The sequence below is a fragment of the Chiloscyllium plagiosum genome, unplaced genomic scaffold, assembly GCF_037043375.1.
Source record: "Chiloscyllium plagiosum isolate Xiang-an unplaced genomic scaffold, Cpla_swu_hap1 HiC_scaffold_18, whole genome shotgun sequence".
NCBI classification, from domain to species: domain Eukaryota; kingdom Metazoa; phylum Chordata; class Chondrichthyes; order Orectolobiformes; family Hemiscylliidae; genus Chiloscyllium; species Chiloscyllium plagiosum.
In genome coordinates this window covers 11,804,127-12,092,484 of record NW_028270156.1, presented here as the reverse complement: position 1 = coordinate 12,092,484, position 288,358 = coordinate 11,804,127, and the positions used below count along the sequence as shown (strand labels likewise).

The 288,358-nt window shown below is 43.2% G+C and overlaps 2 protein-coding genes and 1 long non-coding RNA gene across 29 annotated transcripts; 1 reads left to right on the top strand and 2 right to left on the bottom strand.

Annotated features, from left to right (window-relative positions):
- Nucleotides 1-82,527: 82,527 nt before the first annotated feature.
- Nucleotides 82,528-182,427, bottom strand: LOC122557641 (potassium voltage-gated channel subfamily A member 4). Of its 4 annotated transcripts, none has more exons than XM_043705431.2 (4): nt 178,984-182,427; nt 171,627-171,889; nt 88,192-88,228; nt 82,528-85,404 (listed from the first exon to the last, which is right to left on the bottom strand). In XM_043705431.2, exon 1 carries the CDS (start codon nt 182,410-182,412, stop codon nt 180,967-180,969), a length of 1,446 nt encoding a protein of 481 aa, XP_043561366.2. In that variant the 5' UTR covers nt 182,413-182,427; the 3' UTR covers nt 82,528-85,404; nt 88,192-88,228; nt 171,627-171,889; nt 178,984-180,966. The 4 variants fall into 4 exon arrangements, with proteins under 4 accessions (XP_043561366.2, XP_043561367.2, XP_043561365.2 ...); XM_043705432.2 differs by lacking the exon at nt 88,192-88,228 and having other exon boundaries at nt 82,528-83,560; nt 85,238-85,404; XM_043705430.2 differs by lacking the exon at nt 88,192-88,228.
- A 134-nt stretch (nt 182,428-182,561) lies between these two features.
- Nucleotides 182,562-286,962, top strand: LOC122557643 (follitropin subunit beta-like). Of its 24 annotated transcripts, none has more exons than XM_087996298.1 (7): nt 182,562-182,937; nt 183,313-183,374; nt 187,676-187,706; nt 194,615-194,717; nt 284,600-284,822; nt 285,282-285,476; nt 286,330-286,962. In XM_087996298.1, the coding sequence occupies exons 6-7, from the start codon at nt 285,291-285,293 to the stop codon at nt 286,549-286,551; spliced, it is 408 nt and encodes a 135-aa protein (XP_087852424.1). In that variant the 5' UTR covers nt 182,562-182,937; nt 183,313-183,374; nt 187,676-187,706; nt 194,615-194,717; nt 284,600-284,822; nt 285,282-285,290; the 3' UTR covers nt 286,552-286,962. The 24 variants fall into 24 exon arrangements, 15 of the variants coding, with proteins under 15 accessions (XP_087852424.1, XP_087852423.1, XP_087852428.1 ...); XM_087996297.1 differs by having other exon boundaries at nt 182,567-182,937; nt 187,676-187,782; nt 194,615-194,808; XM_087996302.1 differs by having other exon boundaries at nt 182,568-182,937; nt 187,676-187,782; nt 194,615-194,808; nt 285,350-285,476.
- Nucleotides 182,948-184,915, bottom strand: LOC148146853 (uncharacterized). The gene is made up of 3 exons (XR_015760106.1): nt 184,733-184,915; nt 184,350-184,586; nt 182,948-183,315 (listed from the first exon to the last, which is right to left on the bottom strand). It is a non-coding gene; the product is annotated as an uncharacterized LOC148146853 (long non-coding RNA).
- Nucleotides 286,963-288,358: the final 1,396 nt, after the last annotated feature.

Genomic DNA, 288,358 nt, shown 5'->3' with positions numbered 1-288,358 from the left:
ATATAACGAGGTTGCAAATAGATGCAAGTGGCCAGATATCTGGCAGAGTGTAAAATGGGAAAATGTGTATTTGATCGCTTTGAGATGATAAACAAAAAAAAAGCAGCATTACCTAAAGGAAGAATGGCTGCAAAATTCTGAGGTGCTGCAGGATCTAGGTGTTCCAGCGCACGAGTCATAAACAAGTTAGCATGCAGGTAGGCCAAGCAATTCTGAGTGTATATGATGGCCTGGAGTTATTAGATAATTAATCTGGATACTCAGCTAATGTTCTGGGGACCTGGGTTCAAACCCCACCACGCAGATGGTGGAAACTGAATTCAATTTTTAAAAAAATCTCGAATTGAGAATCTGCTAATGACCATGAAACCATTGTTGGTGGACAAGAAAACCCATCTGGCTGATTTCATTCAGGGAAGGAAATCCGCCATCTTCATCTGGCCTGGCCTCCCTGTGACTTGACTCCAGACCCACAACAATGTGGTTGACTCTCAGCTGCCCTCTAAAATGGCTTAGCAGGTCCCTCAGTTCAAGGACAGCTATGGGTGGCCAAGATATGCTGGCCAGCCAGCAATGTCCATGGCCTACAAAGTAATTGTAAAAACAAGCTCTGCAGAGCTTCCAGTCCAGGTTAGCTAAAGAGGACTCAGGTGATGATTACAGATAAAAGTCGATGGTTGTGTACATCACGATGCTGGGTGCTTTGGCTGACATACCACGCAGCCTATTGGCTGTGAACATGGTGGACTCATGCTTTGATGTGGCAGAGGGGTTTACTCAAAGCTTGAAGTCCACAGTTTCCAATGTGAAAGTGGTGGCCTACTCCAAGTACTGCATGTAGCCCGATGCTAATACAGTTCACAGCCCAGACCCAAGAGCTGGATTTCTATACAAGCCCCAATTGTGGCGACAGGCTGATTACTGCAGTGTGCAAGCAGAATATGCAAGAACATAAACTAGGAGCAGAAGTAGGCCATTCAGCCCACTCCCCCCAACCCGATCCCATCATTTAACAAAATCATAATTAGTCTGATTATGTTACAAATTCCACGTTCCCATCTGTTGCCAGTCAGCCAGCTGGCAAGGTTTGCTTGCTATCTCTATCAAACTGGCTTGGAACAAGACCAAGCCCTCAAGGTCTAGAGCCGCTCTATGTTGTCTTACAACACCATCTGCCCTCTATCCCAGTGAAAGTCAACAGAGTTTCCACCAACAATGCTACAGGCAGGCCAGGGTTGATGTTGGGAGCTTCCCAAAGAAACTAGAGTTCAATGATGGTGCACCCTTGGTGGAATGGGCTGTGCACTCACAATAGACACAATGCATGGGATGGAGCTGAACATATGAAGGTGCAGAAATTATGCAGTGAGTATTGGGGTAGGGAGTCCTCATGAGCAATATAGACAATGGAATCTTTATTCGAGAATGATGAGCGTCTGATCTGTGATGTTGCCAGTTAAAGCATATGTCCTGTTTATGGGAGCTGTCTGTAGTTGGTGAGGTAATGGAGAGGATGAGATCTGATGGAGTGGATAGCCTTTATCACCAAGCAAAAACTCTCTGACGTTCTGAAGAAGGGTTGAGCTGGACATGAAACATTAACTGTTTTTCTCTCTGTAGATATCGCCTGACTTGCTGTCTTCCTCCTGCACTTTATGCTTTTATTGACTCCTAAATTATTCTGAACAGCCATTAGTGGCTGAGAAAGGATAATACTTGTTAGCCAGCCTGACACATAGTGTTGATTATGAAGTACAACGAAGAACTGCAGATGCTGAAGATCAGAAACAAAACTCAGCAAATCTGGCAGCATCTGCAGAGAGTTAACATTTCAAGCCTAGTGACCCTTCTTCACAAATTCATTATAAAGTATGTGGTTAGCTTTAGCAATTCATTTCACCCAGTATGTTTTGTGTGTGTGTGTGTGTGTGCTATAAACATGTGACAAAGCAATTTATAGATACTTTTCACTGCCCGATATCATTCGGTAGATGACTGAAACAAATACTGTTATACAGCAAGCTGTCTCACAGTGTGAATTCTGCAGAGCATTGCCAAATCTTTCACAGCAGCTATCTACAAAAAGCGTATGAATGTTTCACTGGTTTTCAGAAAGAAAAAACTGTCTTCAAATTCCTGTGCTTTGCTGTATATACACAATCTGGATATCCTAGGTGCACTTCGAGCACTTGGTGAGAACATTGGTTTAGAAGGGAATCATTTATTTCTTGGAGAGTCATTAAGGTCGACAGCACAGAAAAAGACCCTTTGGCCTCTGAACTCTGTGCTGGTCAAAAACAACCATCTAACTCTTCTCATCCCATTTTCCAGCACTTGGCCCAGAGCCTTGTATGCCTTGGTATTGTGAATGTAAATCGAAACACTTCTTCAATGCTAACAGGGGTTCTGTCTCAACCATCCTTCCAGGCAATAAATTCCAGATTCCCAACACCCCCTGGGGGAAAATAAAATTCCTCACAAAACCTCTAAACCTTCTCTTCCTTGACTTAAATCTATGCGTTCAGGCAAGGGGAAACGTTCCTTCCTGTTTACCCTCTGTATGCCCCTTATAATTTTATACATCTCAGTTGTGCCCCCCCCCCCCCCCCCCCAGTCTCCTCTGATCTAGTGAAAACAATCACAGCCTATCCACAACATCAGGTTATCATCCAACAGGTTTATTTGGAAGCACTAGCTTTTGGACCACCGTTCACAACCACCTGATTAGGGAGCAACACTTCGAAAACTAGTGCTTCCAACTAAACCTAGAACATAAAACATAGAAAAGTACAGCACAGAACAGGCCCTTAGGCCCACGATGTTGTGCCGAGACTTAATCCTAATGTAAAATATAGTAACAACCTACGCACCCCTCAACTCACTGCTATCCATGTGCGTGTCCAGCAGTTGCTTAAATGTCCCCAATGACTCTGCTTCCACCATCACAGCTGGCAATGCATTCCATGCATTCACAACTCTCTGTGTAAAGAACCTACCTCTGACATCTCCTTTATACCTTCCTCCTAATGTCTTCAAACTATGACTTCTCATACCAATCAATCCTGCCCTGGGGAAAAGTCTCTGGCTATTGACTCTATCTATACCTCTCATTATTTTGTACGCCTCGATCAGGTCTCCTCTCTTCCTCCTTCTCTCCAGAGAGAAAAGTCCAAGCTTATTCAACCTTTCTCCATAAGGCAAGCCCTCCAGTCCAGGCAGCATCCTGGTAAACCTTCTTTGCACCCTCTCCAAAACCTCTATCTTTCCTATAGTAGGGCGACCAGAACTGGACACAATATTCCAAGTGTGGTCTCACGGGGGACTTGTAGAGCTGCAGCAAAACCTCGTGGCTCTTAAACTCAATCCCCCTGTTAATGAAAGCCAAAACACCATATGCTTTCTTAACAACCCTATCCACTTGGGTGGCAACTTTGAGGGATCTATGTACTTGCACACCCAGATCCCTCTGTTCCTCCACACTGCCAAGAATCCTGTCTTTAATCCTATCTTCAGCATTCGAGTTCGACTTTCCAAACACATCAGTTCACATTTATCCAGGTTGAACCCCATCTGCCATTTCTCAGCCCAGCTCTGCATCCTGTCTATGACACGCTGCAGCCTGCAGTAGCCCTCTATACTATCAACGGCACCTCCAACCTTTGTGTCATCTGCAAATTTACTAACCCACCCCTCAATCTCGTATTCCAAGTCATTTATAAAAACTACAAAGAGCAAATGCCCAAGAACAGAGCCCTGCAGGATCCCACTCTACACTGACCTCCAGGCAGAATACTTTCCATCTACAACCACTCTCTGCCTTCTGTCAGCCAGCCAATTCTGAATCCAAATAGCCAAATCTCCCTGTATCCCATACTTCCTGACTTCATGAATGAGCCTACCATGGGGAACCCTATCGAATGCCTTGTTGAAGTCCATATACACCACATCCACTGCTCGACCGTCTTCAACCTGTCTTGTAACGTCCTCAAAGAACTCAATAAGATTTCTGAGGATTGACCTGCCTCTCACAAAGCCATGCTGACTGCCTTTAATCACACTATGCTTTGCCAAATAGTCATAAATCCTATCCCTCAGAATTCTTTCCACAACTTTGCTGACCACAGACATGAGACTGACTGGGGACTTATCAATCTAAATGTCTTCCAAACTTTCTAGCACATCATCTTCATCAATCTTGACCTGGTCAAGACTGTATCCCAGCTCCTCTAAGTTTTCATTTACAACAAGTTCCCTTTCCTTGGTGAAAACTGAAACAAAAACTCATTTAGGGCTTCCCCTATCTGCTCAGACTCCATGCACAAGTTCCCTCCGCTATCCCTGATTGGCCCTACCTTCTCCCCGATCATTCTCTTATTCCTCACGTATGAGTAAAACGCCTTTGGATTCTCCCTAGTCCTTCTTGCCCCGTCTTGGCTCTCCTCAGTCCATTTCTGAAAACCTGTTGGACTATAACCTGGTGTTGTGTGATTTTTAATTCTGTCCACCCCAGTCCAACACAGGCACCTCCAACTCATGACAGCTCATCCAGTATCTCTTTGTAGTTCACAATCTCCAGCCCAGACATAATTCAGGGAAATTTCCTTTGCACCCAGTCCAGTGCAGTTTATTTCTTGTGTATATGTCTCTAATCCTTGTTCCATTATCTTTAAGCACTGCACCTTCTGGGCCTGCAGCTTAAGTATTTGCCTTGAATTTACAGAAATATAAAGGGTTGCCCCTTCACTTTCACTCAGACTTGCTCAAGTTTATTTGGAAAACTTTGATGACTTCTGATTTACTGTAATCCCCACTTTATGTCACCGCATTTTTTGTTTCAGTTTAATGCAGTTTAATTCAGTTTAACCACTACATCCTTGAGGTTAATTAGGAATAGAGCTGAAAATGTGTTGCTGGAAAAGCGCAGCAGGTCAGGCAGCATCCAAGGAACAGGAGAATCGACGTTTCGGGCATAAGCCCTTCTTCAGGAATGAGGAAAGTGTGTCCAGCAGGCTAAATTAATTAGGAATAGACAATGAATGTTGGCCCAGCCAGTGTCATACTATGATTGAATCAAATCAAACTCACTCTTGATTTGACTCGCTCGTGTGAGACTCCAGGAAGAATGCTCTTGAAGTTCAGACCTCGAAGCTCATTAATCATTCCAATCATCAAGGCCAACTAACTTGAAATTATTCAAGGTGAGAAGTTGCCGGTGATCTGACCAAATTGTTGTTTGGAGCGCTGCTCCTTCATCAGGTGATTGTGAGAGGGGACCTGATTGAGGGTTTACAAAATCATGAAGGGTATAGACAGGATGGATAGAGACAAGCTTTTTCCCAGGGTGAAGGATTCAATAACGAGAGGCCACGCTTTCAAGGTGAGAGGTGGAACGTTTAAGGGGGATAAACGCGGCAAGTACTTCACAAGAGTGTGATGGGAATTCAGAATGGAATGCATTGCCAGCAGAGGTGGTAGAGGCAGGCATGGTAAATTCATTTAAGATGCATCTGGACTAATGCATGAGTAGGTGGGGAGCAGTGGGATACAGACGCTTAGGAATTGGGCGACAGGTTTAGACAATAGATTTGGATCGGCTCAGGCTTGGAGGGCCCAAGGGCTTGTTCTTGGGCCATAAAGTTTCTTTGTTCTTTGTTCAAATTATCTCCTAACACCTTTACCTGAGAATAGCTCAGTGCTTCCTCTTGATGCACTGATAATTTGTTGTATGAGAGAATGTAACAAGCTCTTTAACTTGTATTTTATCCCAATTTAGATTTAGGAATGATTCGCTTGCCGAGTTCAGATCAGACCTTGGCCCACCAGAATCATGGTTCAGTTGTTGGGTCGCTTGATCTCTTAGCGATAAGTCAGAACTTGAACCAGAAATGGAAGTGCTAAAAGCATGTCAGTGAGCTACTGTGGGGACAGAAACCAAGATTATATTTTGTGTCCAATGTGACTTGCTTCAGAAAACAGCGCTTCATTTATTTGTTCCAGTTTGGCTCATGAAGTGTCATATTTTAAGTGCTAAGTGATAGCAAGATGGAAATTGCTTCCTGCACATTTACACATTACTTATGCCATAACTATACAAGGATTGAGGAGGCATGAAGAGGTAATGAAGAGATAGATCAACAGCCTCGTTGTTTCCTGACCATCCAAAAAACTAAGAACTTCTGTTACTTTTTGATGAACAGAAAATGCTGGAGAAACTCAGCAGATCTGGCAGGATCTGTGGGGTGTTAACGTTTCAAGTTTTTTTCTAATTCATGGATGTGGGCATCACAGTCTAGGCCAGTATTTAATGTCCATCCCCAGAGGGCAGTTAAGAGTCAACTACATTGCCGTGGGTCTGGAGTCACATACAGATCAGACCAGCAGTTTCCTTACCTAAAGGACATCAGTGAACCAAATGGGTTTTTCACAATGGGAAATGGCTTTGTGGTCATCATTAGACTCTTAATTATAGATTTTTATTGAATTCAAATTCCACTGTCTTATGTGGCAGGATTCAAACCCGGGTCCCCACAACATTACCTTGGCCTTTGGATTAACAGACCAGTGATAATACCATTAGGCCATCACGTCATCTATGAGTCCATTACAGTTCTTCTTCAGGACTGAAAGGAACTCAAAAATAGAGAGTTTACTGAAATAGGAATGATCCTGATCTTCCAGTAGCTTGCCATTTCATTAAACCACCTTGCTCCCATGGTAACATTTCTGTCCTGGATCTGCTACAGTGCTCCAATAAATCTCAATGTAAGCTTTATATTCCACTTAGTCACTTTATAACCTCAAGGGTTCAATATTCAATTTCACAATTTCAGAGTATGACATCTGTAATCCATTTTTCTTACATTCCTGCACCCTCCTTTGGCCAGGATCTGTTAGTGTCTTGTTGACATTGGTCTTAGAGGAGCAGGCCCATTTCCACCTTCATTTACACCTATTTTACATCTCTATCACTTCTTCACCACCATTATCCTTGCCTTTGTCTTTTGCTCTGAGAAACCCACCAATCTTCTGTCCCTCTGTCTACAGCATAAAAGAATATCATTTTCCAACCCCTTTCACTTCTGAAGGAGTGTTACGTTGATCTTGAAACATTACCTCTGTTTCTTTCTCCATAGATGTCACCAGGTCTACTGAGTTTCTTCAGCACATTTTGTTTTTATTTCAGATCTCTAGAGTCTGAAGTAATTTGTTTTCATTTGCTGGCTTTTAGTAATTTAATTAATTCTTAAATTGTACCTCAATCAAAATGAATTTTGTCTTGTTCTTATACGCATGATTAGCTTATTGCTGCAAAGATTTGGAATAACATTCCTTCTGGATATTATTTTCTAAAGTGGCTATTTTCAAATATCTTTGAGTTAGTGTAGTGATTGGAATAAGGGTCAGGTGGATCTCATTGACTATGAGATCCTTGAATGGGATTGTTAACCTGGGCCTATTGGGGAGCCCTGGCTGACAGATATACACAGGAGATCTAGAAGGTCTCCTCAGTTTAAGAACTAGTTCTGAGCTGGCTAGTCTGAGCCCATGTACAGTTCACATGTAAATAAAGGGTGATGTGGTGATGGGATACTGGCCTCTGTGCAGTTATTTATAAATTTTATGCTGTGCTGGAGAAATTTAGGACAATATTCTAAGGATGTAATTTAATAGAAGGGATCAGTGGTTGATGCTGAATGTGAGTGTGATGCTAAAACAGTTTCAAAATATCATCTGAACCCAAAGGTTCAATTATAGGTTTCAAGTAATGCTCTGGTATCTAGTATTTCATATAAATTGAAAATGGCATTTTGTGTTACTCACTCCTTTCACTCCAATCAAGGAAAGAAATTATGTCATGGCTTCATCAAATCAGTTGTCTTTAAAAATTTGTGATTGTGAGCTAGATTATAAATGGAATTGAAGGTGAAAAAATGAAAAGCGCATTGATGTGTCAATCTACGGTTGCACCGTATGTAATGAATGATGTACTCCAATTTCTGAGTGGGTTGACAGTTAGAATTGATGCTATCCTTTAATCTCGGAAAGAGATGACAAGACTAATGCCTCATTGGATATGTCATTGAAGGATCCTACCTTTATCAGAATGCATTATTCATCCTCTTGTCTACATTAAAACATGTAAAAACAACTCCCCACCTGCATTTACAAAGAACTTTAAATAGTAGCCATGATTTGGAGATGCCAGTGTTGGACTGGGGTGTACAAATTTAAAAATCATACAACACGAGGTTATTGTCTAACAAGTTTATTTGGAAGCTCCTTCATATTCCACAACCACCTGATGAAGGAGTGACGTTCTGAACCCTAGTGCTTCCAAATAAACCTGTTGGACTATAACCTGGTGTTGTGTGATTTTTAACTTTAAATGGAGTGAGCTTCCAACAAATCTCCTGAGCACAATATCCTTTTACACCATAAACTCACTTCAATTGCATTCCCAAGTGCTCCACAGGAGCATTAGTAAACAAAATTTGGCACCAAAAGAGAGATTAGGTCAGGAGACCAAATGCCTGAGTCGAGGTTTTCAGGAGCTACTCTAAGGAAGAGAGAGGTACGGAGAGTCAAGGGAAGGAATTCCAAAGCTTGGTGCCTATAAGCAAGAGAACACATGGCTAACATTGTTGGATAGTAAAGGAAACACAGCGAGCCAAAACGCAATGAAATTAAAGAGTACATTTTTCAAGAGAAATTACTTTGAATCAGACCTCACTTGTGAAGGTGTATGGGATAGACTCTATGACCTTCACAACTACAGAGTAATGCTGAGAGAAGTGTAACATCTCACCCCAAGAATTTCAAGGTCATAGCTCCTGAACACAATACCCTTTCACACTATAAATTCTCTCTGACCCAGGATATGGAGAAAAAGGACTGACTCTTTCAAAGAATTGAAAGAGGGCCCTCAGTCTGGCTGCAGTATTCAATTACTCCATGCCTCTGAGAGAATTGCGCTGTCTATTCCCAGTGTTCTTCCAACATTCCCATTTGGGAGAAATGATGGGAATGCAGCCTCGGGCACTCTGGGGAGGTCAGATCAAATCGCATAAGATTGCTTCATTTGATGGTTGAACAAGTTGATTCTAGCTCAAAGATATCATGATGTACTAAGGATGCACAGAGCTTGTGAAGTCACATGTGGTCTTGATGTCAGAATTATAAATGCAGGTCTCTATAATAGAGTCATATAGCACAGAAATTGATCCTTTGCTCTAACTTGTACATGCTGACCTGATATCCTAAATTCATTTTTCAGCATTTGGCCCATATCCCTCCAAACCCTTCCTATTCATATACCCATCCCGATGCCTTTTAAATGCTGTAATTGTACCAGCCTCCACCACTTCCTCTGGCAGCTCATTCCATACACGCATCATCCTCTGTGTGAACAAAGTTGCTCCTTAAGTCTCTTTTATATCTTTGCTGTTAACTGTACGGTTAATTGAGAGCAGCAAAGGCTCATATGGCTTTGTATTCCACCTGGTCCAGGCATGTATGATAACAACCCTGAGTGAGTTGATTACTTTAAAAAAAAAATTATTTTAATCAGGCTTCATAGTGCAAAGGTTGAATCCCTATCTCTTAGCTGGAAGACCTGAGTTCAAGTCCAAGTCCTTCAAAAGTGTGTCATTAAATTTTTGAACAGTTTGATTAACTTCATATTAATTTAGTGATGTCCCTCTCTTTGTACACTACTATATGTTAGTCATAGCGCAGAAACAGATGCTTTGGTCCAACTAGGAGAAAGTGAGGACTGCAGATACTGGAGTTCAGAGTTGAGAGTGTGTGATGCTGGAAAAACACAGCAGGTCATGCAGCATCCGAGGAGCAGGAGAGTCGACGTTTTGGACAGGAGCCCTTCATCAGGAATGAAGGGCTGATGTCCAAAATGTTGATTCTCCTGCTCCTTGGATGCTGCATAACCTGATGTGCTTTTCCAGCATCACACATTTACCTTTGGTCCAAACAGTACATGCTGAACATAATCCCAAACTAAACTGCTCCCACCTGCCTGCTTCTGGCTCATGTCGCTCCAAACCTTTCCTATTCATCTGTCTTTTAAACGTTGTAATTGTACCCGCATCCACCATTTTGTCAGGAAGTTCATTTCACAGCTGAACCACCCTTTGCATAAAAAAATTACCTCTCATACTTTTTAAAAATCTCTCTCCTCTCACCTTAAAATATAGCTCCTGGTCTTGAAATTCCCCCATTCTCGGGAAAAGATAACTACCATGAACTCTGTCTGTACCCCTCCTGATTTTATAAACTTCTCCCAGGTCGCTGCTGCTCCACTGCCTCTGGGGGATAGAGTTTGTTAATTTCTCATTTAGTTGGTTACTTGGATCATTTATGGTGGTTTAATTAAATTTTTAAAAAAGCAAGAAAAATTCAGTTTCAATCTAATCCTCTCACTTCCTTCCTAACATTTCCTGTTTCTGATTATGTTGCAATGCCTCTGGTAGTTAATGTTAATTGCTCAATTTATCAAACAGGTGATTTGGTGCTAGGTATCAAACCAAAAATGAATGTGAATGAGGTGTAGTGGTAGTGCCCCTACCTCCGAAGATCTAGGCTCAAGTCCCACCTTCTCTAGAGGAGTGTTGTACCAATAAGTTTTGTTTACTTTCTGAAAAAAAAAGAGTTCAGACTTAACAACAGGGTTGATGGTGGGTCTCTCTCTCTCACCCACCCACACACACTTACATACACCTACCCACATGCTCTCATACACATGCTCACACACACACTTGCTCTCAAGTACACATGCTCACAATCTTGCACACGCACATGCTCAGACATACACATGCGCAAACACTCTCACACTAATGCGCACACACACTCTCACACACACTGACACACATTCACACACACATGATCTGAATTTATGATTGATACTTTTGGTGGTGGGTTTTGAAAATTAAAAAAGAGAGAGTATAGTCAACAGATCCAGGGAGTGTTGGGGGGATTGTAATGTCCCATCCTGATGAAGAGTCTCGATCTGAAACAATGACTTCTCCACCTCCAGATGCTGCCTCGCTTGCTGTGTTCTTCCAGCCTCCTGCACCTTTGGATTCCAGCATCTGCAGTTATTTTGTCTCTAACCATGTGATAACAAGGCCTGGTGTGTGTGGGCTGGGTTAAGGACATTGGAAGAGGTGTATTGCACTGTTTGTTAAGCTTTAAAACAGAAAGCTAATTTGAATATTATGATTTGTAAATGGTTAGTAAGCTGTCCTGATGCATTACACTGAAGGTGAAACACAGAAAAAGAAGTTCCACATTGTTAGTAACTTGAGCTGAGCTGGGAACCGATTTCCCTTTGTAAATCCAGTCAGTCTGGCCTATTCAAGTATCTGGCTGTGTCCAGCCCATTATGTTCCATTTAATTTGTTGTACAATAGATCCTGAAGTCATGATGAATGACGAGAAAACACATGAAAGCAATCAGCAGATCAGAATGCAAAGGCAACAATTGACCTCAGACTTATTTATTTGATCACACATTGTTCACCACTGCTATAGACTAAATGGTGTATGTTTATACAGACCAGGCTGGGGGAACCTGAGTGTTAGGGCATTAGAGGTCTATTTACAGAGCCTAATTTCTGGTGTTTGAATTTGGAGACTCTCCTCTATAAGCACATTGTTTGCACCTTGTTTCAACCCTTGTCACTAGATGGAGCTCTCTTGATGAGCATTGTCTAATTAGGGTTTCAGGGGAGGGAGCATTAACAAACTGATCAGAAGGCTTTGCCATTCACCAAGCCCACCTCTTGCTAACTTTAATCCTTTAATAGTCGTGATTGACTCAGGAAACCCTTGCCCTTACCACTGTGTCAGCGACTCATGGCTCTGAGCTGTAGGGTTAGGGTTTCGTCTAGTCAGACAAACTAAAGAGCTGCTGATGATGGAAATCTGAAACAAAAACAGAAATTGCTCAAAAGACTCAGGGGAGACAATGTGTAGTGGTATTCTCACTGGACTGCTAATCCAGAGGCCCAGGTAATATTCTGGGGACCTAGGTTTAAATCCGGCCATAATAGATGGTGGAATTTGAATTTAATAAAAATCTGAAATTAAGAATCTAATGATGACCGTGAATCTACTCCAGATTGTTTTTTTTTTAACAATCTAGTTCACTATAAGCAGCATTGCCCTTTGATGAGAAGGGCACTGCTTGTCATTTCAGGTTATTTTTTTCTTCCTGGTGGTGGAAAATGAATAAAGATTTATATACCTTGTGTCAATCACTGTGTCTCACAGCTGCACACACACAACATGGATGCTGGAGAAAATTAAGCACTACCGCAGTTAGGCGGTAGAGTGGGGGAGGTTTGGAGAGAGAGAAAAAAAATAAATAAATAGTCTGGCAGCATTTGCAGAGAGAGAAATGGAGTCAATGCTTTCAGTCCAGTGAACCTTCTTCAGAGGTTAGGTTTGGAAGAGTCGTTGGACCCGAAATATTAAACTCTGCTTTCTCTCCACAGATGCTGCTGGTCTAATGCAGTTTGCCCTGTTCAGTTTGTGAAACATGAGCTTCTTGCTCAACAACCCCAATGCTTAAGACTCATCTTTGTATTCCAAAGCTGTGTCCTGATCAATGTTAATCGGTAGCAATTGAAACAGGTTAACCTTTCCGCAGTAGAGTCGTGCCAAACTTCCTGGTAGAAGTTTACAAAATTATGAGACGCATGGCTAGACTGAATCGTCAGAGTCATTTTTTACCAGCATAGAAATGGCAATTATTAGGGGAAATAGGGTTTAAGGTAAAAAGGGATAAGTTTAAAGGAGATGTGAGAGGTAAGTTATTTACACAGAGGGTGGTAAGTGTCTAGATTGTGCTGCGAGAGGAGGTGGTGGAGACGGATACAACAGCAACATTTAAGAGACATCATGACTGATACACGAAGAGGCAGGGGCTGAAGGATACAGACCAAGCAGAGCAAAAGATTTTTAGTTTAGAAAGCGTTCAAATAGAAGGTCATGTTGTGGCTGTACAGGATATTGTTGAGGCTACTTTTGGAATACTGCTTTTGCAAAGATGTTGTGAAACTTGAAAGGGTCCAGAAAAGATTTACAAGGATGTTGCCAGGGTTGGAGGATTTCAGCTATAGGGAGAGGCTGAACAGGCTGGGGCTGTTTTCCCTGGAGCGTCAGAGGCTGAGGAGTGACCTTATAGAGGCTTATAAAATCATGAGGGGCATAGAGAGGGTAAATAGACAATGTATTTAACCTTGGGTGGGGGATTCCAAAAATAGAAGGCACAGGTTTAATGTGAGAGGGGAAAGATTTAAAAGGGACCTAAGGGGCAATGTTTTCACACAGAGGGTGATGTGTGTATGGAATGAGCTGTGAGAGGAAGTGATGGAGATTGGTACAATTACAACATTTAAAAGGCATCTGGATGGGTATATGAATAGGAAGGGTTTAGAGGGATATGGGCCGGGTGCTGGCAGGTGGGACTAGATTAATTTAGGAAATGTGGTCAGCATGGATGAGTTGGACCGGAGAGTCTGTTTCTGTACCGTATTGTTCTTTGTTTAAACTCAAAACATGGACTCTGCTTTCTCTTTATTAATCCTGCTGGGCCTGTTGAGTTTCTCCAGTAATTTCTGTGTTTGTTTAAAACAGATCAACTAGTTATTCATCTTGTTGAAAGTTAATATGTTTATCGATAACACAATAGTCATTAGTCTTCGAACCTGATGCACACTGAGACCCTTTCACCTCACTAGGCATCTGTAAACATTACTAATTAATATAAGTCTGTCCAAACAATGCTGTCTTCCTGACTGAATGGGTCAGGATTGGTTTTAATTACCCTTCCCTTGACTGTGGTCCCCAAACTTCTGAAGTTGCTTCTCGGCTGGAGTTTTACTCCTCTCCACTTCCCAACACTGGGATCAGGCTGGCAGGTTGGCTGGGATTGGGGGGAGTGTCAGACTGACTGGAAGTGGGGGGAATGTCAGGTTGGCTGGGGGTGGGAGGATGTCAGACTGACTGGAAGTGGGGGAAATGTCAGGTTGGCTGAGGGTGGGAGTAATGTCAGGTTGGCTGGGATTGGGGGAATGTCAGGTTGGCTGGGGTGGAGGGAAGGTCAGTTTGGCTGGGATTGGGGGGAATGTCAGGTGGTTGGCGGTGAGGGGACTGTCAGACTGACTGGGGGAGGGGGAATGTCAGACGGACTGGGAATGGGGGGACTGTCAGGTTGGCTGGGGGTGGGGGCATTGTCAGGTTGGCTGGGATTTGGAGGGAATGTCAGGTTAGCTAGGATTGAGGGGGATTGCCGGGTTAGCTGGGGAGAGGGGAATGTCAGGTTGGTTTGCGGAGGGGGGGGAATGTCAGGTTAGCTTGGGGTGAGGTGAATATCAGGTTGTCTGGGGCTGGGGCATTGCTGGATTGGCTGGGATTGGGGACAAATATCAGGTTGACTGGGGGTGGGGGAGAATGTCAGGTTGACTGGGGGTGGGGTGAATGTCAGGTTGACTGGGGGTGGGGGAGAATGCCAGGTTGGCTGGCACATACAACTGAGTCTGTTATCTACTCACCACTGTTGATATTTTCCCAATGTTTGGAGAGGTAAGGAGCAGTCTGCCTGGCATTGTGCGACTTGAAGACCTGAAGTTACCCATCATTTTCCACATAAGACCCTCCTATCACCAGCACTGTTCAGGGGTTGGAGGAAGAGTTGATGGTCCTGCTCCATTATGTACACCCTCTTGTCCTGGCTAAGTGCCCCTACATACGATCCCTTCAGCAGAAAGGGTTTTTTGTAACCACAGCACCCAGCCATGGCCTTCTAATTACAAGTTTCCCCAATCCATGAAACCACGATTTCCTGGGGCTTCCATTGATGGGACACCCTGCCTTGGTGGGTTGGGGTTTTGGGTGGGAGGTGGGAGGCACTGTTCTGCGTATTCTTGCTTTTACAAGGTTTTAACTTTAGGAGGTCTGGATGCTGTCTGTGCACAATGTTGTGTCTCTGCCTGGCATTCTGTGCAAGTTCTAATATCTGTGTCTTAACTTGTAACGTCTTTTACTGGTTTAAATAAACTAACCCACAGTGTGAATCGATCCCTGACAAGCGATTGCCCTAGGACCATGAGCATGGCAACTAATGATCTGACAGCAGAAACATTCTGTTTAGGTTTCCCAAGACTGGTTAAGACAGAATCAGAGTGGTCTTCCCAGCTAATGGATGGGGTCAGCATCATGTTGATGTGTCTCCATCATCATTACCAAAGCGGTTTCCCAGTTGTTATGGTCATTGACTGCTTCTCAAGCTCAAAGGAGCCCTGTACCTTCACACTCAAATGTAAATCCAAAAGCTCACTATGGTTATACTTATTGCTGTAATTATTAGTCAGCCTGTTGAGACAGGTTATGACATGCCTTTGTGGTGGGTGTGACATGAATCTTCTGTTCCAGAGGTGGGGATACTACTACTGCATCACATGGGCCCCTGTTTTTTAACGTGGATGGAATCTGTATGCAGTTATACATCTGTAATTACGGTTCAGATTAAAATGCAATTGTGTAAATTCCTATTCTCGTGCGCTGACATTGTGTGACTTTGACCATGAAGCGTACACCCTGATGTTAGACATCTTAAACTTCACCAGCGAAGTCCTCCACTGCTCTATTGTACACAGCAGATGCTGAGCTGAGAGCCCAGAGGAGAAATAAAAATGAACAATTCTGGAACTGTGAGCAAAGAACAAAATTACAGTCACAGAAAAAATACTGCTTAAGAGAAAATGTCTATAGATCTTCCCTGACCAGTTCCTGTTCAAATGATTGGGAATGTGAGACAGAATTGGTCATTCCTCTGTGAACAGTGGCAGAATTATATATAGCTATGCATTTGTTAATTAAGAGCTAGTATGAGTCACTACACTTTTATCACTCTTAGATGACTATTCTGACCACTAGGAGTGGACCAGCTGACTTCAATGAGTATTGCTGAGACTTCCAAATGCTTAAAGCATGCTTCAGCTGGTATGTCATCAGTTCTTAAGACTGTAAAGAGATCTACTTGCAGCTTCATACATAGTCTGTCTGGAATGTTGTTTTGTCATCAGCAACTCTTCAGTAAGATTTATAGAGTCATGCAACACAGAAACAGACCTTTCGGTCCAACTCGTTCATGCTGACCAGGTTTTCCAAACTAAACTTGTCCCATTTGCCTGCTTTTGGCCCTTATTCCCCCATTTAGGCTGACTGTACTTTGTAACGCTCTCTTCCGCAGAGTATTAAACATTTAGCAACTCATATAGCTCTTGGTTAACAAATGCATAATTCTGCCACTGTTCACAGAAAAGTACCAGTTCTGCCTCTTATCCCAGTCACTCGGACATGTAAAAGAGGGTGATGATTAATGACAATGACCCTCAAGTTCATGAGTGAAAAGTTCAATCGCTTCATCAAAGATTGGGAAATTTAACAGTGCACAACATCTCTACACTACATCCAGTCAATCGGTAAGGCTGAAGAGGCGGTGAAAATCACCAAAAGGGGATTATAAAGAAATGGAGCAAATCCCACAGCGGCTTGAACAAGACAATTTTCAGGAGGAGAAACACACCTATTTAATCTTTAGAAGGTTATTCAGCATAACAACCAAACTCATGGCACACAAAGATCACTCTTCCAGCAGCAAAATGCTCCTTAGGTCAGAAGTTGCAATTAGCACGAGTGAAAAATCTGAGGGAGAACAGCAGAAAGCCAAATTTCATTTTTTCAACACTACTAAGCCATTATCAGAGTTGAGCATTAATGAGCCCATAGGATGCAAGCATTCAATGATCTCAGCACAAGTCTGCCCCAGGGGAAATTGGGATCTACATGATGTGGTTGCCACTTCAGTCATGTGTAGTGGAAGTGAACGACCAGGTACACCGTCAGAACCCTTGGCTCATATACCCAACTGCAGGTGTTCCTCATTTGCAGGGGAATGATCTGAAAGAAGGGAACTCACCACAGGGCGACATGGTGGCTCAGTGGTTAGCACTGCTACCTCACAGCACCAGGGACCCGGGTTCAATTCCCACGTACGGTGACTGTCTGTGTGCAGTTTGCAGATTCTCCCCATCTCTGTGTGGGTTTCCTTCGGGTGCTCCAGTTTCCTCCCACAATCTAAAGATGTGCAAGTTAGGTGAATTGGCAATGCTAAATTGTCAGGTCAAGGGTAAATATAGGGAAAGAGAGTGGGTCTGGGTGGATTACTCTTTGGAGGGTTGATGTGGACTTGTTGGGCCGAAGGGCCTGTTTCCATTATGTAGGAAACCTAATGTACCACCTGCACAGAACACACATCAACCTTTCAGCCCACAGCAATAGAACAAGAGTGGTTACCACAGCAACAACGCATGACACTCACCAGCCAACAAATTCACACAGATGAGCAGCCAACACCAACAGGCCCATGTGCCGTTAAAAGACCAGGTGATTTAAGGATGATGTATGCAACAAATGAATACAAATGGATGGAAATTTTTAAAAAACTACAATGGTGTGAGAGCAGATGTGTATATAGATGGCAACATGGGTAACTAATAATGTGAACGATAATAAATGATATTCACTTTTGTATAAATGGTGGGGGGGGAGGTTTTGGATTGAAATGCAATCACATCCAAATGTCAACTCCAGCCTGCAATGACCTACCTCTGAGGTACATACCCTGAAGCAGACACATTGGCGTAACTTCAATAAAGCCCTCATGCTGAACACACTGCAATGTTGTAAACTCAAAACAAAAAAATTAGCAAGAAATGTGAACAACTTCATAGCTCAGTGAAAAAAGGCATTATGATTGATAAAAATGGGCATCTACTTAATGAAAGTGGAAGATGTTGTATGTTCCTTTTAACCTGGAATTTGAGAAGAATCTTTGGAAAAGGGTAAATAAATTTGGTGACAGGTGAACCAAACTAATGTTGTAGACTTATTGAATTAAGAAGTTAAGTGAAATGAGAGTAAACATGATAACTAAAGGAAAGACACACTGTTGAAATTCAACAAATGCATAATGACTGTATTCTCCGAAGCCAATTCAGTGAACAAGTGGGCAGCTGATGTAACATTGGCTCATTAATCACTGCAGCTTTGGTTATCAGTTAGACTTGTCATTGGTGCTTAGGTTTTAATTACTTTACATCACAAGTTGCTGAAAAAGTGAAAAGATTATGTCTTGCGAAGGTATCGTGGAATGTGGAACTTGAGTCAACAATGGAGCTTCTGAGCCAATCAGAATAGAAAGATTGTCAGATTAACAATGCTTACCAACTCCTTGTAGAGATCGTTAGCTTCCAGGTATTGATTTCCAGTGACTGAATCAAAAGACCATATAACAAGGTTGTTGTTTTAACAATTTTACCAAGCAGGTTATAAGCAATGTTGATTAAACATTACTTAGTGAGCAATTGTATACACTAACTACAGAAGACGATATCTACTCCATCACAAACTACCCCCATTCCACCAATCTAACCATCATCTCTTCACACAAACAAGTCCAAAGTTAGATCTTCCAACAGGCTCACCTTTTCCTATTTCATTGAGTTGTAAACATTCAGTCAAAGGTAATTTCTCTCAATCTCTGGAAATTCTCAAACTGACACATCACCAGCAACATCCACTTCAGTAACTCCTTCTCCTAGCCCCACCAGTGTAAATCTTCTAATGTTGGTCAATCTCTGTAGGTACAATCCTTTTAACCAGAGGATGAGCAACATTTGGTCGACCAGTTAACAAAGAATATTCTTTTCCCCTGTTGATGTCAGCAGCTGGTGGGTCCCTGTCTCTCACCTTCTCTCTCTTGCTCTCTCTCTCACACCTCTCTCTCCCTCTCTCTTTCGCGTACTTCTCTTTCTCTCTCTCTCGCTCCTCTCTCTCTCCCTCTCAATCAAGGTTTTGGAGTCACTAACATTCTGAGAAGCAAGAATAGTTGATTTTGCCTTTGTGTTTCAGATGCTAAATCTGATGCTTGGGTTTCAACAGGATTGGGGTAAAGCGGTAATAGGCTACTGAGTTGGATAATCAGCCATGGCCATGTGAATGATAGAATAAGCTTAAAGGGTTGAATGACCTGTTCCTAATCCTATTTTCTAAGTTTAGCCTAGGCCTCTGGTCTCCATGACAATCAAGTCAGATTGGCTTATTAATGAGCAGAAATTATAAAACATTACATGGTCCACCCCATTATTTCATTTTACTTTGAGGAGGCATTTTGACTTCAGAAAAACTGTTAAAAATAATTATATTGTAATGCCTTGCCTTTGTAATATACCACACATACTGAGTCACTAGACTGGGTGAGTTCAGGCATGTGAAATCAGGCAAAGAAGGGAAGTAATGATTGTGATGTGTGTATGTGTGTGTGTATGTGTGCTAGAGTGTGCATGCATGTGTGTGAGAGAGTGTGTGTATGTGTGTGAGCATTTTTGTGTGTGTGTGTGTAAGCGTAAGCGTGGCTGTGTGTGTGTAAACGTGCATTTGTTTGTGTGTGTGTGTGTGTGAGAGAGAGAGAGAGAGAGAGAGTGTGTGTGTGTGTGTGTGTGTGCATGTTAGTCCCAGTCTATACAGCAGACCTCGGTTTCCAACCATCTTGACTGCCTCTGCCTGCTATAGTACAAAGACTTTGATCTGTCAGGATAGTGTGATACGATGTGCAACAATCTCCCGACCCTGAAAGGACCCACTCACAGGCATCTTCCACCATAAGCTGAATTTGGGGAACTAAAGCATGGGTATGCTGAGCAGTGACTGACCTGAACAAGGCACAGAAATATAGAAATGGGAGCAGGAGTAGGCAATTCAAGCCTGCTCTGCCATTCAATGTGATCATGGCTGATCATTCAAAAAAGTACGCTGTTCCCGTTTTCTCCCCATACCCTTTGACCGTTCTAGCCCTATATGTGTACTACAATTATCCTCTTCTTGAAAACATTCAATGTTTTGGTCCCAAACACTGTCTGTGGATTAGAATTCCACAGGCTCACCACTCTCTGGGTACAGACACTTACAACAGTTAAGTTTCAACGCTCAGTTCAGGATAACCTATAGACCAACATTGCACAGTTTAATCCATTTCTGTATCAAAGGCTGAGAGCAGCATGTCATTTTTGTGAAGCAAACAGCAGAGCAGCTCTTTGCAAATGGAAACATCTGTGCCTTTGATTTAAAAATGCCTCTGCCCCTCAGCATTTGTACATAATGAACAGATGAGTGTCACGATTACTTCAACAGCAAACTACAGCCCATTATACAATCAGGACCTGAGTACTACCCTGCAAAATGTGATGGACCTCTTAGCCAGAACATAACCAATCATACTTTGTCTCTGGTTAAGAGATCCTCCAAGTTTATTATAGTTCCAGTGCAGCGATAATAAATGTGCTTTCAGCTTGGCAGCACACCAAAAATATCAAAAAGTCCATCTGAAACCTGAATACAGACTGCAATACTATTGCTCAATTACGTTATCAGTTTATGAAAGATAACAAAAGAAGTGAATTTTCAAAACCAAGTCACCGAGTCAGACAGCAAAGAAGAAGATCTTCAGCCCATTACATCTGCACCGACCCTATTGACACTAATCCCACTTTCCCACACTCTTTTACTCTCTTTCTTTAAACACTTATTGTTTAGCCTCTGCAATGACAATACCTTCTCACTTTCCAAACCATACTGATAAAAGAGTATAATTGGTGAGATTATGTCCCTGTGGGGAAAACTGGTGAGGTTAAATGATAGATATCCCCTTCACTCCAGCACTGATCTTCGTCATTATTGAACTGCTGAACGCTTCTCACCTTTCCTCCTGTATCAATTTGTTGACCAATATAGATCTGGTCGTAACATATCTCTTGGATGAAAACAAATATTAGGTTACAGGTTCAAGAAACAATTGCCAATGTGTTACTAAGTAATCATGAAAATGCAATACCAGTCGTAATCTAGGAAGGAATGCGAGATAGACTTACAAAGGCTTTTGCAAGTTTATGATAATAAAACCAGAAAATGCTAGAAACCCTCAGCAGGACTCGCAACATCTTTTGAGGAAAAAAATATTGAACATTCTCATTTACTAAAGTACTATGCATGCTGGCAATCTGAAATAAAAGTAACATACTGGAGGCACTGAGAGAGAAACAGAGTTAATATGTTGAGTCACTTCTGATGAAAACGCAACTGGATTCAAAACTTAGCTCTGGTCCTCTCTACACAGATGCTGACAGAACTGTTGAGTTTCTCCAGAACTTCCAGTTTTTATAATGTTCTGGTTTATCCTGATTAGACAGTAAGAAGGAAGAGGCTGAAGTCCCACACTCTCACAAGAGACAAACAGATACAACTGGTGGTGGTTTAACCTGAGGGTCACCACTCCTCAACTGAGGCTCTAGTGTGAAAAGGTGGGCCCTTTGTGGTGATCTCAGCCAATGTGGGAAATGAACCCATGCCATTGGCATCATTTGGGATCACAAAGCAGATTATTGAACCCAATTAGGCAATAGACGATCTCCGAAAGCTATACATTTCTAGCTTTTTGTCTTTAACAAAATATCCAAACATATGGATCACAACTCAATGGAGATGCAAATGAAATCACTGTTGAACATTAATCAGTGTCAGTTGTAATTTTAAGCAAAAATCAGAGAACAATACATCAATCCACAATCTGGAGCCATGACTTCAATGATTTGCTTGAACTGAAGATCAATCCAATCCAATCCAATCCAGTCTAATCCAGTCCAATTCAGTCCAATCCAATCCAATCCAGTCCTGTCCAGTTTAGTCCAGTTCAGTCCAATCCAATCCAACCAATCCAGTCCAGTCCAGTCCAGTCCAATCCAATTCAACCAATCCAGTCCAGTCCAGTCCAGTCCAGTTCAGCCCAGTCCAGTCCAGTCCAATCTAATCCAGTCCAATCCAAACCAATTCAGTCCAATCTAATCCATTTTGGGAAAGCAAATCTCAGCAGAATTTATACACTTAATGGTAAGGTCCTGGGGAGTGTTGCTGAACAAAAAACCCTTGGAGTGCAGGCTCATAACTCCTTGAAAGTAGATTTACAGGTAGATAGAATCATAAAGAAGGCATTTGGCATGTTTTCCTTTGTTGGTCAGAGCTTTGAGTATAGGACTTGGGAGATCATTCTGCAGCTGTACAGGACATTGGTTAGGCCACTTTTGGAATATTCCATCCGAGGAGCAGGAGAGTCAATGTTTCAAGCATAATCTTTCATCAGGAATGTCTGTGTGGAGGAGTGGGGTGCAAATGGGCTGAGAGAGAAATGGGAGGAGGTGGGGCTAGGGGAAGGGAGTTGGGAATTAGATAGATAGATGAAGGTGGGGGAGTGATAGGAGTGGAGGGTGGAGCGGATAGGTGGTAAGGAGGACAGACGTGTAGGACAATTCAGGAAGAGTGGTGCAGTGTTGGAGGGTTGGAAGGACCTTTCCTCATCTTTCCCAGATCCAACCCTCCTACTTGGCACCACCCTCTTGAACTGTCCTGATTAGAGTCTAGATTAGACTGGTGCTGGAAAAGCACAGCAGGTCAGGCAGCATCCGAGGAGCAGGAAAATCGTCATTTCGGGCAAAAGCCCTCTCTTGAATTGTCCTACCTGTCCATTCTCCTTCCCACCTATCTGCTCCACCCTCCACTCTGACATATCACCATCACTCACCACCTTCTTCATCTACATATTGCATTCCCAGTTACCTCCCAACAGCCACCCCCCCACCGCCCCCCCCCCAACACCACCCTTCTCTCATTTATCTCCCAGCCCTCTTGGGATCCCCCCCCCCCACACACACACACACACACACAGACACACACAGACACACACATTCCTGATGAAGGGCTTATGCTCGAAACATCGACTCTCCTGCTCCTTGGATGCTGCCTGTGACCAGCTGTGCTTTTCCAGCACCACACTTTTTGACTCTGATCTCCAGCATCTGCAGTCCTCACATTCTCTTTGTTAAATGACAGATCACACATTGGTGGTCAGAGTGTAGATGAAAGAAGATCCAGGGTCAGAAGGACTTCGTTGATGACACTTCTAAATAAGCGAGTTTTGAGAAGATTTGTAGCTCAGGTTGAGGTTTTGGATGTAGGTTTGCTCGCTGAGCTGTAATGTTCATCTCCAAATGTTTCGTTACCCTACTAGGTAATATCTTCAGTGGGCCTCAGGCAAAGCAATGCTGAAAATTTCTGCTTTCTATTTATATGTTTAGGTTTCTTTGGGTTGGTGATGTCATTTTTTGTGGTGATGTTATTTCCTGTGTTGAAGTCACTTCCTGTTCCTGTTTCAGCATTGCTTCGCCCGAGGCCCAGTGACAATGTTACCTAGTAGGGTAACGAAACATTTGGAAATGAACCTTCCAGCTCAGCGAGCAGACCTACATCCAACACTTCTAAATGAGAATCAGAAGGTTTAGGGTCCAAAAGCATACTCCAAGCTAATACTTTGGTGGATGAATGGGGAAGAACTTTTGTTCGCAAGGCTGGAATCTTTCAAGTAGGACATAAACATTTTGCCCCTTCCAGAGAAAAGATTCCATGTCACTAAAAGAATAAGGTAGTAAATCTGAGATAATAAAACTCTCTCAGCCAAGAGAGAAATATATTAACTAGTCACTAATTTGCAAAGAATAAATTATTGAACCTGGTTACCTACAAAACAGCAAAGATTACAACTCAAACAAATTCCTGAACTTTGATGTATCCATTGTATTTAATGGTCTAGTTCAGTTTCTGACCAATGGTAACTCCATTCTAACCCCATAGTGTAAAACTATTCATGTGGAGTTCCTGAATTACACATTTTTGTAAAGTTACAAACATCAGTAAGCATGAGGGTATAAATATTGTTCACAAATCATCAGTAATGAGATTTATTTTTAGAACAATTATTGCATTGGGTGGCATAAGTTTGCATAGTTATGTCCGCATGAGTTGTGGAGTGTAGAACATACTGCAGAATTAACTATAATCAGGAAGGTTGGAAACATTGTTATTATATTATATAATTGCCAAGCTGAATTTCCAGCAATTCTCTACAGGTCTGTTATATCAGAGCCAAAATCTTTTAACAAGAGGAAGTAACTGTAAAGAGAATAATTTCAGGGTAAGTCATGGCAGGGCAGCTCGACCCAGTAGAATGCACCTTTCGTGTGACATGGGAAGTCCGGGTTTTCCTAGTGTTCAGGGTGACCATGTGTTCAGGAAGTGTTTCCAGCCATAGCTACTGAAACTTTACATTTCAGATCAGGCAGGGTGGTGGATTATCTGCAAAGCTGAGATTCTCTGTGGGTACTGTATGGAGTAAGGTGGTCAGTAAGTCAAGTGTTCACTGGGAGAAAGGGAAATGGTTGACAGTCAGATAGAGGGAAAAAAACACTAGGCTGGCAGTAAAGGAGTCTCCTGGGGCTAACTCCTTCTTGAACGCATTTTCTCTTTTGGATGTTGCTGGAGAAGATGGTTTCTCAGGGGAATGCAGTGACAGGCTGGCATGAGATACCAGGAGTGGCTTGCTATGCAGTTGTGATGGTGGAGTTAATAAAATTTGTGGGACAGCAATAGTGACAGGGAATTCTTTCATGTTGGGAATGGATAGATGTTTTTGAGGCCACACATATCAAAACAGAATTCACTCCCTGTCACATAGCAGCTGCAGGATATTCTGAAAGAGGAAGGAGAACAGTTGGAGACTCATGATCCATGACAATCCTGCAAATAAAACATATAGAGCTGGAAAGTAAATTAGAAGCTGGATGTCAAGGTAGTAGTCTCAGGCTTATTCCCAGTGCCATGTGCTAGGAAGTTCAGGAAGAGAATGGACCAGTTGAATGCTTGGCTGGAGGAGTGATCTAGGAGGGAGACATTTAGATTTTTCAGGCAATGGACTGATTCTGGAGATGGGGTATCTCATGAGAATTGTGACCAATCTCTTCACAGAGGTATTCACTAAAACTGTGGGAGATGATTTGAATTAGAGTGGCAAGGGAAATGAGTGTGAGTAGGGAGTCAACATTGAGGGAAACAAAGATGGAATGAAGGGATAGAAACATAGAAAGCAAAAATGGAAGGCAGAGGAAACAAAGGCTAGCGGCAAACAGTCCAAACAACAGTGTGGAAATGCTGAAAAGACATAACTAAAAGCATTACCTGAATTCATGGCACATTTGCAATAAAGCAGATGAATTAACAAGACATTTGGTTATAAGTGGATACATCATTATTGTACGTACAGAGACATGGCTGTAGGGTAATCTAGACTATATGCAAGAATGATGATTCCCTGGCCAGGGCAGTTCAGATCAAGTGGTCTCAGGATGGTGGTGGCTACGAAGCCCTTGGTGAACTTTTGCAGTACCTCTGGATGTTACTGAACCTCAGATGGAGTGAATTTCTGTGGAAAATGTGTCAATCCAGTGGGCTGCTTTGTCCTGGGTGATCTATCATCCTGGTGGGAAGGGAGTTCCAGCATTTACACCCAGTGATAATGGTAATGCAATTGCAAGTCAGATTGTCTGCTCATTCTCCTTCAAGTCACACACAACGTAGGAGCTTGATGAGTTACTGTGGTCCATCTTGTAGGTACTACCCACGGCTGCCACTGTACATCAGTGGAAGAAGGTAGTGCCAATCAAGCGAGCTGCTTTGTCCCGGGTGATGTCAAGCTTCTTGAGTATTGTTGGAGCAGCACCCATCCTGAAGAAGGGCTTATGCCTGAAACGTCGATTCTCCTGCTCCTTGCATGCTGCCTGACCTGCTGCGCTTTTCCAGCAACACATTTTCAGTAGCACCCATCCAGGCAAGTGGGGAGTATTCTGTCACAATCCTGACTTGTGCCTTGATTTTTAAAAAAAGTCCATTTACAGGATGTAGGCATTGCTGGCTGGGTAAGCATTTATGGCCATACCTAGTTGCCCAGAGGGCAGTTAAGAGTCAACCGCATAGCTGTTGGCCTGGAGTTACATGTAGGGCAGAACAGATAAGGCTGGCAGTTTCCTTCCCAAAAGGATATTAGGGAAGCAGATAAGTGTTTCCTGACAGTCATCAATGCTTTCATGGACATTATTAAACACATAATCACAGATTTTTATTGAATCCAAATTCTACCATCTGCCATCTGAATTTTAACCCAGGTCTGGGAAACATTACCTGGGTCTCTGGACTAATAGTCTAGCAATAACCACGAGACCATCACTTCCCCTTGTAAATGGTGGACAGGATTTGGGGTGTGAGGAGGTGAGTTACTCACTTAAGTATTCCGAGCTTTCTGACCTGCTCTTGTGGCCACAGCATTTACATGGTGTGTTCAGTTTGGTTTCTGGCCAATGGTAAACTTCAGGTTTTTCATTTAAGGAGGATTGAGTGGTGGTAATGTCTTTGTATGTCAAGGGTCAATGGTTAGATTCTCTTTTTTTTCAAAGATCTTGTGACACTTGTGTGACATAAATGTTATTTATGTAGTCATTGATTCATTTCAATGATTTCAACAGTGACTACATTTTAATAGTACACAATTTGCATCAGTATTTACTGTGGAAAAGGATATGGAAGATATAGACTGTAGGGAAATAGATGGTGACATCTTACAAAATGTCCAGATTACAGAGGAGGAAGTGCTGGATGTCTTGAAACGGTTAAAGGTGCATAAATCCCCAGCACCTGATCAGGTGTATCCGAGAACTCTGTGGGAAGCTAGAGAAATGATTGCTGGGCCTCTTGCTGAGATATTTGTATCATCGATAGTCACAGGTGAGGTGCCGGAAGACTGGAGGTTGGCAAACATGGTGCCACTGTTTAAGAAGGGTGGTAAGGACAAGCCAGGGAACTATAGACCAGTGAGCCTGACGTTATTGGTGGGCAAGTTGTTGGAGGGAATCCTGAGGGACAGAATGTATATGTATTTGGAAAGGCAAGGACTGATTCGGGATAGTCAACATGGTTTTGTGCGTGGGAAATCATGCCTCACAAACTTGATTGAGTTTTTTGAAGAAGTAACAAAGAAGATTGATGAGGGCAGAGCAGTAGATGTGATCTATATGGACTTCAGTAAGGCGTTCGACAAGGTTCCCTATGGGAGACTGATTAGCAAGGTTAGATCTCATGGAATACAGGGAGAACTAGCCATTTGGATACAGAACTGGCTCAAAGGTAGAAGACAGAGGGTGGTGATGGAGTGTTGTTTTTCAGACTGGAGACCTGTGACCAGTGGAGTGCCACAAGGATCGGTGCTGGACCCTCTACTTTTTGTTATTTACATAAATGATTTGGATGCGAGCATAAGAGGTACAGTTAGTACCTTTGCAGATGACACCAAAATTGGAGGTATAGTGGACAGCGAAGAGGGTTACCTCAGATTACAACAGGATCTTAGGCCAATGGGCTGAGAAGTGGCAGATGGAGTTTAATTCAGATAAATGCGAGGTGCTGCATTTTGGGAAAGCAAATCTTAGCAGGACTTATACACTTAATGGTAAGGTCCTAGGGAGTGTTGCTGAACAAAGAGACCTTGGAGTGCAGGTTCATAGCTCCTTGAAAGTGGAGTCGCAAGTAGATAGGATAGTGAAGAAGGCGTTTGGTATGCTTTCCTTTATTGGTCAGAGTATTGAATACAGGAGTTGGGAGGTCATGTTGGGGCTGTACAGGACATTGGTTAGACCACTTTTGGAATATTGCATGCAATTATGGTCTCCTTCCTATCGGAAAGATGTTGTGAAACTTGAAAGGGTTCAGAAAAGATTTACAAGGATGTTGCCAGGGTTGGAGGATTTGAGCTATGGGGAGAGGCTGAACAGGCTGGGGCTGTTTTCCCTGGAGCGCGGAGGCTGAGGGGTGACCTTATAGAGGTTTACAAAATTATGAGTGGCATGGATAGGATAAATAGGCAAAGTATTTTCCCTGGGGTTGGGGACAGAAGTAGAGGGCATAGGTTTAGGGTGAGAGGGGAAAGGTATAAAAGAGGCCTACGGGGCAACCTTTCCACACAGAGGGTGGTACGTGTATGGAATGAGCTGCCAGAGGATGTGGTGGAGGCTGGTATAATTGCAACATTTAAGAGGCATTTTGATGGGTATAAGAATAGGAAGTGTTTGGAGGGATATGGGCCGGGTGCTGGCAGGTGGGACTATATTGGGTTGGGATATCTGATCGGCATGGATGGGTTGGACCGAAGGGTCTGTTACCATGCTGTACATCTCTATGACTCTATGACTCTATAATTAAGTATAAAGTGCTTTGTGATTTCTTGAACCAAATAGATACAAGCCATTCTTTTATCACCCACTTGATAAAACTCATTGTCCCAGAATTTTCAATTGCATTTATATATTTTCATGTTGGTGATGGTCCAATGTTATTACTTCATGCCAAATCTCTATTTCATTTTAAGCACCTGTTTTTCCAACTTTCCTCTTAAACAGGCAAAGGCTGATGGGAATAGAGGAACATACAAAATCTTGCCATTATTTCCAACCAAGAAATCTGGCACATGTTAGTTGCACGAATAGTTCCATAATCAGTTGCATTTTTTCTTGATCCAGTTGTTGACAGATATCAGAAATCCCATGAAATATTGGATATAAAGCAAATGGTGAAAAGCCAGTGGGATTACATCACACAGCAGGAACAGCCAAGTGGATAAAGTTCTTATGAAAAGTTTCAAACAATTTAACCCATTGTGCTTAGAATCTTTATCTCAGTCCATAGAAAAAGCCTGAACTGAATAAAGGCATTGAATACTGCAGAGATTATGAGTCCTGATAACATCATGTCATAACAAACTCTCGTACACCAGAACTAGTTGCAGTCCTGTCCAAATTATTCCAGTACAACTTGGGAACAACCTCCCAGTTGTTCATAAAACATGTTTACTTCTCTTCAGCATATAGCTTTTTTTCATTTGGAATATAAAACATAGAACATAGAAAAGTACAGCACAGAACAGGCCCTTAGGCCCACGATGTTGTGCTGAAGTTTAATTCTAATGTAAAATATAGTAATTTAACCTACGCATCCCTCAACTCACTGCTATCCATGTGCATGTCCAGCAGTCGCTAAAATGTCCCCAATGACTTTGCTTCCACCACCACTGCTGGCAACACATTCCATGCATTCACAACTTTCTGCGTAAAGAACCTACCTCTGACATCTCCTTTATACCTTCCTCCTAATATCTTCAAACTATGACTTCTTGTACCAGTCAATCCTGCCCTGGGGAAAAGTGTCTGGCTATTGACTCTATCTATTCCCCTCTATCTATTTTGTAAACCTCGATCAGGTCTCCTCTCTTCCTCCTCTCCAGAGAGAAAAGTCTGAGCTTATTCAACCTTTCTTCATAAGGCAAGCCCTCCAGTCCAGACAGCATCCTGGTAAACCTTCTTTGCACACTCTTCAAAGCCTCTGTATCTTTCCTATTGAATATATTTAACTAATTCTTTTGGAGTAGTAAGGGAACAATCACAAGTTTGCTAAAATTAACAAGGAGCAACTTTGTTACCTAATGACTCCAAGAAAAATAACAACCATATAATTTCAAGCAATCAGACATTGGGCAGTCACATTTACAAAATTAAGTGGATAGTGCCCATTACAAAAGGAAAATAAAGAAAATACAGTTTAGAATCCTGAGACCAAGATTGGTTAATTGATTTCTGGGACTGTCGGTAACGTATAAAATCATGATCTTTGTTAGGTCTTGAATGCCTGCTATTTCTTTCCAATTGTTGTTGTCACCGGGCTTTTCACTTTGAGAAGCAGAGTGACAGATGTCTACAGCTTGTTTCAATCCCACTGTCTAAAAATCTCCCTGCTATTGCCAAACAGGAAGTTTCTTGAAATATCGGTTGTTTGTCCATGCTTCTACCCAAAGTTCCATCTGCAACATGTGATGATTTTCATAATGGTGTAAATCAAATCGGATGTGAGAACGTTTTCACAGCTCTCGAGGGGGTCGGATAATGGTTTAGGTAGGGGGTTGGCTGCTTTGATTATCTCTGGATAAAACATTAATTTAACCCTGGACTGTTTTTTGTGTAATCCAAAATTGGTTTTTCATGGAACAGACCCCCACAGGTTGGCCTAATGATGCCTATAGCCATATTAAATCTGTTTTGTAGTACAGGTATGCAATCCTTTATCCAAAACCTTTGGGACCAGCTGGTTTTCAGAATTCACAATCTTTTGGATTTAGGAATAAGTGACAGTTTAATGGTGAAATTCAAAAAAAAAACCTTACCAGCAGCAGACATTCCTGGGAGTACTATAAGCCCTGAGACAGAATTGACGCCTGCCAGTGCTGGGCCACGCTCCCACATCACATCTGATTGATATAGGTCAAATGGGTGTGGAGTCAGGTTAACTGTTTGCATGCCAAACAACCTCATTACAGAGAAACAAAACTTCACGATAAAAGTATCGGAACTTTCCAGATTTTGGGATTTCGGATAAATGATTGTGTACTTGAATTGTTTTAAAAAATCATTCCAGTTCAGTTCATGAAAATCCAAACTATTAAATGAAAATAGAAATTGATATTTATACATCTAAATACAATACTGACATTTGCCCTTTTGTATGGCATGACCAAGTATATTCTGTTAACAAAAAAAAAGAACAATTCCAAACTGACCAGTTATTTTATCACCCAGTTTACTCTCCAACATTACAAAGTGATTGACTGTGTCTTCGACAGTGCCATTGAGTGGCACTCATTCAGCAAGGACCCACTCATATTTGGGTTCTGCCAGGGCTGTTCAGCTCTTGACTCCACTACAGCTCTGGTTCAAAAATAGACAAAAGAGCTGAGCTGAAGAACTGGGATTAGAATGATTCAGCAAAAAGTGCTGAAAAGCCTAGCAGGCCTGGCATTATCTGTGGAAACAGAAAGAGAGTTAACATTTTGAATCCAATACGACTGTTCCTCAGAAACACTAACTCTGTTTCTCTTCACACAGATACTGTCAGATCTGTTAAGTTTTTCCAGCATCTTTTGCAGTCATTCCTATCTCAGCTCTTGAGCTCAGCTCTTTTGTCCAGATGGGTTTCCCCAGCATTCTGTGTTTGTTTCAGATTTCACTTGTATTATTATGAGAATGATAGCATCTACAGATTTTTGGGACATGATGGGTTTCCCCAGCATTCTGTGTTTGCTTCAGATTTCACTTGTATTATTATGAGAATGATCGCATCTACAGATTTTTGATGAATATGGCATGAAAGAGTCTATGCAGAATTGAAGCCAATGGGAATTGAGGGAAAGTTCTCCATCATTTGGAGTCCGACCTACCAGAAAAGACGATGGCTATATATCATGGAGATCAATCATCTCAGTCCCAGGATATCACTGTAGCAGTTCCTCAAGGCAACATCACCTGGGCACAACCATCTTCTGCTATTTTATTAATAATGTTTCTTCCATGACAAACTGAGAGTGGGGATGGTCACACTTTATCTTTTTAAAAACTGACATTTTTATTTTCAAGAATAGGTTCAAAAATTCTCCCAATTGCCAAATTCAAGTGGCTTACTGCTAATTCTCAGGCAAAGTTATAGCATCTACCCAGGTGTTTCCTATCCAGATTAATCACCTTGACTGGTCTTTCCTTGTGTGACAGCCTTGACAGTTTAAAATGATTCTGTAATAAACTAAAAAACAATTGCAAACTAACTTAACCAGGATTTTAATCAGGAAAACAAAGGCTTGCAGTTCAAAATCTCCTTTCTTTGCAAATGCATAGCTCATGACTAGACTGAAGAAATGTGTCAAAGATAGTGCAAAGTTGGAAATAAATGATGAAATGTCAGAGGTTGCTCTTCTTTTAAACTGGATGAAAATATTCTGAAGAGTATTTTCAGCTCCCATGGTAACGTTGCTTTGGAATCTTGAGGCGGTTTTAGTTTTTGATGGATACTGATTTTTGCTTTATCATTTGTTTAGGAATGAGGTTTGTTTCACTGCTGTCCCAATTGTGCTTCAAAGCTGAGTGCCAAGATTGGGTGGGTGTCTGCTCATCATCACTTTCAGATGGATCAAGGTAGTAGGCACAGGGAAGTCAAACGTCTACTGCCATCTTCACCTCTGTCCACACTGCCATCGAAAGCAGAAGCTGTCGAGTCTCTCCAGTAGTCTCAGTTTTTGTTCCCCCTCTTGCCTCGTAAAAATTGGTGATTGTCTTTTTTTCTATTTGCATTCTTTCTTTTACTGCACGTCTGTGCAACTCAATTGTGGATCTTCCTGTTAGGGGATGTACTGTCATTGGGAACTGCCATTCCATTTTTAAGCCTGGCTTTTCAGCTTTCACTTTTAAAGTCATCTGTACCTCTGACATTCCCGGGCCTAGATTGAGAAACTGTCCAGAAGGAGGGCAACTGATCAATTAAATATGCAATTTTATGATCGTGAAAATGTGAGAGGATGCACATTGATCACATCCCATGCCCCACTAAAAGCATTTGAGTACTTCAGTTGTGTCGTGTAATACAGCTATATATGATGTGGATGTGCTGGTGTTGGACTGGTGTGGACAAAGTCAGAAATCACACGACACCATATTATTGTCCAACAGGTTTATTCAAAACCGCAAACTTTGGGAGCCCCCAATTCTCGTTGACTCCAGTTCTGCACAGATTTCTTCATGTCATGTTTGTCAAAGTCTGTAAAGCTCTGAAAGCTTATAGTTTCAAATAAACCTGTTGGACTATAACCCAGTGTCATGTGAATTTTGATGACAACTATATAGGAACAGGAATAGTCCTTTCAGCCCCTGTCCCACCATTCAATGAGATCATGGCTGATCTTTGGCCTAACTCCACATGCTTATCTTGAACTCATATCCTTGATACATTTAATCAAAGTTTATCCAACTCAGATTTAAATTGAACAACTGACCTAGTATCTGTGCCATTTGGAAAAGAGAGTCCCAAAGCTCTACCCACCAATGTATATAGAAGTCCTTCCTAGTATATCCCCTGTGTGGTCTCACCCTAATTCTTAAACTATGCCCCTAATTCTAGAATCTCCAACCAGGGGAAATAGTTTATCTTTATCAACCCTGTCTTTTCCTGTTAATATCTTGAAACTTTGATCAGACCACACCAAAACCTTCTAAATTCTGGAGAAAACAGGCCTAATTTGTACTATCTCCCCTCATAGCTTAACTTCTGAATTTGCTCTTAAAAAATCTACATTGTACTCTCTCCAAGGCCAATATATCCTTCCTATGTTGTGGTGCCCAGATCTGCTCACAGCACTCCAAGTGGGGTCTAACAGAGAACAGAAACAGAACTTGCTGGAAGAGTTCAGCAGGTCTGGTAGCATCTGTGGAGAGAAATCAGAGTTAATGTTTCGGGTCCAGAGAGCCTCACTCAGAATTTCCTCGGGTCTAACCAGGGTTTTGTATAATCACAGCATAACCTCTATGTCCTTACACTCCAGTCCTCCAAATAGAGAAAACTAAGCTACAATGTTTTCATTGGTAGAAGAGACTAGGATCCAATGGCACAGCCTTAGAATAAAGGGAAGACCTTTTAGAGTGGAAATAAGGAGAAACATCTTCAGCATGAGAGTTCATTGCCCCATAAGGCTGCGGAGGCTAGGCCATTGAGTATACTTAGGACTAAGATAGATGGATTCTTGTGTATCAAGGGATTAAGGGTTATGGAGAGAAAACGGGAGAATGGGGTTGAAAAACCTATCAGCCATGATTGAATGGTAGAGTAGACTCATTGGACTGAATGGCCTAATTTCTGCTCCTATGTTTTACGAGACTAATGATCCAGAACTTCAGGGTAATACTTTGGGAACATGGGTTCAAATCCAACCATGGCAAAGATTCACATTCAATACATAAAATGTAGCCTAATGGTGACCGTGTAACCATTGCTGATGAGTGTAAAAAATAAGTCTGGTTCATCATTGCCCTTCAGGGAAGAAAATCTGCCATTCTTACCTGGTCTGGCTTATGTGTGACTCCAAAACCTCAACAATGTGGTTAACTTGTAACTGTCATCTGGGCAATTAAGTGATGCACAGTTCATGCTGGCCTAGCCAGCAGCATCCTAGTTCAATGAACAAATCCAAAGTAATGTCAAAACCTAACCCGCTTGAAACAAGGTAAGGTTACTTTAATAATTGGTGCGCTCAACTACTGTTTTCATTTGAACAAACTTAGTCATAGAGGTCTGCACGCAGAAACAGGCCCTTTGCCCATTAAGCCTGTCCCCCTGAGAATCAATTATTCAATTATTCTAATCTCATTTTCCAGCACATGGCCTATAGTCTTGTATGCTCTTGACACCGCAGGTGAAAAAGATGGCTGTTGAATGACTGAATATGTCATTCAGGAGCGTGTAGATGCACACTCACCACTGGGACAGTATGTCAGGCCAGGTTTGTGGGAGCATGAGAGATGTCCAGGTTTCTCACTTGGAACAAGCGTTCAGCTCACGTCCTTGCAAGTAGAATCCCTACAGTCATGGAGTGTTTTATTTCCCCCTTCGGTGCTATTTTGATTTAACTCTCGCCCTCCTCTTCACTTTCTTGATCACTTAGGCTTTGCACTCTGATGTGGAGGGTGCTGCTTGTCACTGCCCACTCGGGTGTTTCCTTTCTTCCTGGGGGTGGAATATGAATAAAGCTTTCTGCACTCGTTGTTTCTCCACTGTGTCCTTCACCTGCGCACACACAACATGAGTGTAGGGGAGAAATAAGCACTACTGCTCTTTGGCGGCAGTGTGGGGGCATTATTTAAAAAAAAATTCCAGGAGATGAAAATCTCCTCAGTTCAGGAAACTAAAAAAAAATGGAATCCCTACAGTGTGGAAAGAGGTCATTCAGCCCATCAAATTTGCACTGACCCTCTGAGGAATATCCCACCGAATTTGAGCATCCCATCCTATTCTGGTATTTACCATAGCTAATCCACTCAACCTGCATATCCTTAAATATTGTTCGGCAATTTAGTGTGGCAAATCCATTTAACCTTTGGACTTTGTAGTCCAGGGCATTACAATGCCTTGAGGCTCCTTTCTCAAATGATTGTGGCATAGGGCTGGCGTATTGGGGTTCTGCTCTCTCTGGCATGAAGAGACCAAACCATGAAGGAAAGTAAAGGATGTGGAGCACGTGTGGTCCTCCTGCCTTGACATTGAAACTGCAGACCACTGACCTTCACAGACCTGACATCTCACCTCCCTTTCTCCTCCCTCTGTCGGTTCACCTCTGCTGAGCTCACCATTGGCTTGCAGATAGTATCCCTCCCTCTTTACAGCTGATGTCCTATATCTGAGTGTAAACTAATTTCGCAGCCAACAAGTTGCCCAGGAAAATGTTTTCTGTCTTACAATGCTCTCTCATTTCAGGTTGAGCGCGTGGACAATCAGAACATTAAAACGTTGACAGACCTTGAAAAGGAGAACTGTTCTGTTACAATTCTCATACACTGGGCATTCACCACAAAGCCCATTTTCCCTTTTAACTCCCCTTCAAAGGCTGTCATGAAGGAGATGCTTCCAGCAGGTGAAGGTAACTTGACTCTTGAACAGGTTCAAGGGGATAATAGATGTTCCAAGAGGCTGGCAATTAATGCCTGAAATGAAGCCACGGAAATCAGTCAATTAGGGAAAAAAAATATCTTGTACCTTTCACCACTCTAACCTGGGTCTGATCCCGTATTAAATGAACCTCAAGCCATCGGATAGCATTGTTTAAAATACTGTGATCTGATAGTTCAGTCGAGCTCCTATACATAAAATATTGTGTATGGAATTAACTATGCAGTCAACTTGATGAGTGACTCCCTTCATCTGATAACTTGTTGATCTTCTAGAATTTTCTCTATCCCCAAAAAAACAATGGTTGCATCTTGCATAGATTTTACTTTTAGCCAATGTACTGGGGGCATCTGCATTACTAGACAGGAAGAACTATGTTGAAAGTAGCTTATGATCTAACAGGGCTGCAAATATTATACAAGCTGGTCTAAATATAGTGAGGTATTTATTTGAAGTATTAGCTGGTAAAATGCTCCTGGTTATTAAAAATTGATTCCATGTTGGTCACAGTCAATAACCCAGGTGCAAATGACACTCAATATTGAGCTTGCTTTGCAAATTGGATCCATTGCATGGAGTTTTCTGCTCAAAATTCATTTGCTCATTAGCAGATCTAAAAACTGCCCCCAAAAAGCATGGTTGGTGTCATAGGATGTGACTGTTCAGCAAAATATATATTTCCTGAGGCACAAACAGGTGTTGGAATGGGAATAGGCTCCTTACTACTCCCTGAGCCTGGTTAGCCACACAGTGAGATCATGGCTATTCCACCACCGAACCCCGGACACTTCTTTTGATCCATTTAAGCCATCATTATTCCTTCCATGGAAAACAATGAAGAAATTCAACAGGTCTGGCTACATCAGGCGACTGACTGTGTGGAGTTTGCACGTTCTCCCCGTGTCTGCGTGGGTTTCCTCCGGGTGCTCCGGTTTCCTCCCACCATCCAAAGATGTGCAGGGTTAGGTGAATTGGCCATACTAAATTGCCCATAGTGTTAGGTAAGGGGTAAATGTAGGGGTATGGGTGGGTTTCGCTTCGGCGGGTCGGTGTGGACTTGTTGGGCCGAAGGGCTTGTTTCCACACTGTAATCTAATCTAATCTAATCTGTGGTGAGAGAGAAAAACAGAATTAGCATCCAAACTGACAATTCTTCAGATTCTTAAAGTTGAAATATTCCTTCCGTTCATCTGCCCTTCGATGCATGAAGATGTGCGTATGTGTGACCTCAACAATGATGTCAGCGCTGAGTAAACCAAAGGATACTAAACCAGCCTGTAGGAATTGGTAACCGCGGAGTGGCGATAACTCTTGGAAGTCTGATTGTTTCTTTTCCTATAGTACAGCGCTTCTGAATAAATAAAATAAACAATAAAAATCTTATACAAGTTAAGCTTCTTTTATAAACACACCACTACCCAAAGCAGCCAATGATGTGCCTTTGATTTTTGTTTTATACATTCGTGGGATGAGAGTATCGCTGACTAAGCCATGTGCGTGGAAAATCATGTCTCACAAACTTGATTGAGTTTTTTGAAGAAGTAACAAAGAAGATTGATGAGGGCAGAGCAGTAGATGTGATCTATATGGACTTCAGTAAGGCGTTCGACAAGGTTCCCCATGGGAGACTGATTAGCAAGGTTGGATCTCATGGAATACAGGGAGAACTAACCATTTGGATACAGAACTGGCTCAAAGGTAGAAGACAGAGGGTGGGTGGCGGAGGGTTATTTTTCAGACTGGAGGCCTGTGACCAGTGGTGTGCCACAAGGATCGGTGCTGGACCCTCTACTTTTTGTCATTTACACAAATAATTTGGATGCGAGCATAAGAGGTACATTTAGTAAGTTTGCAGATGACACCAAAACTGGAGGTGTAGTGGACAGCGAAGAGGGTTAACTCAGATTACAACAGGATCTGGACCAGATGGGCCAATGGGCTGAGAAGTGGCAGATGGAGTTTAATTCAGATAAATGCGAGGTGCTGCATTTTGGGAAAGCATATCTTAGCAGGCCTTATACACTTAATGGTAAGGTCCGAGGGAGTGTTGCTGAACAAAGAGACCTTGGAGTGCAGGTTCATAGTTCCTTGAAAGTGGAGTCGCAGGTAGATAGGATAGTGAATAAGGCGTTTGGTATGCTTTCCTTTATTGGTCAGAGTATTGATTACAGGAGTTGGGAGGTCATGTTGCGGCTGTACAGGACATTAGTTAGGCCACTGTTGGAATATTGAGTGCAATTCCGGTCTCCTTCCTATCGGAAGGATGTTGTGAAACTTGAAAGGGTTCAGAAAAGATTTACAAGGATGTTGCCAAGGTTAGAGGATCTGAGCTACAGGGAGAGGCTGAACAGGTTGGGACTGTTTTCCCTGGAGTGTCGGAGGCTGAGGGGTGACCTTATAGAGGTTTACAAAATTATGAGGGCATGGATAGGATAAATAGACAAAGTCTTTTCCCTGGGGTCACGGAGTCCATAACTAGAGGGCATAGGTTTAGGGTGAGTGGGGAAAGGTATAAAAGAGACCTAAGGGGCAACTTTTTCATGGAGAGGGTGGTACGTGTATGGAATGAGCTGCCAGAGGATGTGGTGGAGGCTGGTAGAATTGCAACATTTAAGAGGCATTTGGATGGGTATGTGAATAGGCAGGGTTTGGAGGGATATGGGCCGGGCGCTGGCAGGTGTGATTAGATTGGGTTGGGATATCTGATCGGCATGGACGAGTTGGACCGAAGGGTCTGTTTCCATGCTGTACATCTCTATGACTCTGTGACTCTATGTTCTTGAACAGCAGAGCAGAGGTAAGGAAAATTAAATTGAAGGCAAGAGCTGGAAGTTTCGCTCTCCCTGCTTGTCCATCTCACCATCTTGAAAAATAGTGCCTGTTGATAAAGTGACTATTCACCAAGATTCAAACGTAAATATGCATTGGCTCATATCACGGATAGAATCAAGATCAAATCAACTGTGGCCCAAGTCTAACACCTCAAAGGACTGTTTAATTGTGTATGCTTTACTTTTCCCTGTCTACATCAGCAAGTTTCCCTTTCAACTTGTTACTTATGTATATCTGTATGTTCAATACCTTTTTTTAAAAAAAATTGCCTGAGGTTAATAGGAAATAGAATTCTAATTTCTTTTACTCAAGAAAATCTTGGTCATTTGTTCCTGCACTTTCGAGCATATTTATATCTATGTAAATCTACAGTTTAATTCAACTGTGGCTACATGCCAAAAAACATTGCCACCATCTGTAGGGAGGTTATAAAGAAGGTAGCTAATTCCTCATTCTTACCTCGTTGGAGCACTGTACACAGCTAATGTTATTTTCATAAAGCATCCAACTGTTCCATAACACAAATGATTCTGAGCATTAATATTTTTGTTCAAACACTCATTTCATAGTAAAGAGCTTAAACATGTTTAAAAATTTATATATTTTGTCAAAGTTTTTCGTCTTGCACTCATTGAGACAGTTTGCAAAAATATCAATTCAAAGACGTAAGCATTTAAATAATATTCTTATAAATTGTCAAGTTGAAAAACTTTGACAAAATGTGTCTTGATTTTAATAAGCTTTGAGAATGTTGACTGATCAGTCGTTCCTGTTACCTTCTCCTGCTGGAAACTGAGACACATAAAGGTTTTATCTCGGTACAAGTCAAATGCTAGATGCTTCAATTAAGAGAGCCTTGTGTAGTGTGAGTTGGATTATTTTCAGTCGAGAGGAATGAGGTAAGTGGTTATGTCTATCTTCTTCCTTCCTGTCAGACTGGCAATGACTGTGGAAGAAGCACATTCAGTTGGGAGACAGCACAAACAGTTCTATTGTAAAGGTAGCACATGCAGCAGGTGGGATTGGGAAGTAAACCAACGTGACAAAGAGTCTCAAGCTAGAATGAAAAACTACTTTTGCCACTTTGCTGGTTCATGGTGACAGCTGCTATTTTGAGATATTGGATGATAAATTATGTAACTGATGTGAGCTAGTTGATGTACTGAAGATTTCCAGTTTGGATGAGGCCAGTTGTGTTTGTGAAGACACAAAGTCTTTGCATTCCACGTATGAAGATTTAGCAGGGCTGAAACTGATTGGCAGCAACATCCTTTTCATATCAAATCAACTCATTAGAATCAAAAATGTTTATGGTTTTGCTTGGAATTATTTAATGATTGAGTTAGATTTGTCCTGTTGTACTGTGTTTTTACTTTTTATGGTATTTTAAATGCTACCATCATTTGTTTATGAGAAGTTATAATTAGATACTATATTCAGTTAAGGATTTGAATCCTAAAGGGTTAGTTCTGTTTAGGTAATCTCTGCTTTAATAACTCAGTGCCTGTAGTCCAGTCAGTTTTTTTGAGCATTTATTATGATGACTGTATACCAGAATAGACTCACAAACCATGGAACGAAGCATAAACCTGTATCATGTGACTTCTTGTTGGCTTGCTGTATTTGTCCATATGACTGATATGGAAAGCTATCTATACTTTATTTCAAGCACACATACTTCATAGACCTTAGAATGTTCATGCATTCAAACTCATTGGACTTTCTTGTGTGGCAGGTCTGTTTTCTTCATTTGTGCTTAACAGTTCAACCCATAGGATCATGGTCAAATCAGTATTCATTTGACAAAGCACCACTATGAATCTCTATTCTGCTATATATCACTGGACTTTAACAGGAGAAACAATAGGGGTGCTGAATTTGTGGGGTGTGGGTGGAGGAATTAATCGAGATTCTCACTCCAGGCACTTGTGAAGTGGCCTTTGCTGGAAAGCCCAGGCTTATCATTTCATAGGACGTGGGTGTCACTGAGATGCAGCCCATCCTTAATTACACTTGAATTGAGTGGCTTGCAAGGCCATTTCAGGGGCACTTAACAGTCAATTGCATTACTGTGGCTCTGGTGTTACATAGAGGTTCCTCTATGCTTCCTGCCAAAGTGCATAACCTGACATTTTCCCAAATATTACTACTTACACAAAAATTTTGCCCATTTGCTTAATCTGTCTATATCCGTCTGCAGATTCTATGTGCCATCTTAAAATGCGGCTACAGTATGTTCACTTTCCCTATCCAAATCAATTAACTATATTGTAATAATTGTGGCCCCAGCACAGCACTATACTTTCAGGTTGTGATCCTGAAAATGGCCCCTTTATCCCAACACTTTGTCTTCTTTTAGTTAGCCAGTCCTCTATCCATGCTAACATAACACCTTCAATACCATATTGCTCTCGCGTTACACTGTTGGATGTTAGGTTCTATTCTTAAATCAATTGAAAACTGCCAGAGTCTAAACTAAGAGACTTGCATGAGTATTATAAATACCCATCATATTGAGAATATCCTTCATTATATTGTGTGGCACTATTTCTGTGCTAATGGGATAAGTTTTGAATATATTTCCCAATTCAAGATTATCTACTTGTGAGCTACTTTAGCCCATCAGCAATCTTAGGTCCCAGCATATCCCCAACTTTACTATTACCATCAAGCCAGGGGTTCAGCCTTGGTTCAGTGGAGAGTACAGGGGGATGGTGCACCACCAGGCACACCTAAACATGAGACATTGACCTGAGGAAGCAACCAAACAGGACGGCTTGTGTGCTAACCAGCATAAGCAGCCAGTGATAAAGAGAGTTAAGCGATTCCAAAACCAACAGATCGCATTGAAGCTCTGCAGTCCTGTCACACCCAGTCATGATGGGTGTTGAGACTATGGTGCTGGAAAAGCACAGCAGGTCAGGCAGCATCTGAGGAACAGTAGAGTCAATGTTTCAGGCATAAGCCCTTCATTGGGAAACAATTAAGCAACCACTAAGGGAGGAGATTCAACAGATATCCCTGCACTCAAAATGGGAGATTCTAGTGCAAAGGATAAGGTTGAAGCATTAGCAACAATCTTCAGCCAGAAGTACTGCGTGAGTGATCTATCAGACCCTGCTCATGATGCCCCAAAATCACAGATACCAATCTCTGGTCAACTCAATTCACTCCATGTGAGATTAACAAATGACTGGAGACACGAAATACTGCTTTCTGGCTATGGGATCTGACCATAGTACTGAAAATATGTGCTCCAGAATTTGCCGATCCAAACTGTTCCAGTAAAGCTACAACACTCACGTTTATCCAACAATGAGAAAAATTGCCCAGGCGTGTCGCGCACACAAAAATCATGACAAATGAAACCTGGCCAATTACCACCCCATCAGTCTACTCTTGATCATCAGTAAAGTGATGGAAGGTGTCATCAACAATGCTATCAAGCAGCATCTGCTCAGCAATAACCAGCTCAGTAATACCCAGTTTAGGTTCCACCAGGGCCACTCAACTCCTGATCTCATTACAGCCTTGGTTCAAACCTGGACAAAAGAGGTGAGATGAGAGTGATAGGCCTTGACATCAAGGTGTATTCAACTGAGTGTAGTATCAAGGAGCCCGAGCAAAATTGGAATCATTGGGTATCAGCAAACCCTTTGCTGGTTAGAGTCATATCTGGCACACAGGAAGATAGTTGTGGTTGGTGGAGGTCAGTCATCTCAGCTCCAGGACATTTCTGCAGGAGTTCCTCAGGGTGGTGTCTGAGGCTCAACCATCTTCAGCTCCTTCATCAATGACTTGCCCTGCATCATAAGGTCAAACATAGAGATGTTTGCTGATAATTGCACAATGTTCAGCACCATTTGTGCCTCATCAGATACTGAAACAGTCCATGTACATATACAGCATCATCTAGACACTCTCCAGTCTTGGATTGAGAAGTGGCAAGAGTCATCCATACAAGTGAGTACTAGACAATGACTATCACCAGCAAGAATCTAATCTTCACCCCTTGACAGTCAATAGCATTACTAAGACTGAATCAACCGTTATCAAAATACTGGGATTACCAATGTCCAGAAACTTAACTGTATGAGCCATATAACTGTAGTGGGTAGAACAGCAGGTCAGATGCTGGAAAAATGTGGTGAGTAACTCACCTCCTAACTCCCTAAAGCCTGTCTACTATTAACAAAACACAAATCAGGAGTGTGAGGGAATACCCCCCACTTGCCTGGATGGGTACATCTCCAACAACACTCAAGAAGCTTGACACCATCCAGGACAAAGCAGCTTGATCCATAAACATGCAATCCCTCCACCTCCAATGTTCAGTAGCAGCAGTGTGGACCATCTACAAGATGCACTGCAGAAACTCACCAAAGATTCTCAGATAGTAAATCTGTGACTACTACCATCTAGAAGGACCAAGGCAGTAGGTACACAGGAACATCACCACCTGCAAGTTCCCTTTAAGCTACTCAACATCCTGACTTGGAAATATGTTGACATTCCTTTAGTATCACTGGGTCAAAATCCTGGAATTACCTCCCTCAGGGCATTATGGGTTTACCTCAGCACATGTACTGCAGTGGTTCACCACCTGCTCAAGGGCAACTAGAGATAGATCATTAATACTGGCCAGCCAGCAATAGGCCACATAACATGAATGGATATTAAGGAAAATAGTATCCATTCAGACCTACCTCACCCAATATCCACTCCCATCTGCTTGCGGATGAATAAGAAAGATCCTCAAGTGGTCCATAATGGTTTACATAAGGCCCTGAATTTGAGCAGGGGCAAGCTAGCCTCTGCCTTGTCCATTTCCCTGTGACAATGCAGAGAATTTGAGTGGATAGGCAGGAATCTGGATTAGTGGTGCTGGAAGAGCACAGCAGTTCAGGCAGCATCCAAGGAGTAGCGAAATCGACAATTCGGGCAAAAGCCCTTCATCAGGAATAAAGGCAGAGAGCCTGAAGCGTGGAGAGATAAGCTAGAGGAGGGTGGGGGTGGGGAGAGAGTAGCATAGAGTACAATAGGTGAGTGGGGGAGGGGATGAAGGTGATTGGTCAGGGAGGAGAGGGTGGAGTGGATAGGTGGAAAAGGAGATAGGCAGGTAGGACAAGTCTGGACAAGTCATGGGGACAGTGAAGCTGATTGATGTGAAGACCATCTGAAGGCACCTCCAAACACACCAGTGAAGGAATGTAAAATTCTGCACCATGCTCTATGTTCTGAAGATATCACCACTGATATAATTGTGTACATTTTCACCAGCTCATTCAAGTCCAATTGTTTCCTGACAGTGAACTAGACCCCCCTCAGTATCCAATGCTTCTGTATGAAGATTTGCCGAATGTTCTTCCACAACATCTGGGATGGCACAGTGGCTCAGTGGTTAGCATTGCAGCCTCACAGCACCAGGGACCCGGGTTTGATTCCAGCCTCGGGTGACTGTCTGTGTGGAGTTTGCACATTCTCCTCGTGTCTGTGTGGGTTTCCTCTGGGTGCCCCGGTTTCCTCCCACAGTCCAAAGATGTGCAGGTAGGTTAGGTGGATTGGCCATGCTAAATTGCCCATAGTATTAGGTGCATTAGTCAGAGAGAAAATAGGTCGGGGTGGGTTACTCTTCGGAGAGTCGGTGTGGATTTGTTGGGCTGAAGGGCCTGTTTCCACGCTGTAGGGAATCTAGTCTAACTGATTGAACAGTTAGTAATTTGTTTACATTGGTGCAGATAAACTTGCATTTAGTTGTTGGTGAAATTAAATTGAACTCCTCTCGACTGATACCTTATTTTCTGTCCACTCTTAAAGCAGCAACATGTGAGTTCCATTGCAGTGAAGGATTACTTAGAGTATTGTTAGAGGGGATCTGTCTGAAAATAGAACATATACATTCTCTGTGCTAGAATGGATTATGTTATGAGGTTGATTAATGTTGCACTGTCAGGGGTTCTACACAATAAGCTTTTCCCTAGATCCTTTATCAAAGTCAAATGTTGCAAGGGGTTTCACAGGGCTATTAACAAGTGACCTTTGACACTGAGCTCCCTAAGATGCTGGTAGAGTAGCAGACAAAGTTCAGGCTGCTGGACCGGAAGTTCTTCTGCTTCCATTTGCTTTGCTTTTCTTTTCGTTTTGCTCGGTCTATTTGCATTTTGTTGCATTTTCAATGGGGCATCAGCTGGAATAGAATGGCAGCAATGAGGCAGAGGTGACATGTTCCAGGATTCGGCAGCAGCAGCAATGGACTCGAAAAGGTGGCAGCAGGAGTGAGTGCTGAGGGCCTGAGGGAGTGAGTACAGAGGGCCTGAGGGAGTGAGTTCTCAGGGCCTGTTGGAGTGAGATGTGAGGGCTTGTGGGAGTGAGTTACCAGGATCTGTGGAAATGGGTTCTGAGGGCCTGTTGAAGTGAGTTCTGAGGGCCTGTTGGAGTGAGTTCTGAGGGCCTATGGGTGTGTGTTCTCAGGATCTGAGGGAGTGAGTTCTGAGGGCCTGTTGGAGTGAGTTGCGAGGGACTATTGGAGCAGCATTGAGATTTGAAACTTTGAGGAGGGAGGCCCACTTACCTCATGGAGATAAGACTAATTATGGAGTTAGGACTTTCAGACCTGGACATTTTTCCCCTTTATTCTTGTGTCTGTTTTTCCAAACTTTGGATTTTGTTGTTCTGGTTTTTCTATCTTAGATAGTTGTTTTGGTTTTTGAATCTAAGATGGCTGTTTGTTTTTATTCAGGTTTTTGTACCAAAGATGACATCTGAGAATGGTGACTTGGTACACTTCTCACTGTACTCCTGTACTCGAGTACACATGACAATTAATCCTAATAAGGGCATAGCAGAGTGGTGACCAAAACAAACTTGAACAATGTCCATTGTAAACAGTATCTTAAAGGAGATGAGAGAAATCAGAGAGCTGAAAGGATTTTGGGAGGGAAATACAGAGGTTAACATCTAGTCAGCTGCAGGCAAGGACTGCCAATGGCCAGAACACAATGAATCCTCTCAATAAATTTCCAACATAGAAAGGCTTTATTGGGCACTTTGATCTTTTTGAAAGGTTTTTGACAGAGCAATTGTTTTTTTACACAAGTGTAGGGAGTGAGTGAAATTGATTTATTCTATCAAATATTCGATTATGGAAGCCATGATCTCTCCATGGACATGGATGATCTCACAGGAGTCATTGCATAATTGTGTCAATATTTGTCCATAGACCTCACAATACTGAAAATAATTCTCAATCCATTCCTCAGCCAGAAGACATTTTCTCTTAAGAGCAACTTATACACACAACTTCTACGCTTTAATCAAATGTAAAACCTGAAAAGAGAGAGAAATAAAATCTCAGGAAGAACAGAATGAGTCATCGATATGAGCCATGGATTAGTCAGGGAGGATGAAATAGCCACAAAAGAAAGGAGTGAAGGTGAAGTAATGAAGGAAGGGAAACTTGGGAAGGAATGTCCTGGCAGTTATTCACAACACTAGCAAATCGCTTCTGACATCAACAAGAAAGAAAATCTCTCACGGGCCACAAGTGGAATTTTCCAGTCAGGCTTCACACTTTTGTGTCATACATGCTGAAGATTTCAACTAATTCTATACAGGAAAAGACCAGCATTTTCATAAATGTTTTCAGAAAACTTTATCCAAAACACCTCTGTCTGTTAACTAGGATCGTTTGCCCTAGGTTATCTCTTAGGAGATGGCTCAATTCTCTCTTGTTGGAGAACCGCCTAGCATTTTCATGGTGTCAATGTTACTGGCCATTCATCAGGCCAAATACAACTTTATCCACACTTTGCTGCATAGGCTTCAGTACCCAAGGAATCACAAATAATGCTGAACATTGTGGAATGATTGTGGATATTCCCAGTTCTGTCCTCCTGTTGGGAAAGATAGGTCATTGATTAAGGTTTGAAGATGGTTAGTCCATGAGAAATGATTACAGTCTCTCTTGGGACTGAGATGAATGACCTTCAGTAACCACATCCATTAAACTTTGTGCTCGGAAATGGAGAATGTTCCTTAAATTCCCCTCGGTAAATTAGACATCTGTTGCCAGACCCAAACAAATATTGTCTTATGTCAAGGTGTGATGAAATATGTGTGATTTACACATTTACCAATGCCATTTTTTAATTGGAGTTTGGATTTCATAATGGTGCTACATTGCATTGTTACAACTGAGAAGGTTTAGTTGGAAAAAATAACCCATTCAGACAAATCAAAAACTGAAAGAACTGCAGATGCTGGAAATCAGAAACAAAAACAGAAATTGCTGAGAAAACTCAGCAGGTCTGGTAGCATCTGTGGAGAGAAAGCAGAGTTAATGTTTTGAGCACAGTGACCGTTCCTCAGAACCGACCCCAGACTAGCCCAAAAAGCTCAGAACAGAAATGGCTCCAAATGTTAAAATACAAACAATGGCAAGAGCAAAAGACAAGTTGATCATTGAGACAACATGTAACTTCTGAATTATCACTACATCATCCCTTCTCCACTGTCTGCCACATATCTGAGACCTTTCTCATGAACTAAAGGCTTTCATTCTCTTAACACATCTTTCCACATTCCCAATGTACCCAGCTCTCAATCTTCTATCTTACTCAGTTGTGATTGACATTCTTTTTTCTCTCCCTTCTATTCTCAAACACTTTACTACTTATGTACACTGTTGCAGATGAAAGCTACCTTCTTTAACTTTGAGCTATGACTGGCATTAAACTGAATTGCAAAAGATTTTTTATATGGCAGTTATAAGCTTTGCTGCTATTGGGGAAGCAAGAGATGTTAAGTCGCATTGTCACAGGAAACTGATTCATAATTTGACGACCAGACCCTTTTATTGGTAGGCATTTGAAAATTCATGTACAGCTGGTTCAATGAGGAGTTTCTGACACAGTCCAGCATTGTAGGCTGGTACCTTGGAATGAAAACAATTCGCCCTGTCACATTTTAAATTTATAAAATCCAGCCACAGTTGTATTGAAAATAAATTAAACACTTCCTGCCAGCCTGAACTGCAAGAAACTTGTCATCAAATTAATGTCTGAATGCCTGGTGTTAGGAGAACTGCCAACTGGATGTCTGTTATATGTTTGTTTAACACAGGAAACCATTCACACAGGGTTTTTTTGTATAGTTAATAGTACAGTCATGGACTTGGATTGATCAGGAGTTTATGTGCAACTTGTCTCGTCTTCGTCTCAATGTGATGTGGCCACTCAGCTGGCAATATCACTGCAATGTAACTGTTATTTCTTGCATTTCGGGAACATCATGTTATTACCAATGTGCTGGCTGAATATTACCTTTTCCTTCCCACCTTGCAGTCATTAAGGGCTGGCAATGAGTTGCCTTCCTGTGTGGGGACTGTGTGGGGTAAAAGGTCGAATGCATGCCAATCATCAGAAGGGCAGTGGCAGTAAATGCATGGGAATGCTATCACCTCCAAATTCCCCCACACTGGCTTCTACCTTTATTCCTTCATCCTCACTGACCACAATCCTGGAACTTCCTACTCAACAACATGTGGGAGCGCTTTTGCCACACAGACCGCAGGGCTCAGGAAGGTGACTCACCACCGCCTCCATCTGGCCAGTACTTGCTGGTCTTGCTAACAACACCCACATCCAGAGAATGTATTAAGGACAGCAAACATTGGCAACCTGTCTCCTGAATTTGGTGAAATAAATGGATCCCAGCTCCTGAATGATTCATAAGGTAGTCAAGATTTGACATATGAGAAGAAATTGCAGGTGCAATTTATCAAACAGCTAAAAACAGCACATATAAATTTGATCTGTTTCCACTCACAGCGCAACCTGTTTGTAATGCTGGTGAGAAACATTGCTACACGTGCAAAGGTTACTCTGAAAATGTATTAGTGAACATGAATGACTCCACTGTTGCACTTTTTCAGACACTTGCTTTCTTTAAAGGAAATCAATTTTTAAAATAAATCAGTGTACCTAACTTACCGTAGCCATGTCTCTCTAAATTGAATTCCTGATGAATTGATCTTTTGCTGGTCCAGCATCTCATTATTATTGTATTGTTCAGACCTTGCAGACTTGTGAACACTTGGGAGTGTTGTACATCAATCAGCATGTTTCCTTTTTGAGTTTCAGTGAGATGCAGCTAGTTCCTCTCCTATATGATGCCCCAGAATGCTTCATTTATAATAATTCACCAAAGAATTTAGAACACAGAATAAAGGAATCATAGAATATAGAACAGAGGAAGGCTGTTTGGGCTGTCACGGTTATGCTAGAATAATCTAGCTAGTTCTAGTCATTCCCCCTTTCACCACAGCCCTGAAAATTGTTTATCTAATTGCCTTTGGGAAGTCTTGACTGAATCTGCCTCTAACACACTCATAGTCCATGCATTGTGAATCACAACCATGGTCTGTGTGAAAAAAGGTTATTGTTTTACCAGTTTCCCCAGGGGAGTATATACATATGAATATGAAAAAGAAATTCTACTCAAACAGCATTTCACCCACCTTGACAGTTCCCTGCCAAGCTCTGATTCGAAGAAAAGCCTTTGAAATTCAATGTTTTCACTTTATTAACAAAACAAAGTAAAACCATCAATTTTTCATAGGTTTTTCTTGGAATCAGACGTAGCTCGGGAGCTGTCAAGGTGAGTGAAATTCTGTTTGACCAGAGTGGGATTTATTTTGTGTACAACTTCCCGATAATCGATTAGAATTGCCACAAATCAAAATGCAGATTGTGCTGCAATTTTGTTTCCAACAAGTGGTATTACCTGAAGCAGCAATCCTGACGGTATCCATCATAACAAGGGTCTTGGTTCGGATACCTTGCTATTGAAGCATCCCCCAGACAATTACAACTATTGTGTATGAACACTCCATGCTCAGTCGCAAAAGTGTCTGGGCTCAGTTTAAACTCACAGACTGCTTTCAATAACTTTTCATCTTTCAAGCAACCTGAGTAAGGTAGGATATGAGCTCTTTATACCCTTAGGTCCTTAGCAATGATGCAGTGATGATGTCATGAGCACGTCTTTTAAAGTTATACTCACACTCTGCACCTGATAAAGGTATACCCAGAACACCGAGTTTGAGACATAACACAGCAGCTTGGACCTTTTAAACCTCCCAGTTGGGTGGTAAGATATGTGCAAACAATTTTAAGTCAATGCTAAAGAAAATTAGGCAGGTGTAGGATAGGTGGATGTTGTGATACTGTTTCTCTTACACCTCAGATAAAGTTCATAGTTCTGCTATAACATTAATTCTTGTTATTCATGTGACACATGACTGGTCACTTTAAATGTGTATTGTTGCTGGATTAACGTGTGTTGATCAGTGAATTCCACAATTTGCCTGGAAATTACTGTGTGAAAAATCAGCTGTACAATCAACAGATTGGTATAGGGCTATCATTTAAATCTAAACCATCTTTGGTCTATTGGATTTGGCCTGATTGATAACCTCTCTTCTTAGTTGATGGTTGCAGGCTGTCATGGAGAGAAGGTGAGTTGATTCATAGTCTAGATGACATTACATCTCGGTAATCACAAACTTGAGATTCTGGAGGATAAATTGGATTAACTCTCCCTGTTTTTCTTGCACCAATGTACTACATGGAAGTGGCATGCAGAGGTCTGGTATGCCTTAGGTGGGAAAGGTCATCCTTTGACTAGATATTCCATAACCCCAGCTGTTCCCGGAGCAGTAGTTTCTTGACTTAATGAGTTTGTCTCCTTCTATTATTGGAAGAAGATTGAGATTAAGACATTAGTTTGTACCAGAGAGTGAGAGTTTCCATACAAGCCAAAACCTCTTGTGTTTGAGAGGTCCTTCAAGCATATCTTTAATTCTTTATGACATGTCTCCTGGATAATATGGTTGCACTGCTGTTGGCTGTAGACAGTGTTCCCCCAACCATGGAGCACTGTCTGATTAAATAGTGATACCACCATATCAAACTTGAAATGAGTGAAGTATCCATTGACATAAGTATGTTCTCACAAAAAGCCTAGTTCTGGATTTACTATTTCTTCAAGGAATGCCTTTGTCTTTCTTTTAATTAAACATGTTGTACCTCTTGAACTTCTATGCATGACTGTCAATTAAGTTCTCATTGCTTTGTGACTGTGTCCTTTGCACATTTTCTGAAACTTAGTTGTTGTTCTTTTTTAACAATTGGGCACTGTCTGTGCCAGTGAGGTTTTGTTGCTCCAAAGCACTCACAATAATTGCCAGTATCTACAGTCTGCCATACCTGTACTGGTTTCTCAGTGTCTTCACAGATTTTGTATCTGAAGAAATGAGTGGATTCTGCTGGTTTACAGAGCCAAAGTTGATCTTCTCATAGAATTGATCTAAGTGACTTCCAGAATTCTGCTTCTTTCTACCATTTCTGTAGAGTCAAACATTTCAACTGCAATAAATCTGAAGAAGACTCATTAGCAATTGCAATAACAATTCTGTCTCTTAAATTCTAGCTTTATCATTGTCACATTTTTATACAGATAATTAATGAAATTATCTATTGACTCCTCTGAAATCTGAACTCTTCTGTTAAATCTTGTTCTTAGAATAATTTATTTATTCTGTGGTCAATGTTATCATCAAAGCAATTCACCAAACATTTCTTGCTTCTTTTACTCTTTGGTAAGCTGTAACATCATCAGCTATACTTTGAATTACATATAGGAATGCAATCACCTGTTCAACTTTTGATTCAGTATCTAATCTGGATCCTATTATATAGCTTGGGGCTTGGTTAGCTCAGTTGGTTGGATGGCTGGTTTATGATGCAGAGGGATGCCTAAACCATAAGTTCAGTTCCTGTACCAGCTGAAGACACCAGGAAGGATTCTGTCTCTTGACCTCTCCTTGTCAGAGGTGTAGTGGCCCTCAAATTAAACCACCATCAGTCATATATCTCCAATGAGAAAACTGTCCTAGTTGCCATTGTTCTTTATTTCAAGAATTTGTTCCCTGAGATGTCCAACTTGTGCTCTATTTGATCTATCTCTCAAATTAAATTTTCCTAGTAATATTATTTCAAATACTGATTATTTGCTTTTCTTGCTTTCAGAGCTTCTAACTGTGTGGGTTAGGAATGCTGCTGCTGTTTATGACTCTACTAGAGGACTCAAAACAAAACAAAAACTACTGAACCAACTTGGTGTAGTGGCATGTGGTTAGTATTGCTACCTCACAGTGCCAGGGACCTAGATTCAATACCAGCTTTGAGTGATTGTCTATGTGGCATTTGTATGTTATCCCCATGTCTGCCTCCCAAAGTCCAAAGATGTGCAGGCTAGGTGGATTAGCCATGGTAAATGCGGGGTTACGGGGACAAGGTGGGTCTGGTGTGATGCACTTTGGAGGGTCAGTGCAGACTCAATGGGCTGAATGGCCTCTTTCCACACTGTAAGGATGTTATGGAGAGAAAACAGGGTTAATGTTTTCAGTGCAGTGACCCTTCTCCAAAAGTAGAAGGGCCTTTCTCAGAACTGCTTTTCTACAGTCAGAATTTAGAATTGAGATCTTACTACATTGGGATCCTCAATGGTTCTCCTCCATTATGACATTGACATAGTGGGTGGTGTTTAAGGCACTCCTCAGCATTAACTCCTTCAGACCCTTACATCTGTATACACAGTAGTTCAAGACGGTAGCTCCCCATCACCTCTGAAAGATATTTAGGAATGGGCAATATCTGTTGGCTCAGCCAGTGACACCACATCCCATGTGTAAATAAAAGAAAATTAAACCTACTGTCTTCCTTGTGAGGTTTGGACACTGGTTTTACGAAATCTCAGTTTTAGTTTATAGGCTACATTTCATTTTCTGATAGTGCTTCCTTCTTGCACTATTCCAAAACTAAAAGGGATGACAGGCCTCATTTCAAATCCACGTTCAATGGCAAGGGTAGAAGCCCCCAGTGTGATACTGGATCATAACTGTCTGAAATAGGACAATCCACATGACAAGTGCTTCTCATTAGACCTTTCCCTTCAGCTGGAAAAGTCTGCGGATCAGTGGAAGTACAAGCTGACGATGGTTTGGTACCAATGATTTGGCTTGCTTTCAAACAAACAAGGGAGTGATGGCCTACTGGCATTATTACTATACTGTTCATCTAGAGATCCAGATAATGTTCTGGGTGACCTGGGTTTGAAGCTCACAACCGCAGATGGTGGAATTTGAATTCAATGCACATCTGGAATTAAAAATCTAATGATGACCATTGTCGATTGTTAGAAAAACCCATCTGGATCACTAATGTCCTTTAGGGAAGGAAACAGCCATCCTTACCTGGTCTGGCCTACATGTGACTCCAGATCCACAGCAATGTGCTTGACTCTTAACTGCCCTCTGGGCAATTAGGGATGGGCAATAAAAGCTGCCTAGCCAGCAATGCCCTTATTCTGTGAATGATTAAGGGAAAAAAAACAGTTCCGTTCATGCTAATGTCAGACTCTTGGGCTGGAGCAGTCTGTGGTACACAGGGGATTGAGAAATACAAACACTAAGATATGACTTTCATGTGATCACTGAATGAACTGGAACAGAAGTAACAATTTGGAAATAAAAAGTGAAGGACTGTGTCTATCAGACAGTAGAAAATTGAACAGGAGTATGTCAGCACAGACAGACTCAGTAACACAACAATTCTGTGTGTGGGGTCACATATTCCCCTTTAATTTTCTACTGTCTAGCTTAACATGAACTTCTTGGATCATTCACAGAATGAGGACATCGCTGCCTAGGCAGCTTTTATTGCCCATCCCTAATTGCCCAAAGAGCAGTTAAGTGTCACCCACATTGCAGTGGGTCTGGAGTTACATGTAGACCTTACTGGGTAAGGATGGCAGTTTCCTTCCCTGAAGGACATGAGTGAATTAGTATGGGGATGGTAGTAGAACTTAGAAGGTATTGCACACATCTTCCAAGTTGGATAAAGTGTGAACAGATTGTGCTTGTACCTGCACCCTCACTAAATTTATTGTTGCCAACATTTTGGCATTCTGGCCAGTCACCAGACTGAGGGAGACAATTGCCAATGGTATCATTGCTAGACTGTTAAGCCAGAGGCCCAGGTAATGTTCTGGGGACCAGGGTTTGAATCCCATCACAGCTGATGGTGGAATTTGAACTCAGTAAAATCTGGAAGTCAGAGACTAATGATGACCTTGAAACAATTGTCGATTGTTGGAAAAAAATCCTTCTGGCTCACTAATGTCCCTGAGGGAAGGAGTCGGCCATCCTTACCTGGTCTGGCATACATGTGACTCCAGGCCCACAGCAATGTGATTGACTCTTAAATGCCCTCTGAGCAATAAATGCAGCCCTGGCCAATGACACCCTCATCCCATGAATGAATAAACAAAACTCCTAAATCAGATCTTGTTTGCAGATTTGAATTTACAGGTTATTGCTATATAAGGAGATTCTAATGAACAGCAGAGGTGCCACTCAGAATTATTTTGATGATTAGACATCAAATTCAGAGTTCTTTTTCTTGTAGTTTGATTTCTTTTATTTTCGGAGACTCGTTGAGCCAAGCAGCAGTGTCAGCCCTGCCCGTGGCCCCTTCTGTGTAAGGGGCCCGCAATTCGTGATTCACATTGCTGGTTGACACTGGCGACTCTTGTGTTCATTAACAAGGCCAAAGAGTGAATAGTGGGGCAATCAGAGGCACCCGTTAACTCTGATTACAACCGGGCGGTGGCGGATCAATAACCTAGAAACAGAAACAGAATTATTTTGACCCTTGCAGGCATAGATGCAATGATGTTTCTCCCTGAAATGTGTTCCTACATATTTGAAAATAAAACGACATGCTTAACTGCAAAATGTGTGTGATGCTGAAATAATCACTCAGAAAAAAACATACGTCAGTTTAAACCCAAACAACCTGACCTTGTTTCGGAGATACGTTTTGGAATGATGTAAACTGGTCGAAATGCATCAGATTCAAAAAACTAATGGCAAACAGCTGCAGCTATGATTTTCTCACAGTAACAATGGCAAAGGGATCATTTGGCTCCCCTTCAAGTCCAGTGCTATAAAGAGCACAAACCGAGACATTATTTAAAAGGCATTCTGGCATAACTGAGAGCCAGTGAACTACCAAATATAGAATAACTAGAATTTCTGGGCTGCTTATGCAAAACAAAAAGGTCAGATGGTTTTCCCAAACGTTATTCAGAGCGAAAAAGTGCACTTTGCAATATTGTGAACCTTACGGGTGCAATTTTAGCTTTAACATCACCTCCCCTTCCAGCTGACAGAAACAGCCATTAAAATAACCTCACAAGCTTACCTTTGCCAGATTTGATCAGTTTTGCTAAATTGTTCATAAAAGAAAAACTGTCCAAACTGCCAAGATCTTCAGTATGTTGGCTTTCAATGATGGCAGTAGCAGCTGACTGCCAAGGGAGAAACCTGCAGGAGTCTCCAATCCAGGATGAGACAACTGCAATAGAATAGCAATGAGAATGTTTCCTTCCCTTGTGTGGACAGGGTTTTGTAAGCACCTTGCCTTTAAGAAAGTTCACCTTTAAGGATTCTGTATGCAATGATTAATTGATGTAATGACTCTGCTTGGCAGTTATAGTCATAGAGTCCAACAGCACGGAGACAGGTCCTTTAGCGCAAACTGTCCACGTTGGCCAAAATATCTGTCCATATTTCCCTGCACTTGGCCCATATTCTTCTAATCCTTTCCTATCTATATATTTTTCCAATGCCTTTTAAATGTTGTTAATGTACCCGTCTCAAATAGTTGCAGTGGCAGTTCATTCTATATACATACCACCCTCTGTTTAAAAACATTGTTCCTCAGGGGTCCCTTTTATTCTTTCCCCTCTAACCTTAAATCGATGCCATCTTGATTCTTGATTCCCCTACCCTTGGATTAAGAAAACTGAGTGCATTCACCCGATCCTTGTCTCTCATGATCTTATACACGTCTATAAGGTACACCCCCCTCCCCCCCCCAGTCTCCTATGCTCTAAAGAAAAGTGTTCTAGCTTGTCCAAACTCTCCCTATAACTCAAATCATTGAGTCCAGGCAACATCCTTGTAAATTTCTTTTGTGCTAATTTCAGTTAGTCTTGGAAATACAGCTGCCTCTATGGATAAAGCAGAATAGGTCCAGAGTTGGTTGAAAGTAGATACACAATGGTAGTGTTCTTGCCTCTGACTCAAGAAGCCTGTGTTCAAATCTCATCTGCTTCAACGGTGTGTAATAACATTTCTAATCAGGTTGATGATGAAGGATTTCAGCCTGAAATGTTGACTGTCCTGCCCCTCAGATACTGTCTGACCTGCTGTGCTCCTCCAGATTCTATTGACTCTGGATCCCAGCACCTGCAATCCTTACTCTCTCCAAGATTAAAAAAGAAAGCTGTATTCTTGAGGTGCAGTGCTGTCCCTCCCTCTGGCTTAAATATATCAACATTTCAGGCTGAAATCCTTCATCATCAATCTGATTAGAAATGTTATTACGCATCTCTGGAGCAGATGAGGTTTGAACCCAGGCTTCTTGAGTCAGAGGCAAGAACACTACCACCTTTAATCAAAGCAAAATAGTATAGTTGCTGGAAATCTGATACAAAAGCAAAAATGCTGGAGGAACTCAGCAGGTCTGGCAGCATCTCTGGACAGGGAAAGAGGGTTAACATTTTGTTTCTGGTGTGACTTCTTCAGAAAGACAGCATGTCTGAACAGATTGATTAAAAGTTTAAAAATGAGTTTGGTTCTTGTTGCACAGTCCTTCCCTCTGGACTGAGAGGCCTGGGCTCCATCCCACCTGGACCAGTGGCCTGAACAGATAAAAGTGAGAATAGCTGGGTTCTTTCACCCCATCATCTCTTACAGGATGAAGATGTCCCGAGTAGAAGAACAGGCAGCAGCATAGATCCAGTAATAAATCTAGGGGAAAGTGATAGCTGAGTGAGATTATCACTAGATCATTCATTTGGAAATTCAGTTAATGTTCTGGGGACATGGGCTCGATTCCTACCATGGCAGATGGTGGAACTTGAATTCAATACAAAATATCTGGAATTGAAAATCTATTGATGATCATGAAACGATTGCTGATAGTTGGTGGGGGGAGCCTATCACTAACAACCTGCAGGGAGGAAATTCTGCTATCCTCATCTGGTCTGGCCTACATGTGACTCCAGATGCACAGTAACGTGGTTGACTCTCAATTGCCTTCTGAAATGGCTACTCAGTTGCAGCAAGCACTACAAAGCCTCTTTAAGGGCAACCAGTTGAGAAGAGTTCAGGAGCAGCATGTTCCTGCACAAATGAAGGATAGGAATGGAAAAGGAGAAAGTGAGGACTGCAGATGCTGGAGATCAGAGTTGAGAGTGTGATGCTGGGCTCCCTATGAAGGGCTCATGCCCGAAATGTCAACTCTCCTGCTCCCTGGATGCTGCCTGACCTGCTGTGCTTTTCCAACACCACACTCTCGACTCTGAAGGATAGGTATGGCAAGTTACCTTGGGAGACCAGGGATGTTTTGACCTTTGTCAAAAAGAGAAAGGAAGCATACATTAGGTCTAGGAGGATGGGAACTGACAAAGCTCTTTAAGTATATAAGGAAAATAGGAAAGAACTTAAGCAAAGAATTAGAAGGGCCAAAAGGAGTCATGACAAGTCATCAGCAAACAGGTTTAAGGACAATTCTCAGGCTTTTTATACAGATATAAATAGCAAGAGGGTAGCCAGGGAAAGGGTTGGCCCACTCATGGAGAAAGAAGGGAATGTGTGTGTTTTAAACGAATACAATACTTTGTGTTGGTATTCACCAAAGAGAAGGAATTGGTGGAGGATAATCTCAGGGAAGGGAATGTCGTATTTCTAAGCCAAGTTGCTGTTAAAAAGGAAGAGCTGTCTTGAGTCTTAGAAAATATTAGGATAAATAAGTCCCCGGCTCCTGATAGGATCTATCCCAGAATATTGAGGGAGGCAAGGCAACAAATTACTGGAGCATTGACAGTATCTTGTTTGGCCACAGGTGAGGTTCCAGACGACTGGAGAATAGTTAATGTTGTCCCATTGTTGAAGAAGAGTAGCAGGGATAATCCAGGAAAATATGGGCTTGTGAGCCTCACGTCGGTGTTGGGGAAATTATTGGAAAAGATTCTTAGGGACAAGATCTATACACATTTAGAAACAAATGGACTGGTTAGCGATAAACAGGTGACAGCACAGGTGGATAAGGTAGTGAAAAAAGGCCTATGGCTTGTTTGTCTTCATTGGAAGGGGCATCGAGTATAAGGACAGATAAGTTATGCTGCAGCTTTATAGAACTTCAGTAAGGCTACACTTGGAATATTGCATACAGTACCAGTCACCATGCTACCAGAAGGATGTGGGTGCTTCGGAGAGGGTACCGAAAAGATTTACCAGGATGCTCTCTGCTATGGGGGATTTTAGCTGTGAAGGAAGGCTGGATAATCTGGGTTTGTTTTCTGTGGAACGCGCGAGGTTGAGGGGGCGACTTGATAGAGGTTTATAAGATTGTGAATGGCATGGATAGAGTGGAAAGTTTGAGGCTTTTCCGCAGGGTGGACGGGTCAATTACTCCGGGACACAGGCTCAACATGCGAGGGAGGAACTTTAAAAGAGATGTGTAAGGCAAGTTTTTTTAACACAAAGAGTGGTTTGTGCCAGGAACACGTTGCCAGAAGAGGTGGTGGAAGCAGACACAATAACAACGTTCAAGAAGCACTTGGACGAGCACATGAATAGGAAGGAAATAGAGGGATACAGATCCTGTAAGTGAAGACAGTTTTATTACAGATGGGCAAAATGTGTCAGCACTGGCTTGGAGACTCAAAGGGCCTTTTCCTGTCTTGCACTTATCATTATTTTTTTTTTCTTTAACTAGGGATGGGCAACAAATGCTGGCCAGCCAGCGATGCCCACATCCTACAAATGAATAACAAATTATCTCTACTGTATTTTTGCTCATTGATTATCTGTAAATTTTGCCGAACTAATAACTACGTTGTTTTTGAATCATGGTTTCTATTTTTCCTAAAGTTAAAAAATAGATTAACTGAAATATCTTATGCTGCATTTCAAAGAAAATTAGAGCTGTGTTCTCCTTTGAGAGAAAGGTGGGCACTTCAGGAGGTGGAGTACATTTTCACCTCTTCAACACTATTTCGAATTACCTCCCTCCCTTGCTTTTTCCACCTTTTTATTTTTCATTATTGGACTCTTCAGGGCCCTGTGTGCCATGTGTAACCAATGCTGTAACTCTGCCTGGCATGCTATCTTGTCAGTATTAAAAATACAGCAGGATCTAAGGATAAACCAAAATAGCTCCAGAGTTGGTTAAAAGCAGATGGCTGTTGTGGCACAATGGTAGTGCCCCTGTCTCTTGGTATGGTTTCTATCTTTGTTATTTGTCATTGGTAAAATTGATGGTGGGTGTTTAATTTTTAAAAGAACTGGGGTGTTCTGTTGCTTCAATTGGGTGGTGGAAGGGAACTCTGTTGCCACGGGGGTGACCAGATTTGAGAATGCCCTGGGTGGTGAAGGACTGGACTGGATGCTCTTGACAAATTGAGTGGCCGTTGTTGTCTAACTCATGTTCGATGGCCCCCCTTTGCCTGAAAATGGCAGCAGTCAGACCTGGAGTCATTCATCAGTCGAAAGGGTTTCAAGTGTGCAGTGGGCCTCTTTTTGAACAAAATTCCATATTTGCTCCAGGTTCCAGAACTTCCCTCAAGAGCGCACGCCCCATGATCTAAGCCACCTCATGGTAATACCCTCCATCTCCTTCTACTTAGGGCAGAAAAGTAAACCATCCACCTCTTCTCCTCCATCTGCTTCCTAGACATGCCTTGGCAGCCATCCTATCACCAAGTCTCTCACTTTCCGTACGGTATCTGTAGCTAAGGCAGTTCATCAACTCCCATTACTCTCGCGGTGCCGTAGAGACTATGGACATGGATTCATTGGTTATAGGTTGTTACATCCCTCGTTAGTTAGTTTCTTTAAAAATCTGTTATTCTTCTTTGGTTGCACTTCAGCCCCATGCTCCTGACCTTTGGGTACCCATATCAAGGAAGAGTTGGTACAGGCAGGTCTCAGAGCATTCCTGAAGAGGGGCTTATGCCCGAAACGTTGATTCTCCTGTTCCTTTGATGCTGCCTGACCTGCTGCGCTTTTCCAGCAACACATTTTTAAGCTCTGATCTCCAGCATCTGCAGTCCTCACTTTCTCCTAGCATCGTTGTGGGCCTACATCTATGCCAAATTAAACTCGCCATCAAAAGACTCAACCAGCAGACTGTGGGAAGGGGTTATAATTGCCAACTTCCTGCTTCTCTTCCTTAGCTATGTCTGTGCCTGGGTGTCCTTGGATAGGGCTCATGTGATGTCCACTGATATCCTTGAAGCCCTTTGGAGGTTTGTGGTCACCCAAGAGACTGGTGCATTGTATCCTGCACCAATGTTACATTGATGTAGCCACCCCTCACTTCGGTTTCCTCTTTTCTGGGTTTTGATTTCTGCTTCTTGTCACACTGCCCCTGATGGCATTGGTTGGTGACAGCGTTCTGTTTATACAAACAAAACAGCAAAACTCTTGGGCTATGGAGGGGTTTGTCATTCCTCGTTGCCTGCCATTCCTTCATTATTGGAATCACCCCTCAATCTCTTTAGCATGCAATATCCATAGATACTCTTCAAGCTTTGCAGGAGAAGGGGCTTTGGTACATTGTTTCCCCTCTAATGACATTTTGATTTAGTTTCCTTTCATTTTCCCCTTTCTGTCTTTGGGGTTTCAATGAACAGTTTCAGTGCCCTCCGATGGGCACTTTTTGCCTTTTATTTGTTTATTTTTCCCAGTGGGGAATTAGCTTCTGTACAGGAAATGTATGTAGAAGGGAAAGATCGAAACTATTGTGTGTGCTAAACTACAGATTCACAATAAAAGTCTTCTAACTCTGTGCAAGTCTTTTGCTGTACAATTTAACCCATGGGTTCTGATTTCAGAGAATCACAACAGTGTGGAAACAGGCCATTTGGCCCAACAAGTCCAAACAATTTTCCACCAACACCCATTCCCCTATTACTCCGTATTTCTCCTGACTAATGCACCTCAACCAGGCATCCCTGAACACTATGGCCAATTCACCTAACATGCACATCTTTAGAAACTGTGGGAGGAAACAAGAACACCCAGAGGAGACCCATGCAGGCACAGGGCAAATGTGAAAGCTCCACACAGACAGTCACCCAAGGCTGGAATCAAACCAGGTCCCTAGCACTGTGAGGCAGCAGTGCTAACCACTGTGCCACCCTGCAGTCTGCAAGCTGCGAGTGCAGAAAAGTGGTGGCTTGCTGTAATACGCACTTCATAACTTATAATGTGTTTGACTGTTTTAAATAAACTAACCCACAGAGTTAATCGGTTCCTGGTGAGCAATTGATTGTGAGACAATTATCATTAATTGATAGCCAGGAGAAGCAGCAGCTTTCCTTCAAGGTCCACAAGGACAGCTTAAACACCTTCTGCTGTGGAAGAATCTCCAACCAAAGCTGTATGTGCAATGAGAACAGGAGCCACAGCTGCCACCTCCTTGGTGTCTGGAGGCCAACGCGGATCTGTAGGCCTTAAATGATGCCTGGAAAATAAATAGCCTGTATCTCTGTGAATGGGTTTCCAACACACTACCTGACCTGGCCCCCAAAACCTGCCCCGAGTTAGGATTGTGCCAATATCCAGCATCCCTGCTGTAAGGAATGTCAAATAAGGGATTTGTTTTTCAACTGAAGGCTGCTTGTGACCATCACCTCACCGTCTGTTAGGTGCCTAAGTCATGCCCGATTCAAATTTCAATTCAGGAGGTTGTCTGACTAATTCAGTCAGCCAATTATTGAACCACACTGGAAATTTTCAGGACCAAATGGGTGGAGTGTGTGAAATGCAAACTGAGCTCAGTTACACCAGATATCAAGCGACATAACCAATAGTCACCAAAGGTGACAGAAGGTAAAGTCCTTGTGTTATGATGAAATGCCTACCGTTCTGGGGGCTGGTTAGTTGGTTTACAATGTAGAGTGATGCCGACAGAGTGGATTCAATTCCCTAACCAGCTCAGATTACCATGAAGGACTCTCCTTCTCAGTCTCCTCCCCTCACCTGAGGTATGATGATCTTTGGGGTAAACCACCATCAGTTGTCTCTGTCTTGAGAGAGCTGCCCTATGGTGCCAATACTTGCAGTTCTCTTTCCCATTGACTGAATTTTGTTCAGATCTTTCCGCTCTGGATGAGGATTCAGACTGCCAATCAGAGGCCAATCAGCCCATTGAGTCCAAACCAACCCTCCAAAGAGCATCCACCCAGACCTATACACTCCCTCCAACCTACACCTGTAATCCCACATTTACCATAGTTGACCCAGCTAGCCTGTACATCCCTGGACACTACGGATAACTTAGCATGGCTAATCCACCTAAACTGAGGAAACTGGAGCACACAGAGAAAACCCATATAGTCATGGAGGGAACGTGCAAACTGCACAAAGCCAGTCACCCAAAGGTGGAATTAAACCCAGGTCTCTGGCGCTGTGAGGCAGCAGTGCTAACCACTGTGCCACCTCAAGGTTGAAGGTTAAAAAAGACCATCGTGTAACGTCTGCCTGCCTAAGCACATGGGTCCGACGCAGTAAGGGGGCTCCGCTGACCCCCCCCTGCTAAATATGTGAATAGTAATCGTACAGACTGGGATATATGAATGATTACTCTGTCTCTGTATGCCAAGAAATGAAATGTTTACGTATGTATGGCATGACCAACTGTACAGATCATCAAAATATTTTATGAATATAAAGTATATTTTTGAAATAAAAAAAAGTTAAAACAGTTCCTTCACATCATTAAAAATATAGCTTCGAGAAAGTAGTCACTCTTATCCAGGAGGCCAGGCAAACAGAAAGCAATGGTTTGTCGCACATCATTGTAGGAGAAGGTGGGGATGAGGTTAGTTCAGGGAATTTACCAAGGCCATTGGAAATATTCTCTGAATTCGAGAATCTTACCCGACTCAATACATTAACTCGTTTTCTCTCTCCAGCACTGCTGAGATCATCAGCAATTTCTGTGTTTATTTTATATTTCCAGCATCCACAGTCTTTTTTGACTTTATTCAGCTGATTTCCTCCCCTACAGGGCATTAGTGAACAAGACTTAGTAATTAATTTAGTCTAATTTAAATTGCACCAGCGACTATAATAGTATTTGCATTTGTGTTCTCAGTTCATTAGTGAAATGCCTGGATTAGTGGTGTAATATTGTATTTACATCACCAAAGACTGAAACAATTAGGGAACAATCTATTACATAATGAGCATGGTTCCAGGGTTGAGGGATTTCAGATATGAGGATAGGTTGGAGGAACTGGGACTGTTCATCTTGGTTGAGAAGAGACCTGATTGAAGTTTTCAAAATCCTGGGAGGTCTGGACAGTGTAAATACAGAGAGAACACTCCCACTTGTGAATGGATTGAGAGAACAGGGCACAGATGAAAGAAATCAGTAAAATAAGCATAAGTCATGGGAGGAGAAACTATTTCAGTGCAGCAGATGATTAGGCCCAGAATGCACTGTGGTGAAGACAAGATGAATTGAGGCATTCTAAATGGGAGTTAGAAGATTATCTGAAAAGGAAGAAGGTGCAGAGCTATGGCGAGAAGGCAGGCGCTAAGTGAATAGCGTATTCAGAGAACTGAAGCAGAAATGATGGGCCAAATGGACTTCTGCAATGTATCGATTCTGTGATAACTGGAAATAAAGCCTGAATGTATATAATAGGGTTGCTTCCTCATCACATGACAAAAATTAACAGAGTAGCATTTCATTTACTTGCTCTTCCCTCTCCAAACCTACCACATCCTGTGGGGGATCTGCTCTTTCGAGGCTGCCTCTGGCCAGTCTTTGTAGAGGAGAGTTTTTTACTCTTCCTCAGTATCCAGTGCTAATAACTGGAGTCTTGAAAACAGGTGCTGCTTTATCACGCTCCATGCCTGACTGACGCTGTAACACTGACCACTGTATCACAGTTTAGCATCAGGAACGTCAGAAGAATCCTCTCCCAGCTCCAACATAAACATCAGCTTCCCTCTATGGCATGAAAAGAGTTTTGTTCCAAAAAAATGACTTCAGCTCAGGAATGTTACTTAATCTTTTGGAGTTAACCCCTAAAATTAATTCTCTTTCCTAAACCTATCTTCTCTTTTGATTTGTTATATCAGATGTGGGCATCATTGGCTGGTCCGGCATTTATTGCCCATCCCTAATTGCCCAGAGGGCAGTTAAGAGTCAGCCCATTGCTGTGGGCCTGGAGTCACATAACCGCCAAACTAAGTAAAGATGACAGATTTCCTTCCTTTACGGACGTCAGTGAACCAGTTAGTAATTCAATTGTCAATGTTTGCACAGCTGTAATAAGAGCTATTTATTTTTAAAAATCTAGATTTTTGTTGACTTATATTTCATGCTGTGCCTGTGGTGGGACTTGAATAGAGGTTTAGCCAAGGGTTCATGGATTACTAGCCCAGTAAGATTACCATTTCTCCACCACCTGAAATCTCTTCCACTGTTTCCTTTTAAGATTTTTTTAAAGAAAGGTAACTCTTTGAGCAAGCTTTTGATCACCACCCTTAATGTATTAGAAAGTAGGTCAAACTCTGTCTCGCAAATCATAGAATTCCCACAGTGTGGAAAGAGGCCTTTTGGCCCATCGATCTGCACTGACCCACCCCAGAGCACCCCACCCTATCTGGGGAGAAAGTGAGGACTGCAGATGCTGGAGCTCAGAGTTGAGAGTGTGGTGCTGGAAAAGCAGAGCAGGTCAGGCAGCAGAATTGACATTTCAGCCATAAGCCCTTCATCAGAGATTCCTGATTGTCAGTCTGGAATCAATCCTGGCTCCCTGGCACTGCAAGGCAGTGGTGCTAACCACTGAGCCACCCATTTGTCACAACTTGGAAGTCAGCAGCATTAGCCAGTGTGGGGAATGAACCCATGACCATAACATTATTAACACCATGCTGTAACCATCTGAGCTGAACACTCAATGTCCACGTGAGAAGATGTTGATGCCTTAAAGCTGCAATATCAAAACATGGTGATGAACTGTGGCTGATGTTGCAAGTATTGCCATTCCCTAAATCGTTGCAATCATTAAGATCAAATCCCAGCACCATCTCACTTAAGCCCCTAACATACCTGATAACCACTGCCTCTTTCTTCCACAGCACCAGGACCTACACCCATTCCTCACCCCCGCTCCACCGCCATCCCCCCCCCACCACCACCTCCATGTCTCCAATGAGCTGTGTTTCAAATGGGCAGCAGGCACCCAGCATGAAGATGAGGATAATCGGAATTTAATGGCTGGGATATGGAAATTTTCTGCAAAATGCAAAACTATTTGTGCTTGCTGGAATGTGGGAGGACAGGGACTTGGCATTCAAAGCAATGAAGAATGGCTCAGATGATTAATTCCTCTCTCAAAGATTAATGGAGGAGCAGATAGCACACAATTGCAGCCACATATTTTCCATTTATGTCTGCAGCATGAGAATAACTGGGAATAGTTCTGGGAATTATTCGACAGGTCAGCTCCCCAATTCTGTTTCTTTTTACCATTGTGGAGTCAAAATCCAGCTCTGCTCCAAGTAGGTTGTAAGATTTTCTTAATAACTGCTTGATACTGATCCCTTTCACTTAGAGTCATAGAATCACACAACGTGGAAACAGACCCTTCGGTCCAATAAATCCAGGGAGACCTTGTTCCCAAACTAAACTTGTCCCACCTGCTTGCGCTTTACCAATATCCCTCCAAACATTTCTTATTCATGTACTTATCTAAATGCTTTTTAAATGTTGTAACTGTGCCCACATCCACCACTTCCACTGGAAGTTTATTCCACACACAAACCACTCACTGTGTAAAAATAAAAATTGCCCCTCATGTCTTTTAAAAACTTTTCTCTTTTCACCTTAAAAATATGCCCCCTAGTCTTCCAAAACTCCACCTGAGGGAAACGACACCTGCCATTCATCTTATCTATACCCCCTCATGATTTTATAAATCTCTACAAGGTCATCTCTCACCCTCCTATGTTCCAGTGAAAAAAGTCCCATACTATCCAACCTTTACTTATAACTCAAACCCTCAATTCGCAGTAACATCTCTCCTGAGTCTTCTCCAGCTTAATAATATCTTTCCTTTAACAGTGCATCCAGAACTGGACACAGTTTCTCCAGAAGAGGCCTCACCAACATCTTGTATGACCTCGATATAACATCTTAAGTGAGGACTGCAGATGCTGGAGTGGCCCCTCGTTCCTGATGAAGAGCTTATGCTCGAAACGTCGACTCTCCTGCTCCTCAGATGCTGCCTGACCTGCTGTGCTTTTCCATCACCACACTCTTTGACCATGACATCTTATCACCTATATTCAAAAGCTCTGGGTAATGTAGGCAAGCATGCTAAACGTCTTCTTAACCACCCTATTTACATGTGAGGCAAACTTCAAAGAATTATCTACCTGAACCCTTAGGTCTCTCTGTTTCACAAAACTACTCAAGGCTCTACCTTTTTCTTATATAAATCTTGCCTTTTTTTGTTTTACCAAAATGCAATACCTTATCTTTATCCAAATTAAACTCCATCTGCTACTCTTCACTTGCATTGCCTTGACATTAAATTATTCTGTAATAATCACTCTGTAGTATGTTGTATTGCTATTTCTCAGTTACATTACTGTGCGAATGTTTACACATATCTTGAAAGGGTTGCTTCGTCTAAATCAGACCATTTGTGCTTACACATCAAAGGAATCTTTTGGCCTTCACCTCTCTTAAGAAGCGATGTGGTAGAAGTATTCAAAATCCTGAGGTGTTTGGGCAAAGCAGATCGGGAGAAAGCATTCCTGTTTATAAGAGGACTAAGAGACAGAGGGTCGAGGTTTAAAGTGTTTTACAAAAGGAGCAGATGTAAGATGAGGAAAGAAGACTTTTTCATACAGTATTGATTCAGCTCTGGAATATGCCACTGGGAATTGTGTTGGAGGTAGGTTCAACTCAGGCATTGAAGAGGGCATTGGAGGATTATTTAAACTGGAACAATGTGCAGGCTGAAGGGGGAAATGGCAGGAGATTGGCACAAAGATAAAATGCTCAGTGATCAGTGAGGACATGATCAGCCAAATAGCCTCCTTCATGGACACCCCGATTCTGTGATCTCCCCAGCTAAACGTTAAGGTTCCAACAACAAGGCCTGAAGAATATTAAACACTCATTACAACACAATGTTTGCAGATCAACAGAAACACACTCAGAATATTTGTATTATTCTTTTACTGGAAAGACTATTTACAGCCACCTCACAAAGGGAGTCCCCTGTCCAATGATGTTTGAATACCAGTAGTGGGTATAATGAATGGTTTGGGAAGGATACCCTCCACCTTCCTGTCCTGAGCTTCATCAGTGAGGGAGGTGAAAAAGACACCCACCCATCTGATAAAGTTGCTTCCCTCAACCTGCAAACTGACTTCTGACAGGGCCTTTATATTCTGCCCGTTGTTTGTGTTGGAATGCGGAATATGTGGCAACCAATTTACACTCAGCAAGCTCCCACATGCAGAACCATGACACGGAATAGATAAGCCTTTTTTTGCCGTGTTGAGGGATTGATAAAAAACCACCTTGGATAACTCCCTTGTTCTTCGTCAAATTAGAATGGCAGGATCTTTTCCATCCACTTCATGGGGACATGACTTTGGTTTAACACCTCGTCTGAAAGAAGGTACCTCTGACACGTCAGTACACTCTCAGCACCAAGCGATGGCCATGATTGTTTTGGACTCAGTTCCTGAAGGGGCACTTGAATCCACCACCTTCTGACTGAGACGTCAGGGTATCATTAACTGAGCCACTGCTGCAAATAGAACTGGGTGTCATGAGCATCTGGACAATAACCGCTGCACACAATAACACCAGAGGGAGGAGTTGGGGAGCCTTGTCAAACCCTTGGCAGATTCTGGAGATCTGTGTGTGGTGAAAGAAAATGGAAAAGTACTAGGACAAAGCTCCAGCCACACAAGAGAAGTCTGGAAATTCCCTGAGACAGACTATTACTTAATGCAATACCTGAAGAATAGTTGCACTTTCATAGATGCTGTCTGTCAGATAAAAACAGAGAGTCTCTGTGTGTCAACTCAGGGAAATTTAGAATATTGCACAGGACTATTTGAAGAATTGCTCTGTCTATTCACTTGCCAATATTTACCTCTTACTTAATATCATTGTAAGTACAGATTATCAAGTAATTATCATTTTGTTGTTTGTGGAACTTTGCTGCGTGCAAGTTGGTATTAAAGTTCCCCGACAGCTATTTTTAAAATCAACCAATTCAAACATGTTATTACACACCTCTTCAGCAAGTGAGTCTTGAATCTATGTTGGCATGCTCAGAGGTAAAGATAATATCATTGTGTTACAAGAGCCCCCAATGTTTGTTATATTGCTGTCTGTACTTTGGCAGCAAGAGTCCAGTGGACAAGCTGCCTTGCATCACTAGAGACTTTTGTTTTAAAGAAATGGCTCAGTGTTAGGGCAGAATTGAAGGTGTTAGGACAGAATAATGCAGCATTGCAACTTGGCCTCAAAAAGGAGCCTCACGCCCTGATTGTGCCCATGTTCGATATCTATATTTCAAAACCCATCAGTTGTTTCCTTGTCTGCTAATTCCTTTAATTGTAACCAGTTACAATTCAACTCATTGGTGGACCAAGGAATTGTCTTTGCGATTCTGTCCACTTGCGCATCCCCTATTTTGATCATCTCGCCGTTGGTATATGAAAAGACAGTCACTGATATCTTATGTGTTGGGATTCCCTCCCTACACTCCTCTCCCGCTCTTTCTTCTTTTAAGATGCCATTTAAAATCTGCTGTTCTGAACATGTTATTGGTCACACATTCTCATAATTCCTTAACCAATTCAGTTTTAAATGTTGCTTTATAACACACTGTGAAGCACTCTGCAATCTATTAGCTCAATTGAAGGCTCTGTAGAAGCATATTATTTCTGTTGTTATCATTATTAAAACATTTTTACTGCCACAGGTAACATATTCTTCATAACCTTACGCGCAGCAGAACCTATAAAACAGATCAAGCCCCAGAAGCACAAAGAGCTAGCATGTTCAGTCTGACTCTTATTCAGAATGTTCACTCATTTGACAGCCAGATATGTTTCGAATCCCTTCCTAAAAAGTACAACTAGTGTAATACACATGGACTTTAGTAAGGCGTTTGATAAGGTTCCCCATGGTAGACAAATGGAGAAAGTGAAGTCACACGGTGTGCAGGGTGTTCCAGCTAGGTGGATAAAGACCTGGTTAAGTAACAGGAGACAGAGATTAGTAGTTGAAGGGAGTTTCTCAAAATGGAGAAAGGTGATCAGTGGTGTTCCACAGGGGTCAGTGTTGGGGCCACTGTTGCTTGTAATATACATAAATGATCTGGAAGAGGGCACTGTTGGTATGATCAGCAAGTTTGCAGATGACATGAAGATTGGTGGAGTAGCAGAAAGCATAAGGGACTGTCAAAGAATACAGGAGGATATAGATAGACTGGAGAGTTGGGTGGGAAAGTGGCAGATGGTTTTCAATCCAGAAAAATGTGAGGTGATGCATTTAGATAAGACTAATTCTAGAGCAAATTATACAATGAATGGAAGAGCCTTGGGAAAAGTTGATGGGCAGAGAGATCTGGGAGTGCAGGTCCAATGTACCCTGAAGGTTGCTGCACGGGTGGATAGAGTGATCAAGAAGGCATATAGTATGCTTGCCTTCATTGGACGGGGTATTGAGTATAAGAGCTGGCAAGTCATGTTAAAATTGTACAAGACATTGGTTCGGCGGCATTTAGAATACTGTGTACAGTTCTGGTCGCCACATTACCAAAAGAATGTGGACGCTTTGGAGAGGGTGCAGAGAAGGATGTTGCCTGGTGTGGAAGGTGCTAGCTATGAAGAGAGGTTGAGTAGGTTAGGTTTATTTTCATTAGAAAAAGGGAGATTGAGGGGGGAGACCTGATTGAGGTTTACAAAATCATGAAGGGTATAGACAGGGTGGATAGAGACAAGCTTTTTCCCAGGGTGAGGGATTCAATAACGAGAGGTCACGCTTTCATGGTGAGAGGTGGAAAGTTTAAGGGGGATACACGCAGCAAGTACTTCATACAGAGGGTGGTGGGTGTCTGGAATGCGTTGCCAGCAGAGGTGGTAGAGGCAGGTATGGTAGATTTATTTAAGATGCGTCTGGACAGATGCTTGAGTAGGCAGGGGGCAGAGGGATACAGGTGCTTAGGAATTGACCGTCAGGTTTAGGCAGTACATTTGGATTGGCTCAGGCCTGGAGGGCTGAAGGGCCTGTTCCTGCGCTGTAAAGTTTCTTTGTTCTTTGTTTTTTGTAGGTGGCATTATCAATTTCATTCTTCTACCCACACAGCACTCTCTGGCTTAGATGGATGAAATCATGAAACCTCTAATCTCCCGTGAACTTTACTGTTGTAGGAACATAGGAAGAGGAGTAGGCCATTCAACCCCTCAAGCCTGTTCTGCCTTTCAATGAGATCATAGCTGACATGTGACCTAACTCCATCAATCTGCCTTTTGCCCAACTCACTTAATACCTTTGCTTAAGAAAAATCAAAACTAATCTCTCTCTCTCTCTGCCTCACAGTACCAGGGTCCCAGGTTCAATTCCAGCCTTGGCCGACCATCAGTGTAGAGTCTTCACATTCTCTCTGTGTGGGTTTCCTCTAATCTAATTACTGATTTGATTTTCCGAACCAGAGGACACAGCTTAAAAATACGGGGTAGAGCATTTAGGACAGAGATGAGGAGAAACTTCTTCACCCAGAGAGTGGTGGCTGTGTGGAATGCTCTGCCCCAGAGGGCAGTGGAGGCCCAGTCTCTGGATTCATTTAAGAAAGAGTTGGATAGAGCTCTCAAGGATTGTGGATTCAAGGGTTATGGAGATAAGGCAGGAACAGGATACTGATTAAGGATGATCAGCCATGATCATATTGAATGGTGGTGCAGACTCGAAGGGCAGAATGGCCTACTCCTGCACCTATTGTCTATTGTCTTATTGTCTCTCTCTCTCTCCTGCATTGTCCTAACCATGTGCTGCCTTTGTTTATTCTTCTCCCTTTTAAAATTGCTGTTGTTTTGACTTTTTTTTCCCAAGTTCCAAAACAATGCAACAGCATATGAACCAGTAATTGCTGCTCCTGGAATTCGAGGAAATCACCTTCAGCACCTAAAATTCCTCAAAAAAGGAGCAGCTGTCACAGCAAGAAATTTTTCCCGTCCTCCATCTTGTGTAGAAATGCTTCCTAACATCTCTTCTGAATGGAGAGTGTTTGGCCCTCAATCTTAGAATATGCCCTTAGTTCTCAAAGCTCCTTTTTTTTAATCTACCCCATCTTTTCGTGTTCACATCTTGAAGACTTCAATCAGATCATCCCTTAACCTTGTAGGTTCTAGAGAAAACAGTTTAATTTGTTTAATCTCTTCTCATAACTTAATGCCTAAAGTCCAGAAATGGTTCTTGTTAACCTACCCTGTACTCCCTCCAAGGTCAATATGTCCTTCCTAAAGTGCGGTGGCCAGATCTGCTCTCATGACAGGCTGTTGCTATTGGTTCTGTTCTGGAACATAATGTGGGGCAAGGGAAAATAGGTGTTTGTAAGTCCAGGTGTGTTAGGTCTTTACAACTACAACCATGTACAGGATCACATTTGCAGATACGAACATTTGTAAGTCAGACGTTCAGAAATCAGGGACCCCTGTACTCCAAGTGGGGCCTAACTAGTGTTTTGTCTGGATGGTAGTATAACTTCTGAATCCTTCTATTTCAGGTTTCTAGACAAAAAGGTTCCCTTAGCCTTTTTGGTTTTTATTATTAATTTGCTCTGACACACACTCACAGTCTAAAGTAAATGCTGTGGTTTACACCTCTATTATCAATAGCTTTCAACAACCACTATGGATTGTACTGTTCTCCCAGCTGATTTGCATTTGAATACAGTGCTATAATTAAAGGTATCACTTGCATTGGAATCACAAGGTATATTTCACTTGCATCCTAAAGTTGCAGCCTTGAATTTTAACCTCTTCCTATCATCTTGAATGTTTGCAATGCCAATGCTACCTTGACTCACTTTAATCGATTATTAATGGCAGGTGATGTTGTGTAGTCTTATTATAGTCTGTGTCAGATTGTGTAAACAACATAATTCATCTTCATTGCATTAAAAAATGGAAAATGAGCAAATCTATCTCACTTTAGACAACCAATCTCAGTCCAAGTCATTTTTTTTAACTGCTGCCATTTACTGTTCTAAATGTCATGCCAGGTGACTCTGGAAGATTGATACCTAAAAAGTGCTTGAGAACAAATTAATGAATGGCAAATTAAACTGAATTCAACAAAGTGTGACGTAGCAGATGCTGTTAAGAGAAGCATGGAACATGTTGGGAACCACGATGGCAAAATATTTGTATGTGGTTGATGATATTATTTTCACAATTCATGCACGTTACTCGGATGAGTTGAGTGTCTTTAACTGAAGCAAATTGTGAGATTATCCAACTATTTTCTTCAGTTTCACCTGGCCTCCCACCAATCACAATTGATGTGTCGGAGAGGACTCCGAAGAAGAGCAACACGTGTGATCCAAGTTGCGAAGAGGGACTTGCAGATGTAACCTAGTTTGTTTGTAGAAAATATTTTTTTTTAACTTCAAAAATACACTTTATTCATAAAATTATTTTGGTAAGTATGCAATTGGTCATGCTATTCTTATGCATACATTCCATTTCTTTACATACAGAGATCGGAATTAATCATTCGTATATACAAGTCTGTACCTTGACCATCCAGGTATTTTGCTGAGGCATTAGTGGGGCCTAATTTCTGAGTGGGTCCCCTGTTCTTCTTAGGCAGGCAGATGTTACACGGTGGTCTTTCCCCACCGCGCCTTGGCAGCGGCTGCCCCAAGCTTCAGCGCGTCCCTCAGTATGGAGTCCTGGACCTTGGAATGTGCCCGTCTGCAACATTCAGTCGGGGTCAACTCCTTCAGCTGGAAGATCAACAGGTTTCGGCAGACCAAAGAGCGTCTTTGACCGAGTTGATGATCCTCCAGGCACAGTTGATGTTCGTCTCCGTGTGCGTCCCGGGGAACAGACCGTAGAGCACAGGGTCCCGCGTCACGGTGCTGCTCGGGACGAACCTCGACAAACACCACTGCATTCCTCTCCAGACGTCCTCTGCATAGGCACATTCCAGAAGGAGGTGTGTGACAGTCTGTAGAAATGAAATGCTGGAGCTCATTGTTATTATAATTCCTTGTGGAAACTGCAAGGGGAATTTGTTAAAATGTGGTCACAGGTTTCCCTTCACATTCCGGATGTATTTGCTGTCACTTTAATCTGGGCATGGATTACGGAATCTGCCACAGGCAGAAATGAACCTTAAGGATAGTTAAATGATTGGTTGTCTAAAGTGAGATTGATTTGCTCATTTTCCATTTTTTATTGCAATGAAGATGAATTATGTTGTTTACACAATCTGACTTCTTCACCAGCCAACTGAAGAAGTGGATGCTCATCCTGGAGCTCAGTGGTGGTTGGCTGCAGAAACATTTATGATCAGGAGAGACCTGAGACCTCTTCTGTCTTAAGAAAAGTCCTTTGAAACTCTTCTGTCTTTTGATTTGATTTATTACTGTCACATGTAACCCAGCTATAGTGAAACATATTGTTTTGCGTGCAGTACAGGCCAACATAATCAAAGACCCCTCCCACCCTGGTTATAATGTCTTCTAACCTCTTCCATTGTGCGGAAAATACAAAAACTTAAACACGCGCACCAACAGATTCAAGAACAGCGTCTTCCCTGCTGTAGATTTCTGAATGTACCTTTCAAATTTTACGTTTTTAATGTTGATCTCACTCTATGTGCACCTTCTCTGCAGCTGTAATATTGTATTCCCCGCTCTGTTCTATTACCCTAATGCACACCGAATAATCTGCTCCCTACGTATTCATCCCTTAACCATGACTGCCACTGCACTCTCCCCTCTGCTGTCTGGCCAGTGCCATCCAACATTCTCTCTAGGACTCTCCCATCTCCTGAAGTCCCATTCTCACCTTACACTCTCCTCCATCCCACCATCAGATGTCAGCATTTTAACATGTACATGGCACAATCATCTCCCAGTCCATGTCATAGTCATGCCTGGCCCAGAAATCGTGTCTCTTTCATCAGTTATTTAAGCTGCCGAAGCTTATTGATACCGCAGTTGGAAGGAGCTGATTTATCTTGCTTTTTCATTACTGACCTAGAGCTGCAATTGTGAGTTCTGTGTTTGTGTCTTGTGGAGCAGTGGTAGTATCCTCAAGTTTAACCAGAAGGTCGGGGTTCAGATCCGACCTGTCATGAATGTATCTCGTAACATGTCTCACCAAAATGATTCTGAATTAACTCTGAATTTTACACAGCTGCTTGAAGAGACTTCCACAAAGTCCTTTGTTGATCAACTCTTGGAAATTGGTTTTTAAAGATGGTTGTGACAAAAAAAACTGAAGTGCAAAGTAAGCTCAAGTATGTGCACAAACTGGTTTACTGGTATAAAGGGAATACGCAGGAAATCTGTTCTCCATTACGGCCATGTCTTAATTATTCATACAAGAGGCAAAAGTGTTACCCGATGTAAGGATTGGTAAACTGACTCCACTCTTTAAGATACTTTATTCAGTGTATCAAATGAAAGAATTCAACACCATTGAGCATTACTGTATTCTGTCTTGAATAACGGGTTATGAAATATTAATTTGAATTGTAATATACGATTCCAACTTTTAAAGTGCTGACGCCTAAATATTTTAATCCAATAATGTGTCAATTGTAAATAGTTTCATTGGAAAACGAGTAACATCAGCTGTGTGCGATGACTTAATAGAACCTGCCACCTGAAACAGTGCACCCACAGCATTAGTCTGTGGATTATTCCTCAGTATCCTGATTCAACTTGCTCTGACCCATTGCCCGCACAGATGGGAATTGTAGCTGGAGCGTTTTTAGCCCAAAGGCAGCGTTATGATCACTTTGTCACTAGAACTGTTGCAACTTAGCTCATGTAGCGATATTACCATGATCCCCCGGATTTGTAGCCCAGATGGAAGTGTACACAATTCAAGATAACCTCTTGTTTTGGGTTAGGAATTTGTTAGCTGTTGAGAAACAGAATGGGGTATATGGAACATAGATCGACAGAATGTGACAGGTTCTGCCCTTTAGAAGTCTGGATTGCACCTCAACACCCTCGATATTTCCTAATGAAGTGAAAAAAGAGTTGCATAACTGAGTCGGCCACTAAGCAAACAGCATTCCCAGCACTGACAATGTTCACCAAAGCAATCCCATTTGTTCCCAGGTTAAGGCCAAATAGCGTCATTTAAGACCACATTACCGGCATTTAAAGCCAGGTGTTGAGATCTTCAAAGGGGTTATGCAAGGTACTTGGGGTTGACAATTTGAGTTGAAAGCCAGCAGGTACAGAGTGGTTGCTTCAGGGAATTAAGAACAGCCCCAAAAAGTGGTCAGTGAGCTGGTGGGGGAATGTAGTCATTGCAAAACTTGCATTACTCAGCTGGAGGGAAAGTGGGCAGTAAACATTCAGATGATGAAGAAGAAAAAGTGAACCTAAGTCATGATGAAATTGAATGATTGAGCAGGCTTCTGGTGAAATATAGTCGACTGCTCCTCATAGGTCTTATGTTCCAACTGCTGCTTAGCATGGCACCATTCAGACTTATCAATTCGGTTTGCAGTTATAATCGGCGGAAAATTCCCTTGTTCATGTTTAACTTGATACCATTAGACTTTATAAGATCATGTTCATTGTTAAAAACTCCTTGAACCACATCCTCCCAACTCAATATCATTTCGCTACCAATGCTGTCTTTTGGACCTGTCCAACCACTGGATGAGTAAAGGTGAAGTCACCATAGTGCTCGTCTCGAATGAGACAGCGAGCCTGAAAACCTGTGGTGGTTTAACCTGGGAGTCATACAGCCGAAGCGAGCGGAGAGGTTCAGGAGAGTTCGTTGTGGTATCCTTGGCCAATACAGAAGTTGAATCCATGCTTTGACATTACTCTGTGTTGAAAATCAGCCATCCAGCCAACTGAATTAACCAAGCCCTGTGGACAGCAATGGATGGCTAATTGGCATAATTCAGTGATTATGACTATACCTTTCCAATAATTGAATAATCAATGGGATAAATCTCCTAATTTTGTCACAAGTTCCTAGGTGCTATTGCGGGTCAAGAGTAAGTGAGCTGAGAGTATTCTTTATTTTGTGTGGTCCCACTTTGTTCATCTAACTAAAACAGGTTATGTCATACTGCTCTGCATTAAATCTCATCTGATGTGTCTGCTCAATATATCACCCTAAAATCTCACAATTCTCTATACAGTTTATTGCACTTCTATAAGGTTTACATCATCTGTAAATATTCCAAACGTGTCTGCCTGGCTGAGTCAAAAGTCTTTAGTATAAGAACAAGAACAAAGAGAAGTACAGCACAGTATCAACCACCTTTTTTAGATCGAGATATTTTTCAATCTCTGCTCATTTCTCCTTCTGTGGCTCAGTGACAAATGTCAACTATTCCAAATATTTTGACAAAAATGTCAACTGCTTTTGTTAAGTGCCTCGAGATATTTTATTTCATTAAACACACTTTATAAACTTGGTTTGTTGTCACACAAACAGATTCAGCACAACTCCTAAGGTGTTCCCATTTTTTACAAAAAATTCAATAGTTGACACAGTTCATATTTAGATATTTTACATTTTTATTGCACATTTTCCCTTATATACAACTTTTCTAATATTGCTAATTTCAATGCTTATGAACATAGAGATTTATTTTACTTTACAAAATAAGAGGGTTCCAAATGCCCACTTACATTAGCACCCAAATCAATAAATATTTGACGTATTTACACATTTCAGCAGGCAGGGAAAGTGTAAAATAAATTGCATCATGCAATGTAAAACTATCTCAGGAATCATGTGAAACACAGATACAAAGGACAGGCTCATGAATTAGGCAATAAAAGAAATGTTTTTTTCAAACACACAAAGGCAAATGAATATTTAGAATCTAGGAACAGTATGGGTGATCTAGTAACTGACATAATTTTGCAGCAAATCAAACACTGTCCAAACCACCCTCAAATACATTCAAACTTTTCCATACAATTATACACTACAGAATTTTTACATAGTCTTGAATATACAGAATTATTAATCGCTATATTATATGCAGCTGTTTCTCAATTTTGCATGTTTCCTGCAATTAAGTTCAAATAACTATTACTCTTTCTGTATGCTGCCAGTACCCCTGACGTTATATGACCAGGCAACCCTGAATGTAATTTTACATTTTCCATGTAAACCAGGTAATATCTGTTTATCTACATTTGTGAAAAAAAATATATTACTTTTTCACTACACTACTTTTCTTGAATCAGTTTTTTACATATATAATCATTTGACTTTGCACATAGCAAATTTAATATGTAAAGCTTTTAGAACATACATCATTTTAAAAAAAAGCGACTTTGGTATTTGCTTCTTTTAATGGTAAAACTTTGATAGAAAATGTTCCTCTTTAAATCTGCTGCTCACATACTTTAATTACAAAAGTGCTATGTGAAGTGATGCATCAGATTATTTATCATTTCTTGAACAGTTGTGAAAAGTAGGGAAATTAAGCTGAAAAAGAGATCACTGAGAAGAAATGCAAATCTGTGAAACAAAAGTATTGTCATTATAAAACAAGCTGAAATAAAGCATTTAGTGCCTACTTTGTGTTTGACATTAATGCATTCTGATAAATTGTGAGCATCTACCATTCAAGGTTTAAATTATCCTGTAGTAAGCTTTTTAACAAGCACTTGAATAATTTACTGCAGTTAAGAGTATTTCTCTCATCGGTATTTGTTAATCCACTCTTAAAGCCCTCTTCCTTTCTTGCCTGATGTGCATAGGCAGATAAAACATTTCATTATCCTACCTACCTGCAACTTTACTTTCAAGGAGCTATGAACCTGCACTCCAAGGTCTCTTTGTTCAGCAACACTCTCCAGGACCTTCCTATTAAGTGTATAAGTCCTACTCTGATTTACTCCTCTAATATGCAGCACCTCACATTTATCTAAATTAATCTTATCTGCTACTCCTCAGCCCACTGACCCACTGACCCATCTGATCAAGATCCCGTTGTACTCTGAGGTAACCTTCTTCGCTATCCAAGAGCACTGAGTACAGGAGTTGGTAGGTCATGTTGCGGCTGTGCAGGACATTGGTTAGGCCACTTTTGGAATATTGTGTGCAAACCTGGTCTCCTTCCTATCGGAAGGATTTTGTGTCAAGTAACAAATGTAACAAATGGAATTAATTGCTTTGTCCATTTTATGGGGGTTGTAAACTAATTTTGGGGCTCCTTTACATTAGATTTCAGGGTGGATTTAAAAAGATATCTGAGTTGACACCCCCCCAGGCTGAAATGGTAGAGTGCAATGGAGGAATGACCCAGGGCTTGCAGTTCATCAGCTGATCCAGGGGAAGAATGGTATCCCTTAGACATTCAACAGAGATGAGAATTTTGCACCCACCTCCTTTTTTCAGGAACAGGAAGTCCCACATCAAAAGAGAGTTCTCAGGCAATCAGAGGCCGTTGGACCTCTGTGGAGCAGTGGTGAAACTGATATGACACGGATTCCTCAAGCGAGGTGAGTTTGGGACAGTCAGGTTTGTGTGGAGGGCAGTGGAGACAGTGGCAAGGAGATGATGTGCAAGTTGCCTGGGTCAATTTGCCATTGTAGTTGGGAACCTGGGCTGTGAGAGAAGAGGGGGATTATGTCTTGGAAATGCCCTCCATGATGAGGCAAGGAGGTCCATTAATGAGGGACCCAACCCCCGACATCATTTTCACAAGGGAAACTTGGTGGACTGGCTTCTTGTTGATTGCTCTCTCCGTCACCCATTAGCTCCTGGTTTGTCAACTGGCCCATTGAAAAGGAGGCTGTCTGACCATCCTGACCCTTTGCACATAGAGTTGTGCTGGTGGCTGAGATGGACATTCCTTCAAACCTGCTGCTGGTACAACGTTAAACCAGCCCACTATGTGCTAACTCCATTTGAGCCAGATTTAGTTACTAGTCAGTGCAAGGCTATGAAATTAAGTGCATCAGATTCCAAACTCTGTCTCTCCACAGATACTGCCAGACCTGCTGGATTCCTGCAGCATATTTGGCTTTTATGGCTCATGTTGCTTCACATTTACACCAACTGCAATGTACCACCACCAAGAGTGAAGAAATACTTTTAAACTTAAATACATTACAGAAACATTTTAATGTTTCTCATAAAGGTTCGATGGGACAATTTGATGCTCAGTAAATCTTTGAAAATGAAGTGTAATTGCAAAACTTGTCAACCAAGCTGTCTTTGTGAAATTAACTATATCAAGTAATGTCAGCTCAGCAAGAAGGGACAGTGTGTTGTTAAAGGTCTTCATGCTGGTCTTCATGCAACTTTAAATGTAGTTGTGGCTGAAGCTTTATCAGTGAACAATGCACACAGTGTCTTGTTGTTCAAACTGCTCACAGTATGTCAGACACCCAGTAGATTCATTTAGGGCTTACTGTGATATTTTACCAATCAACCAGTTTATAACCTTTGGCGTATTTAATATTGATGATGGCAGGCAGTATTTTGAACAGGCTATAATACAGTAAAAGCTTAAAGCAGTTTCACAAATTGTCAGCACATATTTGAAAAGGTGAAGCACAGGGACGTTGGTTACACACAAAATCCAAAGGCTATCTGCACCCATTCTGTTTTGTACAGTACAAAGCACTTCTGAGAAATATAGAAGTTATTGACTATAATGTTAATGGTTTATATTTATGTAGCTGAAGCACACTGCTCTTGTTGCAGTAATATGAGAGATGAATAAATTAGTCTGTGAATATTTGCATTGGCAAGATGATAGGCTGGAAGCGAACCATAACTAACAGGTTAGAATTTATATTTAACAGGCAGAAGTGTGCTATAAATTTTACACACTGGAGATAATAATACTGCTCAGGATGCAGCACATGAGAAGAAGAAAACTTTTAACATGCTTCTGAATTGTTTAAAAACTGGCTTGTTCTACAAAAAAACTCTTTTTGTGGAGCCTGACCTTTTTTGCGTTATTTCAACAGTTAACGGTGTCAAGGAGGGACCTCAAATGATGAGTCCCTATGGAAAGAAAAGTTATTATTGGAGAGATTTCAGTAGGAGATACAGGGTGGGATCTTACTGTCTTAGAAAATATCCTTCCACAGAGGACAAATGTCCCCAGTGTGCTGGCTTGCCAAGCTGATGTTGCAAGTTTGTTACCTGTCCTGCTTTTAAGCTCAACTCTGTGGGACAGAACATCCCCACCCATTATCCACATTTCAATTTGAAACCAATGTTAACGGGCCAGATATCCCCTCTCAAACCTATCTGGAATTTTGTCTTTTGCTTCCTCTGCTCTTTCACTGCTTTTAAGAAACTCTCCAATCTCTCGTTCTCATCAGTTCTGATGACAGATTGTCTACCTGAAATGTTAATCTTGTTCTCTCTCCACAAATATCAACTGATGCTTTCTCACCCTTTCTTATTCTCAGCTTTGGCAGCATTTCGCTTTTTTATGGGTCACATGAGGTCCATGGGCAGGGATTTCAAAATCACCCCTCTGTTCCCAACCCTCCCTGGTTTGGGAAACATGTCAGTGAAGTTGAATTTGCCGTTATGAAGGCCTCATTGTGTTTGTGACCGAAGGTTTGTTGAAAGAGTTGAATTCCAGAAACGAGATGGGAGTTTCTGCCCTGGATATCAAGGCAGCTTTATTCAGAATGTGGCATCAAGGACCAAGACTGAAGTTAATGGTCAATTGTGTGAAAAGCTTTACACTGGTTAGAGTCTTACCAAATACAACTGTTGGAGGCCAATCATCTTAGCTCAGAAAAAAACATAGGAAAAAAAAAATTCATGACCCATGCTATTTTTGATCGGTTGGTTCTGAAAATCTGTGGAAAACCCATCAGGTACATGAGGATATAAAACGTGCATGAGTTTTAGCCTGCTGCGGAGTTGGGTACATTTCGATAGATGAGTTTAAAAGGGCTTACCTGTGTCCCCTAACATTCTCCGTGCTCCCTCATACTCCCATATATACCACCCATGCTTTATTGTATTTCGTCAAGCACACTCATATCAACAACGCACACACTAGCCATCTATGTCCATGCATCCTCCACCTCCATCCTCCCTATACCCACTACGTACGAATCAATGAGCCATTGGTAAATCTGGTAAGTCTTTGAAATGTTCCTCACATTGACTCAATAAACAACAATACTTTGAAAGTCTCCCTGAAAAAGAAAGTTCATCTCACAACTACATACAAATGTCAATCAATTGCAAACATTCATTGTAGCAATGACAAAAGATTCAATCCTGTTTGCACATCTTATTCTTATCAAATAAGAAAATAAGAACTGAAAAACCACACCAGAGAAATAAAAACTTATTACACTACCAGAAAGATATCAAACCTGAGCTGATCCTATCAGTTATTCTTAGAATGGAATCAAGCAGTTATAATGAGATCATCAGACAAGATGCAGATACAATAGAGGCATTGAAGGGATATCTAGATTAACACAACAGTGTGCAAGGAATGGAAAGATATGGACCAAGGGAAGGCAGACGGAATTAGTTTATTTTTGCGTGAGGTTCGGCACAACATCATGGGCCAAAGGGCCCATTCTTGTGCTGTACTGTTCTGTGTTCTATTAGGCAACTGTATCCAAAGTCAAGAGTGTGGTGCTGGAAAAGCACAGCAGGTCAGGCAGCATCCGAAGAGCAGGAGAGTTGATGTTTCGGGCATAATCCCTTCATTTGGAATGAGGCTTGTGGGCCCAGGGCTGAGAGATAAATGGGAGGGGGTTGGGGGCAAGGTACCTGAGAATTCGATAGGAAGATGTAAGTGGAGGAGAAGGTGACAGGTCAGAGAGGAGGGTGGAGCGGATAGATGGGAAAGGTAGTGGACAGGTCAAGAGGGCAGTGCCGAGTTGGAGGCTTGGGACTGGGATAATGTTGGGGGAGGGAATATGAGGAAACTGGTGAAATCCACATTGATCCCGTGTGGTTGCAGGATCTCAAGGCAGAATAAGAGGCATTCTTCTTCTAGATGTCGGGAGTGGCGATGGAGGAGGCCCAGGACCTGCATGTCTTTGGCAGAGTGGGAGGGGAGTTGAAGTGTTCAGACATGGGGTAGTGGGTTTGGTTGGTGCGGGTGTCACAGAGATGTTCTCTGAAACGATCTGCAAGTTGGCATCCTGCCTCCCCGATGTAGTCTCCTCTACATCAGGAAGACAGGACTCCAACTTGCGGATCATTTCAGAGAACATCTCTGTGACACCCACACCAACCAACCCCACCGCCCCGTGGCTGAACACTTCAACTCCCCCTCCCACTCTGCCAAGGGCATACGGGTCCTGGGCCTCCTCCATCGCCAAACCCTAACCACCCGATGCCTGGAGGAAGAATGCCTCTTATTCTGCCTTGGGATTCTGCAACCACATGGGATCAATGTGGATTTTACCAATTTCCTCATATTCCCTCCCCCAACATTATCCCAGTCTCAAGCCTCCAACTCGGCACTGCCCTCTTGACCTGTCCATCACCTTTCCCATCTATCCACTCCACACTCCTCTCCAACGTGTCAACTTCTCCCCCACCTTCATCTACCTATCGAATTCTCAGGTACCTTGCCCCAACCCACCCTCTTCCCATTTATCTCTCAGCCTTGGGCCCACAAGCCTCATTCCTGATGAAGGGATTATGCCCGAAACGTCGATTCTCCTGCTCTTCGGATGCTGCCTGACCTGGTGTGCTTTTCCAGCACCACACTCTCGACTCTGATCTCCAGCATCTGCAGTCTTTACTTTCTCCTAACTGTGTTCAAAGATACAGGGCAAACAAATGGCCAGCTTTCCAAATTACAAATGGTCACATGAATGCTGGGCTGAAATCCAAAAATAGTGGATATAAAGGGACATGGAGGGGATACTAGGAGGTGCTGGAAACCAAAGAACTACACACAGAGCTGGTGCCAAGAGATGACAAACCAAAGCAGACCTTTCAACCAGTTCACAGTCATATCAGTCAATCTAGAGGATGGGAGGACCAAAACTGTATTCTGTACATCTCACGTAGGTGAAAATAATATGGTGTGTGATGGCCCCATGGGAGTCAGGAATGTAATATCAGGAAATGGCTTGACTCACAGAGGAAACATTTCAGTAAGCATCTTATTTTTTCTGTGAATAATTAGGTTCTGTGTTGGTATCTCTTATAGACCTCATTATGTCCTTGATCCAAAACTGGACAAAAGAGTTAAATTCAGAAATGAGATGAAAGTGTCTGCCCTTGACATCAAGGCAGTTTTATTCAGAGTGTGGTATCAAGAGTCCCAGCAACACTGAAGTTAATGGTCAACAGTGTGAAAAGCTCTTCAGTGGTTGGAGTCTTATCAAATACAATTGTTGGAGGTCAATCATTCCAGCTCAGGAAACAAGATAGGAGTTCCTCTGGTTAGTTTCCAAAACCCAACATGCTCATGTGCCTTACCAACAGTGTGTAACATCTATGAGATGCCCTGCAGCAACTTGGTAAGAGCCCCTTCTCAGAACCTTCCAATCCTGCGAGGTCTATCACCAATCATCATGAAGGACGTGTGCAGCTAACACATTGGGATTGCCATCACCTTCTGTTCCAAGTCATTCACAATCCTGACTTTTCTTTTCCTGGAATTCGGTCACAATGCTTCCCGACCAATCTGTGGATGGGCCTGCACCACATGGAGTGCAGCAATTCAGGAGGGCAGCTCACCACAACCTTCACATGATGAGATAAGATCAGGGGGTAAATGCTAATTTTGCAATTGATGATTAGATAAGATCAGGGGGTAAATGCTAATTTTGCCATCGATGATAAGATAAGATTAGGGGGTTAAATGCTAACTTTGCCATCGATGATAAGATAAGAGCAGGGGGTAAATGCTAACTTTGCCATCGATGATAAGATAAGAGCAGGGGGTAAATGCTAACTTTGCCATCGATGATAAGATAAGAGCAGGGGGTAATGCCATCGGTGCTCACATCTCAATCATGAAAATGATGCAAATGAAGGAATGTACTGGCCATTAAAATATATGTTTAGTGGAATGACTGAAATGGCAGAATTTTAAATGAACAATGGTTTAAATACATCTTTAAACACTTGGGCCTGATTGGTAATTTTCAGGTGTCGTGCCTAGGATATTTAAAATATGTTTATTTATCATTGAATAATTTTTACTGCATCTTTGATTATTACAAACTGGCCAGTCTATACACAGTAATCTCCAAATCGATAGAAACATAATGTTTCATTGATGCTGCAGATGCAGAACACATCAAATCACATTTTTCATAACTTCAGAATGATCATTTTAGTTTTCTGAGAGTAGAAAAGTTAAGTCAACAGAAATACTGGCAAGGATTGTACAGTGTATTAAAAATATTACAAAAGGAATAGCCAGAATGTTATGAGACAACGATAGTATAACATTTACAGTTAAACCTGCTACATCCAGCAATAGTCAAACCGAAGTTTGAATTTTACATACACAGCTGGACATGATTAGATGACTGCATTAATGTATTTCTGTTTCAGGCATGGAATGCATGCATAAGAGCAATAAAAATAGTGGAGTGATGTAATCAACTCTGGGGTAGATTTTAATTATTCAACTGCTAACCCGCAATATATGTTGGCAGGACGATGTTATCGTTGGATGCCTTGTTGCAGTTAGAAGCATGGAGCTTATCGATATGGAAGTCAGGTTTACATGGGGACAATTGCTAGGTGGGAGGAGCCTGGGTAGGGCAGTGGCTGACACTGTCTTTTGGCGCATGGAGCGGGCACCAGTGCTTATCCCAATTCCTTAAATATTATTTCTGATTTACTCTTTGGTGTTCCACCTGCTATAACTTCTGATACAACTGGGAGATGCTTGAATGTCTGTCAAAGTTACAACTGGACTCGGCACGTGCCGCGAAGTCATAATTTGCGAATGTACCTATGAAGGACAGGGGCAGGCCAGCTGCCCACCTAAGAATGGTGATGACCAGGGCATCAGTGCCATAGAATCCTTTCAGTGCCAGGAGAGGCCATTTGGTCCATCAGGTCAGCACCAGCCCTCCAAACAGCATCCAACCTAGACCCCCCACCCCTGCATTTACAATTCACCTAGCCTGTGCATCTTTGGGCTGTGGAAGATAGAAACCCACAGGGGGAGAAAGTCCATATGGGCAATCACCCAAGACTAGAATTGAACCCAGGTACCTGGCACTGTGAGGCAATAGTGCCAACCACTGAGCGATTATTCCCTGCTGTAAGGTGGCAATTCAGTTTTGGGCCATCACCACTCAGGTTTGTTCCATGACACCAAAGTTAAAATCTACCCCTTAGTTTTGACAACATTTTCTTTTTGAAGTAAGTTCATATAAAAACAACATATGCCACACTCACTAGTCTCTGAAGCTAGATTTTGTGATGTGCAAATTCCTCCTTTGTCCCACAGGTGAGGATTGATTTGGTGAGAGTTTTGCTTGTCTGCAGTGTCAGGTGTTGGTGGCAGACTCATCTTTTTCCAGTCCACATTGATTTGTGCCACTGCTTTCGCGTCCATCGGATTTCTAAAGGAGATAGGAAGACAATGCCTTAGCGATACAGGCTGACGTGAATAACCTAAAATAGTCACTTCACCCACCCACCATCTGTGTTCTGCCTGGAGTGGGGAGATATGCTCTGAAGGAAAGTGGGAGCTGTTGCTGGTGTCTGAGTGCCCAGCGAAACCTTCTGTCTCCATTCGACCCCAATCTCTGTTCCTACTATAAGTAATGGGCTATATCATAACAATGAGGAGAAAGTGAGGTCTGCAGATGCTGGAGATCAGAGCTGAAAATGTGTTGCTGGAAAAGCGCAGCAGGTCAGGCAGCATCCAGGGAACAGGAGAATCGACGTTTCGGGCATAAGCCCTTCTTCATGAATGAGGAAAGTTTGTCTAGCAGGCTAAGATAAAAGGTAGGGGGGAGGGACTTGGGGGGGGGGCGTCAGAAATGTGATAGGTGGAAAGAGGTCAAAGTGAGAGTGTTAGGTCAGACTGGGGTGGGGGCGGAGAGGTCGGGAAGAAGATTGCAGGTTAGGAAGGTGGTGCTGAATTCGATGGATTTGACTGAGACAAGGTGGGGGGAGGGGAAATGAGGAAACTGGTGAAATCCGAGTTCATCCCTTGTGGTTGGAGGGTTCCTAGGCGGAAGATGAGGCGCTTTCCCTCCAACCGTCGTTTTGTTGTGGTCTGGCGATGGAGGAGTCCAAAGACCTGCATATTCTTGGTGGAGTGGGAGGGGGAATTGAAATGTTGAGCCACAGGGTGGTTGGGTTGGTTGGTCCGGGTGTCCCAGAGGTGTTCTCTGAAACGCTCCGCAAGTAGCCGGCCTGTCTCCCCAATATAGAGGAGGCCACATCGGGTGCAGAGGATGCAATAGATGATGTGTGTGGAGGTGCAGGTGAATCTGTGGCGGATATGGAAGTTTCCTTTGGGGCCTTGGAGGGAGGTGAGGGGGGAGGTGTGGGCCCAAGTCTTGCACCTCCTGCGGTTGCAGGGGAAGGTGCCGGGAGTGGAGGTTGGGTTGGTGGGGGGTGTGGATCTGACGAGGGAGTCATGGAGGGAGTGGTCTTTACGGAATGCTGATAGGGGAGGGGAGGGAAATATATCCTTGGTGGTGGGGTCCATTTGGAGGTGGCGGAAATGACGGCGGATGATGCGCTGTACATGGAGATTGGTGGGGTGGTAGGTGAGGACCAGTGGGGTTCTGTCCTGGTGGCGGCTGGAGGGGCGGGGCTCAAGGGCAGAGGAGCGAGAAGTGGAAGAGATGCGGTGGAGGGCATCGTCGACCACGTCGGGGGGGAAATTGCGGTCCGTGAAGAAGGAGGCCATCTGGGTTGTGCGTTTTTGGAACTGGTCCTCCTGGGAGCAGATGCGGCGGAGTCGAAGGAATTGGGAGAATGGGATGGCGTTTTTACAGGGGGCAGGATGGGAGGAGGTGTAGTCCAGGTAGCTGTGGGAGTCGGTCGGTTTGTAGTAGATGTCCGTGTTGATTCGGTCGCCTGAGATAGAAATAGAAAGGTCGAGGAAGGGGAGGGAGGAATCTGAGACTGTCCAGGTGAATTTGAGGTCGGGGTGGAAGGTGTTGGTGAAGTGGATGAACTGTTCAACCTCCTCGTGGGAGCACGAGGCAGCGCCGATACAGTCATAGATGTAGCGGAGGAAAAGGTGGGGGGTGGGGCCAGTGTAGTTGCGGAAGATGGATTGTTCCACATATCCTACGAAGAGGCAGGCATAGCTGGGGCCCATGCGGGTGCCCATGGCTACTCCTTTCGTTTGGAGGAAGTGGGAGGATTGGAAAGAGAAGTTGTTCAGGGTGAGGACCAGTTCAGTCAGTCGAAGGAGGGTGTCAGTGGAAGGGTACTGGTCGGTACGGCGGGAAAGAAAGAAGCGGAGGGCTTTGAGTCCTTCGTGATGGGGGATGGAGGTGTACAGGGACTGGATGTCCATGGTGAAAATAAGGCGTTGGGGACCGGGGAAGCGAAAATCATGGAGCAGATGGAGGGCATGGGTGGTGTCCCGAACGTAGGTGGGGAGTTCTTGGACTAAGGGGGACAGGACGGTGTCAAGGTATGCGGAGATGAGTTCGGTGGGGCAGGAGCAGGCGGAGACAATGGGTCGGCCGGGGCAGTCAGGTTTGTGGATTTTGGGCAGGAGGTAGAAGCGGGCAGTGCGGGGTTGTGGGACTATGAGGTTGGAGGCGGTGGATGGGAGATCCACCGAGGTGATGAGGTTATGGAGGATAAGTGTGGAACAGCTAAGAAAAATAGCACATTCAGAAATATGCTTCGAAATAATATCTGCCGTTCCTACAACCCTATATGTTTATTATTACTCTTTCATGGATGTGTATTTCATTCGGGGCATCAGCAATTATTGAGCATCCCTGAAAGTATCAATAAGACAGTTCATTAAATGTTCAATGGCAGAGGTTTCAAACACTTCAAATTTTTAAAATTCGTTCAAATAAACAAGAAACATTGACAAAAGAGATCACAGAAAGAACAGCTTATTACAACCACCTAAAGATGTCAATCAAGAAAAGCCAACAATTCACTTCAATTGTGAAAACAGATTCCATGCTGAGTTCATGCTTTTATTGGGATAGGATCTCAGCCAAACAGGCATCATGGGGATAATCAGTAATCCTGAAAGGCCTGAAAGCTGGATTATTTAATGTCTTGCAGGAAGGTGTTTCTAAATTGAATGTTTTAATAGCTTCAGTTCACTTCTACGGTGTCAAATAATTGCCATTCGTCATTCACATTGGTACAACTGTGTGCAACCTCACATGTGAACCTGAAAATGTCATTACCTGATTTCTATACAAACTCACTTTTCACCAGGCGTCACTGGAAAGCAAAAAGTATAAAAGCAAAGATTAATAAATTAACAGGCGGATTTAGAGCAAGAGAGACGGAGATAAAGTCTAAATCTGGGTTACAGTAAAGTCACCGTGGTCCCAGATCACCATAGGGATGCTCTCCCATCAGAGAGAGATGACCAGTGATGGTTTAACATGAGGACTGACACACCTGAGGTGAGGGGTGAGGTTGAGATGAAGGCACCTACATGGTAACTGTGATAACCCCTACAAAGCTGACGTCAAATCATGAATTAATCTCTTCATGGAGCTTGTTGTGTATGCGGTCTCTTGGTAACAGGCAATGACCTGGCAGACGTAACTCTTCACCTGAGCTCTTTATAAAGCAAATCCAGGGATGGGTCTGTGGAACTCTATGCCCCAGGCTGGGACTACAAACTCAATGAGTAATGGCTGCACTTTGGTGTTCAACATAGATTGTGCTTCTTTCCTGTCTAGTTTTCTGAGTTATTATAGTAACCTTAACAGGAAATTGAAGTTAAAGCACATGCTAGCTACCTTCATTTTAGTGTTAAATCTTTTCAAAATGCCTTGTTCTGATTTTGAGAGAGGGATGAGTGTTGCCAAAAGAAAAAGAGGGAAAAGAAATGAAAGACCAAGAAATGTATTGAGCTCAAGTTCTGCTGTCAACTTATCAAAAAGGAGCCTGATCTTGGCTAAAACTACTGATTAGTTGAGTCATAAATTTCCACCTGATGTTATACAGAAAAAGCCATGGAGAAGATTCCACTGTCTAGTCAATCTCAGACATTCACCAGCCACGTTAATTAAATGATTAACTCTACATCCTATTACAGCCACCATTCAAACTGAAGAAAGCAATAATGTATTTGAAATGTACATGTCAGTCTCTTCCCTAGCTGCACAATGCAATGCAACTCTTTCCAAGTCTCTTTAAACTTTTAGAAACCTTTCTGAAAAAATGAAATATCAGGCACACTGCTGGTGTTATTCTGCATCACAAACCAGCCGGCCAGCCGTACTGACCCCCACGTGGGGGACACTATACAGATGACAACGTGTAGAGTACAGTTAATAAGATTGGTGATGAAAGGTACAGACTGCCTTGCAGCATTATGCTGCTGTAGCATAATAGGGACTTGGCTCAGGGAAGCGCAGATCTGGGTGTTAAATATTCCTGGTTACAGGCTGTTTAGAAAATGTAGTAAAGGAGTAAAAAGAGGATGGTTGGAATTTTTAGTTAGGGAGAGCATTGATGTACTGGGAAAAGGGAATATTCCAGAGGGTTCAAAGACAATTCACTTGGATGTAATTACACTCCTCAGTGCAACCTTTAGACCACCAACTAATGGGAAAGATATAGATGAACAAAGCTGCAAGGAAATGACAAAAAAGTATAGCCTGAACAGAGAATGGGATAGTGATAGTATAAGGGGCATTCCTAAATTGTGTTGATGAAAATTTCCGACAGTGTATCCAACCCAACAAGGAAGGAGACAATGCTAGACATCATTCTTGGGGGTGAGGTGCGCAAAGTAGATCAAGTGATGATAGGGGAACATAAGGGGACAGTGAGCAATGTGTGATAAGGTTTAAATTGACATTAGAAAATGACACAGGTTAATCCAGAGTAAGAATAATCATCTGGTGTAGAATGGACTTCAATTAGGTGAGAACAAAGCTGGGTCAGAGAGAGTGGAACCAAAGCTGCTGAGGGAAACAGTGGATAAACAATGGCCCACATTTGGAGATGGAGGAGGTCGTTTGCAGATGGTTTGGGCCCAGTAAATGGATATTCCCTGGAAAGGGAAAGAGAGAACAACGACCTAGAGCACCTTGGATGAAGGAAGGAGACTAATTAAGCTCATGAAGAAGTGCAATTATGATAGGGTCAGATAGTCAATACAATCAAGAACCAAGCTAAAGGTCAGAAAGTGAAAAAGCAAATGAAGGAGAGAGAGATTATGACAAAAAAGAATGACAGTTAATATAAGGGGAAATGGATGTAAGTTTGCTTGCTGAGCTGGAAGATTCATTTATAAACACACAAATAGAAAGCGGGTCATTAACACCAGTGCTTCATTGGAGGCTCACTGATGATATTATCTAGTACAGCAACGAACCGTCTGAAAACAAACTTTCCAGGTCAGCGAGCAAACTTACATCCAGAACCTCAATCTGAGCTACAAATCTTCTCAAAACTCAATAAGGGGAAATCCCAAAGCTTTGCATAAGCAGATTAAGTGATCAGAAAACACGTTAGCATTTAATATTGAGTCCAACACCTTCAAATTGTGAACATTTCTTCCCTTTCTTTTAGCTTGTTATCATGTCCTCCCCTCTCCCTATCCCACTTACTGTCCTTTTAAGTCTGTCCCCTTATCCTGCCATTCTCACATTCAGATCACTTAATCTGAACTATCAACATCTTTACTTCACCAAGACACTAAACCCACTACCCCCAGCCATCCCTCAAACCCCCCCCCTTTCCCCACAGACTACAGCATAAATGCTGTCCCCTCCACACCTAATCTCTGATGAAAAGTCATCTAGACTGGAAACGCTAGCTTGCTCCTTCTCCATGGATGCTGCCTGACCTGCTGTGATCTCCAGCATTTGTTGTTTTCAGGATATAAAATTGGTTGAGAGACAGGAAATTGAGCCTTAAGGTTAATGTGTATTTTTCCCAGCTGGCAGAAAGTTTGTAGTTGAGTTGCCTAGACTTTGCTGTATGTGTATAAATAAGCTAACTCTTAGTTTGCTGGAGACAATTTTAATATTTGCAGATGACACACAGCTTGGGCAGACTGAAAAATGTGAGCAGGATAATGTAGAACTTCAAAAATGATGTGGAGGTGCCAGTATTGGACTGGGGTGGACAGAGCTAAAAATCACACAACAGGTTATAGTCTAACAGGCTAGCTACCTGGCTAAGGAGCAGTGGTCCAAAAGCTAGTGCTTCCAAATAAACCTGTTGGACTATAACCTGGTGTTGTGGGATTTTTGACTTCAAACTTCAAAAAGACATTGACAAGTTGGTGAAGTGGTCGGATAGGTGACAGATGATATTTCAATGTGGAGAAATATAATGTGACTTTATGGACATGGAGAGGCAGAATGCAAAATAAAGGATACGATTCCAAAGGACATTAAGGAGCAGAGAAACCTCCGTGTATGTTTACATAAGTGATTAAACATTGCATGACAGGTACAGAGATCAATTAATGAAGCATTGTTCATTAACAAGGGCAGAGTGTACAAGAGCAGTGAGGGTATGCTGAGCTTATATAAAACACTGGTTAGACCTCAGCTGAAGTACTGTGTACAGTTCTGGGTGTCACCCTAGATGAGAGATGTGAATGCATTGGACAGTGTGCAGATGAGGTTGATGAGAATGGTGCCAGGAATGAGATACTTCAGTTATGAGGGTGGGGTTGGCTTCATTGAGAGAAGGCTCTGGGGATAGTTGACAGAAGTTTTCAAAATCATGAGGAATCTGGACAGAATATATTTCCTGCTTGTAAATGGATTGGGAGCAACACGGCACAGTTTTAAGGTGTTAGTCAAAAAAAGCAAATGAAAGGAGATAAATTACTTTTCCACAATGCGATTAGCTAGGATGGCTCTGGAACGCACTGCCTGGAAATATAGTGGAGGCAGCTTCAACTGATTTTAACTCATTGCCAAATTCCTGCCTTTTCCCAGCGTGCAAGATTCCTGGGAAAAGGCAGGAGATTGGCAATAAGTTAAAATGCACAGAGCCAGTGCAGATATGATTGGCCAAATATCATCCCTGCACCATAGAATCCCTACACAGTGTGGAAACAGGCCATTTGGCCCAATAAGTCCACACCACCCCTCTGAAGAGTATCCCATCCAGACCCATTCTCTTACCCTATTACTGTACATTCCCCTGAACACTATGAACAATTTAGCATGGCCAATTTTGGGCGGCACGGTGGCACAGTGGTTAGCACTGCTGCCTCACAGCGCCAGAGACCCAGGTTCAATTCCCACCTCAGGCGACTAACTGTGTGGAGTTTGCACGTTCTCCCCGTGTCTGCGTGGGTTTCCTCCGGGTGCTCCGGTTTCCTCCCACCATCCAAAGATGTGCAGGGTCAGGTGAATTGGCCATACTAAATTGCCTGTAGTGTTAGGTAAGGGGTAAATGTAGGGGTATGGGTGGGTTTCGCTTTGGCGGGTCGGTGTGGACTTGTTGGGCCGAAGGGCCTGTTTCCACACTGCAATCTAATCTAAATCTAAATCAATTCACCTGACCTGCAAATCTTTGGACTGTGGGAGGAAACCAGAGCACCCGGAGGAAACCCACGCAGATTTGAGGAGAATGTGCCAACTCCACCCAGATAGTCACCCAAGGCTGGAATCGAACCCAGGTCCTTGGCACTGTCAGGCAGCAGTGCTAACCACTGAGCCACCAAAATACTGCAATTCAGTGAGTGCTGTTGGTGTGACATTAATGTGGCTCAGCACCACATATTAACACGTCCACTCCCTTGACTGCCCTGAAACATGGCTGCTGCCTCTAAAACAAATCACAGATGCTGGCAGCTCCTAAGAAAGCAGGAAGTAAGTGCATGCCAAGGAATGAAGCTCAGAGCCATAAGATTCACCCTGTGTGAGTGCATGAGATGTGTCTGTCCCTGTGTGGAGTGACCTGGCACACACAATCAGGTTGTAGATGTTCCTTAGCTCCAAAGTGAAGTCCTAAAGGGATGAAGTGGTCCAGCAGTTGTTCCCAGAGCTGCCTGTGATGATGTGCTAAGGTTGGTGGTTTGCTGCTGTTGACTTGCTTGGTTGAAAGATGGAGGAGGATGGTGACCATGGGGCCTGTAGTGAAATGGTGACGACAGCAGAGTTGGACAGAGGCTCAGAGAAACAAGCAGCCAGCTGCTGCTGCCAGTTTCCTGTTCAGAATTTCATGTCAGGGATTGGCAGCAAGAAGAAGGGGCAATCTGGAAGCTGCATAGAAATAAGGTGGATTGTCTATTACCGACATGCAAGTGTACAGAAATAAGGTTGCTGCTAATCATTAATGCAACTATGAACTCATGTGTCAACCTAAAGAGGAGAGTTGGAAATCTTTCCCTTGGTGTCTAGATTCTGCTTTATATTAAGTTTTGGTGTATTTTCGCACATCTGCCACTACTCATGGTGCTCAAGGGAGAAACCTCTTCAGCTATGGAGTGGTGAATCTATGGAATTCACTGCCACAGAAGGCTGTGGAGACTGGGTCATTGAGTATATTTAGGACTGAGATAGATACGTTCTTGATTGTCAAGTGGATCAAGGGTTATGGGGAGTTCCACTCTTTGTGTGCAATATTCCTGTTAAGGAACACAGTTCCACTCTTTGTGTGCAATATTCCTGTTAAGGAACACTCATTTAGTTTAACTGATCAACCTTTGTTTGGTCCATACTGCAACAACAGAAATCAGCCAAATCAGACCAATGTTATCAAATTGTCATTTATCTCTATTGCTGTGGGAGATTTTGAATTTCATTGCTATGGATAGGTCATCGGAGTGCAGAGTTAAAATTGGATCAGTGCCTACAACCTCTTATTTATGGCTGATTTATTTTCACATTTTGCTCTGTCCAGGGACAGATCTGAACTGATATTATTTTCAGGCCATGTTAATATTAACATGGATAGGTGACTGAATAATGATTGAGTTTTTAAACTCAAGGGTAAGGAAGGGTTAGACCATAAGACAGAGGAGCAGAAATTCGGCCATTCAACCCATCGAGTCAGCTCCACCATTCAATCATGGCTGATATGTTTCTCAACTCCATTCTTCCGCTTTCTCCCCATAACCCTTGATCCACTTGACAATCAAGAACGTATCTATCTCAGTCTTAAATATACTCAATGACCCGGCCTCCACAGCCTTCTGTGGCAGTGAATTCCATAGATTCACCACTCCATAGCTGAAGAGGTTTCTCCCTATCTTGTTTCTAAAAGGTCTGTCCTTTACTCTTAGGCTGTGCCCTTGGCTCCTCGTCTTTCCTGCCAATGGAAACATCTTCCCAACATCCACTCTGTCCAGGCCATTCAGTATTCTGCATGTGTCAAATAAATCCCCCCCACATCCTTCTAAACTCCAGCAAGTATAGACCCAGAATCCTCAAAATTCCTCATATGTTAAACTATTCATTCCTGAGACCATTCTCGTAAACTCCTCTAAACATGCTTCAAGGCCTATACATCCTTCCTGAGAGATGGGGCCCAAAACTGCACATAATACTCTAAATGTGGACTGGCCAGAGCCTTATAGAGCATCAGAAGTAATTCCTGCTTTTATATTCAAGTCTTCTCAAAATGAATGGCAACATTGCATTTGCCTTCCTAACAACTAACTTACCTTGAGAGAATCCTGGACTAGAACTCCCAAGTCTCTTTGCACTTCAGACTGATGAATTTTCTCCCCATTTGAAAAATAGTCTATGCCTCTATTCTTCCTACCAAAGTGCATGACCTCACGCTTTCCCACATTGTATTCCATCTGCCACATCTTTGCCCACTCTCCTAACCTGCCCAAATCCTTCTGCAGACTCCCCGCCTGCTCAATACTACCTTGTCCCTCTATCTATCTTTGTATCATCTGCAATCTTAGCCAGAATGCCCTCAGTTCCTTCATCGAGATCATGAATGCATAAAGTAAAAAGATGTGGTCCCAACACTGACCCTTGTGGAACTCAACTTGTCACCATCTACCAACCTGAGAAGGACCCTTCTATCCATGCTAGTCCCTTACCTCGAACACCATGGGCCCTTATCTTGCTCAGAAACCTCCTGTGTGGCACCTTGTCAAACATCTTTTTGAAGTTCAGAGAGATAACATCCATTGGCTCTCCTTGGTCTAGCCTGCTCATTATCTCCTCAAAGAAGTTTGGGGAAGGGGGTGGGGAGGGGAACAGGTACGTTGCTCTCAGTCTCACTGTGGCTCAGTGGCTAGCACTGCTGCCTCACAGCACCAGAGACCCAGGTTTAATTCCAGCCTTGGGTGCCTGTCTTTGTGGAGTTTGCACATTCTCCCAGTATCTGAGTGGGTTTTCTCCAACAATCCAAAGATGTGCAGGTTAGGTGAATTGGCCACGTTAAATTGCCCCATTGTGTTCAGGATGTGTGGTTAGGTGCCCTAGTCAAAGGTAAATGTAGGATAATAGGGGAGGGGAATGGGTCTGGGTGAGTTACTCTTTAGAAAGGTTGCTAGAACATAGAACATTACAGCACAGTACAGGCCCTTCAGCCCTCGATGTTGTGCTGACCCTTGAAATTAATCTGATGCCTATCAAACTTACACTGTTCCATTATTATCCATATACATGTCCAATGCCAATTTAAATGCCCTTAACGTCAGTGAGTCCACTACTGTTGCAAGCAGGCCATTCCACACCCCTACTACTCTCTGAGTAAAGATACTACACCTGATATCTGTCCTAAATCTATCACCCTTCAATTTAAAGCTATGTCCCCTCATGTTAGCCTTCACCATCCAAGGAAAAAGGCTCTCACAGTCCACCCTATCTAATCCGCTGATTATCTTATATGTTTCAATTAAGTCACCTCTCAACCTTCTTCTCTCCAACGATAACAGCCTCAGTTCCCTCAGCCTTTCCTTGTAAGACTTTCCTTCCATACCAGACAACATCCTAGTAAATTGCCTTTGAATACTTTCCAAAGCTTCCACATCTTTCTTATAATACGGTGACCAGGACTGCATGCAATACTCCAGGTGCGGCCTTGCCAGACTTGTTGGGCCGAAGGGCCTGTTTCCACACTAAAAATTCTATGATTCTTAATGAATGTGCTCAATTAATAACACAAGCATCATTTAAAACCTGCCAGGCATCTTATTCTTATTATGATTAGATTACCCACTTTGAGCTGTATTTTGGACAAGTAAGCCATCACTATACAATGCCAGGAAATTTGTTTCTGACAGTCTGCACTCTTTTATTTTATTAGCATCAATTTAGTAGTGATTTGAATCCTGTGTTTCAACTGAATTGCAAAATTAAAATACAAGTATTGAATTAATTATGCATTTCAGCTTGAATTCAGTCCCAAATGAGCTTAATTGCTAATTCAGACTCTCTTAAACTAACTTCAATTATGTAGAAAGCCTGAGTTTTCAAAAATCTTATCCACTATTACTGATATAGAGATACAAAAATTTAAGACTACTTTTGAAGTTTAACTTGAGTGCTTTTCACTTATAAACAAAGTTCCATTTCACAGAATCACGAATTAGAACAATATAGAAATAATACCATTTCCAAAATGAGCATGTTTAAATTCTGACCGAAAACCAATTATTTTAAGGGTAGTAAAAGTGAAACTTAATCCAGTTTTCAATAATATGTGACTGAATCTGCTGTGTAAATGCCATTTGATAGCACGGTCTGTGACCCCTTTAATCTCTTTGTTGATTATCTAGTGTTGAACAAAGTTAGAAATCACACAACACCAGGTTTCTTGTCCTGGACTATAACCTGGTGTTGTATGATTTTTGACTTTGGATTAGAGTGGTGCTGGAAAAGCACAGCAGGTCAGGCAGCATCCAAGAAGCAGGAAAATCAATGTTTCGGGCAAAGCCTTTCATTGCTGATGAAGGGCTTTTGCCCAAAACTTTCAATCTTCCTGCTCCTCCGATGCTGCCTGACCTGCTGTGCTTTTCCAGCACCACTCTCATCCAGACTCTGATCTCCAGCATCTGCAGTCGTCATTTTTGCCAAACTGATTTTTAACTTTGTCCACCTCATTCTATCAGCGGCACCTCCACGTCACATCCAGAGTTGCGTGATAGGACAGTAATTGGCCTCGTTAAATTTGCCCTGCTGTTTGCATGCAAGACATGCCTAGGCAACTTCACATATATGCAGGTAGAAAATACTTTAACAATCTGAAGTACAGGATGCAACTGATTTTGGTTTAATATTCAATGGTTTGCGACATCCATGAGATGCTGTGGGCCATCATCCACAGCGGATTTGTACTCAACCACAAACTGTAACCTCAAGTCCTGGCACATTGCCCCGTTCTACCACACCATCTAGTAAAGAGATCAATACTGATTCAGGGAAGAGTGTAGGACTACACAAAGCTTACCTGAAGTTAAGATGTCAATTAGCAGCACTACACTAAGAAAATGTGCAGGTGAAATAGTGGAATAGACAGAATATACAATCGCACAATGAATGGATGCGACCTATTCTTTGAAAGCAAAATGATAATCATGTTGGACAGCGCCTGGTGATGCACTGCAACAAAAAACAAAGTCAAACTGTTGACAGAATGGAAGGCTATCAATGTCAAATTAAAATATCATTACTTGGGGTGAGGATTCACCCCAGTCTCTGTGGCACCCACCAGTCTCTTAGGGACTATACTCTGCCAATGGACACAAAATGCTCCCTCATGACAGACATGGAATTGTGATTATAACCACAGGAGAGGAGCAGATTGGATCTAAGCTCTACAGTCCTGTGGCATCCAGTTGTGAAGAGTGGAGTATGATTAAACGAAACACGAATATCCCCTTCCTCAATGATGGGGGAACCGAGCACATCAAAAAGACAAGGCTGAACCATTTAGAACCATTCTCAGATGAATGGATTATCAGCCTGCCTTCTCACAGATGCTAATTTCTTTCACTGCACATGATATCAGGAAATAGCTGATGACACTGGACACTACAAAAGCTACGAGGTCTGACAATATTCTGGCTGTCGTACTGAAGATCTGTGCTCCAGAACTAGCTGCATATCACGCCAATACTTTACACTGTTAGAGCACTGGCATCTATCTGAAAATGTGGCAAGTTGCCCAGTTCTGTCCTGTGAGCAAATAGCACAGCAAATTTAACCAGGCCGATTACTGCCCTATCACTCTAGGTCATCAATGAAGAGATGGTAGGGGTCACACACAGTGCTATGAAATGGCACTTACATAGCAGTTACTTGCTCACTGATATTCAGTCACTGTTAATCCTCACTGTTAATCATTTGCGTTAAACAGTTTACCAATGAACAAAAAACTAGACTGGACCAGCATATAAATACTATGGCTACAGCAGCAGGGAATTATGAGGCAAATGATGCAACACCTGACTCCTCAAAACTTGTCCATCTTGGAAGGCAGCCTGCTTCAGTGTTGCCCCACTAACCAAATTGAACATTCACAATAAGCACTATATACAAGGTGTCTTATTAGATTAGATTACCTACAGTGTGGAAACTGATCCATTCCCTTACACCCAACTTAGCAGAGCCAGTTCACCTAAACTGCACATTTTTGGACTGTGGGACGAAACGCACGCAGACACAGGGAGGATATGCAAACTCCACACAGTCAGTCACCTGAGGCGGGGATTGAACCCGGGTCTCTGGCATTGTGAGACAGCAGTGCTAACCACTGTGCCACCATTGCGCTGTCTTGCAGCAACTCACCAAAAACCTCTTTAACTACTGCTAGGCACACTTTGCTTGAGCTCATTAGTCCATTTGACCATACGATATAGAAGCTGAATTAGGCCATTCAGCCCATTAAGTCTTTTCTGCCATCCGATCAAGGCTGGTTTGTTTCTCAACCCCATTCTCCCATTTTCACTCCACAACCTTTGATGCTCTTACCAATCAACAACCTATAAATCTGTCTTAAAGATACTCAATGACTCGGCCTCCACAGCCTTCTATGGCAATGCGTTCCAGAAATTCATCACCCTTTGGCTGACGAAATTTCTCCTCATCTCAGTTTTGTTCCTTCATTCTGAGGCTGTGCCCTCAGGTCCTAGTCTTTCTTACTAGTGGAAAGATCACCTCCACATTGTCTATCCAGGCCTGTCAGAATTCTTTAAGTTTCAGTCAGATTACAGCTTTATTTCAATAAGAACAAAAGAGCTGAACTCGAGAGAGGAGTTGAAAGTGACTGCCCATGATGTCAAAGCTGCATTTGATTGCCTGTAACATCAGATGCTGGCAATAGACTTAGAAACAAATCATCTCAACTCTGGACATCTCTGCAGGAGTCCTTAGGCTAGTTTCCTTGGCCCAATCATCTTCAGCTTCTTCATCAATGACCTTCCTCCCATCACAAGGCAAGAAGTGGAGATGTTTGCTGATGATTGTACAATGTCCTGTATCGTTTGCAACTTTAGATACAGAAAAACACTCCATGCCAATATGCAGCAAGATTTGAACAACTTGCAGACTTGGAGCAAGTCAAATGACAAGTAACATTTATTAGATTACTTACAGTGTGGAAACAGGCCCTTCGGCCCAACAAGTCCACAGCGCCCCGCCAAAGCGCAACCCACCCATACCCCTAACCTAACACTACGGGCAATTTAGCATGGCCAATTCACCTGACCTGCACATCTTTGGACTGTGGGAGGAAACCGGAGCACCCGGAGGAAACCCACGCAGACATGGGGAGAACGTGCAAACTCCACACAGTCAGTCGCCTGAGGCGGGAATTGATCCCGGGTCTCTGGTGCTGTGAGGCAGCAGTGCTAACCACTCAAGTGGCAGACAATATCCATCCCCTTCAAGAGAGAACCTACTTATCCCACCTTGACAGTCATTGGCATTACCCACCAACTTTGATTCCTCCCCCACTCTCAATATCCTGAAGTTTGCTAATGAACAAAAAACTGGACCAGCATATAAATACTATGGCTATGACAGCAGGTCAGAAGCTGTGAATTATGAGGCAAATAACACAACACCTGACTCTCTAAAACCTGTCCATCTTGGCAAAGCAGCCTGCTTCAGTGTAGCCCCACTCACCAAATTAAACATTCACATACAGGACACAGTAAGTACTATATACCTGTACAAGGTGTCTTACAGCAACTCACCAAAAACTTCTTTAACAGCACCTTCTGAACCTAGAACATCCACCACATAGAAGAGAGAGGGCTGCAGATGTATTGGAAGACCACTACCTACAAGTTTCTCCCTGGGCCATATCCCATTCTGACATGACATTACAGCTAACTTTTTATTAACCAGCACCCACAGAACCAGCAATGTGCTGACTGATCAAATATTCTGGATAATCAACGGATCCACATAATCAATGCAAAAACACTATGAGATAACTGAAACATAATGCTGGGGGTATACACATCACTGTTATACTTTATTTACAGCACAAATAACTAAAAAACAACATGGGTGGCATGGTGGCTCAGTGGTTAGCATTGCTGCCTCACAGCACCAGGGTCCCAGGTTTGATTCCAGCCTAGGGCGACTGTCTGTGTGGAGTTTGCACGTTCTCCCCGTGTCTTCATGGGTTTCCTCCCACAAGTCCAAAGATGTGCAGGTTAGGTGAATTGGCCATGCTAAATTGCCCGTAGTGTTAGGTGCATTAGTCAGAGGGAAATTGGACTGGTTGGGTTACTCTTTAGAGGGTCAGTGTGGACTTGTTGGGCTGAAGGGCCTGTTTTCACACTGTAGGGAATCGAATCTAATTATGCAACTTTGCCTTGAATAAAACTTACTGGCAGAGAGCCTTCTCAATCACACCTTCAACTGACGACAGTACTCAGATATTGTGGTATATGAGGAGAAATAGTCTTGAAATTGAATCAACGGTTGATATTTCATGTGGCTGTTTGATTGAACAGCATGTATATTTACAATGAGTTAAATAAATTTTAAAAACTATAATAATTGGACAGATTAATACAGTAAACTTTGCGGTATTTGAGATATATAATTTTTGCTAATTTATCAAGAGTACTGGTTCATAAGAATCCCTGCAGTGCAGAAACAGACCCTTCAGCCCAACAAACCCACACCGATCCTCTGAACAGTAACCCACCCAGGCCCATTCCCCTACATTTAACCCCTGACTAATGCACCCAACTTACACATCCCTGAACACTGAGACAATTTAGCGAGGCCAATTCACCTAACCTGCATATCTTTGGAGTACGGGAGGAAACTGAAGTAAACCCACGCAGACACTGGGAGAAGGTGTAAACTCCACACAGACAGTCGCCTGAGACTGGCAGTCGAACCCAGGTCCCTGGTGCTGTGAGGCAGCAGCGCTGACCACTGAGCCACTGTGCCACCCATGAGGTACTGGTTAAAACAAAGTTTGCTGTTTATCTCCATTCCTTCCCTATTTTAGGGTAAAATCCCATTCTCACAATACTGAGGGTGTGGCTGGGCCAATTGGGCTGGAACAGTTCAAGCAAGCAGCCTACCCCCACCTTCTCGTTGGTAATCAAGATGGGCAATAAATCCTGGCCCAGCTAGCAACACCCACGTCCACGAGAACATTCCAACAGTCAAAACATTTAAATTTGGCTTCGCTGTGCATGAATTATAAAGTTAATTCAACTGTTAACGCACATAAACAGAATTCATAATGAATTGAAATGGTATTGAACAAGGAGCATCTGAACAAGCAGCACCTTAGATTTTGAAATGTCGAGTCACAACTTGCGAATATACCAGCTAAAAATAACGCTGCACATTAGGGACAGGAACCAAAATTAAAAAGCCACATATGGTTGCACAGGATAGAGGTAATAACACTCACTGAACCAACGAAACATGTTGCACTCAGATAAAACAAAGAACTATGGATGCTGGAAATCTGAAATGAAACAGAGAGTGCTAGAGGAACTCAGCAGGTCTAGCAGAATTTGTGGAGAGATAGCAGAATTAATGCTTTGAGTCCAGCGAACTTTGTTCAGAATAGGTATTTCTCACTGCTAAATTTTTGTGTTAAACACACATGAATGGGAAGGGTTTGGAGAGATATGGGGCGGGTGTTGGCAGATGGGACTAGATTGGGTTGGGATATCTGGTCAGCATGGATGAATTGGACCGAAGGGTCTGTTTCTGTGCTGTACATCTCAATGACTCAATGACAAGGGCCGTGTATCTATATACCCAAATGATCATAGCTGTGACCTTCAAGACAATTTGTCAGTTCCAGTACGGAGTAGAACTGCAAAACTGGTCTCCCATGTGTCAAACGTCAAATTGGAAAGCCTCTTGTTGATGGGAGCATTGAAGGTATCTTCTCTGAAAGCTGATTGGCTTCCCATATGCATCAGGTTAGAGGTCTCAATGCAGAATTACTGACACCTGCTCCAGATTTCCCTCTGTATAGAAATGAATCTTCATGATGTGAAAAAGTAAATTTACAATTTAACTGCATCCAACAAATATTTGTCATGATTCAGTTACCACAGGGAGCATTAACAGATTGGCACATTTCAATTGCCAGCTAATTTGCTCAAGGAGAAATCCTCCCCTTCGTTTTCTTGTTGAAAGGTTGTGAAATAAAACAAACTAAGTATTCTGATTTGTTTAATAATTAGTTAAACAAACCATATTTTGTAGGTAACATACAGGCAGAGTCCAATGCTTCAGAAAGTATTGCACATGAATTCTTGGTTTAAAGCCACAGAGTTTACTGCTGTCTTTCTCATGGGTTAATCTTGATAATGTTGCAACAAGCAACCTTGTGGAAGAATGGATGTAAGTCTGTGTCCAGTGAATTCCTACTTTTCGAGCAGGCCAGGTTTACACTGTGCAGAGAAAATTAATAAAGTGTCATCTCATCTCCAAGCAAGGCATCTTTGCTTTCTGTTACTGATAAGCATTGAAGGGAGAATGACCATCAACGAATTGCAGTTCTGATGACATTCCGCAAGTGAGAATCTTATCAGAAACACAGAGGCTCATGGTGCAGGAGGTTCACAATGGGCCACAGATGTAGATGAAGTGATCCAATGACTGAGTACGAATATCAATTATTATAAAAGCCAAAGTTGACTTTGATTAGATTCTCCACAGTACTGAAACAGGCCCAGCGACCCAACAAGTCCACACCGACCCTCCGAAGAATAACCCACCCAGACCCATTCCCCTACCCTACATTCACCCCGACTCATGCACCTAACACTATGGGCAATTTAGCATGGCTAATTCACCTGGTCTGCACATCTGGATTGTGGGAGGAAATCAGAACACCAGGAGGAAACCTGTGCAGACACAGTGAGAATGTGCAAACTCCATACGGTCAGTCGCCCGAGGCTGAAATCGAAACTGTGACCATGGCACTGTGAGGTAGCAGTGCTAACCACTGAGACACCATGCCGTCTAATGAATGCATATCAGGCAAACCTGATAAGGATTGTGCAATTGATGCTACTGTTATCTACCTAGCTCAGGATTTACCTCCTTCCCAAAATCCATCCCTTCTTGCAAATTTTATAGATGAAATACCAGACTGTTCTTTCATCTCTGTGATCAATCCTCATATTAATTTTCTTCCTGATATATTTTCAGAATAGCTTATTTTCTTCTTTTTAAGCCACAGGTCCAATACTTAATTCCTGCTTTTTCTTCCCCTCCTAGATTATTGCAGCTAAGAACACAATGAACCCATTTCCCACCGGACGGTGGAGATCCCCAGTGGAGGGCTCTCTACACTGGAGTCCTCCCCCTTTCTCTCAGGGATCTGGGGTGGAGGGTGCTGCACGCAGCAGTCCCCTGTAACCGCAGATTGCGGTGGTTCACGGACTCCCATCCCAACTGCCTATTCTGTGGCGCTGTGGAATCCGTGGACCATGTATATATTGGGTGTGGGCGTTTGCACTCCTTTTTTGATTTTCTTAAAAACCTCCTTCGCTGCTTTTGGTTGCACTTCGGTCCCATGCTCCTGATCTTCGGACACCTGGTACGGAAGGGGGAGGGCAGGCCTGAAGACCTCTTCATGGGTCTGCTCCTGGACCTGGCCAAACTGGCCATCAACAGGTCGAGGCAGCGGGCCGTGGAGGGGACCGTTAGGGCCGACTGCCTGCCCCTCTTCCGCGGTTATGTTAGAGCCCAGGTGTCTCTGGAAAAGGAGCATGCGGTGTCCACCAACACCCTGGAGTTGTTCAGGGAGAAGTGGGCGCCGCAGGGAGTGGAGTGCATTATTTCTCCCTCCAACTCTATTTTGATTTAATCCCTGCCCTCCCCTCCACTGTTTGATCATGCAGCATTGCACTTTGATGAGAAGGGCACTGCTTGTCACTGGCCACCCGGGTGTTTCCTTTCTTCCTGGTGGTGGAATAAAGGTTTGTGCATCTTGTGTCTTTCACTATGTCTCACGCCTGCACACACGCGTGCTGGGGGAAAGAAATTATAAAAAAAAGAACACAATGAATTCTGGTTCAGGACTTGCCAAAATCAGAATGCAGTCAATGATGAGTGCTACACATGTGTTGCATTGCATCTCCTAAATAGCGTGACCTTTAGCATTGAACACCACCTTTCAAAATAGTTCCTATCAATAACAAGGTGCAACAATTACAACAATGATCACTGACATGGATCAAATAGCACTAGCACATTACATTTTCCACTGCCATCAGTAATTTCAACAGTTTTACACGAAGAGGGACACAATCATTTATTTAACAATAAATATAGGTAACAGTGGTTCCAATAATTCACTCATCAAAAAGGAAAATGGATTAGGACTTTCCAATTTGTTATTTTTGTGGAACACCAAGCCCCACCTAATATCTTATAAATTGCAGTGGCTTGACACGATAAGTAAACGTTATGATATGTTGGAAGAGTGAACTTCCTGACTTTGTGCTCCCAATAAGGAACATCAACCAATAAGTCAATATATCAGAAAATATGCATGTGTATACAATTGAAATTATGATGGGTGCACTCAAAGGATAAGGCTGTGTGGCCTATCAGGATCATACAACACAGTAGGTAGAGAGTTGTGTGGTGCAGTGGTATTGTTCCTATCTCTTGCCCAGTTAGCTTTGGCTGCAAGCCCCACCTGTCCTGGAGATGAGGTATACCATGCCCAAACAGGTTGGTTAAATTAAATGCTCAGAATGTGACCGAATTTTAGGGATCAAAAGCATCCCTGCTCAGTTTCCCATTTTGAGCTGATTTAACTTAGCCTCATGGTAAGATTGTTAAAATTCACCTCAGAATTTGTGGGGTTAGGAATAAATTTAAAAAAAGGTTGGGGTTTCTATTATTGACTAACATTCCCTTGCAAATTAACATGGAGTTTCTAGGTTAAAGTTACAGGAGGTCAGGAGATAGTGTATCAAGGAAAAGTATCGTGGATTTTATTTCAATAAACAGCATACCATTGTACAATTGTGCATATTCAACAGTTTTATTTCATAAAGATTTGCACTTACATGTTACCACATTACAAAGTGTTTCTGGTTACCACTATAACCATGTCAGCAGTCAGCCCAGCTATTCTTCCCAATACTGACTCACTGATAAGTGGGATGTGCAAATAATCCCCTACAGTGTGGAAACAGGCCACATTGGCCCAACGAGTCAGGGGTGGCACGGTGGTTCAGCAGTTAGTGCTGCTGCCTCACAGCACCAGGGTCCCAGGTTTGATTCCAACCTTGCGTGACTGTTTGTGTGGAGTTTGCACATTCTCCCCGTGTCTGCCCAGGTTTGCTCCGGGTGTTCCAGTTCCCTCTCACAGTCCATGGGGGCAGGCCATGCTAAATTGCCCCCAGTGTTAGGTGCATTAGTCAGAGGGAAAAGGGGTTTGGTGGGTAACTCCTCAGAGGACCAGTGTGGATTTGTTGGGCTGAAAGACTTGTTTCCACACAGTAGGGAATCTAATCTAAGTCCACACCAACCCTCCAAAGAATAAACACAACCAGACCCAATTCTTTACCCTATCTCCCCCTGACAAATGCACCTAACCTACACATCCCTGAACGCTGGGACAATTTTGCATGGCCAATGCACATAACCTGCACATCTTTGGACTGTGGGATATAGGGAGAATGTGCAAACTCCACACAGACAGTACCTGAGGCTAGAATTGAACCCTGGTCCCTGACGCTGTGAGGCAGGAGTGCTAACCACTGAGCCACCATCCTACTGCTCCAACAAAACTTTGAGAGCTACCTCATCTTCATTTCACTCTCACTTAACAGGCCCTTCACAGTAATTTATTAATGAAAAATATGCATAATATGATGATGACTGTGGGCACACACAATTCCATCACCCAAAGTAGGGAACAGATTTAAATGGAGAAAAACTGCAGCAAGATAGAACACAGAAGGCCTGGGGAAATTGTGCATGAAACACAGAAAGCTAGCATACAGGTGCAACAGAAAATCAGGAAGGATAATGGAATGTTGGCCCTTAATTCAAGGGGGTTAGAGTATAAGAGTAGGGAAGTTTTACTGTAACAGTACAAGGTGCTGGTGAGATCACATCTGGAGCACTGTGAGCAGTTATGATCCCCTTGTTTAAGGAAATATATCATTTCACTGGTAGCAGTTCAGAGAAGATTCACTAGGATGATCCCTGGTAGGGAGGGATTGTCAGATGAGCAATGGTGAACAGTTTGGAATCTACTCACTGGAGTTTAGAAGGATGAGAGGTGACATAGGATCCTTAAGGGGCTTGACAGGGTAAATACTGAAATAATGTTTCCCTTCATGAGAGAGTCTAGGTTCTGAGGACATAATCTCAGAGTAAAGGGGTATTAAGGAGAAATTTCTTCTGTCAGAGGGTTGTGACTCTTTGGAACACCTTGCCACAGATAGCTGGGGAGGCAGAGTCCTTTTGTATATCTCAGGCTGAGATAGACAGATTCTTGATCAGTCAGGGAATCAAGAGTTTTAGGGAAAGGGCAGGAAAGAGGATGCAAGGAATGTCAGATCAGCCATGATCCAATTTGAGGGGCCGAATGGTCTACTCTTGTTCCAATATGTTATGGTCTTAAGTATGTTTTCTATGATTGGTGAGCCTACAGCTTGATGACTTCATGTTTGTCTCTAATACTATCAATGCACCTCCTGTAATTCACAGCATGTAACCCACTTCAAAATGTGACAGCACATAGGTGCAAATCTTTACGAAACAAAACTGTTGAATATGACACATGCTGTACATTGAAATAACCTCCACTATATTTTTCGGTATTCTACCTCCTGAACTCCTGCTACTTTAATCTAGACACAAAGATTGGTGGAGTAGCAGAAAGCATAAGGGACTGTCAGAGAATACAGGAGGATATAGATAGACTGGAGAGTTGGGCGGAAAAGTGGCAGATGGCTTTCAATCCAGACAAATGTGAGGTGATGCATTTAGGCAAGTCTAATTCTAGAGCAAATTATACAATGAACGGAAGAGCCTTGGGAAAAGTTGATGGGCAGAGAGATCTGGGAGTGCAGGTCCATTGTACCCTGAAGGTTGCTGCACAAGTGGATAGGGTGGTCAAGAAGGCATATAGTATGCTTAACCTTATCGGATGGGGTATTGAGTATAAGAGCTGGCAAGTCATGTTAACATTATACAAGACATTGGTTCGGCTGCATTTAGAATACTGTGTACAGTTCTGGTTGCCACATTACCAAAAGGATGTGACGCTTTGGAGAGGGTGCAGAGAAGGTTTACGAGGATGTTGCCTGGTATAGAAGGTGCTTGCTACGAAGAGAGGTTGAGTAGGCTAGGTTTGTTTTCATTAGAAAAAAAGAGATTGAGGGGGGACCTGATTGAGGTTTACAAAATCATGAAGGGTATAGACAGGGTGGATAGAGACAAGCTTTTTCCCAGGGTGAAGGATTCAATAACAAGAGGTCATGCTTTCAAGGTGAGAGGTGGAAAGTTTAAGGGGGATACACGTGGTAAGCAATTCACACAGAGGGTGGTGGGAGTTTGGAATGCGTTGCCAGCAGAGGTGGTAGAGGCAGGCACGGTAGATTCATTTAAGATGCGTCTGGACAGATGCATGAGTAGGTGGGGAGCAGAGGGATACAAATCTTAAGAATTAACTGACAGGTTTAGACAGTATATTTGGATCAGCTCAGACTTGGGGAGCCGAAGGGCCTGTTCCTGGGCTGTAAATTTTCTTTGTTCTTTGTAGAAACTCTGCAAAGTCATTACCTCATTTTCCTGCTTCCAGTGGGGTGCGTATTGCTTTGTTGAAAGGATTAAAGTTTTTCTTTTCTCTTTTTTCAGTTCCTTTCTCCTTTCAGTCTGTTGCAGATCCTCAGGCCTACTGCAGACCCACCTTGCCTTTGTAGACCCATTCTCCCTTTACAGATCCTCACTCTCTTCTGCAGACCCTTTTCTGACTTTGCAGTCTCTCACTCTCCATGCCCCTTTGCATCTCTTCTCCTTCAATTGCACACCTCACCCCCCACCCCCCCATGCACTCCTCCCTCCCTACTTTGTAGTTCCACTTCTCCTCACCCTGCAGACCCTCTGCCTTACCCCCCAGGCCCCTTGCTTCACTATACACCCTCGCTCCACAGGCTCCAACCTTACACCCCAGTCTCATTGCCCAGACTCTGGCCTCCCTTCGCTAGCCTCCAAGCCGATCCTTGCTGTCCTTATTCCCTCGCCTGGTCGAATCACTTACCATTCCCTTCCTCTTCCATCAGCCTTGGTGACTACTGCTACTCACCTTGCTCCTCCAACCACAGGCCGGTTTGCTCCAGTTCGAATTGACAATTCTATAATGCAATTCTATTAGCAGCAAGCACAAGTGTGAACCAGGCTGTGATTGGAGGGGCAGCTTCTCGGCAATCATTTCCATTCCATTTATAGGCAGCACAGTTCCTCCAAGTGGTTGCCCCTAGGAATCGATTCTCCGGGGTAACTTGGGGACATTCTGGGTTGGATTTGCCTGCTGCTCCTGTGTATATCGAGAGCTGATCATTTTGCAATGTCCACAGTTCATGAAAGGCGTTATACAAATGTGGATCTGTTGCCCAAGTCAGGAGAAGATGTAACTTTAAGGTGCTAAAACCTCTTAAGGAAGTCCTAGTCATAACTCTCACCTCCACTCAAAAAGGTTTCATCATAGGTCTGAAATTTGCAAAGCCTCATTCACCTGGTCAAATTTGGCATTGTAAGAACAAGAGTGAATGCCAGATCAAATCACAAAGGTGAGGTCACTTGGTAATAACTTTGCATTTAGGTTTCAAGACAGTAGTTAGCTACTTGCAGCATGGATTTCAAAGATACATTCAGTGATATTGCACACCCATTGGGATGTCACTTTCCAAAGACAGAAGTTATGTTTTCAACACTAATGCTGATTCTCTGACGCATGTGTCCTGTAAGTCGATTACAAATTGTCTTTTCTCACTCCTTTCCCAAGACTCCTACATCTTCAAGAACAAGAAATTCATATAGTTTTTTATCGCTTAAAATGTAGCCATATGATCAGCTGCCTCCACGTTCTCCTATATACCCGGCTAAAAGACCTTAAGACATCTCTTTGTCCCAATCCTGAACTTTTTCAAATAAATCTGCCATCTCTCTTCACCAAACTCCATTCCTGCTGTACGGGTGACTAGCCAACTCCCCTTCCTAGTTGCCATATCAGCTGATCTGGAAGACAACACTCACTCTTCAGTAACTGACCCCTTCCTCATCAAACTCCATCATTGTTTCCCTCTCTAAACAAAACAGTCCTTGCCCCTCTATTGGTCCCTGCAACTATCACCCCATTTCCAACTTCGCTATCCTCATCCAAATCTGTACCCAGTATCCTGAGCGATGTTGATTTTTATTCATCAGCTTTCTGCCATTACGACAAGACCATAACATCTCTTGTCACAATCACAGATTGCATCTGATGTGACTGCATTAAAACATGGGGTGGTACAGTGGCTCAGTGGTTAGCACTGCTGCCTCACAGCACCAGGGACCCGGGCTTGATTCTAGCCTTGGGTGACCGTTGGTGTAGAGTTTCCACGTTCGCCCCGTGTCTGTGTGAGTTTCCTCCCACAATCCAAAGATGTGCTGGTTAGGTGAAGTGGCCATTCTAAATTGACCATGGTGTTCAGGGATGTGTAAGTCAGGTGCATTCATCAGGGGTAAATGTAGAGTGATAGGGTAGTGGAATCGCTCTGGGTGGGTTACTCTTGGGAGGGTTGGCGTGGACCTGTTGGGCTGAAGGGCCTGTTTTCACACTGTAGGGATTCTATGTTTTCTTGTAATCCTTGACCTGTGTGTCTGATGCACCAGATCTGATTAGAGTAAACCTGCCTGATCTAAAATTTAACAAAGTGTAGTTTTTAACTGTCAATCAGAATTTACAGATGCATTCCTCATAGCAATGCCTCTACCAATCAGAATACATTTGCCAAGCAATCTGGACTCTCCTTTCACAGAATCTTACCAATGTTCCAGTGTAGAAGGAGGCTATCCAGCCCACTGCCCATGCACTTTTCAAATGAACATCATTACCTTGTGACAATCTTCTGCTTTGTCCTCATAAAGCTGATACACAAAGTTGAGTGAGAATGGAAAACGCTGAAAATACTCAACAGGTCATGCAGCATCTGTGGAATGAGACCCTGCTTAACCTGCTTAATATCTTCAGCATTTTCTGTTTTTATTTCAGACTTTTGGTTTCAGCTGTATTTTGCATCTGTGCAAATGTGTTATTTTGATGCTCATTTTCACAAAAGAATAAAAATTTCCTGTCTGCAATTCAATTAAATTACTTTTCCTAACATTTTTAAAACACTGTCTGGAAATAAAATCTTTTTGGAAAGCTATCAAATCCCCTACCCTCCTCAACCCCACCCACCCCCATCACACTGACAAGTCTAATTCAATTCACTGCCAAAAAATTTAACTTAATTGACAGATATGCCAATTAGTTAGCTGAGAAACACAGACATTAATTTACTAATGGGTTGTGCTAATTTCTAGACTATTGCCTTCGAGTCATTTGTCAATCACAAGTCAACTTGACCAAGAATTTCTTCGGTCTGTTCTTTGGTTTTGTAACCGGTGTAAGGCTGCCACTAAAATATCCTTAATCTGTGCACATTTCTGAGGGTGGTGTTAGTTAAACCAGGCATGATCTGATGGGATGGTCATGCTGAAAGGCTTTCAAATGGAAATAATCCAAAGTTAGGTCTTGAAGATTTCTTGTGGTGGGGTTTGGCTATTTCCTTTGAGAGTTTATTTCCTCACAGGATTGTCTTTGGGAAAAAAGACTGTCAGCAGAAAAGGAAGAATGTGCAGGGTTACAGGGAGAAGGGAAGAGAATGGATGAGGAGAATTGCTCATTTGGAAATCCAGTGTGGACACGATGGCCAGAATAGCCTGTTTCCATTATAATAATACCATGACTGGGGTAAAATTTAAAAGGGACCTAAGGGGCAACTGTTTCATGCAGAGGGTGGTGCATGTATGGAATGAGAGGAAGTGGTGGAGGCTCATACAATTTAAAAGGCATCTGAATGGGTATATGATTCAGAAGGGTTTACAGTGTTATGGGCCAGGTGCTAGCAAATGGGACTAGATTAGGGTAGGATATCTGGTCGACATGGACAAGTTGGACCAAAGGGTCTGTTTCCATGTTGTACATCTCCATGATTCTCAGACTCTGCAAAACATTTTTCCCACCTCTAAAGGCCCCCTCTTCTGAAACGTTGACTCACCTAAATGCTCACACTTTCTCCTGTGAAAAATCAGGGCAAAATCGCTCCATATACTCAGATTTCTAGGAAGCCACGATAGGGAGGATGTGATTGCACTAGAGGAGGAGAGATTTACCAGGATGTTTCCTGGCATGAAGCACTTCAGTTAAAAAGAGAGGCTGGATAAGCTCGGGTTGTTTTCTTTAGAGTAGAGAAGGTTGGGCGGTATTTATAGAGGTGTTTTAGATTATGAGGTGCATGGGTAGGGTGAACAGTTGAACGTTCAATAACAAGGATATAATTAATATTAAATCAAAAAGCAGGAGGTGCATGAAAGATTTGAAGAAAAGGCTTTTTGCCGATGGCGTGGTGAGGGTCTGCAATGCACTGTTGGGGAAGGTGTTTGAGGCAGGGAACCTCACACCCTTGAAAGGAATAAGTGGATGAGCATTTGGAATGTTACAACATTCAAGGCTATTGGTCAAATGCTGGATGGTGGGACTAATTCAGCTTTGGAATAGTTTTCCATCAGTGCAGCTCCTCTGGTGCAGTAGCAGTGCAGCTATCTTTGAACCAGGAGCCCTGTTGTCAAGCTTCACCTACTCGAGAGGAGAATAACATCTCTGAATAGATTGGCACGGAGATGTACAACATGGAAACAGACCCTTTGGTCCAACTTGTCCATGTCGACCAGATATCCTACCCTAATCTAGTCCCATTTGCTAGCACCTGGCCCATAACGCTGTAAACCCTTCTGAATCATATACCCATTCAGATGCCTTTTAAATTGTACAAGCCTCCACCAAAAAAGTAGTTTCTGTTGATGCAGATCTGATGGACCAAATGACCTCTTCTGTACTGTATGAGTCTATGACTCTATGTTGGGCAAATATGCAGTCTGGCGAGTCTCAAAGCCCAGCTTTATGCATGAGGTGATGTATTTTAGACTAATTCTAGAGCAAATTATACAATGAACGGAAGAGCCTTGGGAAAAGTTGATGAGCAAAGAGATCTGGGAGTGCAGGTCCATTGTACCCTGAAGGTTGCTGCACAGGTGGATAGAGTGGTCAAGAAGGCATATAGTATGCTTGCCTTCACTGGACGGGGTATTGAGTATAACAGCTGGTAAGTCATGTTAAAATTGTACAAGACATTGGTTCTGCTGCATTTAGAATACTGTGTACAGTTCTAAATGCCAAAAGGATGTGGACGCTTTGGAGAGGGTGCAGAGAAGGTTTATGAGGATGTTGCCTGGTGTGGAAGGTGCTAGCTATGAAGAGAGGTTGAGTAGGTTAGGTTTATTTTCATAAGAAAAAAAGGAGATTGAGGGGGGGACCTGATTGAGGTTTACAAAATCATGGAGGATATAGACAGGGTGGATAGAGACAAGCTTTTTCCCAGGGTGAAGGATTCAATAATGAGAGGTCACTCTTTCAAGGTGAGAAGTGGAAAGTTTAGGGGGGAGTACACGCAGTAAGCACTTCACACAGAGGGTGGTGGGCGTTTGGAACGTGTTGCCAGCAGAGGTAGTAGAGGCAGGCACGGTAGATCCATTTAAGATGCGCCTGGACAGATGCATGAATAGGTGGGGAGCAGAGGGATACAGATGCTTAGGAACTGGGTGACAGATTTAAACAGTTGATTTGGATCGGCTCAGGCTCAGAGGGCCGAAGGGCCTGTTCCTTGGCTGTAAATTTTCTTTGTTCTTTGTAAATGAAAACAATGTTTAAAACGTATAGTAGCAATATCTCAATGGCAACAATTTTCACTTTAGGCCATACTGTAGAATAGATGACTGCAAATTGCTTGTCATTCTTATATTTCTGCTGATCCTTATTTCCATTTCAGTAGCAAAGCATTGATAACAATTAGAATAATTGAACAGCCAAAAATACTCCAGAATTAATACTACTCAAATAGGAAAACTGATATAATATAAAACTAAAACAATTCTCTGAACTAAGTTGTTCAATTTCTGAACTTATGCAAAAAGGCAATATAATACAGTACTTATCTGCCCAAGTATATGACTTGACATTTCATTTTTCATGTTTAATATATTCGTATTTATAGTTTGTAGTGTTCACATATGACAATTACTGTTCCTTAACGTCACCAAATTAAATGAAACATGATAGGTGGATTTTCCTGTCCATTAAGCATACAAATATTTATCTTCAACATTTTAGAAGTCTGAGAGAAACAGAAACACAATGGATTTTATTTTTTAAAAATACAGCTGCTTCAATTATTCATGCCATCAGTCAAACTGGAATTTAAAACATTTCAATTTCCGATTCAGTATCAGCATTTTCTGTTGTGAAGCTTCAAGCTGAATCTGGTAATAAAATATATAACTTACAAAGTTATTTCTGATCATAGGATCAGCTGATGCATGATGGGCCATGAGAACTGCAGCCATGCGTGGGTCTCATGAGGGGCTTTAATTAATTGGAGTTTACTTTCTAATCTCATGATATCAAGCCTGACATCATAATTCCAAAATTAGAAGTCATATTTCATGCATGGACTAGGTGCTCAGTTGAGTACAACAACCTCAATGGGCTTAATTACAAAAAAAAGGTTCAATTAAGAATTATAACCAAGAGATCACTTTGTACAATAATTCATTAATCTGTTTCACAATTTTCTTTGAAGTACAAGCACAGTTAAAGTGATGCTTCTCATACAGGACAAAATTAATTTGATGTATATGTTGAGCTAACACACATTTATTCTATTTTATGAAGTGTAACAGGTAAATTGTGATCTGATTATTGTGTTACAGTGAAGAGGGTGCTGTAATAAAATCTAACACTGAACTAGTGCTGCTGTTTTTCAAAACTCAAATAAGAGGAAAAATCACTTTTTTGCAATTCCACTTTGGCAATTGAATATAGTAGTTTAACAGAACATATCATTCCAGGTGAGATACAGTTTACCAATCACGTATCGTAAAATTTCGGCAATTATTCTTGGTCTTAGAACTTCACCCAATTGATACTTTGGAATTTTATTGAATCAGGTTTGAAAACATGATCCAATTTAACACACAACCGGCAGAAATTATATTTAATGGGCAGTCAATCCACTGACCTGCTGTACTCCCCCCCCACCCCTTACAATTCCTACAGTGTGGAAACAGCCCAGTCAGCGCATCAAGTCTCCACCAATCCTTCGAAAAACATCCCATTGAGACACAGCCCTCACCCTATCCCCCTAACCCTACATTTCCCACGGCCAATCCACCCTAATCTGCACATTGTGGCACACCAAGGGGCAATTTAGCATGGCCGATCCACCCTAACCTGCACATCCCTGCACACTATGGGGTAATTTAGCATGGCTAATCCACCCTAATCTGCACATCTTTGAGCTGTGGGAGGAAACCTCAGTACCCGGCGCAAACCCATGTGGACACATGGAGGAAGGACAAACTTCACACAGACAATCGCGTAAGGCTGTTATCAAATCTGGGTTCCTGGCGCTGTGAGGCAGCAGTATCAACCAGTGAGCCACCCATGACACTGCTAAGAAACCTGGGTTATATTTGAGAAGGATGTTGAGTAGTGTTTCACAAGATAGGCTGCTGCTGCTGCTATTGACTGGCAATCCATTCCCTGTCAGTGGGCAGGCAATCAGTGTAATTAAGGCCTCCAGCCAAATACTATGATGTGACTCTTAGGAGTCTTCTTGTCATCTCAGGAGCCCATCTTTATATTAGGAGCTTGTACAGTTCAGAGGAGGCCCCTGTTCAGGAGTTTGAAAGCCTTTAGGGGCTGGTATTAAGGCTCTGCCTGGTCAATGTTCCATCCACACACACACACACACACTCCACAGAAGGGTGTGGAAGCCAGGTCGTTGAGTGTATTTAAGACGGGGATAGATGGGTTGTTGAGTATCAAGCGGATCAAGGGTTACGGGGAGAAAGCGGGAGAATGGGGTTGAGAACCTTGTCAGCCATAATGCAATGGCGGAGCAGACTTGATGGGCTGAATGGCCTAATTTCTGCTCCTATGTCTTAAAGTAATATGGTCTTGTTTTAGCAATCTGAGTTTCATATGCACCTCCTCGTTTGCGATACCATCCCCCACCCCCACTACCGCTCCCCCCCCCCAAACCCTCATCCTCCTTGAGAGGACCAGGAGAGGTGAGACAAAAGCAGACAGATGTGTGTGAGAACTGCCAGTGGCAGCAGCAGTGAAAATAGAGAGCTCCCACAGCAAAAAGGTCACAATTGATGAGAGCAAGTTGGTAACTGATCAGTGTTTCTTTCTTGTCTCTGGTGGCTGAAAACTGATTGAAGTTAAGACCATAAGTACAGCTTAAAAGTTTTACAAAGATAATTAATATTTTAGAACTTCAAAACTAAATAACTTCACTTGTTACAGTTTTTGAGTTCTTCTTCAAGGATAAGATTTTTCCAGTCTGTACTTTTCGGAGTGAAGTAAAAGGAAGAGTCCACGTTAAGATATGTCTTGGGAGTTCAAGCACATTCTGCTCAAAGTGAGAAGTTCTAGATGGTCCTGTTGGTCTCAATGACCATATGCAGGGGGTTCCTCTGATCACAAAACTCGGGCTCTGAGTTTGGGAGGCTGAGAGGCAGCTGGCAGCAATACAATGCATTCAGCAGATTGAGAGGTTTGTGGATCACACATTTCAGGACATAGTCACCCTGCAGCTTCAGAAGGTGATGGCGAGAGGGAATGAGTAACGGCCAGCTCTCTGGGGTCCAGGCAGGTAGTGAGGGAATCCCCGTGTGTAACTTTCTCACAAACTATTTCTTACAGTGCTACAGCACAGAAACAACTCGTCCACGCAGACCATGTTTCCCCAACAGAACCTGTTCCTTTTGACTGTGATTGGTCCATATCCCTCTAAATCTACACACCTGTCCAAATATCTTTTGAATGTTGCCATTGTACCCACCTCTACACTTCCTCTGGCAGCTCACTCCACATACCCACCACCATCTGTGTGAAAAAGTCACCCCCCCTTCCACTTTTAAAGCTCACCTTAAACCGATGCACTCTAGTTTTGGACTTCCCTAACGAGGGAAAAGGCCTTGGCTGTTCATCTTATCTAAGCCAACGGTGATTTTATAAACTCCTATAAGGTCACCCTCCAGCCTTCTGGGCTCCAGGGAAAAAAGTCCCAGCCTATCCATCCTTTCCTAACAACTAAAACATTCCAATCTTGGTATCATCGTTGTAAATCTTATTTTTACCCTTTCCAGTTTAATAACATCCTTCCTACTGGGAAACAGTAAGTGTGGATCTCTGCCAGAGCCAGAGTGACAGCATAGTGGATGGTGCAGCTACTCAGGAGGGAGAGAAAAAGGTATAGAATGGTAGTAGTGGTAGAGGATGGAGTAACAAATGGCTATCCCTCCATAGCTGTGAATCCAGGATGGTATGGTGCCTCCTAGATGCCAGAGTCAAGTGTGTGACTGAAGGGGGCAGAGTCATGGTCATTGTTGGGCCGAAAGACAAAGGAGGAAAGAGAGATACAGTTCTGCAAGCAGACTTTAGAGGTTAGGTAGGAACTTGAAAAGCAGCGTGGCTGGAAGTGCTTTAGATTCCTGGGGCATTGTGACTATTTTTGGGGAAGATGGGACATGTACAAGTAAGGTCGACAAGCAGGAAGCCGGACGAACACAGCAAGCCAGGCAGCATCAGGAGGTGGAGAAGTCAATGTTTCGGGTGGAACCCTTCTTCAGGACTGAGGGTGGGTGTGTGGGGAGCTGCAGATACAGGGGTTGGGGAGCGGGGAGGTAGGGTGAACACAAGTAGAGGGTATGACCTGGCTGGTCGACAGGAGGAATGAATCCAGTTGGTAGCTGGAAGGAAGGGTCGATCTGAGGAATCGAAGGGAGGGGAGGGGGCTAGGAAGGGAGTCAGGGAAGGGAAAGAAGTTTATTTGAAATCGGAGAACTCAATGTTGAGTTCTCCGGGCTGTGGGCTGCCCCAAAACTCCACTCCTGAGCCTTGCCACATATTCACCTCACCTCCCCCCTCAAAGAACATAGAACATTTCATCGCAGTACAGACCCTTCGGCACTCGATGCTGCATCGACCTGTGAAACCAATCTGAAGCCCATCTAATCTACACTACTCCATTATCATCAATACATTTATCCAATGACTATTTAAATGCTATTAATGTTGGTGAGTCCACTACTGTTGCAGGCAGAGCATTGCACGCCCTTGCTACTCTCTGAGTAAAGAACCTGCCTCTGACATCTGTCCTATATCTATCACCCCTCAATTTAAAACTATGTCCCTCGTGATAGCCATCACCACCCTATCTCATCCTCTGATCATCTTGTATGCCTCTATTAAGTCACCTCTTAACCTTCTTCTCTCAGACGAAAACAGCCTCAAGTCTCTCAGTCTTTCCTCATAAGACTTTCCCTCCATACCAGACAACATCCTGGTAAATGTCCTCTGCACCCTTTCCAATGCTTCCGCACCATTCCTATAATGGGGTGAACACAACTGTATGCAATACTCCAAGAGCGCCCGCACCAGCATGTCCGCTCCTGGCTGTTGTCCCCACCTGGCTCTTCTTAGCTCTCTCTTTAGGTCCTTCCTGGCTAAGTGTTAATTCTCAAGAGCTCGAACTGAGATTTCACCTCTCAACTTTACGTAAGCTCCCTTCTTTCTCTTGACGAGAGATTCAACTTCTTCAGTAAACCATGGTTCCCTCGCTTGACCACTTCCTCCCTGCCTGACAAGTACATACTTATCAAGGACACGCAGTAGCTGTTCCTTGAATAAGCTTCACATTTCAATTGTGCCCATCCCCTGCAGTTTCCTTCCCCATCCTATGCAACCTAAATCTTGCCTAATCACATCATAATTGCCTTTCCCCCAGCTATAACTCTTAACCTGCCATATATACCTATCCCTTTCCATTGCTAAAGTCAATGTAACCAAATTGTGGTCACTGTCACCTACCTCCAAATCTAAAACCTGGCCGAGTTCATTGCCTAGGACCAAATCCAATGTGGCCTCCCCTCTTGTTGGCCTCTCTACATATTGTATCAGGAAACCCTCCTGCACACATTGGACAAAAACTGACCCAGCTAAAGTACTCGAACTATAGCTTTTCCAGTCAATACTTGGAAAGTTAAAGTTCTCCATAACAACCCTGCTATTCTTGCTCCTATCCAGAATCATCTTTGCAATCCTTTCCTCTACATCTCTGGAACTTTTCGGAGGTCTATAGAAAACTCCCAACAGGGTGACCTCTCCTTTCCTGTTTCTAACCTCACCCCATACAACCTCAGTAAACGAGTCCTCATCAAAAGTCCTTTCTGCCACCATAATACTGTCCTTGACTAACAATGGTACACCTCCCCCTCTTTTACCACCTTCCCTGTTATAGAGAGTCATTGACATGTACAGCATGGAAACAGACCCTTCGGTACAACCCATCCATGCTGACCAGATATCCCAACCCCATCTAGTCCCACCTGCCAGCACCTGGCCCATATCCCTCCAAACCCTTCCTATTCACATACCCATCCAGATGCCTCTTAAATGTTGCAATTGTACCAGCCTCCACCACTTCCTCTGGCAACTCATTCCATACACGTACCACCCTCTGTGTGAAAAAGTTGCCCCTTAGGTCCCTTTTATACTTTTCCCCTCTCACCCTAAACCTATGCCCTCTAGTTCTGGACTCCCCCACCCCAGGGAAAAGACTTTGTCTATTTATCCTATCCATGCCCCTCATGATTTTATAAACCTCTATAAGGTCACCCCTCAGCCTCCGACACTCCAGGGAAAACAGCCCCAGCCTATTCAACCTCTCCCTATAGCTCAAATCTTCCAACCCTGGCAACATCCTTGTAAATCTTTTTTGAACCCTTTCACGTTTCACAACATCTTTCCGATTGGAAGGAGGCCAGAATTGCATGCAATATTCCAACAGTGACCTAACTAATGTTCTGTACAGCCGCAATATAACTTCCCAACTCCTGTACTCAATACTCTGACCAATAAGGAAGGCATACCGAACACCTTCTTCACTATCCTATCTATCTGTGACTCCACTTTCAAGGAGCTATTAACCTACAGTCCAAGGTCTCTTTGTTCAGCAACACTCGCTAAGACCTTACCATTAAGTGTATAAGTCATGCTAAGATTTGCTTTCTCAAATGCAGCACCTCACATTTATCTAAATTAAACTCCATCTGCCACTTCTCAGCCCATTGGCCCATCTGATCAAGATCCTGTTGTACTCTGAGGTAACCTTCTTCGCTGTCCACTACATCTCCAAATTTGGTGTCACCAGCAAACTTACTAACTGTACCTCTTATGCCTATATCCAAATCATTTATACAAATGATGAAAAGTAGTGGACTCAGCACTGATCCTTGTGGCACTCCACTGGTCACAGGCCTCCAGTCTGAAAACTAACCCTCCACCACCACCCTCTGTCTTCTATCTTTGAGCCGGTTCTGTATCCAAATAGCCATCTAACCTTGCTCACCAGTCTCTCATGGGGAAGTTTGTTGAACTGAAGTCCATATAGATCTTCTTACTGAAACATCTAAATCCAGGGACCTGCAACAACCATTCCTGTCCCTGCTCCATCCATGTCTTCTAAATGGCCACAACATCCTAGGTACCAACCCATGCTGCAAGTTCACCCACATTATTCCGGATGCTCCTGGCATTGAAGTAGACACACTTCAAACCACCTTCCTACCTGCCAATACACTCCTGCGACCTTGAAACCTTATTCATGACCTCATTACTCTCAACCTCTTGTACACTGGAGCTACAATTCAGGTTACCACCCCACTGCTGAATTAGTTTAAACCCTTCCGAAGAGCATTTGTAAATTTCCTCCCCAAGACATTGGTACCTCTCTGGTTCAGGTGTAAACCTTTCCATTTGTAGAGATCCCACTCACCCCAGAATGAGCCCCAATTATCCAGGTAGGAGAAAGTGAGGACTGCAGATGCTGGAGATCAGAGCTGAAAATGTGTTGCTGGAAAAGTGCAGCAGGTCAGGCAGCATCCAAGGAGCAGGAGAATCGATGTTTCGGGCATGATTACTGAAGAAGGGCTCATGCCCGAAACGTCGATTCTCCTGCTCTTTGGATGCTGCCTGACCTGCTGCACTTTTCCAGCAACCAATTATCCAGGTATCCAAATTCCTCCCTCCTGTACCATCCCTGTAGCTACGTGTTCAACTGCTCTCCTTCCCTATTCCTCAGCTCGCTAGGTACGGGTAACAAACTAGAGATAAAAATGCTACATATCCAGCACTACAAAAGAAATACTGTTCTGATTTTTAAGTGAGAAATCTGACAATTTAAGTTTGTGTGTATACCTAGACATAAATTTAAACGTGGGATTGTTCAATTTATGTTGTGGTTCTGTTCGCCAAGCTGGAAGTTTTTGTTGCAAACGTTTCGTCCCCTGGCTAGGCGACATCATCAGTGCTTGGGAGCCTCCTGCGAAGCGCTTCTTTGATGTTTCCTCCGGTGTTTATTGTGGTCTGTCCCTGCTCGGTATTTTGTTTCCGAGCATCTCGGAACTGACAGCCAGACTACTGCGACCCCTAGGACTCATAACAGCACACAAACCAACAGCCACGCTCAGACAACAACTCACCAGAACGAAGGACCCGATACCCAACATGAGCAAAACTAATGTAGTGTACAAAATACCATGCAAGGACTGCACAAAACACTATATAGGACAAACAGGAAGATAGCTAACAATCCGCATACATGAACATCAACTAGCCACGAAACGACATGACCAGCTATCCTTAGTAGCCACACACGCAGACAACAAGCAACATGAATTCGACTGGGACAACACTACTATCATAGGGCAAGCCAGACAGAGAACAGCCAGGGAATTCCTAGAGGCATGGCATTCATCCACAAGCTCCATCAACAAACACATCGACCTGGACCCAATATACCAACCACTACAGCGGACAGCTGAAACTGACAACCGGAAGCGGCAGGGACAGACCACTATAAACACCGGAGGAAACATCAAAGAAGCGCTTCGCAGGAGACTCCCAAGCACTGATGATGTCGCCTAGCCAGGGGACGAAACGTTTGCAACAAAAACTTCCAGCTCGGCGAACAGAACCACAACAACGAGCACCCGAGCTACAAATCTTCGCACAAACTTTGAATTGATCAATTTAAATTTAAGCTGCTCTAAACAACCATCCGGCAATTGGGCTTCTGATACATTTTGAGTTGAGTGTGTCACTGGAAAAGCATGGCAGATCAGGCAGCATCCGAGGAGCAGGAGAGTCAACATTTCGGGCATAAGCCGTTCATGATACATTTTTATCAATTTTTCATGCCCATCCCTCTGAATGTGACCCTGCTCCTCAGCTTTTCTGCCTCTGACAATTTGGGTGAAGAAAACATGTGGCCTCCCCGATAGCGTGAAATTGGGAAGATAGGTGTGGGATAAGAAGAGATAAGTAGAGTACCTCGCATTTATCCAAATGAAACTCCATCTGCCACTCCTCGGCCCATTGACCAAGATCTCATTATACTCTGAGGTAACCTTTTTCCCTGTCCACTACACCTCCAATTTTGGTGTCACCTGAAAACTTACTAACCATACCTACTATGTTCACATCCAAATTATATATATAAATAACGAAAAGCTGTGGACCCAGCACCGATCCTTGAGGCACACTGCTGGTTCACAGGCCTCCAGTCTGAAAAGCAACCCTTCACCACCACCCTCTGTCTTCTACCTTCGAGCCAGTTCTGTATCCAAATGGCTAGTTCTCCCTGCGTTCCATGTCATCTAAGCTTGCTAACCAGTCTTACATGATAGAGGTGTATAAGGATAGGAAGGCACTTTTGCTACTGGTAGAGAGGTCAACAAAAATGGGGCACAGATTTAAGAAAGTAAGTAGAAAGCAAAGGGTGTTTAGAGGTGTTTTCACCAAAGCATAAAAAGAATGTTGAACTAGTTGCCTGATATGGTGGTTGAGTTAGAAGCATTCAAAAATGTCATCACTATTTAGATATTCACTGGTGTAACTATAGCCTCCAGGCTTAGGGCCAGTGGTTGGAAAGTGGGATTAGTCGAATCAGGACTTTATCCTATGGTACAGACACAATGGGCTGGATGGCCTCTTTTGACATATAAATGCCCACGAGTGCTCACTTCCCCTGGTGAGGCTGTCAGCAAGACAGTCCCTTCCACTTAATTCCCCTTTTGACCATTCTGTTTGTCCACGATGCTTAATTAGATGGAGAATGCAACGATGGCACACTAATTAGGCGTCCCTTGAAAGATCTCCCCTGTTAACATACTGCTGAGCCAACTGGCTTCCGGATGTGGTAATGACCCTCACACCCCAAGCTTTTCAAAGTGCACATGACTCCAAATTTTCTTGTCAATATGATGTATTGCATATGGTTGACTTCATAGAAAATTATCAACAGGAAAGGCCCGCTCCATGTGCCACCCTTGACTACCCAGCTGTTCAGAGGTTGTGTTAAACATCTCAAGAGAAGGTGGGTCACTGGCACCTAAGCCAGGCAGGTTTGTGTTCAGTTTCTATTGATGTTACATCATGTCTGTTTATCCTGTGTCAATTGTGAATTAACAGCATCCAACTCCCCTCCCCCCCCCACCTCACCCTGGGAATACCGGGTCAAAAGCTGGCTGCTCAGAGAAAAGAACTAGCTCTTGATGACTCGGATTACGAATAGGAACCCAAACACAGACAATGGAAAGCAGGGCAAACCACTGATGCTCTAACACCACAGCGTACACAGGCAGTTGTGAAAAGATCCTTCAGTAAAAGCCACACTCCAGACGGTGTCTCCGTACCCTCACTGTGCAATGGTAGTAATCCCTATAGCCTGCTATGTTCGAACATGTGGAAAAGCACGGAGAGGTGATGGGATAAGTGACTGGCAGCATTGTTGCCAGATGCAACGCTGCTGCGGCACTCCTTGAAAAGAACATGACTTTCACCAAGATCTGTTGTGCAGTGTTTATCGTGCCCAACATCTAGCCAGATAAAGGATAATGTAACACAGAACCCTTACTCCATTCACCAGCTGTTGAAATATAATACAGGCTGCCATGCGATTTCTCCTCTCTTTACTGACAAGAGAATGAATAAGTAGTCCATGAAGAAAAACCAGGCAAGGCATTTAACAAATAACGAGTTTATTTACACATTAAGAAAAAGGAAGGGACAGCCTCCAAACTGACAGAATGAGAACACATATTCTCTCAAGACCTTGGATGATGAAAGCAAAGAAGAAACAATTTACCTTTTCCGTAAACTGGGACTCAGAGAAAATAAACTTTCTTGGTTCACTTTGACCCCATGCAAGTTGTTTTTTAAACTTTAAACCATAGATTGCCCTTTCCTGGTGGCTGGGTAGACATTGGTCCAGACATTAACCGGGAAGCATTCGGAGTGCAGCCAGGCTGACGTTGGGGGATAAGACCAATGTCGCTTGAAAATCTGCCAAGTCCATTCAGCAGGTCGACCTTCAGCTCAGATACTGCCTGAGGATTTTGCCTCAAGGTTTACTGTCTTCTCTGTACTCACTTTCTCATCTTAACTTCAGTGTTCATCGAGTTACTCCAACCATGTGAGTTGGAGCATTGTGACTCTCTTCTTAGGAGTAACCTCAACAAGGGATCTGAGATACTGAAAGCCTCCACTGAGGTTGACTGATTCCCCTAGCCATGCCTTACTGAAGACTGTGAACAAGTGGGGGTAACATGCGATTCCTCAACACTGCATGGTCAACACTTTAAGGAAGAAACAAAAAAGGTGTTGTCAGAGGTTACCAGAGAGATAATTAGTACGAGTATGCTGTCATGCCTCCGAAAAGAGTACAGGAAATATTTTTGTGTCCTTAGCAGGTTGGTAAAGTGAGAACAGTTGCACATTCGCCTACATCGTGCTGTGCGAGTCACCCTAATCCTCTCATCGCATCTCTCACATCTAATCTATTGCAGCATTCCGAACACTCACATAACAGTGCATGTGCACTCATCAATTTCATCAATGTAGGGCATTCGCCAACATCTTCATCTATTCATCCACCATGAACCTCACTCTCGGCAGCTTGAGGTGTCTCCATGATACTCTTCTCTCACTGATTGTACTCTATCTAACAGGTGAACATGTCGTCCATCATATTAATACATCGGTCTGAATTTTCTTTTACTTGTAGAAGAAAGCACAGGCAAAAGAGATAGGGAAAGAGCAGGGAATAATTCTCTAAATATCTTGCAACCTATTTGTTGTGGGGTAGGTAGACTGGCCATGCTAAATTGCCCATAATGCCCAGGGATGTACAGGCTCGGTGGATTAGCCACGGTGAAAATGGGGATAGGATGGGAGGTGGGGCCTGAATGGAGTGCTCTTCATAGGGTCGGTGTGGACTCAATGGGCTGAATAGCCTGCTTCCACACTGTAGGGTTTCTACAATCCTGTGATTCAATCAACAAACAACCAACCGGGGGACATGAATGTGGAATGGCAATGTCACTAAATTAGTGAACCCGAAACCCAGGCAAATGCGTGGGAGACACAGGTTCAAATCTCACCAAGACAGCTGGTGGAAATTAAATTCAATGAATAAATATTGAATTCAAATCAGTCATGAAAAAGGTGACCATGAAACTGAAATAACTCCACAGATGCCAGTATCCCATCACCCCGACACCCTTTATTGACACATGCACAGTACATGGACTCTGACCAGCTAGCTCAGAGCCAGTCCCTAAATGAGGAGAATACCTGAGACTACTGTTTATTTTTTAAAATCTTTTTCCTTTGTTCTCTTTCTTCCTTCAACCAGTTAAATCCCCTGTTTACATATATACTTTTTTTTCCCCAGCATCCATGTCGTGTGTGTGTGTAGGTGTAAGACACAGTGAATGAACAATGAGTGTACAAAAATCTATTCATATTCCACCACCAGGAAGAAAGGGAAATAGCCGAGTAGCCAGTGCTGAGCGATCAGGGCAATGCTGTGTGACCAAAAAGTAAAGGGGGAGGGCGGGGATTAAATCAAAATAGAGTCGGAGGGGGAAATAAAACACTCCACAGCCCGCAGTGCTCACCTTTCCCTGAAAATCTCAAGGGTGTTGGTGGACACTGACTGCTCCTTCTCCAGGGACACCCGGGCCCTAACATAACTGCAAATGAGGGGCAAGACTTCTGTTTACTTTTTTTCTTTTTTTATTTTACAGGGTAGACATGGGAAAGATGTTTCTGAAATTACTTCACAGGGGTCAGTTCACTGATGTCCTTCAAAAAAAGGAAATCCGCAGTCTCTATCTGGCCTGACCTACATGTGACTGCAGAAATGTTGCTGACTCCTGACTACCTGCTGAAATGGCCCTCGGGGAGCTGCACAGTTCAAGGGAAATTACAGATGGGAAAAAAAATGTTGACCTTGCCAGTGCCACCCACGTCTCATGAAAGAATGACTAAAGAGTGACGAAGAGGAGCACTGAAGTTTCACCATCCCTATCTGAGAAATGAACAGTCACCAGTTATATCATGAAACTATTAAATATTTGCAACTCATTTCATATGACATTTAGTCATGTTTACTTCATTTCCAGGCTGGATTGTCTCACTGGAGACAGGAAACAATAGCATCAGATATCTGTCTGTAGTGAGAATCAAACCGATGTTTCTACATTCCCAGGGGTGAACCCTTAATTGGGATAGAGATGGGTTTCCTGTCTAATTAACTTGCGTTGGGGGCAGGAATGGAGACAGACGCCAGACACCATGGTTGTTGCTCATCCTGACAGACAGAGAGAATTTGTCCCGATGCTTGCTCTAACACCACTGGGACCTAAACCAGAGGGCTGGCACTCATGAGGGAGAAGATGGAGAAGCTGATTGTCAAGGGAAGAAGCCACCTTGTCCAGCAACAAGGCACCTCATTCATTGGTGTTCTCTCCCTAACCCTGAGGGTATTGCAGGTCACCATCTGACCCTTCTAGGCAATGGATCCAATGTCCTTGGAACTCATGTTGTCCCATCACAGAACTCACAAACGCCGCCACGTACCACCTTCAACTCACACTTGGGTGGGATCGTGTAAGCAAGTACTTTAATTTTCACCTAATGGTTGGTGTGCTCTTCTCAGGTGTGCACCAACAAGCCTGTCAACGGACAGCACTCACACACCTGGACTCAAATGGCATACTGTGGAAAACTTTGAAGAGGAACCGCTGAGCAGTTGCAGTGGGTCATGCACAGACTGGAATTCTATAGGCAGACTGACCATGACTGCTGACAGAATGGAGAAGTTCACCTCAAGGACATGGCAATGATCTTGTCAAATTTGGAGATGCCGGTGTTGGACTGGGGTGTACAAAGTTAAAAATCACACAACACCAGGTTATAGTCCAATTGGTTTAATTGGAAGCACTAGCTTTCGGAGCACTGTTCCTTCACCTGATGAAGGAGCAGCATTTCAAAAGCTAGTGCTTCCAATTAAACCAGTTGGACAATAACCTGGTGCTGTGTGATATTTAACTTTGATCTTGTCGAAGAAACATTCAGTCAGACAATAGCATTCTTGATACCCACACACACAGCGCCTTTATTACTTGCAAGGCAAGGGACTCAACATTAAAGGGACAACAGTCGCCCTTGCCAGGAGAGTCTGCCTTTTGGTGGTTACAATCATATTTTTATATACAATCCGCATCAATCATATATCGCTTTCTTCTTATTGACCAATTACATATTAATTGGCAAACCTTAGCAACACAATACACTAATCACAACCTGCTTTGGGTACGTAGCACTTAGCATTGGATACTTTACACTTCTGTAACACAGGTTGAGTGTGGTTGATAGCTTCCTCATGTCTCGCTTAACTGGGACAAGTTGCAGTAAGTTAGCTTAGCTTGCGTACATGCTTGGCTACATGTTTCTTTGCTTGAGTGGAACCACATAGGATTAACCCCAGTTTGTCCATGTGTTTCACTGCACATTTTACTGTCTCCGCTCTCAAATATCTTAGGTGATGTACTTTTATGTTCTGGCTCCACTTTTGAGTTCTTCAACAATTTCTTCTAGCATGGAAAGGATGGTCCAACAACTGGAGAACTGATTCATGGCAGGGATATGCAGACTCTGTACTTCAACATGCTAGCTACCTGACAGTCACCTTACAAAGACATTGTAATCTGCATCAAACTGTTCATCAGCAATCATCAAAAGCAGAATGCAATTAGAGCATTTAAGGGATGATGGTGAAAGGGAGATACAGGTGGGGACAAACATATGCCTACCAACAAATAAGAAAGCAGCTGTGAATACTGAATATTCATTGCAATATTTCTTGAATGGCATTCAGCAGATTCCTCTAGCCTCCCAAATTGGCACTGTTTATTTGCCACTATCATTTTTTTGTCTACATTGGTAACCACGATGAAGCCGGGAAGATGGAGATTTAAGTTAAAATACTACTGTAAATGAGAGTTAAAATAAATTAAAAGGCACACACCTCTCCAAGAAGGCTGAATGAGGACAGCCTAATGCTCTCTAGTTCAACTCAAACTGGTAAAAAGTGGAGTCAGTTTCCTTGTTTAGTGGCATCTTAAACCCCTCTCCCAAATCCAAACTTTCACAGTTCTCCAGATTAACATTCCCCTCACTGATTCCACAAAATATGTGTGACTTGAGCACAGCCTTCCCATTAATTTCTGGCCCTCGCTGAACCCAAAAATCTGAATAGCTTCCAACGCATTCACATCCTTCTTTAGATAACGAAACCAAAATTGTACACAGTATTTGAGATGTAATCTCACCAACACCCTGTAAAACAGAAGCATACCATCCTTGCATTGATGTTCAATTCCTCTACTTATAAAGGACAGCATCCTATTAACCTTCTTGATTAAGTTGGAGAAAGTGAGGACTGCAGATGCTAGAGATCAGAGTCGAGAGTGTGGTTCTGGAAAAGCACAGCAGGTCAGGCAGCATCCGAGAAGCAGGAGAATCAACATTTCGGGCAAAAGCCCTTCATCAGGAATTTCAGGCTAAAGTTGATTCTCCTGCTCTTCGGATGCTGCCTGACCTGCTGTGCTTTTCCAGCACCACACTCTCTTGCAATCTTGATTATGTGTTGAACTTGCATGCTACTTTTTTGTATTCATGCACGAAAACACCAACTTCCTTCTGCATCTCAGACTTCTGCAAAAGTTCTCTTAAACAATATTCTGACTTTTCATTCTTTCTACCAAAACAAGCAACTTCACACGTTTCGATATTATACTCCATTCACCAGATATTGCCCAGCTACCCAACTTCTCTGTGTCCTTGTGCAGATCCTTTTGGTCTTCTTTGGAACACATGTCATACATGTCTTGGAATCAGCTAACATCCTTTGCTCCCTTCACCTAAGTCATAAATCTAAATTGTAAAATGTTGGGGCCTCAGCAAAGATCTGTGCGGGATTCCATTTGTCACACCCTGGCAATCAAAAAATGTCCCATTTATGACTATCCTCTGTTTTCCCTCATCCAGCCAGTCTTCTTTCCATGCTAAACTGTTGGTTCAACATTGTTAGCTTTTATTTCATAAAATAAACTTTATTATGGCACTTTATAAGATGCCTTCTGGAATCCCAAATAGGTTTACGAGATCCACTTCACCCACACTGCATCTAATTCCTTCAGAGAAATCTAATAAATTAATTAAATATGATTTTGCTGTCAGAAAACCCATGATAATTCTTCCTGATTGACCTGAAATATTTTAAGTGCCCAGCTTTAACCTCTTCAATAATTGATTCTCACAGCTCTCCCATGAAGACATCAAGCTGACTGGTTCCTGTTTCCTGCCTCCCCCACTTGACTATATTTGCTACATTTCACTCTGCTGGAAAACTTTCCTGAATCCAGAGAGTTTTGGAAAATTAACACCAATGCACTTTCTAATTCATGAGCAACCTCTTTTAAGACATTATGGTAAAGTCAATCTGGACCCAGATGCTTGCCAGCAACAACTCCATCAGTTTACTGAGCACCACGTTCCTATTGATTGTAATTTTTCCTTTCCACCATTTGATTTACAGTTATTACATGAATGCTTTTTTTGTGGAGAAGACACAAGCAAAATATTTGTTATTTTCATCTGCTAATTCCTCATAATCTATTATAACTCCCAATTGCCACTCTCTGGAGTACACTCACTTTGCTCAAACGTTTCCTTTTTAAGTAACTGTAGAATGGTAGAAGCAGAGAAGCAGGCCTTTTTGCTCACCACGTCTAATGTTGACCACAAGCACCATTGAGAGAAAGTGAGGACTGCAGATGCTGGTGATCAGAGTCGAAAGTGTGGTGCAGGAAAGGTACAGCAGGTCAGGCACAGTCCGAGGAGCAGGAGAATCAACATTTCGGGCATAAACCCTTCACCAGGAAAGGCTTATGCCTGAAACATCAATTCTCCTGCTCCTCAGATGCTGCCTGGCCTGCTGTGCTTTTCCAGCACCACATTCTCGACAACAAACACCATTGTATACAAATCCCTATACTAGACTCTGGATAGCTATTTCAACATTTGTAGCCAGCTTCCTCTCACACTCACTTCGAACGTGGTTTACTGTTTCGTGGGATTTCTAGAACGATTCTCAAACAGATAATCTAATCCCTTAACTGATAGTGCCTATAGATGCAAGCAGTTGTTTTGTGTATCCAGGAAGGATATGCCCTTCCTTGCAGCTTGAAGTTTCATTCCTTCACACATATATTGCTGGAGAATTTTTAAAAGGACTTATGTTTAATTGGGTAAAAGAAGTTTTACTTTTCCTTGTATTCTCTCACTTCTCTCAATCCAATCAGTCTTTCAGCCACTCAGTGGGTCAGAACTTTAATACTGAACGCTGTCGAAAATGGATACATGTGGCTGAAGCTTTCTGTCTCTTGCATTCGTCAGGACAAGATGCAAGAGTGCCAAATTTAACCCCATCACAACCATTTACACAATAGAGAAAAGGATTCTTCCTCTTTGGCAAGTCAACACTGATTGGTCAAAACATCAACATGGAGAAAGCAATGGGGAAACCATAGGCTCCTCTAAGTTTTAGTTAATACATTAAAAATGTAGAGGTCACAGTTTCCTTTTGTTTGCAGAGAGCGGGTTCCTGTGTGTGAATGCACGTTACTTCGAGCAAACATAAATAAACCATGTCACGAACCCGATTAATGTCCTTTAGGGAAGAAATCTGCCATCCTTACCTGGACTGAGCTAAATGTGACTCCAGACCCACAGCAATGTAGTTGACTCTTAACTGCCCCTGGGATGGCCAAAAATGCTGGTTATCCAGCGATGCCCACATCCCGTGAGTTAAAAAAATCCTTAAAGAGGTTGCAACTGGAGTATGGACTGCAGCAGTTCAAGAGGGCAGCTCACCACCACCTTCTCAAGAGTAACTAGGGATGGGCAATAATTGTTGACCAGCCAGTGACACCCATGTCCCATGAATGAATTAGAAAGAAAATTATAAGCACACTCTGGATTCTGTAATGCGCTGCCCAATTAGATCCAGCATTAGATGATTAGATTAGATTACTTACAGTGTGGAAACAGGCCCTTCGGCCCAATAAGTCCGCACCAACCCTCCGAAGAGCAACCCACCCAGACCCATTCCCCTACATTTACCCCTTCACCTGACACTACGGGCAATTTAGCATGGCCAATTCACCTGACCTGCACATTTTTGGATTGTGGGAGGAAACCAGAGCACCCGGAGGAAACCCACACAGACACGAGGAGAATGTGCAAACTCCACACAGACAGTTGCCCGAGGCGGGAATTGAACCCGGGTCTCTGGCGTTGTGAGGCAGCAGTGCTAACCACCATGCCGTCCTTGTTTAGACGAAGTTTGATGGCCCAGGATAGTTCAGAATGGTCTTTTCTCTAGCTATTTCAACAAGACAAGCAAGTTGTTTGATTTTATCAGCAAACTGATGACCTGAGTACAATTGCAAGGATGCTGCTCAATTGTAAGGCAGCAAAACTCTTGGGATTCATGACGTGGAGGAGCCAGTATTGGAGCGGGCTGGACGAAGTTAAAAAATCATACAACACCATGTTATATTCCAACAGGTTTATTCAAAAGCACTAGCTTGCGGAGCACTGCTCCTTTATCAGGTAGCTCCTGGGGCAGGATCCTGGCTCATGCCCGAAACGTCGATTCTCCTGCTCCTTGGATGCTGCCTGACCTGCTGAGCTTTTCCAGCAACACATTTTCAGCTCTGATCTGCAGACCTCACTTTCTCCTCCAGAATCATAGGACACAGAGTTTATAACGCTCTGAAAGCTTGAACTTCCAAATAGATCCTTTGGGATTGATAGTGGCGTTCTGTGAGTAAAACATACAGCTCACATCACAGTTGCAGCCTTGAATGGATTACTTATTCAAATTGTTGAGATACCTTTCCCTTCATAAGTTGGGACATTCTTGAATCCCAAAGTGGTAGCCTTTGGCTAATTTGCAGCTTTCATATTAAATAGGTAGTGAACAATGATCTGCTGAGGCCAATTGTGACTACAGGAATCCCTCCTCCCATTTTCCCCTTCAGGCCAAGAGAAATTGCTAGAAATAGGTTGGAGACCAAACACTCACTTATTTCTGGCTATCCTATAAGGTGTTCAACAAGGCAGAGTAGCAGTGTGGCACTTCGGGAAGCCCTCAGAGCATGTCTGGAATAAACGTGGCTCAGGTGTTTGGTAAATGCCTGAGAAAGACTCCTAATGAACTTCAGAGGCTTTCTCCACAGCTTCAGCAGTACATTTCGTAAGTAGCATTTAAAGTCATGCAGTCATAGAGTCATAGAGATGTACAGCACAGAAACAGACCCTTCAGTCCAATGCATCCATGCTGACCAGATATCCCAACCTAATCTAGTCCCATTTGCAAGCGCATGGCCCATATCCCTCCAAACTCTTCCATTTCATATACCCATCCAGATGCCTCTTAAATGCTGCAATTGTACCAGCCTCCACCACTTCCTCTGGCAGCTCATTCCATGAACGCACCACCCTCTGAGTGAAAAAGTTGCCCCTTACGTCCCTTTTATATCTTTTCACCCTAAATCTATACTCTCTAGTTCTGGACTCTCCACCACAGGGAAAAGACTTTGTCTATTTACCCTCTCCATGCCCCTCATGATTTTATAAACCTCTGTGAGTTCATCCCTCAGCCTCCGACACACCAGGGAAACAGTCCCAGCCTGTTCAGCCTCTCCCTATAGCTCAAATCCTCCAATCCAGGCAACATCCTTGTAATTTTTTTTCTGAATTCTGTCAAGTTTCACAACATCCTTCTGATAGGAAGGAGACCAGAATTGCATGCAATATTCCAAAAGTGGACTAACCAAAGTCCTGTACAGCCACAACATGACCTCCCAACTCCTGTACTCAATACTCTGACCAATAAAGAAAAGCATACCAAACGCCTTCTTCACTATCCTATCGACCTGCGACTCCACTTTCAAGGAGCTATGAGCCTGCACTTCAAGGTCTCTTTGTTCAGCAACACTCCCTAGGACTTTACCATGAAATGTGTAAGTCCTGCTAAGATTTGCTTTCCCAAAATTCAGCACCTTGCATTTATCTAAATTAAACTCAATCTGCCACTTCTCAGCCAATTGGTCCATCTGTTGTAATCTGAGGTAACCTTCTTCGCTGTCCGCTACACTTCCAAATTTTGTGTCATCTGCAAACTTAAGAATTATACCTCCTATGTTCATATCCAAATAATTTATATAAATGACGAAATGTAGAGGACCCAGCACCTATCCTTGTGGCACTCCACTGGTCACAGGCCTCCAGCCTAAAACCAATCCTCCACCACCACCCTTTGTCTTCTACTTTCAAGCTGCTTCTTTATCCAAATGGCTGGTTCTCCCTGTATTCCATGAGATCTAATCTTGCGAACCAGTCTCCCATGGGTAACCTTGTCGAACACCTTACGAAGTCTACATAGATCACATCTACCGCTCTGCCCTCATCAATCCTCTTTGTTACTGTTTCAAAAAACTCAATCAAGTTTGTGAGACACAATTTCCCACGCACAATCTCCAATCAGTCCTTGCCTTTCCAAATACATGTAAATCCTGTCCCTCAGGAATGCCTCCAACAACTTGCCCATCACTGATGTCAGGCTCACTGGTCTATAGTTCCCTGGCTTGTCCTTACCACCTATCTTAAAAAGTGGCACCACGTTAGCCAACCTCTGGTCTTCCGGCACCTCACCTATAACTATTAATGATACAAATATCTCAGCAAGGGGGCTAGCAATCATTTCCCTAGCTTCCCACAGAGATCTAGGGTCAGGTCCTGGTAACTTATCTCCATTTATGCATTTCAAGACATCCAGCATTCCTCTTCTGTAATGTGGGCATTTTTTCAAGATGTCACCATCTATTTCCCTACATTCCTTATCTTCCGTGTCCTTCTCCACAGTAAACACTGATGCAAAATACTCGTTTGGTATCTCCCCCATCTCCTGCGGCTCCATACATAGGCTGCCTTCCTGCCTTTGAGCGGCCCTATTCCCTCTCCAGTTACCCTTTTGTCCTTTATGTATTTGTAAAATTCCTTTCTATGCTCCTTCACCCTAATTGCCAAAGCTATCTCATTTTCCTTTTTGACCTCCTGATTTCCCTTTTAAGTAAACTTTCCCTCTTAAGCATTTGAAATCGACAATAATGCCTTTTTTGTTATCAAGCACTGGTCAGGGTTTGTTGCATTGGTCACCAAGATGTGGTGCAGCCTCTTAAAGGTGCATGGACAGATATCTGACTTGGTGACCTGCTGTTTAACAAGCCTCTGAAGAATAGTTTGAAGCTCTTTCTCCAAGGTGGCTTCTGGTACTAAATATGACCCTATCTTGACGACCTCCTCAGCACTAAAGTAGTTGACATAAATCACCTCTGATTCTGTTAAAAATAACTTCTACATAGTAGTTATTTAGGTATTCCTACTAATACTATTTAATATTTTGAATGTAAAACATTGTTCACACAAATAAGTGATGATTAAATTGATTTTTTTTATGCATCAAGTTATGAAAAAAGTAAACAATTAATCTAGTTTTCTCTTCAACTCGCACAAAGTTTTATCAATTTTTGAGGGGAAAGGAACTGCACTGGTATAATTAGTTTAAGGATAACATCTGCAGTCTTGTAATGCGATTCTAAAGGCTTAGCACTAATCATGATTAGGAGCACACTGTGTCACCTGCCCTTTGCTAAAGTTACGTTGTTGTACATTTCAGACTCTTGTTGTAAGTTAAACTACCTTCACACTTAAATTACAGGGAATTTGGATCAAATTCACCACTAATGCCTTATTAGTAGAGGTATTGGTAACAGGTTGGTGAATATTTGTGATCCAGCTACTCAACCTCCTATTGAAATCCAACAGAATACACATAGATTTTCCTTTCTACTGTCAATAATAACCATTCCTTTTTAAAGTTCCCAATACATTCTGTAACTGAATAAACATACGCATGGTCATTTTCTGAACTGCCAGGACCTTAATACTGAGAAAGACATTATAAGACCATAAGAAATACGAACAGGTGTAGGCCATTTGGCCCCTCAAGCCTGCTCTGCTATTCAATAGCATCATGATTGATCTGACATTCCTCACATTCACTTTCCTACCCTTTCCCCATAATCCTTGTTTTCCTGACGAATTACTCTACTCAAAGAGGCCTGGATTATGCTGTAAAGAGCTGTCTAGTACCTGACAAGGGATAGAGATTGGTGAGGAGGATGGGGTCCTTACAACAGTTCGGACCCACAAAACAGCAGTTCCAATTTTCTTATGTGACCCGGGTGAAGCCCAGAAACCCCCAATTGAAACTTGATTTGCTGCATTCAGGTGAAGGTACAAAGTTATACCCCAACTGTGAGATCAGGGAGTGATAGCCCTTGCAGCTTACATACATCATGGCTCACAGGTGTGGCCCACAGACCCACTTATTTGCTATCAACTGCATCGTGCATCAAACAGGAATCCAAACAGTCTGGCAAAATCACATCTTTGCTCTACCTACATCTCTCTGGCAAAAGGAAAAGACAATGAAGTTCCCTCTCTTGCACTGTAGAGCTTCCATCTTCTACCCAATGCAATGATGTACAGCAAACTGTGAAATGCTGCAATATCACCAGTTTGAACCTGGAAGAAAGTCCTGGGATAGGAATGGAGGCAACATGCAACCATTGTCAGGGCTGTTAACACTCCACAGTTGCAGTTTAATAAAATGAAGCTGGTTCAGATGGTGCTCCACACAGCAACAAGCAAGAAATGCTTTCTGTATCCTCATAGTGTCATATGGTGGGTGCAGGGGCTGAATATGGGTGGGATACCCTTCAGATGGTCAGTGCAAACTTGATGGGGCATATGGCCTCTTTCAGCACTGTATGGATTCTATGGAGACCCCTTTCATAGTTTTCTATCCGTGGGCTCTATGTCCACCTGTCTGCTCACCCTCTCCCCCAAACCCCCAACCTCAACAATTCCCAGGCAATTCCTTCAGAGTCTGCTACCATGGAGATTCTGCAGGATCTTCATATGCGACAGCACAGTGGCTCAGTGGTCAGCACTGCTGCCTTACGGGACTAGGGCCCTGAGCTCAATCCAGCCTCGGGCTACTGTCTGTATGGAGTTTGCACGTTCTCCCTGTGTTTGTGTGGGTTTCCTCCCACAGTCCAAAGATGTGCAGGTTAGGTGGTCTGGCCATGCTAAATTGCCCATAGTGTTCAGGGATGTGTAGACCTTGTGGATTAGCCATGGGAAATGCAGGGTTGCTTTTTTGGAGTGTCGGTGTGTACTCGATGGGCGGAACATTGCAGGGATTTTATGACACACCTGTGTACTTCAGAAATATCCAGTGATCAGAAAACTGGGCCGAACCATTCAGAAAGAAGCTGAAGTTTGAAATAATGCAGAACTCCCGAGGGTTGGTGTAGGGACACATTTCTTCTTGATGCACATTAATGTCTGGACAGGGCACAATTTGAAAATTTGCAAATAACGTGAAATTTGGAAGCATTATGAACTGAAGATAATGCAGAACTTCAAAAGGACATAGGTTGGTTTGTTAACAATGCTGACAAGTGCAGGGAAGTGTGACTTGCTTACTAACTTATGGAATATAAACACCATCAGCTGGACTGGCATTTATTACGCAGTCTTAATCCCTGTCAAGGGTCAACCACCTTCCTGTAGGTTTGGAGACACATGTAGGTAGTAAAAGTAGTTTCCCTCCCTAAAAGGACATCAGTGAACTGGATGGGATTTTACAACAATTGACAATAGTTTCATGTTCACCAATAGACTTTTAATTCCAGATATTTTTTATCACATTTATCACCTTTCACATTATCCCGATTGATGAGCTCATGGTATTACTAGGCAGGTCAGGTCTCAGAATGAAATCTGGCTTGATAGTTCATGTTAGTTAATGTGGTGGTCACTGATGCACATGAGGCTGTAGAATTTCATTAACAACAAGATAGAAGTATATTACATAAAAATGCATAAACATCCAAAGTAATAACACCTCTTCATCAAATCTTTCAGTTTGACTCTTGATTTTTCCCGGTTTGCGTACTGTGAAGTGTCCGGTCTTCTTGCACGAATGGTCACAAAACTGAGAGCTTAAACATTCTTAGTCTTTATTTAATTACAGATTCCTAACTAAGCTCATAGTTTGGATGTCTCACAATCTAAACTTTTCAAACGTATGTACTTTCCTTGAACCATCCCACACTCCTTTCTAAGGCAGTGCTTGCTTCTGACACATTCCAATTTTCCTCCAAACTCCAACTCCAAAACACCTTTCCATTCCAGATTGACTCTGGCAAAATCAATAATTGGTTGTTCTGAACAAAAAGCATGTTAATGGCCTTCACCTTTACTCTCCCTATCTTAAACCACCACATTACAAATAACTTCCCACTTAGACCTGATGGGTTCCCTGTGTCTGACGCCTACTGGTTTAGTCTGGTAACACCGTCTGACCAAGTTTTTGGTATTTAAAAAGTCACAAAAATAACCATACTCATTTGCTACTATTAAGATATCCAGATTCTAAAAATGGTGGTCATACATAACATGAATCACACACCAGACATAACAGAAATCATTTACTGTGGTAGGGAGTGCAGGGATATGGTAGCAAGCTGAAATATTATCAAGTTAAAAATCACACAACACCAGGTTATAGTGTGTGATTTTTAACTTTGTACACCCCAGTCCAACACCGGCATCTCCGAATCATGAAATATTATAACTAATTCTAAATGAGGTGCAAGTGCAAAGGGACCTGACCAGTTATGTGCATAAATCACTGAAGGTGGCAGGTGAGGTGACAGCACAATTAACAAAGCTTTTCATATCCTGGGTTTTATAAGTAAGAGTGGAAAGTACAAAAACAAGGATTTTAAAATAAACCTGAATAATATACTGGTTTGGGATCAACTGGGATTCAGTGTCCAGTCCTAGGCATTTCATAAGAAAGATATGAAAGCTTTGGAGATGATGCAGCAAGATTCATGAGCTTGGCCCTAGGGAGGAGGAACATCAATTATAGACAGATCTATTGCATCAGTAGAGATTGTTGTTTTGATTTATTGTTGTCACAAACCGAGATACAGTGAAAAGTATTGTTTTGCGTGCTGACCAATCATTTCTTCCATAAGTACGTTAGGGTAACAGAACAGCATGCAGACTCGTGTGAGAGCTACAGAAAAGGTGCAGAGAAAGATCAACTCTAATTAATGAGAGGTTCTTACAACAGCAGGGAAGGCGCTGTTCCTGAAACTGTTGCTGCATGTTTTCAAACTTCTGTATTGCCTGAATCTGAAATCTGATTGAAGTGTTCCAAATCAGGAAGAGGATTAAACAGAAGAGACTGGGAGACATTGCTCCCACTGTCAGAAGGATCAAGAGCCAGAGGGCACAGAGTGTCAATCCAAAGAGAATTTTGGAAAATTATGTGAAATGAAAAAAAAATGCAGGGTCGGGGAGAGTGGGCATGGGTGAGTTATTCTTGGAATGAACCAGCACAGACATGCTAAACTGAATGGCCTCCTTCTGTACTGAAACCATTCTGTGATCCTCAGTTAATAACAGCCTGAAATGACACAGTAACAAGCCCATGGGTTCGACTTGATTTCTTTAAATCAAGCATAAATGTCTTTGTGTCAGTGAGGGTTTTTCCACCAGTTAACAACGTGTTGCTGGGCAATTCAGTGCAGACCGAAGACTGAAATCCTGTTCAACTGTTTCCATTAGACCAGAAAAAGTAGGCCACAGAACCAACCCATTTATTCTGATAAGTATGGAGTTCTACTTTAAATTGCTGATTCTCGAAAGAATGAGTTCACGTTATTTTGTATGACAGCACACACAGCAAGACAGCATCTAAGATAAGCAGTAACTCTGGAAAATAGTGCTGTAATGAGGTCAATAGAAAGCTTATGTTGCAGAATTTATTCCAGGATGCAGATATGCAAACATCCCAAAACGTTATCGCACCATTTGGCACGTTGTGATTGTGTGTGCTTTTTGATCAATCCTCAGCCATGCACATTTTCAAAACTGCATATGCAGTCAGTTCTGCTATAGCAAAGTAGTTCCGTTCTTATGCAACACCTTGTGATAAGAAAATCGCGTAAAGGCAGCACTATTTAAGATAATGGGGCCAGAATCACATTATAACCAGCACATGCTTTAAAAGTTTGCCCTTTAGAAACAGTGTCCCCAATCTGTCAATCGTGTTATAACGAACTTGTATTAGCAAAACACGCGTTATAGCAATCTGGTCAGCTGAAGATCGATGATGGGGAATTTGTAGGAAATCATTATCTGATGTAAAATAAACTTTAATCTGGAGAAACTGGGTTGATCCAGGAAAACTGCGAAGTATGTGATATAGACAACTTTCGCTTGACTGAGCTTGATGAGCTAACAAAGACATTGATCAACGTACAAATTTGTACAGAGGAACCTCAAATATCTGGCATTTGATTATCCAAATATCGGATTATCCAACAAGATTGCAAGGTCCTGATGCTTGGCTAAACAATGTTATCCGGCATTTGATTATCCGGAATTCGATTAACCGAACAAAATACTCTCTGCCCGTGTCCTTTGGATAATGGGGGTTCCTCTGTAGATAGCTTTTTGGAAGACATTTAACAAAATCTGACCCAGAAGAAGACCTGTTAGGGAGATCAAAGCTGATGTAATGAAGGGAAATGTCCTATCATGGATATAATTATAAAACAAAGAACTGGGGATGCTGGAAATCTGAAACGAAACCTGAAATTGCTGGAGAAACTCAGCAGGTCTGGGAGCATCTGTGACAGAAAGCAGAGTTAATGTGTTGGGTCCAGTCACCCTGCTTCAGAACAGATATGGAACTGGTTTAGTGACAGGAGACAGAAGGTGATGGTGAATGCTTTTCAGAGTGGAAAGTGGTTTGCTGTGGTGCTCCTTGGGGGACAATTATGGGTCCAATGCTCTTTTCAAACTTTATAAATAACCTCAACCAGGGAGTGGGCCACAGTTTTGCAAAGGTGAGAGGAAACTGGACAATTTAATTGACAGTGATGAGGGACGGGGTCAAAAGGGTACAAATAAAATTAAGAACAGAGTTCATAGTCTGACATTCTCAAACTCAATGTTCAATCAAGGACACTGTAAATTGGAATTTTAAAAATATATTTCATAGACTTTTTAAAAATTTTATATTTAATATGCGTATGAATTATTTGCATGGCATATTCTTTTCATTGGTCATGGTTTCAGTTCAGAAATTACTAGTAATGCTTTGCAGAGAGAGCAAGCAATATCAGATTTTGGGTTTGGAACCAATTTTATGATAATTATGTTGACTGTAAGGAAGTGTTAGTATTTTTGTTTGGCTTAGAAAAAAGGGGTCAATCTGCACTTTTAAAAGAAGTGCAGTTAGTGTGGGAAAAAGCAACCCAGTTACTTCATACAGCTCTAATTTAAAACCGGACGCTTGGCCAAAGGAAGATATTAAAAGGGATGACCAAAGCTCTACTAAAGGTATACAGAACAACCTCAGTTATCCAAACATTAATTATCCAAATTTCTCAAGGCCCTGTAAAAATATTATCCATTGTCTGGAAAATCAGTTTTCTGAACAAAATAATCGCCGTCCGTCTCATTCGGACAATCGAGATTGTAAAGGAGGTGAAGCTAACCTGAGAGAGACTGCAGAAAGAATTCCAGATAATGGGATTATGTAGCTGGAGATACACGCACTCATGATGCAATGAGTAATATTTCAGGATCAAGAATTTGTGTAAATCAATGTTTGGCTGGGTGGTGAGGGGGAGGGTGAAGGATGCTGGGGGGTACAGTGGTATTTGAGAATGCAGAAGAACAGATAGTAAGAGATAGAAGGTGGTGTGCCCAGTGCCTTCCATCTGCTAACCTGATGAAGTCTGTGGCAGCAAAGCCGGTAGATGCCTTTCCCACCCTGCATTTAGAGTCACAAAGTCATACAGCACTGAAACAGACCTATCAGACCAACCCCTCCGCACCAACCAGACATCCCAATCCGACCTAGTCCCATTTGCCAGCATTTGGCCCATACCCCGCTCAACCATTTCTATTCATGTACCTGTCCAGATGCCTATTAAATGCTGTATTTGTACCAGCCTCCAACACTTCCTCTGGCAGCATGTTCCATACACGCACCGCCCTGTGTGAAAAAGTTACACCCCAGATCCTTTTAAATCTTAGGTGAAAGTGGGTACTGCAGATGCTGGAGATTAGAGTCAAGATTAGAGTGGTGCTGGAAAAGCACAGCAGGTCAGGCAGCACCCGAGGAGCCATTCCTGATGAAGGGCTCCTGCCCGAAACATTAATTTTCCTGCTCCTCGGATGCTGCTTGACCTGCTGTGCATTTCCAGCACCACTCTTATCTCGACTCCTTTTAAATCTTACCCCTCTCACCTTAAACCTTTGCCTTCTAGCTTTGGACTCGCCACCCCAGGACAAAGATCTTGGCTATTCACTCTGTCCATGTCCCTCATGATTTTATAAACCTCTAGAAGGTCACCCCCTCAGCCTCCGATGCTCAGGGAAAAAAGCTGCAGCCTGTTCAGCTTCTCCCTGTAGCTCAAACCATCCAACTGTGGCATCATCCCTGTAAATCTTTTCAGCGCTGTCTAATGTTTAACAACCTCTTTCCTATAGAAGGGGACCAGAATCGAATGCAGTATTCTAAAAATGGTCTCACCAATGTCCTATACAGCCACAACATGACATCAAGTTTAAATCTAACCCAGGATGATTGACTTTAATTAGCTAAGGCATTGCCCTAGGGAATGAACCAGGGATTGGTAGTTTTCGATTTGTTAAGTTGAAACAGATACAGTGTTTGTACATGCTTCTTCTGTCTACAAAAACCCCCGTGTATTAATCGCAAAAACAAAAATTGCTGGGAAAACCCAGCACGTCTGGCAACATTATTTAGAGAAAACAATTTATTTTAAATTCATTCACAGAATGAGGGTGACACAGGTAGGGCCAGACGAGGTAAGGATAGTTGTTTCCTTCCCTAAAGGACATTAATGAATCAGATGGGTTTTTCCTGACAATCGGCAATAGATTTACGGTTATCATCTGACTCCTTAATTCCAGGTTTTTAATTGAATTCAAATTGCACCATCTGCCATGGCAGGATTCAAACCCAGGTCCCCAGCATATTATCTGGGTCTCTGGATTAACAGTCCAGTGATAATACCACTAAGCCGTCACCTCCCCCATTAAAGTTTTGAATCCAATGACCCTTCTACAGAACTCAAAAAGTTAACTCTTTTTGTTCTCCAGAGATGCTGCCAAATCTGCTGCTCATTTTTTTTCCCGCAACTTCTGTTTCCGTTTCGGATTTCCAGCGTCTGCAGTGCTTTGTTTTATCGTGCATATTAAAACATGTTTAAACAAGACATTTCAACAAAGCTTTACAGTTAGCTGTCAGTCATCATCTAACTGGTGCATTCTTTCCTGCAATACCTTGACCAATCACAGAACACTTCACATACTTCAGTTGCTTCATGTGCAATAAATCACATCTACACACCTATTCTGGTATACTAACAGCATTGCCGTGTATGCCACTGGGGGCTGTGAAATGCCTGACTGCCTGACAGACAACTTGGCTGAATAATGGTAACAAACTTCTGTCACATAAGTATATATACTGGCTAATGCATCAGGTAACCCTTATTTAATAGCATGTTGAGTAACTTCCAATCCTTTGCTGTAAACCGTTTGCTGAATGCAGTATAAACAAATGAGAAGAGTGAGATTGTGAAATTACATAAGGTGCCTAACTGTGGTCAATTTGGCAAAAGTGAGAATTGAACCACCAGCCGGACTGCGTTATAGAGAACGTCTGTCTGGGAGCAAGTTGTGTCTGGGTCGGAAACCCACTGTGTTTTTCTGTGGCTTTTTAAACACAGCCATGCCAGGAGCATCCTGTTTCCAGTTTTCCACCAACAATACAGAGGACCCTAATGGCATAGTGGTTGTGCCCTGTGTCTGAACTAGGAAGACTGGGTACAAGTCCCATCTGCTCCCATATGCCTGAACAGACTGACATTTTTAAAATCTCAATCAATCAAAAAGAGTAGACAGGATGAAATGACAAATCCGTCAAAGGTATGCAATGTAGTTAGAGGGAGCCTCTCCTCTGGGCGTGGCTGCAGCAATTCAGTTTCACCCTTTGAAGGCTTCCCAACCCATCTGTCCCACTGAAGAAGCACTTCCTGCCGGATTGAAATTTGAGATCGCTCTGCAAATATCAATAAAAGCAGGCCATTCCTGCATATCATTTCTACCCAAATTGCCATCCAAACACTCTCCCGAATGCCTTAATTGAACCTGCCTCCATCACATTCCCACGCATTGCGTTCCATACCCTAACTATTCACTGAGTGAAAAGGTCTTTCCTCACATCACCCTTGCTCCTCATGCAAATCACTTGAAATCTATGCTCTCTGGATCTTGATTCTTTTTCAAGCAAGCAGGGTTTTTTTTCTACCTACTCTCTCCAGCCCAACCAAGACCTCCATCAGACTTCTTCTCTTCAAGGAGAACAGTCCCAACCCCGTCAATGTAACCTCATAACTGAAACTTCTCATCACAGAAACCATTCTTGTTGATTGCTTCTGGAGTCTCTCCAGTGCATTCACATCTTTCATAGAATGTGACACTGTATGTAATACGCCAGCTGAGATCTAACTACTGTCTTGTAATATTTCAATATCAGTTCCCTGCTCTTATACTCTTTCATCCTATTAATAAAACCTAGGATACTGTATGCACAGCTCAACTGGAATACAGTGTATTGTGAATTGTTTTGGGCCCTTTATCTAAGGAAAGACATACTAGCATTGGTGACAATCCAGGGAAGAATCACTCAGCTGACACCATGTATGGAGGGACTGTCCTATGAGGAAAGGTTGAGTAGATTGGGGATGTACTCATTGGAATACAGAAGAATGAGAGGCCAATTTACTGAAAGATACATGATTCTTAGAGGACTTGACAGGGATGCAGTAAGGTTACTTCCTTTTGTAGGAGAGCATGAGGTTTTGTAGGAGAGTATGAAGTTGGAGAGCCTAATCTCAGAATCGGAGATGCATATTTAAGACAGAAATGAGAATTTCTTCTCTCAGAAGGTAATGACTCTGTGGAATTCTTTACCACAGAAGGCTATGGAGTATCGGATATTAAGTACATTCAAAGCTGAGAGAGAGAGATTTTGAATCGGTTAGGGAATCAAAGGGTTATGGTAAAAGACAGGAAAGTGGAATTGAGGATTATCGAATTAGCTATGGTCTCATTGAATGGGGGAGCAGACTAAATGGGCTAAATGGCCTATTTCACTGCTCCATGTTATGGTCTGCCTTTTTAATGTTAAAAATCACACAACCCCAGGGTATAGTCCAACAGGTTTAATTGGAAGCACACTAGCTTTTGGAGCGACGCTCCTTCGTCAGGTGGTACACTACCACCTGATGAAGGAGAGTCACTCCGAAAGCTAGTGTGCTTCCAATTAAACCTGTTGGACTATACCCTGGGGTTGTGTGATTTTTAACTTTGTACACCCCAGTCCAACACCAGCATCTCCAAATCATGCCTTTTTAATGGTTCTCACAACCTGTCCTGCCACCCTCAATGGTCCGCGTATGTATACACCCAGGTAACTCTGCTCCTGTGTCATCCCGTTCCCACCTCAGTCGAAACAAAACACTCAGAGACACAGAGTAGTTTAAAACAGTTTAAAAATAAGAAAGCTCCCATTTAGGATGAAGATGAGGAGATTTATTTTCTCTCTCAATAAGTTGTTGGCCTGTGAAATTCACTTACTCAGAAAAAAGTGGAGGCATGCTCTTGAAGATATTTAAGGCTGACTTAGGCAGATTCTTGATTAATAAGGGAGTCGGGTTTTATAGAGGATACAAAAGTAGAACGGAGGGTGTGTGCAGATCAGACATAACCTGGTCAAATGGTGACGCAGGTTCAAGGGATCAAGTAACCTGCTCCTCCTCCTAATTTGTATGTTTGTACCAAAGGAAATGACCGTGAATTCAGAATTTAGAAAGGTTAAGGGAAGATGTAAATTCTGTGAATTCAGAAGAAAACAAGGTGAACATAAAAAAAATTAAAATGAGGTTAAAATTGGTCCGCATATAGGGACACTCAGTTTTCAGTCTGAAAGTGGCAATTAAGTCAATCTGTTAGGGAGCAAGATATAATGAAGCATGGAGTTTATCCTGAATGTATTCAATAGATCTTGTAATCAATTAAAAGTGCAGTGTGTGGAGACATATAATTGCAATTTGATGTGAAGATAGATTGTGGGATCTTGTAGTGCAGTAGTGTCCCTGCTTCTGAGCCAAGAATGCAATGATATCTCTCAGTAAAGTTGATGAGAAAATATCATGAAAGTAGGGCAGCACGGTGGCACAGTGGTTAGCACTGCTGCCTCACAGCGCCAGAGACCAGGGTTCAATTTCCGCCTCAAGCGACTGACTGTGTGGAGTTTGCACGTTCTCCCCGTGTCTGTGTGGGTTTCCTCCGGGTGCTCCGGTTTCCTTCCACAGTCCAAAGATGTGCAGGGTCAGGTGAATTGGCCATACTAAATTGCCCGTAGTGTTAGATAAGGGGTAAATGTATGGGTGGGTTTCGCTTCGGCGGGTCGGTGTGGACTTGTTGGGCCGAAGGGCCTGTTTCCACACTGTAATGTAATCTAAAAAATCTAGGCTGGTGTGGTCTAGTGACTATATATCTAAACCAGAATTTAAACAATGGAATAGCAGGTATTACTTTAAAGTTAATCTGATATTGCCAGAGTAAGTTTTTCTTGTAACCATGCAGTAAATAATTATTTTCCATTGGAAGATTTATATTATGCCTGGATTAATCATAGCTAACACTTAATTGGCTATATTACCTCAAAGGAAACATCTGCTCTCTAGTAAATCAACATAAATAATGATGAATGTTTATCACTGTTATCACTGCATGCACATTGCTTATAGCCCTATGCCAACTATATAAAGCAGGTCTACTTTATTGTTTATTTACCGTTACATGTGAAAAGTAACATGCCTATATATAAATGAAACCTGTGAAACAAAGTGGGTGGCACTGTTTATAATTAAGTCCAATGATGAGTACATTTTGCTCAGTGCAATTGTAAACTTCAAAGGGAGGAATCAGTTTTAAAATGAGTTGATAACTGTGTTGGTAAATAGAACTACAAAGATCAGACAGTCCGAAGGATTTCATGACTGTGTCACTGCCAATAACCATGCAGCGGAACGATTCACAGAATGAACTTCAGAAAAGCAGCTGTAAAAGCTTTTCAAGATTACCCCTTACCAGTTTTGACTGGATTGCAGACTTTAAAAGGAAAATTGATATTTGTTACTAAAATGATGATTCTGAAAAGCGCTGTAATGAAAATACACTTAATGAAAATGAATGAGATATGTTAAATTCTGATACTGATGTATTTTGCTACATCAACAGTCTTCAGGAAACTAGAATGACGTCTGGCTAGATTCATCCCAACAAGGATAAGAAATACAAATTGCTCCCATTGCAAATTCCTGAGTAGTTTTCAATACAACTCGGAACGTACCACTCAGTTATTCCTGATGATGTCACCAAAACAACCCTGCATATACTCCTGATGAAGGGTCTTGATCCAAAATGTTGACTTCTCCACCTCTGGCTTGCTGTGTTCTTCCAACCTCCTGTTTGTCTACCTTGGATTCCAGTATCTGCAATTTTTTTGTTTCCTGAAAGTCCTGGTTTGTTTGAGCCTTCAGAAAGAGCTATGGCTTGTTTCCCTCTATCTCAATATCATCATAAGAGTTTATAACCTTAAAATGGAATTTGACAAATCTTTCTGAATCAAAAACAGAGAATTGTTTTACAAGAGAATACTGGAGGAACTCAGCAGGGCTGGCAGCATTGTGGAGACAGAACCAGAGTCCAGAGTCCGGTATCATTCTCTTCAGAAGAACAGTTCAGAAGAGTTCTGAAGAACAGTCATATTGAACTCAAAGTGCTGCCAGACCTGCTGAGTTTCTTCAGCATTTTCTGTTGTTTGTTTCAGATTTTAACCATCAATAGTATTTTGATTTACATCCTGATTGAATAATTATTTTACATATATTGGAGACTAATGGCCCAATTTTGGAAAATCAAAGACCATCTAACACAAGTCTGCGGGTAAGAGCAACGGGGGCGGTCTGAAACACCCACAGTAAAATATTTCTCTGCTAAGGGGGATTTCTCACTGAGTTCAGCTTCCATGGGCACAGAGAATATCAGTGTTCTCTGAAGAGCCATCCACACCCTGTTTCTCTTTTACCCCAAATAATTCATGCACCAAAGACTGTTCCACAATGAACAATTGTGACCACTTCCTGGATAAAGGGCTTGTTTTATTTTTATTCACAATGATATTTGATGGTCAGACAACACCTTTTCTTTTAATTCTTGGATGTGGGAGCCACTGACAATGACCACTCACCACATTGCCAAGATTAGACTGATGCTGGAAAAGCACAGCAGGTCAGGCAGCATCCGAAGAGCAGGGAAATTGATGTTTTGGGCAAAAACCCTTCATCAGGAATGAATACCATTCCTGGTGAAGGGCTTTTGCCCGAAACGTCAATTTTCCTGCTCCTCGGATGCCACCTGACCTGCTGTGCTTTTCCAGCACCACTCTAACCTTGACTCTGATCTCCAGCATCTGCAGTCCTCACACTCACCACATTGCTTGAGTCTGGAGTCAATGTAGGCCAGACCTCCTAAGGAGAGCAGATTTCCTTCCTTAAAGGATGTTAGTGAACCAAATGGGTTCTTCATTTTAATGACAATTGACAAAGGTTAACATTAGGCTGGCTGTTTTTCAAATTTAACCATTTGCTTGGGCAGGGTGTCAATCCATGCCCTTAGATTATTAGCCTGGCCTCTGGATCCCTAATCTACTAATATCACAACAACACCAGTATCTCCCCTGGATACAGGTACTTGCTTGCAACATGAGGAAAGCTAAGGGATTCATATGAAGTTGCCAAGTAGAAACTATGCCATTGGTGAAAGCTAAAGCTTTCTACCTAGCAGAAATAGTGAAGGATACTGTAGCTTTTGTAATCCTAATAATTGGCTGTGTAATAGATGTGCACATTAAAGCCTGGCAGGTATCCCCAAAGGCAGCCTAGATTACTGCAACCACATTACATATCCACATTACATTGCATATACAGTTCGATTTCAGCCTTGGGTGACTGTCTGTGTGGAGTTTGCACATTCTCTATGTGTCTGCGTGGGTTTCCTCCCACAGTCCAAAGATGTGCAGGTCAGGTGACTTGGCCATGCTAAATTGTCCATAGCGTTAGGTGCATTAGTCAGTCAGAGGGAAATGGGTCTGGGTGGGTTACTCTTTAGAGGGTCGGTGTGGACTGGTTGGGCCGAAGGGCCTGTTTCCACACTGTAGGGAATCTAATCTAATCATATCCTTTGAAAAGCACAACCCAAAATGTCAGATCCATGGGAAGAGCAAATTTTAGTTTCGGTTCTGTGCACAGACCACATGGCAAAAGGTAACGGAACTCTGCGGATCTATCATGTGAAGCAGAGGCAGTGCATGTTTTTATGTGTAGGGAGTAGTGGTGGGATAACCTTCACACCCATCCCTAACTTTCTCAGATAACTCCAAGATCCATTTTTGAGAAGGTGCGTTTTAAACTTCTACAGAGCTGTGACATTAAAAAGCAGAAACTAACTTGCTTTCTTGTTAGTTAATGAAAGGATGAATGTTTATTTATACAACACATGAAGTATCATTGCAACAACCCACATACACACACACACACACATACACACACATATATATATGCAAAAGAAGAGAGAATTTCTCGACAGATAGCATGCACTTCGATTACTAACAGAGTAAGATAAACACAGTCATTTGTTTAACTACTTTTTAAGAGGGAGGTTGAAAATGGCAGAGTCCTGGAGTATCCTTTCCTGGTTTCCATCAACATTTATTTTACCAACTGCTCACTCAAATACTTTATTGGAAAACTTATCTCCATGGTGACAACAGGTCCAGCATGGCTGTTCTTTGAATCTATTCAACAGTGAAATGAATTAACACCTGGGAAAGCCATATGCATTTTTAAGTAACTTCCCAGACATATTACCTCAATCCAGACACTACACAATATATCAGTTGATTTTTCTAGAAATTACTTTATGAATGTACAGTGTCCATACTGGATGTTGCTGTCTTTTAAGAAGTAAACTGTTGTGAAAATACGATGGCTTTAAGGGGTGTCATACAGTCATAGTCATAGAGTCATAGAGATGTACAGCATGGAAACAAACCCTTCAGTCCAACCTGTCCATGCCGACCAGTTATCCCAACACAATCTAGCCCCACCTGCCAGCACCCGGCCCATATCCCTCCAAACCAAACCTATTCATATACCCGTCCAAATGCCTCTAAAATGTTGCAATTGTAACAGCTGCCACCACGTCCTCTGGCAGCACATTCCATACACGTACCACCCTCTGTGTGAAAAAGTTGCCCCTTAGGTCTCTTTTATATCTTTTCCTTCTCACCCTAAACCTATACCCTCTAGTTATTGACTCCCGGACCCCAGGGAAACGACTTTGCCTATTTATCCTATCCATGCCCCTCATAATTTTGTAAACCTCTATATGGTCACCCCTCTATATGGACACTCCAGGGAAAACAGCCCCAGCCTGTTCAGCCTCTCCTATAGCTCAAATGCTCCAACCCTGGCAACATCCTTGTAAATCTTTCCTGAACCCTTTCAAGTTTCACAACATCCTTCTGATAGGAAGGAGACCAGAACTGCATGCAATATTCCAAAAGTGGCCTAACCAATGACCTGTACAGCCGCAACATGACCTCCCAACACCTGTACTCAATACTCTGACCAATAAAGGAAAGCATACCAAACGCCTTCTTCACTATCCTATCTAACTGCGACTCCACTTTCAAGGACCTATGAACCTGCACTCCAAGGTCTCTTTGTTCAACAACACTCCCTAGGACCTTACCATTAAGTGTATAAGTCCTGCTAAGATTTGCTTTCCCAAAATGCAGCACCTCGCATTTATCTGAATTAAACTCCATCTGCCACTTCTCAGCTCATTGGCCCATCTGGTCCAGATCCTGTTGCAATCTGAGGTAACTCTCTTCGCTGTCCACAACATCTCCAATTTTGCTGTCATCTGCAAACTTACTAACTGTACCTCTCATGCTCGCATCCAAATCATTTATGTAAATGACAAAAAGTAGAGGACCCAGCACCGATCCTTGTGGCAATCCACTGGTCACAGGCCTCCAGTCTAAAAAACAACCTTCCACCACTACCCTCTGTCTTCTACCTTTTGGCCTGTTCTGTATCCAAATGGCTAGTTCTCCCTGTATTCCGTGAGATCAAACCTCGCTAATCAGTCTCCCATGGGGAACCTTGTCGAACGCCTTACTGAAGTCTTACTTACTTTTGTCCTTTTTTCATCAAGAAAGTTTGAGACAGAGTCTCATGGTAAACAGTTTGTGAGGTCTTTTTTTAAAAGTTGGAACAATAGAAGCAGCCAGAATGGGTGGGGTCAAACTGCACAGAACCAGGATTTTTTTTTGAAGTTTTTGCCTTCAGTATCAGTTGCTGGGACCATGAAGCTGGATGTGGAAGCTCTTATTCCTCTCTGTTACAGCTAAAAGCTGGGGTTCTCTTCCTGCTGCTAGAATTGCACATGAGACAATCCATTTTACTGAATTTGCCTTTGCCAAGGGTATGTTTATGGGATGCTACTATATTGGAACAGTTAATTAGAAGTAGTTAATATGCATATCATTTTGTTAAGCATTTTGACTGAGTTACAATTAAGCCAATTCTTTTATTTTTATCTCATCTGTATTTTAATTATAGTGTATGAATAAAGTATGTTTTGTTTCAATCCTGGTAGTTTGACCAATCGAATTGCATCTGGAAGACAATGCCTTACACTTATCTTTAAAATAAGAAAAAGTCAGGGTCCAGGCTATCTTCTTAATACGTTTTGAGGGGGTTTGGTTTGGTTTGGTCCAGAACACTGTATACCTCCCAAAGAGCTAATGATGTTTGGGGACAGAACATCTGGAATCACATGTATCTTATTTTAGTCCATCCAAAATTTCATTTATTAAGCAATCCCAGGAAGAATGAACATCATTGAAAGATGCCATTTCAAAGTCAGCAGCAAGCAAGCAGAATAAAGAGAAGCAGCGAGACGTTTGCTTACTTTTAAGCAATATTTATATTTATAAACACAACAGCAGTTGAAAATTCAAGATACATTGCAAGAAATTACATTTCTTAATTTCTTCCAACGTTCAAACAACTCATGACAATCAAATATCAATTTGGCCACAATCAAGAAATTGCGCTTGAAAATCTGCTAGTTCAGTTACATCTCACATTGCTAAATACACAGACAAAATTGCAGAAAAGAGCTGACATTTCAAGTCTAACTGACCCTTTCTCTCCTTACAGAAGCTGCCAGACCAGCTGAGATTTTCCAGCATTTTCTCTTTTGGTTTCAGATTCCAGCATCCTCAGTAATTTGCTTTTATCCAGACAAAATTACAGATCTGAAATCTTCCATCAACCAATAGATTTAGGGAACATATTAGAAGTAACGGTTTCTTATCCTCAGTAAAAACTTTGTCTTGATATATTTAAATATTTTATATGTATTGAAGTATATTTAAATATGCAACTTCGTGCAGTTTGATTATAAAATCGAGAGATAAGCATCTTTTTAACTAATACTGCCTTGTCTTCTCATTTTGTTCAAGCTCATTTCCAATCTTCCAACTCGGCAACTCCCTCTGGACCTGTCCATCTTCCTTTCCACCTATCTGATCCACCTTCCCCACCGACCTATCACACTCACCTCCCACCTGCATCTAACTCTCGTTCTCCCAGCTAGCTTTCCCCCAGTCCCACCCCACTCTCTTATTTATCTCTCAGCCACCGTTCCCCTCTCCCCACATTCCTGATGAAGGGCTTATGCCCGAAACATCGATTCTCCTGCTCCTTGGATGCTGCCTGACCCTCTGTGCTTTTCCAGCGTCACCTTTTTTGACTTTGACTCTCCAACATCTGCAATCCTCATTTTCTCCTTAACCTCACTTAAATTTGTGAGCTCCTTAAAAAAAGACTACACTGAATGATTTAAAGAATTAAATTATTGTACACTAGTCAGTTTTCCAGTAAATTAAATGTAATTGATATATATTGTATATTTGAGAAGGTTTTGTGTGTGTGTGTTTGGGTGAGGTGGGAGGGAGGTGGTGTTGCAGGGGTGATTCAGGCAAATTTCACCCTGAACATATGAACAACAGAAGGCCATTCAGCCCACTACCCCACCATGCAATGCCATAATGATTCATCAAATTCTTCAATGCCTTTTATTCATCCCATTCCACAACTCTATACACCAATGATGATTAAAAATGTATAACTCAACATACTCAAAGACTGAGCCTCCACTACCCTCTGGGTTTGAGAACTCCAAAGGTTGAGTAAAATAATTTTTCCACATCTTCAGCCTAAGTGGCTCCATCCTTCTATTTATTTATGCTGCCTGGTTTTAGACTTTCTAACCAGGGGAAACATCTTACGTGAATCTATCCTGTCTGTCCCTTTGAAGTATTTTGTAGTTTTCACTGTGATTACCTCTCATTCTTCCAAACTGGAGAGAATGCAGTTAGTACAGCGTTTCCAATCTCTGTTAACAGGACAGTGTTGCCATCACAGGCACAGGTCATTGTAAAATATTGTAAAAGATCACAGAAAGCATGGGAGTAAATGGTTCCAGCCATGATCCTTACACAATTTAAAACCCCTGATCTTTTGCATTGATTCAGCCGATTCTGCACAGATCATAGTCGAATTGGACTGCCAATGTCGTGAAAAGATTTGCCTCCTCCCCACAGTCAAAATAAGTATCAGAGTTCAATGGCTGGATTTTCAAAATGGTCACACAGTCGAGACATGTTGCAGATAGAATTCATAGTTACTCTTCCAGAGATCATATTCGAGTCTCTGGAACAGCTTGTGTTTTTAAAAGATCAGCAGGGGAGAGGGAATGGGATATGCAGTCACCAGCAATTAATGGTTCCCTTAGCTTCTTAAGGGGCCTGTCTGATCAACACTGTGGTTTCCAATGGTTTCATGGAAAACATCTGCTAATTCCCCTGAGGAGGCCACAGGTTCTCTATGGTTGATATATAATTAAATGTGCAGGGCCAACGTTTTTTTATTATTCACTCACTGGTTGTGCGCAGCGCTGGCTAGGCAAGCATTTATTGTCCATCCCTAATTGCCCAGAGGGCAGTTAAGAGTCAACCGCATTGCTGAGAGTCTGAAGTCACATGTAGGCCACACCAGGTAAGGATGGCAGATAGCCTTCTCTAAAAGGACACGAGTGAAGCATTTGCGTTTTTCTGACAATCAATAATGGTTTCATGGTCATCATTTGACCCTTAATTCCAAATTTTTTATTGAATTCAAATTCTACCATGACAAGATTTGAGCACAGGTCCCTGAAACATTCATTGAGCTTCTGGATTAGTAGTCTAGCAATAATATGACTAGACCATTGCCTCCCCAGCTTCAGCTAACAGTAGAACTGTTCATAATCTAGTTACCATTGGCCTCTTTCAGTTGTGTTCATCCTCCTGACCACAGATGTTAAGACAGCAGCCCTCAGCATGGCAGATATGAGCCCAAGATGACAGCCACTGGCTTTATAATTGTTGCAAACTCTCCAGGGGAGTGAGTGGTGCAGTGGTAAAATCACTGAGTCGGTCATCCTATAACTCCAGTCTAATATTTGACTTTTCAAACCTCAACATGGTGAAATTTCAATCTAATTAAAAATCTGAAAATTAAAAGCTAGACTAATGGTGACAATGTAACTATTATCGATTCACCTGGTTCACTCATGGCCTTTACAGAAGGAATTCTGCCATCAATATCTGGTCTAGCCTCCAGACAGTCAGCATTGTAAATGCTTCTTAATTTCCCTCTGGGCAAATAGAAATGGGCATTAAATGTTGGCTAGGCCACCGGTGTCCACATCCCAAAAATCAATAAAGAAATCTCTGAGGCATAACTATGTAACAGCTTTCTTCATTTCCCAACTGAGTTTGTATATTTGTAGAAATGGAAGCAATGTAAATATTGATATTCAACACACTCTCTAAATGCCTGCGTCCACTTAAATGAAACCCAGTAACATTATCTTGTTTCTGCATTTTTTAAATACCATGCAAGCAAAACATCTATGGAAAGGCTCCCTCCAATTTTTGCAGTAAGTGTAATTCAACAGAACAAGGAAAACTCAGTGAATGGTGATCTCTGATTACTCTGTGTTACTGATTAGGTTTCAAAGGATCAAAAGGACTGGGGAGGAAGCAGGTATAAGGTCCCAAGCTGGACAATCAGTCATGATCTTACTGAATGGTAGAGCAGGCTTGAAGGGCTGAGTGGCCTTCTGTTATTCTACTCTTCGCAACAGAGGTTATCATCAACAAACTCAGAAAGATCACTAGCCAAGCAAATGAAAATGCAAAGAAGGTTACTGAAATAACTCCACAGAGGCTGGTATCCCATCACTAAGTCCCCTTTTATTAACACACAGAGTCCTTGACACTGATCCAGCTCTCTCACAGCCAGCTCTCAGTGAAAGTTTCTCTGATGTTCCTGTTCCTACCTGTCAGCCAGGGCTCTCTGATTAGACTGGATTAACAGCCCCAATCAGGGAATTGTATTCTGTGAGATGCACCTGGCTGACCTCATTACAATTACTGCATTTATACTGATGCTGACTGTAACCCTGACCATATGAACCAATGAAAACCTGTTGGTATTAATTTCAATCTCAGTCATTTCATGTCCTTAGCTTTAATTGACTAATAGGTTTCTACCTAACCATGTCAGGAACCAGAGTCCCTCCCACTTTCTAGGCTTAATTTCCACCTTGCTTCTAGAGTTTACTTAAAATGTCTTGTAAAGGATATTATTTACTGAAATTATCATTTCCCAGTGACAACTCATGTGGGCTTCCACAACAACAGCCTGTGTTAACAATCTTTGCAGATTTCATGAAAGCTCGAATAGGTGATATCCTGCACTCCACTGTCCCAAGACATTTGTACCAAATACAAAGGTGCTTTCAGGATATCTTGCGATCTGATCTCCCAGGATCTCTCACAGTATATCCCAGCACCGGATGAGTGCGACTGTGTGCCCCTTGAGAATGACACACTGCTGAATTAAAGAATAGGGGAGGGTAGTCCCAGAGCTGCATGGTGGAACACTCAGCACTCGTGAGCAGAATCAGGTACGAATGACACTCATGACACAGGACTTGGCAGGATACTGTTCTCAGCACCACCACTGGGAATTGCGGGTATTAGGATGTCTGCCCAGTGCCAGAGTTAAAGAGATCTTCTTTGAGCTGGAGATGAACTTGGAGTAGGAGTGGAGGATCTAGTTGATTAACTCTATGCTGGAACCAACGGCATAGGGGAAGTGATGGCATTGTGGTATTATCACAGGACTGTTAATCCAGAGACCCAGATAATGCTCTGGGGGCCTGCGTACGAATCCTGCCATAGCTAATGGTGGAATTTGAATTCAGCAAAAAAAGGAAACAATCCTGGAATTAAGAGTCTAATGAAGACCTACAAATCAATTGTCAAGAAAAACTCATCTGGTTCACTGATGCCCTTTAGGGAAGAAAGCTGCCACCCTTACCTGGTCTGGCCTGAGTGTGATTCCAGACCCACAGCAATGTGGTTGACTCCCAACTGTCCTCTGGGCAATTAGCGATGGGCAATAGATGCCGCCTAGCCAGTCACACCCTCATCCCATGAATGAATAAGTAAAGGTAGAACTGAGATAATATTCTGCTGGAAGTTTGAATAGGTTGGATCCAAATTGTAATATAGACTCTCAAAGATATTAATTTCTGTGCCACGTACCACTTAGCATGAGGCCAAACAGAGAATTAAGTGAGTGACGATTACATCAGTGACTTGGCAGCTAGTGTAGGAAGACAGATTTTTGTTTCTTGGTGCACACTGGCATCAGTACTGGGCAACTGAGGACTGTTGCATTGGGGTAATTCCAGAGAGCTGGGATTAGTGCCCTGGCAAATTATTTAACAAGGGCTGTGGATAGAGCGTCAAACCTAAAGCTGGAGGGGGCCAACCGAAGGGAGACTTAGAAAATTAAAAAGAAAAGCCAAGGCAATTCAGGAGTGTAGCTACCCGATCAAGACAAATAGAAACAGAGAAGAAGAGACAGAGAGTCTAAGAAAATAGAATATCAGGAAATAAAGCAGAAGATTAAAAACATAAAATTAAAGTACAAATATCTGATTGTATGAAGGTTCCTTAGACAGCATCTTACAAACCATTGGCCACTACCTTCCAGAAAGGGAAAGGCAGCAGATACATGGGACCATCAGTAGCTGCAAGTTCCCCTTCAAGCTACTCACCAATATATCTGCATTCATTCAATGTCACTAGGTCAAAGTCCTGGAACTCCTTCCCTAACAACACACTGGATGTACCTACAGCAAGTGGATCACAGTGGTTCACCAATACCATCCCAAGGGCAAATAGAATGCATGGATAATTATTGGCACAGCCAGCCACACTCACTTACCCTGATTGAATAATAAGACTAAAAGGTTCTGTAAATAGAGACAAACAAATTTTACTGAAACATTGAAACAGAGAAATGGGTGGAGTCTTCTGTGCTCCCTTGAGGCAGGTTTTATGGTGGGGAATTAACAAAATGGAAGAGGACCCTACCCCCATTCTGTCTCCCAACTAATTCTCTCCATTGGTGAGAAGGAAAATCGTCCTTCCTGCTCTGTCACCAAATGAGAGTCTTCAATGGAGTGCTATAAACACATTTCACCAGTGTATTCTGACCCTTCATATTCCTAATATTCACCTGTGCCTATTAGGTTGACTGATCATCTGAGTTACAAACTTTCTTATAACCATGTTAAAAATCACACAACACCAGGTTATCGTCCAACAGGTTTAATTGGAAGCACACTAGCTTTCGGAGCGACACTCCTTCATCAGGTGATTGTGAAGGAGCGTCGCTCCGAAAGCTAGTGCGCTTCCAATTAAACCTGTTGGACGATAACCTGGTGTTGTGTGATTTTAAACTTTGTACACCCCAGTCCAACACTGGCATCTCCAAATCATGATTCTTATAACCATGCTTATGTCATTTCCTATTAATAGTGCTGGAGCCACAAATATTCATGATTAGGATGAAGAAAGTGAATGTGCTGAGCCAGGATGGTGGATGACATGAAATAAGTGGGAAGGCAAGTGCTGAAAATGTCACAATGAGTGCTCAGAGGGAGATAGATATGCTAAGTGACTGGGCAAAGACTTGGCAGATGGAATGCAACATGGGCAAATGTTAAATTGGCAGGTAAAACAAAAGAGGTGAATATTATTTAAATGTGGAAAGACTGTTCTCCATTTAGAGGTCAAAAATCACATGACACCAGTCTCGCCCAACAGGGCTAACACCTGACGAAGGAGTAGCGCTCCGAAAGCTAGGGTTTTCAAGTAAACCCGTTGGACCGTAACCTGGTGTTGCGTGATTTTTGACCTTGTCCAAAACCAGCACCTCCAAATCATTAACACAGAGGGATTTGGGAACCTTTGTGCAAAATTATTAAAAGCTATCACATAAAGTCAGTGGTTAATAGGGAGAGCAAATGGGCTGCTGGCTTTATTTCAAATAGAATGGTGTGTAAAAATAGGGAGATCTTGTTAAAACTGTAGAAGGCACTTGTCAGTCCACAAATGGAATACTGTGACCAGTTTTGGAGCCCACATCTAAAGAAAGCTATACTGACATTGGGGATAGTCCAGACAAGGCTCACTGGGCTGATACTAGGTGTGGAGGGACGGTGTTGGGAGCAACGACTGAGTCAGTTGGGCCTGTATTCACTGGAGTTTTGAAGAGTGATAGTCGATCTTATTGAAATGTACAAAATCCTTGGGGGACTTGACAGGGCAGATGTGGAAAGGTGGTTTTCCTTTGTGAGAGTCTAAGACCTGACAGTATAATCTTAGGGATAAGTGGTCGTCCCTTTAAGACAGGCATGGGGATGAATTCCCTTTCACAGAGAGTAGCAAATCTATTGAGGTCTTTACTAGAGAAGGCCGTCAAGGCTGGGCCGTTATGTATTTGCAGGGCTGTGCTGGACAGATATTTAATCAGTAAGCAAATCGAGGGTGCTGGGGAAAAGGCAAGAAAGTGGATTTGAGAGTTATTCAGATCAGCTACGATCTCATTGAATGGTAGAGTAGGCTCCATGGTGAATTTGTCAAATGAACAAGAATGGAAGATGAATTTGTAGAATTCTCTCACATGAACAATTTGATCAGGGGCAAAGTTATTAGCAACCTTGCAGTCAAAACCTCTCAGGTGAAAACTGAACATAATGCAGTTTAAATTCCGCGTTATGTGTGATAGTAATATACTCACATTCAAAACAAGAACCTTGAACTTAAACAAAGTTAAGTGTATAGGTTAGAAGGAAACCTGGCTGAGGTTGATTCAGTAGGTAGAATAAAAGAGATAGGGTAAATAGAAAGGAATAAAGTATTAAGGAACTGTTCAAAATGTTATTCAAAAGTATGTTCATTGTCAAACCAAGAGGGCTTGACTGATAGTTTTCCAACTCCTGATAATAATATCTGGTCACTCAAAGACACCTTAAAATAGGGAACCTCAATTTGGACTGTCAATAATTTTGATGCTCACTTCATGACGTTGAGATCTGCCGGGAGATGGGAACTGCCTGCACAATACAATCATCAAAGGCAGGTGGAGGCCATGACAGAGCCTGCCACAGCCTTCCAGCAAAGGGAAGGCAGAACATCAGAGAACCAGCAGCTCACTGAACAGGTATGTGGTTAAATGTCCAACTGCAATTATTAAACACAGTTGGATGCTCAGAACATAAATGACATGGATATCTAGTGACTGGAAAGCATCTTAAAACAAATGATTCAATAATTTCTACTAAACAAAATTAAAAGACCACTGAAGTCATTCACAATAAAATTGCAATAATAAACTACTGAGACAATACAGGGAAAATCCCAAGGTTTATAGCACAGAGGCCACCATGACTCTGTCAGCATTTCTGTTAGAGTAATGCAGAATTAATTGTACCATTAAGTTCTCCTTGTTTGGCCCCATAAAGAAGCACAATCATAGTTATGCCATGACAAATGCTTTCCTATTTATAAAACCATTTTTAAAGGGTGCACACGTTCTTCGGTGAGTCTGGGACCAGAGGGCATAATCTCAGAATAAGAGGTTGCACATTTAAGATAGACATGAGAATAAATCCTTGTCAAGACAGGCTGTCTTAAATCAGAAGAGACCACGTGAATTACGAAATGCATTAGCATAGCTTTAAATTAAGGGGTGGTAGGTATAGGACAGATGTTAGGGGTGGATTCTTTACTCAGCGAGTCGTGAGTTCATGGAATGTCCTGCCAGTAGCAGTGGTGGACTCTCCCTCCTTATGGGCATTTAAATGGGCATTGGATAGACATATGGAGGATAGTGGGCTAGCGTAGGTTAGGTGGGCTTGGATCGGCGCAACATCGAGGGCCAAAGGGCCTGTACTGCGCTGTATTTTTCTATGTTCTATGTTCTATTACTTGGACCCTTCAAATGTGTATCCTTTCCAGTGCTGCCCACAACATCTGAAATACTTGTATTGCCAATTTTACCACTTTGTTTTTCAATTAAATAGTTTCTGCACCATTTTGTCAGCAAGAGGGGTCTGCTGACTTCTGAGTGAACTCTATTTACTGCTAACAGCAACAGTATGCACAGAAAAAGCTTCTGTGTTTGTGCTCCATCAAATATTTGAGATGCATCACTGCCAAGTACTTTCTCCTTCCTGCCATAGTTGGCAAAAATATGGAGAAAATATCAGGTTCTATTGATTTGAAAACATTTAAATACAATTTTACGGAAACTTAATCCTGCTTCAACATTTGTTATGCATTTTTCTCAAAAGATAATATTCTGGGAAGGGACTTTTGATTATTTTGGAACTAAAAAGCTGGACTGTAAAAATACACTTTCTCTGTAAAAAGCCAAATAATTATTACATTGCAAAATATTTAAATGTGATTATTAATTACATGCAAAACTGATGACATCTTGCTATTACATTTAGCCATTAAGTAATATCTTCATAACATTGCCATCCAAAGCAAATCACTTTTGTAATTGTCCCTGTGATTTTATATTTTTTTAGTTTAATTGATGTTTTACAACATGCAATAAAAAATTAAGTATTGGGTTTATTTTGCTCAAGAAGATTTAATGGGTAAGGGCAGGAACAAGTCAGTGTTTGATCATTGAGAACAGTGGGACAGCATAATAACAGAGCTAACTTCGTCATTCTGAATAATTCTTGATTTTCGAAGGTTTTTGCTCATTGTAATTACCTATCCAATAGGTACAAGCACAACCATTGTTAAATTCTTTATGTTTAAAATGAATTTGTCTACAATATGCTCTCAGTCATCATAATACTGCTACTTTTATTTAGATGTGTAAATATAAATGCAGCCAGCTTTAAGAATCATGCATATTATTCTTGTTATTTCTGTCAATCTAAACAAAAGCAGGAACTACTCCTTATAAGAAGTAAATTTATTCCTGCACAGAACCTTCTCTTAACTAATTTAGAAGAGTTTAGAAGAATAAGAGAGGCCTTCTGCAGTTTGGGCTTACATTTTTAAGGAAGGATATACTTGCATTGGAGGTAGTACAGAGACAGTTCACTGGATGGGTTCCTCAGGTGAAAAGCTCGTCGTACGATGACAGGCTGAGTAAATTTGACATCTATTATTTAGATTTCAAAAGAATGTAAGATGACCATACTGAAAAATACAAACTTCTGAAAGAGCTACATATGATAGATACTGAAAGGCAGTTTTGGGAATATCTGGAATATAGGGGCACAGCCTTTGGATGAAGGGCTGATTATAAAATTCTAACAGGACTAGACTGGGTAAACACAGGAAGGATGTTCTGATTAGATTAGATTCCCTACAGTATGGAAACATGCCCTTCAGCCCAACAAGTCCATTCCGACCATCTGAAGAGTAACCCAACCAGACCCGTTCTCCATATTCACCCCTGACTATGAGCAATTTAGCATGACCTAACCTGCACATCTTTGGATTGTGGGAGGAAACCCACATAGACACAGGGAGAATGTGCAAACTCCACACAGTCAGTCACCCAAGGCAGGAATCTAACCTGGGTCGCTGGCACTGTGAGCCTATTATTATTTTGGTTCTACAAGAGGATCTCTGAAATGTCTACTTTCTTCCTCAGCTGAGGATTCCCCAACACCGTGGCGGACATAGCACTTAGCCGGGTCTGATCCATCTCCCGCACTTCAGTCCCGACCCTTTCTCTTCCCTCCAACGAAAGCAATAGTGTCCCCTGACCCTCACTTCTTACCTCACCAACATCCACATCCACAGGAACATAAGCTGCCATTTCAGACATCTCCAGCAAGATGCCACCACTAAGCACATATTTCCCTCCCCTCCCGTGTCAGTCTTCCATGGAGACTGCTCCCCCCCAGGATACCCTGGTCCGCTCCTCCTCTACTCCCAACCCCTCCCCACACCCCCATGGCACCTGTCCTGAAGAAGGGTCACTGGACTCTTTCTCTTTACAGATGCTACAGAGTGGTGACCCTGTGGAATTCTCTGCTACAGAAAGCGGTTGAGACCATAATATTGAATGTGTTCAAGAAGGAGTTAGATACAGAGGAGCCTCGATTATTTGAAAGACATGGGTGGGCAGTATTTCGTTCTGTTAATTGAATTCTGGATAATCAAATGCCAGATAACATAATTTAGACAAGCATCTGGACCTTGCGATCTTGCCAGATAATCCAATATTCGGATAATCAAGGTTCCTCTGTATAGTACTTTGGGTTAAACAGATCAAAGGGGTTGGGGGAGTAAACAGGAACAGGGTACCAGGTTGAATGATGTAGCCATGATTATATTGAATGACATTATAATCAATATAATGAAGAGGCTTGAAGGGCCAAATGGCCTACTCCTGCTCCTATTTTCTATATTTCTGTCATGTCCCAACAACTGCTGAAACTAGTGCAGAGTCACGTGGACTGGAAGTGAGATTTTAATGCTGTCCCACCAAATACTTACATGGTCATTGTTGTTGTATACATAGTCTGTCTGTAATAAGGAATAAAGACTAGTAGCTAGATGTCAAGATCATTCCAGTAGCATCAGACCTTCTACTCTTTTGAACAAGCAGTTTAAACAACCATTCATCGGGGCACGGTAACAGCAGATCAGAATGTTAGTTTTAGAGTCACATAGCTCAGAAGAGTCCCTTCAGCCTATCCCAGTCTGCACTGACCCATCTACACTAATCCCACTCCCCAGCACAAGGTCCGTAGCACTGACTGCTATCACATTTCAAGTGCTCACCCAAGTACTTTTTGAAGATTGTAAGTTTTCCTCTCTCTCTCTCTATGCCCCTCCCAGCCAGTGCATTCCAGATTCCTACCACCTGCTGGATGAAGAAATACTTTCTCAAATCCTCTCTAAACCTTGTTCGCTTCACCTTAAAATTATGCCTTCTCATTATTGAGATTGCAATTCAGGGTAACGGCTACTTCCTATTCTCCCTCCTGTGCCCCTCATAATTTTATCCAGCCTCTCTTTATACCTAATGTGCTTCATCACAGACAGCATCCTGGTGAATCTCCTCTGCAGTGCCGACAATGCAATCACCATCCTTCCTATAGCGCAGTGACCTGAACTGCACAGTATTCCAGCTGTACTCACCCAGAGTCCTGCACAGCTCCAATATGATCTCCCTGCTCTTATAATCTATGCTATGACTGATAAAGGCAAGTGTCACATATGCTTTCTGAACTAGGCTATTGACCTGGTCAGCCACATTGAGGATTCTGTGGACAAGCACCTTGAGATTCCTCTGTTCCTCTGAGCTTCCTAGTGTCCTGCATTCATTGAGTACTCCCCTGTCTTATTTCTTCTTCACACTTTTCAGGATTAAATTCCATCTGCCACTGATTTACACATCTGACCAACCTGTCTCTATCCTCCTCTAAGACCTTCTTTCTTACTATTAAATTTTAACAGAAACAAACAAAAATGACAATGGAAACATATTAATTTAAACAAAAATCTCACGTCTGAGTTTGATACTGCTGCCCAGACAGTGTGGGGCTCAATGATCAGAAATGCAAGGGTCTGATTTTATAAGGAGAAAGTGAGGTCTGCAGATGCTGGAGATCAGAGATGGAAATGTGTTGCTGGAAAAGCGCAGCAGGTCAGGCAGCATCTAGGGAACAGGAGAATCGACGTTTCGGGCATTAGCCCTTCTTCAGGAATGAGGAAAGTTGGTCCAGCAGGCTAAGATAAAAGATAGGGAGGAGGGACTTGGGGGAGGGGCGTCGGAAATGTGATAGGTGGAAAGAGGTCAAGGTGAGGGTGATAGGTCAGACTGGGGTGGGGGCGGAGAGGTCGGGAAGAAGATTGCAGGTTAGAAAGGCGGTGCTGAATTTGATGGATTTGACTGAGACAGGCTGGGGGGAGGGGAAATGAGGAAACTGGTGAAATCCGAGTTCATCCCTTGTGGTTGGAGGGTTCCTAGCCGGAAGATGAGGCGTTCTTCCTCCAACCGTCGTTTCGCTGTGGTCTGACGATGGAGGAGTCCAAAGACCTGCATATCCTTGGTGGAGTGGGAGGGGGAATTGAAATGTTGAGCTACAGGGTGGTTGGGTTGGTTGGTCCGGGTGTCCCAGAGGTGTTCCCTGAAACGCTCCGCAAGTAGGCGGCCCGTCTCCCCAATATAGAGGAGGCCACATCGGGTGCAAAGGATGCAATAGATGATATGTGTGGAGGTACAGGTGAATCTGTGGTGGATATGGAAGTTTCCTTTGGGGCCTTGGAGGGAGGTGAGGGGGGAGGTGTGGGCGCAAGTCTTGCACCTCCTGCGGTTGCAGGGAAAGGTGCCGGGAGTGGAGGTTGGGTTTGTGGGGGGTGTGGATCTGACGAGGGAGTCACGGAGGGAGTGGTCTTTACGGAATGCTGATAGGGGAGGGGAGGGAAATATATCCTTGGTGGTGGGGTCCGTTTGGAGGTGGCGGAAATGGCGCGGATGATGCGCTGTACATGGAGATTGGTGGGGTGGTAGGTGAGGACCAGTGGGGTTCTGTCCTGGTGGTGGTTGGAGGGGCGGGGTTCAAGGGCGGAGGATCGGGAAGTGGAAGAGATGCGGTGGAGGGCATCGTCGACCACGTCGGGGGGGGGAAATTGTGGTCCTTGAAGAAGGAGGCCATCTGGGATGTGCGTTTTTGGAACTGGTCCTCCTGGGAGCAGATGCGGCGGAGTCGAAGAAATTGGGAGAATGGGATGGCGTTTTTACAGGGGGCAGGATGGGAGGAGGTGTAGTCCAGGTAGCTGTGGGAGTCGGTTGGTTTGTAGTATATTTCCGTGTTGATTCGGTCGCCTGAGATAGAAATAGAAAGGTCGAGGAAGGGGAGGGAGGAATCTGAGACTGTCCAGGTGAATTTGAGGTCGGGGTGGAAGGTGTTGGTGAAGTGGATGAACTGTTCAACCTCCTCGTGGGAGCACGAGGCGGCGCCGATACAGTCATCGATGTAGCGGAGGAAAAGGTGGGGGGTGGGGGTAGTTGCGGAAGATGGATTGTTCCACATATCCTACGAAGAGGCACTGATTTTATAACCAGTGCTTAATATAATGGGCCAGCTAGTGGGTGATTTGAGTTCTCTTTTCTAGTGAAAATTCAACAGACGTTCAAGCACCTCATTTTCCTTCAGAAAAAGCAATTGACGTAATTTTAAGATACTTCAGGACTTCCACAACTGTTTATAAAACTTATTTCTTGGGATGTAGGTATCACGTTGTGGGCTAGCATTTATTGCCCACTTTTCAGTATCCTTGAGAAAGTGGTGCTGAGCTGCCTTCTTAATCACTGTAGTCTGGCAGAGATACCCCCTCAGGGCTGTTCAGAAGGGAGTTCCAGAATGTTGACCCAGCAGAAGTGAAGGAAAAGCAATGAAGTTCCAAGTCAAAATGGAGGGTGAAGCTGCAGTTGGTGGTGTTCCTATGCATCTGCATCCTTTGCCCTTCTTGGAGTGAATGACTTTGACAAGAGAGAAGAGGACCCTGAATTTCAACTCCAGTAAACTTCTGAATTACCTCAGGGAAAATAATAACTTACAGGCACAGGAGGAGGAGTCAAGACCCTAAGACCACAACAAATAGGAAAAGCTGTAGGCCATTCGGCTCCTTTAGCCTGCTCCATCATTTAATACTATCATGGCTGATCCAGAACTCATCACATCCAGTTTCTTGCCCTATATTCCCCAACTGATCAAGAACCTCTCTATCTTGGCCTTAAATACACACGCGGACTCTGCCCTCCCACAGCTCTCTGTGGCAAGGAGTTCCAAAGATTCACAAATCTCTGAAAGAAATTCCTCTGCATCTCAGTCTTAAAGTGGCATCCTCTCATTATGAGACTATGCCCTCTGGACCATCAGGGAAAACATCCTCTCAGCATTTACCTTGTCAAAACTTTAAGAATCCTATATGTTTCAATGAGATCACCTCTCATTCTTCTAAACTCTCATGAATAGAATCCCAAACAGTTTGACTTTTGCTTATCAGGCATTCTCTCCATGTTTAGGATCATCTTAGTGAACCTTCTCTGAACTGCAGCCAATAAAACACTATTTTTTTCTTAAATTAGCTGACCAAAATTGCTCGCAGAAATCCAAACGTGATCTCACCAACATCTTGTATAGTTGCAATAAGACCCCTCTATTCTTATGCTCCAATCTCCGTGAAATAAGAGCCAACATTCCACTAGCCTTCCTGATTTCCTGCTCTGCCTGTGTGCTAGCTTTCTTATTTCAGGCACAACCACCCACAAGTCCCATTGTATTGCAGTTTTCTGCAGTTTATTTTCACCATTTAAATAACACTCTGTTCTTATATGCTGCCTTCCAAAAGTAACAAATTCACATTTTCCCAATAGGATTCTACTTGCCAACTTTGCACCCACTTACTTAACCGATCAACATCCCGCTGTAAACTGTTTGCAACTTGCCTTTCCATCTATTTTTGTGTTGTCTGCAAATTTGGCTACATACATTCACTTCCTTCCTCTTAGTCATTAATATCTATTGTAAACAGCTGCGGTGCCAGCATTGATCCCTTGTGGAACTCACTGATTACAGATTGCCAAATTGCAGAAAAGAACCCCTTAACCAATTTGCTATGTCCAGCCCATTAGCTAATTCTCCATCCACACCAATATACTACCTCCAACATCATGGGCTCTTAGCTTACGATTGAATCTTTTGTGAGGTACAGGTCATTCTGCAATAAAGCGTGTTTCGTTAATGCAAATTTGCTGTGACATGGTTGATGAATTGGAGACACTGTTTCCAAAGTGCAACCTTTTAAAGCTTGTATTGGTTATATTGCGATTCCAGCCCCATTAGTTCAAATGGTGCTTCTATCACTGATTTTCTTATAACACGGGATTGCATTAGAACAGAACTACCACATTATAGCAGAACCGATTGTATCTAGTTTAACGCCCTCTGGAAGTCCAAATACAACGTATTCATTGGTTCCCCTGATCAAAATGGTATAAAGGAAGGAGTAGAGTTGATTAGGGATCAAAAAAATGGATTTGCAAATGGAAACAAGGGGGCGCAGCTGAGTTGTGAAATGAATATTTGTTTATCGAAACAGAGAAATTAGGAGCAGATAGAGACCATTCAGCCCTTCGGACCTGCACTGCCATTCATCATGTTCATTGCTGATCACCCAACTCAATAACCTAATCCTGCTTTCTCCCCATAACCTTTGAGCTCCTTTGCCCCAAGTGCTATATCTAGCCACCTCTTGGTTACACTCAATGCTTTGCAGTAATGAATTCCACAGGCTCACCAGTTCATTGGGTGAAGAAATGTCTCCTCATCTCCATCCTAAATGGTCAGACTGTGACTCCTGGTTCTGGACATACCCACCATCAGAAACATCCTCCCTGCATCTACCCTGTCTAGTCCTGTTAGAATTTTATAAGTCTCTATAAGGTCTCCCTCATTCGTCTGAATTCCAGCAAAGACAATCTAACCTAGTCAATCTCTCCTCATAAATGTATCCTTGCCATAAGGCAGATGCTGCTCAGATTATGATGACACTGCAAAAGAGATATTGCAATTGTCCTCATTCGGGGAAGTGGAAGTATTCAGTCACACTCCTGACTACTCATAGTCACAATTCACTGAGAGTGCAAATTGTTGTTTCAAATTTGATTGACACTTTTTCAGAACTGCTTGAGAGGTTCAGACTCAAAATGTTAACGCTGTTTCTCTCTTCACAGATGCTGCTGAACCTGCTGAGTTTCTCTATGTTTTTAAATTTCAGATTTAGGCATCCTCAGTATTTCACTTTTCTAAGCTAGAGAATTAATCCTGGTTCAGTGATGGGTGCAGGAACACGTCAGGTGTAGCACCAACATACCCAAAATTAAGATGTTGACCTGGTGAAGCTACAAAACAGGAATAATTTAATGACAAACAACATCAGCAGCAAGTGATAGACAGAGCTAATTGATTCCACAACCAAAGAATCAGATCTGTGCTCTGCCGTCCTGCCACATCTCAACATGAGTGTTTATTGACAATTAAACAACCTGCCGGAGGTGGAAGCTCCACAAAAATCCCCATCCTCAATAACGCAGGATCCCAGAACATCATAAGATAAGGCTGAAGCATTTGCAACAACCTCCAGTCAGAATGGTGAATGGATGACCAATCTCAGCCTCCTCAAGAGGTGCCCAGTATCACAGATGTCAGTCTTCAGCCAATTCAATTCACTCCACATGATGTCAAGGAATGGTTGGAAGAATGCGATACTGCAAAGGCTATGAGCCCTGAGTAGCACTTTGGCAATAGTACTGAAGACTTGTGCTCCAGAACTTACCTCACCTCTGGCCAAGCTGTTCCAGTCCAGCATCAATACTGGAATCTACCTGACAATTGCCCAGGTATGTTCTGCTTACAAAAAGCATGACAAATCCAAAACAGGAGATTTCTATCCCACCAGTCTAATTTTGATCATCAGTACCTTGCTCACTGGCTCAGTTTGACATTTGTCAGGACCACCCAGCCCTTCACTTCATTACAGTTTGTACTCAAAGGTGGCAGGAATTGTCCTTCACATCAAGGCTGAATGTGACAGAGTGTAGCATCTAGAAGCTCCTGTAAGATTGGAGTCAGTCAGATTTGGAGGAAAGCCCCTGCCCTGGTTGGAGTCATTTCTGGCGTGTCAGAAGATAATTGTGGTTGTTAGATATCCATCATCTTAGCTCCAGGACGTCTCTGCAGGAGTTCCTCAGGGTAACGTCCAAGACCTCCCCTCCATCATAAAGTGGGGATATTTGCCAATGCTTGGCCAATGTTCAGCACCATTCGTAACTCTTCAGGTATTGAAGAAGTCTATTGCCAAATACCAAGCAACATCCATATTCAACAAGAGAGAATCAAACCATCACCCCATGACATTCAATGGTGTTACCATCACTGAATCCCTCACTATCAACATCCTGGGGGTTAGCACTGAATACAAACTCAACTGGACTGGACTAGCCATCGAAATTATTTGCTACAAAAGCAGGTCTGAGGCTCAGAATCCTTCTCCAAGTAACTCACCCCCTGATTCCCCTAAGGGCTTATGTCCAAAACATCGATTTTCATGCTTCTCGGATGCTGCCTGACCTGCTGTGCTTTTCAAGCACCACGTTTTTTGACTCTGACCACCTTCCCCAAAGCCTGCCCACCATCAATAAAGCACAAGCCAGGTGTATGATATATCACTTGCCTAGGTGAATGCAGTGCCAACAACACTCAAAAATCTCGATACCATTCAGCATAAATAAGCCTCTATGATTGGCACCATATCCACAAACATTCAGTCCCTGCACCATTAGTGCTCATTAACAGGAGGGTTAATGAAGCTCTTCAGAAATTCACCAAAATTCCTTAAATTGCACCTTCCAAACCCACAACCACTGCTATCTAGAAGGACAAGGGCAGCAGATTTATGGGAACACCACTGCCTGCAAGTTCCCCTCCAAGCTGCTCACCATCCTAACTTGGAAATATATCACCGTTTCTTCACTGTCGCTGGGTCAAAATCCTGGATCTCACCCGCTAACGGCATTGTCGATCTGACTATAGGACTGCAGCAGTTCAAAAGGCAGCTTACCATTCTTACTTTCTCAAAGGCAACTAGGGTTGGGCAATAAATGCTGGTCTAGCCACTGATGCCCAGATTTAATGATTGAATTCAAAACAATAAACTACAAACTGGGCTTACATTCTCCTGGGAGTATTTCAGACTGGGAGCATAATGGCAAACAGACAGCAATCAGGGCAAGGGACATATTTGTATTTTCTCCCTTTCAAGAATTCACACAGGCAGGGTTCAAAACGAGTTTAATCTCTGGTCAGCATGTGTCAATGGCCTCAGGTCTTAGTGTGTAGAATAGTGTGTTGTGAGGGTCACAACTTCTGAAAACAGCCATTTAAATACCCGTATACTGCTGGTGAATAAACAGGAAAGGACTCTTTTTCAGTCTGAGTACTGCCAGTCAGCCACTGCCAAATGCAGTTTGGACTAAAGAGTTTCATTCAACCTACGGGTGGCATGGAGGCTCAGGGGTTAGCACAGCTGTCTCATAGCATCAGGGACCCAGGTTCAATTTCACACTTGGGCAACTGCCTGTGTTGGGTTGGCACATTCTCCCCATGTCTGTGTTGGTGTCCTCCCATAGTCCAAAGGTGTGTAGGCTAGGTGGATTAGCCACGCGGAATGTAGGGTTACAGGGAATAGAGTAAGCATTGGGTCAGGATGGGATGCTTTCAGAGGGTCAGTGTGGACTGAATGGCTTGCTTCCTCACTATAAGGATTCTATCACACAAAGTCAAGTATCTTAAAATTCATTATTTAACTATCAATATCAGCACTACCTGTAACTTCTGCTGTAATGGCTACATTGTTTAACAATGTGTTCCTCACAAACAATTCAGAGGCTCATCGGCAATTTTATAACTTTGTGGACTCGTGTCTAATTTCTACTCTGTGTGTGCATGTTGCATTGTCATTTCTTCTCACTGTTAGTAATTAATAAACTCAATCTTTTTGCAAATTCAAAAAAGCTTGCTTAAATTAGCTCCTTTTAAAACATAAGCTTAATTGGCTATAGTATAAAAGTATCCAGAGGATCCTTTGAAATGAGCTGAAAATGTGTTGCTGGAAAAGCACAGCAGGTCAGCCAGCATCCAAGGAGCAGGAGAATCGACGTTTCGGGCATGAGCCCTGAGGAATGGCTCATGCCCGAAACGTCGATTCTCCTGCTCCTTGGATGCTACCTGACCTGCTGCGCTTTTCCAGAAACACATTTTTCAACTCTGATCTCCAGCATCTGCAGTCCTCACTTTCTCCTAGATCCTTTGAAATGAACCTTGTTGCGACCAACAGAGGGGGCATTGAATAATCAAGGGGAGCTCTGTTGGCTGGACAGCTGGTTTAGTGATGCCAACAGGATGGGTTCAATTCCTGCACCAGCTGATGTTACTGTGGAGGATTCTCCTTCTCAACTTCTCCCCTTGCATGAGGCATTGTGAACCTCAGTTAACCAATTACCTATTCTCTCTCTCTCTCTCTCTCTCCTGTAACAGCATCCCCATGGTTTGGTAACACTGGCAATTGTACCTTCTGGTATCTTACTAATTTTAACATTTGGTGGATTGTCTTTTGTAAACATTATTCACACATAACAAATAGAATATTTTGTTATTTGAAGTTCTGACAGAAAAAGAAAGCATATGATCTGAAAATCACTTGCTTGCTGTGAATTTGAAATGAATTTAGTTCTGTCAAATATATTTCAACATACAAATAGTTTAGCAACAATATAATCAAATAAATACGCATACACTATTTCTCCACTATTAGCCAAACATTACAGGATTGCCAACTCCAAGTTCAGACAAGGGAACTGCTAACACCAGCATTATTAAATAACTGCATAAAGTGTAAAGCAACTGTCCTTACCTTTGTTTCTGTAGAATCCATTTGCAGTACTATCCAGTTGGATTTTCAATGCTGTTAATTCTTGTAATCATATCATCTATTCCTTGTTTTCTTATTAAGACCTCAATGACATTCCATGCACATGTTAAAAAAGATAAATTGATTTTCAAACTGATGCAGCCAAGGGCTGTCCTGTGGAGTCCAAGGAATGGTAATGAATCTTCTGGAGTCATACTGACCTGATTGAGTACGGTATGAGTGCACAATGCCTACTGTCTTCTTCACTGCAAACAAAAAGTAGAAGACTTCAATCAAACAAATCTTATTGAAACTAAACAAGACTCATGCCATACTCAAAACATCAAATCTATTTCTCTCTACAGATGCGGTCAGATGTGCTGATTTGTCAAGCGTTCTCTATGCTTTTTCCAGATTTCCAGCATCTGCAGTATTTTTCTTTTATTAAAAATGAATACAGTTCCTTCAACGCTTTCACAGAAAGTTGGATTGAATATGTTATTAAGATAGAGCATTAAAATAGCTGGATGATGAAACTGGGCAAAAACATCTTGTACAATGGTCTTGCATAATATAAAAACTAATCAAAATTAATCATTAGTGACTTTTGTTGCAATGCTTTGTAAACTGAGAGATTAAGGGAAAGGGCAAAAGCTAATCAGCAGTGCAAACAGAGGCATATATTTTCAGGGCTCCAATGCCAGCACAGAAAAGTCGGCCCCAGTCAGATATAATCACTGTAGCCCCAGTTACCCAACTTCATATTTTGACTTCTGTCCAGTAATGGTGCTTCATAAAATAAGTTCACCATTTAGACAGGATGGATGAGCAAATAATGCCATTAGTTTAACGCTTTCACTTCACCAACTTGAAGATTTTTTCATGAAGGAAAGGCAGAGAGAGAGAGAGAGAGGGGAGGTGTTCCTTTCAGGTCATAGGAAAGAGAATGAGAAGGAATTTGTGTCTTCAAAAAGCTTTATTTACACGACAGAGAGAGGCCACTCGGCCTATTGTGACTTCTGTGACTTTTCACAAGAGCGACTGCCTATTCTCTGCTGACCTGTAAATTTTCTCTCTTCAGATACACACCTGACCGCTCTTTTGAAAACCCAATTATAAAAGTCAACCATGTGGATGTTGAAACAGAAAAGTGGATAAGCAGGCACATTTAGGGAACAAGAAAGGATTTTTAAAGGCCCTTTAACATCCTAACATTTAACATCCTATCATTTAACGTCCTAACAATGAATGTTGTGGTTCTGTTCGCCGAGCTGGAAATTTTTGTTGCAAACATTTCGTCCCCTGTCTAGGTGACATCCTGAGTGCTTGGGAGCCTCCTGTGAAGCGCTTCTGTGGTGTTTCCTCCGGCATTTATAGTGGCCTGTCCCTGCCGCTTCCAGTTGTCAGTTTCAGCTGTCCGCTGTAGTGGTTGGTATATTGGGTCCAGGTCGATGTGTTTGTTGATGGAGTTTGTGGATGAGTGCCATGCTTCTAGGAATTCCCTGGCTGTTCTTTGTTTGGCTTGCCCTATAATGGTAGTGTTGTCCCAGTTGAATTCATGTTGCTTGTCGTCTGCGTGTGTGGCTACTAGGGATAGCTGGTCGTGGCGTTTCGTGGCTAGTTGATGTTCGTGGATGCGGATCGTTAGCTGTCTTCCTGTTTGTCCTATATAGTGTTTTGTGCAGTCCTTGCATGGAATTTTGTACACTACATTAGTTTTGTTCATGCTGGGTATCAGGGCCTTCGTTCTGGTGAGTTGTTGTCTGAGGGTGGCTGTTGGTTTGTGTGTTGTTATAAGTCCTAGTGGTCGCAGTAGTCTGGCTGTCAGTTCTGAAATGCTCCTGATGTATGGTAGTGTGGCTAGTCCTTTGGGTTGCGGCATGTTCTCGTTCCGTTGTCTTTCTCTTAGGCATCTGTTGATGAAATTGCGCGGGTATCCGTTTTTGGCGAATACTTTGTACAGGTGTTCCTCTTCCTCTTTTTGCAGTTCTGGTGTGCTGCAGTGTGTTGTGTCCCTTTTGAATAGTGTCTTGATGCAACTTCGTTTGTGTGTGTTGGGGTGGTTGCTTTCAAGTTCAGGACTTGGTCTGTGTGTGTGGCTTTCCTGTATCCTTAATAGCCACACACGCAGACGACAAGCAACATGAATTCGACTGGGACAACACTACCATTATAGGGCAAGCCAAACAAAGAACAGCCAGGGAATTCCTAGAAGCATGGCACTCATCCACAAACTCCATCAACAAACACATCAACCTGGACCCAATATACCGGCCACTACAGCGAACAGCTGAAACTGACAACCGGAAAGCGGCGGGGACAGGCCACTATAAATGCCGGAGGAAACACCACAGAAGCGCTTCACAGGAGGTTCCCAAGCACTGAGGATGTCACCTAGACAGGGGACGAAACGTTTGCAACAAAAATTTCCAGCTCGGCGAACAGAACCACAACAACGGTGGCACGGTGGCACAGTGGTTAGCACTGCTGCCTCACAGCGCCAGAGATCCGGGTTCAATTCCCGCCTCAGGCGACTGACTGTGTGGAGTTTGCACGTTTTCCCCGTGTCTGCGTGGGTTTCCTCCGGGTGCTCTGGTTTCCTCCCACAGTCCAAAGATGTGCAGGTCAGGTGAATTGGCCATGCTAAATTGCCCATAGTGTTAGGTAAGGGGTAAATGTAGGGGTATGGTTGGGTTGCGCTTCGGCGGGTCGGTGTGGACTTGTTGGGCCGAAGGGCCTGTTTCCACACTGTAATGTAATCTAATCTAAAAAAAAGGAGCACCCGAGCTACAAATCTTCACCCAAACTTTGAACTAACAATGAATGGTGAAATGGAGATAGGTCGGAAACTAAATGGGAAGAGGATCACATGTCAGACATTTGACTCTATCTTGTCTAATAATGTAAGTAAAATACTCAAAAAGCTTCCCCTGATATCAGAGTGGTTATTTTAGTCTTTGTCAAACCTGAAGTGAAGTAGTTGGATGTAAAACATAAAACTAAGCTTCAAGCAGGCAATGTTATTAGTGGAAGATGCATAGCACTTTCATTTACGGAGAAGGGAGAGAAGGAAGCCTCAGTATCTCACCATCAAAAGTTACTCTGACTTTTAATCCAAGTAAATAAACTCTTCCTTTGCAGAATCTATGACCTCAAAATTATCATAAGTGGAGCAGTTCAATAAATAGAACTAGGAGCATGGTCTAACAATTACGGGGAGATGTTAGGAAGCACTTCTACACATGAAGGTGGTAGAGATTTGGAACTCTCTTCCACAAGTGGCAGTGGATGCTGGATCAGTCATTAATTTTCAATCGGATATAGATGCATTTTTGTTAAGCTAAGGTATTAAGGGAAATGGGCCAAAGGCTGGTATACTGAGTTAGGTTACAGATCAGCCAATTCAGTGGGCACAGGTGGCTGGAGAATTTTTTTTCTCTCACTCCATGTGGGTACTGAGTTCAAAAGACTCAGGAATATCCCTGGCATCCAGTGTGGCTGGGCCATCAGAGAGAATTTAAAATGTGGAAGGCAATATAGAGCTGCAAAGGCATTTAAAAATGTGAGAACGATTATGTGCTACATTTAATCCATTTATTGAGACAGTTAACATTGCATAAAAGTCTAACAATAAAATCTCTTTGTCTCACTGGACATCTGTGCATCTGGAATGTTGCTGAAATGCTGCTGCATGTTGGTCAGATAAAAGACTGAGATTTGTATTGAGATAATGCTGGGCTTTCTGGTTATGTTTAAAATGGTGCGTCAAATGCAAGCAAATGATTTTCATGGCAGGTAGAATTCCTCACCAGTGCTCCCCTGAATTTAAGTTCCTTATTTTGATTGTTGAACTGAAGGGGATGTCAGGCGTACTTCAGTAATTCAGCTATTGGTTTGAGAGGGCACTCGTAATGAACACTCAATGTATTCATTCTGAAGGATCTTCACAACTTGTTGAGCTGATTTATCAACAAAAAGCACAGACAGGATTGAACGATACATGTGCCTGCTTGATATGAAGCATGTAATAATTTGTAAGCACCATTTTATCCACCTCAGGCCCATTCTTCCGGAAGAAGGAGCTGGTTGAAAGGGTCAGGTTATACCTGAACCGGCAACTTCACCACTGCCTAATGCTGCCTGGTTTGCAATATTATTCCCACCTCCTGCCTGTCCAAAAATGGCACATTGCCAGTTAAGGTGTAAAAGACCTATTAGGATCGGCTACTCCATAACACTGGGAATAGACTTAGTGATGCGGAGAAATCTCCAGTCAGTGAAGGAAGCCAACACTCCACACAATCTGGGAGGTCCTCCCCACTTACTTGCCTACTTTGGTGCATCTGCTACATTAGGTTTTTCTGTGAAGGGTGTTCCGCCCCTCCTATTGAATCTTGATTCACAGGGCGCTTTTTGGTTTTATTTTAATGAGTGATGGGGGCTTCAAGATGGAGACACCATACATACAATACAGGCTAACCTAGATTGGCAGCTTTCAGAACCCACTAATAATTCCATTATTATTATTAAATGGAGTTCAGGCAATTGTCACTAATCGGCCAATTCTGAAAATTGCAGCCAGCTGTCTGTTCCCGTGCAATCTGAGGGGAGAACCACAGTGAGATTCACATCCCATCAAAAAGCCCAGCCCCTGAGTCAGTTGAAAGTTAGACTTGAGGATTAGTTAGATCACAGCTGGCTTGTAACGTAAAATTACACCAACAGCGTTCGTTTAATTCCTGCTCTGACTGAAATTACCATGATCGACTTTCCTTCTCATCTTCACCCCTTGCCTGAGTAATGGTGACCCTCAGGTTAAAAAACCAACAATGGCCTCCCTCTAGTGGGAAAGAGATCCTCAGGGAGTATGGTGGCTTTACTTGATTTGTGCTGATAACAGCAAAGGTTTGAAAGCAAGCTAAGTAGCCATGTATACATATGCAGATATAATGTATATCAGCTCATGTAATGATAATCTCTCTTTATAAATGGAAAGGGTCATACACTACCAAAATTTGAGGAGTTCCCAAATTATACAGAAGAAACTAATTTATAGTTTTACAAAGAACTTTGCTTGGGGGGGGGGAACTGATTAATGCTCCAACATGTGTAAATATTATTTGAGATTAGATTCCCTACAATGTGGAAATGGCCCAACAAGTCCACACTGACCCTCTGAAGAGCAACCCACCCAGACCTATTTACCTACATTTACTCCTGACTAACACACCTAACACTATGGGCAGTTTAGTATGGCCAATTCACCTAACCTGCACATCTTTGGATTGTGGGAGGAAACTAGAGCACCCAGAGGAAACCCATGCAGACACGGGGATAATGTGCAAACTCCACGCAGACAGTCACCCAAGATGGGAATCAAACCCAGGTTTCTGGCACTGTGAGGCAGCATTGATAACCACTGAGCCACTGTGCCACCCCTTTACATGCACTGAATGTTGCATTACTACAGTTTGAACTCAGCAAGAAGTTTAGTTTAGGTTTGAAAGTGCTTCCTAAAAAGCACCAGCTTCTCCAACTGATTGGCTTTATCCTTTCCTATGGCAAAGTTGAAAATCACACAACACCAGGTTATAGTCCAACAGAGTGCTACTCCTTCATCAAGTGTGGAACATAAGAACATAAGACACAGAGTTTATAGCAAAGAATTACAGTGTCATGCAACTGAAATAATATATTGAACAAACCAGGTTGTAGGTTTCGATTCATTAACATGTAAACTCCAGAAGTTTTGGGATTTACATATTAATGAAACGAAACCTCCAACCCATTCTAAAAGTTGAAAGACTTAATAACAATCTGGGTTTGTTCAATATATCATTTCAGTTGCATGTCACTGTAATCTTTTGTTATAAATTCTGTGCCTTATGGTCTTATGATCCACAACCACCTGATGAACGAGCAGAGATCCGAAAGCTAGTGCTTCCGAATAAACCTGTTGGATTATAACCTGGTGTTGCGAGGTTTGTAACTTTGTCCACCTCAGTCCAACACCGGCTCCTCCACATCGTGGCTTTCCTGTGCCAGACAATGAGTGCAAATAAAGAAGCTTTCTGTCAAACGGGATTTAAAAATAAAATGATTGCGATGCCATATTCAACCAGAGCAGAACAGCGTGTGGGCAATATTCCAGGTGTTGACAAATAATTGGTCTTGAACAATATGGTGAATAATTTCCTTATGACATGGACATCAGGTTGTGACTTAATAAGTTTTCACATGAACCTGAACTGCTGGGCAACTAGAAATTCTACTTAGGTCAGCAGTTGTGGTATTATAGAATCATGAAAGCAGGTCATTTGGCTGATCAAGCCCCTGCCAATGCCCTGAATAGTGTGGCACTGGAAAAGCGCAGCTGGTCAGGCAGCATCCGAAGAGCAGGAGAATCAACATCAACTCTAAGGGTCTGTTTCCATGCTGTACATCTCTACGACTCTATGACTTCTGCTCCTTGGCTGTTGCCTGACCAGCTGTGCTTTTCCAGTGCCACACTCTTTGACTCTGATCTCCAGTCATCATTTTCTCCCAATCCTGTGAATGGCATTCTATAACTCATTCCTGTAACCCTGCACTTCCCATGGCTAGTCCATCTAACCTGCACACTACGGGCAATTTAGCATGGCCAATCCACATAACCTGCTCATCTTTGGACTGTGGGAGGAAACCCACGCAGACACGGGGAGAATGTGCAAACTCCACACAGATAGTCACCTGAGACTGGAATCAAATCTGGGTCCCTGGGACTGTGGGGCATCAGTACTGATTCTATACCATGTACTATACTGCCCAATCATTCTGATAGTCAGCATGGGTAACATAGCCACCAAAACATTTCATCCGAAAATTTATTTCTAACAGATTGCAATGACAGATCCAACCATTGAGAACGAGCACTTGGACAAATGGAGTCTTAAACCCAATTGATTTGACCTAAACGTTGTCACAGAGGCCCTTTGGCCCATCCGCACATACCTATCTAATCCAATATCATTTGACCAAAAATTGTAACTTTGTTCCCTGAACAGAAATATGGGATACTTAGGAGTGGTGTAAGACCACTGGCCAGGAAGTGGGAAAGGGGTCACTAATCTGGAAGTGTTAACTCTGCTTTCTCTCTGCATAGACGCTGACAGACGTGCTGAGTTTCTCCAGCAATTTCTGGTTTGGGCCCTGCCACTCTTGAAACCTACTGGGGTGCCAACAATCATTCGCTCGCTCGTCTGCTGCCAAACCAGCGGGAAATTTGAAATCTTCGCCTGCGGCCTGCCAGTCTGCAACTGAAACACAACATCCCCCCAGTCGGCGCCCGAACGATTAAAAAAACAATTAAACCATTTCATACCTTCTCGGTTCACCACGAGTGCGTTACTCTCCGACTTCTAGGACATCGGATTCTGAGGAGGATCATTCATTCAAAGTGTTTATGTATATATATGTTTAAAAATCCACAACATATGCCTTTCAGAGCGAGGGCTGTTGCATTCCCTTGCGCTCTGGTCGTTTTGAGGAAAACATTAAGAGCCATCCTTCGGGATATTTAATGTCTGCTACCTACATCCACAACCACCTGATGAGGGAGCAGCACTCCGAAAGCCAGTGCTTCCAAATAAACTGCTGGACTATAGACTGGCGTTGTGTGATTTTTAACTTTGTACATCCGCAAAGTGCAACTGCATTCATTTCAGTCCGTCTGAACGAGGAAACGTAGCAATAATCACTAGTTACTCCCGCTGGACTTTTATCTCCTTAATAAGGAAAGTCTCTGCTTCCGGCTGAGGCGAAGATGCCGCAAAAGCAAGTTTTCTGAAAAGTGCAAGTTCAGGTTTCGCTACAATCTCGTTGTGTTTGTTTCATTTCTGTAAATGTGGACTGAAGTCACCTCCGATGGATTGTCGATAGTTCGTGTCTTTGACAATCTTTCACAGTATGGGGGCGGGGAGTTAGTACACAAGAGACAGCAAGCTGAGTTCCCAAAAGTTCACAGTTTTGTTTCTTTATGTTGGCAGACCAGGAAGAAAGAGTGTAAAAGCCAAGTGGTGTACAACAGGGCTTTTGCCCGAAACGTCGATTTCGAAGCTCCTCGGATGCTGCCTGAACTGCTGTGCTCTTCCAGCACCACTGATCCAGAATCTGGTTTCCAGCATCTGCAGTCCTTGTTTTTACCAGGGTTACTTAACTCGAAACCACAGCCACGCGTCAAACAGTTCAGGACAATTCAACAGTGTTTTCCCCATCTCTAATGGGTTAATATTATGCTTAAATGAAATTATATCCAGCACCCTCCCCTGACGGCGCTCTGAAAGTGACTCGCTCCGACTTTAAGAAAGCTGGAGATTATCTGAACAGGCGATCGACACAAATTCGGTTTCTTTCGCTGTGTTCCTCTCCTGGCTGCCTTCCTAATTATCCTTTTTAATCAACCACCCCACTGGCCGAATTGTACGTGTAACAAAGTCCCACCTGCTAACCAGTTATTACTGGTCAGAAGTTAGCAGTTCCCCGTCAAACTTTTTTTTTTCTTAAAACTTCTTTCTTTGACTAAAAGTATATTTTTTTGGAGCGCTTAGTCACTGCTGTGTCCAGATTAATGAACTCAAAATACGAAATTGTCATAATTTCAGCTTTGCTTTTAAATAAAATATGTGGTCTGATAAATCAGGCGGGAAAATACCAACAGTTTGACTGGGTCAGAGATTGTATTCTCTACAAGAAAAACAGAAAGACCAGATTTTTTAAAAAGTTTGAACCATCGGGCAGTTTCCGACGATTCTTAAACTATAGAAACTGACTTGGCTGTCTTCAACAGAGAAAGGGGGGGGGGGGGGAGGGAGGCATTACTAACGATTTGGGGATATAGCACTGGGAAAACACGATGTAAAAATGGCTAACGACCCCACACGAAATTAAGAAGTGTCCTGGGTTTGAGTTCAGATGCCTGGTTGCCTCAATCCGCCAATAAAGTGTCAAAAAGTAAGTTTTTCTTTCTGGTCTCCGTCTGAGAGCGGACACAGTGCAAAAAGAAAGATGATTTCTCCAGCCACGGGGTCGCCGCGCTCTTTATGGGTGTCTCTCCTGGTCGCATGCACCGCCTGTTGCGGATTTTGCTTTATTTTGTGTGTTTTGGTTTTTTTGTTGTGTGTGTCTATAATGAGAGAGAAACTTATCCCGTTAGATTGTGAGTCTCTCCGCGCCCCTGGCTTGCTGCTGGAGCACTGAATAGGGGCAAGAGCGTTAGTGCTTTGACAACAAATTATTCTGGAGATTAAAAAGGCTATAGAGGGGGGAGTCTGAAACGCCTCGGGGGTCCAGGGGGGAGGGGGGGTGCTCACACGTCGGTCTCCACCGCCTTCAGGTGCAGGGCGTTCGGTTTGGCGCTTTCGGTGCCGTTGCCTTTGGATTTGAGGCACAGGGACTCCCGGAGGCTCTCGTCCATCTCCACATAGTCCGACTTGGCGCCCAGCGATGAGGAGGAGCAGGAGGAGCGCCGGAATTTGCGGAGGAGCGAGGGGCAACTGGCGGGAGCCGCCTGCGACGCCGGCGCTTGCTCCTCGCTCTCGGTCTCTCGGTGGTAGAAGTAGTTGAAGTTGGAGACGATGACGGGCACGGGCAGGGCGATGGTGAGCACGCCGGCGATAGCACACAGGGAGCCCACGATCTTGCCGCCCACCGTGATGGGCTTCATGTCGCCGTAGCCCACCGTGGTCATGGTGACCACCGCCCACCAGAACGCGTCCGGGATGCTGGTGAACTGCGACTTGGGGTCGTCCGCCTCGGCGAAGTAGACGGCGCTGGAGAAGAGGACCACGCCGATGAAGAGGAAGAAGATGAGGAGCCCCAGCTCCCTCATGCTGGCCCTGAGCGTGTGGCCGAGGATCTGCAGGCCCTTGGAGTGGCGGGAGAGCTTGAAGATGCGGAAGACCCGCACCAGGCGGATGGTGCGCAGGATGGCGAAGGACATGGCTTGCTGGCCGTTGGTCTGGCGGCTCGCCAGGTCGGTGCCGAGGGTGATGAAGTACGGCGCGATGGACACCACGTCGATGGTGTTCATGAGGTCGCGGAAGAAGGCGGCCTTGCTGGGGCAGGCGAAGAAGCGCACCAGGAGCTCGAAGGAGAACCACACGATGCACACCGTCTCCACGATGAAGAAGGGGTCACCGAAGGGGGAGGCCAGGGGCCAGCCCGCCGCCGGCCGAGCGGTCCGGTTGGCGGGAACCCCCCCGGCCGGGCGCGGGAAATCCTCGTCCCGGAACTCGGGCAGGGTCTCCAGGCAGAAGATGACGATGGAGATGAGGATGACCAGCACCGAGACGATGGCGATGACCCGGGCGGGACTCGAACTCTCCGGGTACTCGAACAGGAGCCAAACCTGGCGCTTGAACTCATCGTCGGGCAGGGCTCTGTCCACCTCCTTGACCAGACCCTCCTCCTCGCGGAACTTGAGGGTCGCCTCCTCGCCCAGCTCGTAGAACTTGACCTCCTCGCTGAAGATGTCGAAGGGGACATTGGCCGGTCTCTTGAGCCTGCCGCCGGACTGGTAATAGTAGAGGATCGCGTCGAAGCTCGGCCGGTTGCGGTCGAAGAAGTACTCGTTCCTGAGCGGGTCGAAGTAGCCCATGCGGCGGCTCGGGTCGCCCAGCAGGGTGTCCGGGAACTGGCCCAGGGTCCGAGCCTGGGTCTCGAACCGTAAACCCGACACGTTGATGACCACCCGCTCGCAACAGGCTCCCCCGCCCGGAGACTCCGCTGCCCACGGCGCTCCCTCTCCGTCCATGGTCCGGTAACGGTGCGGGGAACCGCAGTGGGGACGGCGGCGGTGCTGCAGACCGCCCCCCTCCCCCTCCTCCTCTCCCTCCTCCTCCTCTCCCTCCTCTCCCTCCTCCTCCTCCTCCTCCTCTTCCCTCCGCCCTTCCTCCTCCTCTTCCTCCTCCTCATCCAACCGGAGGCGCGAACCGATGTCTCCCCCCGGCCGGTCCCCCCGCCTCCTCCTGGTCTCCCCTCTCTTCCTCCGCCTCTGCCGGCCCCCTCTCCGCCACCTCCTGCCCCCGTTGTTGTGGTTGCATGGGCCGGGATCCCGGCCGCCTACTCCCGCCGCCGCCGCCGCCTGGTGCCCGCTGTTGGCGGCAGCGGCAGCGGCAGCGGCGGCCGCCCGGGAATTGGCGAGCCGCTGGGCATAACCGTAAGGCGGGTGAGTGTTGCACCCGCCGCCTTCCACGCTCACCATCGCTACCTCCATGTCCCTTTCTCAATGAAGCCAGCCTCAAGAAACCACCAGCAACGATAGAGAACTCGCTGCCCTGTGAGTATCTCTCCTCTTTCCTCACAAAAATGTCGTGTGCTCAAACAAAACTATTTCTCTTCCTTCACAAAACTCTGCTTGCATGTGTGTTCAATCGGGACTGTTTCTCTCCTGTCTTGTTGTGTTCAAACTGTCTTGTTGTGTTCAAACAAAACTGCTTCTCTCCCCTTTCTTTACAAAACCGTGTCTTCTCGTTTCAAGTAAAACTTGTCTCTCCCCTTTCTTGTGAGTGAGTGTTCCAAGTTCTGTGTATGTGTTCCAACAACTTATCGAACTTTGAGGGGTGACTGGAAGCTCGAGTGGGGCAGGTGAGGGGGTTGTGCTGGGGGAACACCGGCAAAGACGAGTTCACTTTGTGACTTGCCCCATTCACAGGCTCTGCAAGAGACAACAACAAAAAAAAAACAAGCGGAAGAGGTTGCTGCTGGAATCGTCAGGTTAGGCACAGTGCGTGTTATTAATAGGCACCTCAACTCCGCCACCCAAACAAAACAAAAAAACTTGGAAATCTGATTTCCAACCTCCACAGCGTTTCTCTCCTGTCAAATAATTTCTAGGTTGAATTCACGTGGTGCATAAATGAATAATATCAGCCGATTTCTTCCTGGCACGAGAGAGACAAAACATCTCTGTTTTGAGTTTAACCGAGGTGGGGGGGGGGGGGGGGGGGGGTGTGGGGAGGGAGGGAAGAGGGGCGTGTTGAACCAAAACAAAACAAACATAGTGTATTTTTTGCACATCTGATGTCCTGCTTTCCTTTATTAAATTTGTGTGTGTGTGGGGGGGGGGGGGGGGGGGGGGGGGTGGATTGTGAGCAGGTGCACAGTTCCACTAACCGCTGTCCAAAATGACCAGGGTCCTGAGACAAAACGAGCCTCTCACCCCCTCAGCACCCCGTCCCCCCCCCCCCCCCCCGATTATTGCAATGTCCTTGATGCGTGAACGCGTCTTAACATCCCTGGCTCAACAAGGCTCCTGAACCCTACAGCAACTAAACGCCGGAAAGTGGGAAGAGAAGGGGATGCTTATTTACTCTGTTAAATCGCTGCCAAGGTAGAGCTGCACACACACACACACCTAAACAACCATAGAGGCAACGGGATTAATAATGTATTTTCATTCGAAACAATTTTGATTGCTTCATTTCGAACTGGGCAGCTCCAGTTCTGTGTGCCTGTGAAATACAGTATGCACACACACACAGACACTCGAGATTGATTCGTCTGTACATTGCACAGCGAGTGAAGCAAAAACTGCAGACTGCCTCATAACCTCACTTACATTCTCTTCAGCTTCAGTCAACGCAGACGAATCGTTCTAACGCGAACACGTCTCATATCCCCAAACAGCCCTACTGCAGGTAGATTAGAACATGAAATGATGTACGAGAAGCAAAGGCCAATAATACTCACAGATTTAACCTCGACAAATACAGTGAAAATTTAGCTTCCATCTGGTACCCATGGCGCTTAGAGATTCCGTCGAGCCACTCTCTCGTCTGCTTTGCCAGTGACAAGATACGGTACCACAGTGAACAAGACAGTGATTGGGGTGGTGGTGGTGGGGGGAACGAGTCGTCACTGTTATTCCACTCCGGCCACGTTAACAAGTGACCTGTCTCCCGAGTGAAATCTCTCAAAGCAAGATTTCTACGAGGAAAAGCAGAGAGTTGTATTTCTGTGCAAACAGCCGTCAAAACAGACATATACAAATAAAACCAAGCCAGAGGTGCAATGATCCGTGCAATTCAAGCCTAACGTGTCATTGAAACAATGACAGGTTATTGATAATTTACCTCAAATCGAGGAGAAACTGCAATTGCTGATAGTGAGGCTTCCTGAAACCAATTTCAACAACAGTATTTTCTTTTTTGATTTACCTGTTTGAAGCCAGAATACTTATATTTATCATTACAATTTCACACGTTAGTTAGTCCTACATGTTGCTGCTTTCAACTCCAATGGTGCTGTATATTCTGAAGGGCAAAGCAAAGTGTTTTTTTCGTGATTCACCCCCAAACACGGCAGCATTACAGCCTCACTTAGTGGTCGCAACAGAAATTGCAGCTTATTGGAAATGTCCACAGTGTAACTTTATTAGCCGCGACACTTGCATAACCACGTTATATATATATATATATATATATGTATACACATACACGTGTGTGTGCGTGCGATTAATGGGAGTTCTCAATACAAAACCAAACAATAACAAGTTCAGAGTTTGGGGCCGCCCCCACCTTCCAATTTAGATTTTTGTCAACCTGATAGCATTACTTCAAGAAATGGCAACAGGTTGTTAAAATATAGCAATGGCCACGCGAATTTAAATTTGAAACAACCTTCCTTACTGCTCAGAGAGAGAAAAAAATGAAACAGAAATTGCTGGAGAAACATTTGTGGGGTGAAAGCAGAGTTAAGGTTTCCGGTCCAGTCAACCATGTGAAGCAACATGGACTGTGGCGGGGGTGTAAGGTGTGTTCAATGTATCAAGAACCATTGCAATAGGTCCGGGACAGGGTGGGAGGTGGTTCTTCTGAGGGAGTGAGGGGCTCATTTTGCGTCAATACCCCCGCAGGAGTCGGTCGCTTTGGACAGCAGTTAGTGGAACTGTGCATCTGCTCTTCAATTTCCCGCTCTCTCCACACTTGATCTTCCCAGTAGAGAGAAATGGAGACCAGCTCCTGCTCTTGTTTCAGATTTCCAGCATTCTTTGTTTATCTTTCTCTCTATTCTTCAGTGTTGGAATGATGTATAGAGGAGAAAGCTCCAAAGAAAAAAAATCAGGATACTGACTTTATGAAAATACATGATGTTTTCCAAATAGATTAGCCTATTCGATTGAAATTTCACACCGTGACTTTTCCTGAGTTGGTAAGTCCTTAAACACAGAGTTATAAAGTTGATTAGAAAATAAATAATACTGGCTTTAAAGATGATGAATAAAGGTGTTTGCCTGACAGATTGGAATAGTGACACATTTATAACCACAAACCTTTGATATGTATTGGTCTCACTATTTGAGATAGCTTTCCTCAGCCCAAAAGAGAAAATGCTGGAAAATCTCAGCAGGTCTGGCAGCATCTGTAAGGAGAGAAAAGACCCTTTGTGAAAGGGTCAGTTAGACTCGAAATGTCAGCTCTTTTCTCTCCTTACAGATGCTGCCAGACCTGCTGAGATTTTCCAGCATTTTCTCTTTTAGGTTTCAGGTTTCAGATTCCAGCATCCACAGTAATTTGCTTTTATCGAGCTTTCCTCAGCTTGTTTCAACATATTAAATAGATGGACCAAGACATTTACTAGATAATGCCTTTGTCCAAAGTTGCACAATGCACTGTGGATTGGAATTTTGCAAAACAAGGCAAGAAAAACAAAAATTACAATGTTTCTGAGGAAGGGTCACTCAAGCTGCGAGTGAAGTCTAATTTCTTTCCAGAGATGCTGCCAGACCTGCTGAGCTTTTCCAGCAATTTCTATTTTTGTTTCTGATTTACAGCGTCCACAGTTCTTTTGACTTTTGTTACAGTGTTTCCACTGGACCAAATACTCTGGGAGTGGGGCATCATTTGGTACAAACTGTTAATTTAACATTTTCCAATTTTTATAAAAATTCATGGGATGTCTGTACTGTTGGCCAGGCCAACATTCCTAACCTATTCCTAATTGCCCCTGAACTGAGTGGTTTGCTACACCATTTCAGAAGGCAGTTAAGAGTCAATCCCATTGCTGTGGGTCAGGAATAACATGTCGGCTATACCAGGTCAGGACAACATATTACCCTCCATAAAGAATACCAATGAACCCAGATTGATATTTATTACAATTAATGCTGATTGACAGGATCAACATTACCTTTTTTCCCCCTATTCATTCACAGAATGAGGGCATTCCTGGCTAGGCAGCATTTATTGCCCATCCATAATTGCCCATTGGGCAGTTCAAAGTCCACCACATTGTTGTAGATCTTGAGTTACATGTAGACCAAAGCAAGGATGGCAGTTTCTTTCCAGAAAGAACATGAGAGAACCAAATGGGGTTTCCAACAATTGACACAAAGACATCATTAGATTCTTAATTCCAAGTATTTATTGAATTCAAACTCCACCACCTGCCATGGCGGGATTTGAATCCAGGTCCCTGAAACATCATCTGGATCAAAGGTCCAGCAATAATACTACTAGGCCATCCCCTCCCCTACAGGAGACCAGCTTTTATAGTCCACAATTATTTGCTGAATTTAAATGCCATCTGCTGCTGTAGCACAACTTAAACCACTGTCCCCAAAATATTAGGCCTCACCTCAGGAATACTAATCCAGTGCCATTGTTACTCACAGAGAAGAGAGGGTGAATTGATGTCAATCGAGGTCAGATGTAGAAATAAAGAGAGGGAAAATTGGTCAGTATTGAGAAAATAGGAGTCAGAAAGAAAACGTATGAAAAACATGTTAAAGCATATAAAATTGCCATTTCAAAAGTGCAAACAAAAATTTGCCATACGCAGGATTGAGATTTAACTGTTCAAATTGTTACTTTTTAGGGCTGGAGAAATCAATTTCCATTTCATTATCAATGTAAGACTGTATCCAATAGTGGATGTATTTCTTGTTTCATCACACTTGGAAATCGGTTTACAGTTTCGGATTGTCACATTGTGCATTACTCCACATCATATTGTGGCCAAAATTGTTTTTCGTTTTACTAAAAAAGGTAGTAAAGACATTGTTTGATTCACACTAGGTTCCACAAAGAGAAAGTTACTTGAAGATGGGTAAGCTGTGAAAATTTGCTACAACACTCTTTGATGAACTTTGAAACCAAATACTGCTATTAAATTCTCTATTTTAGTAAGTACTTTAATAAATTGTACATTTAAAGAATGCAACTAATAATGGAAAATAATCACCTCAACAATTAAAAAGGAAGCACTTGATGATTTTCAACATAAGTGTTGTTTCTGCCTGCCATACTTTGTTAACAAAGTGAAAAAGACTAACCATATAATTTGTAAACTTGTTCATATAGTTTCAGAAATAAATACAATCTATTTTCATTTTGAAAAAAGTCTCAGTCAATCATCAAATGAATAGACAAGAAGTGGATTGGCTTAAGTTGGCAAACCTTGAGACAGATGCAGCAATGAAATGTTTGGTTACAGAAGACCGTAAGAAATCTGAGATTGATAGCAATCCAGTTTGCTATCAATCCAACTGCTGGATGCAATGTACATTATTTTTTTTTTACTTCCCGCCTGCCTGTGTGGAGTTTGCACATTCTCCCCGTGTCTGTGTGGGTTTCCTCCGGGTGCTCCGGTTTCCTCCCGCAATCCAAAGATGTGCAGGTCAGGTGAATTGGCCATGCTAAATTGCCCTCAGTGTCAAGGGTGAATATAGGGTAGGGGAATGGGTTTGGGTGGGTTTCTCTTCGGAGGGCGGTTTGGACTTGTTGGGCCGAAGGGCCTGTTTCCACACTGCAGAGAATCTAATCTAATCATGTTATGCCAAAAATGTGCTCTTAAAATGCAATGTGGCACAATGGCTCCAGCTCAGATTCCATCTGAAACTCAGATTGGAAGTTGATTGATCTGCAAACACAAGGTATAGATGTGTTTACTGTGATTCAGCTTGGTGTCCAGCAGTTCTCATTTGCTGCAGCTGTAACACATAATCTATCATGCCAGCTTTATCATATTTAGTTAAGTTATTAATTAGAATCATTCAAATAACTCTGCTTTTTACATCTGGTTCTATTATTTCTAATTTTTATTGCATTCTTTTCATTATTATACCTACTATGCTGGGTTTTAAAAAAGAACAAAATGCTAGGCACCTGAAAACAAATTGAATACCTTACTTTTACTTTAAAGACTAGAAATACCCACTATCTATCTGTTTTGTTCAACCAAACATCAACCAAGCATCTCTCTCTTCCTCCTCTGAACTCCATGAGACACTTAACTCCTGCACTGTTTTGTAAGTTGCACTTGATTGGCGATTTATATATGCTCCCAACAAAAAGGGTGCAGCTCACTCAGTTTATAAGGATCCAGTTTCAGTCGTTTCTTAATTAAACTGCTTTTACAATGCACCCCTTGAATTAAAAGCTATTCAAAACTTGCAGCTGTAGACTTTAAAACTGCTGATTTTGCTTTAAGCAAACTGCAAATAATAATCTAAATTAGGTTTGCACGTATTAAGGATTAAGACACTTGCTTGCCCAACAAATGAATGCAATCACTGTAAGGAGAATATCAACTTGCATGGAGGTTTGTAACAGTCAGGATGGATCTCTGATGAGATGGGTTTTAGCTGGAGTGGGATCAGAGAAGCGAACATGAGGCCCAAGAGATTTAGAGGGCCTAGCAAATTGAAGTGGGAGAAGTTTGTTATACTGGATGTGATAGGGGCTGGTGGAAAAGTCAGTCAAGGCATGCACATGAAAGGCTCAATCTATATCAATGACCGATTACAGGAATAGAAGGTATGATAACTAAATTTGCAAATGATATGAAAATAGGTGGGAAAGTATACAATTAACAAATGAATAGGTTAGGTAAATGGGCCAACATGTGGCAGATGAAGTTTAATGCAGATAAGTGTATGATTAACTATTTTGGTTAGAGGAATGGAAAGGCAACATTATCAAAATGGAAGAAACCTTAGATTGCAGAGAGATTGCATGTATGAATCCCCGAAACCAAGTACATTGGGTGTAGCAGGTAATAAGGAAGGCAAATGGAATGTTTGGCATTTATTGCTAAAGGAATAGAATATAGAAGGAGGGAAGTGTTACTGCAACGATGCAAAGTCTTAAAGAGATTGCATCTTGAGTATTATGCACAGTTTTGGCCCCTTAATGACGAATGTAGTTGATTGGAGGCAGTTCAGAGGTGGTTCAATGGATTAATTTCAGAGATATGGAGCTTGTCTTGTGCAGAGAGATTGAGCAATTTAGACCTAAACTCTCTCAAGATTAGTAGAATGAGAAACCTAATTGAAGTATATAAGGTGTTAAGGGGGATTCACAAAGTAAAACTGGGAAAGGATGTTGAAACCCATCCAAACATTGTTGGAAAATCTAAGCAGATCTGGCAGTATATGTTGAGAGAAAGCAGAGTTCACATTTTAAATCTAGTAATCCTTCTTCAGAATGGGCTCTGGCAAATGCTGCCAGACCTGCTGAGATCTTCCAGTAACTTCTGTTTTTGTTTCAGATTTCTTGCATTTGTAGTTCTTTCATTTTTTTTTAATGGAAAGGATATTTATTCTTGTGGGGCAATCTAAAATGAGAGGACATAGTTTTAGGATAAGGGGTAGCAGTTTAAAACAGAGATGAGGAGAAATTGCTTCTCTCAAAGGGTCATCAATCCAATAATTTCACTACCCCAGAGTACAGTAGATGCTGGGCCATTGAGTCAACTAAAGGAGAAGATAGACAGATCTTTAATTAATAATGGGTTGAAGAGTTGTGGAATGTGGGCAGAAAAGTGGTGTTGAGGTTGTGATAAGGTCAGCCACGATTGTTTCAAATGGTGGAGCAGGCTCGAGGGGTTGAATGGTCTACTCAGGTTCTGATTTCCTACGTTCTAATAGGAAGTATCACCAATGTCCACACGTGGTTCCATTTCAGGGTACTGACTGGAAGTGTCCTTCAGGCTTTTGCATTAAGCTATTTGGGTTTCAATTCTGTTCACTGAGAGTAATCTCGGACAATGCCCTTTAAAATGCATAGAAGAGAGTGCTGGCTGAGCTTGCAAATCCAGTCATGTTCAACAGAGTAGCAAGTTCAATACTGGACACTAAATGAATGTTCAATAAAAAGTGAGTATTAAAAAAAACACATTGTTTCTTTCACAATAAAGAAATTACCATAACTCCACTATAACTATCAAGGATCACGAATGTCCTTCAAGGAAGGAAGCTGCTATCCTTACTTGGTCTGGCCTGCATGTGACTCCAGACCCACAGCAATGTGATTGACTCTTAACTGCACTCTGGGCAATTCGGGATGGGCAATAAATTCATCTCGTGAATAAATAAAAACAAAACTTTGAAGCATCCCAATACTTTTACTTTCAGTCTCAATAAATAACGGTGATGCGCACGTGAATAAAGTGAAATAAATGTAATGTGAAGTATTTAGACGTGAAATTAAAATTCAAAAACTAGACTTTGCTTTGTCAGTAATTCTAATATTGCCAATGAAGCTGGGCAGGAAAGTTGTTGACATGATGAAGAGTCTTCCTGTTTCTCCAGGAGACTTCTTTACAGTCTGTCTATAACCGCTGCAATGTTAGCTGATGGACAGATTTCACCAATGAATGGTTTTCCCCACATTATGATTGCATGCATCTCCACTGCACGCCAACAGCACTTAACATTTTAGTTTTAATTGTATGGGAATCAGCAAGAAATAAGAGAGCAAAAGTATCACACCACTTCCCGATTCACAGTCAGAAATATAGATTTTGCTTAAACATCCACCAGGGAGTCTGCCTAAGCTCCACTAACAATACAAGTTCTACACAAGCTGCCAAGTCAAACAGTTAAGTTGAAGTTAAATTCATTTCTTTGTATTTCTGATTAAATTATCCCAAAGCATACAGCACTTCCAAAGAAATAATGGTTCAGAGTGCAGTCTTAATTAGAAGGCTTTTCTGTTTACTTGTGCATATTTGCTGACAAGAGTATCCTCTTCAGACACAGAGAGAATGTGCAACCTCCACAGACAGTTGCCCAAGGATGGAATTGAATGGGGTCCCTGGCGCAGTGAGGCAGCTGTGCTAATCACAGCCACGTGCTGCCCCTGGGTTGAGTGGAAAAAATTGATATTAGTCCTCTCTGAGTTTTGTGGAAGAAAGCAGTCAGCAGTGTTAAAGCAACTGGGTGTCTGCCAACAAATAGATTATGAAGTTAGAGAGTCCATAGTGTACAGGTCTGTAAACAAAAGTGGAGGAGCAGCTAACCAAAAGCAAGTGACAGGATCCCAATAGAATTTGTACATCAGAAAATAGCTAAAATACAAAGAATAAGTACAATTGTTTCCTGAGATTGTGACATACCTTTTGACATCATTCCAGGAAAAGGGCGTGAATCTTAAAGATTTTATAGGCTGAGTAGACTCTTAGTGGTGGAGTAAGGAGTAAAACTGAGTGTCGGGCATAAGTCATTATAAGCTGTCATGTTAAGGTAATTGTGCTGACTTGTTCAATTATATTTGATATGCAATAAGTTTAGTTCTGTTTAAAAATATTAAATGTGGCTCTGTTCTGTCATTTAATGGCTGGATTCGGATTTCACCTTTGAATAATAATATTTTCCAATGGGACTACAGCCACTACTCTATTTCCTGTCCCTCATCCAATTTTGTATCCAGGTAGCTATTCCCTTTTAAATTGAATGAGTTCTAACTTTATTTACAACCCTTTTGAGCAACACTTTATGAAATGCCTTTTTTTGGAAGGAATCATGTAGACTACATCAAAATAATCATTGCAATATAAAGTATTTAATAAATTGCTGGATGACATTCAAATGGCATTATTTTCATTATGTGGAGGTTGTTTTCATTTACTGAATGTAGATAAATAAGTGACCACTCATAGCAATGTTTGTGATCTGATACACACTGTTGTGATCCCAGCTGATGTTAATAATCGACAAGTCAGATCATGGAATGAAATCTGACTTGATTGATTTTTTAAATTTAATGTGATGATCATCCTCTGAAAGAAAACTGCTCAAAACTGCCAATTTTCTTTAACAGCAAAACAGATGTTCAATACACAGAAGAAAAAATATAAAATAAAACAAATGAAGCTACCTAAATAGAGAACACACTTGGAGAAACTTTAAAACATGAAGTAAAACAAAGCCTAATCTATTCTTCAAAGCCAACTCTTTTACAGTGTTCTAATCCAGAGAAATTGCCATTCAATATCACATTTTTATCACATTTTTAGGTTCAACATATCCGCTTCTTTCCAGTTCTAACCTATGAACTTTGAAGTCTTATTATATTAATGTTCATAAAGTGTGGATTTTCTCAGAGTTTTGATAATTTGCTGATTTCAATTCAACCAATCATGGTGTAGAGGTTTCACAAGGTTAACCTTTATATGGAGCTAATTGAGTTCTCATTGAACTAACCTATATTCCTTTCTAGGAAAGAAACCAGAATTGTTCTGACTCTAATCAGGTATCCTCCTTACTTTTATGTCTTAAATTTGTAAATCTCTGAGTTCTTGAATATAAAATCAATCCTTGATTATTTTAAACCAAAAGCAAGCTAATACCTTCAAAGTTTACACTCTTAATTGTAAACCCCACAGTCTCAAAAATCTTCCATTAACATTTCAGGAGATTTGCAGTCACTTGCTTTCTAACACATAATGAATGAACTAACCAACACCCATATGCCATTAGTTTGAAAGCCAAACTAGATTTGTATGTGTGTGTGTGTGTATGTGTATACATATATATATATATATATATATATATATATGACATTCCTTTCATCACAACATTTATCACCAACGTTTATCCAGCCATCCTTGGTTCGGACCTATACACTACAGCTTTTTCAGATTTAATCTTTTGTTTTAACATATCTGTAAATATTTTTGCATATTTCCCATCGACTGAAATTGAGGACAAGAGGGACAAACCTAAAAGCTTTATGCATGAGCCTTGGAGTTGATGTATTTATTACCTTGTGTTTAGTTTAAGTGAATCCTGCTATAAAGCAAATTACTTACTGAGTATCTCACGTTGAACATATCACATTACAAGAGTCATCTTGAATCATTCAGCATCATTGTTTCTGAAATGTTAGAACCAATCTCTGAATAACAAGATTCAACTCAAGTACAGTGTGAACATAAGAACACAAACATTGGTGTGATGTGAATGGAACTAAAATCAAAATGAAAATGTTGTGGCTATATATAGTGAAAGCTATGAAGTTTTATGTACCATTGCTTTTTACAAAGATGTATTCAATAGATTATGTGCATTTCTATTTACTCCCAGTCACAGAATCACTTTATTTTAGCCAATCAAACATTTACAATTACTAGAACATATGGTGGATGAGGGTGTGAGAGCAAAATGTCAGGGGTTGGAGGTGATCAGGAGATCAGTTGTGTTACTTGGTGTTCAGAGGAGTTTGTTAGGGAACATGACTTGCTTCATCCTTGTAAAGGAAACATACAAAGATTATCAGGTCTCAATTAACAACTATTAGCAATTTCAATTTTTTTCTTGGGTTGAATCAGAATGCAGATCTATCAGACATGCCTTAAAGTCTTGTAATTATAAGACATAACATAACACAACAACAGCTTGCATTGACATGGGACTCAGTATTATGAAATGTCACAGGGTAGTGAGCAAGTGGATTGGGTGACAAATGGGTCAGGGAGAGTAGAGTAGCAGATGAGTGAGGGGCAGGTTGGTGAAGGTGTAGGATGACAGATGCAAACATGGGTAGGTGGCAATTGATTGAGGATGGTACAATAACAGATAAGTGAGGTCACGAGAGTGGAAGGTGAGGCAGTGGGGTTGGTTATTCAGGGGCAGTCCATGACATATGACAGGAAATCAGGGAGCAATAAATTTTATTTCTCATTATTGACTTTGTTTTATATCTCCTAGACTCTTTGTTTTCATTTTTGTGTAGATCATGGGTGTGGCTGACTTGACCAGCATTTATTGCCCGTCGCTAGTTGCCTTTGAGGAGTTGGTGGTGAGCTGTCTTCTTGAACCACTGAAATCCATTTGCTGTAAGTTGACCCAAATGTCCTTTGGAAGGGAATTACTGGAAATTCAACTCGCGACAGTGAAGGAGTTGTGACATATTTCCAAGTCAAGATGGTGAGTGTCATGGAGGTGGTGATATTCATGAAGGTGGTGCCTTTTGTCCTTCAAGATGGAAGTGATGTTAGGTTTGGAAAGTGCTGTCTAAGGATCTTTGGTGAACTTCTGCAGTGCATCTTGCAGATAGTACACACTGCTGTGACTGAGCATCATTGTTGGAGGGAGTGGATACTTGTGGATGTGGTAACAATCAAGCAGGGGCTTTGTTCTTGATGATGTCAAGCTTCTTGAGTGTTGTTGGAGCAAATCCCATCCAGGCAAGTGGAGTGTAGTCCACCATACTCCTGACTTGTCCGTTCTGGATGGTGGACAGATTTTGGGGGGTCAGGAGGTGAGATACTTGCTGCAGTACTCCTCACCTCTGACCTGCTAGTGTGGTTACTAAGTTTATTTAGAATCATAGAGTTGTTTAGCATGAAATAGAACCTTCAGTTCAATTCATCCATGCCGACCAGTTAGCCCAAACTAATCTCATCCCATTTGTCAGCATTTGGCCCATATCCCTCTAAACTCTTCCTATTCATATACAAATTCAGATGCCTTTTAAATGTTGTAATTATACCAACCTCTGCCACTTCCTCTGGCATCTCATTCCATACACGCAACCACCTAATGGTAAATCGTTGCCCCTTAGATTCCTTTTAAATATTGGCCCCTCACCTTAAACCTATGCCCTCTAGTTTGGACACTCCCACCCCAGACAAAAGACCTTGTCTATTTTATCCTATCCATACTCCTCATGATTTTATAAATCTGTATAAGGTCCCTGCTCAGCCTCCAATGCTCCAGGGAAAATAGCCCCAGTTTATTCAGCCTGTCATAGAGTCATACAGATGTACAGCACAGAAACAGATCTTCGGTCCAACTCATCCATGCCAACCAGATATCCCAACCCAATCTAGTCCCATCTGCCAGCACCTGGCCCATATCCCTCCAAACCCTTCCTATTCATATGCCCATCCTGATGCCTTTTAAATTTTGCAATTGTACCAGCCTCCACCACTTCCTCTGGCAACTCATTCCATACATGCACCACCCTCTGCGTGAAAAAGTTGCCCCTTAGGTCTCTCTTATATCTTTCCCCTCTCAAGCTAAACTTTTGCCCTCTAGTTTTGGACTCTCCCACCCCAGGGAAAAGACTTTGTCTATTTTTGCTATCCATGCCCCTCATGATTTTATAAACCTCCATAAGGTCACCCTTCAGCCTCCGATGCTCCAGGGAAAACAGCCCCAGCCTATTCAACCTCTCCCTATAGCTCAAATCCTTCAACCCTGGCAACATCCTTGTAAATCTTTTCTGAACCCTTTCAAGTTTCACAACATCTTTCCAATAGGAAGGAGACCAGAATTGCACACAATATTCCAAAAGTGGCCTAACCAATGTCCTGGTACAGCCGCAACATGACCTCCCAACTCCTGTACTCAAAACTCTGACAAATAAAGGAAAACATTCCAAATGCCTTCTTCACTATCCTATCTACCTGCAACTCCACTTTCAAGGAGCTATGAACCTCTTTGTTCAACAACACTCCCTAGGACCTTACCATTAGGTGTATAAGTGCTGCTCTGATTTGCCTTTCCAAAATGCAGAACCTCACATTTATCTGAATTAAACTCCATCTGCCACTTCTCAGCCCATTGGCCCATCTGATCAGATTCTGTTGTAAACTAAGGTGACCTTCTTCACTGTCCATGACACCTCCAATATTCATGTCATCAGCAAACTTACTAACTATACCTCTTATGCTCACATCCAAATCCTTTATATAATTGATGAAAAGTAGTGGACCCATCACCAACCCTTGTAGCACTCCACTGGTCACAAGCCTCCAGTCTGAAAAACAACCCTCTACCACCACCCTGTGTCTTCTACCTTTGAGCCAGTTCTGTAGCCAAATGGCTAGTTCTCCTTGTATTCCATGAGTTCCAACCTTACTAATCAGTCTCCCATGGCCCTCCAATCCTGACAACATCCTTCTAAATCTTTTCAAGTTTCACAACATCCTTCTGTTAGGAAGGAGACCAGAACTGCACGCAATATTCCAAATTTGGACTAACCAATGTCCTGTACAGCTGTAACATGACCTCCCAACTTCTATACTTAACACATTGACCAATAAAGACAAGCATACCAAACGCCTTCTTCACTATGCTATCCACCTGCGACTCCACTTTCAAGGAACTATGAATTTGCACTCCAAGGTCTCTTTGTTCATCAACTCAAATTTGGTGAGTTCTTTTGAGTTTCTGGTCAATGACAATCCCCAGGATGTTGAAGTGGGGGAATTCAGTAACAGTAATACTATTGACTGTCAGAATTATATGCAAATTCGAGTTTTAATGAAAAGCTGCCAAGAGGTGCTTACTAATGACCTCTGAATGGAGTCCCTCAACATTACTATACCTACAATCTGTTGCCTCACTATGGTGATAGATTGGCATTTGTCTCAAAGTCGACTCTGCTCCTGTGGTGTCGTGTCTTCCTTTGAGCATTTCAGTTGTTTCACCAAGCTCATTCACAATCATTGTTCATTATCACTCTGGAGGAACGATCAGCATTTTCTCACCAAGATACTTTCCTCCTTTCCTTCCTTTGTCTCTGTGACTCAATGACTTCACCACTTTGGTGATTTCAACCTCCATATCAATTCATCATGTTCTCTCTCTCACATTGTCCACTCCTTTTCATTCTTTGAGGAGTAACAAGCAATTTAGACCAAGAAGAACCAATGGACATGATCTATTTGGATATTCGAAAGGCCTTTGATAAGGTATCAGACATGAGACTGCCAAATAAGAGCCCAGGGGCAAGATATTGGCATGGATAGAGGATTGGCTGACTGGCAGAAAGCACAGAGTTAAAAGTGTCTTTGTCAGGATGGCATCCGGTGACTAGTGGAGATGCTCATGGTTCAGTGTTGTGACCACAAATATTCATCTTATACATTAACAATCCGGATGAAGGAGCTGAGAGCCTTGTTGCTACATTTGCAGATGATGCAAAGATGGGTGAAAGGACAGGCCATGCTGAGGAGGCAGGAAGGCTGCAGAAGGACTTGGACAGGCCAGGAGAGTGGGCAAAGAAGTGCCAGATATAATGTGGGAAGGTGTGCGGTTATGCACTTTGGTAGGAAGACTAGAGGCATAGATTATTTTCTAAATGGGGAAAGGCTTCAGAAATCTGAAGCACAATGGGACTTCGGAATCCTAGTTCAGGAATCTGTCAAGGTTAACTTGCAGGTTCAGTTGGCAGTTAGGAAAACCAATGCAATTTTAGCATTCATTTCAAGCGGACAAGAATACAAAAGCAAAGATATACGGCTGAGGCTGTATAAGGCCCTGGACAGACAACATTTGGAATATTGTGAACAGTGTTGGGCTCCATATCTAAGAAAGGATGTGCTGGTATCAGAAGTCTTCCAAAGGAGGTGTACAATACTAATCCTGAAGATGAACGGCTTATCCTATGAGGAGCAGTTAAATACTGTGTGTCTGTACTTGATGGAGTTTTGAAGGCTGAGGGAGAATCTCATTGAAACTTACAGAATACTTAGGAGCCTAGATAGGGTGGCTGTGGAGAGGATGTTTCCACTGGTAGGAGAGACAAGGACTTAAAGGTATAGCCTCAGAGTGAAGGGACAACCCTCTCAAACTGAGATGAGAATTTCTTACCAGAGGGTGGTTAATCTGTGGAATTCATTGCCACAGAAGGCAGTGGAGGCCAAATCCTTGTGTACATGTAAGACATGGTTCTTAATTAGTCAGGCGTTCAAGGATTATGGGGAGAAGGCAGGTGAATGGAGTTGAAAAATATTTGACCCATGATTGAGTGATGGAGCAGTTTTGATGGGCTGAATGGCCTCATTATGTCCCTGTATAGAACATAGAACATAGAACAATACAGCGCAGAACAGGCCCTTCGGCCCTCGATGTTGCGCCGACCTGTGAACTATTCGCAGCTCGTCCCCCTATATTCTCCCAAAACCATCCATGTGCCTATCTAAGGATTGTTTAAATCTCCCTAAAGTGGCTGAGTTGACTACATTAGTAGGTAGGGCATTCCATGCCCTTACCACTCTCTGCATAAAGAACCTGCCTCTGACACCTGTCTTAAATTTTTCACCCCTCGATTTGTAGTTATGCCCTCTTGTACAAGGTGACGTCATCATCCTAGGAAAACGCCTTTCACTGTCTACCCGATCTAATCCTCTGTTCATCTTGTATGTCTCGATCAAATCCCCCCTTAGCCTTCTTCTTTCCAATGAGAGCAGACCCAAGTCTCTCAGCCTTTCCTCATAAGACCTTCCCTCCAGACCAGGCAACATCCTGGTAAATCTCCTCTGCACCTTTTCCAATGCTTCCACATCCTTCCTGTAATGGGGTGACCAGAACTGTACACAATATTCCAAGTGTAGCTGCACCATAGTTTTGTATAGTTGCAGCATTATATTGCGGTTCCGGAACTCAATCCCTCTACCAATGGAACCTAACACACCGTATGCCTTCTTAACAGCATTATCCACCTGGGTGGCAACTTTCAGGGGTCTATGCACATGTACTCCAAGATCCCTCTGCACATACACACTACCAAGAATCTTTCCATTGACCCGATACTCTGCCATCCTGTTATTCTTCCCAAAGTGCATCACCTCACATTTAGCTGCATTGAACTCCATTTGCCACCTCTCAGCCCAATTCTGCAGTTTATCCAAATCCCCCTGCAACCGGTAACATTCTTCTAAACTGTCCACTACTCCACCAACTTTCGTGTCATCTGCAAATTTACTAATCCATCCACCTATGCCTGCGTCTAAGTCATTTATAAAAATGACAAACAGCAGTGGTCCCAAAACAAACTCTTATGGCACACCAATAGTAACTGGACTCCAAGCTGAATATTTTCCATCAACCACCACTCACTGCCTTCTTCCAGAAAGCCAGTTTCTAATCCAACCTGCTAAATCACCCTCAATCCCATGCCTCTGCATTTTCTCCATCAGCCTACCATGTAGAACCTTATCAAAGGCTTTACTGAAGTCCAAGTATACCACATCAACTGCCCTACCCTCATCTACATGCTTGGTCACCTTCCCAAAAAACTCAGTGAGGTTTGTGAGACACGACCTGCCCTTGACAAAACCATGTTGACTATCTGAAATCAAATTGTTGCTTGCTAGATGATTATAAATCTTATCTCTTATAATCCTTTCCAAAACCTTTCCTACGACAGAAGTAAGGCTCACTGGTCTATAATTACTGCCCTTCTTGAACAAGGGCACAACATTTGCAATCCTCCAGTTCTCTGGTACTAAACCCGTAGACAATGACGACTCAAATATCAAAGCCAAATGCTCTGCTATCTCCTCCTTAGCTTCCCAGAGAATCCTCAGATAAATCACATCCGACCCACGGGCCTTGTCTACTTTCACTCCTTCTAGAATTGTTAACACCTGTGGGTAACTAACCGCAATCTTTTCTTGTCTAATATCTCGTACCTCATCCTTCTCCTCTACAATATTCTCCTTTTCCTGAGTGAACACCGATGAGAAATGTTCATTTAGCACCACTCTGATCTCTACAGGGTCCACACTCAACTTCCCACTTCTGTCTTTGACTGGCCCGAATCCTACCCTAATCATCTTTTTATTCTTCACAATGCTATAGAAAGCTTTAGGGTTCTCCTTTATTCTATTTGCTAAAGACTGCTCGTGTCCTCTCTTTGCTCTTCTTAACCCTCTCTTTAAATCCTTTCTAGCCGATCTGTAACTCTCCATCACCTCATCTGTACCATCTTGCCTCATCAACACATAAGCCTCCTACTTCTTCTTATGCAGAGATGCAATTTCTGTAGTAAACCACGATTCCCTTACTTTATCACTTCCTCCCTGCCTGACAGGGACTTACCTATCAAGGACACGCAATATCTGTTCCTTAATCTAGCTCCACATTTCCATAGTCTGCATTCCCTGCATTTTGCTACCACATTCCATGCATCCTTATTCTTGCCTAATCGCATTAAAATTGTCCTTGCCCCATTGATAACTCTTGACCTGTGGCATGTACCTATCCCTTTTCATTGATAAGTTAAACATAACTGAATTATGGTCACTCTCTCCAAAGTGCTCACCCACAACTAAATCAAACACTTGGCCTGGTTCATTACCAAGCACGAGATCCAGTGTGGCCTCCTCTCTTGTCGGCCCTTCAACAGACTGTGTCAGGAAACCCTCCTGTACACATTGGACAAAAACTGATCCATCCAACGTACTAGAGCTATAACATTTCCAATCAATATTGGGGAAGTTAAAGTCCCCCATAATGACCACCCAGTTCCTTTCACTCCTACCCAGAATAATTTAACTAATCTTTTCTTCCACCTCCCTGGAACTCTGCGGAGGCCTATAAAAACCTCCAAGAAGTGTGACCTCTCCTTTCCTGTTCCTAACCTCAGCCCACACTACCTCAGTAGACGAGTCCTCATCAAAAGTTGTCTCAGCCACCATTATACTATCTTTGACTAAAAAAGGCCACGCCTCCTCCTCTTTTACCGCCTTGTCTGTTTTTTTTGGTCTTGTATGGTCTTATACCTGATGGTCTCTCCTCTCAGTTCATTTCGGAATGTGGCATGTTTTCTATTCATTCTATTAGGTATGGAGTACACAGGAATATAGATTATCAACTTTGAAATTCACTCCATGCCACAGAGTGTTTCCTGTGCGGGTTGCTGCTGCAGATTCTGCCTTCCTCATCTTTGTCCATTGCTGAGTCAACATTCTCCCTTCTGGAGGCAGAGACCCCCAGTACAGCATCCTCTATTAAAAGATCCTTTTTGTTTCCAATGGGAATCTAGGATGGAGAGTATTAGAACATCGAACGTAAAAAAGTACAGCACAGAACAGGCCGTTTGGCCCACAATGTTGTGCCGAGGTTTAATCCTAATGTAAAATATAATAACTTAACCTACGCACCCCTCAATTCACTGCTATCCATGTGCATGTCCAGCAGTTGCTTAAATGTCCCCAATGACTCTGCTTCCGCCACCATAGCTGGTAACATATTCCATGCGTTCACAACTCTCTGCATAAAGAACCTACCTCTGACGCCTCCTTTATACCTTCCTCCTAATATTTTCAAACTATGACCCCTTGTACCAGTCAATCCTGCCCTGGGGAAAAGTCTCTGACTATTGACTCTATCTAGTCCACTCATATTGCCCCCAGAAGTCCCATCCAATAAAAAGGTAAATAGTTTCAGTGGGTACCAGTTCATATGTGGGATTTACGGACTGGGGGGGGATTGTTTTCCATGGTTGGAATTGTTTCATTTTCAGCCTCTGTTTCGATATTTACAGGGGTGGCTTTTAAAACTTTGGTTGTACTTCAGCCCCACCCGCCTGACCTACGGGCACACAGTGTGGAAGAGGGGTGGTGGCTGACAAGAAGGAGGGTTTCCTCATGTTCCTGCTCTTGCCCTTAGCCAAAAGACATCAACAAGTCCTAATGAAAGGTTCCGACCTGAACCACCAACTCCCCATCTCCTCTGATGCTGCCTGACCTGCTGTGCTTTTCCCAGCTCCATCTTTATCCACTGCGACTCTCCATCATCTGCAGTTCTCATTATCTCCATCAACAGGTCCAAGCAGTGGCCAGGGATTGAGTCAAAATACCCCACATCTACCCATAGTTCACAGTTACATCCACACTTGTGTGTCCATTGAGATGCAATATTCACTGACCTCTAGTGATTGGTGGACACCACAGGAGCTGAAGCACATTATTGCCTTAATAAAGATATTTTGGGTTAGTTTTGATAAGCAAACATTGCAGTTCAGTGAGTTTCTGCTTGGCTTTTGTTTTTTGTTCCTGTGCACTAGCAGGGACTCTCTAACCTGTTGAAGTTTTATTTTTAAGAGTTGATCATCAACTTTGTCCACTGCACTTCAAATGATTATATTTAAGTTGAAACTTGAAACTCCACTAAAGATAAAAGAACACTGTATTACTTCTAATTGTTACATGATTAACTATAATAACACTTAAGGGTTCCATTTCATATCTTGTTTTATTCATGAGTAGAATTATCAATTCAGTTCTCATGACAATTACACTTGTCAAATGCCTTCTGTTCCTTTTGTGAACCTGCTTCAGTGGATCTACATGAAGTAGCAACACATCTATGGGAACTAGGGGCAAGTCCTGACTGTTTCTTTACCAAGTTATATTTAGAAGTGAAAGAAAATATTCATTAAAGCAAGGCACAAAACCTGGTGCAGGAACACATTGAAATTCAGAACTGAAGATATCATTCTTTCTCTCTCTCTCTGACTTTCCCTCTCCCTCTCCCTCCCCAAGAGAGAAACACAGAGGGATGAATATTAGTAATGCCTGGTTCTTATGATTTTCTAACATGATAATGACTTTCAAACAAATCTTGTTTGATGGTCTTGGCAGTATTTGATTGACTTTGTGGGACCATGTAGAAGTATTTGTTGTAACTAAACCATTCGAGATAGAAATGCAATACCGTATTAATGTGCCTCCCAGCTTGTGTGTCACATAACCTCCACTTTGAGGTACTCACTGCAGACATCCATCTTACAGACAGCTCAGCAAACAGAGAGTACAAATCAGACTGCCACAATGTGAGCTGGGGTTAGAGTGAAGCTGAAATCATGTGTAGAAAAGTTTCTAACAGCGGAGTGTGGGAGCTCTGAAAATGGTGAAAAGCCACAGGAAATCACTGAAAAGGAACAGAGAAGCAGGCTGCAGCTAAATGACCCAGTAAGACATGATGGCTACAAATGTTCCACCTCTGAGCCCAGTCGAGAAAAACATCTACATGAAATAGACATGGCAGGTCTTCCACTTGCAATGAGCAAGGTTGTGACAGATTTAATTAACAAGCCAAAGCAAATGCTAATAGCTCGCATTATTATTTTTATTGGAGAGAGGCTGTTTCAACATATATTTCTCTCCAAATCTTTCTGTAAATGAAGAATACTGCAGAGACTTTGAAAGGCATGTAGGCTTACTGCAAACTCCAAGTGAACATAACTTTTGAATGGTATACGGTCAATATTAGAACTCAAGGTGAAAAAGACTCCGTTAACATTGTTCACACAATCCTGTGAATTTGCGCCACTGAAAGATGATCTTTAGAGATTAGACAGTATTAGGCATGGAAGATTCCACAGTGAGATCACATCTACTGAGAGAGGAGAAATTTACTTTGAGGAAAGGAATCAATATGTGCAGATTCACTGACATTGTGTGCCAGCAACCAGAATATACAGATGGAAGAACAGATCGGGCTTTATATTATGCTGATAGATATTCCAGACAGAAAGGGCAGAAAGACAATGAAGAGGGTTAAATGCTGCAGAAGGTACCACACAATTTTCCACAGAAGCCAGTAGGAAGCACAACAAGGAGCTACAGATCATAGAGTCGCAGACTCATACAGCACGGAAGCAGGTCCTTCATTCCAACTCGTCCATGCTAACCAGTCATCCCAATCCAACCTAGTCCTGTTTGCCTGCGTTTGGCCCATATCTCTCTAAACCTTTCCTATTCATACACCAATCCAGATGCCTTTAAAATATTGTAATTGTACCCACTCCCCAGAGGAGGTTTACATGAATGACCCCAGGATGAAGAACTTGTCACATGAGGGGCAGTTGAGGACTCTGCTTCTGTACTCGATGGAGTTTAGAAAGACGAGGAGGGAATCTCATTAAAACTTACAGAATATTGAGAGGCCTGGACAGAGTGGATATGGAGAAGCTGTTTTCACGAGGAGGAGAGATTAAGACTCGAGGGCACAGCCTCAGAATGAAGGGTGACTCTTTGGAACTGAGATGAGGAGGAATCTCTTCAGCCAGAGGGTGGTGAATCTGTGGAAGTCATTACTGCAGAGGCCTATGGAGGTGAAGTCAGTAAGTGTATTTAAAACAGAGACAGATAGGTTCTTGATTAGTAAGAGGATTAAAGTTTATGGGGAGAAGGCAGTAGAATGGGGTTGAGAAACATATCAACTATGATCAAGTGGAGTGGACATGATGGGCTGAATGGCCTAATTCTGCTCCTATAACTTATGGACTTATGGCTTATGATCAACAATCCACTTCTCTGCTTTACTTTTAATGTCTCACTATCTTTGAGTTCTCTTTCCACCTATCCAATTCACTCATTACCTTCACCCCATCGTAAATATTAATATCATGTTTTCCTAGTTACTAGCAGACCTGAAGAAGGATCGCTGGTCTTGAAACAGTAATTCTGCTTTTTCTGCATACCCACTGAGTTTCTCCAGCAATATCTGTTTTTGTTTCAAATGGCCAGCATCAGTAGTTCTTTGTTTTAATTTAAACTTTAGGATAGTTGGATTGCTTGATTGTGATCATTATTTAAGATAAAATAAACTCACATCAATTTGCATCAATGAACAAGAAAACAAAAACCTATTTAGTATAACAAACCTGATCTTTAACGAATGGAAAGATGAATTATTACTTAATAATCTGCCAATTTAAACTGTACTCCCTTTAAATCTATACACGTACACATTCATTCACAAATAGGATGAACACAACAGAAAAGACAGTCTGTTTAGCAAGAGTATCATGTTGAAAAGGAACAAATTATATGGATCAAGAGTTCAGCTGACAAAAGTGAGACTAGGTGACTTTCTCAAAGTTCCTTTGATTTTTAGTGCTGATATTCCATTGGGGGTACCTTCAGCTATCCTCAAATCAGTAACTAGGAGAAGGTGAAGACTGCAGATGCTGGAGACTCAGAGTCGAAAAGTGTGGCGCTGGAAAAGCACAGCAGGTCAGGCAGCATCCGAGGAGCAGGAGAATCGACGTTTCGGGTATAAGCCCTTCATTAGGAATGTGGAGGGGGTAGGGGATAAAGAGTGGGTTGGGGATGGGGCTGGGGTAAGGTAGATAGGAAGGCAATAGGTGGATGTAGATGGAGGGTAATTGTGATTGGTCCATGGGGAGGGTGGAGCGGATAGTTGGGAAGGACGGCACAGTGACTCAGTGGTTAACGCTGCTACCTCACAGCGCCAGGGACCCGGGTTCGATTCCCACCTCGGGCAACTGTCTATGGGGAGTTTGCTCATTCTCCCCATGTCTGTGTGGGTTTTCTCCACATACTCCAGTTTCTTCCCATAAAGAAGTGCAGGTTAGCTGCATTAGTCATGCTAAATTACCAATCGTGTTCAGGGATGTGTAGATTAGGTGCATTAGTCAAGGGTAAATGTCGGGGAATGGGTCTGGGTGGGTTACTCTTCAGAGGGTCAGTATGGACTTATTGGGCCAAATATCTTGTTTCCACACTGTAGCGATTCTATGAAGGAAGGTAGACAGGTGGGACAGATCAAAAGGACAGTGCCGAGTTGAACGGTTGGACCCTCCACACCTGTTACTTGCCCTTGCCGCTGCAAAAGGTGTAAAACCTGCGTCCACACCTCCCCTCTCACCTCCATCCAAGGCCCCAAATGTTCCCTTCACATCTGGCAGAGTGGTTCCTGCACGTCCACCCACCTCATCTACTGCAGCCACTCCTCTCAATGTGGTCTCCTCAACATTGGAGAGCCAGGATGCCAACTCGCAGAGTGTTTCAGGGTCACACCCACTGCCCTGTGGCCGACCATTTCAACTCCCTCATCCACTCCCCCAAGGACATGTAAGTCCTGGGCCTCTTCCAAGTGCAAGTCCCCAGATAACTGGAGGAAGAATGCTTAATCTTTTGCCTTGAGACTCTTCAACCACATGACATCAACATCGACTTCACTAGTTTCCAAATCTCCCCTCCCTCCACCTCATTCCAGGTGCAACACTCCAACTCAGCACAGCCCTCTTGACCTAACCCACCTGTTCATCTTCCTTCCCAGCTATCCTATCTTAGATTTGAGGGGTATTTGCTGGCAAGTAAAGTTGGATGAATGCAGAAACTTTCTCTCTACAATACAGATACTATTCAGAGGATACAGAGAAGTGTTGTGTGCTGCTTGGTATTTCCATGGTAGACAAACAGGAGACTAGAAGAACACAGCAAGCCAGGCAGCATCAGGAGCTGGAGAAATCGACATTTCGGGACGAGACCCTTCATCAGGATGGTGGGTGGGTAAAGGGAGCTTAGAAATAAATAGAGGCAGGTGGGGCTAGGAAAAAGGTAGGTGGGATAGCAATAGACGGATGAGGGAAGGGTGTTATTGTGACAGGCAGTGGGAAAGGTGGAATGGATAGATGGGAAGGAAGATGGACAGGGTCAGGTCAAGGAGGTGGGGGAGAGAGTAAGGGCTGGACATGGGATGAGGTTAGCATGGGCCAATAGAGAAGCTATAGGTTCATCTAAGCAAAGGTGCAGACCTCAAGAGATAGTAGTTATCTTCCTTGAATGGAAGATATAATGGATGATCTACCAGTTTATGAATATATGTGCTGTACAAAGATACATGTGAATAAACAACTGCTGACCACAGTCAATATCCACTGTGACTGAAAGATAAGGTTTGCAAGATGATACCAAACAAAAATGTGCAATTAAATTTTTCAAAAGTTAATGACATTTATGCACTGACAGTAAAAGAAATTTGCCCACATCCCCAAAAACACACTCTAAAATAGAATGCTGAAATAGATTAGAAAAGAATAGAATCATGGAATAGAATCCCTCTCATGTTAAAACAGGCCATTTAACCCATCAAGTCCACACTGACCCTCTGAAGAGCACCCAAACCCACTCCATCCCTGTAACCCCAAGCTACCTAGTCTGCACATCCCTGAACACTATGGGCAATTTAGCTTGGTCAATGCACCTAACCTTCATATCTTTGGTCTGAACCGTGTGGGGCAAACAATGAATTCCCCCAGTAGTGTAAGACCCGCAAAATAGGGCTTGGAGAAACTCTATTGCAGTTCAACCAATGGGTTATGTTTGCATCAAGGTGGTTAACGTAAATAGGACATTGCTATATTTGGATCATGAATGATTGCCTGGACATGTTCTTTGCTTGATAACATTTTTATCAGTATCAATGTAGGAGTGACAATTTGACAGTTGAGTCTGACCAAATTCCTCTTCAAAGCGTTTTCTTCAAGCTGCCTATCTGCTGCAGAGCATCTACAAAGAATGCTACTCTTGTTGGAGAAGTAACAGCTGGATGTGACATACAAGTAAGAGAACATCACTGATATGCTGTCAACAGTCGCACTCCCTGCACAGAAAGGAAAGGGTGGGGTGATAGTGTTTTTTCAGATCCAATAAAAAACTGCAGCTCCATATGCTCCGAACTCAGCAGAGAAATTGAAGCTAACAGGTAAACGCCTTTCACAGATCAAGTTAACCAGCCAACAAGATGAAACTCTCCAAGTGTTACAAGAAATGAAGATGAAGATTTTTGGCCTAAAAGCATTGAGAACATTCCTGTGTTTATTGGGCATATAAGAGGTGTATTAATAGCCCAAGGCAGCATATTGTATAGAGGGAATGGATTCATTATCCCTCAGAAGTAGAGAGGAGTGACACTAACATATAACCATAGAAGGCACCAGGGAGTTTAGGCTGAATAAGGCAAGAGAAACACTTTACTGACCAAACATGTGCAACTAAAGATCAGTCAGTGCAGGACTTGTAATGAAAACTAACCTAAGCAAGCTGGAGCTAGGCAGCCACTGATAACAAAAGAAATCCCAGACAGATCATGGATGAAACAGGGAGCAGACTTCTTCACTCCTGCAGGAATTAATTATCTTGTCACTGTAGATTATTATTCTGGCCACTGGGCTTTCTCTAACATCCAGTGGTGACATTTTGGAATGTCTGAAAGCACATTCCAGATGTTGTGATAAGCAACAATGGCCCTCCATCCAGAAGTGAAGAATTCAGCTGCTTCCTAATGGATTGGCTATTTCAACACTGCATTGTTCCCACGTTATCCCCAGTCAAATAGAAAGGCTAATGTAGCAGTGAAAAGCACCAAAGGTTTTACTAACGATCAAGCAAATCCAACACAGATGTATAAAAGGAAACCCCGAGAGGAGAAACATGCCAACTGAAGGTGTGGAGAGTTGTCCAGTGAGACAAATGTCACACTGCTCCCAAACTACACTTCCAGAAGGGCGAAGACTGCTGAAGGCAGCAGCAGTAACAACTGTGAGTGGCAAAATCAAGATACAGTGGCAGAAAGCTAAAAATTCATTTTGACAAGATTGGTAAACCACTACAACAATGAACAACAACAATACTCACATGTCCATTATAAAGCAGGCATCAATTAAAGACAGTGTATGATTCAAATGTGCGGAGACTTGAGTATAATGAACTGTTAATACAGTTGTGTGTATTGTATGTAACATGGTTGCTCATAATGTAATTGACAATGCATGCATTTCTTTCTGTTTATTTGTATAAAAGGGAGGAGATTTGAGATAGAATTGCAACACTGTACTAATGCACTCTTGGGTTGCCATAGTCCTGAGGCTGTCACTCAGGTATCAATCTTATGAACAATTCTGTATTTATTATAATAAGGTCAACCAAGGGGACCCCGGAGAATATGAGTTCCCTGACTGGTGCTGTTAGTCTGGTCCATTCAGGGAGCCCTGGCTAATAAAAAAGAACAGGAGTGTCAGACAACCTGCTCACTCTGAGAGCTGGCTCTGAGGGAGCTGGATCAGTGTCAAAGACTCTCCATGTGTAAATAAAGGGTGACTTGGTGGCAGGGTACTGGCCTCTGTGGAGTTATTTCACTGGCGATGAGAGTGGGATGCTGAGAAACCATTTGGTATGTGGGATCAGTGATGTAACAGTGCAAAAGTACCAATGAGCTGAAGCAGAACTGGACTTCAAACAGGCACTACAACTGGTTTTGTCATTGGAAAACACGACAAGTGGAGAATAAGTTGTAGAAAATAGACACCCTCACCAGCTGGTGGAACACCACTTGAGTGAATGCAATTTCATGGCCTTACTTAGGGCACATCCTGAACTGAAGGACTCTTGGTCAGCCCAAAGCAAAATCACAAAACAATGCCAAGCCTTGGCTAAACAGTTAACATTTTCTTCAGGATCCAGACTGACAAGTCATTGTAGTTGCTGTTGGGTTGTCGACTCGGGACAATAAAAAGAATCCTAGACCGAAGTTGAGTAAGAGAACTCATAGGCTGGTATCCGAGAGAGTGTACATCCTGGAAAGTCCACCTACAGCTGGTTTGGAACAGCTAAATTGCTTAGCAACATCCAAATCAGAACCAATCAAAATAAACATCTGGCTAAGTGGTAACCCGGTTCTAATGGAGGTCGATAACAATGCGGCCATTTCAGTGATCGCAGAATCGGTCATCAACAAAATTCGCTCTGGACTCCAATCCTTTCATCTGTGCAATAATTTGGCTAGACTGAGACCCTATAACAGGAAACCTTTAAAGATTAAGGGTATAACTTTGGTTCCCATCTTTATGGGAAGCAGCTGGTTCAGTTTCCACTGATTGGAGTAAAAGGCTCAGGCCCAGGTTTTACGAGGCAAAACTGGTTGAAAAATATTCACTGAGATTAGCTCATCATTTTTTTAAAATTCGAAAATAGCTGTTTGAGTGAAGACCTAATTAAATATCCAAAAGATTTTTGGGAAGGTCCAGGGACTATCAAAGAAGCCAATGTCAACTTGCATGTTGACCAGAAAGTAATCCCATGAGTCTGCAAGACCCACTCAGTGCATTTGGGTAAAGGTAGAGGCTGAATTCAGAAAGCTGGAAAGCAAGGGAATTATCAAACCAGTCCCATTTGGGGAAGGGTAGCACCATACAGATTTTGAAGCTCACAAGTCTGTTCACCTGTGTGACAATTTCAAACAAATGATAAATTACTTTTCGCAAGGGTGGGCGGGGGGCTGCCTTCACAAAACTGAACATGAGCCATGCGTTTAAGATGAGGATTCCCAGAAGTATGTTACAATAATATTCATAAGGGTTTGCACCAACATATGAGACTGCCATTTGGGGTACTATCAGCCTGTGCCATTTTTCAGAGGACAATGGAGAACATTTTACATGTTTACCCCAGTGCAACATTTATCTGGATGATGTGCTAATAACAGGGAAGACCAATTAGGAGCACTGAGAGAACTTGGACATGGTCCTTAGGTCTTTGTCCCAGGTGGGTGTACATCTTAGAAAGGAAAAATGTGTGGTCCAGGCACACCAAGTGACCAACTTTGGCTACAGAGTCAACAAGAGTGGATTACACCCATTGGAAGATCAATGGTGTCCTGGATTCCAAATCCTCACTGGAGCGTATGTCTTTCCTTGGGCTGGTGAATTATTATGGAAAGTTCATATATAACCTGGCCTCCAACCTGGCACCTTTGCATCAGTCCTTAAAAAATGGGTCAGCCTTGGAAATGGTCATGCAGCCAAGCAATGCTTTCCAGGAAGTGAAGAAACGGCTGTGATCCTCTAAGGTATTAGCACACTCTGATCCCAAGCAAGATCTGGTATGCTATGACCATTTTCTATACTTTCTCCAACTCTCCCGATCTTGACATTGTCTACAGACTTACTGACCCAACCATCTATATTCTCATCCAAGTCATTTCTATATATATCACAAATGACGGACGTCCCAGTATGGATATCCTGTAATTCTTTGAAAAGGTGACGAAGGAGGTTGATGAGGGGAAAGCGGTAGATGTGGTATATATGGATTTTAGTAAGGCGTTTGATAAGGTTCCCCATGGTAGGCTACTGCAGAAAATACGGAGATATGGCATTGAGGGTGAGTTGGAGGTTTGGATTAGGAATTGGCTGGATGGAAGAAGACAGAGGGTAGTAGTTGATGGCAAAGTTTCTTCATGGAGTGCCGTCACTAGCAGTGTTCCGCAAGGATCTGTTTTGGGACCATTGCTGTTTGTCATTTTTATAAATGACCTGGAAGAGGGGTTAGAAGGTTGGGTGAGCAAGTTTGCGGATGATACGAAAGTCGGAGGAGTTGTTGACAGTGAGGAAGGATGTGGCAGGTTACAGCAGAATATAGAGAAGCTGCAGAGCTGGGCAGAAAGGTGGCAAATGGAATTCAATGTAGCTAAGTGTGAGGTGATTCACTTTGGGAAGAATAACAAAAAGATGGGGTACTGGGCTAATGGTCGGATACTTGGTAGTGTGGATGAGCAGAGGGATTTTAGTGTCCATGTACACAGATCTCTGAAAGTTGCCACCCAGGTAAATAGTGCGGTGAGGAAGGCATATGGCGTACTGGCTTTTATTGGTAGAGGAATTGAGTTCCGGAGTCCTGAGGTCATGATGCAGTTGTATAAGACTCTGGTGCGGCCGCATCTGGAATATTGTGTGCAGTTTTGGTCGCCATACTATAGGAAGGATGTGGAGGCACTGGAACGGGTGCAGAGGAGGTTTACCAGGATGTTGCCTGGTATGGAAGGAAGATCGTATGAGGAAAGACTGAGACACTTGGGGCTGTTTTCATTAGAGAAAAGAAGGTTTAGGGGTGACTTGATTGAGGTGTACAAGATGATTAGGGGGTTAGATAGGGTTGACAGTGTGAACCGTTTTCCGCGTATGGAGTCGGGTATTACAAGGGGGCATAGCTTTAAATTAAGGGGGGGTAGATATAGGACTGAAGTTAGGGGTAGGTTCTTCACTCAGCGAGTCGTAAGTTCATGGAATGCCCTGCCAGTAGCAGTGGTGGACTCTCCCTCTTTATGGGCATTTAAGCGGGCATTGGATAGGTATATGGAGGATAGTGGGTTAGTATAGGTTAGGTGGGCTTGGATCGGCGCAACATCGAGGGCCAAAGGGCCTGTACTGCGCTGTATTGTTCTATGTTCTATGTTCTAAAACACCACCAGACATGGACCTACCCACATGGCATTGGGGTTTTATTGGCTCATAGGTGGCCCAATGGAGAGGAATGTCCAATTGTGTATGCATCCAGCACGTTGGATAATGCCGAGTGTAAGTACACCCAGATAGAGAAGGAAGGTTTGCATTCAGGATGTTCTGCCAATGCCTTTATGTAAGGTTAGTTTGTAATAATAACAGACCATAAACCCCTGCTAGGTTGACTTAAAAAAGGACAAGGCAAGGCTGCCCATAACTTCAGGGTGAATTCAGCTGTAGATTCTAATTCTAAGTGTGAATAATTACAAGTTGGAACACCGTCCAGGAGGCCAATGTGGGTGCATTGAGCCACCTCCCCTGGCAGATTCATCACCAGTGGTGCCACCACTGGAAGAGTCTGTCATGGCTTTAAAGTTTCTGGAGTCACTTCCAGTCACAGCTGACAATATTGGACTTTGGACACAGAAAGGTCCAGATTCTGGATCAATGGTGCTGGAAGAGCACAGCAGTTCAGGCAGCATCCGAGGATCTGGTTTCCAGCATCTGCAGTCATTGTTTTTACCTTGTTGATTTTTACAGAAAGGTCCAGTCCTACCCAAACTGAACCAAGCTATCGTAATGGGAGAAACCAAAGGGCCATCACAACCAGAATTGAAACATTTTTGGACCCGGAGAGACCAGATCACAATAGAGGATGGTATATTATTGTGAAGAGCAACAGTGGTTGTCCTGAGTAAAGGTCTCCACCCGACACTGGCTGAACTTCATCAGGGTTAACCAGGGGTCTCTAAAATAATAATGTTGGCAAGACGTTATGTCTGGTGGTCAGGATTGCATTCAAACATAGCCGTGTTGGTGGGGCAGTTCCCAGAGGGTAAAAATGACTGCCAGCAGCTTCCCAACCTTCATGGGAATGGCCAGTTAAACGTTGACTGTCCACGTCCTTTCATGGATTCAATGTTGTTAGTCATTATGGATGCCCACTCAAAATGTATAGAGCACTGTCAATTTGAAGGTGGAGCTTTGTCTCCAGATGGACCGTGAGGTGGTTACTCTTACCAACACTGTCATGGATAGATACATATACAGATTGGTAATGACAATTGTTCCCTCACCACCAGATCCGATCTAGCAGCTATGTCTTTTCCGACTCAACCAGCCTGAGCAATAGTGCTGCTGCTGAGCCACTGTTCATGGGGAACATTTAAATCCCCACTCAGAGTATATTCTGTGTCCTTCTAACTGTTCCTAGGGTTACTGACTAGTGATACATCGGATTCAGACCCTGTATTACACAGTTGGATACAACTTTGCAACCAACTATCCTAATTATTGTTCTGATTCAGTTCAAAAAGAGTTTGATATAAACAGTCCCAGCAGAGAGGGAGTGAGTGAGTGAATGAGTGTGTGTGAGTGAGTGAATGAGTGAGTGAACGAGTGTGTGACTGAATGAGAGAGGGAGTGAATGAGTGAGTGTCAGTGAGTGAATGAGTGAGTGTCAGTGAGTGAGTGAATAAGTGAGTGAGTGAGTGTCAGTGACTGTCAGTGAGTGAATGAGTGAGTGAGTGAATCAGTCAGTGTTCAGCTTGGCTCTAACCAAAGGTGAGATCAAGCTGTTAGGCACCAGCAGAGGGAGCAAGAGCACAGCCAGTAATGGCCCATGGTGAGTGGGAAATGGAAAATGGTTGTTTCAAAAATACAGCCAGGAGGCTGGGGTAAATGAGGAGTTGCAGACTGACAGTAATGTTGTGCTAATGTTAGCTGCAGTGCCAGGAACAAGTCAGGCAGAAGCACCAATAACTGTGCGGGAAGCAACAGCACAGGAAAGTGTTACAACTTGTTCGTGAAAACGCCCGGTTTGCTACTTAGTGGGGTATGCAATACTAACAACAAGGAAAGTATTCAGGATTAGTGAATTGGAGAAGTTAGACGCAGTGTTGTTGCTATGTAAACAACACATGACACATGCTGAAACACAGTTTCACAGAACAGGTACGCAATTATGATTATACAGACATGCAGATATTTATCACCTTGTATTTCATTCATATTCCCTGACTGCTTAGCATAGAATGAGCTCTATGACTACAACCTTAGAGGGAGTGAATAATTTGACATCCGTCTGCATTCATTCACTTCTTTTTTTTAAATTCGTTCACAGGATGTGGGTGTCGTTGACTTGGCCAACATTTATTGCCCGTGCCTAATCTCCCTAGAGAAGATGATGGTGAGCCATCTTCTTGAACTGCTACACACTGCGTGAACACACACTGTGCTCTTTGGGACATCTCAGGATTGTGATCCAGTAACAGTGAAGAAATGGGCATTGTAGTTCCAAGTTTGCATGGCACATGGCTCAGGGGGAAGCAAAAAGTGGTGGTATTAACCTGAATCTTCTTCCCTTGTATTTCTATTTGGGAGAGGCCATGGATTTGAAAGATACTGTTGGACGAGCCTCAGTGAGTTGTTCTTCTCAACCAGTGCTCCCCAGCAAGGTAAACCTAGTCCAATTCAGCTGAGGGGGGTGGTATGAGCAGAGAAAGTGAGTATGGAATTTGTACAGATGTATGAAGAATGGATACCAATGGCAGAAGAGTAGAGGCATTGAATTGTTAGTGAGAGACAGGTTGAGGGGTCTCTGAGCAGTCAGCTGGCCAGCTCCACCATTGAACAGATTTCTTCGAAAGTGACTCTGTCTTTTATTTTGCTTATGCAAGAGCTTGTTGATAAGTTAAGAGGCTTGAACTCAAAATATTCACAGAGCGGAGCGGGCTGCTATATGGCTACTGTGCAGGCACTTGGAATACTCAGGGTTCAGAAGGAAAGTGCAAATCATCACAGTCCCACAGCTGGCATGGGTGGTTGAAATAACTCCATGAAGATTGGTATCCCATCACTACATCATATTTTATTCACATGTACATAGTACGTGACACTGATCCAGCTAGCTCAGAGCCAGGTCCTGAAGTGAACAGAACTTCTGACACCTCTATTTATTTTTTAACTTTTTTTTTCATTTCCCCACACCAATGCCTCACTGCAGTAGTGCTAATTTTTTCCCCCCAGCACCCAAGTGTGAGTAGGTGGACACTTCTTTTTTTTTCTTTCTTTTTCTTATCTTTCCTTTTTTTAATCCCATCACCAAGTCACCCTTTATCTACACATGGAGTGCCTTTGACACTGGTCAGAGCCAGCTCTCAGAGTAAACAGGATGATTGACACTCGTCCTCTTCTTTTTATTTTTCTTTTTTCTTTTTATTTTTTCCCCCAGCACCCATGTTATGTGTGTGTGCAGGTGGACACTTCCTGTTTATATCTGCCACTAGGTTGGCCTGATTGGATCGGGTTAACAGCCCCAATCAGAGAACTCATATTCTCTGAGATCCACCTGGCTGACCTCGTTCCAATCATTACTGTGGTGAGTTTAAGGCAAGCGTCGCCAGCCCTCAGGCAAGTGGAAGGCCAAGCTTGCATGGTGACCTGAGCCCGTACAGGAGTGTAACCCATACTGTTGGCATCACTCTGCATGAGGAGAGACTGTCCAGCTATCTGGGCTAACTGACTTTTAAAGTGAAAGAGATATAGTGAGCATGTGGCATAGTTTTCATGAGCACTTAAAATCAGAAATGTGGATATAGAAATTTATTATCGTACAAACAGTGACAAAAACAGAGCATAGGGAGAACCCATGCATACACAAGAATTTAATGAAGATATGAACAGATTTTGCTGTTATATCTTACACTAAATCACTCTTCTCTAAAGCCAGCATCACACTATGTGACTTAGTTTCATCGATACCACTCAAATGCAAAAGAAATTGAGAAGTTCCTATCACAGTTTTAATTGTGAGTAACACAAGAAAATAGGGCACTTAGTCTTCTTGACTAAGAAGGTGTAATGTGCAGGATTTAATATTATATTATGTGCAGAGATCATGTACATTTACAGTGTTTAACCACTTAATACTATGTCATTGGATTAGTATTCTATTCGGCTTAAGATAAAGCTCTGAACTTGTAGGTTCAAATACCATCATTACAGCGAGTGGGACATAAATTCCATGAATAGATTCAAATTGGAAGCTAATCTCAGTAATGGGGTAATCATAAAGCTGTCATTAGAAACATAGAAAATAGTTGCAAGAGTAGGCCATTCGGCCCTTCGAGCCTGCACCACCATTCAATATGATCATGGCTGATCATGCACTCTCAGTATCTCATTCCCACTTTCTCTCCATACACCCTGACCACTTTAGCCACAAGGGCCACGTCCAGATCCCTCTTGAATATATCTATAAAATTGGCCCCAACAGTGGGAGAGAATTCCACAAGTTCACAACTCTCTGTGTGAAGAAATTCTTCCTCATCTCAGTCCGGAATGGCATCCCCCTTATTCTTAGACTGTGAGCCTTCATTCTGAACTATCCCAACATTGGGAACATCCTTTCCACATCTCACCTGTCAAGTCTCATCAGGGTTTATAAGATTGCCCCTCATTCTTCAATATTCCAGTGAGCACAAGCCCAGTCAATCCAGTCTTTCCTTATATATCAGTCCTGCCATCCCGGGAATCAGTCTGGTGAATCTTCGCTAGACACCCTCAATAGCAACAATATCCTTCCTCAGACGAGGAGCCCAAAACTGGACTCAATACCAAAGATGTGGCCTCACCAAGATGTTGTATAACTGCAGCAAGATATCCTTACTGTGATACTCCAATCCTCTCGCTATGAAGGCCAGCATGCCAGTAGCTTTCCTCACTCCCTGCTGCATTTGCACACCGACCTTCAGTGACTGTTCCACCATGACACCCAGGTCTCGCTGCACCTCATCTTCTCCTAAAAATGCCACCATTCAGATAATCTGCCTTCCTGTCTTTGTCACCAAAGTGGATAACCTCGCATTTATCAAAATTATACTGCATTTGCCAAGTATTTGTCCACTCAGCCAATCTGTCCAAGTCACCCTGCAGCCTCTTAGCAGCTTCCTCACAGTGAACACTGCCATCCAGCTCAGTGTCATCTGCAAATGTGGAGATATTACATTCAATTCGTTCATCCAAATTGTTAATGTATATTGTGAACAACTTGGGGTACCAGCACCAAACCCTGTGATACCCCACTCATTTCTGTCTACCACTGTGAAAAGGATCCATTTATTCCAAACCTCTGTGTCCTGTCTGCCAGCCAGTTCATTGAGGGTGAGTTGGAGGTTTGGATTAGGAGTTGGCTGGCTGGAAGAAGACAGAGGGTAGTAGTGGATGGCAAAGGTTTATCTTGGAGTGCTGTCACTAGCGGTGTTCCGCAAGGATCTGTTTTGGGACCATTGCTGTTTGTCATTTTTATAAATGACCTGGAGGAGGGGTTAGAAGGTTGGGTGAGCAAGTTTGCGGATGATACGAAAGTCGGAGGAGTTGTTGACAGTGAGGAAGGATGTGGCAGGTTACAGCGGGATATAGATAAGCTGCAGAACTGGGCAGAAAGGTGGCAAATGGAGTTCAATGTAGCTAAGTGTGAGGTGATTCACTTTGGTAAGAGTAATAAAAAGATGGGGTACTGGGCTAACGGTCGGATACTTGGAAGTGTGGATGAGCAGAGGGATCTTGGTGTCCATGTACACAAATTTTTGAAAGTTGCCACCCAGGTAAATAGTGCGGTGAAGAAGGCATATGGCGTACTGGCTTTTATTGGTAGAGGAATTGAGTTCCGGAGTACTGAGGTCATGTTGCAGTTGTATAAGACTCTGGTGCGGCCACATCTGGAGTATTGTGTGCAGTTTTGGTCGCCATACTATAGGAAGGATGTGGAGGCACTGGAACGGGTGCAGAGGATGTTTACCAGGATGTTGCCTGGTATGGTAGAAAGATCGTATGAGGAAAGGCTGAGGCACTTGGGGTTGTTTTCATTGGAGAAAAGAAGGTTTAGGGGTGACTTGATAGAGGTGTATAAGATGATTAGGGGTTTAGATAGGGTCGACAGTGAGAATCTTTTTCCACGTATGGAGTCAGCTATTACAAGGGGGCATAGCTTTAAATTAGGGGGGGGTAGGTATAGGACAGATGTTAGGGGTAGGTTCTTTACTCAGCGAGTCGTGAGTTCATGGAATGCCCTGCCAGTAGCAGTGGTGGACTCTCCCTCATTATGGGCATTTAAGCGGGCATTGGATAGGCATATGGAGGATAGTGGGCTAGTGTAGGTTAGGTGGGCTTGGATCGGCGCAACATCGAGGGCCGAAGGGCCTGTACTGCGCTGTATTCTTCTATGTTCTATGTTCACTGAGATGCTGTGTGGAACCTTGTCCAAAGCCTTTTGAAAGTCCTCAAAAATTCCAGAAGATTTGTCAAGCATGATTTCAATTTAGTGAATCCATGCTGACTTGGACTGATTCTGTCACTGCTTTCCAAATGCTTGACTATTACATCCTTAACAATTGACTCCAGCATTTTCCCCACTACCGATGTCAAGCTCACCAGCCTGCAATTACCCATTTTCTCTCTATCTCCTTTTTTAAAGAGTGGGGTGACATTAACTAACTTCCACTCCATTGGAACTCTTCCAGAATCTATAGAATGCTAGAAAATGATCACCAATGCATCCATTATTTCTAGAGCCACTTCCTTCAGTACTCTGGGATGCAGAGCATCAGGCGCTAGAGACTTATTGGGTTTTAGAACAAAGAAAATTCTGGAACAGGAATAGGCCCTTCGACTCTCCAAGCCTGCACAAATCCTCTATCTAAACCTATCAGCTATTTTCTAAGGATCTGTATCCCTCTGCTCCCTGCCCAGTCATGTACCTGTCTAGATACATCTTAAATAACACTATCATGCTTGCCTCTATCACCTCCACTGGAACTTTTCCCAGTACCATTTCCTGAATAAGAATTTCCTTCAGTTCCTCCTTCATGCTTAATCTTCTATCCTCCAGCATTTCCAGAAGGTTGTTTCTGTCCTCCTTAAAGAAGACAGATCCAAAGTATATGTTCAACTGGTCTGCCAGTTTGTTATAGAGTCATAGAGATGTACAGCATGAAAATAGATACTTCAGTCCAACTTGTCCATGCCGACCAGATATCCTGACCTAACCTAGTCCCATTTGCCAGCACTTGACCCATATCTCTCTAAACCCTTCCTATTCATATACCCCTCCAGGTACTTTTTAAATGTTGCAATTGTACTAGCCACCACTACTTCCTCTGGCAGCTCATTCCATACACGCACCATCCTCTGCATGAAAAAGTTGCCCCTTAGGTTCCTTTTATATCTTTCCCCTCTCACCCTAGATCTATGCTTGCTCTTTCTGGACTCCCCCACCCCAGGGAAAATACCTTGTCTATTTATCTTATCCATGCCCCTCATGATTTTATAAGCCTCTAAAAGGTCACCCCTCAGCCTCCGATGCTCCAGGGAAAATAGCTGTTGTTCATAATGAATTCATCTGGTTGTAATGGTAAGGGACCTACATTTGTCTTCACCAAACATTTTTTTCTTCACATATCTACAGACATCTATAGCATATGGCATTGCCTGGTTTAAAAATAAAAGCCATCTTGTTCCTTAATGCCTTTGTCAGCAGATCATAATGTTATAGAGATCAACAGCACAGAAAAAGTTTATTTGGCCCATTGCTTCCACACCAGTCAAAAACAATGACCTAACTATTCTAATCCTGTTTTCCTGGTATTTGGCTCCAGGTCCAGGAATGTTAAACTACCCCCTGACATGTCTAGCAAGCCACTCTGTTCAAAGGAGAATTGCAATGGGGCATCAAATGCTGATCCTACCAATGGGTGCACATATCTCATAAATTGTTTTGTAAGAAACTAAATCATCCTGAATGTCTACAGGCCTCTCTTTCTGGTGAATCAGCACATTGGGTTATTATGACATTTGACTCTGCTCAGAACAGATTCCAAAATAGTTAGTAGATGGCAACATCTCAATGGGACAGCTCTAAATAAAGTTGTCTATTTCCAAAGGGCCTGGAGTCCCCTCCCTCAACAGAAACTACATTCTCGATATTTATTGTGGCCTTGCCATTCTAGGGGATGTAGCACTCGTGTAAGCCTGTAGTTTGCACATGATAAGTCAAGCCAACACAGTTAGACATGGTATTGTTACGCAGACAGTGCCTGACGCAAATTCAAACGTAATTAGGCAAAATTGGCATCCGATTCTAATTAGACAAGCATGCAGATGTTCCTGTCCTCCAACATCAATGTCAACCATGCTCTAAAACACTTACCAGTTAAACAGCTCCATGACTACACCTTAACTTGGAATCCAGTACTGTGCTTATGCCCGTCTGCTGTCTGAAATGTCTGTAGAAACCAACCTGTTTAGGGTAAAAAAAACAAGCGTTCTTTGAAATGTAAAGATATTTTGTCCAGTATATGTCAAGCAGCAGCAACAACCTCAGTATGTTGTGCATTAATTATTTGAATAAAGCAGCTTACCCTCAGAAGGTTTGAGAGAATCCTGAAAGATGACTTATATGTAGAGCAGTGGGTGTGTGTGAGTAATATTTGTCATTCCAGTTCCTTCTATTTTGATCCTGCTATATGAGTTCTCAACAGCGTCTCTCCCTTGTGCTGAAATAGCAGCAACTTACTGCAACAAGATGACACATACTGAAGGAAACTCCTTTGCACCTGCCACTTATTTTAATTGACACCTGTACTGCCTATGGATAGTGCATCCTTGGTAAGTCTAACTCTATTTGCTCCCTCACATTCACCTTTCTCAACTTCCAACCTGTTCCAAATTGATGTTCTGTAAATGAGCTTCCTGAAATATGCTTCAGACATCTTGCAGCACAGTGGTAGTGTTACAACGTGTGGGGTAGAATCTTTGAGTTTGACTTCCAATGCCAGGAAGAGCTGGACATGAAAGCTGTGTTTGTAACATAAGTCGATTGTCAGCCTGTGATTACAATTCGCCTGATGGCAATGGGGTAAGAACTGGGGAGTCTCCTGGTCGATTGATTTGATTTGATTTATTGTTGTCACATGTACCTAAGTACAGTGAAAAGTTTTGTTTTGCGAGCAGTATATGCAAGAACATACGGATCATAGGGTGATTGAACAGAGCAAGGCTACAGCTGCACAGGAGGTGTTCAAAAGCAAGATCGATATTAGATTTGAAGATTGAGCAGTCCATTCAGAAAGGAAGAAAAGACTGACAGACACCTATTTCAACCCCTGGGTACTGGATACTTGCCACCTGTTCCTATGTAAGAACCTAGGTATGAGGCAGATCCACAAAAAAAAACTTGATAGAAGAAGAGAAGCAAGAGAACAGCGTTGAAGCAAAATGGCTTTAATGTGGAAGAAAAGTTCTGAAGAAGTGTTTGTGAACTCGAAACATTAATTCTACTTCTGCTCCACAGCTGCTGCCAGAATTTGCCAGCAACTTCTGTTTTTATGTTTATGCTTGTGCTGCTTTAAAAGTACATCTGGAGTATTGATTTATTGATTTAAAGTAGCCTCTTCCTCCATTCAGAACTGCAGTCCACTGTAGAATTTTATATCGTTTGTCTATTTGCCAAATCAAGTTGTTTGGAGTGCAATTCCTCCACTTCCTTACTGATGTTTCAGATCTATGTCAGATTTGAGAATGATATTGATACCCAGCTTTACCACTAGTTTTAACATGTACCTTGAATGTGCCAGGTTATGGTGTAAGTATTCATTCTTCCTTTGCTTAAAAGCATTTTGAATTTACTGCTCAGTAGCAGTTAGAATTTGTACTGGGTTTGTTGAATTCCTCAGGGAAGGAATTGGTCTTGGCCTGTTATATGCATTGCTGAAAATGTGTTGCTGGAACAGGAATCCTGAAGAAGGGCTTATGCCCGAAACGTCGATTCTCCTGTTCCCTGGATACTGCCTGACCTGCTGCGCTGTTCCAGCAACACATTTTCAGCTCTGATCTCCAGCATCTGCAGACCTCACTTTCTCCTTTCCTGGTAGGGTGAAAGGGAGAATTTGCATTTACAAACCCCCTATCACACATTGATTTAATTTATTATTGTCATATACCGAGATACAGTGATAAGTATTGTCTTGCACGGTAACCAGACAAATCGTGCCTTACATAAGTACACAGGTCCTGGGGATTTATCCACCTTTATTTTAAGTCATCCAGCACCTCCTCCCCTGCAATATGGAGATTTTTCAAGATGTTACCATCTATTTCCACACATTCTGTATCTTCCATGTCCTTCTCCATAGTAAACACTGATGCAAAATATTCAATTAGTATCTCCCTCCATCTCCTGCGGTTCCACACAAAGGCCGTCTTGCTGATATTTTAAGGCTCCTATTCTCTCCCTACTTATCCTTTTGCTCTTAATGTATTTATAAAATCCTTTTGGATTCTCCTTAACCCTATTTGCCAAAGCTATCTCATGTTCCCTTTTTGCCCCCATGATTTCCCTCTTAATTTACTCCTATTGCCTTCATATGCTTCTAAGGATTCACTTGATCTCTACTCTCTGTACCTGATATACGCTTATTCCTTTCTCTTGACCAGAAACTCAATTTCTCTAGTACTCCAACATTCCCTACACCTACCAGCCTTGCCTTTCACTCTAACAGGCACACGCTGTCTCTGCACTCTCATTATCTCACTTTTGAAGGCTTCCCATTTTCCAACCATTCCTTTACCTGCGAAAATTCACCGCCAATCAACATTTGAAAGCTCTTGCCTAATACTGTCAAAATTGGCCATTCTCCAATTTAGAACTTTAACTTTTAGATGCTGTCTATCCTTTTCCATCTTTTAAAACTAATAGAATTATAGTCACTGTCCCTAAAGTGTTCCACCACTGACACCTCAGTCACTTGTCCTGCCTTATTTCTCAAGGGTAGGTAAAGATTGAATGAAAAGGGCCTGTTCTTCAGTTTGCAGCAATATTTCTTCATTTCCTTTGGGTATGGACTGCTCATGTCTTGGCATGGGATTTCATTGAGAGTACCTGTTGGCTTTTGTAGCAGTGATAGCATAGCAAAGAGATATTGTTGTGTCTACTATGATCTGTCAGCCTGGTGTTGTCAATCTTGCTTTGCAATTCCATGATCCAAACAGTTTTGAAGGAATGTTGCACTGTCAAAAGTGTAGTCTTTTACATGGGATGTTCTTCCAAGGTTCCATTTGACCTCTTGAGGGTGATTGGAAAAGGCTCAATGACGTGACTCAGAGAAGAGCAATTGTGTTCCTTTCCATGTCCAGGTCAACATTTTTACCCACTGTGACTATCCACAAAACAAGCAATTTCAATGCTGGTTGTTAAAGGGTGTCAGTTGCAAACTGACTACTGAATTTCCTACAGAATAGCAGGGGCTATATGCTGTGAAACTGAATGACCATACGACATAGGAGAAGAAGTAGGATATTGCACATATCGAGTCTGCTCTGCCAAGCAATGACCTGCTGGCTGATCAAGACTGACCTGAGAATCCTCAACTTCACTTTCCTAATCCTTTCCCAATTACCCTTGCTTCCTTTAGTGATTAAAAAAATCTGTTCATTGCAGCCTTGAAAATACTTAAAATGCCAGTCCAGATTGTGATGGCAATTGTAAACCATTACCCATTAATGCAATGCAAAAATACAGCAATGTCATGCAAAAATCTAACTTTGATCTTCGACACTTAATGATCATAGACTTGTTAGTATATCCAATTGGTTCTGCTAGTTTCTTAGAGAATGATATGCGACATGTGTCCACTTAGGACGCATGTTATAGAGTCATAAAGCTGTACAGCATGGACACACACCCTTTGATCCAACTCGTCCATGCCGACCAGATGTCCCAATCTGACCTAGTCCCATTTGCCGGCATTTGGCCCATGTCCCTCTAAACCCTTCCTATTCATATACCCATCCAGATGGCTTTTAAATGTTGTAATTGTACTAGCTTCCAACACTTCCATTGGCAGCTCATTCCATACACGCACCACCCTCTGCAGGAAAAAGTTACCCCTCAGCTCCTTTTTAAGTCTTTCCCCTTTCACCTTAATCCTATGCCTTCTATTTTTGGACTTGTTTACCCTCACTAAAGTACTTGGCTATTTACCTTACCCACGCCCTTCATGATTTTATAAACCTCTATAAGTTCACCCCTCAGTCTCCGATGCTCCAGGGAAAACAGCCCCAGTCTATTCAGCCTCTCTCCAAAATCTAAACCTTCCAACCCTGGCAATATCCTTGTAAATCTTTTCTGAATCCTTTCAAGTTTCACAACATCCTTCCTATAGAAAGGAGACCAGAATTGAATTGAATTGAATTTATTTATTGTCACATGTACTGAGGCATAGTCTTACGAGCAATACAGGCAGATCACAGAGTTTAGTAGCATAGATAGTAAATAATGGGTAAACAGCGGCAAAAACACAAACGCAGGTACAGGCGAATGCAAAGAGTTTGTGAGTCCATTGAACACAATATTCGAAAAATGGCCTCTCCAATGTCCTGTCCAGCTGCAACATAACATCCCACCTCCTATACTCAATGTTTTGACCAATGAAAGCAGGTATATACCAAATGCCTTCTTCATCATCCTGTCTACCTGAGACTCCACTTTCAAGGAACTGTGAGCCTGCACCCCTAGGTCTCTTTGTTCGGTACTCTCTCCAGGACCCTACCATTAAGTGTATAAGTCCTGCTCTCATTTGCGTTATCAAAATGCAACACCTCGCATTTATCTAAATTAAACTCCATTGCCATTCCTTGGCCCATTGGCCCATTAGATCAGGGTCCCATTGTGCTCTGAGAGAACCTTCTTTGTTGTCCACTACTCCTCCAATTTTGGTGTCATCTGCAAACTTACTAACCATGCCCCCTATATATCTTGGAACAGTTTGCCAGTGAAATGCAATCTGGTGTCAGACACTATCTGATCTGGGACACTGAATAAACTGAAAATAGCTGTTGTCATACCAGTGATGATCACACGTGTTGTGTTATCAAAGTGTAGTGCAATGGGATATTTGAAAAAGTTATCCACAACAAGAATGTAATCCCTCTACACCATGAATAGATTAATTGCGACTTTAATCCAAGGAGTGAATAGAACATGGTGTGGCTCCCTTAGTTGCTGGGATTGATATTTTCAGCATGCCTCATGTATGTTCTGGAGGGGTTGAATATCCTGATTGATCCCTGACCAATATCAGATTCACGTACCAGCATCAGGTGTATTCCACACCCATGTGCTGCTGGATTAACACAAACATGACATCTCGATGAAATGCATTTGGTATTTGGGCCTTTTTGCCTTTGAAGATGACTTGATATACTGTGTTTATTGGTATATGGCCAAAATGAATGAATCTTCTCAAATACATACTTAACACTGTCAGGACACCCCTGGATAATTATCTTTTGCAATTCTTGTAATTGCTCTTCTTTGTTGGTGACCAATTGTAACTGCTCGCCATGGTCAAAGAGTGACAGATCAATCTTGAAAACATCTTCAATTTTGTGATCAAGAGTTTCACTGTGTAAATGAAAAGTAATTTCTTAGACTTTGTGTGGGTTGGGTAATCTGCTCAGTCTGTCAGATGGAATCATCTTGGCACCTGGCTCATACACAGTTCGGAAATGTATCTCTGCACATTAATATTAGATGCCACAAATGAGGAGGTGCCTTCATTAGCAGGTATTTTGTGGCAGGTCATTTCCCTTGGCTTATGATCTGCTTCGAAGGTGAGTTTCTTGCCGAATAGGTATGTGTGAAACCGGATGACGCTAAATACCAGTGATAACATGTCACCTTCGATATTGAAATAGTTGGCTGCTTCTCACTTTAAAAAAAAGCAGTTTTTTACTTGCAGAAGATTTACTCCCAGTCTTTTGTTGGATGCATTCACTTTGAAGATGGTGTTTTTTCTGGCTTGGTAGTATTGCAGTAGAGAAGATTCTGTAGAGAGAGCCTTCTCGAGAGAATGAAAAACATTTTGGTGATTGTCCTCCTGCAGAAAGAGGACATTCTTCTCAAGAAGATCTCTCAGCACAGACACCTTTCCCATGAAGTTGGGAATATATGGTACGGGAAAATTGGGAAATCCAAGGCACCTCATGGATTCTGGTTAGCATTTTGAGTGGATCTTTGTTTAATGTCTCAACTTTACCTCAATTGGGATGGAATCCATGGGTGGAGTAAACAGGCATGAGGAGGTTTATCACGACGATATTGACTTGACAGTTTGTGCTGTTAAGTGCTGATCCTGTTGCATTGCTGTTGTCAGTAGATGAAGGTTTTGATCATTCTTTAAGTTAATGTTTGAGTTAGTTTGGATTCAGGCACTTTGGTAAAGTGCCCCCATATGATGGAGCTACACCAGTCTGTGTGGTGCTTCACCTTCCAAATGGTGCCATTTTGATCCATCTCATTCAGTTCCACACAAGTCTTCTTCTGAACGTCCATGTTATACTTCCTTGGTGGGTCCATAGATAGGGATTACTCAGCTTCAAGATGTAATATTGCAACACTCTTACTGAAACGATCTGGATACCGGTTTTTGAGACTGTTGAAATGATTCAATTGCATCATGCATGTTCAGTTTCACCGGAGCGACTGCGTTTTGAATCTCATGAATTGTAACTGCACAGAGTTTGAATCTCATGAATTGTAACTGCACAGAGTTTGAATCTCATGAATTGTAACTGCACAAATCTGTATGAATTGGTAGCCCAGCTCCCACTGCTGGATCATTGATATCTAGCAGGTGGAAGATTTCAGGAAGCTAAGATGATCTTGGCACTGTCGCTGCAGTGTTTGGGCCAGCATTTATGTCCATCCCTAGATGCCCTTGACAGCATGTTGGTAAGCAGCTGCACCCCATCTGCTGCAAGTAGAACCACAACGCCCTTAGGGAGGGAATTCCAGGATTTTGACCCAGCAACATTGAAGGAATGGCAATATATTTCCAAGTCAGGACGGTGAGTAACTTGGAGGAGAACTTGTAGATGGTGTGTTCTCATGTACTTGCTGCCCTTGTCTTTCTAGATGGAAGTGATCATGAGATTAAAATGTGCGATCTCAGGGTCTTTGACAGTACCTTCCAAGCCCACGAGTGAGTGTACCAATACATTAAAAGCCGTGAGATAATAAGTTGGCAGTGGATCTTACATCAAATTCAGCTTTTAGGATGTGTTGTCCTGAATTTTCAATGCATTTTGATGTTAATGGCTGTAAAAACTTCTAATTATTTGATTCCATTAATATGTTGTGTGAGGTTAACAATATGGAAAATGTGTTCACCTTCTGGAATTTGCCTTTCACTTGCTTGACTTTAAACCTCATTGATATGTTTGCACTTGTGCATCTGTTTAATACCTGCCTAGCTGCCTGTGCAGTGACGGTGTTGATCACCTGTGTTTTACTGTGAGCTCTGACTTGGGCCATGGAATGATACTGATCAACACTCACAATCTCCCTTATGCATCCAGCCATTAATAATGAGGCAGATATTGTTGAAATCATTGAAATGAACTTGATGTTGACATGCTGCTGTGTTGCAAGGTACAGGCTGATTATTCACTGCAGTACTTGAGGCCTATATTCAAAAATCATTTGAATTTCACCCTTGGAGCCTCTGATAATGCGGAAAATTGACTTGAACTTTTCAACCCGGACAGGAAATTAGGCAAGACTGGTACCTTATTAAGCATCTGTTGTGTCATCCCATCTCTGTCTCTCCATTCCACATTTACCTCCTGATTTTAAGCTTATTTCCTTTGGAAAGATTCTCTCTGAAATTTTGTGTTTTGTTCTTTGGTTTGTATCCACGGCCATTGATTTCCCAAATTGTTGGTTGACTTCCGTGTTAAACAGTAGGCGGGAAAATGAAAGCTGTAGTTACATTCATACAGGTAGATTTGTACTCCACCTACAACTGACAATTGTCTTTGACATCCGGGTGTGTCCTTTTTGACACAATGATGTTTTCTTAATATGTATTGGAATTGTCAATGACCTTTACAATTAGATTCAGTAGATCTTAAAGAAGCGTAACTTCATATTCCTACTGATTTGCACATATTCAGGGCTATTGAAACAAATAGGTTTAGCTATTCGCATTTTAAACCTAACCACAAATTAGTCTTGACGAGAAAGAAGTCCTGTCCTTAAACCCTGAGGTCCACAAAATCCAAACAGACTGAGGCAGAATAAAAAAATGCGGTGTAAATTCATTAATAACACAACATATCAGAGTGTCAATCAATGGTATGGATCAGGAAAATGTGTCTTCCTGACAGGCAGGTTTTTTCTCAGAGATTCGTTGTGAAGTTACTGTAAACATCAATTATCAAATGTGTTTCACAGTAACTTCATAATTCTGGCTTTCTGGAGGCATATGAAAGAATTACATTTACATGGGACCTTCAATAACCTCAGGATTCCCAAAACAACTCCAAGTTAATTACAGACAGTTTTTTTTTCTAAAAGCATTGCTACTGTTGCAACATAAGGAACAAGGCAGTCAATTTATGAATGGCAAGCTCCCACAAACTCTAATTTAACAATGGTAAGATGATGCTTCAGCATCTGGAGAAATGTCATGTCAGATTTGAAATGTTAACTCTGTTTCTCTGTCTACAAATGCTTCTTGACCTACGGGTTTCTTTAGCATTCTTTGTTTCTTCTTCAGATTTCCAGCAATGCAGAATATTTATTTAATGTGGGTGCTTTGGCAATGTTGTTGAGTGATTGATACTGCTCCAGGACACTGGGAGTAACTCCCCTGCTGTTCTTCAACAAAGTACCATGGAGTGTCTTATCACCAGCTGAGAGCAGACAGAAGCTTTGTTTATTGGCGTAGCTGAAAGACATCGGCTCAACTGAATATGCAGATTATGGAAATACTTTTGCATATTTGTGGCTTCTGTGTAACTAGGAAGGTTTATGAGTAACTATGATTAGCTTGAAGGCTAGCAGAAAGCTCTTATTTAGTACGCTGTTGAGTTCTCAGTGCAGGCTGAAATAAACATTTACATCAAACATAACCTTAGCTTTAATATGAAATTTGATTCCATTCAAAATTTTAAAAGTTCTCCATTCATTGGAATTTTTTTTTCCATTTATAATAATTATCAGGCGCATGCTGATTGTGTATTCAGATGTTAATCAAATTCATTCCATTATACAACCTCCAGCTCTAACAAATAATTATGTTGTAAACAGAAGTGAATTTTAATGTTGCCCATAAATCTTAGTAAACATTGGTCTGGAAGAATGCAATAAATAAATGTGATTTCTTTTATATTGTGGGTAATTGCATCTGAACAAACTTTTAGCTTCATGCTGGCAAAACAAAATTCACCTGAAATTTAAATGCATTGTAGAAGAGGTAAAACACTAAAAAGCTGATCATTGACTTCAGGAAGCAAGGAGGATGGCATGCCCCTTTCTACACCAGTGGAGCTGAGGTGGAGGGGGTCGAGGCCATCAAGTTGCTAGGAGTGACGATCACCGACGATCTGTCCTGGACCACCCATGAGATGTGACAGTCAAGATGCCACAACAAAGCCTCTTTTTCCTCAGGCATCCTAGGAACTTACGGACCCTCACTAACTTCTACGGATGCACCATTGATAGCATTCTATCCAAATGTACAACAGCCTGCAATGGCTCTGCCCAGGACCACAGGAAATTACAGCAAGTTATGAACACAGCCCAGACCATTACACAAGCCAACCTTTATCTAGCTAGGTGGATAAAGAACTGGTTGAGCAACAGGAGACAGAGAGTAGTAGTTGAAGGGAGTTTCCTCGAAATGGAGAAAGGTGACCAGTGGTGTTCCACAGGGGTCAGTATTGGGGCCACTGTTGTTTTTGATATACATAAATGATCTGGAAGAGGGCACGGTTGGTACATTCAGCAAGTTTGTAGATGACATGAAGATTGGTGGAGTAGCAGAAAGCATAAGGAACTATCAGAGAATACAGGAGGATATAGATAGACTGGAGAGTTGGGCGGAAAAGTGGCAGATGGTTTTCAATCCAGACAAATGTGATGTGATGCATTTAGACAAGTCTAATTCTAGAGCAAATTATACAATGAATGAAAGAGCCTTGGGAAAAGTTGATGGGCAGAGAGATCTGGGAGTGCAGGTCCATTTTATCCTGGAGGTTGCTGCACAAGTGATAGAGTGGTCAAGAAGGCATATGGTATGCTTGCCTTCATTGGACGGGGTATTAAGTATAAGAGCTGGCAGGTCATATTAAAATTGTACAAGACATTAGTTCAGCCACATTTAGAATACTGTGTACAGTTCTGGTCACCACATTACCAAAAGGATATGGACACTTTGGAGACGGTGCAGAAAAGGTTTACGAGGATGTTGCCTGGAATGGAAGGTGCTAGCTATGAAGGGAGGTTGAATAGGTTAGATTTATTTTCATTAGAAAAAAGGAGATCAAGGGGGGAACCTGATTGAGGTTTACAAAATCATGAAGGGTATAGACAGGGTGGATAGAGACAAGCTTTTTCCCCAGGGTGAAGGATTCAATAATGAGAGGTCACGCTTTCAAGGTGAGAGGTGGAAAGTTTAAGGGGGATACACGCGGCAAGTACTTCACACAGAGGGTGGGGGGCATTTGGAATGCGTTGCCAGCAGAGGTGGTAGAGGCAGGCACAGTAGATTCATTTAAGATGCATCTGGACAAATGTATGAGTAGGTGAGGAGCAGAGGGGTACAGATGCTTAGGGACTGACTGACAGTTAGGCAGTACATTTGGATCGGCTCAGGCTTGGAGGGCCGAAGGGCCTGTTCCTGGGCTGTAAATTTTCTTTGTGCTCCCCTCCATGGACTCCATCCACACTTCCTGTTGCCACAGAAAGGCTGCCAAAATCATCAAAGACCCCTCCCACCCCAGATATAACTTCTTCCGTTAGACAGAAGATACAAACACTTCAACACATGTAGTAACAGGTTCAAGAACAGCTTCTTCCCCACTGTTATTACACTGTTGAATGGACCCCTCCAATTTCAAATCTAATGTTGATCTTGCTTCCTGTGTACCTTCTTTGCAGCTGTAACATTGGATTCCTCACTCTGTTCAATCATCCGATGATCTTCGCATGTTATGATCTGCCTGCACTACACACAAAACAAACTTTTCACTGTACTTGGGTACGTGTGACAATAAGAACTGAAATTAAAACCAAATCATGGTTTAATGCTGAAAGAACTCCACGCGGGCCAGTATCTCATCCCCAAGTCACCCTTTATTTACATATGCTTAGTACATGACACTGATTCAGCTAGCTCAGAGCTGGCTGCTACAGCAAAGAGAACCCCTGAAACTCCTATTTCTTTTTCTTTTTTTAAAAAAAATAGTGGCCATTGACAAGCAGTGCCCTTCACATCAAAGGGCAATGCTGTGTGGTCAAACAGTGAAGGGGAGGCCTGGGATTAAATCAAAATAGAATCAGACAGGGAAATAATGCACTCCACTCCCTGCGGTGCCCACCTCTCCCTGAACAACTACTGTTTTTTTTTCTCCTCTTCCCCCTGTTTATTTTATTAAACAAATTACAAAAACAGTTTACAACAAAGTTACATTTACAGCTATAGACAAGAGATAGCAATTTTACAAGGGAGAGGAGCAGCAAAGCCAGGCCCCAAACCCTACCATTCAAACAGTTTACAGGGACGTGAGGACAAACCTCAAATCCCAGTTTCACATATAAAAATATAAAGAGACATCAGTGACATTTGTACATTAGACAATACTGTTACATACAAAAAGTGCAGACAATACAGACCCAGCAAGCCCCCACCCCTCCCACCTTCCGACCACTCTAAGGCAGCCCACCCTTACCCACCTTCCAGCTCTCGGTCCACCCCATGCCCCTTCCAGTTCTCGGTCTACCCTGACATCTTTCGACCACCTCTAGGACAGCCCACCCGGTACCTGCCCGTGGTGACAGCACTGAGGACAGCTACCCACCTTCTGGCTCTGTCTGCCCCTACGTACCATTAGGCTCTCACCCACCCATTGCGCCTCCGACCAGTGGGCGATCCTGGCACACCTTTCAGCCACCTCTAGGACAGCCTGTCCCCTTCCCTGGGATGACAGCGTGCAGAGTAGCCCACAAGCCTTCCGGATCTCAGCCCGCCCCTACGCGCCTTCTGGCTCTCGGCTGCTCTGACACCTTTCAACAACCTCTAGGACAGCCCGGCCCGATTACCCTTTATCGGGACGACAGCACTCAGAACGGCCCACCCACCATCTGGCTCTCGGAGCAACTGGCATCAGAGTGGCCTACCCACCCTCCGGCTCTCGGGATGACAGCTTTCAGGACGACGCATGAGCCTCCCAGCTCACAACAAGGCTTGCCAGACCCAGGGACACAAGGCAGTGCAGGTGATAGACCCAGGAAACACCACAATACAGTTAGTTACAAAACAAAAAGAGTCCTTTCTGGTACACAGTCCAAATCTATACAGTCTTGGAAATATAGAATCCATTTCTAGGAAGAGTCCACTCCAGTATACAATGTACGTTGTCAGAAATAGAGTCCGCTCCAAACTGCAGAGTCCTTTGCTAAAAACGGAGTCGGCAACCAAGGGCAGAGTCCACTCCTGTAGGCAGCAAATGCACACCCCACAGCACACAGGTGTTCAGTCTCCATAGACTCCTGGCCCAGCCTTGGAAAACCAGGCCCACTCACAGGAACATAGTACAGGTGCAGTTAACTCACAGGGGTTTGGTCCACGCCTGAAGGAAAGGTCTTCTCCCAAACTCCAGGATACAGCAACTGCTCCCCTCCCAGCACACACAGGTGTTCAATCTTCAGAGGCCCAGTCCCAGGGCTGGGCCTCCCCACAGGAACAGCTCCTCTGGTAAAATGTATGTCTGTCTTCCACAGGGCTCAGTCCAAACACCAATAAAAAGTGAAGACACATACAAAAAACAAATAAATCTAGAGTCCAAGGGCTAAGCCCTACCATAAAATTAACATTGTCCTTGTCTATTTTTACTCTTTTTTTTTGAGACAAGAGTAACACACAGGCTGTAACCAGCCAGTTAAACAACAATCCCCTAATGAGAACTGAGTTACACCTAAAACACATTATGTGCATCAGGAGTTTAACAACCAGTCCTCACTAAAAGGAATGCCAGTTAACAAACTGGCTAAATAATTCAGCCAGTTCAGGAATCAGGTTTTTCCCCCTCCAAAATAAGGAAAGCTGTAACAGCACAGAGTCAATCCCCTAAATTGAGGAGACTCTGACCCTCCTGTTTATTTAATTTTTTTATTAAACAAATTACAAAAACAGTTTACAACAAACAGTTACATTTACAGCTGCATACAAGAGACAGCAATTTTACAAGGGAGAGGAGCAGCAAAGCCAGGCCCCAAACCCTACCATTCAAACAGTTTACAGGGATAGGAGGACAAACCTCAAATCCCAGTTTCACATAAAGATATAAAGAGACAACAGCAGTGACACTTGTACATTACACAGTACAGTTACATACAAAAGTGCAGACAATACAGACCCAGCAAGCCCCTGCCCCTACCCACCTTCCGGTTCTCGGTCCACCCCATGCCCCTTCTAGTTCTCAGTCCGCCCTGACACACCTTTCGACCACCTCTAGAACAGCCCGTCCCCTTCCCTGGGATGACAGCGAGTAGGGTAGCCCACAAGCCTTCCGGATCTCAGCCCGCCCCTACACGCCTTCTGGCTCTCGGCTGGTCTGACACCTTTCGACCACCTCTAGGATAGCCCGTCCCGATTACCCCTTATCGGGACGACAGTGTCAGAACAGCCTACCCACCCTCTGGCTTTTGGGACAGCCTACCAACCTTCAGATTCACAGGATGGCCTACCCACCCTCCGGCTCTCGGGATGACAGCTTTCAGGATGACCCATGAGCCTCCCAACTCACAGCAAGGCCTGCCAGACCCAGAGACATGCAAGGCAGTGCAGGTGATAGACCCAGGAAACACCACAATACAGTTAGTTACCCAAAAAAAACCTCCTTTCTGGTACACAGTCCAAATCTATACAGTCTTCAAGATATGGAATTCATTTCCAGGAAGAGTCCACTCCAGTATACAATGTGCAATGTCAGAATTAGAGGCCGCTCCAAACTGCAGAGTCCGTTGTTAAAAACAGTCCGCAACCAAGGGCAGAGTCCACTCCTGGAGGCAGCAAATGCACACCCCACAGAATAGGTGTTCAGTCTCAATGGAGTCCTGGTCCAGCCTTGGAGAGCCAGGCCCACTCACAAGAACATAGTACAGGTGCAGTTAACTCACAGGGGTTTGGTCCACTCCTGAAGGAAAGGTCTTCTCCCAAACTCCAGGATACAGCAACTGCTCCCCTTCCAGCACACACACTGGTATTCAATCTTCAGAGGCCCAGTCCCAGGGCTAGGCCTCCCCACAGGAACAGCTCCTCTGGTAAAATGTATGTCTTCCACAGGGCTCAGTCAAAACACCAATAAAAAGTGAAGACACATACAAAAAACAAATAAATCTAGAGTCCAAGGGCTAAGCCCTACCATAAAATTAACATTGTCCTTGTCTATTTTTACTCTTTTTTTTGAGACAAGAGTAACACACAGGCTGTAACCAGCCAGTTAAACAACAATCCCCTAATGAGAACTGAGTTACACCTAAAACACATTATGTGCATCAGGAGTTTAACAACCAGTCCTCACTAAAAGGAATGCCAGTTAACAAACTGGCTAAATAATTCAGCCAGTTCAGGAATCAGGTTTTTCCCCCTCCAAAAAACAAGGAAAGCTGTAACAGCACAGAGTCAATCCCCTAAATTGAGGAGACTCTGAATCTCCTGTTTATTTTTTTTTATTTTATTAAACAAATTACAAAAACAGTTTACAACAAACAGTTACATTTACAGCTGCATACAAGAGACAGCAATTTTCCAAAGGAGAGGAGCAAAGCCAGGCCCCAAACCCTACCATTCAAACAGTTTACAGGGACATGAGGACAAACCTCAAATCCCAGTTTCACATAAAGATATAAAGAGACAACAGCAATGACAGTTGTACATTAGACACTACTGTTACATACAAAAGTGCAGACAATACAGACTCAGCAAGCCCCCGCCCCTCCCACCTTCCGACCACTCTAAGGCAGCCCGCCCCCTACCCACCTTCCGGTTCTCGGTCCACCCCATGCCCCTTCCAGTTCTCGGTCCGCCCTGACACACCTTTCGACCACCTCTGGGGCAGCCCGCTCCGGTACCCGCCCGGGGTGACAGCGCTGAGGACAGCCTACCCACCCTCCGGCTTCACTAGCCACCCTCAGCACCTTCCGACCACCTCTGGGGCAGCCCGTACCCGACCGGGGTGACAGCGCTGAGGATGGCTACCCGCCTTCTGGCTCTCGGTCCGCCCCTGCGTACCATTGGGCTCTCACCCACCCCGTTGCACCTCCGACCAGTGGGCTATCCTGGCACACCTTTCGGCCACCTCTAGGACAGCCCGTCCCCTTCCCTGGGACGACAGCGTGTAGGGTAGCCCACAAGCCTTCCGGATCTCAGCCCACCCCACGCGCCTTCTGGCTCTCGGCTGCTCTGACACCTTTCGATCACCTCTAGGACAGCCCGTCCTGATTACCCCTTATCGGGACGACAGTGCTCAGAACAGCCTACCCACCATCTGGCTCTCGGGGCGACTGGCATCAGGGTGGCCTACCCACCCTCCGGCCTTTGGGACAGGCTACCAACCTTCAGATTCACAGGATGGCCTACCCACCCTCCGGCTCTCGGGGTGACAGCTTTCAGGATGACCCATGAGCCTCCCAACTCACAGCAAGGCCTGCCAGACCCAGGGACACGCAAGACAGTGCGGGTGATAGACCCAGGAAACACCACAATACAGTTAGTTACCCCAAAAAAGAAAAACCTCCTTTCTGGTACACAGTCCACATCTATGGAATTCATTTCCAGGAAGAGTCCACTCCAGTATACAATGTGCAATGTCAGAATTAGAGGCCGCTCCAAACTGCAGAGTCCGTTGTTAAAAACAGTCCACAACCAAGAGCAGAGTCCACTCCTGGAGGCAGCAAATGCACACCCCACAGCACCCAGGTGTTCAGTCTCAATGGAGTCCTGGTCCCGCCTTGGAGAGCCAGGCCCACTCACAGGAACACAGTACATAGTACAGGTGCATTTATCTCACAGGGGTTTGGTCCACTCCTGAAGGAAAGGTCTTCTCCCAAACTCCAGGATACAGCAACTGCTCCCCTCCCAGCACACACACAGGTGTTCAATCTTCAGAGGCCCAGTCCCAGGGCTAGGCCTCCCCACAGGAACAGCTCCTCTGGTAAAATGTATGTCTTCCACAGGGCTCAGTCGAAACATCAATAAAAAAGTGAAGACATATACAAAAGACAACAGTCCAAGGGCTAAGCCCTACCATAAAATTAACATTGTCCTTTTCTCAAAAAGAGTAACACACAGGATGTAACCAGCCAGTGAAACAACAACCCCCTAATGAGAACTTAGTTATACCTGAAACACATTATGTGCATCAGGAGTTTAACAATCAGTCCTCACTAAAAGGAATGCCAGTTAAACTGGCTAAATAATTCAGCAATCAGGTTTTCCCCTCCAAAATAAGTCAATCCCCTAAATTGAGGAGACTCTGAATCTCCTGTTTATTTTTTTCTCTAAGATGGGCAAACACCCGAGTGGCCAGTGACAAACACTGCCCTTACACTCCTTTTTTTTCCCAGCACCCAAATCTCCTGTTTATTTATTTATTTATTTTTAATTTAACCCCCACACTACCACCTAAGTGCGGTAGTGCTTATTTTTTTCCCCAGCACCCATGGTGTGTGTGTGCAGGTGTGTGACACAGTGAAAGACACAAAGTGCACGAATCTTTATTCAAATTCCACCACCAGGAAGATAGGAAAACACCCGGGTGGCCAGTGACAAACACTGCCCTTAATCTCCTGTTTATTTTTTTTTTCTCGGTGGCCAGTGACAAGCACTACCACACACCTGTTCTTTTTTTTTCCTTTCTTGGCCAGGCCCAGGAGCAGAACATTCCTGTTTATTTTTTTTTTTATTTAACCCCCACACTACCACCTAAGTGCGGTAGTGCTTATTTTTTTCCCCAGCACACATGGTGTGTGTGTGTGCAGGTATGTGACGCAGTGAAAGACACAAAGTTAACGAATCTTTATTCAAATTCCACCACCAGGAAGATATGAAAACACCCGGGTGGCTAGTGACAAACACTGCCCTTAATCTCCTGTTTATTTTTTTTCTTTTTTTTATAATTTAACCCCCACACTACCACCTAAGTGTGGTAGTGCTTATTTTTTCCCCAGCACCCTTGGTGTGTGTGTGCAGGTGTAAGACACAGTCAGAGAATCTCCTGTTTAATTTTTTTTCTTTTTTTTTATATTAACCCGCACTCTACCACCTAAGTGCGGTAGTGCTTATTTTAACCCCAGCACCCATGGTGTGTGTGTGCAGGTGTGAGACACAGTGAAAGACACAAAGTGCACAAATCTTTATTCAAATTCCACCACCAGGAAGATAGGAAAACATCCGGGTGGCCAGTGACAAACACTGCCCTTAATCTCCTGTATATTTTTTTTTCTTTTTTTTTAGTAATTTAACCCCCACACTACCACCTAAGTGCGGTAGTGCTTATTTTTTCCCCAGCACCCATGGTGTGTGTATGCAGATGTGAGACACAGTGAGAGAATCTCCTGTTTATTTTTTTTTTAATTTTTTTTTTCTTTTCCCCCCAGCACCAGTGACAAACATTGCCCTTCACATCAAAGGGCAGTACTGTGTGATCAAAACAGTGAGGGGGAGGGTAGGGACTAAATCAAAATAGAGTTGGAGGGAGAAATGATGCACTCCACTCCCTGCGGCACCCACCTCTCCCTGAACAACTCCAGGGTGTTGGTCGACACCGCATGCTTCTTCTCCAAGGACACCCGGAGAAGAAGAGGGGCAGGCAGTAATTTCCTGGTTATATATATTTTTTTCTTTACTTTTTTTTCTTTTTTTTTCCCCAGGACCCATGGTGTGTGTGTGCAGGTGTGAGACACAGTGAGAGAATCTCCTTTTTATCCCTTTTTTTTTCTTGTTTATTTTTACTTTTTTTTTCTTTTAATTTAACCCCTGCACTACCACCTAAGTGCGGTAGTGCTTATTTTTTTCCCCCAGCACCCATGGTGTGTGTGTGTGCAGGTGTGAGACACAGTGAAAGACAAGGTGCACCAATTTTTATTCAAATTCCACCACCAGGAAGACAGGAAAACACCCGGGTGGCCAGTGACAAACACTGCCCTTCACATCAAAGGGCAGTGCTGTGTGATCAAAACAGTTAGGGGGCGGGTAGGGACTAAATCAAAATAGAGTTGGAGGGAGAAATGATGCACTCCACTCCCTGCGGCGCCCACCTCTCCCTGAATAACTCCCGGGTGTTGGTCGACACCGCGTGCTCCTTCTCCAAGGAAACCCAGGCTCCAACGTAACCGCGGAAGAGGGGCAGGCAGTAATTTCCTGGTTATATATTTTTTTCTTTACTTTTTTTTCTTTTTTTTCTTCTTATTTTTTTCCCCAGCACCCATGGTGTGTGTTGCAGGTGTGAGACACAGTGAGAGAATCTCCTGTTTATTTTTTTCTTTTTTTTCTTTTTTTTTCCCCAGCACCCATGGTGTGTGTGTGTGAGACACTCCTGTTTATCTTTTTTTTCTTCTTTTTTTCTCTTTTTTTGTTTATTTATTTATTTATTTTTTTAAATTTAACCCCCACACTACCACCTAAGTGCGGTAGTGCTTATTTTTTCCCCAGCACCCATGGTGCGTGTGTGTAGGTGTGAGACACAGTGAAAGGCACAAAGTGCACGAATCTTTATTCAAATTCCACCACCAGGAAGACAGGAAAACACCCGGGTGGCCAGTGACAAACACTGCCCTTCACATCAAAGGGCAGTGCTGTGTGATCAAAACAGTGAGGGAGAGGATAGGGACTAAATCAAAATAGAGTTGGAGGGAGAAATGTTGCACTCAACTCCTTGCCGTGCTCACCTCTCCCTGAACAACTCCGGTGTGTTGGTGGACACCGCGTGCTCCTTCTCCAAGGACACCCAGGCTCTAACGTAATCGCGGAAGAGGGGCAGGCAGTAATTTCCTGGTTATATATTTTTTTTTCTTTACTTTTTTTTCTTTTTTTTTCTTTTTTTTCTTATTTTTTCCCCAGCACCCATGGTGTGTGTGTGCAGGTGTGAGACACAGTGAGAGGATCTCCTGTTTATTTTTTTTTCACCCAAGTGGCCAATGACAAACACTGCCCTTCACATCAAAGGGCAATTCCCTGTTTTTGTTTTTTTTTTATTTATTTTTTCTTCTTGTGCAGGTGTGACTCTCCTGGTTATATATATATATATTTTTCTTTTTTTCTCTAATTTGTCTTCCATGGTGTGTGTGTGCAGGTGTGAGACACAGTGAAAGACACAAAGTGCACAAATCTTTATTCAAATTCCACCACCAGTAAGACAGGAAAACACCCGGGTGGCCAGTGACAAACACTGCCCTTCACATCAAAGGGCAGTGCTGTGTGATCAAAACAGTGAGGGGTCGGGTAGGGACTAAATCAAAATAGAGTTGGAGGGAGAAATGATGCACTCCACTCCCTGCGGCGCCCACCTCTCCCTGAACAACTCCAGGGTGTTGGTCGACACCGCGTGCTCCTTCTCCAAGGACACCCGGGCTCTAACGTAACGACGGAAGAGGGGCAGGTAGTAATTTCCTGGTTATATATATTTTTTTTTCTTAACATTTTTTTCTTTTTTTTTTCTTATTTTTTTCCACCGCACCCATGGTGTGTGTGTGCAGGTGTGAGACACAGTGAGAGAATCTCCTGTTTATCCCTTTTTTTTCTTGTTTTTTTTAACTTTTTTTTCTTTTAATTTAACCCCCGCACTACCACCTAAGTGCGGTAGTGCTTATTTTTTTCCCCGCGTGCTCCTTCTCCAAGGACACCCAGGCTCTAACGGAAGAGGGGCAGGCAGTAATTTCCTGGTTATATATTTTTTTCTTTACTTTTTTTTCTTTTTTTTTCTTCTTTTCTTCCCCCAGCACCCATGGTGTGTGTGTGCAGGTGTGAGACACAGTGAGAGAATCTCCTGTTTATTTTTTTTCCTTTTTTTCTTTTTTTTTTCCCCAGCACCCATGGTGTGTGTGTGACACTCCTGTTTATCTTTTTTTTCTCTTTTTTTTTATTTTTATTTTAAATTTAACCCCCACACTACCACCTAAGTGCGGTAGTGCTTATTTTATCCCCAGCACCCATGGTGTGTGTGCGCAGGTGTGAGACACAGTGAAAGACACAAAGTGCACGAATCTTTATTCAATTTCCACCACCAGGAAGACAGGAAAACACCCGGGTGACCAGTGACAAACACTGCCCTTCACATCAAAGGGCAGTGCTGTGTGATCAAAACAGTGAGGGGAGGGTAGGGACTAAATCAAAATAGAGTTGGAGGGAGAAATGATGCACTCCATTCCCTGCGGCGCCCACCTCTCCCTGAACAACTCCGGTGTGTTGGTGGACACCGCGTGCTCCTTCTCCAAGGACACCCGGGCTCTAACGTAACCGCGGAAGGGGGCAGGCAGTAATTTCCTGGTTATATTTTTCTTCTTTACTTTTTTTTTCTTTTCTTTTCTTCTTATTTTTTCCCCAGCACCCATGGTGTGTGTGTGTGCAGGAGTGAGACACAGTGAGAGAATCTTCTGTTTATTTTATTTTCTTCTTCTTTTTTCTTTTTTTTTGCAGGATCTCCTGTTTTTTTTATATATATAATTTAACCCCCACACTACCACCTAAGTGCGGTAGTGCTTATTTTTTCCCCAGCACCCATGGTGTGTGTGTGCAGGTGTGAGACTCAGTGAGAGAATCTCCTGTTTATTTTTTTTTCCCTGAACAACTCCAGGGTGTTGGTCGACACCACAAATTTCCTGATTTTTTTTTTTACAGTTCCTGCGGTGGCAGGGGAAAGTGCCAGGATAGGAGGGTGGGTTGTAGGGGGGTGTGGACCTGACCAGGTAGTCACGGAGGGAACGGTCTTTGCTGAAGGCGGAAAGGTGTGGGGAGGGAAATATATCCCTGGAGGTGGCGGAAATGTCGGCGGATGATTTGGTTTATGCGGAGGTTTGTAGGGTGGAAGGTGAGCACCAGGGTCGTTCTGTCCTTGTTACGGTTGGAGGGGTGGGGTCTGAGGGCGGAGGCGCGGGATGTGGACGAGGTGGCGGAAATGTCGGCGGATGATTTGGTTTATGCACTTTGTGTCTCTCACTGTGTCTCACACCTACACACACGCACCATGGGTGCTGGGGAAAAAATAAGCACTACCGCACTTAGGTGGTAGTGCGGGGGTTAAATATTAAAAAAAGGAAAAAAAAGTGTGTGTGACACTCCTGTTTATCTTTTTTTTTCTTCTTTTTTTTCTCTTTGTTTTTTGTTTATTTATTTATTTATTTTTTAAAATTTAACCCCCACACTACCACCTAAGTGCGATAGTGCTTATTTTTTCCCCAGCACCCATGGTGTGTGTGTGCAGGTGTGAGACACAGTGAGAGAATCTCCTGTTTATATCTGTAGGCCCGCTCTTTCTCCTGTAGCTTCTCCTGGGTTGTTTACACACCAGGTATGGTTCCTCCAATCCTGCCTGAAATGCTGGTGGCGTGTACCGAAACGGCCTCTTGTGCCCTAAGCGTCTCAATCAAAATTTACCTTCTTCACGCGTTAACAGCATTGAGGCTGTGCGAGCTGCTGCATCTGTCTCACCCTCTGTGGTTTCTTTGCCGCTAGGTGGAGGGGGGGGGTGAACCCACAGGTTCTGTCAGCCTTGCTGGATGTGCTGAGGGGCCAGATAAGTTTTGCTCCTGCCTCATTTGCGCGGTTGTAGCTTTCAAGTTGTCCACGAGCTTATTCAGGACTACCTGTCCTACCTGAACATTGTATGTCAGAGGACCTCATGTTGACTGTTCCTCTTACCAAGGCAGGGCTATTTCCCTAGTTTCAACACTAAACTTCACTCCTCTCTCGCTTCGAGGTGTTCCTGATGCTGTTTCACCCCGCCCCCTTTCCCAGGTCTGGGAAAATCTGATTTAACCTGGTGCAGAGCTGGCTCCTAGAGCGAAGAGAACCCCTGACATGCCTGTTTATTTCTGTCAGCTAGCGTGGCACACTGGCTCAGTGGTTAGCACTGCTGCCTCACAGTGCCAGGGACCCATGTTCAATTCCAGCCTCAGGTGACTATTTGTGTGGAGTTTGCACATTCTCCCCGTGTCTGCGTGGGTTTGGTCTGTGTACTCCAGTTTCCTCCCACAGTCCAAAGATGTGCAGGTCAGGTGGATTAGCCATGCTAAATTGTCCACAGTATTAGGTGCATTAGTCAGAGGGAAATGGGTCTGGGTGGGTTACTCTTCGGAGTAAGAGCTATGTCTCCATCCTCTGCACTTGAATCCCAACCCTCCAACTGCAATGAGGATACAATCCTCACATTCCACCCCAGTAATCTCCAGATACAGCGCACCATCCTCAGCCATTTCCGCCACCTACAGTCAGATCCCACCACCAGAGATATATTTCCCTCCCCATCCCTATCAGCATGTCGCAGAGACCATTCCCTCCATGACTCCCTCGTTAGCTCCATACCCCCCACCAATCCACCCTCCACACCTGGCACCTTCCCGTGTTGCCACACGAGGTGTAAACCTGCATTCACACCCCCCTCTTCACCTCCATCCAAGGCCTCAAAGGATCCTTCCACATCCAACAGAGATTTTCCTGCACATCCAAACACCTCATGTGTCCGTTGCTCTCGATGTGGTCTCCTCTACATTGGACAGACAGGAAGCCAATTTGTGAAACGTTTCAAAGAACACCTCTGGGACACCTGCAGCAAACAAACCCACCGCCCCGAAACCGAACACTTCAACTACCCCCGCCCACTCCGCCAAGGGCATGTAAGTCCAGGGCCTCCTCCACCGCCAAATCTAAAATGAGAAAGGTCTCTTTTCGTTGTGCACCCGCCGCTGCTGTATCTCCCAGTAGGAGGCAGCTGAAGGCATCTGTATTTGTTACTTTGCTACCCAGATGGTGTTACAACTTGTAATTGTACACACTTAAAATGAGAGCCTATTGCTGAATTCACCCTGAAGCTATAGGAGGTGTGGCCCAGTCCTCTTTATATAGCCCAAGCAGGGGTTTGTGCTCATTAGAATGACAAATCTATATCCATTTGGTGGAGCTTTCTCATATCAAACATGACCGCCAAACCTTCCTTGTTCCTCTGGAGTGTCACAAAGCTAGTCCTTTTTTTCCCTAAAAGCTGTTCCTTGGCTCAAGAAGACTCCGTCCCTGATTTTTTCAGAGGGGTCATTAACCAGGCCGGGCTCCGATCAGTCTGGTTTGGTACAAAGATGAAAAGGATTTTGAGAGGCCTTTTGTTTATATGTAAACAGATGAGACTTCAGGCCAAAGTGGTCATGTTTTAGAACTGACCTGTATAATGAAAGGGGAGTGGTCAGCTTTCTAGCTGAGCTAAGCAGTTTTAGTTCAGTCTTGAACTGGGAAGTTCAACAGGGAGCTGTGTGCAAACTTTCTCTCTCTCTGTCTGCCCTTCACCTTCAACCTGTAAGCATGTGTTCCATTTATATAGGTTTTTAAAGGGAGTTTGCTTATTGGGACTGTTGTGTATATTCAGAACAGCATCTTTAAGTATAATTTGGAAAGACTGTGTTCTGTAGGTGTTCTTTATTGTGTTCTTTATGTTTCATTCTGTTATTTTGTGAATAAATTTCTGTCTGTTTTAAAATCTAGTAGTCAACCTCGCCATCTTACTCTGGGTAATTTTCACTGTACACTTACTGAAACAAATTGCAAAGTTATGCTTAGGGGCTGCCTGCTTATGAATGTTTTGAGTGCTCTGGCCGAGTCTATAACAGGAGGTACTTACGTTTGGCATCAGTCAAAGTCCGGTAAGCATATGGTGAAGAGCTTTCCTCTGCATTGGGCCATCTGTGAGCTAACACTACCCCAATACCATACAGAGAGGCATCTCATGCCAACATCACATCTCGCCTGGGATTGTCATATTCCAACACCTTGGATGATGTTAGCTGCTTCTTCAATTCCCTAAAGACTTCACCTTGGCTATGAGAACATTTCCAAGCTTGACTCTTTTTCAATAGCAAATGTAAGGGTATGAGGATGGAGAGAAAATGAGGTCTGCAGATGCTGGAGATCAGAGATGGAAATGTGTTGCTGGAGAAGCGCAGCAGGTCAGGCAGCATCTAGGGAACAGGAGAATCGACGTTTCGGGCATTAGCCCTTCTTCAGGAATGAGGATGGAGGCCAGGTTATGTGTGAATTTTCTGTAAGGATTCATCAACCCAGGGGAAGACTGAAGCTCCAGTACAGTCATGGGAGCCAGGGTACCTTTGATCGCCCTCAGTTTATCTTCCAATGGGTGTAACCTGGTCTTGCCAACTAGCCATCTAGTTCACCCTGGGTGCCTGGAACATATTTTTCCCTCCTAAGGCATACATCCTCTTTGAAGAAATTTTTAAGCTCTAATACCAAGTTCTCTAAATGCTCTTTGTTGGTCTTCCCAGTTATTTCCATGTCACCCAGATCAATGACGACCTGGAGTGGACCTTGTAAGATGTTCTCCATCGTCCACTCCTAAACAGCACAGGCTGATGATACGTCAAATGGCAGTCTAGTGTATTGGTACAAAGAGAGAAGAACAAAGAAAATTTACAGCCGAGGAACAGCCCCTTCAAGCTTGAGCCGATCCAAATTCACTGTCTAAACCTATCACCCAATTCCAAGGCATCTGTATCCCTCTATTCCCCACCTACTCATGCACCTGTCCAGAAGCACTTTCAATGGTACAAACCCTTCTGAGAATTAATTGTAGCATACTTTGATTAGATTATACTAAACTCCCTACAGTGTGGGGACAGGCTGATGAGTTCTCTTACTCAGTTTAGGTCTGATGGGACCTTTTTGCTGTCTCGAGTCTGCATACCATTATCCTTTATTCTGATGGGATCTCACAGGTTCTGTTTAGTCTAGTGTGGTGAAAGAAAACTATTTAATTGTCTAACAAGAATTTTGTCTTAAATGTAGTTGCAATTCTTTTCTTTCTGCTTGTCTGGGATTTGATTATCACTGTCAAGATCAGCATTTGCTGTCCGTCCCTAATTGCTGTTGAACTCAATGGCTTGCTGGGGTCATTTTAGATGAGACCACATCGCTGTGGTTCTGAGCCTCATGTGCACCAGAGTAGGGCAGGATGCAATCTTCCCTAAATGCGAGGTGCTGCATTTTGGGAAAGCAAATCTTAGCAGGACTTATACGCTTAATGGTAAGGTCCAAGCGAGTGTTCCTAAACAAAGAGACTTTGGAGTGCAGGTTCATAGCTCCTTGAAAGTGGAGTCACAGGTAGATAGGATAGTGAAGAAGGCGTTTGGTATGCTTTCCTTTATTAGTCAGAGTATTGAGTACAGGAGTTGGGAGGTCATGTTGCGGCTGTACAGGACATTGGTTAGGCCACTGTTGGAATATTGCATGCAATTCTAGTCTCATTCCTATTGGAAAGATGTTGTGAAACTTGAAAGGGTTCAGAAAAGATTTACAAGGATGTTGCCAAGGTTGGAGGATTTGAGCTATAGGGAGAAGCTGAACAGGCTGAGGCTGTTCAGTCGGAGGCTGAGGGGTGACCTTATAGAGGTTTACAAAATTATGAGGGGCATGGAATAGGATAAATAGACAAAGTCTTTTCCCTGGAATCGGGGAGTCAAGAACTAGAGGGCATAGCTTTAGGGTGAGAGGGGAAAGATATAAAAGAGACCTAAGGGGCAACTTTTTCATGCAGAGGGTGGTATGTGTATGGAATGAGCTGCCAGGGGAAATGGTGGAGGCTGGTACAATTGCAACATTTAAGAGACATTTGGATGGGTATATGAATAGGAAGGGTTTGGAGGGATATGGGCCAGGTGCTGGCAGGTGGGACTAGATTGGTTTGGGATATCTGGTTGGCATGGACAGGTTGAACCGAAGGGTCTGTTTCCATGCTGTACATCTCTATGACTCTAAAGGACCTTAGTGATCCAGAAGGATTTTGCAATGACTTTTTGTAAAGTTTCATTTATGGGGCATTGCTGGCTGGGCCCAGCATTTATTACCCGTATGCTTGAGAAGGTGGGGATGAGCTGCCTCATTGAATGGCTGCAGTCCACCTGCTGTGGGTTGACACATAATACCAACTAATGTAAATATATCTATCACAGTGCTTGCAAACTGTTTCTGCATGTTGACTTGTCTGTTCAAGCTGTTATCACCCCTAAGTGAGAACTGTGTGAGCAGGGCCATGTTAGAGTATTTGGTGGAGGGTTCATCTGTTGAGGTGTGAATTGGTAAAGATGGATTGGGGAATCTTATGAAAGATGTTCACGGGGGGCAGGCAATGATTCACATTTCAAGAACATGTGTATGGAATACAACAGTTATTTATTCCAGTCTGGTAGAGGGATCAATGACACATATTTGAGGTAAGGAGCAGGAAATTCGGGGGGAAGTGAGGAAAGGTGTTTCCACCCAGAGACTGAGGGGAATCTGGAATTCGCTGCCTGTAACAGTTGTAAAGACAGAAAACCTCAGGACATTTCAAAATATTTAGATGTGCACAGGGCACACAAGGCTCTGGATCAAGTGTTGGAAAATGGGATTAGAATAGTTAGGTGGAATAAACTTGAAGGGCCGAAGGGTGTTTTTCTGTGCTGTAGACACAGCAGATCAATCAGGAATAAAGACAAAGTTAAAAATCGCAACAACCTCCAGGTTATAGTTCAACAGGCTCATTTGGAAGAACTTTGTTTTTATTCATGAACTTCTTAGAGATCGTCTTCCCTTTGAGCCAGTAGTTGGGTGTGTCGTTGGTAGCCACGATATGGAGGAGTCGTTGTTGGACTGCGGTGGACCGAGTTAAAACTCACACAACACCAGGTGATAGTCCAACAGGTTCATTTGGAAGTACTTCCACATCCAGAATAGGGGCCACAGCAGCAAAGCAGCCAGATTCACACAACGACTGGGAGGAGGTGGAGCAGAGGCTTTAGGGAGGGAAAACTCCACGGTCATGTGGAAGCTGGACTCTTCCCTGATTGCTTATAGAGTCAGACTGTTTGTCTGACATTACCCCACATCCTGGTCTGGATCTGCGGTAGTGTTCCTTCATCCACTGAAGCCCTGTCAAAGCTAACTTTGATAGTTAACTTGATTGTAGACCCCCATCCATACTGTTAGCGTGACTGTAGTCCCACTCCCATACTGTTAACCCGATTGTAGCCCCCCCATACTGTTCGTCTGAGTGCAGCACCCCTCCCGTACTGTTAACCTGACTGTAGCCCTCTCCTGTATCGTTAATCTGACTGTTGCCCCCCCCCCCGTACTGTTAACCTGACTGTAGCCCTCTCCCGTACTGTTAACCTGACTGTCGCCCCCCACTCCCGTACTGTTAACCTGACTGTCGCCCCTCCCCCCCGTACTGTTAACCTGACTGTAGCCCTCTCCCGTACTGTTAACCTGACTGTAGCCCCCTTCCATACTGTTAGCCTGACTGTAGCCCCCTCCTGTAATGTTAGCCCGACTGTAGCCCGCTCCCGTATTATTATCCAAACTGTAGACCCCTCCCGTACTGTTAATCTGACTCTAGACCCCCTCCCGTAATGTAGCCGGACTGTAGCCCTCTCCTGTACTGTTATCCTGACTATAACCCCATCCCATACTGTTAGCCTGACTGTAGACCCGATCCCATACAGTTAACCTGACTGTAGCCCCCTCCCGTACTGTTATCCTGACTGTAGACCCGATCCCATACAGTTAACCTGACTGTAGCCCCCTCCCATACTGTTAGTCTGACTGTAGACCCGATCCCATACAGTTAACCTGACTGTAGACCCCTCCCGTACTGTTAGTCTGACTGTAGACCCGATCCCATACAGTTAACCTGACTGTAGCCCCCTCCCATACTGTTAGCCTGACTGTAGACCCGATCCCATACTGTTAACCTGACTGTAGACCCCCTCCCATACTGTTAGTCTGACTGTAGCCCTTCCCATACTGTTAGCCTGCCTGTAGCTCCCCTCCTGTACTGTTAACCTGACTGTAGCCGCCTCCCGTACTGTTAATCTGACTCTAGACCCCCTCCCGTAATGTTAGCCGGACTGTAGCCCTCTCCTGTACTGTTATCCTGACTATAGCCCCATCCCATACTGTTATCCTGACTGTAGACCTGATCCCATACAGTTAACCTGACTGTAGCCCCCTCCCATACTGTTATCCTGACTTTAGACCCGATCCCATACAGTTAACCTGACTGTAGCCCCCTCCCATACTGTTATCCTGACTGTAGACCCGATCCCATACAGTTAACCTGACTGTAGCCCCCTCCCGTACTGTTATCCTGACTGTAGACCCGATCCCATACAGTTAACCTGACTGTAGCCCCCTCCCGTACTGTTAGCCTGACTGTATACCCGATCCCATACAGTTAACCTGACTGTAGCCCCCTCCCGTACTGTTAGCCTGACTGTAGACCCGATCCCATACAGTTAACCTGACTGTAGACCCCCTCCCATACTGTTAGCGTGACTGTAGACCCGGTCTCGTACTGTTAACCTGACTGTAGCCCCCTCCCGTACTGTTAGCCTGACTGTAGACCCGATCCCATACAGTTAACCTGACTGTAGCCCCCTCCCATACTGTTAGCCTGACTGTAGACCCGGTCTCGTACTGTTAACCTGACTGTAGCCCCCTCCCATACTGTTAGTCTGTCTGTAGCCCCTCCCATACTGTTAGCCTGCCTGTAGCCCCCCTCCTGTACTGTTAACCTGACTGTAGCCGCCTCCCGTACTGTTAACCTGACTGTAGACCCCCTCCTGTATTGTTAACCTGACTATAACCCCCTCTCATACTTTTACTCTGACTGTAGACCCCCTCCCATACTGTTAGTCTGACTGTAGACCCGGTCTCGTACTGTTAACCTGACTGTAGCCCCCTCCCGTACTGTTAGCCTGACTGTAGACCCGATCCCATACTGTTAACCTGACTGTAGACCCCCTCCCATACTGTTAGTCTGACTGTAGCCCCTCCCATACTGTTAGCCTGCCTGTAGCCCCCCTCCTGTACTGTTAACCTGACTATAACCCCCTCTCATACTTTTACTCTGACTGTAGACCCCCTCCCATACTGTTAGTCTGACTGTAGCCCCTCCCATACTGTTAGCCTGCCTGTAGCCCCCCTCCTGTACTGTTAACCTGACTATAACCCCCTCTCATACTTTTACTCTGACTGTAGACCCCCTCCCATACTGTTAGTCTGACTGTAGCCCCTCCCATACTGTTAGCCTGCCTGTAGCCCCCCTCCTGTACTGTTAACCTGACTATAACCCCCTCTCATACTTTTACTCTGACTGTAGACCCCCTCCCATACTGTTAGTCTGACTGTAGCCCCTCCTATACTGTTAGCCTGCCTGTAGCCCCCCTCCTGTACTGTTAACCTGACTATAACCCCCTCTCATGCTTTTACTCTAACTGTATCCCCCCTCCCGTACTGTTACTCTGACTGTATCCCCCATCCCGTACTGTTACTCTGACTGTATCCCCCCTCCCGTACTGTTACTCTGACTGTAGCCCCCTCCTGTACTGTTAGTCTGACTGTATCCCCACTCCCATACTGTTACTCTGACTGTATCCCCCCTCCCGTACTGTTACTCTGACTGTATCCCCCCTCCCGTACTGTTACTCTGACTGTATCCCCCCCCCTCCCGTCCTGTTACTCTGACTGTATCCCCCCTCCCGTACTGTTACTCTGACTGTATCCCCCCCTCCCGTACTGTTACTCTGACTGTATCCCCCCTCCCGTACTGTTAGCCTGACTGTAGCCCCCTCCTGTACTGTTACTCTGACTGTATCCCCCCTCCCGTACTGTTACTCTGACTGTATCCCCCCTCCCGTACTGTTAGCCTGACTGTAGCCCCCTCCTGTACTGTTACTCTGACTGTATCCCCCCTCCCGTACTGTTACTCTGACTGTATCCCCCCTCCCGTACTGTTACTCTGACTGTATCCCCCCCTCCCGTACTGTTAGCCTCACTGCGGCCGCCCCTCATGGTCCAGGCACTCAGCTGCTCATCCCCCTACTCTGTGTAAGTCGAGGGTCGAGTGCAGGTATCTGAGCTGACACTCACTTCACACAGAGTGACACATTGAGCGATTGGGACTGTTGAGCAGTTCTGTTACATCGCTTTGTCTCTATTCCTTGATGGTGCTGTGGATGGGAAGTGGCAATTCTTGGGTGTCTGAAAGCAGGAAATCAGAAAGGGCAGGTATGGGGGCAAGAGCATGATAGGGGAAGATTCGTGGTCACACCAACAACACCTTGCTCATCACACCAGCCAGCAGGAAGGTAGTGAGAGGAGCACAGGTTTGAAAAATGACATCCCATCGCCCACGATCAACATCCTTGGGTTACTATGGACTAGAAACTGAACTGGAGCAGCCAATAAATACCGCAGTTCCCACAACAGGTCAGAGGCTAGAAATTCTGCAGCGAATAACTCAGCTCCTGACTCTCTAAAGCCTGCTCACCATCTACAAGGCACAAACCAGGAGTGTGATGGAATACTCCCCTCTTGTCTGGATGGGTGCAGCTTTAACAACTCTCAAGAAACTTGAAATCATCCAGGACAAAGCAGCCCGCTAGATTGGTCACACATCCACAAACATCCAATCCCTCCACCACTGATGCACAACAACAACAGTGTGCGCCATCTACAAGTTGCACTGCAGAAATTTACCAAAGATCACTTGACAGCATCTTCCAAACCTATGGCTGCAACTACCTAGAAGGACAAGGGTAGCAGAAAATTGGGAGTACAACCTCTTGCAAGTTCCCCTCTGAGTGATTCACCATCATGATTTGAAAATATATCGACGTTCCTTGACTGTCACTGAGTCAAAATCCTAAATTTCTGGCATTGTGGGTCTACCTCCAGCACACAGACTGCATTGGTTCAAGAAGGCAGCTCACCACCACCTTATAGGAATGGGCAACGAATGCTGACCTCACCAGTGACAGGCCTTTCTCTTCCCAAATGCTGCATTCATGTAGCTGCCTTAAGCAGCTAGTGTGAGCAGAGTAATCACTCCCTCTCATTGACTCCCTTGTTTAAAAGTGGTGACTGTCTTTGAGAGAAGCGGGTTGATTGCACTGGGTATTATCAGTGCACACTGCCTGCGTTCCCACACCGCACTCTGAGGACTATTTATGCAAAACGCCAAGTTTGATAAATCGGGGGCACCTGCTAGTCCCCCTGCCTCAGGGTAGCTACCTGATGAAGGAGCAGCGAAAGCTAGTGCTTCCAAATAAACCTCTTGGATTATAACCTGATGTTGTGTGATTTTTGACTTTGTCCACCCCAGTCCAACACCGGCTCCTCAACATTATACCTCAGTGTAGAGTGACTCCAACCATTGGAATTGGGCTGAATTGAAGTTTGCCTGAGAAAGGCAACAAGGAGCAAGTACACAAATAATCATTGTGGCGAAACTCAGAGCACAATGGGGTGAAATATTTATGATGCACTGTGATGCCAACAAGAACTTGCCCACACACAGTGAAAGAAAAATGTCTTTGTGTTGCAATTTCTGTTCTAACCACCAGATGGTGGTGGTGTACTTGGACATCTCACTTGCCAATTTCCTATTTAGTGAACTGCGGGCTCAGTCTCTCGGCTGCAGGAATTCTCATCCCAAATAATATTGTCACATATGAAACATGCCATGCTCTCTGCTCAGAGGAACTTTTCATGTATCATGATCTTGCAGTTGAGGAAAATTTCAAAAGACTCGCCAGGAAGATATAAAATTAGAAAAGAGAAATTGGCGTTCGCGTGAGTGGGAGGGGGGTGACAGCATTAGTCATTTTTACAGTACCTTCCATACCTATGATCACAACCACCTAGAAGGACAATGGCATCAGAAATGTGGGAGTGTGACCCACTGCAAGTTCCCCTCTAAGCCACTCCCCATCGTGACCCAGCATTAGACATAATTGGGCATGAGTTTGGGCCAGACTAAGAGGAAGTACAATGATGTGAAAACTGGGTTTGATTTAGGTTTACAGTGCACGCGTGTAGTGACAGAGAGCTTGGTAAATAAGGTCGGTGCATTGCAGATGCAGAGGGGCACATGGAAAGATGACATTTTTGACTGGAATGGAGACCTGGCTAAAAAATGGACACAAAGTCTACTAAATATTGCAAGTGTTTAGGAAAGGTGGGGAAGAAGGAGGAAGGGTAGCCGTGTTGTTTCGGGAGAACAATAACATGCTGGAGAGAGACAGGTCAGAAACAGGGAAACAGAAATTTCGGGACACGAGTATACCCCCATTCAGTCTTTTATGCTGGCTCTGCTGATCACAGCTGATCATCCTGGTCCTGTTTATGCCCCATATCTTTGGATCCCTTTAGTCCAAAGAACCATATTCACCTCCTCCTTGAAAGTTGTGGAGAGGTCAATGACAGAATCTATTTGGTTTCAGTTAATTAATCAAGCAATCAGTATGGTGTTGTGTAGAGTCTATAGTCCTCCAAATAGTGGGAAAGATATGGAGGATATCTGCAGCAGAGTTGTAAAAATGATACAATAATGACAATACGGGCTTCGATTATCCTAATATAGATCGAGAGAACAATTGAATGAAGATCAAGAGGAAGAATTTGCATAAGTGTGTTCAAAAGAAGTTACATCAAGAACCATTGCATCATAGAATCATTTCCAACAGTAGAGACTCATTGAGTCTGTGCCAGGCCCAACAAGCAAGGAAGTGAATCAAGTGGACCAAGTGTCTGGAGGGGAACATTTAGGGAACAGTGATCATAATATCACAAAGTTTCAGTTAACTATGGAAAAGAATAGTGGACAATCCAGGGTAAAATTAAGTAATTAGTGCTAACTTTGGTGAAATGGAATTATTGATTGTCAGGTAAAACTGCAACAGAACAATGGAGATAGTTTGCCACACTTACCATGAGGGGAAAAGCAAGGACAACCAATGACATAGTTCCCTGGATGACAAAAACAAAATGGAGAGTAAGGAACAAGAAAAGGAAAGATATAACAGATACCAGATTGATTAAGCAAGTGAGCCAGACTGAATATCAAAGATTCCACGGTGAAACAAAAAGGGAAATAAGAAAAGAAAGAGACTGAGAACAGACTGGCAGCTAACATAGAGAGGAATCCAAACATATTTTATTTGCACATAAATAGAACATAGAACATAGAACATAGAACAATACAGCACAGAACAGGCCCTTCAGCCCACGATGTTGTGCTGAACATTTGTCCTAGCTTAAGCACCCATCCATGTACCTATCCAATTGCCACTTAAAATTCGCCAATGATTCTGACTCTGCTACTCCCACAGGCAGCGCATTCCATGCCCCCACCAGTCTCTGGGTAAAGAACCTACCCCTGACATCTCCCCTATACCTTCCACCCTTCACCTTAAATTTATGTCCCCTTGTAACACTCTGTTGTACTCGGGAAAAAGTTTCTGACTGTCTACTCTATCTATTCCCCTGATCATCTTATACACCTCTATCAAGTCACCCCTCATCCTTCTCCGTTCCAATGAGAAAAGGCCTAGCACGCTCAACCTATCCTCGTACGACCTATTCTCCATTCCTGGTAAATCTTCTCTGCACCCTCTCCAAAGCTTCCACATCTTTCCTAAAGTGAGGCGACCAGAACTGCACACAGTACTCCAAATGTGGCCTAACCAAAGTCCTGTACAGCTGCAACATCACTTCACGACTCTTGAATTCAATCCCTCTGCTAATGAACGCTAATACACCATAGGCCTTCTTACAAGCTCTATCCACCTGAGTGGCAACTTTCAAAGATCTATGAACATAGACCCCAAGATCCCTCTGCTCCTCCACCTCACTAAGAACCCTACCGTTAACCCTGTATTCCGCATTCTTATTTGTCCTTCCAAAATGGACAACCTCACACTTGGCAGGGTTGAACTCCATCTGCCACTCCTCAGCCCAGCTCTGCATCATATCTAAGTCCTTCCTCACTATCCACAACTCCACAAATCTACGTATCATCTGCAAATTTACTGACCCACCCTTCGACTCCCTCTTCCAACTCATTAATAAAAATTACAAACAGCAGAGGACCCAGAACTGATCCCTGCGGAACTCGACTTGTAACTGGGCTCCAGGCTGAATATTTACCATCTACCACCACTCTCTGACTTCGACCGGTTAGCCAGTTTTCTATCCAACTGGCCAAATTTCCCTCTATCCCATGCCTCCTGACTTTCCGCATAAGCCTACCATGGGGAAGAAGGATATAAAGTGGAGACGTCCCTAGTGGTGGGAGATGGGGGGATAGTAGACAATAGGGCAATAGAATAGAGGACAATAGACAATCAGTGCAGGATTAGGCCATTCAGCCCTTCGAGCCTGCACCGCCATTCAATATGTTCATGGCTGATCATTCCTAATCAGTATCCTGTTCCTGCCTTATCTCCATAACCCTTGATTCCACTATCTTTGAGAGCTCTATCCAACTCTTTCTTAAATGAATCCAGAGACTGGGCCTTCACTGTCCTCTGGGGCAGAGCATTCCACACAGCCACCACTCTCTGGGTGAAGAAGTTTCTCCTCATCTCTGTCCTAAATGGTCTACCCAGTATTTTTAAGCTATGTCCTCTGGTTCGGCACTCACCCATCAGCGGAAACATATTTCCTGCTGCCAGAGTGTCCAATCATTTCATAATCTTATACGTCTCAATCAGATCCCCTCTCAGTCTTTGAAACTCAAGGGTATACAAGCCCAGTCACTTAAGTCTTTCGGTGTAAGGTAATCCCGCCATTCCAGGAATTGACCTCGTGAACCTACGCTGCACTCCCTCAATAGCCAGAATGTCTTTCCTCAAATTTGGAGACCAGAACTGCACGCAGTACTCCAGGTGTGGTCTCACCAGGGCCCTGTACAGCTGCAGAAGCACCTCTTTGCTTCTATACTCAATTCCTCTTGTTATGAAGGCCGCATGCTATTAGCCTTCTTCACTATCTGCTGTACCTGCATGCTTACCTTCATTGACTGGTGTACAAGAACACCCAGATCTCTCTGTACTGCCTCTTTACATAAATTGATTCCATTGAGGTAGTAATCTGCCTTCCTGTTCTTGCCACCAAAGTGGATAACCATACATTTATCCACATTAAACTGCATCTGCCATGCATCTGCCCACTCACCTAACTTGTCCAGGTCACCCTGTAATCTCCTAACATCCTCATCACTTTTCACCCTGCCACCCAGCTTTGTATCATCAGCAAATTTGCTAATGTTATTGCTGATACCATCTTCTATATCATTAACATACATTGTAAAAAGCTGCGGTCCCAGCACGGATCCCTGCGGTACCCCACTGGTCACGGCCTGCCATTCCGAAATGGAGCCATTTATCACTACCCTTTGTTTCCTATCAGCCAACCAATTTTCAATCCAATCTAGTACTTTGCCCCCAATACCATGCACCCTAATTTTACTCACTAACCTCCTGTGTGGGACTTTATCAAAAGCTTTCTGAAAGTCCAGGTACACCACATCTACTGGATCTCCCTCGTCCATCTTCAGAGTTACATCCTCAAAAAATTCAAGAAGATTAGTCAAGAATGATTTCCCCTTCATAAATCCATGCTGACTCTGTCCTATCCTGTTACTACTATCCAGATGTGCCGTAATTTCATCCTTTATAATAGACTCCAGCATCTTTCCCACCACTGAGGTCAGACTAACTGGTCTATAATTTCCTGCTTTCTCTCTCCCACCTTTCTTAAAAAGTGGTATAACATTAGCCACCCTCCAATCCTCAGGAACCGACCCTGAATCTATCAAACTCTGGAAAATAATCACCAATGCATCCACGATTTCCCGAGCCACCTCCTTCAGTACCCTGGGATGCAGACCATCAGGCCCCGGAGACTTATCAACCTTCAGACCTAACAGTCTCTCTAACACCAAATCCTGGCAAATATAAATTCCCTTAAGTTCAGGTCCTTCAGCCACTGTTACCTCAGGGAGATTGCTTGTGTCTTCCCCAGTGAACACAGATCTGAAGTATCCATTTAATTCCTCTGCCATTTCTTTGTTCCTAGTAATATATTCCCCTGTTTCTGTCTTCAAGGGCCCAATTTTAGTCCTAACCAATTTTTTGCCTTGCACATACCTAAAAAAGCTTTTACTATCCTCCTTTATATTATTGGCCAATTTACCTTCGTACCTCATTTTTCCTCTGCGTATTTCCTTCTTAGTAATCCTCTGTTGCTCTTTAAAAGCTTCCCAGTCCTCAGTTTTCCCACTTATCTTTGCTATGTTATACTTTTTCTCTTCTAACTTTATATGTTTCTTTACTTCCCTCGTCAGCCACGGCCGCACATGCCTCCTCCTGGGATCTTTCTTCCTTTTAGGAATGAACTGATCCTGCAACTTCTGCATTATACACAGAAATATCCGCCATTGTTCCTCCACGGTCATCCCTGCTAAGGTATTGCACCATTGAACTTTGGCCAGCTCCTCCTTCATAGCTCCATAGTTCCCTTTATTCAACAGAAGTACTGTCACTTCCGACTGTACCCTCTCCCTCTCAAATTGCAGATTGAAGCTTAATGTATTATGGTCACTACTTCCCAATGGCTCCTTCACTTCGAAGTCTCTGACCAATTCTGGTTCGTTACACAATACCAGATCCAGAATTGCCTTCTCCCTGGTCGGCTCCAGCACCAGCTGCTCAAAGAATCCATCTCGGAGGCACTCCACAAAGTCTCTTTCTTGAGGTCCAATACCATCCTGATTCTCCCAGTCTACCTGCATGTTAAAATCCCCCATAACAACTGTAGTAACATCTTTACGACAGGCCAATTTCAGCTCCTGATTCAACTTACATCCGACATCCAGACTACTGTTTGGGGGCCTGTAGATGACTCCCAAGAGGGTCTTTTTACCCTTAGTATTTCGCAGCTCTATCCACACTGATTCTACATCCCCTGATTCTAGGTCCCCCCGCGCAAGGGACTGAATATCATCCCTTACCAACAAGGCCACCCCGCCCCCTCTGCCCGTACAACACAGATGGCCTCCTTCTTCACGGACCGTAATTTCCCCCCAGACATGGTCGACGATGCCCTCCACCGCATCTCTTCCACTTCCCACTCCTCCGCCCTTGAGCCCCGCCCCTCCAACCGCCACCAGGACAGAACCCCACTGGTCCTCACCTACCATCACACCAACCTCCATGTACAGCGTATCACCCGCCATCATTTTCGCCACCTCCAAATGGACCCCACCACCAGGGACAAATTTCCCTCCCCACCCCTATCAGCGTTCCGAAAAGACCACTCCCTCGTCAGGTCCACACCCCCAACCAACCCAACCTCCACTCCCGGCACCTTCCCCTGCAACCACAAGAAATGCAAAACTTGCGCCCATACCTCCCCCCTTACTTCCCTCCAAGGCCCCAAGGGATACTTCCATATCCGCCACAAATTCACCTGCACCTCCACACACATCATCTATTGCATCCGCTGCACCCGATGTGGCCTCCTCTATAAAGGGGAGACAGGCCGCCTCCTTGCGGAACGTTTCAGAGAACACCTCTGGGACACCCGGACCAACCAACTCAACCACCCCGTGGCTCAACACTTCAACTCCCCCTCCCACTCCACCAAGGACATGCAGGTCCTTGGACTCCTCCATCGCCAGACCATAGCAACATGACGGTTGGAGGAAGAGCGCCTCATCTTCCGCCGAGGAACCCTCCAACCACAAGGGATGAACTCAGATTTCTCCAGTTTCCTCATTTCCCCTCCCCCCACCTTGTCTCAGTCAAATCCCTCAAACTCAGCACCGCCTTCCTAACCTGCAATCTTCTTCTGGACCTCTCCGCCCCCACCCCACTCTGACCTATCACCCTCACCTTGACCTCCTTCCACCTATCGCATTTCCAACACCCCTCCCCAAGTCCCTCCTCCCTACCTTTTATCTTAGCCTGCTGGACACACTTTCCTCATTCCTGAAGAAGGGCTTATGCCCAAAACGTCGATTCTCCTGTTCCTTCGATGCTGCCTGACCTGCTGCACTTTTCCAGCAACACATTTTCAGCCCTGTCCACTTGAAGCCACGTCTCAGTTATCCCCACAATATCGTATCTGCCAATTTCCAAAAGAGCCTCAAGCTCATCCATCTTATGTCTAATGCTTCGTGCATTCATATATAGTATTTTTAATTTGTTACTGCCCTCACCCTTCCCATCAACCCCTATTTCACTCAACCTTACAGCATGATCCCTTTCCGAGTTTTCTGCCTCATTGATACAGTTGTCTTTCTTGACTTCTCTTGTTCTAATTTTCCCTTCAATTTCCTTTTTAAACATCCAGTTTGTCCCCTCCCCCCCACTACTTAGTTTAAATGTAGCGGTGTTGCAGTAGAAAACCTACCTGCCAGAATGCTGGTCCCTAACCTATTAAGGTGCAAACCGTCTCTCTTGTAGAATTTATGTTTACCACAAAACATACCCCAGTGATCCAAGAACTTAAATCCTTGCTTCCTACACCAGTTCCCCAACCACACGTTCAAGTCCATTATCTCCCTGTTTCTGGCCACACCAGCCCGAGGAACTGGAAGCAAACCGGAGATAACCACCTTGGACGTCCTGCTTTTCAGCCTTCTTCCTAGTTCTCCGAAGTCCCGCTGTAGTATGTTCCTCCTCTTCTTCCCGACATCATTTGTGCCGACATGTACCACCACCTCTAGCTCTTCACCCTCGTCCTTGAGGATTTTCTGCACTCTGTCCGCGATGTCTTTCACCCTGGCACCAGGAAGGCAACACACCATCCTTAAATCCCGTCTGCTGCCACAAAAACCCCGGTCAGTTCCTCTCACGATTGAGTTCCCTATTACCACGGCTCTGTGCGATGTCCGACTCTTCCGCTCTGCCTTTGTGCCAACTTTTGATTGACAGACCTGGCCGCCTTGCGAACTGGCAGTGTCATCTGTCTCTACTGTTTCCAAAAGCTTCAACTTGTTCCTGACAGATACTTCTCCCGGGGTCTCTTGCACCTGTCTCCTCTCTGCCTTCCTCATCATTTGCTCTCTTCTGCTCTCTTCTGGCATGATTGGTGTAATAACATCGCTGAAGGTCTTGTCCAGAAAGATCTCATTCTCTTGAATGAGCCTAAGGTCCTCGAGTTCTTTCGTCAGCGCTGCAATATGCTCTGTCAGTAGCTGAATGTGCACACACTTTCCACACATATACGAGCCAGACACACCAGAGTCGTTGACGTCCCACATCAAGCACGTAGCGCACTGAACCAGCTGGGCAGTCATGTCTTCACCCTCTTCAACTGTGGCATAATCACTTCACTCAACCTCCTTGTCAAAGACTCCTGAGGTGAAGCCTTACTCTTCAATCCAAACTTCCTCAGACCCTCTTTTTGTGGCAAGACTGTGGACTCTTAATTTAGGTTAGAGGAGGAGGGAGGGAAGGAGACCCTACTTTGTAGGACATGGGGTTTAGAACACACCCTCTCTTATAGTAATCACTTACCTTCCCGACCGGCTTTGCGCTCCGCCTGAACTTCCGCCCAGCTCCCGCCGCTCTCTGCTGCGAAAAGACCGTAAAAGTGAGTACTGCAGATGCTGAAAACCACTAGATCAGAGTGATGCTGGAAAAGCACAGCAGGAAAATCAATGTTTCGGGCAATAGCCCAGGAATGGTGGTGCAATGTTAAGATTAGATGACCTACAGTGTGGAAACAGGCCCTTCGGCCCAACAAGTCCACATCGACCCTCTGAAGAGCCACCCACCCAGACCCATTCCCGTACATTTACCCCTTCACCTAACACTAGGGGCAATTTAGCATGACCAATTCACCTAACCTGCACATTTTTGGACTGTGGGAGGAAACCGGAGCACCCGGAGGAAACCCACACAGACACTGGGAGAATGTGCAAACTCAACACAGAGAGTCGCCTGAGATGGGAACCAAACCCGGGTCTCTGGCACTGTGAGGCAGCAGTGCTAACCACTGTGCCACCATGCCACCCATTGTGCCTTTGTTTAAGAAAGTCTGTAAGGAGAAGCCTGGAAACTGTAGACCTTTGGATATAGTTGGTAGTAGGTAAATTGTTGGAGGTGATTCTGAAACATCGGATTTACTTGCATTTGGAGAGGCAAGGAATGATTCGGTATGGTTTTGTACGAGGGAAATCATGTCTCATGAACCTGATTGGGTTTTTAATGAAGTAACCCAAAAAATTGATGACGGCAGTGCATTAGACATTGTTTACTCGGAATTTAGTAAAACCTTTGACAAGGTTCAGCATGGTAGACTAATCAGTGAAATTAAATCGCATGGTATTCAGTGTGGGCTTGCCAATTGAATATAAAAATGGTTTTATGGTAGGAGACAGAGCATGGTAGTGGAGTGTTACTTTCAGACTGAAGGCCTGTGACCAGCATGTTCCATGGGATTGGTACTGGGCCCACTTTTGTTTGTCATTTATATAAATGATTTGGTTGAGAATATAGGAGGCATGGTTAGTAAGTTTGTGAATGCCACCCAAATTGGTGGTATAATGGACCATGAAGAAGGTTATCTAAAATTACAAAGTGATTGTGATCAATTAGGTCAGTGGGCTGAGGAGTGGCAGATGGAGTTTAATTTAGATAAATGGGAAGAGTGGCATTTTGGTAAAACAAAGACGCAACTGAGACAGTTAATGGTAGGGCCCTGGTTAGTGTGAGAACAGACAGACCTAGGGGTTCAGCTCCATAATTCTTTGGAATTTGCATCACAGGTAGACGGGGTGGGGACCTAAGAAGGTGTTTAGCAGGCTTGCCTTCATTGCTCAGACCTTTGAGTGTCAAAGTTGGTACATCTCGTTGAGGATGTACAGGACGTTGATGAGATCTCTTCTGGAGTGAGCAGTTCTGGTCTCCCTGTCATATGAATGATATTATTAAATAGGAGAGAATTCATGAAGGATTTACCAGGATATTGCTGGGAATGGAAGAAGTTTGAGATATAAAAATAGACTGGAAACTTTTTCAGTGGAGCATAAGAGGGTGAGGGGTGACCTTATAGAGGTTTATAAGATCATGAGGGACATAGCTAGGGTAATTAACAAGGGTCTTTTCCCTGGTGTGGGTGAGTTCAAAACTAGGGGACATATTTTTAAGAGGAGACAGATTTGAAAAGGACCAGAGGGGCAGAGAGTTGTTCCAGAGAAAGTGAATGAACTGCCAGAGAAAGTGGTGGACGCAGGTATAGTTATAACGTTTGAAAGACATTTGGATAAATTGACAAACAGGAAAGGTTTGGAGGGAGATTATGGGCTAAGCACAGGCAGCTGGCACTTGCTTTGTTGGGAATATTGTCAGCATGGACTGTTTGGGCCAAAGGGTCTGTTTCTGTGTTGTTTGATTCTATGACTTCATGTCTTACATTTCATGTTTAGCTTTATTTTCTAAGTGCTCCTGTGGATCTATGCCAATGCTTTTTATGATAACTTTTGAAACCCATGCTCCAAGGACAAATGAGAACATAACTAATTAATAAATAGAATTGTCATATTTCATTAATGAAAAATGATATTGCCAGGAAACATCTTATTTTCTAAGCAACTAAAAAATTAATAGATTGGTCTTAAGTCTGTTCCCTCAGTCATTCTGTTCCAATGCTACTGGTCAATGTGGATTTAGCCAAGGCTATTTCATTCTTTGAGATAATATAAATTTCTGAATGTATTTTCTCTTGGTCTTATTTTTTAAATCATTAGCACAGGTCCTGCTGAAAGAAACTATTTTAAGGAATGGTCCAGTTCTGAGGAAGGGTCACGGGACCCGAAATGTTAACGTTCCTTTCTCTCCACAGATGCTGTCAGATCTGCTGAGCTTCTCCAGCATTTTCTGTTTTTTATTTTAAGGTGATGTTAGGTTTCCATATATGCAGATGTTTGTGTGACTATACAATTCAGTGTGAACAACTCAATCATTGATGAAATTAACAGAGACAGTTTCTGAAACACATACAGAGTAAAACAAAGGTGCATCAGGTTTCTTAGGGATTGAGTATTTTGTTGTGAATGTGATTGTTCCTATATTTGGTAGTTTCTTCGGCACTGTGTCATTTTATAGTATGGTGTGTCTAAATTATCTGGGATAGTCTTCAACATTTCTACCAAGTCACTGTAAGGACCCGTGCATGGTGATCACTGTTCGCACAACAATTGTGGCATTTAATTCTGATTTCAGAGACCTCTGATCCTGGAGGCTGGCACAGCTTGAAGTAAAATTAGAGGGAACGCTGATAGTCTTAGGTTTCTTCCCACCAATCTTCCATATTGTTGTTAATCTGAGTCACTGCCACTCAAGTGCAACACCAAGCTACAGCACAGAGGCATTTGGAGTCCTTCTGTGTAAATTACAAAATGTTAGCATACAAGTTCAATCAGAGGGAAACAGGGAAGGCAAATGGGATGTTGGTCTTTATGTCACAGAGGATGGAATATAAAACAGGGAAGTCTCATTCAAACTCCACAAGACTCTAATCAGACCATGTCTGGAATACTGTGAACTATCTTGAGGCCATTATTAGACAATAGACAATAGACAATAGGTGCAGGAGTAGGCCATTCTGCCCTTCGAGTCTGCACCACCATTCATTATGATCATGGCTGATCATCCTCAATCAGTATCCTGTTCCTGCATTATCTCCATAACCCTTGATTCCACTATCCTTGAGAGCTCTATTCAACTCTTTCTTAAATGAATCCAGAGACTGGGCCTCCACTGCCCTCTGGGGCAGAGCATTCCACACAGCCACCACTCTCTGGGTGAAGAAGTTTCTCCTCATCTCTGTCCTAAATGGCCTACCCCTTATTTTTAAGCTGTGTCCTCTGGTTCGGGACTCACCCATCAGCGGAAACATGTTTCCTGCTGCCAGAGTGTCCAATCCTTTAATAATCTTATACGTCTCAATCAGATCCCCTCTCAGTCTTTGAAACTCAAGGGTATACAAGCCCAGTCACTCCAATCTTTCAACATAAGATAATCCCGCCATTCCAGGAATTGACCTCGTGAACCTACGCTGCACTCCCTCAATAGCCAGAATGTCTTTCCTCAAATTTGGAGACCAGAACTGCACACAATACTCCAGGTGCAGTCTCACCAGGGCCCTGTACAGCTGCAGAAGAACCTCTTTGCTTCTATACTCAATCCCTCTTGTTATGAAGGCCAGCATCCTATTAGCTTTCTTCACTACCTTCTGTACCTGCATGCTTACCTTCATTGACTGGTGTCCAAGAACACCCAGATCTCTTTGTACTGCCCCTTTACCTAACGTGACTCCATTTAGGTAGTAATCTGCCTGTTCTTGCCACCAAAATGGATAACCATACATTTATCCGCATTAAACTGCATCTGCCATGCATCTGTCCAATCACCTAACCTGTCCAGGTCACCCTGTAATCTCCTAACATCCTCCTCATATTTCACCCTGCCACCCAGCTTTGTATCATCAGCAAATTTGCTAATGTTACTATTAATACCATCTTCTATATCATTAACATATATTGTAACAAGCTGTGGTCCCAGCACTGATCCCTGCGGTACCCCACTGGTCACCGCCTGCCATTCCAAAAGGGATCTGTTTATCACTACTCTTTGTTTCCTGTCAGCCAACCAATTTTCAATCCAAGTGAGTACTTTGCCCCCAATACCATGCACCCTAATTTTGCTCACTGACCTCCTATGTGGGACTTTATCAAAGGCTTTCTGAAAATCCAGGTACACTACATCCACTGGATCTCCCTTGTCCATCTTCAGAGTTACATCTTCAAAAAATTCCAGAAGATTAGTCAAGCATGATTTCCCCTTCATAAATCCATGCTGATTCTGACCTATCCTGTTACTGCTATCCACATGTGTAGTAATTTCATCCTTTATAATTGACTCCAGCATCTTTCCCACCACTGAGGTCAGGCTAACTGGTCTATAATTTCCTGCTTTCTCTCTCGCTCCTTTCTTAAAAAGTGGTACAACATTAAGCCACCCTCCAATCTGCAGGAACTGATCCTGAATCTATTGAAGGAAAAATATAAGACCATAAGATATAGGAGCAGAAATTAGGCCATTCAGCCCATCAAGTCTGCTCCGCCATTCTATCATGGCTGATAAGTTTCTCAACCCCATTCTCCTGCTTTCTCCCCATAACCTTTGATTCCCTTAACAATCAAGAACCTATCTATCTCTGTTTTAACTATACTCAATGAATTCTCTGACTCTCTGGCTGAAGATGTTCTTATCTCTGTTCTAAAGGGTCTTCCCTTTATTCCAAGGCTATGCCCTCAGGTTCCAGTCTCTCCCGCCCTAGTAAAATCTTCCCAACATCCACTCTGTCCAGGTCATTCAGTATTCTGTAAGTTGCAGTTATGCTCTAGAAGCACCTCATGCTTCTAAACTCCATTGAGTATAAACCCAGAGCCCTCAAACATTCCTCATATGATAAACCTTTCATTCCTGGGACCATTCTTGTGAACCTCCTGTGGGCCCACTCCAGGGCAAGTACATTCTTCCTGAGATATGGGGCCCAAAAATGCTCACTAGCATTGGAGGTTAGATTACTAATTAGATTAGATTACTTACAGTGTAGAAACAGGCCCTTCAGTCCAACAAGTCCACACCGACCCGCCGAAGTGCAACCCACCCATACCCCTACATTTACCCCTTACCTAACACTATGGGCAATTTAGCATGGCCAATTCACCTGACCTGCACATCTTTTGGACTGTGGGAGGAAACCGGAGCACCCGGAGGAAACCCACGCAGACACGGGGAGAACGTGCAAACTCCACACAATCAGTCGCCTGAGGCGGGAATTGAACCTGGGTCTCTGGCACTGTGAGGCAGCAGTGCTAACCACTGTGCCACCGTGCCGCCCACTGGAGGTAGTCCAGAGCTGATTTACTAGGTTAATCCCAGGCATGGAGGAATGATCTTACTTGGAGATGTTGTGTGAATTAAGACCATAAGACCATAAGACATAGGAGCGGAAGTAAGGCCATTTGGCCCATTGAGTCCACTCCGCCATTCAATCATGGCTGATGGGCATTTCAACTCCACTTACCCGCATTCTCCCCGTAGCCCTTAATTCCTTGTGACATCAAGAATTTATCAATTTCTGCCTTGAAGACATTTAGCATCCCAGCCTCCACTGCACTCTGTGGCAATGAATTCCACAGGCCCACCACTCTCTGGCTGAAGAAATGTCTCCGCATTTCTGTTCTGAATTTACCCCCTCTAATTCTAAGGCTGTGTCCACGGGTCCTAGTCTCCTCGCCTAAAGGAAACAATTTCCTAGCGTCCACCCTCTCCAAGCCATGTATTATCTTGTAAGTTTCTATTAGATCTCCCCTTAATCTTCTAACTCCAATGAATACAATCCCAGGATCCTCAGCCGTTCCTCATATGTTAGACCTACCATTCCAGGGATCATCTGTGTGAATCTCCGCTGGACACGCTCCAGTGCCAGTATGTCCTTCCTGAGGTATGGGGACCAAAACTGGACACAGTACTCCAAATGGGCCCTAACCAGAGCCTTATAAAGTCTCAGTAGCACAACGGTGCTTTTATATTCCAACCCTCGAGATAAATGACAACATTGCATTCGCTTTCTTCATCACGGACTCAACCTGCATGTTTACCTTTAGAGAATCCTCAACTAGCACTCCCAGATCCCTCTGTACTTTGGCTTTACGAATTTTCTCACCGTTTAGAAAGTAGTGCATGCTTGTATTCTTTTTTCCAAAGTGCAAAACCTCGCATTTGCTCACATTGAATTCCATCAGCCATTTCCTGGACCACTCTTCCAAACTGTTTAGATCCTTCTGCAGCCTCCCCACTTCCTCAGTACTACCTGCCTGTCCATCTAACTTTGTATCATCGGCAAACTTCACTAGAATGCCCCCAGTCCCTTCATCCAGATCATTAATATATAATGTGAACAGCTGCGGCCCCAACACTGAACCCTGCGGGACACCGCTTGTCACCGGCTGCCATTCCGAAAAAGAACCTTTTGTCCCAACTCTCTGCCTTCTGTCAGACAGCCAATCCTCAATCCATACCAGTAGCTCACCTCGAACACCATGGGCCCTCACCTTGCTCAGCAGCCTCCCGTGTGGCACCTTATCAGAGGGCTTTTGGAAGTCGAGGTAGATAACATCCACTGGGATTCCCTGGTCTAACCTACTCGTCACTTCTTCAAAGAACTCCAACAGGTTGTCAGGCACGACCTCCCCTTACTAAATCCATGTTGACTTGTTCTAATCCGACCCTGCTCTTCCAAGAATTTAGAAAGCTCATCCTTAATGATGGATTCTAGAATTTTACTAACAACCGAGGTTAGGCTAATTGGCCTATAATTTTCCATCTTTTGCCTTGATCCTTTCTTGAACAAGGGGGTGACAAAAGTGATCTTCCAATCATCCGGGACTTTCCCTGACTCCAGTGACTTTTGAAAGATCTCAACCAACACCTCCGCTATTTCCTCAGCCAGCTCCCTCAGAACTCTAGGATGTAGCCCATCGGGTCCAGGAGATTTATCAATTTTAAGACCTTTTAGCTTTTCTAGCACTTTCTCTTTTGTAATAGCAACCATACTCAACTCAGCCCCCTGACTCCCTTTAATTGTTGGGATATTACTCATGTCTTCCACTGTGAAGACTGACGCAAAGTACTTATTAAGTTCTCCTGCTATTTCCTTATCTCCCGTCACTAGGCTTCCAGCATCAGTTTGAAGTGGCCCAATGTCTACTCTTGCCTGTCATTTGTTTCTTATGTATTGAAAGAAACTTTTACTATCATTTCTAATATTACTGGCTAGCCTACCTTCATATTTGATCCTCTCCTTCCTTATTTCTCTCTTTGTTATCCTCTGTTTGTTTTTGTAGCCTTCCCAATCTTCTGATTTCCCAGTGCTCTTGGCCACTTTGTAGGATATCTCTTTTTCTTTGATAGATTTCCTGACTTCCTTTGTCAGCCATGGCTGTCTAATCCCTCCCCGGATAATCTTTCTCTTCTTGGGGATGAACCTCTGTACAGTGTCCTCAATTTTACCCACAAACTCCTGCCATTTTTGATCTCCTGTCTTCCCCACTAGGCTCTGCTTCCAGTCTATTTTCGTCAGTTCCTCTCTCATGCCCTCATAATTACCTTTATTTAACTGTAACACCATTACATCCGATTTTGCCTTCTCTCTTTCAAACTGCAGACTGAACTCTACCATATTATGATCGCTGCTTCCTAAGTGTTCCCTTACTTTAAGATTTTTTATGAAGTCTGGTTCATTACATAGCACTAGGTCCAGAATAGCCTGCTCCCTTGTGGGCTCCATGACAAGCTGTTCCAAAAAGCCATTCTGTAAGCATTCCATGAATTCCCTTTCTTTGAATCCACTGGCAACATTATTTACCCAGTCCACCTGCATATTGAAGTCTCCCATGATCACTGTGACCTTGCCTTTCTGACATGCCTTCTCTATTTCCCGGTACATGTTGCGCTCCTGGTCCTGACCACTGTTAGGTCTGTACATAACTCCCATTATGGTTTTTTTGCCTTTGTGGTTCCTCAATTCCACCCACTCAGACTCCACATCATCCGAAGCTATATCATTCAGTGCCATAGATTTAATTTTGTTCTTAACTAACAAGGCAACCCCGCCTCCTCTGCCCACCTCCCTGTTTTTTTGATAAGTTGAAAACCCTTGGATGTTTAACTGCCAGTCCTGACCCCCCTGTAACCACGTCTCTGTGATGCCTACCACATCATAATCATTCACGATGATCTGTGCCATTAGTTCGTCTGCTTTGTTACGAATGCTACGAGCATTCAGGTAAAGTGCCTTAATGCTAACTTTCTTATCATTAGACATATTGGAAGTCATAAGATGTTCTAAGTTATCCTTCCTTTTTGCTGCATTCCCAGTCTGTCTCAAGTTTAAATCTGCCTGCACATATGCTATCCTGCCGCTTATCTTTCCATTTAACTCCATGCTCCCTGTCGCTTTCACTGTCCCTTCCCCCCAACTCAGAAGTTTAAAGTCCTACTGACCACCCTATTTATCCTCTTGGCTAGAACATTGGTACCTGATCGGTTCAGGTGGAGACTGTCCCAACGGTACAGATCCCCCCGGTTCCAAAACTGATGCCAATGCCCCATGAAGTGGAATCCCTCTTTCCCACACCAATCCCTTAGCTACGTGTTTACTTCCCTAATTTTCTTATCTCTATGCCAATTGGCACGTGGCTCGGGCAGTAATCCGGAGATTATGACCCTTGAGGACCTGTACTTCAATTTCCTTCCTAGTGCTTGATAATCCCCAAACAGGTCCTCCACCCTAGCTTTGCCTGTGTTGTTAGTCCCAACATGGACCAAAACAACTGGATCCTCCCCCTCCCGCTCCAATATCCTTTCAAGCTGGTCGGAGATGTCCCGCACCCTGGCACCGGGCAGGCAACACACCATGCGAGACTCCCAATCCGGCTTGCAAAGGATACTATCTGTCCCCCTAATTATAGAATCCCCTATAACCACTACTTGTCTTTTTGCTCCCCCCTCTTGAATGACCTTCTGCACCATGGTGCCGTGATCAGCTGGCTCATCCTGTCCAGAGCCCTTTTCCTCATCTGAACAGGGAGCAAGAATCTCGTACCTGTTGGACAAGGTCAAGGGCTGAGGCTCCTGTACTCCTGAACTCAGGTTCACCCTACCTGCCTCACTTACGGTCACACTCTGATGTCCCTGATCACTAACTGGATGTGAATTACTTAATCTCCCAGGTGTGACTGCCTCCTGAAATAAAGTGTCTAGGTAACTCTCCCCCTCCCGGATGCGCCGCAGTGTTTGAAGCTCAGATTCCAGATCATCAACTCTGATCCGGAGTTCTTCCAGCAACCAACACTTGCTGCAGATGTGGTCACTGCCATTCACAATGGGATCATCCAGCTCCCACATCATACAGCAACAGCACATCACCTGCCCAGCCATCTCTGCTTAGTTAATTACTTTATTACTTTGTACAGGTTTGAGTTAAAATACTTTCTGATACCTCTCTGCTATAATCTTTTTCTAAAAACCAATTAATATATAAACAAAAAAAAAGTATTGTTTTAACCAGACACTGATAAAGAAATAGGAAATCCTTACCCTAAAAAAAACTAAAAAATTGAACCTGAACTCCTTGGAGTTTAGAAGAATGAGTTACAAGCTTACAAGATTCTCAGGGTACTTAGCAGGATACATGCAGAGAGTTTGTTTTTCTTTGTTGGAGAGTCTAGGACAAGAGGACATTATCTCTGAATAAGAAGTCACCCAATTAAGAAAGAGATGAGGAGGAATTTCTTCCCTCACAGGGTAGTGAGTCTGTGGAATTCTGTTGAGGCTAAGTTGTTAAGCATTTTTAAGGCTGAGATAGAGATAGCGAGGTTTTTAATTGGTAAGGAAATCAAGACTTATTACTAAAGATGGGAAAGTGATGTTGAGGATGACCAGATCAGTCATGATCACATTGAATGACAAAATGGTCATAATGAGCTCTTCTGCTCTGACATCTTATGGTATTATAGATGCTCACACAACACTTTGGTCAGAGGGTTAGCTCAACACTAAACAATAAATACTAAAACCTTTTTACACAGGACTTTATTGTCCATCCCTAGTTGCCCTGGAGAAGGTGGTGGTGAGCTGCCTTCTTGAACCACTGCTGTCCATGTGGAGTAGGAACTTTTACAGTACTGATGGAGAATGTGTTCCAGGATTTTGACCCAGCGAATACAAGGAATTATGATAAATTTCCTCATCAGGATGGTGAGTGGCCTGGATGAGAATTTGCAGGTGGCTACTGCCCTTGTCTTTCTAGACACAAATAGTTGTAGGTTTGGAAGGTGCTGCGTAGGGATCTTTGGTGAAATTCTGCTGTATATCTTGTAGATGGTACCCACTGTTGCTCCCTGTACATTGATGGTGGAGAGAGAAGATGCTGAAATGGGTGTCTTTACCTGCCCTGTGTTCCTACTCAATGCTACTCCAGCACTAGATGATGAGAAGGCTGCTGACCTTCCCGGAGAGAGACTGCAGATGGCTTTGGAGGACAACCCTGAATGACTGTGGGCCTAGAGAACCTTACTTCAGACTGTAACTCCTTGTGAGGACTGTCGTAGGGGAGGCTGTCTAGTACATAGGCATCAGCAAGGGCTTTGATGGAGTACATGACAGGGGTGAGAGCACACAAGCTGTCAGCTAGATGACATTTATGTGCTGTGGAGCTAATGCCCCTCCTTTGGAGCCTCAGCAATCCTGGTAACCGGTTGGAGCACAGATTGTTGGATTGTGACCAGACCCTCCAAGCTGCTGTGAGTATTGGATTACTATACCCACAGTTTGACCCTGAATAGTCCCAAGCTGGGCTCATATCATTCCACCTTTGCTGCCAGCCAATGAGACTGGAATCAAGATAGACTGACCCAGGAGAAGGCAAATTCAAGAGCAACCCTCAGGTTTTGACTTTAAAATCACCCTATTCATTATTCATTAATACTAAATATTGCCACACACAGTAATCATTGATATACAAGGCTCTAATGTTATTAAGACCATTTTGTGTATGTATTGCCATTTTTTAACACTTATCCTGTTCTCTGCAACTAACTCCGCCCACACGGTGCTACTTATCGTCCAGTGAAGAGGACGTCCTAAAGTCCTTGAACAGCATGTGTGAAAACAAACCTGGATCTCAAAAATTCCATCGAAGTGTCCATTTGCAACATTAATGAATTGGGGAACTTTCGCATGTGCTGTAGTAGTCATTAAATACACAGCCACAAATTTGGAACCATAGCCTGGTGATGAAGGAATACTCCCTACAACCAGTCCAAGTCTAATAGAGTGCTAATTGGTTTGTCCTTCTTGATGTTCCTGTTGGCTGCATGATTTATACCCCCATCCCAGACCTTAACCTGATACTGTTGGAAACTGACCAACCCCTTCATCTGCTCTGGGCCAAAAATCCCCTATCCCTGCTCCGATATCAAAACCCATCCCCCTGCTCTCCACCCAAATCCCTTTCCCCAGCTCCCAAACCAAACCCCCTTCCCCACTCCCAACCCGAACCCCCTCCCCTTCCTCCTGACCCAAACGCCTCCCCTTCCTCCCGACCCAAGCCCACTCCCCCTGCTCCCGACCCAAACCCCCTCCCCCACTCCCGACCCGAACCCCCTCCCCCACTCCCAACCCGAATCCCCTCTCCTTCCTCCCAATCCAAACCCCCTCCCCTTCCTCCCAATCCAAATCGACTCCCCCTACTCCAGACTCAAACCCATTCCCCTTGCTGTAGACACAAACTTCCTCCCCTTGCTCCCAACCCATAGCTGAAACATGGCTGATAAGTGTCCAAGGAACAGGAAGTAAGCTGCAGTTGTCAGGTAACTGTTCTGACTGGCAAGTTGGACATTGTTGCATCTCATAGGGCAATTTATAACACTTTTCATAGTATTCTTATTGTACAAATGCATATGACAATAAATTCTAACTCTAATTCTTCATTTCTATCCAATGTCTTAGTGAAGGGAAAATGCATTTAACAGAGGTTAAATAAACTAATAATGAGATATTAACACATTCTAATGCATGCAAATAGGCCTCGCTCCACACACAATCAAGAACCTCGTCTCACTGTTCAACACTTGGTTGGGCGATGGGTATTTTTGCTCTCAACATTGAGAAGCTACTCACTGTCATCTAACTTCCCCAGCTTTCTCACTAATGCTTACATCATCCAGTATCTGCAAAGATTCTGCCCATTCTTTGCACGTCCATCCTGTCAAGAAGCCTTAGAACCTCATGTGTTTGAATAAAGTCATCTCTTTCTCCTTTAAATTCCTATGGATACAAGCCAAGTCTGGCCCAGCCTTCCTTGCAAGGCAAACCACCCATTTCAGGCATCACTCTAGTAGACATCCTGAACTGCTTCCAAGACATTTATATCCCTCCTTAAATAAGGAGACATGATTTGGAGATGCCGGTGTTGGACTGGGGTGTACAAAGTTAAAAATCACACAACACCAGGTTATAGTCCAACAGGTTTAATTGGAAGCACACTAGCTTCCAATTGGAAGCGACACTCCTTCATCAGATGATAGTGGAGGGCTCAATCGTAACACAGAATTTATAGCAAAAATTTACAGTGTGATGTAACTGAAATTATACTTGCAGAGTTACATTGTACTTTGCTCAAAAACTGCATGCATTCATGTAGAACTCTGAGCTCAAAAACTGCATGAATTTATGTAAAACTCTGTTATCTCACTTTTTAGATTAGAATCAATCTAAACATCATGGCATAGACAGAGAACACAGGAGGCTAACACCTTCAACATATTGTCTAGCTATCACCATTGTTAACAGCTAACCCAAGAATGCAACTTTAAATAAAAGTTTTTGTGATTTACACATGAAAGAAGTGAAACTATCATTGTATTCTAACAGATGAAAGGCTTAACAGACAATCAATTTTTCAATGTATAATTTCAGTTACATCACACTGTAAATTTTTGCTATAAATTCTGTGTTACGATCGAGCCCTCCACAATCACCTGATGAAGGAGCGGTGCTCCGAAAGCTAGTGTGCTTCCAATTAAACCTGTTGGACTATAACCTGGTGCTGTGTGATTTTTAACTAAATAAGGAGACAAATACATAATTAATACTTAACTAATCTATCTGGGGATATGCAAAGCCCACTCCTAAAATTATCTATATTTCTAATTAGACAATGAGGTATCTAACGAGGTCAACCCCTGAACCTTTGGGTCACATCATGAAGTGTCGGTTCACAAATGGGTTTCCTTCAGTCTGGTCTTGCTGATTGGGTCATGAAAAAGAGATACGATCTTGTAGTAGCAGCAACAAACCAGGAGGCCAACATGCTTGGAATAAAACCATAAAGCTGCAGATTATGAGAAAATTCCAGGAAATCTAAAATGATTTCGATGGATATTTGAAGGTGAGCAAAAATCCTGAAGAATTTTTACTGTGATTATCACAGCCTGGTGACTCTAACTCCCTACTTGATCCCTTGTTCGAGCTTGGGCACTAATCTCCCAGGCACACTCCATGGGTACTGACCACACACAGGCAGGCGCACACACAAACACACACGCACACACACACACGCACGTGCGCACACACACACACGTGTGCACACACAAACACACACACACACGTGCGCACACACAAACACACACAGGCACGCGCGCACACAAACACACACATGCGCACACACACACATAACCATATACACACATGCATGTGCGCGCACACACAATCATGCACACACACAAGCGCGCCCATACATACACAACCTCACACACATGCATGCATGCGTGCGCACACAAACAATCATGTACACACACACATTCACACACACACGCACAACCTCACACGCATGCGCACATACTCGCACACACACATACATACACAGATGCTGACATCTAACATGTCAGTCTCTAAGGAGCCTATGGCACGTCTCGGATCCACTTATAAGACACTTCAGTGCCGTATCTTAAGCTGCCCCAGGAACTATCATTAAACATTAGCATTAATACTCTCAGTGAGGATGCTGTGCATTTAGGGGCATGCACTCAGCTCATGGACTGGACCAGGCTGCAGGTCAGGTCTTGTCCATTGGCTCTCACTTACCCTGAGCACACCTGGATACACACAGTATCCAGGCCACAACTTGCTTTCTTTCACTTTCCCATTGACCAGAGATATTCGACCCATGGACTGGTGTTTTAATGTGTTATTTAGCACAGACATGAAGCCAGGAAGCTTGTCATAGTTGTCAGCAGATCTCAGTCCAGTCACGTGAGATTGCCTTCATTTAGGGGCCCTGGAACAGTAAGTCAACTAGTCCAGGGACTTGGACGTAGTCAATCAACCACTCAAGGTGGAGAGAGTCAGTATCGTCTCCACGTAAGGAGCTGAATGTTGGGCAGACCAGCGTGTTGACTCTTTCCTCCTATTGGGGTTTCTTTTTGCCCTGGAATAAGAGAGAGGCAAATATTAAAGTGAATGACACAGCTGTTACTTTTGGTGCATGTGGGACAGGTTCTGAGTGAACGTGCAGGTAGTGCAGTGAGTATGCAGGGTTAGTACTGTTAGGATGGGTGACAGGAAGTGAGGAAGGTGTTGCAGGAAATAATGAGTGGTGAAGCATGAGCTTTGGTGGGAGGTGGGTGCAGCAGCAGAGAGAGAGTGATGGTGAGGTATTTGGAAAGGATGTGGTGGTACCTAACGCTGGTGGAGTGGGGAAGATCATTGCTCCTCTTCCTACAATGCTGGACACTCTTCCAGATGGCTGAGAGTCCTCACTGTTCAGTGCAGCAGCCTTGCACCGAGTTATATGGTCTGTTGTTGTGACCTGCTGTACTGGTCTTAGGTTATTCTGTCTCTCCACCACCCCATCCAGCAGAATCTCCTTGCCCTGCCTGCAAAGTGAACAGCTGAATATTTGTCTGCCATGCCTGGGGCAAGTATATCAGGGATCCTGTCTGGGAGTTCCACACGGGCAGTGCTTGTCTGGGTATCCAACAGACTTTTAAAGGTGGCATCAGCAGCACAGATACTGGTCAATTCTCAGATATTCCTTGGACAGCATGTTGCTCAGTAGCAGTAATGTGTGCTAACTGCAAGATGTACTGCAGAAGTCCATTCTCAGACAGCACCTTCCAAACACATGACCACGTCTATCTTGAAGGACAAGGGCAGCAGATACATGGGAACACTCCATCTGCAAGTTCCCCTCCAAACCACTCACCATCCTGACTTGGAAATATATCGCCATTTCTTCCCGGTGGCTGGGTCAAAATCCAGAAATTCCCTCCCTAAGGGCTTTGCTTGTCAACCTACAGCAGGGGGACTGCAGCAGTTCAACAAGACATCTCACCACCTCCTCCTCAAGGCAACTAGCAATGGCAATAAACTACTGGGCCAGGCAGCAATCTCCATATTCTATGAGTGAATAAAAAATAAGAACAGGTCAGAAACTAGTGGTGAATAACTCGACTCCTGTCTTACCAAGCTCCATCTACATTCAAGTGACCAATCCTCAAGATGGTCAACACCATCCAGAGCAAAGCAATCAGTAGATGGCATCTCATCCACCACCTTCAACTTTCACTCCCTTCATCACCAGCACACAGTAACAGCAGTGTGTATATCTACAAGATGCACTGCAATAATTCAACATACCTCTGTCATTACCACCTTACAAACTTGCAACCTCTACCATCTGGAAGGACGAGGACAGCAGATGAATGGGAACATCACCCCCTACATATTGCATTCCAAACCACACACTAACCTGCTTGCGACAATATTGTCATCACTGTCAGTGTGTCAAAATCCTGGAACTCCATTTCTCAAAGCACTGTGGGTCTGCCTACAAACAAGGACTGCAATGGATCATGAAGACAACTCATCACAAACTTCCCAAGGACAATTAGAAAGGGGCAATGGCTTATCCTGTAATGTTCAGATTCTGAGAATTAATTTCAATATAATATCCATAAAACCTAATCCTTAAAACATAATCAAAGCATTTTCTAAAGTCTTTGTCCTTTCATCTATTGTAGGCATCACTGGCAAGGCCAGCATTCATTCCCTGTACCAAATTCATTGTTTGCTTCACCATTTCCGAAGATAGTTAAGAGTCAACCACACTGCTGTTGGTCTGGAGTCACATGTGGACCAAACTGATAAAAGATCAGGTTTCCTTTGCTGAAGGAGAATTGTGAACCAATTGAGTTTTTGCAGGAAACTGATGGTGTCACGGTCCCTAATTTCTGATAAGCTTTCAATTCCAGACATTTTAATTGCATTTCAAGTCCTCAAATGACTGTGGATGGATTTGAACCCATGGCCCCCAGTGCATCATTCTGGGATTCTTGGTTATTAGGTAACAGTGGAGAAAGTGAGGTCTGCAGATGCTGGAGATCAAAGTTGAAACTTTATTGCTGGAACAGCACAGCAGGTCAGGCAGCATCCAGGGAACAGGAGATTCGACGTTTCGGGCACAGGCCCTTCTTCAGGAATGAGCAGAGAGTGTTCAGCAGGAGAAGATAAAAGGTAGGGAGGAGGGACTTGGAGGAGGGGAGTTGGAAATGTGATAGGTGGAAAGAGGTCAAGGTGAGGGTGATAGGTCGGAGTAGGATGGAGGCGGAGAGGTCAAGAAGAAGACTGCAGGTCAGGAAGGCGGTGCCAGGCTGGAAGGATCCGGCTGAGACAAGGTGGGGGGAGGGGGGATGAAGAAACTGGTGAAGTCCAAGTTCATCCCCTGCGGTTGGAGGGTTCCCAGTCGGAAGATAAGACGCTCCTCCTCCGACCGTCGGGTTGTTGTGGTTTGGCGGTGGATGAGTCCAATGACCTGCATATCCTCGGGCGGTGGATGAGTCCAATGACCTGCATATCCGCCGCATCTGCTCCCAGGAGGACCAGTTCAAAATACGTACAACACAGATGGCCTCCTTCTTCAAGGACCGCAATTTCCCCCCCGACGTGGTCGACGGTGCCCTCCACCGCATCTCCTCCACTTCCCGCTCCTCCGCCCTTGAGCCCCGCCCCTCCAACCGCCACCAGGACAGAACCCCACTGGTCCTCACCTACCACCCCACCAATCTCCATGTACAGCGCATCATCCGCCATCACTTCCGCCACCTCCAAACAGACCCCAGCACCAAGTATATATTTCCCTCCCCTCCCCTATCAGCTTTCCGTAGAGACCACTCCCTCCGCGACTCCCTTGTCAGATCCACACCCCCCACCGACCCAACCACCACTCCCGGCACCTTCCCTTGCAACCGCAGGAGGTGCAACACTTGCGCCCACACCTCCCCCCTCACTTCTCTCCAAGGCCCCAAGGGAAACTTCCATATCCGCCACAGATTCACCTGCACCTCCACCCACATCATCTACTGCATCCGCTGCAGCCGGTGTGGCCTCCTCTATATTGGGGAGACAGGCCGCCTACTTGCGGAGCGATTCAGAGAGCACCTCTGGGCCACCCGGACGAACCAACCCAACCAACCTGTGGCACAGCATTTCAACTCCCCCTCCCACTCCACCGAGGATATGCAGGTCATTGGACTCATCCACCGCCAAACCACAACAACCCGACGGTCGGAGGAGGAGCGTCTTATCTTCCGACTGGGAACCCTCCAACCGCAGGGGATGAACTTGGACTTCACCAGTTTCTTCATCCCCCCTCCCCCCACCTTGTCTCAGCCGGATCCTTCCAGCCCGGCACCGCCTTCCTGACCTGCAGTCTTCTTCTTGACCTCTCCGCCTCCATCCTACTCCGACCTATCACCCTCACCTTGACCTCTTTCCACCTATCACATTTCCAACTCCCCTCCTCCAAGTCCCTCCTCCCTACCTTTTATCTTCTCCTGCTGAACACTCTCTGCTCATTCCTGAAGAAGGGCCTGTGCCCGAAACGTCGAATCTCCTGTTCCCTGGATGCTGCCTGACCTGCTGTGCTGTTCCAGCAATAAAGTTTCAACTATTAGGTAACAGTACCTCCCCAAAACTATTTAAGTAATTAGATGAATCTCTTACAACTCTGTACAAGAAGTAAAACTGGTGTTATTCAATTATTACAAGCCAATAGTTTTGATAATGTCTTCCACGCTATGTGTTATAATATGATGCAAACTCTAATTAACTGTGAACAGGCCATCTGCTACTTATAGATGGCAGATAATCTTATAGAAAAATGCCATTTGGCAACAACAAACAAATCATTGACCTCTTACTAACTGCAGCTAGACTTACCCATTGTGCTACAAAATGATTCAAGAACTTTTGGTGTCCAAAACGTCTGCCGTAACTAAATTATCAGCATTTGGTAGCATTCAAATTGATCTGATCTTCAACCTAAATGTGTGTCTATGTTGTGTGTTAAACGTCACTGAAGGTTCGCCATTTTTGCTTGCCGTTCCTTTCAGTCAGTCCTCCTTCTCTAATCTTGGTTGCTAAATATGTCCATCTCCAAATCTCCAAATCATTGCTAAATATGGTTTGTGTTATCCAAACTAATTTCGAGCATAATATTTATTTACATCCCTTGCTAAGTTTTATAGTTAATATAAATATAGAATGAGCTGAGATATCTGGAGAGCTCATTTCACGCAGAGATTTTTTAGCACTTCAAATGAAAAAGAGAAAAAAGGTTCATTTCCAGTACTTCTCTTGATCATCAAGAAATATCCAAGTGCTTTTGTTTTGACTTCATTTATTGTAGTCACATGCACCGAGATACAGTGAGAAGCTTTGTTTTTCAGGCAGTACAGGCAGATCATAACACACAAGGACATACAGATCATAGGGTGTTTCGACAGAGTGAGGCATGCAAAGTTATGGCTGCACAGGAGGTGCACAAAAGCAAGATCAACATTAGATTTGAGACTTGAGAAGTCCATTCAGCAGTCTAATAATCATGTGGAAGAAGCTGTCCCTGAACCTGTTGGTACATGCGTTAAAGATTCTGTATCTTCTGCCTGATGAGAGAGGTTAGAAGAGAGTATAACTGGGACGAGAGGGGTCTATGATGATGTTGGCAACCTTTCCTCAGCAACGTGAAGTGTAGGTGGAGTCCATGGATAGGTGGTTGGCTTGCATGATGGCCTGGGCTGTGTTGACAATTCTCTGTAGTTTCTTATGGTCCTGGGCAGTTGCCATACCAGTCCGTGATGCACTCAGATAGAATGCTTTCTATGGTGCATCTGTAAAAGTTGCTGAGGATCCTTATGGACATGCTGAATTACCTGAGCCTCCAGAAGAAGAAGAGGAATTGCTGTGCCTTCTTGACTGTCATATCTATGAGGAAGGTCCAGGACAGATTCATGGTTATCGTCAGTCCTAGGAACTTGACACTCTTGACCCTCTCCACCTCAGCTCCATTGCTGTCGATAGGGGAGTATCCACCTCCTTTCTTCCTGAAGTCAATGATCAATTCTTTAGCTTTGGTGTCATTGAGGGAGAGATTGTTATCTTTGCACCATAACACCAAGCATTTTATCTCCTTCCTGTATTCTGACTCATCAGTGTTTGATATGTGACTTACTATGGTGGTGTCGATAGTGAAATAACTGCACAGAGGCTGATATCCCATCATCAAGTCAGCCTTTATTTATTTGTGTTACTGTACAGTGGCTATGGCCAGTCAGCCTGGAGTCAGTTGCCTGAACTGAAGAGATTCTCACCTCCTGGTTAGTTCAGTCATTTGGGACTTACCCGATTGGCCTAGATTAACAGCCCCAATCTATGACCTCCCAATCAATGAGGTCAACCTGGTTCCAATTGCTACAATAAGCAAACTTGTGGATCACTTTCAGATGAAATCGTGCCAATGACATACGTTTTCCAGTGTTGTTCATAATGTAAGCAGCAGAGGATCCATGTTTTACACAGCAAGTTCCCACAAATATCTGTCGGTAATGAACAGTCAGTTTTTAGTGACTTGGTTGAGTGAGAAATGTCGACGAGGGGATAACTACAGGGAGGAGACAGTGGGCACTGCAGATGCTGGAGCTCAGAGTTGAGAGTGTGGTGCTGGAAAAGCACAGCAGGTCAGGCAGCATCCGAGGAGCAGGAAAATCGACATTTTGGGCATAAGCCTGATGCCAGCATTGAGGGAAAGATTGACTCTCGACACTCTCAACAGGGGATAACTACACTACTTTTCTACTTATTGGTGCCCTCGGATCTATTTTACTCACCCAAGAGGGCAAATTGGACCTCAGTTAATGTCTTATCTGAAAGATGTCATCTTCAATAGGGCAGCATTCCCTTTGCACTGCACCGCAGTGTTGCTTTTGATATTGAGCTGAAACCCTGGAAAAGGCCTTAAACCTGAAACCTTGTGAATCAGATGTAAGAGAGTTACCAAGTTAACCTGACTGAGACGTGAAACAAATTACTATTAATGCTGCAGGAGACCTGATTCTCTTCATTACAACCATCACGACATCCGTTGACGTTTTGAAGAAGGGTCAATGACCTGAAGCTCTGCTTTTTCTTTACGAGTGCTGCCAGACCCACTGAGTTTCTCCAGAAATGTCTGATTTTGTTCCTTTGAATTTCGCTTTGTGGAAACTTGATCTTTAATTTCTGTCAGCTTCACATGAGTTTCTCTTCTTTTCCACTTGCTCCTCCCTACGTTTTCGACAGTGCATACTCCATTTCACCTCTTTCTCTTCCGAGTAAGAATCATATTTGACTTGAAATATTAACTCTGTTTCTCTCTCCACAGATGCTGCCACACTTGCTGAGTCTCTCCAACATGTTCTGTTTTTATTTCAAATTTTTAGCACCTGTAGTACATTTTGACAGTGGTTTCCTCTGGAATAAGCCACACGTTTTTTTGTAACAAAGACAGAAGTTGCTGGAAAAGTAAAGCAGGTCTAGCAACATCTGTGGAGAGAAATCAGAGTTAACGTTTTGGGGCCGGTGACCCTTCCTCAGATCATACCTGATACGTTAACTGTGATTTATATTCACAGATGCTGTCACATCTGTTGAGTTTTTCCAGCAACTTTTGTTTTTGTTTCAGATGTACAGCATCCACAGTTCTTTCAGTTTTCACTCATACTTTATGATGAGTGTGGATTCCAAAATTTGGAGGTTGGGGGGGGGGGGGTGTAAGTGAGTGGTGGTGTTGGTGTGTGTGTTACCTGTATTTACGTATGTGTGTGTATATTATAGATGCTTTTGTCTGAGTGTTGATCTGTGTGTTTCTGTGTCTGTGTATGTGCTGATATTATGGCATATAAAAGTTAGTTTGGACTTTGGATGATGTATCTTATCATCACTGAGATCTTCTGGATAATCTTTGGAAACTGCAAGTAGAATTTTTCTCAATTCCCCCTTAATTAGCCCAGGATTGCTTTGAAATAGGTTTGTTTTTCCCAGGGAAAGTTAGTAGCGAAGAACCCAACAAGGTCATGATACTTATTTGCTTTCTAACACTATCCATCTTTTTGGGGTTTTTTTCTACATTTCCTTATGATCAGCAATGCCACCTGAGTGCATTTATTCTGATCGTCTTCACTGCTTTCATCCAGCTTTCCATTGTGTCCATTTCATATCTAGCCTTTTACAGAGAGAAGCAAAATCTCAAGGTGATTCTGTGAAAAATGCAGGCCAAGTCAAAGAAGGAATTGCCAGATGGCTAATCAAAAACTTGATCTGTGTTTTATACCCACCTGTGGTTTGCAGTTTGGTTATATCTAGGAATGAAGTTCATATAAATTGCAGAAATCTGGGTGCCTGAACATGTGACTTTTTATTGGATACGTCCTTCTATCTAGGTACTGAACAAGACTTTGTGGAAAGTTCTCAGAAGGAGTGACCAGTGAATGCTGGAGAAACTCTGCAGATCTGACAATAAAAACAGAGAGAGAAGCCAAGTTTACGTTTCAAGTCCGCTATGACTCTTCCTCAGAAATCCGTCTTCAGAACGATCTTCCATTATTTTCCATAGTCACATGATCTTGCATCATTGATAATGTAGACTATGTTATTTATAAATTATCACAACCCCAAGTTGGGGACATTTTAAAAAGAGATTTAGTGAAGAGAGAGAGCTGGTAAGGTGGAAATGGTGAGAAAGAGAATATCAAAGTCTGTGGCCTAATGAGCTGAAGGCATGGTCACCAGCAGTGGAGGTGAAGGCAATATGGCCATACAAAAAACCCTAACTGGATTAACAGAGCCAGTGCAGAGGTTGTGAGGCCAGAGAGGATTACAGGAGTGAGGACACCTCAAGAGAAAGTGAGGACTGCAGATGCTGGAGATCAGAGTTAAGAGTGTGATGCTGGAAAAGCACAGCCGGTCAGGCAGCATCCGAGGCACAGGAGAGTTGACGTTTCGGGCCAAGGACACGCAGGACCCGGGCCTCCTCCATCGGCAAACCCTTACCACCTGACACCTGGAGGAAGAATGCCTCATATTCCACCTTCGGACCCTGCAACCACACAGGATCAATGTGGATTTCAACTCCTTCCTCCTTTCCCCTCCCCACAAATTATCCCAGTTCCAAGCTTCCAACTCAGCACCACCGTCCTGCTCTGTCCATCACCTTTCCTATCTATCTGGTCTACCCTCCTCTCCGACCTATCACCTTCTCCCTCACCTTCATCTACCTATCGCATTCTCAGCTACCTTACCCCCAACCTCACCCCTGCCCTCCCATTTATCTCTCAGCCCCCCGGCCCACAAGTCTCATTCCTCATGGAAGGCTGACGCCAGAAACATCGATTCTCATGCTCCTCAGAGCTGTGCTTTTCCAGCACCACACTCTCGACTGAGGACAGCTCAAGCCATGAAAGAATAATAATGTTCTACTTATCATTTTACATTCAAAATGTTAAAGATCCAGGAGCCAATGTAGATCAGCAAGCACAACAGTGGTGAGGAAGCAACATGTACTGTAAGGATAGGGTGCAGGCAACAGAGTTTTGGGTGAGCTGTATTTTTTGGAGACTAGAGAAGGGGAGAGTTTTGGAATAGTCGAATCTGGAGTCAAAAAAGCCCGATACAAAGGATTTGCAAGCAGATGAACTGAGGAAGAGGTGATTGCTATGTTATGGAAATGGCAATAGAGTTAAGAAATTTGCTTCAAGTTCAAATTAGACAAGGTTGCCATCAATCTGGTTCAGCGTGAGACAGTGATCGGTGAGGTTGGAGGTGGTGTCATGGGTAAGGTACTGTTTCCGAGTGTTAACTGGAGGAAATTGAAACTATTCAGGGCCAGGGTTAAGTAAGCTGCCCAGCAACCCTGAGAGAGTGAAGGAGTGAAGTCCTTTTGTCATCAGAGTATTCATGGAAGAGGATCATGTGCCTGCAGATACTGTTGCCACAGGGCAATATGTAGATGAAGAAGAGGGGTCAAGGCTGATTCCTTGAAAAACTCGAGAGACTACTTGCAATGATGGGAAAGGAATGTTTGACAACTTGTGTCATACCACAGGGATAAAAGATGCGGTCAATTATAGTATAACCATCACAGAAAAAAATTATAAAGCACCAACGCGAGAGATCGCACATCAGATTTCTCTTGTCTACAAAACTAAATGCTCACTGGATAAACTCACTGAGCCAACCTTAGAGCTTGGAACATAAATATTATCAGTTAGCTGTGTAAACCTCTAATACCAATAGTTTATTGCTAATGCTCCTTGAATTAGTAGAACATTTGAATTTTCCATTCAAAGAAAAGCTATACCTTTTCATGATTGGATTTTTTTTAGCCAAAGCAGATTGAACTGTACATTTGATGGTCAAATCACTTCTGTCTATTTTGTGGTTATGTGGAAGCTGAAATTCACCTACTTTATTTCCATCTGATTATCTCTTAGTGATAGTTAATGTGTTACCTTGCAAGTCCTGTATTATCCAGAATCTTGTGAACTAAAGTCACTCCCTTTCTAAAAATGAACTGATCTTAAGTAAGCGAATTTCAAAGACCTTCGAAGAGAAACATTAGGGAATGAGACCAGAAGCATAGGCTGTAACCACTAATTAAATATACTACAGCTAATGCTTATATTTTCAATAATCCTTAGATATTTTCCTTTCTCTTTTATCAAAAAGTCTTTATAATCAAGAGTATTTCTAAAAAAATCCCCCTCATGTTTTGACAGACAACTTAATCGCTACAGAAACCTCGGGTCTCCAATTACCTCAGGTGAGGAAATGGATGAAGAAAAATAACAGGAATGATTGGTTCAAGTAAAACCATAAATCCCTTGATCTGGATATGATACCGTTGATTCACTATAAAGGCAAATTCAGTTTCTGATAATTTGAGCATTGCTGATGCACTGTAACTGGAAGAACATCTCCGTTACATGCACATAGATAAAGGTATTTTGACTTTCTTTTTAAGAAGTGCTAAACAATAATAGCATGCTCTATATTTAACTTCAAGTTCTTTAAAATATATATTTGTCTTCAGATATGGAAAATCTTACTATGTGGCTATAAATGAATAACATTTGATTTTAAGGAATTTAAGAAAGCAAAGAAGAAATGACGTGTTTTGTAGTGAGGGATTTGACTGCAGAAGCACACTGGTCGCTGAAATACAACTAATTATTAGTTTTATAATATTGGCTAAACAAGTATTGAATTTCTGTATTGTGTGGGAAGTATTATGGTTTAATGTACTAGGTCTGTATGAATAATTGTCATTCAATATCAACAGATTCTGTAAGGAAGCTTCGTCCTGTGTTTGAGCATATGAAAATGTTAATTCATAATCAAAGGAGCCTGTTAAAGGTCTTATTATTTGTATTAATTGGAAACATGTTCCTTTTTTTTCAGGTAAACTTTATGTTCCAAATTATGGTGACCAGGATTTTTGTAATATACATATTTATCTTTTTACTAAGCTGGATGTCTGTCCAATCACTGAACAGATGTCAGTTAACTAATATCACAATTTCAGTGGAGAAGGAAGAATGTGGGTACTGTGGCATGGTCAATGCAACTTGGTGCGCTGGTTACTGCTTCACTAAGGTGAGGAACCTCATATCAATATTGATAAGTTATCAGTTTTGTGCATTTGATATTCTGCATCAAAGTGGTCAAAATCTATGCTGCACCTGCAGGAACAAATGATCAATCTTTGTAAATTAAATAACTTGCAACCGGGACTGCTGAAATTCCAAAAGACAGATACCAGAATATTTAAAACAAAACACAGGAGGTCTGTCCCTATTAAAAATGAAATGGTACATTTAACATACTGATGTCCAAAACTCCTCTGTTAATGGATGCTGACTCATTTACATAATGTTACAAACATTTTCTGGTTTTGTAATCATCTGAGACTTTAAGCAAAGACATAACTCAAAATTGCATGTAGACTGATACAGACTGTATAGTGTGTTAGCATGGATTACAAAATGGGACAGACATGGATAGTTCAATTAGCCATAATCAAATTATCTAATTTATGGGCGGCATGGTGGCACAGTGGTTAGCACTGCTACCTCACAGCGCCAGAGACCCGGGTTCAATTCCCGCCTCAGGCGACTGACTGTGTGGAGTTTGCACGTTCTCCCCGTGTCTGCATGGGTTTCCTCCGGGTGCTCCGGTTTCCTCCCACAGTCCAAAGATGTACAGGTCAGGTGAATTGGCCATGCCAAATTGCCCGTAGTGTTAGGTAAGGGGTAAATGTAGGGATATGGGTGGGTTGAGCTTCGGCAGGGCGGTGTGGACTTGTTGGGCCGAAGGGCCTGTTTCCACACTGTAAGTAATCTAATCTAATCTAATGAACGAGCAAATATTCTGATATGTATTTCCTGTTCTATTGCTTAATTGATAGTTGCATCACAGTCCTTACATTTTTTCCAACTTTTTGTTTTAGGATCCAGTCAGCAAGAATTCTTTGGCGTCCATCTATCAAGATATTTGCAGCTACAAAGAAATTATCTATGAAACAATAACCATTCCAAACTGCCCTGCCAATGTTGACCCTTACTACACATACCCTGTTGCTATAAGCTGTCAATGTGGAATGTGTAACACTGAAACCACTGATTGTACAGTTTCAGCTCTGGAACCGACACACTGCTCCTTGACACCATAAAGGGCAAATCACATTAATAGAGCAGCGACAACATCCTTTCCATTCAGTGGGTTCACAGAAAAGGCACTTGATGCACTGTCCTGGTATTCTAACCCAATCTGGGAACAATAACAACTATATTAATCAATGTAGAAAAAACTTAATATTGAGTAGTTCTGAAAATGTTTCTTTTAATTTATGTGCTTGCTAATTGTAAGACGTGTATAAGTTATGTGTTGCCTTATTTTAGTACATTTTTATGAAGTTTAATGAAAGGAATGAACCATTGACAAAAGTTTTAAAGCAACATGTTTCTGGCTGTAAGTAGCAATTCTCTGTTTTGACATACATGCTGGTTTTGTATGATCTGTTCAAAAAACTATAATGTAATTTATATGGACCCACAAATAAAGAATATATGTTGACTACTGAAATAAATACCAGCTTGTTCATTGATATCTTTTTTTAATCTTAGCTATTCCTTCTTATATCAGATTTCATGCTCTAACAAAATTTTATGCAAACACTTTTCTCCATCTTCCTCATGCCAATTTTAAATTAATGGGTGAGTCATCACTGGCTGTCTAGCCAGAAGCAATTCAATTGAATTTGTCGGAGGCCTGTCTATCACCAAAGTATTATTGGCTCTCTTTCATTGGATGCACTAGCAACATGTCCTGGTAGTTTGAGAGTGTCTGCCTGGACACAAGGGAAGCTGATAATGAGATAAATACTGCAGCTATTGGAAAGAGAAACTCAAGAATGCTGGAAATGGTCAGGCAGCATCTGTGGGCATAATCATAAAGGATTGCAGCCTTCCCACTCTGTCTCCACTCTCCCTCAGGCTGCTGTGATGTGGCAGGCATTTTTTGAGTGTCTGAACATAGAAACTCAAAAGGGAAGTTTGGTGTAAGGGAAGAGGGTTCCATCTTTAAAAGGTACCTCTTCATATCACATAGCGGGACAATGGTGCATTGAGAGGTCAGATGGGGCCATAAGGCATGTGCCGTCATCCTCAATGCTATCAGTTGCATCTGGTACCCAGCAGTTCCTTTGCAACCTGTTTTAGTATAAACCTTTTTGTTATAAATTCTCGATATGGTCCTTCTCCACAGCTACCTGATGAAAGAGCCACGCTCTGAAAGCTAGTGCTTCCAATTAAACCTGTTGGACTATAACCTGGTCTTGTATGATTTTGAACTTTGTCCACCCCAGCCCAACACCGACTCCTCCACACCACAGTATAAACTTGTCAGCTTTGCATGATGCTTAATTTAGACTTCCCAGAAACTTTCAGATAACTTTTGTTAACAGAATATATATGATGGTAAAGCTACAGAGCAGCATGCTCTGTGTGCTTTGCAGGTTCTGATCTTCCAGCAGAAACCTACTTCATGATTACCAAAGCCACCATTACATCATAGTATGCCACAGTATCCCATCTACACCTGAATTAAACACTATCTGTACATCTCCTCCATGTACATTCTCACATTCCAACAATATTAACTAAAAGCATCTATTATCTTATTGATTGAAACATTTCATTCAGATTATTCCTGTTTAACTGAATGCATTTTCAAACCCCAGCACTCTTTCCAAATGTCCACTGTTTTTAAAGTGACATGAGGCTGTTAGAGTTCTCCCTGATTTGGTAATTGAAATTGTGATCATTCTGAAATTGACCTATCAGTACTTGAAGCTAAAAGAGTAAGTCTACAGAAAATATTCCTAAACTCATTGTCCTGAAATGAATGGTTTCCAATGTGCTCCCTCATCAGGATGAAGACATTGGACACCCGGTGAGAGTGTACCACGTCTGGCTTGA

Coding starts and splice junctions, on each gene's coding strand:
- LOC122557641 (XM_043705431.2), bottom strand. CDS start 182,412: ATGGACGGAGAGGGAGCGCCGTGGGCAGCGGAGTCTCCGGGCGGGGGA.
- LOC122557643 (XM_087996294.1), top strand. CDS start 182,700: ATGGGCCGGGATCCCGGCCGCCTACTCCCGCCGCCGCCGCCGCCTGGT. Junction 182,938..183,312: donor GATAGAGAACTCGCTGCCCT/GTGAGTATCTCT, acceptor CCCCATTCACAG/GCTCTGCAAGAGACAACAAC. Junction 183,375..194,614: donor GTTGCTGCTGGAATCGTCAG/GTTAGGCACAGT, acceptor ATTTTTGTGTAG/ATCATGGGTGTGGCTGACTT.